General features: G+C 39.0%; 1 protein-coding gene across 8 annotated transcripts; it reads left to right on the top strand.

The window, feature by feature from the left end:
- Window positions 1–52,758: 52,758 nt before the first annotated feature.
- RAPGEF2 (Rap guanine nucleotide exchange factor 2) lies at window positions 52,759–237,843 on the top strand. Of its 8 annotated transcripts, none has more exons than XM_054295999.1 (30): window positions 52,759–52,899; window positions 109,877–109,947; window positions 113,479–113,535; window positions 127,650–127,733; window positions 147,405–147,480; window positions 149,591–149,758; window positions 152,398–152,415; window positions 191,440–191,571; window positions 200,067–200,244; window positions 201,936–202,072; window positions 202,612–202,770; window positions 204,379–204,531; window positions 204,903–205,067; window positions 208,037–208,144; window positions 208,237–208,440; window positions 208,550–208,658; window positions 210,867–211,113; window positions 215,563–215,720; window positions 219,670–219,910; window positions 220,164–220,547; window positions 222,112–222,323; window positions 222,404–222,527; window positions 223,133–223,156; window positions 224,186–224,409; window positions 225,248–225,427; window positions 227,172–227,324; window positions 229,353–229,578; window positions 231,226–231,719; window positions 234,293–234,598; window positions 235,744–237,843. In XM_054295999.1, exons 1-30 carry the CDS (start codon window positions 52,831–52,833, stop codon window positions 235,767–235,769), a joined length of 4,887 nt encoding a protein of 1,628 aa, XP_054151974.1. In that variant the 5' UTR covers window positions 52,759–52,830; the 3' UTR covers window positions 235,770–237,843. The 8 variants fall into 8 exon arrangements, with proteins under 8 accessions (XP_054151974.1, XP_054151972.1, XP_054151973.1 ...); XM_054295997.1 differs by having other exon boundaries at window positions 231,160–231,719; XM_054296000.1 differs by lacking the exon at window positions 52,759–52,899 and adding an exon at window positions 88,212–88,492 and having other exon boundaries at window positions 231,160–231,719.
- The last annotated feature ends 11,702 nt before the right edge of the window (window positions 237,844–249,545 follow it).

Raw genomic sequence — 249,545 nt, 5'->3', positions numbered from 1 at the left:
AAACAATACCAAGATTGGAACATTTTAATTTAAGTGAGGTACCCTCTGAACTAGTCTATACAACTTTCTTTTGCTCCCAAAAAACTAATAGACACTGATTCTGTAATTCGCATTTCTGATGGCATCTTCCAGAATTTTAGATTGATTTTCCCCACTCCATATTATAAGCATCTTTGCTCTTAAAGTCAAAGCCTCTTTTCAGATGCATCAAATTCTTGTATATAAGGTTTATGCAAAATGATCACTTACCCTTCAAGGAACTTCTACTTCAATTAAAAGGACCCAAATAAAAATCAAGTCTGAACTACTGAATTTAGTCTAGACAATTTCCTTATTTTCTTTTTCTTTTTTTTTTTTTTTTTTTTTTTTTGGGGGGGCGGGGGGGCGGGGAGGGTGGGGGATTTGAGGTCAAATGAGGTAATTTGACATACATGGCAAGTTTTCCATAGTAGAAAAATGTGTGTTGCTATTGCATGTTTGGAGAACATAGGCTTTTTTAGGAATGACTGAACACCAATGTCAAACTACATGTTTTTTTCTTATAGTTGTTTATGTACACTATCTTTTTGGTCAATTTCTTTGCGGCATTTGGTGCAATAAACTTTCTGAAATCAACGTAAGTGGTATTTGGTATCTTCCTTTTTAAAGCTTCTGAAATAGCTGTTGTTGTTGTAGCTGAGGTCTAACAGCACATGGACTTTTAGATAACCCTTCAGCAAAGTAAGTAACTCTTATAAGAGGTGTCTAACAGGAAGGCTGCACAAAATTTGGAACTTGGTTTGTTATCCTTGGAAATTTTACCCCACTTACATGAAAACAGGAGGTCTTATGGAGTGAAAAATATGGGCAAAAAAGAGTGGAAAATGAAGACAGTGACTGTTGGAATAGGTGGTGCAGAGGTTTCACAGGTGTGTTCTCTTTAGTTCTTTCCAGAAGCATTTGAGCTAGCTGAAAAATGTGTTGCTATTAGATAATAAATTCAGTTTCTAAAATTGCTCAGCTGAACAGGAGTGAGTGACCCCTCATGTCTACTAGATTATGAAATGGTTAGTGCATTTGGTCTGATTTAGTTTCAAATACAGAGGTTTTTGATTTCTCTTAGATCTTCCATGACCTGACTTTCTATTTAGTATTCTGAAGCTTATTGGAAAATCCTTATTTAGAAATAAAAGCAGAAAGGAGATGAGATGATCAACTGTATTTGTGCTTCTTTGAGCAGGTCTGAATTAGGCTGATTTGTAGGATCTAAGCATTTCTTACTTATAGACTGAAATGCTTGCTTGTGGGTCAGGCTACCAAGGATTGGAGGTAAGAAAAAAGCCAAGGAGTTTTGGCATCAAGGACTTGATAGTGAGGAGAAAATCCAGTAAAGTGAATGCTCCACTCCCTGATCTCTTTGATACTTATGAGCCATTGGACTGTCTAAGTGATTTGTGCAGTTCACCAACCTGTTTTTCCATCCAGGTCTTGTAAGACTCTATGAAACTCCTCTGCTCTGATTTCACTACTTTAAAAAAAATTGTAGTTAAGCTGTTGCTCATACCAGCTGGTTGAATTTCTTTTTAAAGGGCACTTAGCCAGTTTCTCAGAATCCAAATGTTCAGGATGGTGGCAGATTAAGAAGAGGGAGGTGCAGAGGCCGGCAGACAGTAAATAGCCAAGCGCTGGGAAGGGGTGGAGTCCTGAATTAATGAATGCTTACAAGATATGGCTGAGAGGGTGGCCAAAGAGCTTTTAGAGCTGAGCTGCAAAGGGGAAAATAATACCTAGATTTGAAAAATCCTCAAACTCTGAAGTCAGATTCTGTGATTTGTTCCGAAGACGTGACTAGAAATAATACGAATGTTTATAGTGAACAAGCAACTGAACTGTTTTCCTGCTTATGTAAGTGGCAAGGAAGATCACAGATCTGATGGAGGAGTTCTCATATGTAAAAATGGTTTCAAGGCTACAGCAGTAAACATGAACTATATTCCAAAGTAACTAAGTCTTGTGCCAAAATTCTGACAGTCTTTCTCCCTACTTTTCTCTCTTTTTGAAAAAGTTATATAGCAAAGCTTTCTGCTGATCATCTGTGCACCATATCCTTTGGTTTTCTATACTTACATCTTTGAAGAGGTCAATCATGACTAAACATACAAAACAGGTTTTTGGATATAAAGGACACGAAGCCAAGTGACAAACCACGAGACTGTGACTTGTGTAAGGCTTCTGATCCCATATAAAATTAGCTTAAGTGGACACATGCTAGTAATCCACATGCTGGAAAATTACTCTTATAATAGTTGCAGTCAGTTGTCTGTCTGGCACAATCCCAAAGCTAAAACAGTTTAAGCAGTGCAAGTAGAGTAGCACTTTGTCTTGAAATCCTAAGGTCAACACATGGCTGAAGGGCTTAGGAGTGACAGTCAAGTACTCAAATATAATCTTATAAACTGGATTTTTTTTCCATTTGGAGCTACAAAAGAGATTCCACTGTGATCTGACAAAATGATGTTTGAGAGAGAGAAGAGTTCCATTAGGAATGAGTTTCTCACCAAGGAATAAAGCTCCCTCTCCAATGGACAGGGAAATGGTCACATTTGTGGAAATACAAAGTGATGCTTAGGTCTGCTTGGGATCTTCCCAGAGTGGGTTTGTGTGTTCTGATAAGAGTGCCATAGTGTCAGGGGCTGGGGTATTTGGCTCACAAAAACGTTTTGCCTTCTGTTGGATTGAATTCCAACCCTGCATATAACAAAATTGTTTCAAGTATGTTTGTAATGTTACCATTTTAGCTCTCTTTTGCTACCTCATCTCTTTTTCCCTAGGCAAAAGGAGACTGAGGAGTTATTCTTTTCTGTGTGCCATGTGGATGTTATAATTTTTCATTTTCTACAGTATTACATCACTTTGTTTTTTTAAGATCTGCAGAAGTCCTGTTAGCCTCAAAATGGACAAATCTAAAACTGTTCACTTTAGCTTTGAAAAATACAGGGGAATGTATTTTGTTGAATTAGTTGTGTCATTCTGTACAACATGTAACTTTTTTGACCATGAAACACAACTGATCTGAAAGCAGTGTGACATGAAAAATCATGATTCGAAACCATTCCATCAGCTCCTCCTGCCCATTTTAAGGCACTGATTCATATAAGGACACTGCAGTCAGAGTGCAAGTGCTTTAATTCTGTAGTAAAGGTTTGCATTTAATTCGGAAATTATGCCTTAACTTTTGATTTAGGGAGCAGAACTTCCTGGGCTGCTTGCATCATTGCAGCCTGTTCACTATGTGGGTGAAGAGAAGCCTAGTTCTGCATTGTGGTCCTGTTGGTCAGGAATGTTGGGAGCAGGCTGCCTGATGGGGGGGGTGGATAAAACAAAAATGGAATTAGCTCTGAGAGAAAGCTAACTTTTTTCCTTTGCCCTTTTGTTACTGCAATTACGCTTCTGGCAGTCTCCTGTCGCAGTCTGATGTCCCTAGTGTGGAAAGGGTCACTGAACCCCAAGGCTGGTTGAGCAGGGTTCCCTGGATGCTGAGCTGCTGTCATTGCCAGAGCCATGGAGTGAGCTGTGCCAGGACAGCTGGGACGCAACCACCAGAGTTCCAGGTGAGTTTGTCAGGCCTCTGGTATTCAAACCATTTGTGTTACACGGAGCCACGGCTGCACCCCAAAGACAGACAGCTGCCTCTGATTTGCTGTGTGCCATTTTCTTCCCACAAGAATGCAGTAGCCTCTCCTGTTGCTCAGGAGTGGGTAAACACCACAAGCAAAAGATGCAAAGCCCATTTGTAATGTTGCTAAATAAATTCTGAGTCTCTCAGGTAATTTGTTGGCTGCTGGGAGTGGCTGAAGGAGTAGCAGTGCATTATTACATGTTTGAATTAAATAAGATCTGGTGGCTTCCCAAGTGCAAGTGCTGATGCTCTTGATATGAAGGCAAGCTGGTAATTAGAGAATGCTGTTCTTGTCTTCACAAGGCTTCCTGTCCTGAGCCTTGTGATGTTTAGACTGTATTGCTGCAAAGGATCTAATTAACTAGTTCATCCCTGGGATTGTCCCTTTACAGGGGAGCTGGCTTTCTTCCACCCTGCCTTGCTTCACTTCAAATTAGTATTCTCTCTTTCTTCTAAATATACAAACCTTTTTTGGCATGTCTATTTTTGTGGCCAGCAAATGCTATGCCATCCCTAAAAAGAGCTGGTATGGACTTTGTGATGAGTGCTGAGATTTTAGATCTTGGTTTAGTTGGAGACTAAGAGCTGAATGGTCCCACCCAGGAGGAAAAGCTCTTGAAGGAGAGCTCCATGGGAATTGCTGTCCCACTGAATCCAAGCAGCAATCTGCACCTGCAGTTATCTCACTGCCTGTTGCTGAGTGTTGCTAAGTGCCATTCTTTTCTTAACAATTGGGGACTGTGCTAAAAAAACCCAAAGATGTTAATGGTCTGGGGTGAAGTCACTGCAGCACCAGCCTGCCCTTTGCCCTGTGACAATTCCAATAGTTTGATGATGGTTGGCTGCCACAGTGCACACTGCTGCCCTTCTTTGAGCTGTGATGCAGAGCTGGGTTGCATTGTAGCTGAGGTTGAAACATGACTGTGAACTTTACAGCCTGCTGGACTTGCTCAAGTTAAATGCAGTTTTATGTAGTCTGTGATGTTGTATAGCACAGAGCATCCTGATAGCACAGCTTGTCAGTGTAGCACAGGGCTTTGCAGTAGTAGTGAGATCATCTCTGGATGTGCTAAACATGTTTCTGCTCACCCTGTAACACATCTTTATCTCATGCTGGGTTAACCACACTGATTAACCATTCCTAATTCTTGACTAAGCTTGACTGGTGGCAGGTTGGGAATTTTCACCCTGTGTCTGTGGCTCATCATTAAATCAGCTCCTGCTTGTTTTCTCAGCATTCTGGTAATTACCACTGTTCATTACAGAAGGATGGAGCAATTGGCCAAAGGTATGCAGGGATACTGTGTCAAAGGTTAGTATCTGATTTTCTGAGTCCTCAAATAATGACTTCATCATCAAACAGTCCTGCTGGCCAAGCAGGGCTGGGGGCATGCATACACCTCCCTTTTCCCTTCCTGGCAATTGCTTTCGAGAGTCATAGACACCATGACTGGCATTTAGACAAATCTTTTGTGAAATTTAAAAAGAGAAAATGTGTGCTCGTTCTTATACACTGTGTGCAATTACAATTCTGCCTGTAAGGCTAGTTTAGCTAAAATATCTGCCACGTGGATGCTGCCAAATAAGTGTATTTTCCTTTTCTGAACACCTGCTTCTTTGCTGTAATGCATCTTTATTTTTTGCTTTAGATGCATGACTTATGTGGGAAAAAGTAACTCATGACAAGCAGCTGAGCAACACGTAAGGAGACATAGCAGGAGTCAGTAATCAGCCAAGGGAAGCACTAGTTTTTAGAAAAATAAAAGCAGAAGTGAAAGATCAAAGTCTCTTGAGCGAATTCCTAGTTTGAGGCAGTGGGAAGGTGTTACAGGCAAGCCTGTGGATCATGCAAGATGTTAACTTACTGCTTCACAGAAACAGCTAGTTTTTACACATTGGCATGAAGGTATCTGTGATGATGCTGTGCTGTGGCAATGCAGCAGGTTTATATCTCCCCATTTTAATATAGAGAACAGTGATACAATGCAGTTTTTCTTGGAATTAGCTATATGGGCTGAAATATTGCTGCCAGTGTTACAGCTTTTAGCTATGTGAAAGAACAGGGGCAGGAGGCAGCATAAAATTAAGCAAAAAAGTAAAAAATATGGTACCGAGTAATGCATGCCATTTGACTCTGTGCCACTGTCTGAGTTCCTGATACAGTCTTGGTGCTGTTTGTTTTAACCTATGTGGTGGAAATCCAAAGATAAAAAGCACCCATGACCAGACAAGATGTGACTGTCATTCTCTAAGGGGATATATTGCCATGGCAATCCTGGCTGTTGCTGTTGGGAGATGGCTGATTTTGGCCACCTGCTGGGTAGCTGGAGATGGTGAATCCCCTTGGGGATAAGGTGCCTTTTGGATAATTAGACAAGCGTGCAAACTGCCTCAAAACAAAGGACGTTAAATTATTTCTTCCTGCTGCTTGAGATGAAGTAATGGCTCTGGTAAAAGTGAATGCCTGAGAGGCAGCACCAGTTTCTGAAGGATAACAAATGCCAAACCCAGTTGGAGCCTCAATTTTTCCCCCGTGTCAAGGGGAAGGAATGCAAGGTTTGACAGCAAAAGAAGGCTGGGTGCTTGCTATAAGAATAGTATTTATAGAATCCCAGAATAGTTTGGGTTGGAAGGGCCTGTAAAAGGTCTTGTAGCTCAGTCCCTCCTTGCAATGGCCAGAGATATCTTCAGCTAGATCAGGTTGCTCAGAGCCTCACCCAGCCAAGGAACAGTATTTGATCTTTGTGCTCATGGTGAGGATGAGGTTGGGCACTCAGCTGTCACCCAGTGCAGGTGCTCCTGCCAGCACAAGGGAAGTGGCTGCAGCAGGGAAGACAACAACTGGTCTGCCCCTTTCATTGAGGTCTGCTTAAAGCATTGAGGAAATGGGAATGTGGGGCAGTGAGTTTCACCTCAGTTAAGCCAGTCTGCCGCTGATCCCTTGTGTTTGCTGGTGGAAATATGCCCTTAACCACCTGCTTGCAGTAGGGGTCAGATGAGAGCTGCTACTGTGATGCCTTGAGAATCCATAGCCAGGTGTAAGGATGAGAAGGAGAAGCACGAGTCCCCTTTCCAGCATCGCCTCCCCATTGCTTCAGCGTAGCTGTAGCAGGAAAACTGCCCCCCGAAGGGCTGGTGAGCTGCCGGAGCTGCAGCTGGCTGTAATAGCACAACGTCTGCTTGGTGGGACCGCTGCCAATCGTGCTCCTTTTCCCCAGCTGCAGTTAGTGTAAAAGCTGGTTTCAGGTTGCTTGCCTAGCTCTAGATTGGCATCAAATAGCTCAGCTTTGCAAACCCTATTTGCTGCTCATGATGTGTTTATTGGACCTGATTGTTATTCTGCCAGAGACTAAGGTAACCTAGGGAAATACATCCTCATTTCTCCCTTCCTCACCACAGAAGCACCCTGTGAGGGTAGCCGTCATTATTTCTGACCTTAATACCTTGCTAAGAAGAGGAGTAACTCCTGGAAAATTGCAGGATGTATTCGTTCTGTTTCCATTGTTTTCCCTTTGCTCCATGGCCATGACACATCATTGTCAGGGATGTGGGGCTGGCAGTGGGCATCAGCAGGAGCAGGAACCACTTCATCCAAGTATCTCCCACAGCTGTGAAAGCTGCAGAAAGGCATTGTGGAGCTCTTGTTTCCTTCCAGAGTGGAGTCCCTGTTCTGTGTGAATTATGAGCACAATTGTCAGTGCTCCCAGCACCGGCAAGGGAAGCTGCTGATAAATGAGGTGCAGTAGCAGCAGCTGCAAAATTGCTGTCCTGCTGGCTGGGGAAAGGCAAAGTCATCAGAGAATTAAGATGAACTGCTAAGCATATTTTGCGCTCAGAAGGCAGTTCCATAGGAATTAAAAGGAAAACACTGCCATATAGGAGTTTTTCTAACTTCTGCTGGTGTTACAGCTGTTGCTCTTCAGGCCTAGTATTCCTTCATGCAATGAACTGCCCCCACACAGCTTCTTCAAATAGGATCAAAAGGGTCAGCTGGAAAAATCTATAAAGAGGTGGAACAATTCAAAGAAGAATGCAGAGGCACAGAGCAATGACTGCTTGGAAATCAAGGTCAAATCGTGCATTAATAGCTGAGTACACCCAGGACTTCAGACATCTTAAATCAGACCCTAATGACCATGGCTGGGTAGAAGACAAGAATCCACGTCTTTTTAAAGTGCTGTCTTGTGCATGGAAACGTGGCTTTATGCCACCAACAGAGAGTAAGAAAATGCTGTCTTCCTCTTTCAAAGCTTTTTTTGCTCTCATGAGATTGAGATTTTACACTAGCCATCCTATAAAAAAGAAGTCAGTAGGGAACACTAAAGTAGTAGCAAGCAGCCACTTGAGCTGTGCTGTGTTTGGCACATTGGAGTGCCACTGGTACTTCGTCATCTTGTCAATGTAGGAAAAAATTATATTAACAATATCAACCTCAAGTTTGTTCTTCAAACTTCTACTTCAGTGTGACGTGGTCTCAGTTATTTTGGTCACATTTCTACAGTTGGAGACTTGGAACTGTTTATACCTTTTGCACTGTATTATTTCAGTTATACGTGAAATGTAGCAAATCTTTAGTTTCTATGATTGAGTTTGCAGCTAGCTTCCCTCACCCAAGGAAACTGGAAGCTACTAAAACCATTCCTTTTAACCAGCACAAGGAATAGAGCTGCCTTCTGCCTTTCACTTCTGCACATCCTTTCTGGTGCAGTAAAAATTCACTTTGAAATTACTTGTAGACCAGCTATACAGATGAACTTTGAAACACTACAGCTTTGAATTAAAAGCATTTTTTACCCTAGATCTGACGCTGTGCCATCCTCAGAAATGGCATAAAGAACCTGGCAGAAGGCTGTTTTGCTGAGCAGCTTCTATCTGGTCAACATAAAGTAGACTTCAGTAGAGCTTTAAGGCTAATTTTCTGTGCATTTCTCACTTGAGGTCATGAACAGAATGTGAACCCTCAGGCACTGAAATCAAGAGATGGGTCTCTTCTAAACCAGCCCTTCTGAGGAGCCAGCCACAGCCCCTGTGTCAGGTAGGACATGGTTTTCTTCCATGAGTTGTGTTGGTGTCTGCAGGGCTGCAGCAGAGCTCTAGGCTAAGGCTTGATCTTTCTGTCTTAGATCTAATTCCTGGCCTGCAGCATCTTCTCTTCCCCCCAGATAAATCCCCCTTTCTTGCATGGGCAGCAGTGCTGTCTCTTGGCACCGGGAAAAGCAGCCCAAGTGCAGGCCAGCGGGTGGTGGCTGCCAGGGACACGTGAGCAGAGCAGAGATTTACTCCTTTCACTTGACAGGTGTAGGCTCTTTCACCATCTCTGTCTGCCCAGGGATTGTGAAACCTCTTAGCACGCTGCAAAATGCCTCAACCTCATAGTAATTTCTCTTCCCCAAAGGTATAATGAGGTGAAAAGCTGGCCCCTCAGCCAGTGGCTCAGTACAGGGCAGGGTAAGGGCAGGGTACGTGGCTGATTCATTTCTCTTTCACAAGACTGCCCGTGCTGTGGAACAGAACAGGGTTATTCCCAGGAGCTGGGCTTGCTGAGGTTAAATATGTGCCTTCCTTTATCAAACTGTTTTCTGCCATTTCTGCACGTTTCACAAGAGGGTTGAGTTACTGCTGAGTAAATTTACAACCAGAAACCTCAGGCCCTTCAGAAAACCAAAGGAGAGTCGGAAGGAATTACATGTGTTCCAAAAATTAATATTTAGGTGTGCTGACATGCATGTGTAACCAATGATGATGACAGTGACTGTTTTTTTTTTTTTAAATAAACTCTTTGCAGCTGAGAAATGTGATCATTCCAACAAAACAAGAAAGCTTAACCTGCAGAAAAGCTTAACCTGCAGCCAGCAGTTCCATAAACTCCCTAGGCTAACAGGCTGTATTTGTGCTGTCTTCCTCTGTGACAAATGTGCTTGGTGCCACAGTGGTGTCACAAGCCTGAGCCAATGGTGCTTATGGCTTCCAGCTGGGCTGCTGAGTGCTGGGAATACCACAAGCCAAGCAGATCCCGGGTTTGGTGGAAGCAGTGTCCAAAACCTACCTCATTTCTAATGCCTCCTGTCCCAAATCCATTATTAGTCAGGGAAATGTTGACCTTGCCTGCTGTAGCTCAAGCACAGCAGCCTTCTGGTCATTTTTCTGAGCTGACTGCTGCAGTTGGCTCACCTCAGGAAGACTTTCTTTAGGGACTCAGATAATAGTTGGTGTTCACTATTGCAGTTGAAGTCTGTGTTACTGGAGAAGGTCTGATGTGACGCTGTGACGCTGTGGCTAGGAGACAGGGGCCAAATTCAGGAAGAATTCTTGTTCTGATGAGAGGAGAAACCCCAGGGAGATGTTTAATCACTGCAGATTGAGTGATACTAATGGTGAAGTTTTTTATCCTTTGTGTTAACAGTGACATGTTGTGCTGTGCAAAGTGCACTGATCAAGCTGCTCTGTTGCCTTACTGGCCAGAATTCTTTCTTTGCTAGCCCTCCTCTGTCTGTGGTATTTTTTCCCCTCATGTTCACTTTGGCATATCTGATATTACACGGCCAGCTTTCCCAGGCAGGTACCTGGCCATGCTTGTCAAGTTTTTGGAAGGCCACAAACAGATTAGTTACCTCTTTCCATTTACCCTCTCACAAGGGAAACTGCTGAGACAAGATCTTTCAGGAATGTAGATGACTCCCTTTGTCTATGCTACAAATGAAGAAACATAGATAAATGTCACCCCTGGGAGGCTCCTTTGGAGACTTTTCATGTCCAGCACTATTACTTTGGTTCATGTATTCCAAGCCAACAACGTTTTCATACCTGAATTAGGAAAGTATGGATTTATCTGATGAATACATGCGTGTATTTCATGTATTTTCAACAAATCACGTGTGTGTTAGAGGTTCATCTGCAGTGCAAGGTTTGGGGGTCACTGGAGTGCTTCTCCCTGGAAGGCAGCAGAAGACTGACAGTAAAACCTCGTTTTTCAGGCTGCTTGATGTGAGGAGGGCAGCGTGCCCTGTGACCTGGCTGCGACAGGGGAGCAGAGCTCAGCGTGTGTGTTTGCACGCACAAGTTTACAGGAATTCTGGCTCTTCCCTGGGGGAGAATGCTCTTCACTCACCTTTTTCACTTCGGAGGGAATAATTACCAATGTTTGTGGGTTTTTTTTTTCATTTGAGGTAGGTAATATGCAAACCACGGTGGCACATCCAGGCTGCAGTTTCAGAAAAATTTGCTTGAATTTAATGTTGATGAAAATCTAATGTTCCAACTTCGAGTCAATGCGTCATGTGTCAGGCTTTCAGCAGCATTAAGTTGCCAATACCTATAATAAAATCCTTATCCATCTGGCTATCCTTAGCCTTAAAAAACAACAGAAAAATCTCAGCTACCATCCAACTCTAAACCTGTTTTCTTACTGAACCAATCTGGTTGTATCATATGCCATTTAAAAGCTCATATCAATAACAGGGAATTAATCACTGCTTTTGTTTGAGTATTTTGCCTCTTAGTGCAGTACTTCTCTCCCAAAATTTGCCTTGAGAAAGAGAGCCCCTATTATTATTTTTTCCCAAGTTGCATGGATAATTGATGTTTAACATGTTCATAAGAAAAAAAAAGGCCTGCGTGTAACTGATAGGACAAAGATTTTATATCCACACAGCAGTTGTTTTGTAAGGGGACCAGAATTTCTAGGTTGTCAACTCTGTTGATTATCTTTGCCCAGCACTCAAATTTGATTGTCTTTTAATGGTGCTACAGTAAAGATTTTTTTATTACATTGAAAACAAAATTAAATTAAAAATTAGGTTTGAGAAAGCAGCATTTAAAGGCAGAATATGAGGGGAATGAGAAAAAATATTTTTCCTTGTTGGATTTTGTAGCTGTTAGCTATACAGAAGAGGCATGTTGAGGCTCAAAAAGATGTCTCTTCACTGCCAAATTCTGAAACAAAGTGTGAGAGAGGACTGATTAAAAACCTCTTCAGTTCTCTTCTCTACCTCTCCAGCTTCTGCCTTGCAGCCTTTTTCTCCATCCTCTGCTCCTGCTTTTGGTTTTGGGCTCTTCCACTCATCTTTTTCCATGATGGTCACCTTCTCTCACTCAGTATTGTTTTCACACCTTCTCATCCTTCGACCTGTTCTGTCTTTTGCCTGTTCAAAGGATGTGCAGCACATGCAGAACTGGGCATATTCACTGAACCTAGGTGACAAATTCTAATTCAAATATAGATTGCTTCTGAGAATGGTGAACCACGTGTCCCAAGCTGTAGGGCTTGGTCAGGTGGAAACTCAAAAAGCACAACCTGCTCATGATGGCACACTCGAGGAATTTCAGGTGTCCTTAATGGAATTACTAGGTGTGACAGCTAGCAAAACCCATTCCTTCTACTTGTTTTTTGTAATACAGAGAAGGAAACATACTTTTATATGCCCCAGTTACTGAGATAAAAGTGATCCATTAAAGGTGAATCTTTAAAAAAGGAGACTACCCATGCATCAAATTTAATGGAGTGGTTTCTTAGGAAAACATATACATTAAAAAAAAAAATAGTTCCTTAAAAAGTAATCATTCTTAGTGTAATATTGAAATACAGGAATCTGCCTTCTTTTAAATATCATACAGGACAAAAAAAAGAGAAGAATTAATATCACAGGCGGTACTATATTTCTCCCCATCTACCTGGACTGATGAGAATTCATTTTTTGCTTGGACAACATTTTAAAAAGACAAAAAATTCAGCCAATACAATCAGCAAAATTCTTCTCCTTCATTAACTAAGTGCCCAAGAGACAAATGGATGAAAATGTAGGTTCCTGTATTCAAGAGGAGGTTGCAGATTAAATGATGCAATAAATTTACCCCTGAGCTAAAAGCAAATTTTCTTCTAACGTAAAAGTCACCTTTCAGGTACGTTGCAATCTTTACAGGGTGCCGGCTAAAATGATGGGGAATAGCTCTTGGGAGCTATGGGCGAGATCATGCAGAAGTGGTGTGTGTATCTATGGTGATGTTCTTCTCTCTGTCACTGGGAACAGGCTGCAGGGGCTGCAGGCATTCAGGTGGGGAGGAGAAACTCCCTGAAATGCTGGGTTGTGTTTAAGTATTTGAAGTTTATTATGGACTAGGTAGTTTCCAGCTAAATGTCGTGGAATGTTGTGCACAATTAGGTAAACTGCTAAAAGTCGTAATTGTGATGATTATTGTTTTTCCCAAGGAGACTCCTAACAGTACATTTCCCATATGTTGTCCACTTTATGGGACTGTATGTCTTATTTTGCATGTGCCTCATTTTAAATATTCAGTACTATGTATTTTTAACTTATAGCCAAATATCTCAGCATCTGAGAAGCCAGGTAAATATGTTTGCCTCATTTTTGTAGGCAAGGCAGCTAGGGAACAAAGAAGTCAAAGGTTTGTTATGTGATATATTGGCATTTAAGCAAATGACTAGCAGTCTCCTGAAAACTGAAAGCATGACCTTTTGTGAAATGGCATTCTTTTATTGAACAAATGTGTTTTTAATGTATTCTGTTATAGCTGCTTGCTGTTGTGATTATACGAAATTGAACTGCCTTTTGCAACAGCAAAAACTACAGTGACAACAAAGGGACTGACCTGATTTTGACTCTTCATTCTCTTCTGCAAATCTGCAAATGCATTTGTTGAAGCCTGTGCAAATCATTTGCTGCAAATATTAAATCTCAACCTCTATGGTTTTGCTGTGGGGCAGCCTCTAAGTCATGAGTTAGTGACAGGAAAAATGAGAGAAACTTGACCTGCAATGTTTTTAATGATTTTTTTTTTTAAGTAGAAGCATTTAGTTAAGTCAAGTAAATCCCTACTCATTTACTTGCAATTTTAACTCAAATGACAAACTTGCAGTTGCTGAGAACAGGTTATGTGGGTTCCTTGCGAAACCCCTTCATGAGAGAGACAACATCCTCTTTCCCTCAGCTGAAGGCTGGGAAAACAGCAGGTCAAATTTCTGCTTGTACCAAAGCCCCAATTCTTGGTAGTCCTGCAGCAAGCACAGTGTCAGCAATTGTAATTCCTGACATTTCTAACTTGGAGGAGGAGACTGAGAAGGGTAAATGGAATCTGTTTACTTTAGACAAAAATGGAAGTTATGTTCTTTGCTGAGAATGTATCCACAGAGGGCACAGGCAAGGAAATAATTTTGGTAGTTCATTGCTTAAAACACAAATATATTCCAGATCTTGAGCAGAAAACCTTGAAGCTTTGAATGAGTGTGCAGCTGAGAGTGTGGAGATAGGAAAACTTAACTTCTTTGGACACAACACTATGTACAGTGAGACATGACAGTTTGAGCTGGAGCTGCCACCTTCGTCTCTGAAGGTGTCCTTGTTCTGAGCCATTTTGCTGCTGCTGTCTTGAATAGATAAAGCTGAGTACACAGCCAGAGCCCAGAAGAATATCCCCCTAACCTTATCACTAGCCTTGCTTACATCTTTGGAAAGAGAATTTGCTGAGAAAGTACATGGCCTCTTCATTACAAAGTGTGAGATGTTAATTATTGAGAAATTCATTATTCCTTTTTGTCTTAAAGGAAAATGCCAGGGAAAAAAATGCATTAAAATTGAAAAGGGAAAGGCTGTCATTAGTCATTTCTGGATTAAAAATTTGGGATAGGCTATTCTAATAATACACATGGAGGGAAATAGGCAGCCAGATAGATCCAGCAGGGGGTCCCCAAAGCGTTTGTGACCTTGAGATCCATTTAGTGCATGCTTGGGTTAGTGGTTCCTGGGTCTGTTTATAAGGATGTTTCTTCACAACATGTCCGGCTTTGACAGATCCTTCCTCTTCCAGAATAACTCACACTCCATTCAGGGAGTATCTCTGTTGTGTGCAATTGTAAATGACCTCTGCATGGGGATTTAACTCCCAGCCTTTCCTACAGCAACCATGTGATGGCTGGATGCAGTTTGGCAGCTTTGTGCGTCTGATCCATGGTGGTTCTGAAACTGAACTTCACTTGTTTTGTTGCCTTCTTATGTTTGTGTCTAAATTAAACACTAAGGAGTGATGAAGAAGGGTGGTCTAGTGGTTAAATGTATTCAAGTGTCAATATAGAACAAGGAATCTTCTGTCTTCACCACATCTATGGCCAAGGACAAATTATTTGAGATGTCTGGGTCTCAGAGTTTTCCCAACCGTAAGATCAGGATGAAAGGTTTCTCTGGGTTACTGAATCACCTGAATGCTTCGATTCCCAACAGAAAGAGGGAAAATTTTTAAAAGTATTCCTAAATTGATTCTAAAAATAAATAGCCCCTAATTTTTCTGCCACTGGCTCCTCTCCACTTTGATAGAGCAGTTCTGGCTCTCAGTGGAAAGAGGAAGCCCTGCAAATCACACAAGATAAACAGAGTCAAACAAGAGTCAATCTCCAGCTTTCTCTGACTAGTCCAGTGAGCATTACAGTGTTAATGGTGAACAGCAGGGAAATGGCATATTTATTCATTCTGATTTCACTTGCTGTAATGGGAAATAATTCTCCTGAAGTCAATGGGATTGCAGTGGTGTAAGAGCTGTATGAATTTCTCTGCCCTCAGGCTGATGACAAAAATTGTTTATGGCCATACCATAGCAAACACATATAGAAAAGGCCTCAGAGCAGGGTAAGATTCTGTAAATGAAATAAAAGCAATGTATTTAGCAGATGAATGTTTTAGAAGTCAGAGCCTGAGGAAGTCTTGCTGTTTGGCTGATGTACAGAGCTCTCCCCAGTATTTTCCCTTTCCACCCCAGCACAGAGCTTCAGCTCTTCTAGAATCAAGCTTCCCTCACTAGCCACTGTCTACTGGCCAAAAAGGTTCACATTAAAGCAAAAATGTTCAATCCCCATAAAAGATAGCTGCATAGGAGAGGTACTTGGAAAAGGGCAGCTGTTGTCTTTCTGGCTGCTCCAGCTTAGCATTGGAAAGCAGAACAAAAGGAAAAAGATGAAGGAGGCTGAGGAATTGAGGGGACACAGCCTGTTGCTGTAGCAGAGGGTAACACCCTTGTATGGCAAACTCCAAGCAGGAGGTCCAGCCTTGGCCTGTGACATTCCTCTCCCTGCATGGTGACATCCCACTGTGCATCCTTGCTCTGCTGCTGGCCCTGGTGCCTCAGAGGCTGGAGGTCATTGAGCAGTAGATAGGGAGTCAAAAAGGGAGGGTGAATGGGAGCTAGGAGACCAAAGAGCAGTTCAGCAACATAACAGTACATATTAAGAATGAAATGGGGAAAATAGTGTTGCTTTTTGGCTTCAAGAAAGTGATATATTGACCATTATTCCTTAAGAAAGAAAACAGGCAATTAATCTGGCCTTGGGATAATGTCAAGCCAGTTATCCAGGGAAAGTGGGATGGGAGGGTGCAGAAGCCACAGGTCACTGGGGGCTGCCAGGACAATGCTGGTGTCAGGCAAGTGGTGAAGGGCAAGGAGGGCAGAGGAGAAGAGAGGATATCATGAAGAATGTGGCAGGTGCAGGACAAACCAGGAGATCAGGCCCAGACAGCATGGATCCATGAAATGCAGGTCCTAATTGACCAGTCTGATCTTCTTCTGAGGCAAGGTAACCCATCTAGTGGATAAGGGGAAGGCTGTGGATGTAGTCTACCTGGACTTTGACACAGTTTCCACAGCATTTTACTGGAGAAACTGGCTGCTCATGGCTTGTATGGGTGCACTCTTAGTTAGGTAAGAAACTGGATATCCATCTGGCTGGGTGGCCTGGTCCAGAGAGTGGTGGTGAGTGGAGTTCCATCCAGCTGGCAGCTGTCACCAGTGGTGCTCCGCAGGGCTCAGGGACCAGCCCTGTGTAATGTCTTTATTGATGACCTGGACAAGGGGATTGAGAGCACCCCCAGTCAGTTCACAGGTGACACCATGTTGGGTGGGAGTGTTCATCTGCTGGAGGGTTGGAAGGCTCTGTAAAGGGATCTGGACAGGCTGGATTGGCCAAGGCCAACTGTGTGAGGTTCAACACGGTGAAGGGCTGGGTTTTGCCCTTGTCACAACAACCGTGTGCAGGGCTACAGACTGGGGAAGAACAGCTGGAAACCTGCATGGCAAGCGAAGGACCTGGGGATGCTGGCTGGCAGGGGCTGAACATGAAACAGGAGTGTGCCCATGTGCCCAAGAAGGCCAATTGATCATGGCCTGTGTCAGCAATGGTGTGGCCAGCAGGACCAGGGCAGGGATTGTCCCCTGTACTCAGCACTGGTGAGGCCGCACCTCCAGTCCTGTGTCAGTTCTGGGTCCCTCACTACAGGAAGGACATTGAGGTGCTGGAGCGTGTCCAGAGAAGGGAAATGGAAGACGACTACATCAAGGTCGGGGCTGGTGTCTGCTCCCAGGCAACAAGTGACAGGAGAAGAGGAAACGGCCTCAACTTGCACCAGGTGAGGTTTAGATTGCATATTAGGAAACATTTCTTCACAGGGAGGAATCTTAAGCACTGGAACAGGCTGTCCAGGGAAATGACTGAGTCACCAAAATTGAGGTATTTAAAAGACATGTAGATGTGGCACTTGAGGACATGTTTTACTGGTGGGCTGGGCAGTGCTGGGTTAATTGTTGTACATGGTGATCTTAAATGCCTTTTCCAACTTTAAAAATACTATGATTCTTCAGTTCTGTCCCTACTTCAGAGCAATAGGATCTGCCTTGGGTCTGAAGGTGGGGGAGGCTCAAAAGAGAAAGGAAGACAGACTTCACACCTCCCTTTCTTTGCAGCTGTTCAGTCTCTTTTTGTCTTACAATAGAGGATTTGGGTACATTCTACATACAACTCACCTGATTAGCTGAAAGGGATTATATTAAAGCAACTTTGAGTGTAGGAAGTCTTAAATCAGCTTTAGTTTTACAGGAACATATTAACTGCAGTTCTTTTTAATTTTTTTCTATTTAAATGACACAAGCATGTCCTTGGAGAAGGTCACAGAAGTTTGACTGCAACAGCTGAAACTTTTGTGAGCTTTGTGAAGGAAACTTCCTTTTGCTGGTTTCACACCCTTGTCATAAAAATCCCTTCTCACTTCTGAAGTCAAGCCCAGAGACATCCACTCAGTAAACTACAGTAAGAAACGGGTTATTCCTTGGGAGGAGCGGACAGCTTGCTCCGGGGAGTTGAGGCTGGAAGTTCCTCATTGGAAAGCTACCAGGAAAAGTATCAGTGCTGGGCAGGGAGAGGGTGACTGGCATGGGGGAAGCATTTTTAAGGTATGCAGGGAATAAGTAGAGCAAGCCCAGGGAAGTGGTTGGACTTGGGGGATGATCTTGCTGATGGATGCTTAAACAGCTACATCACCAGTCCAAAACATCTCAGTTACTAGAGGCTGCCTACAACTTAGTTATTTTCTTTTTCCAACAAGGAAAATATTATGTCTTGTGGGAAGTCATGAGGATGACATAGCCAAGAACATTGCATATTTGATCACTAATCATATAAAGTAAACATCTTCTAAATATTTCCAGCAACATCTGTCCTAGTTTAACTACTGGTTTTTGTTGCATTCCTTTATGGAATAATATCCCATAAAGCAGAGTGAGTGTCACTGCCATCCATTACAGGAATTAAACTTGTGGGATTTTCCTGCTTATTGAAGCTGAATACCCTTCATCCTTTAGAAAATGCTTTCTTCTCATTTTATGCCATTGCATAATCCTGATTGTCCAAAAATTTCAGTGTTTGCCTATGATTTTACATACTTAATATTTGGCTTGGATGAAAAGGGAGCACAGTGAGATAGTGATTTCGCTGACAGTGAGGGGGAGAATGCAGGAAAAAAAAAACCAACCTGCATCAATATAACAGGAATACAACCTTAATTTCCTGGGGGTAAAAAATTAAAACCAAATACAAAAACCCAAAAAAACCTGACTAGCCATCTTTGAGCCAGTGGAAGAGATTGGCCTCATACTCCAAAGGAGAAAAAAAAAATCAATAAATGACTTAAAACTGAAAAGAACAAACAGTAGCAAAGAAGAATGTGGACAGAACTCCCCCTATAGATGATGCCACTGAGACAAGACACATTTGTCCTGTACTACGATATATATATTATATGTGCTATAATAGGGAGTAACGTATTAAGCAGGTATATGTGTTGACATTTTGGAGGAAAATATTTCATTTTTACTGACAGCACTGCCTTCTTGGTAGATTTACCAAAAGACTAACTTTTTTACAGCAGAATTTACAATGCATCACAATTTTGAGCAGAAGTGTGGGTATATGTCACGACTGAGGTAATGCCTTTCTGTAATTGAAGAGAAAACCTTTTTTTTTAGAGTAAGAAAAAGAGAAACCTTTGGTGTTACTAGAGTAGTAGAATTTCAGCAGTTCTAAAAAGTTCTGGATGTGAATTCTCTGTAAGGTTGAATTACACAGAAAAGTTTTTTGAGACCATGAAATACCAACACATATTGGTCCTTGAACTACTCCGCAAAGTCCAAATTTTTCACTCCCAAGAAAGAGCAACCCCAAAAAATGCAAGCACCGTATAGCTCTGACAGTTCTACAAAGAAACAGAGGTGTGTGAAATCCCAGTTCTCCTATAGGGGAGTTTACCCCTCCTGTATCATCCCAGAAATGTCTCTGGTCCAAGTTTGGATATACTCTACGATGAGAGTAGCTGAAGTTGGGCAGAAGAAGAAAGGTTGTGAGGTTGAGAAAAGCTCCATAATTTCATAGTAAGGCAGAAGTTCCAACATAAGATAAGGCCGGTCTGTTTTACTGCCAGCTCAGTCGCCCCTGTGGCAGAAGTTCTCTTTGTCCATGCATGTGGTAAATCCTCCCACTATTGATCTAAGGGTTGGAAAAGAGCTGTTCGGCATTTCAGATCATCAGTGAGCATTTTGACTCACTCACCCAAGCAAGAGAGAAACAAGGAGAGGGAGAGGAGAGCTGTGTGAGGCTGGTTTTCTTTATGGGGATTTTTAGTCCTGGACGAGGTCAACCTGTTTGCTGATGGTCCTGTGTTGATTGTCTGTATTATCAATGTAAATCCTCCCACTTCTCATCAACATGGAAGCCAGTAACCTAGCATTGCATTGCTAATATCACAATTCCTCTTTCCTGTAAAGGATGTTGGACTCAGGAGTGAAGCAAAGGGTAATGGGTGGTGGGACTGAAACAGCAAATACAACTATGTTGTTTTGCTTGGGTTTTTTTGTTTTTTTTTTTAAAGCTGAGTTGTGGACTCTGCTAATCAGAGATAGCAAGACTCACCTAAAGATACAGAGTTAGTTTCCATAGCAATGAAACCTATGAGTTCTCAAAATAGTCAAGTCTCTATTAGGCTAGAAGCAGATAAAAATAATTTGCTTACATAAGAGCAAGCCAGATCTCATGCTGCAAAGAATTCGGTTTTAAGCACATGGAGATAATGGGTCTCCATATGTACCTGAGTCTTTTATTTGCCTGGGAAAGAAGCACTCTTGGTGTGAAAAAGAAAAGTGCCTTTATGTCCCTGGCTGACTCTTTTTCAACCTTGGCCCCCTTGCCCAGGAGCTTCGCCTGCGCTTTCTGCTGCTGTGCTACCTTTAATGCAGGATTTGGGCTTTCCCATGGGACAGATGGGTTCCATTTCCCTGAAACAAGAGGCAGCACTGAGCTGCTTCCTGCAGACTCCCCTCTAGCTTGGCTGGGGGTGCTTAGGACCCTCCACTCATGGTATGGGTGAGATCACTTACACTGACAAAGAGGAAGGAGCACACTCTGAAAATAGGTGAGCTTAATTAGGTAGGTACTTGCAGGAAATATCCTCATCCCTTCTTCCCATCTCTCCAGCAAGGTCCAGGTGGAGTTACAGAGAGGTGACCACTCATGCACTGCATTTCCTAACCACAGACCCTGCAGCATTCCAGCTGGAATGGTGTGGAGGCAATGGAGTGAGACACGCAGAGCTCTGGTGTGCTGCACCTACGAGGTGTGGCTGCACTCTGGTGCTGTCCCAGCAATGCCACACTGGTGTTAATTATCCCAGTATAAGCTGGATATAGTTCATTGGGAATGACATTGCAAAGGCAGAACTGCAAATTTAAAATGCTTCTATCCCCTATTTTCTGTTGCTTTGCTGTAAAAAGGCAAAGAAAGCCACCAGTAAACACGCTTGAGATGAGACCTTTTGTAAGCAGTGGGACTAACTCATATAATAGCTTGTGAAGCTGATCTCTCAGGACATCATGTTCCTTTAGAAAAATCTGAAATATGTTCCATGTACTCATGAATTACACCAAAGTCATTTAACTTAAGAAGGCTTTTCACAAATTAGCACTGTTTCCAAGACTAAGAATCTGAAGAGAATCAGGACTGAAAGGTATGTCAGGGAAAGCAAAAAGCCAATGGTGAAAAATAATCCCCTGAATATTTCAGCCAGTTTCTAAAAAAAAAAAAAAGTGTTAATGACTCTCAGCATATTGGGAAGATCTAATTTAATTTTCTAATAGTGCAACCTTTTGTGAGACACTCCATTAACTAATTGAATGCATTTCGTTTATTTGTTTCCAGCTTGGGTGACTTTGTTTTCCTATCCACCTTCCTGTGGTGAAAAGCAAATAAAATATTCCCCAACAGAAAATTGCTGTTCCTTTGTTCATCCATCAATTTAAACAAGGATTACTTTCCAAGCACTTAATAAGGTACATGTCTTATGAGTGCTTTATAAAAATGACAGAGCTGCAACACTGCCTGGTGGTGCTGGCTGCCTTCCAGGGATGGACTGAAGACACCATGGAATCCCATACTTTATGGAAGGAATTTTTATGTTGTAGCTTGTCACCAGGCTACAAGAGTCTCAGCAATGCACTACTATAATAACCAAAATAAGCAGTAAGTTGACAATGGCTCCCTGCTCCCAGCACATGAGGAAGCAGGGCCATGCCCCAGCTTAGAGAGCTTTTGGAGACCAGCTGGCCCATCTGTTCCTGGTGCTGCTGCTACCACCAGCAAGGTGGAGTTGAGCTTGGAGGAGCTGCTCAGGCTTTTTCTTGGGCCTGTCTCTCCTGCCCAGTTGAGCTTCTGGCACCACCTCTGCTGTTCCAGGTGTTCAAACAGGCAATGGGGGAAAAATAAACTGCTTACAACACTGTGAGAGCTCCTCGTGCTGTGGATCACGGTGAAGGGAAGCCCAGTCCTGAGCAGCAGCAGCTCCTGTTTGCAGCATCCACAGGTGAGTGCAAAGGGGAGGGAGAAAGAGGCTGAGCAGAGCTGTGTCTGTGTGTCTGTCTGCATGGCTTTGTCCTCTCCTGCAGCACACCTGGGGCAATGCAGGGACGTGGTCGCATCTGCTGAGCAAGAACTGGGCCTTTCCACAGTGCTGGGAGCAGCTGGGCATGCCTGGACACCTGCTTGGCTGTGATGCACTTCAGTCATCACCTGCTGCTTCCCAGGAAAGTTCTGGGAAATTTGGGCATCTCTCATTTTTCAGTGGAGGTCACTGTCTTGCATACATTAACATGCTGTGTTTCTCAGTGGTTGTTTTTTGAGGAAGGTGGGAAGATACAATGAAACTCCTTGGGCAGTCCTCCTTTATAAATGCTCCTAGGTTGTTTCACAGCTCTGTGTTTTACCTAGATTATTTCCTGACTTCAAGGAACATTGAACATTCAATACCTCAGCAGTCAAAGCTTCTGGTTTTGGTAAACCTCTTGCACTCACATACTGCTGGGGTGTTGTAAGTTCTTTGCACGTGCATGGTTTGGTGGAAGGATTCTGCCATTCTCAAAAGTCCTTTTTCTACTGCCACTCTTCAATTTCTGTAATGAATTCCTAGCTGTAGATGATTATTAGTTTATAAACATGAGATTTCTTTCAAGATGTGTTAATCAAAATAACTGGCAAAATTAATTCTCATTGAAAAAGGAAATGGGGTTCTGTGAAAGAGTGCTCTCTCATCAAAAGGGATTAAATATTCTCTAGAGAGCTCTTCTAGCTGCTTAAAATGTATTGTAGTTTAACTCTGGAATACTTCTATGGATTTATGACAAAATATCAGCTCAATACTTTATTCTCAGCAGTTTTCTGCAGCAGTGTGTGCCAGTGGTAGGATTTCATTAGATCTGTTGAACTTCAAAGTCAAGTATGCCAATAATTTGCCTATTCCAGGGATTTTCAGAGTAGCTCTTTGTAGGGCACTGATCAGAGCAAATGTTAAAAAATTAATGAGTGGTTACCATGGACTTTGGTACCAATGTGTTGCTTCATCTTCAGCAGCCTGTCAAAGCAGTATGCTCTGCCAAAGAGAAACAGAAATGTGGTACAAGGTTAACCTTAACACATCTGTGACACCCTCAGACAGCACTGGGAAAGAAGACTAGATCCATTTCCACCTGGGGGATTCAGGCAGAGAGGTGACTATGAAACCAGAGAATGTGAAAAATGACAATCGCTAGTTGCTTCTACACCGTGCAAGGGCTGCAGAGGCAGTGGGCTTGGCAGAGATTACTCCTTTAAAATTTCTCAAGAAAATTATCTGAAGAGGTAATAAAGCATCAGGCAGAGAAATGTCATCCTGCAGACTTTTTAAGCAGAGGAGCAGTAGCTGAAAAAATAAATGCCTCTAAAGGTCACAAAAGGAAATCAGAAAAGGGATAAGATCCAAAGTCCATGACAGACTGTACCTCTGAGGTCATGGGACACAAATACAGCCAGAACAGCAAATATCACTGTAAGTAAGTCAAGGTTCAATTTTCAGTAATAAGCGGTATTTTAAACTTAACTTGCTTGAGTGAGATAACCACATGTATTACATTTATCTTGGGAAGAGGAGCAGCAGTGCAATGTATGTGTTTGTCAGCAACACTTTGAGTAGTCTTTATTTGAATTCCTGTCGTGCTTATCTGCAGGCAGGACTTGGACCATGAGTTGGTAAAAGAATTGCTACAAATAGCTGAATCAGGGGCTCAACAGAACAGGGTGCCTTAATTGTTCTCCCTGAGTTCTCTGCTTTTCCTCTTACTTGCTCAGTGAAATTGTTCAGGTCCTGTGCAATCAAACAGCACATCAGACATAGATTAAGATGTGACAATTGCTCAGGCAATTTCTTTTTCCTTCTCCCTCAGAACTCAAATTGCTTCTGATTTGCCCAGGCTGTACATAAAGGAGTGTCTGGACAAAGCCTTCAGACTGACCTATGTCCTCCAGTTTGTCTACCCATTCACAGCTGTTCTTCCCTTCATCCCCACTGCTCCTCCTTCTCTATATTTTCCTTAGGATGGTACTAAAACAATTGTATGTGTCTGGTGGCCTATTTCAACTGCTGAAGAATTTAGACATGCACTTACAAAAATAAGCATCCCTGTTCCCAGCTAAAATCTGAACCAAGATCCATTTGTGGATCACTGCAGGACTAGCAAGTCTGAGCATCAGGGATGCTTCTGCTGCAAGGGAAAATTGGATTTCTCTCCTGCAGGTGTCATAGCCCAGTTAGAAACATTGTGAGGAGACAGCTGGGTAGGCATTGGTGCTTGGATTCAGGCACACAGATGGAGATGCTCATTCAAATGGAGAAGGACTTGCCAGCACTTCTGTGCCTGTCACAGCAACCCACAGCACAGAAGGGACCCAGCTCCTTTTTCCTGTGCTGGGCACTCAAGGCTGGGTCCCCCACAGCTGCCCCCTGAGCTGGCTCAGCTGACAGAGCTGGGGACAGCAGGGCAGCCTGCACTCGGTGATGCTCAGCACAGCAATCATAGGGTGACTTTTTTGGCAAGTGTTTTTTTGTGGGCTTTTTTTTTTTACCCTGATAAAACATTTTGAGATAAGGAGAGCTTATAGCAACTCTGTTTCTCAGACATGTCAGAGGAAATAAACCAAGTTTTTCTGTGTTTTTTTTTTTCTGTGTTTTTTTTTTTCCTCTGACAAACATGAACAATTCACTGTACAAACTCTAGTAAAAGGAAAAAGAGCAAATAACTCTTAAAATTTTGATTGGGTTTGATTCCACTGTGCCATTTGCACTAAAGGGAGATGATTTCTGATTGGGGGGGTGGGGGTGGTTTAAGCTCCCAGATCACTTCTGCCTGTGCAGCTCAAAATGGAGCTCCAGTGATCTTACCTACCCCTCTGGGCTGGCTGGATGAGTTCAGGCTCAAGTTCACAGAGTCAAGTGCCTCAAATCAGCTGAATCCATATTGCCTTCAGGGTCAAAAGCTCAAGTCCTGACCCCACCTCCCTCATGCTTGCCTTTCCTTGTCTGGACAGGCAGGCTGACTGTTTCTAGAAAATGCCATCAGCCCCAAGGGCTGGGGGATTTGGGCTGAGCGTGAGGTCAGAGCTGACATGACAGAGCAATTAGATAATCAGCTTCTGGAATCAGTGGCTATGAAACATCTGCAGCCCAGACAGCATGGTGAGGGGCATGGAGCAGTGCTGAGGGTCTGTTAGCTGAGCCAGCAGCTCCTTCCTCCAAAGGCAGGCAGCATTTGGGAAGAGCAGATTATCTGCCTTCAACTCCTCTGCCCCACCATGGCCAGCAGGTGTGGCAGGGCTGGCAGGTTGTCCTCTGGGTTGGATTTGGACCATGGGTCACAGTGCAGAGCTTCCTGTGTCAGGACAGGGCTGATCTCTGTGAATGCATTTAGATTGCTATAATTTGATAACAGCTTAATCAAATTGGCATTTTAAGGGGTTTTGGTTTTATGGCCCTAGCTGTCATGGAAACAAGCTCATTCAACAAAGAATGAACTAGAGTAAAAGCCAGAAAAAGAGGCAAAAGACCCATTTTAATCAGTAGCTTAAGGAGCTCTGCTCCTTGGGTCCAGGGCTGGGTTTGTGAGGAGCCAGGCTGGGGAAGACAGTTGCAATTGCACATTAACCCCCCATGCATTGCTGGGCAATCTCACTGTGCATCCTGTTCAGGCTTAGCTACGCTCAGTCTGGGCACCAAACTTTGTGTTGAAGTCTGTTATTGTTTTAAAATTAAGACAAAGTGTGACTTCTGCCACCATCTATTGTTTTCTTTGCTCTCTGTGAGCCCTTGTGCAGCCCTACAAATGTGGATGGCACTTCGCTGAGCAGGGAAGTTGCTTCCTGCACCAATTGCTCAGTGTGGGGGTGGTGGAGAGTGAGGGCAAGGGCTCCTTGTGGTGGGATTGCAAGGCATGAAAGCTTTGGAGGTGGGAGTGCATAGCCCTTTTGCACTGCATTGATTTTCACTCTGGCTATTTTGGAATAGGGCTGAGTGATTATTTTTTGTATTTTTTTTAAATTTACTGAAAGACAGCTCATGCAATTTATGAATTTGAATCGGATTTTGCAGAACTTTCAAGTGGGAGAAAAAAAGAAATATGTTGTAGAAACACTTTTAAATTTTTTTTCTTTTTTTTTTTTCCTGTTTTGAAGGAAACATGAGTGGTTTTGGTTTTCCAATCCAAGAAAAATATTTTTGGTTTAGTTTATACAAAATATTTTCTCTCCTGTGTTTTCAAATCAACTGGCCAAATACAAATAACAGGTTCTTTCATCCTTGTTTGTGCAGACAAAGAGACTGTCCTGTCTCTCTGTGTTTTAACAAAGGAATTTTCTTTGCATTTATTCAAACTGATTCTTGTCTGTCTCCTATCAGAAGAGCTACTGTATTCTTTGTTGTGTAAATTTCACTGCACTACAAAATAATATTTATGTCTCTACAAAGACATTATTTAAAGCATCATCTAGAGAAATGATGCTCAAGAAACCAAAAGCATTTGTCTGCAGAGAGAGTGCATTTGTTTGGTGCAATCAAGGAGACAAATAAGGGTTGCAAAGTGTCATCTCTATGGTGATATCATTAAAGCTCTGTTCAGCATGCAGTCTGCTTTCACTTTCAAAAATTTGGGGTTGTTAACACTGGCAGGAGCCCTGTGAGCCAAGAATTACCCTTTTGTACAATATGTTTGAAAGCATTATTCTAATAAGTGGGTGTCTGGGTGTCTTAAATACAACTTGGTTAGAATATCTCCACAGTGTATCTGTGTTGTAAATATAAGCACTGTGTTTTATCTTAAAATTCATTAAAGATCATATGGTAAACCATGAACTAGAAATTTTATTTTCCTAATAAATTGTTCTAAAAGCCATTTAACTTCACTAAGCAGCTTAAATTGTTTTTATTTTAATCTCTGTTGAGAGCAATAGCTGCTGATCAAAAATGAGAGCAGTGAAATTTGTTGGTGCTTAGATATTTAAGAGAGAGACCTGGATCTATGTCTGCTATTGATTTTACATGTAGAAAATGGTTCAGATCCATTTTAGTCCTGGAAAAAGCCCACTTGGAAGTACAAAGTAGGCCATAAAATCTATAGACTGTAAAAAAGAAAGACCATTGAATACTGAGGGTTCATTTATGAGTGGATAGCTGATAATGGAAAAACCTCTGTACCAGTATGCTAAATTGAACTTCTGTTGCTGCATAGCGGGCAGGGGGTGAGGCAGGAGGGCTTCTGGTCATCTGTGCAGAGTTCAGCTGTTGCTGACCTCTCTCATGGCCAGAGCTGCAGCATTTCAGGCATTTTATGCAGCAGCTTCTCCTGTAATTGAGAGACACCTTACATCCCCCTGCCCTGCTGCTGGAATCCAGGCTGTGTGCTGGCACACGGCAGTGCCCCGGGATGTACCCACTCACACTGGACAGGTGTTTCCCTAAAGACTGCTGCCTCCCACGTAAGTACCCACAGCTCTGCACAAGGGTGCAAATTGCCCCTTAGCACTCTGCATTGCTGCTGCTTTGGTAAGAACAGAAAGGATTCAGGTGCATGCTGTGAAATTCCCAGAAGCACTATCACAAACAGAGTGTATGGGTATAGCACACACACACCTCCTCAGGGAGGTTATTCACACGTGCAAGACATACATGTGAACTCTTATTTGTGTTTTCCTAGTTTGGACTCGCACCAGACTCGTTTCAGCAGGAAATGTTTTTTGAGTAATGGCAGGAGATGTTAGTCAATGCAGCATGGACAGTGCACACCTTCCCTGTACAGATTTTGCAGGGAAACTGTCAATGAAGATCTAGAGTTTGATCTACAAATGTGGTGTACAGCAGGAATGCAAAATGGATGTACTGAGGATCAAAGGAGGCTTCAGGGGGTCTGAATGATGCTGACTTGTGTCTCCCTGCATCACTTTACGTCACAAAGGATCAGCCCCTAGAAATTAATTATTTATCCGTTTTGTGCCAGATATCAGTTCCTTTCAGAGAGGTCTGGTACAGTTAGGTTTCTTATTTTCAATGGATAATTAGCTCAGTCAATTAGCTCCATCAGCTTATTACACTTCTACCTGCAGCTCTTTCCTATCCTGTTAGTGAATATATTCCTTGGCTTGTGAGTAGTTGGGAGTAGGAGGAAAGCAAACAGGAAGAGTTTCTTCTCTTTCTCTTCTCTGTGTCCAGTGGAAGGATCAAATAGGAAAGTCTATCCCTCTGTTTTGCTCTTCTTCCCCTGGGAAAGGTAGGGGGAGGAGATAATCTCTTGTGTGTTTGGGAAGACAACACCAGATGCCCATGAGGACCAAAAAGGGGCAGCTGTTTAAAGCTGATCACCCTGTGGCTGTGGTCTTTTCTATTTGAGGGGGCTCCTGGTCGGATACAAATTCAATTTACCCCTACAACTTTCCTTCAAAGGTCTTCAGGAAGCATGAAAAAGCCCTTAAGCTCAAAAGCTGAGTTTTGTATGAGCAGATATAAATAGAGGGAAATTTTGTAACTGCAGAAAACTGAGGCTGAAACTCTGAAAAGTTTGTAAACACACTTAACCCTGTTTACTTGGTCCGTGGGGCATGGGTCCTCACTTCCAAATTCACTTCTGCTCTTCCACCAACTTCCTGGGTTACAGCAAATGTTGTACAATATCCTTTAGCTCCCCAAAATTATTTTTCTTTCCTTTACTTCAGGAACCTGTGGCTCTGCTGTTCCATCCATTTTTCTAATCCAAATTATACCACAGTTTTCCATTTCCTGAGATTTCTTATTTCTGCTTGCTTTTCCTAGCATCTTGCTCTCTCCTTGGGAGGCCTTCTCCCTGCCCAGCACGGTCATTTGCTCCCAGGAAAAACCAATTTCCCTTCTCCTCATTGTGTCCACTTAATGAATTATGTCTGTTTTCAACATGGGGTATAACAGGCTAAACCCATGAATAACTTAAGTACTTCCTCTATTTTTGGTGCTTTAAGAAGAGTATACTTGGAAGGATGTAGAGTGTTCAATGTAGACATGCTGCAGCATGTTGTGAGAGCACCTTAACTATTGAAAAAGCTTGTTTAAGAAAAAGAAAATGTAGCATATTTTAGCCCTAAATAAATCAAAATTCTAGCCTGTTCTGGGCTTGTAAAACTACTATGCTGTAAAGGTAACAATGTTAAATATAGCCATATCATCACATGTGAATTTGCTTGCATATGTCTAAGAAAAAATGTGGTATATGTCATATCCACATATATACATTTAAATTATTTCAGAAATCAAGCCATATTTATTGTAACCTATTGCAAGTATGTATTCAGCTGTAACTAGATGTATAAGAGGTTCAAAATAAAGACTAGGACAAGTGGAAGGGGGAAAAATTTAGGGTGTCTGAAGCCTGTTATCTGCCTCTGCACCCCATGTTCTGCAAGAGGCTGACTAATGTGCATGTTTGCATAATTACCAGGGTCTGTAAGCATCTGTGAGCACACAAACCCCGTGGGATTCTGGTCACACAGAGGCTGCAAACCTGATGCTTTGTGTGTCTCTGCAGTGTTTGGGAATCATCCAGGCGGGATCACTTCATGGCTCATGTCACATTAGAGCTCGCTTCCTCAAGCAGCTCCTGCTGCATCCCTGTCTGCTCTAGTCAAGTGGGAAAATGCAGCCCACAGCCACTCAGCCCCCTGAAAGCAGACCTTGCATGATCCCATGCAGCTTGCTTCAGTTTCTAATCTATCTGCTCTATTCTCTCTTGTTCCTTCCTTAGCCCGTGATTAATCCTGGCCATGAGGAGGATTCAGAATGAAACTGCAAAGCAGAGCAAAACCTTTTTTCTGCCTCCTTCGACTCAGGTAATTTCATAGACAAAGTCTTTCTCACCTTAATCTGTGCTCCACTCTACAAATGCTGGTGAAATTGCTGACTTTCCTCACATATCACCCAATTTTGCCAGGGTAGTGATGTTTGTGAGGTGGCACATACGAAGGATGGGGGCTGGGCACCACAAATAGTTGGCATTGCTGGTGCTGCCTATCATTGGAGATGTCTTTCCTGTGGAAGGAGTGTGTTCAGGCTTCCTTGTTCTGTAATCATGTATAGCATCTGGGCCTAAAGACAGAGAAGTCAGAGAAACTCCCTATTTAAGTTATTTTTGCTATTAGCCTGTTCTAGTAGGCTTTGTTTTCATTTATCTTACTTATAAAACAACAACTTTATATAGCTGTTCCACTTTGCAAGGACATTGTACTTGTTATACTTTTTGTTAGAGTGCATCTCCAGAAGTGGGGGTCACATAATCCTTTTTCCTGCTCTAAAAATCTGGCCATTGAAAAAACAGTGTGCTATGAAACAAAATTAGTTTCTTGGTAAAAAGCAACTTTTTGTCATTTTTGATTGGGTGCCTACCTGTTAAAATGGTGCTTTCAGTTTTATTTACATAAACATGTTCAGGAAATCAATATGTATTGGCCAAATATATGAATTTAAAGTACCTTTAGTTTACTAAATTACATCACATGGTTTTATTCTAATCTACAATTAAAGTGGCTTGAATTTAATTTAATTTATCTCAATGTTAATTTAAAATATAGAATACAAAGTAATTCTGAATAACAAAACCCTGGGATTTTAAAAGACTTTTCACGTCATCCATAGATGCAGTTACAAGGAATTTTAGTGCAGAGTGATGAAGATGTCTGGATTTCTGGAATGAGATGCAGTTTGGGCTGATCAGGTGCACAGCCAGAAGGCACAGTGTAGGAAAAGCAGAATGAAGCTGTACTCTCCATTGCTGGTGGGACAGTTGGCTGGAAAACCTCACAAATCCCACCCAGCCTGAGCACCTGAGCTTTCTCTGGTAGCAAGAGAGGAGGCTGGAGGGTGAGGCATAGGCCTCAGTTTCACTCCTGCTCAGGTTCACTAGCAGCCTCTGCAGCTTCATGGTCAGTGCAGCACAAGCAGTGGCATCTTTACAAGAGCCCTGTGCTCACAAGGGTCTGGAATGACTAAATATAAATTAATAAAGGTCTTTTTTTTAGCAGCACAGAAAGCTTAACCTCAAGGCTGGTGATTGTGAGCTGTGTCTCTGCCCTGCTCTGACAGGATGAGTGTCTTATGGGAACTCATAAATCACCAAAGTCTCTGTAGCATCAATTTACAGCCTGAGATTAGTATTGATATTTTTACTGCCAAAACTGAGGGCTGTTGCAGCCTGACAGCACACAAAGGCAGATTTTTGCCTTAATGGTTATTACAAAGCACTTGGATAATAGCTTCAAAAGAGATATCCCAAATTTACTGCGACCAAGTTGTTGAGATTATGATTCTCTGAGAGGCACAATCTTGTTATCATTCCCATCATCACTTCTATAACTAGGAATTTATAATGATTCAGCTTTTGAATATAATTTAGCCAGACAAACTCCACACAGATTTCCAGCTGAGGAGGAAATATTTGTGACAAAAATGTAAAGTTCTAGAAATATTGCATCGCTATAGTGGAGCACAGGTCTTTCTTTGGACAGCAACCAGAGTTCCTTCTGCACTGCCCTAAAGCTTTGTCACACAGAGAGAATGTAAAACACAGTGTGGATTCAGGCCTCTGAAAAAGCCACAAGCCACATTTTTAGCTAAAAGGAAAAACATTAGAAGTGTGCTGAAATAGTCTCCTACTAGAGCAGCAGCTGATGATGCCAGATGACTTCATTGCTGCTATAGATTTAAATCAATTCCCTTCTGGTTTACTGGTATTTATGCTATTGCTTTAGGTAGTAGAACTCTATTGATCCAGAGGCTGGAAAAAAAAAAAATCATCCTCCAAACTATCATAGTTATCACAAAATAAAAACAAAAGTGCAAAACAGGAGGGTGAGATTTCACCTGGAGCTGCTCTTGAGTATGGGTGAAGCAAAACAGAAACAGATAGGAACTTTTTTTGTGAAGCATTTTAGAACCAGAATAGTCTCTAAATTTGTCAGTTAATCATACTGGATAATATTTGACTCCTATTCTTAGGCAAGGGCTTAATTTCCAAGCAATGTGTTTCTTCATGATGCATATTAACTGAAAATACATCACTTTGTGCAAAGGCAATTAAGACAAAGATCACTCTAATACAGTTCAGAGTTGGACCAGCCTCTCAGTAAAGGTCAGCAATTTTGCTTTGACTGTGTTGCATTAACAGGGAAGGATTTAAACTGGATTCAGTCCTATTCAGCAGGGGGCTAAAATTTCAGTAGGGATAGTCCATGCAATGCTTCCCTTAACATCATATCCATTTTTCCAGCATCCTGTAATCAGCAGCTGAGCTCTGAGGAGTAGGTACTACCTGAGTGCACTCCTCTGAGTTAATAGCTGATGCACAGCTTGGTTCCAAGGCCTCTTCATTAAAGGGTCTTGCTAATGTATAGCATTTTCAGTGCTATTTAGAGATTGTGGGGAAATCTTCCTAAAATTGTTTCACTAATCCAGTTTATAGCACAGCCTCAAAACAATCACATTAGCACAAGTGCAGAGGCACAGTGCACTTGTGATTATGTGCCATAGGTGCAATAATAGAAAGCAGGAATCTCCAAAACCAACTTTGCTGCCAGAGAAAATACAGCTTGATTTCCATCAGGTTATTATTTTCCACCTCTGTTGTGTGAACTGTCCTGTAACTACATTCACCTTTTCAGAGAAGAATCCACACTAATTACATGTGTTATTTTTCTGTCTGGGTTTCAGAAGAAACAATGAATTTCAATAATTGGTAGAAATGGAACTGTATTTTAATAGAAAGCCATGCTCAGTGCTTCCCACTGTGTGATTAACATTCTGTAAGGAATTCCCTCATGTTTGTCATACAGAAAGCAAAGTTTAGACTTTTGTTCTTCCTTGCAAAAGGAAGGGAAAGCATAAACAAAGAAAACCAATTATAAATGTTCCATTAATAAGGATGAAGATGGAATATATCTGTCACTGGGAAAAACCCTGGCTTGATTCCCAAGGGGCTGACTGCTTCCCAACAGTTTTGGCTCAGCAAAGGCGTTTGAGATTGGGCTATTCTTGGTCAGATAAAGAGAGGCAGAGCTGGCAGCTCACTCACTGTGCAGGCTGGAAATCTCTGCAGTGCCTCCCTAGCTGGGTCCAGATGCACTAATTCTCCAGGCACAGTGAAGGACATATTTATTTGATCAAGCTTTTGGAGAAAGCTGTGGGTATATTCCTAGAATGATGAATGGAAGAGATGACAGTGAGAATGACAATTAATTTCATTAATGCTGAGGCTTGTTTTCCTTTTGTTCCACTGCTACTCCTGAAATATTAATTATAAGCTAGGACATTCAATTGTATTTACATTAATGTAAATAAATAATCATATGAATCCGAGCAGTCTTATTCCCCAGTAAGCACATATGCTAGGAGGGCATATTAAAAAGCACAGAACCAAATCATTGCTAAATACAGAGCCACTGCTTAAATTTACAACACCCTTTAGGGAATCTCCTACTCCCTCAACAACAACAAAAATAGTTCATTCTACTGGCCAAACAGTAACTTCCAGATGGCATTAATATGACCAGCTGAAGCTGGTGGTAGGGATGGCTACTCGTGGTGAATATAGTTGTGCATATTTTGTGTAAAGTTTCAGAGAATAAAGGCCAAATTTGGCCTTGTCACCCTGAGATGAACATCTTTGACCTAACTTAAAAAATATAAATACATAGCAAATACCATGGGTTGTGCTTGGTATTTCTCTGATTAGCTCTTTTCAAATTAATTCCATGTGTGGACTTTCTTTTTCTGTAGTTCCTGGTTCCAGTTTAACTGAAACATCCCAATTGCTTTCCAGGATAAAATGGCCACAGCTGGTGTTATCTAGCAATAGCTTATTTCATGATGGCTTAATGAAAAGCATAAGCAGGCCCTAGACATGTGTTTACAACAGAACCTATTAATTTCCACACAAGCTGAAGGTACTCTGTGATTTTGCAGGAAGAGTGAGCTGCTCAGAAAACAGAGCCCCGGGACTTGTGATTCTAAATCACTGATGAGAAGGTTTTATGTTATGTTTTAAGATTGCTAAGTCAAGCCAGACAAAGTGCTAAATATTAGTTTTTGAACAAAAAAATTAAAGAAATAAAGAAAAGCTGTTCTTCCCTGACAGACTATAATTTCATTGCTCCAAATACAAATATGTCTCTCCACTCAGCAGGGACAGCATAGCATCAACAGTTCCTGCATCTCTCTGCTGTTTTCCCCCTTTGTTTGTTGCCTATCTTTACAGAAAAAGATACCTAGGGTATCTCAGCCTCCTGAATACCCCCTTGGCATAGGAATCCACCCTCTGAGAGCTGCCCCAAGGCCCCAGTGCTGGATGGGATGCCAGGTGCCATTTCCTGCAGCAGTGCCAGCTCCAGCCCCTCCACCTGCCTACCTGGGGTGCCAAGGGCACTGAAACAACTGCTTCTCAACCACCTGGTAAAATGGTTTTGGGGTTTTTTTCCTGGTCTATTTTTAACACAGACCAGCTCACTGATCTCATTTTCCGCGTGGCCTCAGGGGGTGCCTTGGGAAGAAGCAGTTGTGCCAAAGCAAACAGCGTGAGATGGGAGCAAGCGGCTGAAGGTCAGGAGCGCTGAGCTGGCGCTGTCCCGAGGAGCCAGAGCACTGCTCCACCTGGCATGCCCACAGCTGAATGCAGCCTCTGGGCCCCCAGGGGCACTGGGTGCAAACCAGGGGCTACAGCAGTCAGCAGATGAAGGCTGCTGCAGAAGGATGATTTGCTCTTACACTATAACCCTTCTGGAGGCTCTGACATCACAAATAATGCATCAGTTGGGGCACTTGCACGGAACAGGGTAGCTCAGACTCATGTATAGTCATGGTTCTCCTTTAGCACTTTCCTTTTTTACATATATGTTATGAAGACAGAAATAATGAGGCTCTTAAACCCCAAGTGTTCTTTTAATACCCCAGTTAGATATCTTCAGGAGGTAACTGCGCTGTGTCACCTGCACTGTACTTCAAGCACTATTTAACTCTGCTTTTTTAGCTTATCATTATTTTCCTAATTTCCATTACGAGTCTGAGGCTGGAAAAGTGCACAAGAAATAAAAACAAGCTCTACCTTCCTGTCAGCTGCTAACAGTCTTGCAAGCAGGTAATAATGAGAATAACAGAAATGATATAGTGAATAAGTCCAGCTTGATCAGGTTTATTACTTAGTTTACCATCTTTTCTTCCTTCAGAAGATGGTTTTTGAGGCTGTATGAGAAGGTCAAGCCCCTTTTGACCTTAGGTTGTGAGATGGATCAGGAGATCAGTAGAAATCCTAGGACACAGCTGGAGAGGTATGTGAGTGCATTATTTTTTTTGAAAAAAGAGATCATGACTAGGAAGTACTATATTTTGTTGAAACCAGAACCAGGAAGCTTACAGATACCATTGCGTAAATAAATCCCATTTTATTTTTAAGGAATTATTTAAGGGATTTAAAAAAATAATCTTCTTATCTTTAAACCACTGGAAATGGAACAGTAAGCATAAACCTATCTGGAATATTAGGAACTTTGAGCATAGATATTTGGTTCTTTATCTAAAGAGTCCTATGCTGCATATGAATAATATGCTAATTATGAACCACTTGCGAACTTGTAAATCTGCAATAACACACTTGCTTCACTATGTGCAACAGAACTCTATAAATAATCAGGTGAATTTTACTTTTCCTTTTACAAGGTATCAGTGTCACTAATAGCAAGCTGTGCATTCTCCATTAGCGATTATGCTGCCGAGATGAAGTTACTTCTGCTGCTTTAAAAATAACCTTGACTGTTCCTCTTGTCTCAGAATTGCCTGGCACAAATCTTCCACAGGAGTGATGCCCGTGTCACACAATGCTGCAGCGACATTATTGGATTAAAGACAGTCAGCAAGAAGGGTCCAAAGCACTTCCCAAGATAAGTTTCTCAGGAAAAGTGCTTTCTACAGAAAACCTATGCCCCTAAGAGAGTGTAATCCACCATCTACTGAGAATAACAGCAGCCTTACCATGATATTAGATAGAAAGCAGGGTAGAAAAGCTCTTTGGCAGAAAAACCTCTTAGGACAGCATGTAGCACAGTAGTTGGATTGAAATAAGGTTATCCAACTTGACATTTTCCTGAAACTTGCTCAGTTTTTTTAATGGTATTAACAATGCAGCAGAAGAGTTGAGTAGGTAAACTGACAGGCTGTTTTCATCTCTGGGTACTACTTATACAACTTACACCATGCAATTTCACCACTGTGTGCTCCTTCTGACAAGGAGTGGGGACAGAATCATGTTGGCTTTTAGTAAGCAGACAATTCAGTATAACCTCCAGATATTATGCCACTGAATATATTGGTGCTGCACCTATACCTTGATTATCTTGTGCAGTTCTGACTCCCCACTCTTCTCAATCTCATGAAATGATCTGCTAAAAGGAGAAAAGATATAGAAAGGGGTTGATGTGGATATACTTATCTACCTATGCTATTCTGTTAATCTTAAAAACTGTAAACTAATGGTAATCTGGAATCAAAGTCAATGTATTTGACTTATTTCTCTTCAGGAAGTTGATAAAAATATCCTGTTCTCTCTCAGAAATGACTGAAAAGGGTGTGGTAGAGAGCTCTTAAATAATGACCTTTCTGAAGATAAATAGGGAGCAGTTGCAACATTTCATAAGCCAAAATCTAGAATTAAATTCCTAGAAACATGTTTAAATATCAAAAGGAATTATTTTTTTCACACAGCTCATAGCTAAATCGAATCACCTTTTGGCTCAAAGGAGTTGCAAGGCAAAAACCTGTGAATGAGATTTCAGAGCAGTTCTGGCCAGGATATTAGATATATAAGTTCTTATATATCTAATATAAGAATATAATATATATATAGATATATAAATTCTTAATCAGATCCCAAACTACTGATTTTATGTTCCTGGACTTTTACCTCAATAGTAGAAGCTGTGTATAGCTTGAAGAGCACATGCTTGTATGTTCAGTGCTACTGGAGCACATATACTGTATTGCAACTCAATTTATAGTATATATAAATATATATATACACACATATACAGAAATATATATATGGTATTTATGTATATATATATTTATATATATACACACATATATATATTCTTTATATATTCTTAAATATATGAGAAGAAAGAAATAGACTATTGAAATACAAGTTGTGCAATCCTTGTTTAATTATTACAAGATGTAAGTACACTGAAATATATCAGTCTCTAAATAAAATAATTGTTAAGCATGAGTCTGTACACACACCATTACTATAATATGAAAGCATTTTCCAAAACACAAATTCTTTTAATAAAGATACATATTTCTGTTAGCCCGTCAATTATATTCTGGGTTCTGCTCGTTTACACTTGTACATTTGAAATTCAAATGGAACTGTAGTAGGATAACACCTCTGAAGCTGCTTTAACTAGAAAGCCTGAGAAATCCTTGCTGATGCCCAGCAGGAGGTTTTCATTCAGCCCCTGGAGCAGAACCTCATTTTCTCCCTGAACACTGCCAGGGATTTTTCTTGAATATGGAGGTGCAGGGCATGCTTCTAAGTAATGAATGAGAACTGCTGGGCAAGGCATAAAAGCTTCCACATTGAAAAAACATCCAGTTCATGTTACTGTCCCTAGGTGTGCATGTCTTTATGTGCCTAGCACACAATAAATAATCCCGCATGGCTGAAAAATACCCAGATACTTAATATGAAAAATGAGAACATCAAAGTTATGTTTTTTTTTTTTTTAAGGCATCAGACTGTCATCAAACAGAGATTGTGGTGCCCTTTAACATACATTTCATGTCACTGCCTAATCTTTCTTTGCTGTGCTGCCTGTGCTTTAATCCCCGCTGTGTCATGTTTGCCCCACTGCTCAGACCCTGGCAGTGCAGGTACACAGTGATGCTGCCATTGCCCTGCGTCCCTCTGTCCCTATGTCCTTGGCACCTGCAGGGACACAGGGAGAGTCCTGCAGTCCTGCTCCAGGCTGGAGCAGCTTCCCTGCTGTGCAAAGGGCTCCAGACCCCAGCACCATCCCCTACTCCCTGTGTGTCACCCCGTGATGCTCCATGGTGTTATGGTGGCCTGTGTGGCCTCTCCTTGCCTGGGGGATCCAGCCCCACTGCACTGGGTGTGTGTCCATCACCACAGCGGCTGCCTGCCCTTCCTCTGGTGACATATCAGTCCCTTGCCAGCACCACATGTCCCTGGTGCTGGCCTAGCCTGGTCCCCACACTGTGGAAGGGTGGCAGCCCCTGCAGTGTTCCTGGAGAGCTGGCTGCAAGGGAGGCCCACGTCTGTTTCCCTGCATTTCATAAATGTGCTGGAGACTGTCCACTGACAATTTAATTATTTATCTTCAGGAAACTGGAGTTGTAGAGAGCCTGACTTCCTGGGTTTTAGCTGCTATTTGCTGCCTTAGGGGGTCCTTGTCTGAAAAGGTGGATCCTGGGCAACACCTGTAGCTCTTCCAGTGCATGAAATTGATCTGAGTGAGGACACTCAGGTCTTTTTCTAGAGTTGCTTTTTCTATGGTTCACCAAGTAATTTTGTTGAGATTTGGTTTTTTTGGTGCTGGCAAAAGATATGGAACAAAGGAGCCCCAAACAAAAATCTGTCTGGCATGCCTGTCAGAGATGCCTTGATTTCCGCCAATCCTCCAGCTGCTGGTTCCATCTGTTGTCTCCTGATTTTTTTTCACTTGTAACCACCTTAGGGCACAAGCCACTTCTGTGTGTGTGAGTCTAAAGGGACTGGTATGACACAATGGAAGTTCTCAATGCTTCAATGCAATGCTACATTAAAATGCTCAGCAAGAGATTTCCAGTATATTTCCAACCACATCTGAAATAAACTTCTCATTAATGAATAATCAAGAATACACCCTTGTTAAACATTTGTGGCAGCTCGGATTTCTGTCCTGAAGCATTTTTATTGTCATTTTAATAGTTTTCTTTCCCCCAGACATCCCTACAGGGCACTTTCAGAGCACTTGACTGGCAGTGCCTGCCTGTGCATGCCCACTGGCACATGCTGATCTTCTGAGTAAGAGCTGAGCTGGAGGACACTGGCTTTGAATCACCAAGGGTTCCTTGTTCATCAACATTTTGCTGCTGTCTTCTCCTGACCCTTCAGCTGCTCCTCCCAGTATGACTTGCCTCAGTCTCTCTTCCTCTTTCCAAATAGGAAGTCTCTCTTCCTCTTCCTCTCAAATGGGAGTCTGCTCTCCCATTTTCACTCCTCCTCCCTTTACTTTCCCACAAGCCACATTTTTTCATGGTCTGTCATGCAGGGCTGGGAGTGCACCCAGCCTCTGCCAGGCATGTCCAGGGGCTGGTCACAGCCTCCTGCTGTCACTGCAATGCTGTGCTGGGCTGCCTTGCACACAGCACACACAGCTAGGCTCCAAGGCTGCCTTCATCCTCAAGCCCTTGAAAAAGCCATGAAAAGGTGTAGCCATTGAAAATAGCAGTGCACTTGAAGTGTTATACTTACACAAGAGATGCCATGCTTGCTAGATGTGCTTAAGTTGCTGCTGATTTGCACACAAGAAGGGGAGTAACCTTTGTTTTTTTTGTCTGTATTTATGCTAGGCAAACTTCTTCCACAACTGATGGTGGTCCACAATTCTCAAAGTAAAAAGATCACCCTTTTAGTTGGCATGCTTGTATTTTGTGTAAAAAAAGCCTAATAAATCACAGAAAGAGAGAAGATGGGAAAATACAGCTGCTGTGTCATTGTACTGCAGATTGAATCACATGATTTCAAAATTTTCAGCAGCAGCAAGAAGAGCAAAGTCAGTAAAACACATTGCAGAAGTACATGCAGTTTTGAGGCAGCCACATAGTGGACATGAGGGCTTCCTCAGGCCTAACAAATAACCTGTCTGGTTGGAGAGGTCTGTTTCAGAGATGGAGGGAGATATGAGGCAGCTCATGGTCTGCTTTTTCTGTCTGTGTAGGCTTGGTTGCTCATTTTATTTTAAAAGAGTTTCAAAATGAACAACATATATCCCCCACCTAGGTGAATAATTTTGTTTCAGTCCATAATGTGGCACCTAAATTTCAGCTGCAAAGACGCTGTCTCAGGGTGCCAGGCCCTGTACTAGAGCAGCAGAGATGGGGACATGTGCTCCTCTGCCATCCCTGCTGTGGAGAGGGGGAGGTCAGGAAATCAAATGTTGGGATTAGTAACACAATACACCACAGTAGGCAAATTCACCAGGGCTCATCTGTTGGAGCCTGAACATTTCTGAGAGCATATTTAAAGCCTTTTGCTTTGGTGTGGGGTTTGGGGTTTTTTAAAATTGGTTTTGTTCCTTGGCTTTTTTATTTCTTTTCTCAGTGGACTGAGCTCCTCTATGGATTTCACTCCAGGGAGCTGTGGAAGAGCTGGCCTGTTCTCATGGAGCAACCTGCAGGAAGACATAACAAAGACTAACAGAACTCTGAGGTAGATGGCCTGCAGCCACATTAATTATTGATCATGTTAGCAGTTGATGAGTTGTGCTAAATTGATCTGTGGCAAGGTAATGTGAATTAAAAGCTGCTTAAATATTTCGTTTTGGGTTCTTTCTATATGGCAGGAATTTGAATTAAAGGCTACACAGAAGTCATGACTGGAATCAACTTTTCAGTAAAGACAAGCTGTCAGAATAAAAGGTGCTATCTAAATGTAAATCAGGATTTCTCAGAGGAGGAATCTCTTGCAGGTAAATATTTTAATGGAGGACTGGAAATCTTTCCTCACAAAATTCTCTAAAGGTAGGATGATAGATTAAGATTTTCTTGTCATTAGTTTAATTCCTCCATATTTTACTTTAATTAAATGCTGCTGCATCTGAGGTAGGGCACAAAGCATTGCAGGGAAAAAGAGAGACTAAAAGCCTGTAGGAAGTGAAGGAAGACTATTGGCTGAAACTCCATATGTTTGTTGCAGCACTGCAATGCTGTGCAGCTGGAGCACAGCTTGAGTGAAATGAATCTGTAGATGACTGGTGAGAGGAAGTAAGGGGGCTAATTCTGACATTGGATACATATATGTGTGTGTGTGTATATATATATATCAGGCAAAAGAATTTACTGATGACTCTGCACGGGGGCTTGTAACGGAAGGGAGCCAGTGCTCTCAGCTAAAGTGCCTTTGCCAGTGAGACAAGTCCCACTGAAGAAAAATCACTCCCACTGAAGAGTGGCTCAGATCCCCTCAGCATACTCAGGTCCTGCTGCATTGCCCCACAAACTATTTTGAATGACTTTATGATGTCATTAATAGAGTTTTGAAGGCTGACATGCATTCTGGGTTGGTTTAGGTGCTGCAGCTCCAAATAAATCATTCCCTGGCTTCTCCCAGCCTCTCTCCAAGGTAACATCCTTAATGTAAACCAGTCTTGGTCCTTAAGTGGAAATGTGTTTTATCTCACCAGTTTAGTGCAAACAGGCTTGAGTTATCTTTAGTGAGAAGAGAAGGCTCCTGCTTCTCCTACTGTGGTTTCTTCCTTACAGTTTGTCTCACTTCATTCCTTCATGTACCAGCGAGCACTTTGGTATTCAAGGGTATTTGTCTTGTTTTTTCTCACCCTTCACAAAAGCTGTCCTCTGCTTAACATGCATATTTTTTCCTTCAGAGCCATTTTCCTCTGTAGGCTCTGTGAGCTGGCCAGCTGCCAAACAGTAGGGTGAGCTGCATGAAAAAGCCTTGATCATTGACAGGCTGTCTTACAATTTCTTTCTTGTATTCAAGATGCAGATGGATGTTATTAGAAAGGTTTTTACTTCGAATGTGCGCGGCTTGTCCACATGGCTGAGATTAGTGCTCAATACTCATATAATGCTTTTCATCCTCAAAAGGACTTTACAAGCTCCAGCCCTCAAAACACCCCCACAAGGTAGGTGCCCGAGTTTTGTTATGTGTGTTATAACAAGGAGGGACACATGTTAGTAACTTGTTCAAAGATGTATAGCACAGTGAGCATTGTAAAAGAAGGAATTATTTACACTTTCCTAATGTTCTTCTGTGATGTGTTCCTAGGAAAATAATAAGTTAAAAGACTTCACCATGGCAACATGTGTTCCCCCATGAAAGAAGCGATTAGTGACATCAAAAATTAAAATGTATCTCAGGTTATAGTACTACTAGATAAAAATGCAGCATTTCTAAAATTTATGAGGCCAAATATGCTACTGTACTAAGCTTCAATTAATACAGCAGAACTGGAGCCTACAGGGATCGTCAAAGAGACTCAAATTTGATAGAAGATTTGGAGCACTTGCCTCAAACCATACTTCAAAACAGAGGGAAATGATTATAGGAAGAATGATGAAAAATGCCTTCTCAGTTGAAAGGACAGTGCAGGATTATTTTTTTCCTCTGCTTTGACTGCATGATTATAATTAAAACAGCTCCAGTAACCTGAACAGTCCCAGTATGAACTCCTTTCCACAGAAAGTTCTTGTAATATTGTACCTCATCTTAGTGAGGAGGCTGAAATAAGCTGTAGCAGTAAAAGATATCTTTATAATTATGTATTTGCACTGAGCTTCTACTGGCATGGGTGTGCTGACATGCTTTACCTTGCACAGACATGCCAGTGGAAGTTCCCAGTGTTGACCAGCACACGTAACCTGGTCAGGACCACTCTGGGATGTGGTTTCTAAACTAGGTGGGCAAGACCTCATTGGCTGTCTGATAATCATCATTTAAGGTCTTTGTAACCAGAGTGGGCCTGAGGGCCTGCAGAGGTAGCTGGAATATTGTCTTGGGAAACAGCAGCCAGCCTGGTGCCATGAGGAGCAGTTGATAGGGCTGTGAGATGGTGAGGCTCCTCTGCATAAACCAGCAGGGGCTGGCTGGGGGAGCCCACAGGCACAAGGGTTTGCCCCACAGGCATACACCCACCTTGTGCTTTCTGGATAAACAGGCTGCAAACAGTGTGTCTAGCCCAAGCCCTGCAGAGGGTAAAGCTTGATGGGCTAAAGCAAGTGGATATTTTAATTCTGTTCCCTCTTCCCTATTTTTTGGGAAGAGTTACTTTCTTTCAGATTATTGGGTTTTTTTCACAGAGTGAATACTTGCATAGCTGTGTCAATGGAATGAAGGACTCTGCAGCATCTCAGGAAAGATGCTGAGTGTGGCTGAACTCTCTGGTGTGTCATGTAGGACTGCATGGTTGGTGCTGCTACAGTGGGGTGAAGGGTTGGAATGGTATAAACTAGTCATGCTTTCTTAGCCCCAAAAAAGTTTCTTTTTTTTTTTTTTTTTCCCAGAATACTTTGATATTCCATCTTATCTCCCTCTTGTTTCCCTGAGAAAGGTATCTGGCCCCATAAAGTACTCTGGAGAAAAGGGAAAAGTGAATAATTTTCTGGTTTTATGACTACTAAGCAGTGTTTCAGGTAAATTCAGGGAAATGATGGGCACATAAATTAGTGAAATTTTTCTTAAGGGAAATTACAAGTGGAACAAGTTATCACATTTTTATGGTTCCTACATCCTTAGCCTTTAATGCCAGCTACCTGATTTCACTTTATAATTGTGCAAGTGAGCGCATCTAGGCCAATTAAGTCTTTTCAGTTGCTTTCAAAAGAGTTGCAAATGCCTGCTAGAAGATGGAGATACCTTATGATTTAACCTTAATCATTTGGGTTGCAATTGAGAGATGCTTTTTCAGGGCCATGATTTACCTGTATAGTAAAAAAGACATACATGTGCTCATACTGTGAGGTATTTTAGTGAATAACTCAAAGCTATGCATTGCTTTGGATATCTTCAGTACTTTTATTTCTCTTTAAAATTTACTGAAACAAAGATCTGCAAGCACTGCAGAATGGGTTCAGGCCACCGTAGTCCAGTTTTTCTCAAATGCCATCACATCTTCATCCACCTATAAATTCCTTTCTTATTTTTCACAAGATTAGCCTTGGAACCTTCAGGTTTGAGGCTCCCACAAAGTGAAGTGCAACTTAATTCTGGCATGCACAAATCTTTTAAGATCTAACCACAGTAGGAAAATACTTCCCCTAACTTCAGTATTGGTCTCCACATTCAAATGAACTAAATAGCTGTAGCATTATTGATGGTTTAAAAAAAAAATATATATTTTTGCTTGAAAGGCCCCTCTTTGCACTTTGAAGGTCTGCTATACGTGGTTTTAATCAATTGCATTTATATTGAGCAGCAGTAACAACCCACTATCAGGGTCAGAGATTTACATATAAGGTGAGAGGGAGACCCTCACTGGGAGTGTATTAGTGATGAGTGTGGGTTAAGGATTACACGTACTTCAAATAAAACTTCAGAAAGTCTCTTTGAAAATAAACAAAGTATCCAGGTAAATACTTGACTTCTGGAACATTGAGAATATTTTTGTAACACAAGAGACCCAGACAGATTAATTAAAGCTGAAATTTTCTCCTGTGCTTCAACTCCTCTGCTCCCTAGCAAGAGGAATCTAAGCTCATACCTGAATGCAGTAGTAATGCAAAGGCTCGAGGCAACATTGTTAGCTACTCACATCAACGGAATGAAGTTGCACAGCTCCCTTCCACCTGAGAGAAGAGCTGTTTGAGCAGTTCGTGCGTCGCTAACGAGGCACAGATGTCGCCACTGGGCAAACAGGGGCAGGATTGTTGTGTTGTTCGTCATGCAGCTCTTCCCAGGGCACAGCTGAGCGCACCTTGGAGAGGTGGCTCTCTCTGGGGGCTCCAAGCAGTGCATTGTTTTTCTTAGCTGGAGACCATCCTCTGCTGCAGCACTGTGAGAACTCCCTAAAAGCCCAGCAGGGATTACAGACATGGAGAAGGTGCTGAGCTGTTTTAAACTAGCAGGATTTTGTTAGTCTCGTTGAAAGACAGGGGCTTTGATCAGATGAGGACCTGGGCTGTAAAACAAAGATACACTGAGCAGGAGAATGATCCAGCCCAGCTCTTCTCCCACCCAAGAATCTGCTTCCTCGTGTGAATGCTGCTCACGCACAAGCTAGAGCATGTGGATGCCAATCTCCACCCTCCAGTTTATTTGCAGGAGGGTACTTGTGAAGTATTTCAAGACTTCCTTATCCCAAAGACTAAATACACAGGACTGTCTCCATTCCAGTTAGCGCCAGTTGAAGGAAGAGAGATAAAATTTAAATATGGATAGCAGGAGTGTGGCTACAGTGGCAGTGCACAGGGCTCTCGTCATGCCAGACGGGTGCCAGCACATGTCAGTAGTCTTATAAGTGGCTACTAAAAATATTAAAACAAAAAAAAGAAAAGGAAAATTCTTGGCAAATAGCTTCCTCCAACAAAATCTTTGAGAGTTCCTGTACTTTTCATAAGTTGCATCTTCCAGAAAGTCATCTATTTGCCACAAAGCGTTAATCTCAACTACCTCTTTCTGTCCAATTACTTCCCACAAGTCAGTTTCTCTTCCTGACCTAGAAAACTTATTTACAAGATGTACTTGGTTGGCTACAGATCTTCATCTGCAACTTCCCTCTGCTACTTGCCCTGCAAAGCACAGCAATAAAGACACAAGCTTTATCTTCTTCTTTAAATTTTTTTTCTAGAAAGGAAAAGTGAAACAGGCAGTGTGTTCCCGTGTTCTTCTGCACGAGAAGGCAATGGTGCATGTTCTCAGCACAAATCAGTTGTTGCAGGAGTAGGAAGATAGTGTTTATCACAGCTAGCTGCTGAATGTTTAAGGAGTATTATGAGTATCTGTTACATAAATGAAACAAATAACAAAATTAACATAAAAACCCTGAGGGAAAGTGATAAGTTCTTGTTGTCTGTCTTAGATACAAGAAATACAAGGAATACATTGTGTAAACTTCTACCTCAGAGCTAGTGACTGCTTAAGAGTGCAGTACTGCTTGTTTCTGTCTGGTCCTTCATGTCTCTGTTTTTGCGTTACTGGAGGATTTCTTGTGTTACTAGAGGACAACTGAATTTTATCCTTGAATTTATCATTATGCTTTTGTACAGAAGCTGAAGGTTGCAGTGGAAATAAGGATCTCTTTGTGTCAAGTTCATTACAAAAGGAAAGGAATAGAAAGTCTTAATTTTCACTGCTGACATTAACAGACACTGTAGAATGTGTGAAACGCATTTGGTCATAATAGTGTTTTGAACCTGAAGAGTGTAATTTTTTTATGATCTGCCCATTAAGAATATTCTTTGAATACAAGTTCAGTGAGGAGCCCTGCACACAGAAGGTCAGGCAAATTGTCATTAACCTGTCCAGAATTATCAAAACAATTTCATTGCAAGCTTAGATCACCTTGGTAGCTTAACTCAGTGTCCATTACCTGGAATACGCTTTCTTTGGACAGAGTAAAACTGGATTTTAAAACTCTTTTATTCCAGTTACTGGACGGTTTCTTCCTGGAAGAATGGATGGAACACAAATCGATGGAGTATGGTATTGCTAATTTGTAAGTAACAAAAATACCAACTTTTATAGAACTCACTGAACTTAAAGCTGATTCTATCCATTTAAATTGGTACCTAGTACTTGTCACAGTATGATATAGGTGTGAATATGCTTTGCCAGGATATGTATGCACAGCAGAGAAACATTCACTTAAGTACACGCCCACACATCCCCATATGCTTTGAACAGATCTAAATGGTGACTGAAGGATGAAGGAGGCTGAGCCACATAAACATTATCCACAATGACTATTAATTTCAAGGCAAAGCAATAATTCATAAAGGTTGTTAGGAAGCAATGTAAATGCAAATGCTCTTCTAATAAGTGCTGGCAGTATTATGTTGGAACGTGTTTGTGATTCACCACAGTGTGTTAAGCAGGGAGGAGCGTGGATGATTTCTGTGGAAGATGGTGACAAGAGTAAAGAGGTGAAAACTGACAGGAATGTGGCGTTTGGGGACTCGGTCCAAGGAACATCTCTAGCATGGGCTGACTTAGCAATGCAGTAAGTGCTTGGTGCTGGAGTGAGGATGGGCAATATCTGGAATAATTAATCAATAATTCATTATGGAAAAATGCTACCAGCTGTAAAATTAATTTGTAGAATAATGCCCTCCAGTAATGCCATAAGTTATAAATATATTCATATTTTTTTAAACAGCTAGCACAAGCTGAAGACAAATGCTTCAATAATATATAATATATAATATATAATATATAATATATAATATATAATATATAATATATAATATATAATATATAATATATAGTAATATATAATATATCTAACTTTAGAAAAATGAAAAGGTTTCTGATGGCAGCCAGTGAAAATTAGGCAATTAGTATAGAACCCTAGTACTGAAAACAGAGCACTGAGAGAAAAAGGTCTTAATAACAATGTCAACAACATTTTTTTTTCTCATATAAATATTTTATACCCTGGTGCAGGAATAAAGTTCCTATGTTTTTCATTTTCCTAGCAGAGCTTTACATGTTTTATTTATCATTCTGCCTGATCTATTAGGTAACTTTATCATCGAGTGTTTTATGAAAAGCAGTATTGTTGGATAATAATGATCATCTGGCTATCTATCATTAATATGTATGAATGAAATTATTTTAAAGACTTGATCAGCTTTGAATAAATAGTAATCCCATCTATATTTGACTTTTAGACAATTTCTACTTTTGATACTTCCACACAATCATGTAATATTTGGGTTGTAGAAACTTCTAAAGATTATTTTAAATAATGCAATTATAGTTATTTCAGAAAGAGTAAGCTTGTGCTTTCTCTTGGGAAATATATTGGCCTAGTGTAAAATAATGAAATATAAGTTTGGGCTTTAATTTGTTCACTAATTTAAATTTCAAAGGCAATGAGTAAGAAGGAAATATTTTTTTCCGTATTTGAAATGTCATTTACTGAAATACATTGTTTGAAATATACGTGACACCAAATATATAGATCATGAAGCTGTTATGATATACATTCAACAGCTGAAATGGTTCCTATGTATATCCTGCCTATGTTAGTTGATGGATGACTATTTGGAAAGGAATGGAGTGCATTTTTTAACCTATACATTATTCAGAAAGTGTCATCTATCTAAAACAACACTGGCTTTAGTCTCTCTGATACTTTTGCCACTGTGCAGCAGGTGCAATTTGAGACTCACACAGAGCACCTCTCCACGCTGGCAGCCTGTGGCAGAGCACACCAGGACTGAAGCACTCACTTACTGCTGTGTGCTTCGTACTGTCCCACTGAACCGACCTCTTCCACCCCACATCCTCACGTGCAAAAGATGCAATCTCACTGCTTCTCTCTGTGCTTCATTTTCTGTTTAAATAAACAACTCAAAATGCTGCTGCTACTGGTACTAGAAACAGCACTTTGCTGTGCTTCTTTACATCTCAGAACACCTAAGAAGTTTAGTTGCCAGTTTTGTGTCTCTTTTCACAGAAGGAGAAGCTGGGGCAGATGTTGACATGAGATCTGGAGCACACTTTCCCGGTGGGGGTACCAGGACAGAAGACTTCCCACCACCACTTTTACTCTGAGGGATGAGGAGCAGACCTGTACCGTGGTCACAAGCACAGAGGAGGTTTGTGTAGATGTTCCAGAGCTTCAGAAACACACGCTTGACCTTCAAGAGTTGCTGCTGATTTGTTCACAGAGTGAACACACAGTGTGCAGCACAGGCCTCCTGGGTGCTGCTGCAGCACAGCCACCTTTCCTTTTGTTTGGGCACCTTTATCAGTACAGCTAAAGGGAACACTGTGTGGACTGTGTATTCCTCTCCAAGATCATGTAAATACTTGGACAGTACATGCTGTTTCTCTAGTATTAATCTAACTAATTAAAGCTGGTTTGCATACATCTGCAGCTACAGCAGAAGTTTAATGATAAATATTCCCAAATGTAGCTATGCAAATAGTCACAAATTCTGAATAAATATGTGAAATGCATTATGGTAGTCAAAAATTCTTCAGTTTTTCCTTCAAGAAAAAAACAAAGAATGATTTTCCTTTATGGTACAGGCCACGTTCTCTTCCATAACCTTCAGAATTTCATACATCTTATGAGTATAAAAGGATCATAAAACCTGCAGTAAACATTCAAGGATTATTTTACTATGGTCTGTGTTAGCTTTCTATCTATCAGAGGTGCAGAGTGGTTGTTCCATATTGTGCCTATACATAAGTGATTACTGTATGACAAATATCCACAATGACAGAGGATGTTATGTAAAAAATTAACAGACAAAACCACCCAAACAAACAGACAAACAAACATGCAAACAAGCAAACTCACATGCCCTTCATCACAATGCAAAAGGTACTAAAAACTGGAATTGCAAGTGGTAGTAATCCCAGCCATGCATAAATCCCAAAAGGTGAGAGTCATTCTTGGAAATGGTGCCACCCTAAAGAGGGAGCATAGAGGCTAATCATATTTGAAGGATAAGATCACCTCCCTTTTGTAGTGGCCTTACTTGTATGTAAAATAATTAATCTTTGACTTAAAATCCAACAAAATTGGCTTCTGCCCAGTCCAGAGGGGATGGCTGCTGTTGTCAAGGGCAGCTCTGGAGGGTTTCACCAGGCCAATACCTCTGTTCCCCTATAACTCTCTATCTCCATGAATAGTTATGGAAGTATCTTTTTATGGTTGCCAAGAAGGTGCCAGGAGAGATCTGGGAAGGAGAGGGGCAATCCTGAGGGCTGGAGTTTAACTGCATGAATCTGCTGCAGCTGCCATACCATCTCCAGGAGGTAGATGGAAACGAGTACCTACCCAAAAAATGGGAGAAAGGAGCATTCCTGGGCTTATAACCGTATAGACTGTACATAACTTGCTCAACTCCCTCAAAATGGCAATGTTTTATTTTTTACCAAGACAGACTGGTGCATCCCAAGCAAACCAAGCATTTAACTGTGGGTGACTAACTACAGGTGTAATGAATTGAAAGCCATGTGGCTAAGCCAAGTGCAAGCTTTTAGAAGTGTATCTTCTTAAAAATGAGGTTTAGCAAATGAACAAAATGCTCCCAGAACTGCTGAATTTGTTTCCTTAGCATTTTAGTAGCTGCTTGACCTGACCATTTCAAATTACCTCTTGAAAGAAATGGACATATTCAGGAGGGGAGATACCCTGTATTTCTGAGGCAAAATGCTTCTATAAAATAATATAGCTATTACTTATAGCTATCTAAAAAGATATTATGCTGAGCTGTCATATTTTGTGTTGCAGCCTTTTCATACTGTTGAAATATCAACATCATATGTGCTGTGTGTGTACAGTTAACTCTTGGTCTCCTGGTGTAAGATGAGTAGGAAACCTGTGTAATGTATTAACATGACCAGAAAAACACCCCTCTCAAAAAAACTCACTCCATTGTAAATTAGGGTAAGACTAGATAACACCTGAAGAGTATTATCTAGCCTGAAGAGTAACCAATAAGCAAAATGAATGGCATGTCCTGGTTTATATGTGTATTTTAAATCATACTGATTTTTTGTTGAAGCTGGAAAACAGGAAGAGGGTGAGACTAAGAGAAAATGTAAGTTGCAAAAACATTTGATACCATAAATTATGGTTTGTTGAATATTTGTAGTGAAAAATGGGGGTTTCTGGAGATAATTGCATGTTTTCTCAAGTAATAACTGTCCTTACTCCGAATCTTGATGATTATTTACTGATTTATTGTTGGGATTTTTTTTTTCTATTCAGAAATAACTAGACTGATTTCAGCAAGAGAAAAAGCCCAGCATAAAGGACATGCTAGTATCTGCCATGGAGGATATGAATAATCAGAAATATTTGCATTATACAAATATGTTGCTTACAGACACTACAAAAGGTGTTAACACAACACATCCTTTAATATTATCGAGACATTGTTGAGTATATTTGTACATAGCTCTCTATGTACAATTCTCTTCTTTCATTCATTCCCATTTATAACAATTCACATAGAGTGTGATAGGCCTTTGACACAGATCTATAACCATTGAGATTTGTGACGCTGATCAGAATACAATGAGAGCCCTGAAATCCCATTCTCTGACGTGAAACATCCCTATGAATCACAGGTATTGTGCTACCAGACAGCACAGCAAAAAATTAACCAGAGCAAAACACTCGACTTGGTGCTGTTACAGCTAATAGGTCTGAAATGAAAGATAATTGCATATTAAAATAGAGTGGGTAGCTCTGTTTTGATGTAGAGATATAAAGACGTCAGGCAAGCTAGGCTGCAGCAGCAGGGAATGGGTGCCCTGAAGTGATTGAGGAGTGAAGCCCAAGAGAGCATTCCTCACATTCCTGTGGCACTCCTCCTATACATATGCCCCCAAAAAAAGGGAATTCCAGCACTCCGGATTGGTAAACTGAGCTTCAGAAAAGCTGGCACTTTTCTATAGCTGCAGGCTTGATTCATTTGAAGGAATTATTATCATCTCTGGATGATGAACACGAGGCATATTTAAACTGTTATTTTTTAGGGCAAAGGGCATGACATTTCCAATCTGTTACTAAAAAAAAAAAAAAAAAAAAAAAAAAAAAAAAAAAAATTAAAAATCCCCCATAAGGACTTCTAGTAAGCACCAATAAACAAGATGTAGAGAATGTGGAGCACTCCCTAGTATTTTCCCATGATATGCCCAGAATAATTGGTATTACTGCAAAAATATTTCGCTGACACATCTGAGTGGGATTAGCCCAAAGAGCTATCCTTGTTAATGAGCCATATCTAGAAATTGAGTAGGTTTAGTAGATTACTGTCTGAAGACACAGCATTTTTGAGAGCCACTTATGTCTAAAAGTGTAACATATTTTCTCCTGGGACTAGCAGTGTATGTTTTGTAAGGAAAAGATGGTTATCCCTGGGAAATTTCACAAATGAAAAAATCAAATAAAGATGACGCTACCTTACTTGGAATTGAAATGTGACTTCTGGTGACTGGGAATTAAACAGATTTATTAGTGTTGACATTATTTACATTGCGTGATCCGTATCAGCGAAGGGTACACATCACTTGTGAAAGCAAATACATTAATAGTATTACCCTGCCGCTAATGGCACGCTAATAATACTCCCATGCTCCGCGTTTGTCAGGCTGCTGCTGAGACGTGCTCGGTGTCCTGGTAAACAAAGAAAATCAGCCATGTTGCGAGACCCTTTATTCTTAAAAAACTTAAGTTCACGTGAGGAGCATCCGCCGCTAGATAACCCCAGAACAGCGATAAATCAACGATTTCACACCCCTCCCTTCCTCGTTTTTACCCCATAGCAATGACAGAGGGGACAGCCGGCTGATACGGATTACTTTGGAGAAGCGTGACAACAGGTGGCCTCCCCGAAGTCACTAGTCTGGGGAGATCAAATCTTTATTTTATTTATTTATTTTTTTGGCGTCCAGCTTGCCCATCAGCGGTATCGGTGACCAGGGAGCACCGCCGGAGCTGCGATGATGCGCGTCCCTCGGGACCATGGCGGCGGCCGCTCGGACTTCTTTTTGGTGGTTAAACCGGGCAAGGCCGCGTTCCCGGGGGAGGACGCTGGGGTACCGCCGCCGGAGGGAACCCCGCGGGCCGCGACCCCCGGCGACCCGCCCTGCTCCTTCCCTCCCTCCTTCCTCGGTCCCGCCTCGGCCCGCCCCCCGCCGCTCCGCCTCCCCGAGCCGGCAACTTCCCCGTCGCCGAGGCGGGCGCTGAGCCCCCCATCAGCCCGGATGGGAGGAGGAGGAAGAGGAGGGAGGAGGCGACGCCGACGCTGCTGCCCGAGGGGATGCGGCGAGGCGGGCCGGCGGGAGGCGTAGAGCCGGCTCGAGAGGGAGCGCCGAGCCCTTGTCGCCGCCGCCGCTGCCACCGGCGGGGCTCGGCCGCCGCCTGCAGCCGCTCCGGGCGGCGGCGCTGCTGAGCCCGCGCTGCCTGCGCGCCGCCGCCGCCTCGCCGCTCGCCCCGCGCTCCGGCCGCGCAGCGCCAGGCCGCGGCCGCCCTCCCCCTGCGCCTCCCGGGCGGCGGCGGGAGGCAGCCGGGAGCGATGGCGTCCTACGTGGATAACAGCTTCCGCCAGGCGGTGATGAAGAACCCGGCGGAGCGGAGCCCCCAGGTGAGCGCCCCTCGCCCCGGAGCCCACTGCCCCCGCCCGCCCCGCGCAGCCCCGGCCGGGCAGCCCCGAGCCCCGCGGGCAGCGCTGAGCCCCGCCAGCCCCGCCGAACTCCCAGCGCTGAGTGCCCGGCCGGCGGCTCCCGGGAAGGGAGGGCGCGCATTAACGCGACAACTTTCCTCCTGCTCCCTGATTTTGGGGGAAGGAGAGGGAGAAACGCCAGCTGGGTTTGTTTTGGAGGTTGCTTCCGGTAAAAAGCAAATGAACTTAGAGTATAATTTTTTTGGTGGTGTGTTTTTTCTTTTTTCTCTTTATTTCTTTTTTTCTTTTTTTTTTCTTTTTTTTTTTTTTTTTATCCCTCCCTCTGTGTGTGTGTTTTGTTATTGCCCCGGAGTACGGGTGGCTCAGGATTTGAATTCAGTCCCTACTTTTACATAGCTGGCTGGAGCTGGCAGCGCTGTTTCATAATGTAGGGGCTGAGGTCAGTGGTATTCTTGGCAAGTCCTTGCTCTCCAAAGTAGGGTGAAATCCTTACACAATGGCACCCGGCAGGAATTTTTTAGATACCTGCGCCGTGCTCCTGGAGCCCTCTTTATCAGAGGATTGTGTGAGTCGAAGCTGTTGGTAAGCGCAGTTGCGCTTGGAGAGGCTGAGGAAGGTTAAGCTGGGGACTGGAGTGCGTACAGAAACATTTTGACTTAACATGACCTGAAAAACAACCAAACTGAATGAGTTCCTTCTGCTCCCGAGCGGTTGCTGCAGTGGCTGTTGCTGCCAACTGTCTAAAGACTAATAAGCTTTACACTGATCCCCACATCAAGCCGCGGTTCAATAGCTAATGATACAAGGAGTTACTTTGCTTGGAGTTGTAATGCCATCTGTCCTATTTTCTAAAGGCTTGTCCTACTCTCTGAGCAGTCCCTGTATTCGGGTTTTGGGGAAGAGATGCTGTTTCTGATTGTTTTGGCAGGCGTCTGACTGGCTGGTGATGATTTTAAATTGGGGCAAAGAGGAAACCTTGACTTTTGCTCAGCACCCATAAGTCATTCCTCCTACTATAGATACGTCATTGTGGTAATGTTATTTTTATCCCCATGTTCATGGAATATGTGTCAGAAAAAACTTCTCATGGAAAAACATACTGGCTGCATAGGCATCGTATGTGGCATGCTTTTTTGGCAACTGTATTTTTTTTTCTTTTATATAAAAAAGCTGCTTCTGGAACATGTTTTTGTGGTGCTAAACTTGTTTCTCTGTCCTTGTTTGACCTTTTCCAAATGTCTGTTTGCCTTCAGTGCTGGATCCAGCCCTTCAGTGTGTTGTGAAAGCTGAAGGAGGCTGAGTGCTCTGTCCTGGAGAAGACACTCTCTGTAAACTTGCAGCGAGGTCACTTGGATTGGTAGAGGCACAGATTCCAGCTGGGGCTGCCTACCAGCCGTGTCCAGCCTTGGGACGTGGTGATGGAAGCATGGTGGGGTGCTCAGCAGGAGAGATGCAGGCAGATGCTCAGGAAACACTCGGTCAGGCTGTGGGGCCACCAGGCTGGGCTTGGGGCACGATGCTTTCCCTGTGGTATGGGCTGTGCCATGTGAACTGGTAAACTTTCCCCTGTCCTTGCCAGTTGGCCTTGCTGTCCAGAAGGGATAATCAGGAAGCACAGAAAGGCAGAAAATAAGAAATGACGCAGTGAAGAATCCAGCCTGTGTGCAGGGATAAAGCCCAGTGAAGGGCACGGAGCAGAGAGCTAAATTGGGAACACCAGGGCTGCGTTAGTGCTGTGAAACTTCCCGAATCAGCACGCTGGCAGCCTGCTGTGGCAGTCACCACAGGAAAAGAAACCCACCCTTAAATCCATGAAATTGACACTGGCCCAAAATAACCCACAAACAAGACCAAGTATGTGGGAAATCTAATGTGTTTTTAGCACTGGAAATACTTGAAACTGGTGGTGCTCTCCTGTTGCTGCTGGGGAGACTGGGCTTGCAGCAGAAAACTTGGTTGGTGTTTTTGTAAGTGGTCCATGTTGAATTTTGTGTGTTAGTTTTCTGCTGTTGGTTCTCTGTTTGATTTTATTTTACAACAGTATTGGAATTTGAAAGAAATATGCTTATGCACATCATCTTTCATCATTACGTAAAAAGGAAAAAAATACATAGAGAGGTACAAAGACCTTGTTTTTCCTTCTTCCCTTAAAGTAACTTATTGTTTCTTTACTTGTATTTTCCTGTCCTTGCTATGCTATCTCTAAAAGATAGCTACTTAATTTTGACTTTTGGGAAGTCATGAGGCTTTTTTAAAGTCAAGGGAGGGTTGAAAAGAGAAAATAGATTATCATATTTGTGTCAGTGCAAGAGAAGTATGCTATTAGCATATTTTCTTCTTACTTATGTTAACAAGCTCTTTGGGGCTCAGCTTCTCCCAAACCATGATGAAGTAAATATCTGTTTGACATTACTATTCGCCCTGGACTGTCAGGGTGCAAATTTGGCACCATGCCTTCACTGCAGGCTCAGAGGACAGGAGTGACAGAATGATATGTACAGCCAGTATGTACAACTTTGAGAAGTAGGTCTGATAAACATTGTTGGGAAAGGCAAACTTGACTTGGCTTGAACTTTTGTAGTGCAAAAATATCTTGGTAATTTTGGATTGAACTGATTTTTTTTTTCTTTGAGGTAAACAGTATATTCTGCAATTGCTTTTGTAAATTTATAACTTTATATCTCTTTGGTATATCCTCCTTTACACAGTGTTTCTGAATCACAACTCAATATTCTGTTGGCTAAAGAAAGTGAAAAATAAAAGAAAAGAAGATATATTTGTGGCCTATACTTCAGCATGCCTGTTGTGTAACTCTTCTCTTTAATTGATGTATTAAACTATTCATTTTCTCTTTGAAGACGTGAACTAGGAAGTTAATTTAACTACTTTGGGGAATCTAACTTTTAAATGTTCATAAATTACAAATGGTTTTATGCCCTTGAGCTGTGAGTAATCGAGATCTGGTTTTTTTCTCTCCTAATGTACTCTTGCATGGACTGTTATAGCTTTAAGTCTTTACAAAACAAATTCTTTGTGGCATCATAGGCCATTTCAGAAAGCATGCAGTTTTATACTGGTGTAGCTTGGTTGAAAAAATAGGGCTGCTTTTGTTTTCAAACAAGAGAAGCTGAACCCTCATCTTTCTTTATCCTGACAACTCATTTGCATGGCATGGTATGTGAATAGCTGGTTGCTTCAGAAACTCTGCATACTGTTCACTGTTTTCATGCCATGTGGTGACGTCTGCAGGAAGAAATTTTTTGAATGTGTGCCTTATATATGTTAGATGCCTAAGGTTGGCTTCTGGAAGCTGCTGGTATGGTACATGAAGGCAGTTCAGCACAGCAGTAACGAGGAGCAGAGATGTGACAGCATCGCACCAGCTCTTCAGGGCGGAGGGGAGAACTGGACAGTAGCCCTTAGTTTGATACTAATGAGTCATTTAATGTCAGAAGACATCTAAACAGGATGCTCTTGTAGAGCAGATACTCCCTTCTTGAACACTTGAGAGGAAAAATGGTTTAATTATAGGATGTACCTATGCTTTTTCCAAATAAACTTTCAGCTTGTTCCTCAATTGTGTTATTTTTATACTTGTAACCAGTGATAGCATGATTGTGTGCAATCTTCAGATAAGCCAGAAATGAACATTTCCTTCTTGCTACAGTGATCTCTTAAAAAAAATACAAGGCTGTGTATTTTAATGGGATCAGGGGAACTAAGCATTTTATATGTGAGTCTAGCAAAAGAATATTTAGTCTTTAAATTCAGGCTGATTATGTGTCTGTATATCAAATACACTAGAAGACTAAAATGATCTTTTTCAAAAGAGCTTATTTGGGATTTCTTTCCTTTGAAAAACAAAAATGTTTTGGAGCTTGAGTTGTGCTTTCAGATTTTCTTCACTGTCAGCATGCTACTGTGTTGCCATCTTTTTGAGGTGAGCATTAAGGAGGAGGGTAACCCCTGTTATCAGGCTGCTAACAGCAGTACAATGCTGGGAACTGATTCTGTTGCTAAACTCCCCTGCTGGCTCTTGGTAGCCCAGAGAAGTGAAGGGCTGTGGCAGCTGATGCCTGGTGTTTGGCTGTATTGCATCGGTATAGTGGCCTTTCCATAATGCATCTCAGGGCTTTGTTATGTGGTTATTCAGGAGCAGCCTTACTTTGCAAGGTTGGACGTTCTGTTTCTTTCTGGGGAGCACATTTGGCCAACAAAATTAGATTCCTGACTATGCTTTCCCGTGGTGGTGGTCAGGCTTTCTGCTGACTGCAGTGACTAATTCTGAAGTGGGCTCATGAGCCTGTTATGTTTTGTGTTAGCATTGGACCATTGTTAGTAATGCAGCTTAATGAAGAAAGGTTGTTGCTGGTTCTTGCTCTGGGCTCCTTTCTTGCTCAGCAGTGGGCTTCAAGTAGAATTGCTTGAATACATCAAAATACATCATAAAGTCAGCTGTAAGGGTAGCTGGTCTGAACTAAAAAAAACCCAACAAACCTCTAGATGCTGTAGGGTTTTGGAAACTTGTTCAAAATAGTTAACATACCCTGAATGTGTCTGAAAAACTGCAGGTTAAGTGATATCTTGTGGTGGCTCTTGGGCTGTAAGTAGGGGAGGTGAATACAGATGAAACAAGTTACTATAGGCTCATGTATGTAGAGACCTTTAACCATGGGGATTTTTCCTGCTGTGTTTCAGCACTTAACTGGCAGCATAAAAATGAAAACTGCTATTGGGAAAAAGTGAGACTTTTACCTGACAAAGCAAACAATGTATTTGTTTAGTACAGAAATAATGCATTTTAGAAGTAAGTGTACTTTTTTTTTCCCTCTTAATGTTTTTCTCAAGCTAGTATTACTATACAGCATTATTTCATGCCCAACAAACTTACTTGTATGAATATATCTTTTTATGGCTGATAAGTAAAGCTGAAAATCCTTGCATAGCTCAGATTTTCTTGTGAACTCTTTAATCTCAGTCTGTTGAAACAGCCCTGGAATGTTAGTTTGATTCTGAACTTGCAGCATCAATTTTCATGTAATTTTCAAAACCAAGAGTATGTACTGCAATGGGCTGCTTAGTATCCTGTTTGTTTTAAAAGACTATGCTCATTTCCCAGTCTTTCTAATGGGGTGTGTGTGTATTTTCCCATAGCCATTCATATCTTCATGGCCAAAAGCTTTGAGAATGGCAAGAGTATTGACTTTTTAATTTCTTTTGCAGTAGTTCTGCCCTGTCACAGGGCTAGTACTTTGTGCATGAATAGATTTCCGTATCTGTTAATGATACAAGTTTTGCCAACACTTGCAAAGAGCTTGGTATGATCAGGAAGCCTTCAGCTATAGCACAGAAATATGAGTGGAAGCCTTATCCTACCCACTTGTGCGCTTTCTCATTGCATCAGGAGATTGCAGCTCGGTTGGCTGTCCGTATCCGAGCCGGTTTGAAACTGGGAAAGTGAGGGTTTAACTGCAGCGCCGATAAGCTCTGTGTAATTTCCTACTTGATTAATTATCTGTTTGGTAGAGTTTGCTTTTGATTTCTGCCCTGCAGTGGCTGAAGAAGTGTTTGCCCTGGGTTTGGGCTGAGTATCTTCCTGTGACCGTGTTTTTCTCAGCCTTTGTGGACACAGTCTCTTTCCTGCACTTAAAAACTGGGAGCTTTTCCGTGGCATTCTTGCCTAGGAAATGTACTGAAGTGAGCAGTGCTGGGCCAAAAGCCCAGGAATCTTCTACTCAGTCCAAGCTTGTTTTGTCCACTTGCTTACTGAGGTGCTGTTCAGGCATCAGAGCACGTGTCTGTGCCCTCTGTGATGCCAAAGGACTGGGATGCTCCCACCCATCCTCACCCACCCTGCTGGTGTGGGGTGTAGCCAGTGGTGCTGCAGGAAAAGCTTTGGTGGAGGAGGATTATGGTAAAGCAAGACTGCCTGCTGTGGATAGGCTTGCTCTTCTGCCAAAGCTGGTAACGAGCAAAATCGTCTGCTGGGCTTCTGAGACCAAAAGGACTGAAAACTCTTTCATGTCTTGGGTGTAAAAGTGTAGGTCAGCAAAAGTAAAGGACATACAAGCATTTTCCCAAGATCATGTTTTTCTTTAGTAGGAGGTTGGAGTCTCCTGTGGATTATCTGTTTATTCATGGAGAACCCTTGGTACCTGAGGGGAAAAAAAAAAAGATGATTTAAGTGTAACCTCTAAAGATGATTCATTTATTTTACACTTATTACAATATCCCTTAGCTAAGGTTTTTTTGATAAATAATTGTTTCTTGACATCCATTGTTTTAAAAAGCCTGTATGTGCAAAAGTTTTTAAAAGTCTATGCTTATGCAAATTACTGAGTAGTAACTACTAGCAGCAGCTATTCATTCTGTTGAACTACTGATCTGATTTTAATATTTTTTTTCTCTAAATTAGAATGTTGCTACTTAATCTGTTAGCATGTTTCAAGAACGACTATATGTACACTGAACAGTCATTGTAAGAACTTTGACTTCCTCATTGAGGGTTTTTTGTATCCTCATGAGAAAATATATTTTGGCTTGTGTTTTGGGAACTTTCCCACAGTAGGAGATCTAATTTTTGCGAGGTATTGTTTGGGAATTCAAAAGGAGCACTGGCAGAAAGATAGCTCTACAAAGATGCTTTGTGAGGGGCAGCTGAGCCTGTGCGCCTTGTTTGCTGCAGCCAGTGTGGAGATTTAATTTGCTGGGTATATTCTGCATGAAGGGGTGTATTTGAATTAGTCTCAAAATGGAAGTGGTGCTCTGCTTCCCTTTTTCTCAAGTTGGTGAAGTTGACCACTTTTCTTGAAAAGGGAGAGAGAGGAGCCCTACTGCAGTACTTTTCTTACAGCTTTGTTTGCAGTTAAAATTAGCTGTTTGTTCTCTCTGGGTATCTCTGTTACGCCCATAGAGCTGTAGATGTGTTTCTTTGTGTGTGTCTGTCTTGTCTGACCTGAGTAAGAGTGATTAAATATTTGATTTAGAGCAGTTCTAAGGAATTCTAGTCAACAGTAAAGGTCAGCATGTATATCATTACCTGAGCAAAACACTAAAGGAATAAAAAAATTGAAATATTTAAATGCTTTTAGCGGGAGGAAAAAAGGCATCAGTGGGCTTTTCAGCACTGATAAAAATTAAAGTAATATTCTGATATTAATATTTCTGTGGACAGCATGATTTTCCTATTTTTCTCTTATTTGTGTGTATTCTGATAAACATGAACAACACAATGAAACAGCATCTGGTTTCAGTGTAAATTACCTGGGAATGTGTATTAAGTTTCATGGAAGACACATTTGTGGAGCATGTCTGTTGTTGACTGTCTTTACTGGGCTGTTTGTTTCTGTTTGCTTGCTTTTTGTATGTCTTAAAGTTAAAATAAACTTTGCTTAATAAAAGTATTTATTATGTAGTAGTTTTGGGTTTCTAAACGGCAGGGTGTTTCCTGTTACCCGTGAATTGTTTGCTTAGTAGTTTGTTGTTTTGTTTTTTAGTTTATATTTGCAGTTCTTTATTGTTAGGAATACTGGTCTCCCATCTTTATTTTGCTTTTACTGTAGTTGGGAAAAATTATTGGTATAGCCTTCTCTATCTGAAATTAGTCATTCACACTTTTTGCCCTGTTACACAAAAAATAACTCAAAACTTAGAGAGGTGAGAAAGAATGTTACACAAATGTGGTTTGTAAGCAGTTGATGGGAAAGCAAGGCCGTACCACCAATATCTGCTTGAGGTTTGACTTGCTGAAACCAAAGGCTGAACCTTTTGTGGTTCGTTGTATTCCTTTAGCAGCAGAGCTAGTTGCAGTGGGTTGGTGCTGGCGGGATGCCAGGCACCCACCAAAGCTGCTCACTCACTGTGTTTTCCGTGCTGATGTTCTCTGCTGCCTCATTCCTGCCCGTCCAGCTGTTTGTGAGGCGGCAAAAATCACAGGATAAGTGATACAGTCTTGTTAGCTGAACAGAAGAAAAGAACCTTACTTTTGAGAGATTGTGTAGTAGGGTTTTTACTTTCTAAAATTTAAGTGACTAGTCTGGTTTAGATTGTGGCTTCAAATGTTTGTGTTGGTGCAGCTGAAGGTGTGAAGACCTATGATACAAGAGATTGAAAATAAATGCTTATGGTTGTGTGTAGGAACCTCTGAAATACCTAAACCTCTCCCAGAGAGTATATGGTGCTCCATTTTCAAACACTGTTTATAAGTATAAAAAAATTAAACTGGATGTAATGTTATGACATTATTTATTCTTGATGAATTTCCTAAAATGAGAATTTTTTTAGTTTAAGAGGCATCTTTGTATTCACTTAATTGGATGAGGGAGATGCTAAGGCTCGGGGCTTGGGTTTTTTTTGGATTGTTATACTGAATCTTGTCTGTATTTACAGCATATATATACAGTATAGTGTATATACTGAATCTTATCTGTATTGGTTTGTTGTATAGTATTTGAAAATTGGGTGCTCCTGGGCTCTCTTCCTGGGGGCAAAACAAAGAAGCGACACTTAATTTTGTTGGCATGCAAGTTAAAAGGCGTACACATTTTTCCATTTGGTATGTGAAATCTATTGGGACGTACCTAAAATATGTACCCTCCATTGTTTTTGTTTTGACTTTGAGGTAAGTGCTTCATCTTGTCAGGAAACCATTCCCTTGCCCGCCCAGAACGTTTCCTCAAAATACATGACCTTGCAGAAATCAGTCACACATTGCATTATGTGAGTAGCCAGCACTCGTTTGAATGGTTCTGCAGAGTTTTGCTGTTTGTCAAAAGATGTGTCTGAATACACAGCATACATGGTAGTAAATATTTAGATGCATTTTGAACTGAGAGAGAGAGGCTTGTCTGTGCAGTATTACAGACTTCTTTTGTGCCTTGCCAGTGGTGCTGTGGGTGTTCAAAGTGAATTCTCTCACCAGTGCTGTAGGACAGGCAGGCGCTGCCAGAACACAGCATCCCATTGCTGACTTCTATTTGTGCAGTAGCTCAGGCAGTTTTTGAAGGTGCCATAGCTATAGTAACAAAAAAAGAAGGACTTTGGTTTAAATAGTTACATCAATATTTCAAAGTTCTGGCATTTTATTGTGTTCTTGTATGATGGTGCTTTATGTTGAAATAGCTTTGAACTTTATCTATTAACTGCAAAATTAAAATGTATTTGTTCTTATATCTGTTCTTATGCTGTTGTAGTTGTTCTTATATCTGGATCTCAACCCGTGGTCTTTACCTTTTGTGCCTCTAATTCCCCTTTCCATCCTGCTGCAGGGAAGGGAAGGGGAAAGTGAGCAAGCACCATGTGCTTTGGAATGTTTCCGTAAGAGCACTAAATTGAGGAATACTGTTCCTAAACCACAGCGGGAGTTCTCCCTGTGGAATTCTTCTTCACCTCTGGAGGAACCACAGTCTCCAAAAAGAGTCAAAAACTGGAAATAAAAAGCAGGTTCTGGATGCTGCTGAAGCAGAATGTGTGCAAAGGTGTGTAGCATGGTTGGGCTCTTATCCCAGTTGCTAAATTCATAACAAGATGCCGAAAGCTGAAGTGCTGTAGTTGATCATGACACATTTGTTGATTTCCTGTTGAGGGTGGCTAATAACCAGCAGTTTCACCAGCGAAGGCAGTAAGCGACCCATCAATTGAAATTATATTGTCTTAAGAAAAACAATAAATGGGGGTGTAGTTCATAGATGATACTCTATCTGAGTATGAAACAAGAAAATAAGATTTTGCACTGGTTCATGATGTTCAGGTGGTATCTCTCTATAGATTTGATTAGTGCAGTTATAAGTAGCTTGCATGTATTCAGTGCTGAGGAGCTGGTGAGCAGATGGTAAACACTCCCAGTGAGAAAGTTTTCGCTCCAAATTACAGGAAAGTAGTTGTGAGGGTCTCAGTCTGAGCTGCATTTGGTGTTCTCCGTTGATCCTGTGGTACACATGGCTGCATAGTGCACCACATTTGTTGGGGGTCTTCAGTGGATTTGTTACAAATTTGTACAAAGCAGAAAAGGTCAGATCTCTGTGTGAATGGCCCGCAGTGGTGTGATCTGGAGACTGAAGCATTTCACGTGTGCCATGGATATGGAAACACGAGGGGCTCCGCCAGCTACATGCTGACCAGGAGCTGGCGCTTGCTGGAACGAGGGTAATTGAGTTTCTGTCCTTGCCATGGCTTCTCCCTTAGTGCTGAAAGCTGCTAATTAGCACCAATGCCTTGTTTTAATTCAAGATGACTTCGTTGGAAGATGCCAGCTCCTTGGTCGTAGGCCACTGAACAACTATCAGATGGCAGCACAATTCCAGCTCAGCTGTTAAAAATGGCTTGAGGTAACAGTGCCAAGGGAAGGGTGAGAGTTTTTTAGCTCTGTTGTAGGTGTTTGCCAAGGTGGAAGAGAGTAGGATATTCCATATCTGCTGTATTTTAGACAGCCATTTATTTTGGTGCTATTGGCTTGTATTTTACCAGGCTGAGTATTGATAGATAGCTGGTCTCCACTAGTCCTAAATCGTCTTTAAGAGTCTTGTTCAACTCTTTAATTTAAGATGACTTTTAGGGGAATATCACTTTCATAGTTGAAAAACTTCTAGACTACAGGATATTGCTGGAAAATGTGATTGATGCAATGCATGGCACAAAGGGGTAGAAATGCTCTGTTAGCTTTGAAAAACAGTTCTAAGAACCCAAAACAAAGGAAATTGAGTTTTGGGATAGGATACTTCATTTTGAAGTAGGTTTCTGAATGCCCAGGCAAATTATGAGTCCTTCTCCCTTCTTGTAGTCATTCTTTGTATCTAGCCTTGTGCTATGGTTTAACCTCTGGCTTATTAATTTGATGTCGTGTAGTTTCTCCCTTTCTAAACCCCTATTGTAGTGCTTTTGAATTTTGTGCCTTAGTCATTACTTCAGGTATTTTTCTTACTAGGTGAGCACTTAGAATGGAGTGATTTGGCTAATAATTTATTTCACGTTTATTTATTTCTGAGTGGGAAAGAAACTCTCCTTTATAAATTGCAATACAGTGTACCTTATACAGGTTATTTTTCACTTCTGAAACGAAATATACAAATACTTTGAGTTTGTCATCATTGGAATTGTCATTTGTCAGATTTCTACCTTTACCAGGTTTGATAAGCAAACATTGCTGTTTAACGTCTAATGTTCTTATGTGAATGAATATTTTATGTGAATTTAAAAGTGAAGAGAAAATAATGGCACTTTCTTACAATCCATCTTGGCTTTGATAGTGAACGAACATTTAGCCATGACGAAGGTAACGTGGTTTATGGTGACACAACGTGCATAAATCCAGTTGGATTTGCTGTTGACATTGGCCCACGTTCCAGCAGGCGAGTTGCCTTACATTTCTTTTGAACAAAGGAGGTCTGTCTGAAACAGGTGCTCTAATGGTTACCCTGGCCTTCATAAATAGCTTCTAGGTGAAGTATTACTTCTGTTAACCATGAGTAACTTCACAAGGCACCTTGGTTTGCTGCATGAGGTTTCCATTTTATATTAAAAAAAAAACCCCACAGCCACAGCTCCGTGGTGTTTGGTGCCTCATAAGTCGCTGTTTATTTTTAGAGCATGCTTATCACAATTTGTCAGCCAAATATTGGCCTGTCCCCTCTGCTATTAGATAGCTGCTGAAATGCCATTCTCAAGATAATTTTACCTACCCTGGTTGTTCCAGGGTAATCTTAGTTTCTGAAAGAAATAATCTAAAACTTGCCAACTCTGCAGAACACATAAAATAATAGAAGACGGGCTTATTAAGTTTTGCAACCATATCATAATGTGTTAAATTTAATGTGACAAAATGATTTTGAGAGTTCTGTGGTAAGTTGCCTGAGTGTGTTGAAAAGTCTGAATCTTACTTATGAACACTAGTGAAAAATATTTCTAAATTGGTTGTAAAATGAGCCAGGAGATAATGAAGAAGTAGCTGGGCCAGTCTCCAGGCTGGTAAGACATGGCTACTTGCACACTGTGCATTGCTTTAGGAAAACTGTGTCACAGTTTCTTTTAAGGAGAAAGGAAAGTTCTGCTTTAAACAAATGACATTTGATATCTTACTTGATTTCTTTTCCTGTTTCTTCTATTTATAGATGTCTTCAGTTTGGGATTTATCTGAAAGCTAAGGTCAGGAAGTGCCTTCCTCCAAAAATGCTACTTGTTGTGGTTTTCTGGAATGTCCTGTCCCCTCTCCTTCCCAAAAGGAACTGTACAGAAAGTATTTTTCCACAATGAAACACATATCTTCAGCTCTGCAGTATCATGCTGTGACTCTGGCATATACTGGTTCACCTCCAGAACTGAAACTTTAAAAATCATCTCTTGGTGTCCACAAGACTTACACGACTGATTAAAACACAGAATACAGTAACCACTTCAGTTTCAATTATTTCTCATTTTAATAGAGCCTCCTATATGGAGGCAGAGAAACATAGGCTGTATCCTATTTGGTAGGACTCATTTCCCATTTAGATTTTCAGATGACCTTACTGACTTTGTTTACATAGGGATACATTTAGAGGAGATGCTCACCCACTCCATGCTTCTACCAAGTATGTAAGGTCTTGGAGGATCTAAATTAGAAAGTTTCTCCCACCTTGGAGGTCATGAAAATAACAAGCGAATGATCATTAAACATGTACATGTACTTTTTGGTGAGTTCTGAAAGCGGTTCTCCCCAGTTTACTAACAAAAGGCCTAGCCACTTAAACTAGTCCTCTGAGAGAGTACAGCAATCCTGAGGGCAGCAAAGATGTGGGAGTGCAGTGAAAGCTTTTGACTAAACTGTCTTTTTCATAGTCAGGGTCCAGTGCAAGGTTTTGAATTCAGGATTGATTTCTTACAAACAGCTTTATTTAGTCATCCAGGTTTGCACTATGGTTTATGCAGCAGTACAACTGAACTTGTATGCTTGTGGTATGACCACGTAGCAAGAATGCACTGTAAAGCACATCTGAAGAATAAATAAGGAATTTAAAATTAAGTTATATTTGAAGGCTTGGTTAAAGTCTTGAACTAAACAAGCGTCATGCACCTGAGTCTTCTTGTGATGTTCTCTTGTAAAATTTATTTAAACCTATGTTACTTATTGAAACCTCTGATGGCAAGTAACTCCTTTATGGAATATGGGTTTGACAGTATGTTATATACTCTATAATGACTATTTTGTAATCTCACTTTATTTTCGTATTGTTTTGTATTTCCATGTGCAGTAAACTAGATTTAGAATTAGGACCATCAACAGTAGTTGAACATTTTGTTTAACTTCATATTTGTGTGTCTGACTTTTGTGTAACTTTTCATAATGGGCCTGATTAGTGTTTTGTACTTTGCATTTGCTTCAGGAGCCTTTGCAAGGCATTGTGGTGAGCAGGTTTCAGGAAAACCAGCGGTGAGTTTAATTGTCACTGTTAAACTGTCTCATCCCCAGTGTGCAGTGCCACTTGAAAGAGGTTTCTGAAGCCAGCTCTGTATGTCTGAAAGTCTTCGTAGGTGTTGAAGTTCAAAGTACTGAACAGAATGTTCTAAATTTATTTGAAAAAGTAGTGTGGCATTTCTTAGGAAACAATCACAAAGAAAATATTTTTCTGTATTGATACTGTTTTGACCTTTCTGGTGCCCTGAAAACTGGGATATGAGTTTTTAATTCTGTATTTAACTAACAGAAGAGATAAAACCCCAAGTGTCATATGAATTCCAGTAATCAGAGGTTTTGTGAACTAGTGGACCTGTTCCTTTTTATAGTCCAAAATATTCTATAGACTTTGCAAACAGAGAGTAACTTTTTGTTTTTATGGCTTTTTTTTTTTTGCTTTCAAGTAGTCACCATAATAATTAGGCTGCTTTCATGTTTTTCTTGTATTCCTAATGCTAACTGTTTGAAATAACAGGGACCTACAGTTATGACAAAAAACCCATTTTACATCTGCCTAAATTCTGTCTTGTCTTGCAGCTGTAAATTATTGAGGGATGGCAGGCATCTTTTCACGTGTTTTGCTGTCTGCTGAAAGTTGGCCTTGAAACCACTGGAACTTAGTTGCATGTTAAAATGTGTGATTTTGTACTCCATTTAATGAGTGGATTTTGCAGCTTTAAAGTAAGACAAGAGGCTACATGTTGTGTGCAGAAGATGGTCCTTTTTTCATCTGCTGCTGGGTGTCTTAGTTTAGTATCTGCTGTCTAAAACATCAGAATGAACATCTGTCTTTTGTGATGAATGTGTGGGTTTGTATTTTTTATCCCCCAGAAGAAAAAGACAAAATGGTGTCTGTAAGGAGTGAAAAATGACAAAGTAGTGTCTGCAGATGATCTATGACTGCCTCCAGTGACAGACATCAGGTGTGGTGGTCTGCAGGCAGCACCAGGGTGTTCAGGAGCAGCTCCTTGGCTTTGAGTCATTTCAGCAAATTCCAGCTCTAAGGACAGCATGGCCCTGCAATGCCTGCATTGCAGCTTCTCTGGAAGGATAACCTGCTCAGAGTGCGCTTACAGAACTTGGAGATGCTGCAATCATGAGTCATTTAGAAAATTTTAGTTAGGAGCCTGCTGTTCAGGGACAAACACTCACATGCAGTAGCTTTTCGAATACATTCCAACTTAATTAATTTATAAATTCTTTACTTTGACAATATTAAAAGGAAATTATTCCTGGGGGATTAATTTACCATTTTAATTAATCTTCTCAGGAGAAGATGATCTTCTGTGAATATCTTGCTAAACGTTTTTCCTGTAATTAAAAAGCTTGAAACTAACCAACCACAAACAAACAAAAAAGGGAAAAGAAGAAAAACCACAAAAGGGATCTCTGTCTGTAAATACGTGATGTGTGAGACCACCTGCTAACCAGAAAATTGTCTTTTGATCTGAGACAGATAAAGAAAATAGTGAGAATCTTCCAGGTAGGTGTGAGATAGTGACCTGATAAGAAGCCAGATATAGTAAAAATGTTGCACTAGTTAAATACAGCATCCCTCTCACAGCGGGTCAGCTTTTGTGTGTTTCAGCTTGCATATTATACCACCATCACCCAATTCTTTTTCTTTGATGAACAGAAGGCTTTTTTCCTTTCTCCAGCTGAGAATCTCCCAGCTATTATCAACTGCAACTTTAAATCTTTTTTTCCCCTCATTTATTCTTCTCATTCTACTGTTTTATTCTCTCTGCTCTTCTTATTCCCTTCATAGTTGCAGGGTTTCTGTGTGTGTAACTCTATTTCTGATTGGTTTATGCTGCTAGGACTCAGTTTCTAAAATTGCAACATTATTCACTTTGGTAATGAACAATGCAAGAAAAATGCTTTAAGGGGTAAAAGGAATTCAGCCTGTCATAAGCACTAAAGCGTACTTGCTGCTTATGGACTGATTCCTCCTTCAGCCTAAAAGCTATATGGGATTTATAAATCCCATGTAGTGTCAAAATCTGAAGGGTGGTTTAGCAATTGCCCTGACATGTCTTAGTATGCTGAGATTAAAGAAAAAAAAGAGAACCCCTTCTTATTTTTTTTCTTAGCTTGTTACTTATGAGACTGCTATTTAATCAATAGTTTGTAGTTTACATTTGCTTTTTATTAAAAAAAATAAAGTTCCCAGTAACAACACGACTGAAATTACATACTTTAGAAATGATCTCTGATTGTGTTTATGTTAAAAAACCCATTCTATTCAAACATCTGTTTGCACTTGGATGAAATAAAGAAAATGACCTTTCTGTCCTGTGGGGTGTGTGTGGTTTCTTTGGTTTTGTTTTATTTTGCGTTATGAATAAATGTGCTGGGGCAACTGGGACTAACACAGCGACACTGAAATGGTACTGCTTGGCAGCATGGAATGTTTGAAACAGCAGGAATATGCTCTATATGTTCAGGGTTTTTTGTTATTCTGTCCTCACAATGCTGTCTTCAGTTAGCGTGAGCTATAGTGACTATTCATTCGGATCTAACATTGCATAATCATGCTCAGTTTGAACAAATAGAGGATGTCTTTAAGAAAGGAAACAAAACTTCTCCACTTTGTGTAGGAGGACTGTAAAATACCTTAAATGACTGTAAGAATGAGGATGTACTTTCCAAATCATTATTTCATATTTGGAATTGTGGGTAGCAGTTTGTCAGTCTTTCCCTATGTCTGTTAAAGATGTGATCTGGAAAATCAGCTGGCACATAAATTATTCAAATGCCATATTCCAGCTTTAAAAGTACAGGTGGCATCCAGAATCAAGTCTTATTCATTTTTAGTGGACCCTGGAGGTATTTAGTTGGATTTCCAAATAGTTTTGAGAAATAAAGCTTCATCTCTTGGATTTTCGGTGAGCTGCTGCTTGTTTGACAAAGTAGAGGAGGGAGAAATTGTGGATTTATTTACTAAGAAATGCTTTAATAGTCAGTGTAAACTTACAGTGGAAGGTAAAGATATATTTTTTCATGTGTAAACCAATACTTTTATGCCAGGCTGCTTTGCTGTCTACTGCCATTAGAGCTGGGACATCAATCCAAGGGCTTAAGTGCTCTCTTTTCCAGGTAATTTGACTTCTTAAAAAGAAACTCTGCCATGGATTTTTGTGCCCAGCTCCTTTGAGCATCTCTGGAAATTACAATACTTCCAATGATAGCAACGTAGAGGAAAAAAAACCTTTTGGTGTTTCTGCACTATGACTTGTGGATTTGCTGCCTTGTGGACAGCTGAAAGATGTTGCCTGTTTCAGAAGGCAGATGTTAAGGCTCTGCGGTGGTAGGCTGCTGTTTGGAGGGACCTTATGGCCCTTTGAATTAGCTGAGTCATTTAAAAATTAATTTTAAAATACCACAATAGCTTTATGAAACCCTGTCTGTCTGCCACCATGTGCACTTATTTTGAGGAGAAACACACCCAGGAGAAAATGATTATGTATATCTTCCAGGTCCTGCAGTTTGACTTGGTAGGTGAAGGTGTAAGAATCACAGTCTTGGGTAGCTAATTCAGTTGCAACCTATGTTTATGTTGGTTGTTAGTTCTCTGTGGTTAGTCTGTAAAAATAAACAAAATTGGGAGAGTGAGATAAAAACTTTCACCAGTCAATCTTGATAGTGACAAAAAATGATTATTAGTGAAACTATCTTTGCAGTCAGGGAGACTTGAGCAGGCTTTTGTCAGGGAACCTGCTACAGTTTCAGGTAACTCTGACCCTTTTTTTCTAGCTATACAGAGGAAAAGTGTTTTGTTATAGTTATGCTGGTTGAGTTGAGGTGTGCATGTAGATGTGGTTGCTACAAATGGATGTTTTTCTCTTGCCTAGATGAGGTGCTGTGCATCAACCTGAGCATCACTGTGCTGCTGTCTGTGGAAGGCTTTTATTGAAATAACCATCTGGAATTCTTTTCCCCCCCTCAGAATGAACAGAATCCTGTAACTCTGTAGAATGCATTCTGCATACAATTAGTGTTTTTCCCTGTTAATGTGACCTTTTCTTCCTAAAGGAGTATTCTCCATTATCCAAACCCAAGAAAGGTAATTTGGTATCAATATTTTGTCCTGTTTCTCTTAAGAGGAATTTAAGTGTGGCTTATTTAAGGGGAAAAAGTGTTTGTATGCAAAATAAATGTAAAGTCCAGCTTGTAAATATATGTTGGACTATATCATCTGACCAAATGCTAATATTTAGCAATAATGAGGACAATAATTACTCTCTTAGACAACTTGGAAATATTAGCTGCAGGCATTTTAAAATGTTAATAACCTTCAGTCCACTAGTCTGGACAGTTTCTGAATGCTGAGGAAGTTGTTAAATAATGAAGTGCGGTGATGTTCGCCAGCAGCAGCCTAGCAGCCAACAGAGCAGGTACTACTGTGTGTGACATTTCACATGTAGGGGATGAATATTAACCACTTCACCAGAACAATGTCATTTTTAGAGGCTGGTGGTTTTTAAAGGCTAAGCCCCAGATGAGAAGCACAGGAAAAGGAGTGAAGTGGAAGAGGACAGGAGGTCAGAGTACGTGGTGCAGGTTTCCAGGTAGCTTCTTTTCCTGCCTCTGTTAACTGTCGCCTCCAGCACTTGGCACCTGAGCTGTGGTTTTTTAGAAAGACATATTGTTTCATTTACTGTAGTGGCAGAAGAAACTAACTTTCAGAGAGAGGTTATGTACGGAGAAAGAAGTAGACTTCAATTCATAGCGATTCATCCCATGGTTTTGCTGAAATTCAATTGAGATAAGTTTTAAGATAAACTTATTAATTTTTACTTGCAGAAGGAAGTATGTGAATATCTTTTATTGCCAAAAATTGTGTGAACAGCTTTTTCAGTATTATCAGGTTTTCAGCTTATTTCTTCTTTTTTTTTTTTCTCTCCACTATTTGTTGTTTTCATTCAGATTCAGGTAGAAATATGCTTTAAATGTAATTGGATTTGAGCATCTCCATGATTTAAATTAACTGTAGTGGCAAAGCTGTTCATGTGCTGATTTAATAGGCTGTAATGTCATAGATAAATTGCCTGCAGTAGGTTGTGGGAGTTTCTCATGTCTGGACTGAGATGCTCAGAAGGAAGAGGAATGTCAGTGATGCTCTCCTGTATAATGGCACCAGTCTAGCTTATGCTCTGATCAGTTTTCCCACGAGTAAAAAATTCTTCAGATCATGTCATATCACCAAATACTCATTTTGTTCTGAGAAGAGACGTAGCTGTGCTGGCAAAGCAGCTTTTGCAAATGTCTCCACTTGTGTCAGGTTTGTCTGCTTTGCAGGCTGTTACTTTTATAGACCTGCCTGGAGAGAGAGTGTAGGTGTGATAATAACAGCTTTCATTTTAATAAAATGTAGTGGAGTGTTTGTAGTCTCCTTGCTCTCTTTCTGTACAAGTATTACTTCACCAATTTATTAAGGACTGTTAAGCTAATTAATGGCTAATTAAATGACTTAGCTAATTAAGCTAATTTTTGGATGTCTATGGTGTCAATAGGTATGTCTCATCTCACTATGCTGCTATTCATGTGGGAAACAGTCTTATAACTTTCCAATAGATTACAAAAACATGGTGCAACTCACTACAAACCATGTTTGGAGGACAGAAAGGGTGAGGGAAGAATGCTAAGGTGGTAAATATTGCTGTATGAAACCATTAGGCAGGCTGACTTCAAAGTAGGGCTTGGAACACTGAGTGTATTTCAGGAGGATGAGCGGGAGCATGGGTTGACTGGGCCTGTTGTGGTATTATTTCTGATTTTACTGGTCTGGCATGTCTTTCAAAAAGAAGTGCTGTTTTTGTAAGGGGATTGTATGGTTTGAGGAGGAGGATAAAATTTTCCTGTGGGGAGAACAGACATAGTTTAGTGAATTAATAAGAGAAACAACCTTTCTATACATTTATGCTTGGCTACCAAACAGTGCTTGTAGAGAGAAAATGGAGAGCTAGTTAATGTTTTTGTCCCACTTACATTGAAAATATAGGACCTGCAAATACAAGTTTAAAGGATTTAAATACATTTTTTGTTGCTTAAAAACTGCCAATTTTTCCAAATTGAAGTTGAAATTAACATTGCTAATGTCAATTAAAACAAGCAAGAACTTCCAATTTCAATGAAATGTCCTTACATGGAATAATTACTTTTTTAATTCTTTACTTAAAACCAGGCAAACTAAAAGAAAACAGAAGGAAATTATTGGTGCTGGCATTGGATACACTGCTAGCACTGCTTCAAAACATGAGCAACATTAAAAATTAATACATTCAATAAAACTTGAAAGTATGAAGAAAATAAATAACACTTGAAGATGCCCATTATCTCCAATTTGTTCTTTTACAGGAAAGCTTATAGGCTATCTTATTTCTGTTCAGGAACATATTCTAAAACCTGACGAAGACTCAACCTTTGGTTGCTATTGGAAATGAAATGTATTTAGTCCTTGGTATCTTAAGACAGCCAAGCATTTATTTGGCTTTAAATGTTCTGGAAGTGTTAGGAGTAGCATCTGTATTTGTGTTTGGGATGCTCTCGTTCTCTGCAAGGCTGTATTGCATGCAAGGGATTGAAAGAAAAATCATGGCATAAAGTTCTTGAATGCACAAATCTCTTAAGTAAAGTTTTTCCTAATTCTTGGTTCCAGACTGTACTCGAGAGAGAAGTTTTATTTTGGTAATCTGAAAACAGATCTTTTTCCATCATGGCTAAACAGTAATTTTAAAGACAATGCTACTTGTGTAAACTGTGGAGGCAAAAAATAGACTTCCAGTAGTTGCAAGAGCTTGTTTTTCATGGCTGTGTTGTTGCTCATAGGAAGGTTTGCAATTTGTTTAATTACAGCTTCCTCTGTAGGCAGCGGAAAAAGTTACAACTTTTTTGTACCTGATGGTTCTTTTTATATACTTTGAAAGCTGACATGCCAAATTTGGCGGGAAAAATATTTGTTTGTTTTCTCCACCTGCAGTTAAGAGGCAACTTCTTCAAGTAGTCACTATCTAGATTTACCACATTTAAAAGTGAATCATTTTAGCACTTTTGACAGCATGCATTTTACAGCACGTGTTGAGTGTAGCAAAGAGGGAGCAGCAAGTAGATGGAGCAGTCCATCAGCAGCTGCCAAAACTGTACATTGGATTTAAGCCATAGCTATTAATCATTTCTTCTGCAAAAAGGAAAAAAATGCATCAAAAGCCTTTAGGGCGTTGGGAGGGGAAATTCCTTCCCTCTGCTAAGCAGAGAAATATACTTTATTTAGTCATACAGCAGCCTCTTAAGTTGTCTGAACTAGTGGAGTTTGCTTATGAGATGTTTCGCTTTTACAAATTTCATTTGCTGCAAACATACTACCAAAAGGTTTTTCTAAAAATGCAACTGAGGCCATCAGGATTAATTTATTGTGGCTTAAACAGAGCTGCAAAAAAATTTATCTACTAAATTCTCTTTGTGTTTCCACAGAATAGAAAGGGAGGACATGAACCAAAATTGCTTCTGTTGCTTCTTTGAGGTGTTGCAAGTTCACTTTCTCTCTATTACCATCTGAAAGTTATTTATGTATTTATTTGTTTCTTTATTTATTTTTGAAGCCCCAAAAAAACATGTAATAGTTTGGGTTGGAGGGGACCTTTAGAGGTCATCTGGCCCAGCCAGGCTAAGAGCGAGGCCATTTTCAGCTAGGTGAGGTTGGCCAACCTGACCTGGAATGTGTCCAGGGAAGGGGCATCTACCACTCCTTTGGACAACCTGTGCCAGTCATTCACTGGCCTCATCATAGAAAAAAAATTAAAAGTTCTTCCTTATGTCTAGAAGATAACTCTATAGTGTTTCTAAATCAGGGTTTTTAGTATTTCTAGGTTTTTTGTATTTCTGAATTTTTGCGACACTTAAAATTACTCAGACAACATCCTTTGCTTGTGTGCTATTACTATCAGAGCATGAGTTGTGCTGGGTTGAAAATAGAGCTCTAGAAATGGGCGTGTTGGTGGAACCCATAGAAAATGCTTTTCTTCAGATTTATATAAGCTACCCAGACCGCCTGACTTGCTCAGATTTAAAGGGATGTCTTGCAAAACCCCTGCAGTGAGTCATGAACATTTTTATCTCAGGAAAATTTGAATTTCCATTTCAGGAAGTGGAATATAAATAACCTTCAGTAAGAAGACCAGAAATTCTTTGGATAACATAACATTTTAACAGTAAATAGTAAATGGCTGGTATTTTCAAGGTTGAGAATTAGTCAGGTGCAAGTCAATGATATTTATAAAATTTTCAAAATATATTTTTTAAAATGTTAAATGCTTTTCTAGATCATGGATACTAAAATAGTTGTAAAGCCTGGAGTTGGATATAGCTATAGAGAATCTCTGCTTTTATTTCCTTCTTTGAAATTTTGAATTGGGGATTTGGAACAGGCGTTTGAGTTATTAAAAAAACATAATAAATGGCTTAGTATGCACCAGTATTTCTTCTTTACGTTTGCATTGGTACAAGCTGGACTTCCAGTCAGCATAAACTGAAAAGAAAAGGTACATTTGGGTCCTGTAAGAAATGACTGCCTCCCAGTAGTCAAAAATGTCACTTTTGTTGCATCATGATTTGCAGAAATCTGTGCAGATCATGACTTCAGAAAGTTCCTCTCTGCTGTGTAGCTGTTAAAGAACTTCCATGGATTTAAATATTCACTCGAGTGCTATGAGGGATGGTATTATTGCACATGAGACAGACACCTTAGAATTTTTCTAATAAATTTTGCGAATAGAATACTAAATTGGCAGCAGGGCAATGAGAAGAAAGATGTCATTTATTCAGTGAGATGTAGTTTTGTTAGGCATTCAGAGAGGAAAACTTGCTTGTATGCTCAGGCTGAGAGAGGGGAGTGTGGACCAGGTGAGAAGATAGAAAATGGGATCTTGGAGCTGTTGGTAAAGACAAACCAGCTCCTCAAAGATGAGGCATCTATTGGTGAATGATGCTGCTGCTTGTTTGAAATGAGTAGGAGCGCTGCAACCAAAACTTATTTGGCACTGCTGGCTTTAAAGGCCTTCTCAACCTTCCTCTATGGACTCCTTGTTTTGCTCTAATGGTGGCTGGAAAGGAATCTTGATGAAGCAGAATCCTCAATTAGTACTAAAGCGTGCAAGGAGGAATGTTGCTGGTATCTCTTTTGGTCCCAGCCCTCCTCATGTTTTTCACGTTCTCTTCAGCAATTATGCTGTCAGGGATGGTAGCTGATTGACAGCCATGCTTTGCATATTGGACAAGTGAGTGACAGAAGAAAAGCAGTCTTTGTGGCTTCGGGAGAGGCCTGGCTTGTGCTGGGTGGAATATATGCAATTTTATGCTGTCATTTAAAATGCAGGATTTAATTGCAAGAAGTAATGCCAGCTCACTCGTGTAGCAAATAGGAAGGAAGTAAACACTGTAAAATAAGTATGCAAATATATTCTTGTGCTCTGGGCTTATTAACTGGATATAATATCTTTATGGTACTGCCTAGTAATGGTAAAGTTATCAATCCTAGCAATCTCTTTGAGATGGATTTTTTTGTAATACTTTCATTGCCTCAACTCGTAAAGAAGCTAGACAGTGATATTGTGGGAGAAAAATTAGTAGATGTTTAATATTAGAGTGTAATTAAATAACGGGTTAACAAGTCTCAGTGGCAGACAAAGAATTCTTAACCTGCAATAGTGAAAGACTTAGCTCTGTCCTTGTTGATACTGACCTGATAAAAAAGGCCTTTCTTGTGGCACCTTCCCTATGTTTAATATTTTAGGAGCCTCAGCTGAAATTTTTATAGTTGAAAAATATATTTTTTCAACTGAAATATTTTGTTGTATGTGTTTCCTTCTTCTGTCATTTTCCCAGGTGTAGCACCTTCTAAGCAGAACCATCCTGGTAAACAGAACTCTTGAAGTGCCAGTGTCTTTCTCCACTGGAAAGGCTATGCTGCATCCTATAAGTATATTTTTGGTGTTACAACCTCGATACTCCTTGTGTGCATGTTTGGAAATATTTAAAATACATTGTAGTGTATAAACTCCCTTGCGATTTCTCTGTAGACAAGCTTCAGGTTGATTGAAAACCTTTACTGGCTAATTAATTTGAAAAAATAAACAAGAATTTTTGCTAAGTACTTGTACTAAGGCTTCCTGAGCCATGTGGTGTGATTATGCTGCTGCATTAAACACAAGATTGTTAGGAAAAAGGGTGTGTACAGTTTTTGTTGGATAATTAAATGAGGCATAAAAAGATAGCTCTCTTTGTTCTGACCTTGTGAATACATTTAGCTTGCAGTTCTGTTATTTTAGTTGAGATGTTGTAATGCTTGAACTTGGTGATAGGAGCTATATACCTTTCTCTGATGCTTTCCAACGCTATAGAGGTTCTTGAATAGATAATAGATATAGACAATATATAAATTTTATGCATATTTGTTGGCATCTGCCATCTGTCCCCTTAACCTCTGAGCTTCTCTTTTCCCAAAACCTGTCCCTTAAGGAGTATTTTTTCCCCTCTGCTTCCATAGTCCATCGTGGCTACTGTGGGCAATGACCTGCAAGGGTTTATCATAAGGTGTGTCAAGTCTGTAGCTTGATTTCATGGACTTGTTTTATACAAAATGTTGCAAAAATAAATACATGATTTTTTACTGAGAGAGAAAGTGAGATATTTTGCCCCCCAAAAAATAACATATGTAATGCACGCTGTCCAAGGGGACTTAAGAGTTTATTAAAGGTCATTAGTCAGATATCTCAACTTCTTGGCTTTTGTTGTCATGAAAATATTTCCATGTTGCTGTGTCATGTCTAAAAATAGTGACTACATCCCCATATTTTTGTGCAGTTCCAAATAAAAATGCATCCTGTTGATCATATAAAAAATACCCAGTGGATATCTACGTTTTAAAAAAATCAGTTTTGTTTTCTTGAAGATTTAGAGGAGGTTCGCCAAGCAGGAAGAGACATATTTGCAGATGGGAACTCTTCCATTTTTTAGCAGGAAAGACCTATCTTTCAAGAAGAATGGGTCTTTTAGTCTGTCCTTTAAGCCTCAGAATGCTATACAATCTAAATGCCAGATGGAGAATAATTTAATGGAAGACATTTTCTTATAGTGTTTTCTCCCTGAAAACAAGTGAAAATGATGCATGTGTGTCCTGTCATGGGTCACATCAACCCATATGTTGGGTTTTTGTGGGAAAAACCCAACAGTCAGGGACTTCTGTGTGCTCAGACAAAATGCAGCTCGTTACAGAAGTATGGATATTCTAGAAGCTATAACTTATTTTAGGGTATGTTTATGTCCAGTCTTATGGCTTCATCTTTGCTCAAATTGTGTAATTTTTTCAAACAACAAAACTTTGCTTTTCCCCCAAAAATAGACAGTCCAAATAATTACCGAAGAAGATTACTAAATTAATTACCAAAGAGGATTACCCAATAGCCATCATGATTGAGGAAGACTGGGGTGATATGAGTGCTGGCAAAAGATGTAAACCGGAAACTGAAAAGCTGACTGTAGTGTTGGGATGGGCACAGGTTTGTTATGAGGTATTAGGATGGCCCTGGAATCCCAGAGTGTTGGAAAATTGTTGGTTTGTGTTGTTGTGTAGTAAGAGGAAAGGTGAAACAAACACTTGTAACAATACATGGCACTGTATCAAATGTATCTTTTACACTGTGTGAGTTTCTGGCAGGGCTGTTGGAAGAGCATGGATGAAGGAAAATTAATTTCTACAGAGTAAACCAAAAATGACCACTAATTCCCTTCTCCCTTGAACGAGTTCCTGCCAAAGATAGTTGCGCTGCTCTATAACCCTTCCTGAAGGCAGCCTTCAAGGGCTTGTCTAGCTCCTATTCAGTCTCACTTAGAACTGTTTTCCTTCTCACCTTCTCCTTGTAACCCTTTGCTTGCCTTCACCCTCTAAATTTCAATGGTTGCTGTAATCTAGCTGATGGTCCTGGTAAGGTGTCCCTAAACATCCTCATCCTGAGTTTGAAATTAAAGGAGGTGGAGTGAGGATTGACTTTAGTGGATGCTTATCTGTTGTATTTGCATTGTTTAATAGAGGGAAGGAAAGAAGGGAAAGGTGGTTGTGATGTCTTGTGAGTTTTCTGGCCTGGAATTTGGAAAACCCTAGAGAGGGGAGTGGTGGACGAAGAAAGGCTTATAGAACTAATGAAAAAGGGGAAGGAGATGGATGGAATCAGAATGTTCAGAGGCTGTGTTTCTAACGAGATTGCTGCACAGAGAGGAGAGTTTGCTGCAGAGGACATGGCAAAGCAGGTGACTCACCAGCTGCTGGTGGCACGAGGTGGCCAGGGCTGTGCTGCAGAGGCAGCCGCTGTGCATGTGCTTGTGGAGGATGTGCCAGCTGATGCTGTGGGCAAGCTTTTTGGGGCTTGAGTTCTCTGATTCACTTTTACAGCACAGCTGCTGTGTGGGACCAGCTCCTGGGTGCAACTGTTGCTATATTTATGAAGTGCAAATGCATAGGATTCATCTTTGGCTGTGGCAAAGGAAGGTTATAGATAATAAATGGCAATTGTTTGATAATGAGAGAGGTGTCGCTTCCCAAATCAGCTTAAGCTATGCTTTCCATAAAGCAATTGTAGTCTTTTGTTTGCTACACCAAATCACAACTTTTACACAACAGACAAAGATGATGTATAGAAATTGTCCTAACACCAAATCAGTATGTTCAAGTATGATCTCATTCAGTTCCCTAAGTAGATTCTGTCCCTAAGTCTAAAGCAGCAGCTGGTGGAGCTGGGGAGTTGACACCACCAAACAGTAGCCTCCCAGAAAGTGCAACAGCACAGGTTTCTCCCTTAGAGCTTTTGCCTGTAGCAGGAGTTATTTTTAAATGAACTGAACAAAAACATTTTGGATTTTTCCAATCATAGTGAAACCTGGGGAAAAAGGGGTAATATTTTTCTTTTAGAAGTACTAATTCCAGGTGATGGGACTCATCACTCAGTAGCTATGCAAGGGATAAGCACTATGTTCTTAATCTCAATATTTTTGGAGCTGGGTTCACTATGTGTGCTATTTAATGCTGAAAAATGAGTTTAATACAGGAAATCCTGTTTGGGTGTTGCTGGGATGATGGCAAAAGAATGTATATCAGAAACAAATTCCGTCAGCAAAACCAAAAGCTGTTTCTTAGCCTCATTTGACAGATGTAGATAGCTCTGTCAGGCTTTGGTTTTGGTTTTTTGGTTCTCTAGTTAAAAAAAAAATTCTTAAGCTAGTAATATCTCTGTATTTGTCAGGATCAGCTGGTGTCTGGACTTAGTGAATGAGTCTGAATTGTATTTGTTCTACATTTCTCACTTTGGATCTATGGACTCTGCTTATAACAGAGCTTTTATTAACAACTTAGTATTTAAAATATAACTTTATTTTTATTAGCTGTTCCTAGTTTGTAATTGTTTGCCTAGTCTCATTTGTGGGCACTGAACTTGGAATTTACAGATCCATCGCTCCTTCCTTCTTTCAAAGGAACCTATTTGTAGCTCAACAGAACAAATATCTTAGCAGTTTTTCAAACTGTATAACTGCTGTGGAGCATGAGAACTAGAGAGCTGAGGAAATAAAATTGCTATTTTCCTAACTGTAATTGATTTTCCCCTTCACTCATTTCTTATAAATAAGAGGACATTAAAAGATTAATTGACAGCAAATAAATTCAATAGGAAAAAAGTTAAAGGATAAATTGGGGAAGTAGTTCTTTCATCTTCAAAGAAAATGTTGAAGATTTTCCTGTCTTGTTGATTGTGATGGGCTTATTGAGTGCTGAATGGTGCTGGAGTTACTGTGAGGCAACCCTGCTTCTCTGTGGTCTCAGGTGTTTATCAAAAGGCATACAAGTATATTAAGTTGGTTTTCTGGTAGTTGAACAAATGTTTCTAAGTAATATTTTAACTCAGGTTTATGAACAAATTGATATTTCTTTGACTTGTTCAGAAGGTTGTTATGTGGGCAGCCTATTTTTTTCTCAGTATTGGAACCTGTATAGATACTTCTCCTGATCCATTCCTCTCTCATCTTTTTAATGTAGCTTAATGCTTAATACACTGAAGATGCTAAGCTAGGAAACATGAGTTTAACACAACTGCCACCATTCTAAATTCTTCTGAGTCATTTTGAATAGCCCAGAGCTGGTGGGAGGAGGAGGGAAAGTGGGAGAAACAATACTTTGTGCCACCCAAATTGAGCAATAAGTTATTGCTGCATGGGGTTTCTGAGAAATCCAAAATTGTTGCTCTCCAGAAGATGAAGCTTTAATTACACCCTCTGAAATGTTGCTTGCCCTTATTTATTTTCTCAAAATTCTGGTCAAAGTTTTTGTCCAATTTAATTCCAACTTTTAAACTGCTTTCACAAATGTGAGTGGCCTTTTATATTAAATGTCTTGCAGAACTGGTGTCAGTTCAGAGTTGCAAGAGGAGAAAAATATGCTTGGCACACAGAATGAATTTTGACACAGGCAACTGATGAACAGTGGGGGAAAAAAGGGCATTTTAAACCTAAAATATGCTTGTGAGAAAAATCTTGTAATAGAAATTAAGTGGAAGTGGAAAAACCCCACTTACATTAGGTTCAATGTTGATTGCTCTACTGCACACAGTGAAGTTTTTGCTTCTGTTTTCAGCTGTTTTAATTCCGTAGTCGCTGCAGTGTGTGCAGCTCTGTTCTTGCTGACAACATGAGGTAGGCATGTTTATTATGGTGGGGTGTTTTGAAAGCTTTAATGGCAAGAAGGGTTCATTCACCTATTTGTAACTCATGGCATTCAGGGTGTGGGTGCAGGCTGAAAAAGGACTCTGTCTTAGAGGTATGCAAGAGCTACAATTTCTGTTTCACCTCATGGAAGAAAATGATCTATGGTTAATCATGTCACCTTCCTCCTCCTCGTTATGGTGCCGAAAGGTAGGAAGGATAATAGGGGAGGATGTGTGCCAGAGCTGAGATGGCAGAGATAGATCCAAGGGAACTCAACTTACTGGTTTGAGAATCCTGAAACCAATTACCCTGCCTGGGCTGGTACTGAAGAATGAGGAACAGGGGATACCTCTCTCCTTAGTAGTATTGACTTCATAATTGTCAGATTGACACCTGAGTGTAATCCCCGGTGTCTGTTACTCGCTCATCTACATGCCCTGTTTCTGAAGCTGAAAACAAGCAGCTTAGCTTGGGACAGACACGGGGCAGGGCTGGAGAGGAGTGAGTGATAGCACTGAGCAGCAGAAGCATTACCCTCGGTGAGTTGTGCAAACTTCCTACCTGGTCTCTTAAACCATGTTGCTATTCCAAACAGTAAAGTATGCAGTATAAACCTTTACCTATTAAACTCCCCTGAGCAAGGCAGGGCACCATTCTGCCTGCTAATAGTACTAATAGCAGGAAATGAATGACTTAATTTCCCTCTATTCTGCTGACAAATTGCTCTTCTAAAGTAGGCGGGGAAGTTGAGTTGGAATGGAAAAAAAACCTTGCTAGTATTTCAGTCATAGTTTTTTTTGTGATTTTATTTTTTTCTTTTCCCTTTTTGTTCTTTAAACAAATCTTCCCAATACTACAAATAGTTGAATACACTGTGCTTACTGCTCTTTGACTTGGTAGAATGCTTGTGCTTGGTCACATGCTCTCTTTGTTCCTTTTTATTTTATGGCAAGGATAACCATAATCTTAAAAGCCAGCCATTCTAATTATTGAGGTAATAAATAGTTAAAGTAGCTGTAGCCCAATGATGCAAGCCATTGTACCATCCCCTACAGGTGTTTTCTCATAAAGAGCAGATGGCTGGTACGTTACTGATTCCTCATGGACAACAAATTAGGAGAAGGCAGATATATTTACTACTTCTAGAAAACAAATTTAACTCCATGCAATTTCATTCTTTTAAAAGTTTCTCCTTGTTTCTGTCCTTGAGAGAAAGGTTTATGTAACCTTTATTAAAAGCAGAATGAAGAATATATACAGAATTTTGATCTTGTTGCTGAAGTTACAAGTATTTAGGAATTGTGTATGTAGGTGAGCATGTATAAATGATAATGGTTTGTATATAGAATTTGAAGTATAAATATTACCAAATCTAAGCAATCAAAAATCATGTGGTGGGCTTCAACTAATACACTGGTTTATTAATAAAATGAGAAAAAAATTTTTTTGTTTTTCTACATGATACACTTGAGCTTTTTTTAGGACTGAAATAAAAGAGGCCACTGGGTGACTGAATCCATCTTTTGCTGTGTCAGACTGCTGTGCAGCAGAGTATTTCCTAAACTGTTTGTATTCCTTTCCAAATTCCCATTGCAGTGGTGCTTGTGTTACTGGGTCAGCTTTGTCTTTTAATAGCCTTGTGTATATTCTAGTTAACTTTATTTCTAGAGAGCTGCAATTGCCTGTTACCTCTCCTGTGTTTTACCATAGCTGGTGTTTTGGGAATACTCTGTTGCAGAGCAGACTCTTTTCTGCAGCTCTCCTGGTTTTGAATTAATGTGAAGGAAATGGCTAGATTACATCTTGAGAGCAATTTGTAGAAAGGCTCAAGTGGTTTTGCTGTTATCATAGTATTTAGTTCTCTCATGGCTACATTATGTGCTCTCAAAACTGTCATGTTATCAAATAGTAAGCAAGTTTTTTTTTTAATTAGTTCATAAATGCTTTTTCATCATGTATGACTGGTTTTTGAAATGCTTTCATTTGTCATAGGCATAATTTGGAAAAAAGTTTTATAATGGAAAGATTACAGTGATACCTTTCTGTACTACTTTGCTGTATTCCCTTTTAACTAAATATTTGGTTTCTGTGTTTCTTTGTTATGTTCTCCATATTTACAAGTATTCCATGTGGCACTACAGTGGTAATGGTGTTCTGTGTGGTGTTTGTCAGAACCATCTGTCTTTCTGGATCCTGTCTAAAAAAGCAACAAAACCCCATAACCAAGCGTAACTAAAAATGTGAGTTTGGGTATATTGTTGCCTATGTGTTGTAGTGACTTTTATTTTCTCTGTGACCTCTACATTTAGTGAAAACCCCTATATTGTTGTATATTATAATAATAGTTGACAAGGCTGTTTCCTTATGTGCCATGTGTCAGTGAAGCTACTGCAGGGGCTCTGTGCCCTGTGTGTATGTGCCCATCACTTGACAGACCCACTGGAAGCCCCAGGCATGGGTGAACTTGGGCTTGATCAGCCCCCCAGATTTAGAACATCGGCCTTTGTCCCTTGTGTCTTTTGCATCTGGTTGTTTACCCTTCCATATCTTTTTTTTTCCCTCCTAGTGGCTGTTGTTTTACCTCTCATATCATCCAGTGCGGTGTTTTGTTCATGGCTATTAGTAAAGATATAAATAAGATGATATCTTATCTCCCATTAAACATTTTGGAACAGCCCTGCTGCACCCTCAGCAGATTTGCAGATGACACTGAGCTGAGTGATGCACTTGGCACACCTGAAGGATGGGATGCCATCCAGAGGGACCTGGATCAGCTCAAGAAGTGGGCCCATGGGAACACTGTGAGGTTTAACAAGACAAAGGTGCTGCATCTGGGTTGGGGAAATCCCCAGTATCATCAGGCTGGGGATGGACAGGTCAGGAACAGCCCTGCCCAGAAGGACTTGGGGGTGCTGGTGGCTGAGGGGCTGGGCATGAGCCAGCCATGTGAACTCACAGCCCAGAAAGCCACACGTGTCCTGGGCTGCATCCAAAACAGCCTGGGCAGCAGGGGAGGGAGGGATTCTGCCCCTCTGCTCTGGCAAGACCCCACCTGGAACCCTGCATCCAGCTCTGGGGGCCCAGCGCAGGAAGGACATGGAACTGTTGGAGTGGGTCCAGATGAGGCCACCAAGTTGATCAGAGGGATGGTGCTCCTCTTCTGTGAGGAAGGGCTGAGAAAATTGAGCCTGTTCAGCTTGGAAAAGAGGACTTCAGGTGACCTGGTTGCTGCCTTCCAGTACTTGAAGAGAGCCTACCAAAAAAATCGGAGAGGACTTGCAAGAGCATGTAGTGACAAGACAAGGGGGAATGACTTCAAACTGAGAGTAGGTTTAGATATTAGGAAAAAATACTTTACTCCAAGGGTGGTGAGGCACTGAAACAGGTTGCCAGAGAAGTTATGGGTGCCCCATCCCTGGAAGTGTTGGAACTAGATATTAAGGTCTCTTTCATCTGCAAACCATTCTATGGTTCTTTCTTTACTGTCTACTAAGGTGCTTGAAGAAGCTTTGGATGTTTAGTTTGCTTTGCAATTTTCAGCTCCATTTGATATATGATGATACTAGTTTCTGTCACATCCAGGTGACGAACTGGCTGCTGTTATGGTGCTGCTTATGCAAAGAAAGAGAGGAGATGAGTTCTTGGGAGTGTGGGAAGGTAGTAAAGATTTGTCATCACTCTTTTAAGACACCGGTGTAGCAGAATGAGTTCTGAAACTGCATTGGTAATGTCTGAGCACTGAAACGCCTGCAAATGGATGTAAACCCGTGATGGCTGAAAGTAAAGAGGTTTTGCCAAAATAGGGATGTGAAAGCCACGTGTCTCATTTTGTTCTTGGTCTCCAGTATATGCCTTCCTTTCTTCTGAGGGATAAATAAATGATCAATTTGGATCTGTGTATGCCTTGGGTGTTTGTAAATCAAATTTTTGAGCAGGCTGCCTTGATTCTGTCAGTGTTTTTTTCAAAACTATTGTTACCTGGAACATACAAAGAAGCTGTCATATAGCTGTCATAGCCAAAGCAAATGCTGTAGGCTAAGTATTGGTGATGCCAGATAAGGAGAGAAGTGTAGACTTGTTCACACAAGTATTCAATTTTGTGTAAAATGGCTTAGTAACTTTTTTCCCAATTCATCTGGTAATTATAAAAAGAACAACAATATAAGAGTGGCTTGATAAAATTATGGTTATTCTTAAAGAAATTGAAGAATGTTCAAGCACTTAATAGTGAAGATAATGAAACTAATTTCATTTAGTAAAATGAATGTAGTGTCTCTGATCTTGGGATTCTAGGTTGAGTGCAAAACCTTGAATTAGTTGAGCAAGAAGATTTCCTTTTTATGGAGGATATTAAACACCTCTGTCAAACCAATTCTCAGAGTGTGCCCCCCTGCAAAATAACAGTAAGCCTTAAATCCCAACATTTTGCACTTGCAAGTCTGTCTTGTAGAAGATGAGTGGGAAAATTTAAATTTCAAGGTCTACAAAAGTCCCTTCAGAAGATAATGCCTATTCAGCTCAAAGAAAAAAAAAATTAAAAATTCATAGACAAGAAAAGAAATATGCATTGTTTTGTTCTCATTCTGGAATAGCAAGTTTTCATTTTCATCTTAAGAGATGATAACTATTCAATGTGCAGCATGATAACTGTACACAAAATATAGAAATTGCAATTGCTTATTCATTGAGCACAAATCCAGTGAAAGGTTGTAGGGCTGGTAATAATCTGTATAGTCTGCACCATTTCAGCATTCAAATCCCAAATACAAGCACAAAGTGAATTTGACCTTAAATGTTTGTGCCATTTGTGAGACAATGAAGTAGTATGGGACTTTTTCTAAAGCAGAATCAATCAAAATATATAAATGCAAAAGGCTATGTAAACATTTGTGTAGCAAGTCCATGGGGGTTGGGAGCTGTGCAGAGGAGAGGAGGAAGGAATTGCTCCTTTAATTTGCTGGTACTGTGATACCTTTGGGAAATAAAAAGGCAGGGAGAACAGTATAGTTCATGATCTTTCATAATCCTGTCTTTCCTGTGGTGGAAGTGCTCAGAGGGCTTGTACTGCCGTAGCTGTTCTTGCACAGAGCTTGTTTTGCTGGGAAGGAGGTGATATTTCCTTATGCAGTAAGGAAGGTGCTTCCTTTTACCCCCGTGCCTTTGTGTTTGTGCTGCAGCTGACTTGCTCCAATTATGCTCTCTATTTTAAGTGGCTATTACAGCTCTGCTTTCTTTTGGCAGCAGCTCATACATAACAAAGCAACCTCAGCGTACACGATATATGGCTTTGCCTATTTTATGCTTGTAGTGGTTGGAGTAGGGAAAAAACCAAAATTGGAGGAGGAGGAGTTGCTTTATACTGGAACACAAGAAATGCCTACGTTAAAATCTGCCCAGAAGTCACCTGGCAGCTATAAATTTGGACAGCCTGAAATATTTCTTTCTAATGAGAATGTTGCATGGCCTTTTTACAGGGAGCAGTCTTACAAAAGGACTTGTAGATACTCAGTTCAGTCATGCTGTACCTAATTCAGATTATGAATTTGGTGCTGCAATACCTTCTCTGGTATTCGGTTAAAGTGGACCCACCATACTATTGCTGTGCTTTGAGCATATGCTAAAGCAATAATATTTTTTTCCTTTGGTCTAATACAACTTCTGTCAATTTAGTCTGAAACCAGAAATATACCTCTTTATTATTTTATGGTGGATGATGCTTCATGAGTGTTGTAGTGTTCTTTGTTGACCATAGCATCTTTTTAAAATGGTGAAATGTGTGCCGTGGGCAGTTGGAAAACAAGCAAACAACATTATTTAAAAGCGCACTTGTGAAACCTTGTCCAGGGTGTTTTCCAAAAATAAGAATACTTTTTTCAGGAAAAATATTAGTGGCAAGTAAATATTATGTCAAGATAACTTTATGATGTAAAGACTCTTAATACCTTGTTGTAAAAGTTAATGTTTGACAACAAGCTGTCCAGCTGATGAGCTTGTATAGCTTCTGTATACTACTGATGTATATGCAAGCTATGAAAATTGATACTCCAATGTTATTTTTTCCAAGAAGAATTGGAAAATTATACTCCTTTCTGAAAAATGATGTGAGAACTTAAATAATTGAGTTGTATGATGTGCATAGAGTTTGCCCTTAAAAGCCAGTGAGTGACTTAAAAGCCAGTGAGTGACCTATTTTCAAATGGTACCTTTTTTTATGATAGCTCCAGACGTTTGTAGATTGTGTGATTCAGCACTAAAAGGATTTTCCAAAGGGTTTTAGACATGACTAAAAGGGCAGTAGATCATCAGTAATCTGTGGCTGTGTGAATTGGTTCAGACTTCAGTTTTGAGTCTGGGCTTGTTCCTTTCTGTGAACTTCTGTCGGAGGTGTGAGTGTGTGTGCAGGCAGCACAACTTGCTGTCAGCAGCCCTTAATGCTTTTCTTTAATAAAAAAAAGCAAGTCAGTTATCTGAAGAATAGTGTAAAGCACTCAGGGAATACCGATGTCACTTTGTTACTGTTGATGGAAATCACATTTTTCTGCTAAACACAGTCACTAATTAATGCTGGAGGCTTCTGGAACTTTTGAATGTAAAAATAGGGGTTTCCTACTAGCAAGCACAAAAGAGAAAGTTTCTTACAACCTAAGACATGTAAACTTTAGAGATTAAAAAGCAAAACAGAATTGTGCTCAGAGTTGTTTTTCCTATATTTATGATGAATTCACTAAATTTTGAGCACATTCTGGGTCTGTTGGATTGTGCTTTTTACTCAGAATTGCTTAGTTTTCATTCTGACTGCAACACTTGTTTCTGCCTCAAGTGCTTTTGAAAATTCTTCTCCCTAACCCTATATTTAGTTAATTTTTTTTCCTGCTGCCCCCACCATGTTTCTGAAGGCTTGCCTGTCATTCAAGTCCATGAAGAAAACCCAAAACTTAATTCAAATTTGCCACAGTGGTATGAAGCTTAGTACAGAAAAACCACCAAAGGTTGTGTACAGCTTGTGAGGAATATCTGTATTTATCTGTCTTCCTTATATACATAAAGGAAGATACATCATGTATATCTTAAATTGAGGCTGTGTGGGAAGGTGCAGCATTTTTCAGCTCAGGTGTCCCTGAATTTGGAGCCAGATTGGAATTTGCCTGTGAGTGTGTGTTCTAGAAGCATTATGAAAGATGGAAATGTTTTTGTCTGAGGGGTGAGGTTTCTCTGGAGGTTTGGGGCACACCCCTCCTGTAGGAGCTGCTGGGAAGAGGGAGCTAGAAGACATCTTGGTAAGGTGAACAAGCTTTTTAAGGAGTGTTGCTGTTCTTCCAAAGCAGAACTGTCTTCTGTCACCAACAGCTTCAGGGTAACCCATGGAGCAGCCAAATCCCAGTGGTGAGTGTGCTATAGCCAGTGCAGCGCTGGTACTTTAATGCACTTTTGTCAGGAAAAGCTTGTATTGTACTTTTGTAAAGTAAAGGTACTGATGAAATGTCTGAGTATTTCTAATGCAGTTTAATTTACGATAGTGCTAATTTGGATTAGGGGGTGGTATGGCTTAATATAATTGGTGTCATTGCAAGAAAAAGGTACATCAGAGAGGAAATCTTTGGGAATGGATCAGTGAAGTTCTATTATCTGATAAGGGTAGGAAGTGTTTCTTTCTTTTTTCCCCTTCTTACTTTGTGAATCTTCTACTGTTCATGACCCTGGGATCCATGCTTCTCTTCCTGAGACGCAGTTTCACAAAGCAGTATTGAAAGCATTTGTATTTTCTTGTGCTTCCCCATTTTTGTCTCCTCTGTTCTTTTCATCACTCACGAGTGAGCTTAAAGTACTGGGTACCCATGGATTGGATTGGGGTGTGATATATGTTAAACCCATCCTAAACTCATGTTCCTAAGCTGCCATCTCAGTTAATGAGTAATACAAGCTTTTGTTCTATGCTTCTTCTTGAAAATCTGAGGTATGATTTAAATACAAGTCAATACGTACAGACAGGCCATTAACTACAAAAATCTTAAGGAAAGCTCAGATCTGCATTTTCCCACAGGTGTTTTTAAAGTATCAGTGGATGTGCAGTATGTGACAGCTCTGTAATCACATAAATTATTATTAAAATACAAAACTAGTTCCACTGTTCAGTGTTTTCTGTCGTTACAGCTCAGGTTTGTCTTATGCCAAGAACCTGGAAAATATGAGACTTGTATAAGCTATTGCATTTCTCTTCTGTTCACCTTTTTGGGTTGGGTGGTTTTTTTTCATGTCTTTTGTTTTCCTTTTTTTTTTTTTCTTTTGAGATAGTGGTCCTGTCAATTCAAAGAAAGGAAAAAATACACCTTGACCCTTACTTCTAATCTTCTTATGTAACCAATGGACTGCTGAAACAATAGCAGTCACATCTGATACAACAACATCTTATTTATAGGTGGAAGCAGCTGCATCCTCTGTCTTTGCATGCAAGACGACCTATTGTTTTTATGTCTCCTGGTTAATTAGACTGTGAGAAAATGAAGGCCTACTGTAAAAGCACTATTAAAAATAATTGTTTAACACCAAAAGAAATGGAAGATGTGGCTTGTGCAGCTGGTTCTTGAGCTAGGTGTAAATGGAGAAGTTATCAGTGCTTACAGTCGTAGGATAGCCTTGAGTTTGCTCATGGATTCTTATATCGTATTTAGCATTTGGCTCATTAAAAATACCAATTTCCACAGGCCTACAATTTCTGATGACTGGGGTCTGAGCATTGAATAAGTTCAGTTTGTAGGGAAAATTCCAGGGGTGCTGACATCAGGTGCCTCTGTCCAGTCCTCACCAGGTCATTGGGGCAGGCAGTTGACAAGATGACAGTGGGGAGTGGGTGGCACTGTCTGGTGGTAGTTTTCAGCTAGGAAATGCTCCTCTGGGACCAGCTGGCTGACCTCTCAATGTGCAGCATGGAATTTGGGAGCTGGAATGGATTGTTAAACCTTCTGTCTCATCATCATTTTTCCCCTCTGTTGGATGCCCTAGATGGAAGGAATGATTTCTGTCTTTATGGGAGAGCTCTCCCAGGCTGAGGAAGGTGTCTGAGCTTCATTGCAGGTCCCTGGCAGTCTGTGGGTGAGCAGCAGGGGATCTTTTTCTGTCCCGTTTCAGTCAGGTGTTGAGCGGTGCCAGCGCAGCCTGTGCAGCACAGAATGCAGCTCAGTGCAGTGTGTTCCCCTCGTGCAGCACAGGCTCTTAGGAGCTGAAAGGTGATTCTCATCCAGTTCATGCTGTGCAAATTAAAAAAATATAAATTGGTAAATGTAGCTATAGGATGATAGGAGCATTCGAAGTGAGCATTTATTTCTTTAGTGCAAACTCAAGTGGCAACAGTTCTAGGTTGGTTTAAGGTCTTTTTTCTGAAATGCTCTTTTTTTAGAGCACATACCTTTAAAATCTGTGCAGGTGGAAGTCTCTGACTAAATAATTAAGTATGGAAAGATCAACCAACATACAGGAACTCCGGTGTCTTCTACAGCATACATGTAGCTGACAGCCAGTTTGTCTTTTGAAAGTCATCTGTCCTGGTGTAAGCGATAAAATTTTGCTGAGTTCTTTCATCAGATGGCTGAATGTTTTTAAACAATCTACCTAACAAAAACTCCAGTAGCCCTTGAAATTTCCAGTTTGAAATGTCTTGTTCCAGGTTCTGGGTTATGGAATTTCACTGTACCACCTTTCATTGAACAGGGATTTGGAAGCCTGATATGTGATGCTTGCTTGCAGGCAATCATCCAGTCTGGGTACCTCAGAGCCTTCTCTTGGTCCAGCTGACTTGATCAGCCTATTAAAAAAAATTAATGTTACCTTAATTTTATTTTTATGTATTTATATGTTTTTTAAGCTTGGTAAATTTGTGTTCTAGGTCTAGCACTGGTTGTTTTTCTTTCCTTATAAAGCAGTTACAAATGCTTTTGGAAGGGAATCTCATGTCTGAATTGTGGAATATATTGAATAGATAATTTTTAAAAAAGAAAATATTATTTTGCTGATTGGTTACGCTGTTTAGTGTGGTTATGCTGTTCCAACACAGAGGGATTTTTTTTTTATGGGTAGGAGGGTGGCAGTTGGGTAAGGCCTTTTTTTAAATTTTTTTTTTTTGCCTTTGGCATCCATTCTTGTACTTTAAAGGTAATTAAAAACAAAGGACTTATTTCACTGGTCAGCTTGTTACTTGACCTACATTGTAATGTCTTTATAGTAATTTTGGCTCTTGATTTAATTAATCTAGAGCATTTTGCTTGTTGAGTTAGACATATTAAATGGAAGTTATCAAGGTAATATCTTTTTCTTCTGGAATGTATTTTTAGTTCTATAAGAAGTCATTATTAGGGAGATGTTTTGCAGTGTTTAGGTCTCTTGACCCTTATCTTGTTGAAAATCTAGCTTCAGTAATCTTAGTATTAGACTGCTTTGTTGCACAGATTCTTTGGTAAATAGATTAATCTCTGAGTCTTGTGACTATTAATCTTGCTCTGCTGCTTAGGTTTGTTGAGGGATTTTCAGTAATTAGGACATCTTTGTGCTTGGTCTCAAAACAGTTACTGTTTTTTTTCTGGTGTTGAAACGGTGAAGTAGGAAACAACCAGATGTATTATTTGGTTACATTTGCTTTTCACGTTGCATAAAAAGCTTATAAATATCTAAGTGTTTTTTTTCAAGATGCTGACCTGGGGCAGAACCTTCTAAAACCATATTAACTGTGGGATTTGGTGTTGAAATGTTCATGTAGGAGATATTAAAAGAAAAAAATGTAGACTTCTTTCGAAAAGTGCAGGCACTGCACTGCATCTTCTGACACGTCACTCTGGTTGCTTGTAAACTGTGAGCCACGGCGAGGCTAAATCAGGAACTGTAATAATGTCAGAATGTGTTTCTGCAGCAACGTGATCCTTGCTGAACGGTGCCTGGGAGTTCAGACAATCACATGGTCTCTTCCTTCTGAGAGCTTATACTTACCAAAAGGGCTTTATTGATTTGCCTCTTCGTGCCCTTTATTAATACAGTGTTCTGGAGAAAAGTGTTGATACCGGGGCAGTAGGATACTTCTTGTTTGGAAATCTTGTGTATGTTTTGTTGCAAGACTATTGCTTCCAATTATTGAATTTTCAGCATTTTACAATTGCTTCAGACTAATTTAGGGTGCTTTTTAGTATCAACTGAATAGAGACTAGAAGAAAAGTGTTGTGTGCTGCAGCTTGGTCAGGGTTATTGTGTTCATTGTGTAAATGGTGCGGCCGTAACCCTTTTTCCATATGTGTTGCCTGTTGTTGTTTTCAATAAAGCACGCACTCACAACAAAGCACTTTCTGGGAGTGAAGCTGGACTTATGTGAGCCATCTCAGTGTTGTGAGGGAATTCTGAGACTTTCTTCTGCTGGCTTGAGGTCTGAAATAAAACTTATTTTTGGTAATAGTAGTATTAAGGATTCAAACGGCAGGCTGTTCAAGTGAATGAAATACTGTTAACCAGAAGGGCAATGAGAACATTTTTTGTTCTTTTAATTTGCTTAAGAGAATGAGATTACAGCCAGAAAATTGTCTTGTCAGACAGCCAGATACTGACTTCCTGGTCTTCCATTGCCAACCGCTCCAGCTTCTCCAGCTTCTCCCTGCCTGAGCCCTCTGCCAGCTTGCCATGAGCGCCAACAGTGAGAGCTTGGGCTAGTCCTTTCCTTTTTGTTGGGCAAAATGTTACCTATCACAGATCTAAGCGTGGCTTTTAAATAAGATCTGAAAATTTTGATAAGCTGTGTTTACTTCAAAATTAGCAAAGCTTCATTTTTCTTGAGGTCACCTTTTATTTGTAACATACAGAAGTATAATCATAGCTTGAAAGCAAGTAGGATGCTCTGATTTGCTAACATAGAACTCACTTTCAGTTACTGGACCAAGGAAAACTCTGTATTAAATATTAACTTTAATTTAGAAAGCCTGGAAAAGCTGATCTTTTGTTTCAGGTCATTTGTGTTGGTATGAAGTACTTTACAGGTTTGGGTTTATTAATATTTAAAGAGTTAGTCTGTGAGTTTAAGAATCTGTGTAAATATTTTGTTTTCAAGTATTTGATGTTCCCAACTTGTGCCTTCCTTGTGATTCTCATCCTCTAAGGTTGTTCCTTCCAGTTTATTTGAATTTCTTCATTTTTTCTCTCTATTGTAAATTTTCCATGCTGTCAAAAAAAGTTTGAAACTAGCTAGTGGATTCATAAGTCCAAAAGACAAAAACTGAGATATATGCAGGGTGTGTACAAAAGTCTTCTTTTCTTCAATCAAAAGAATAAATATCTTGTAATGAAAGATTCACTTAATTCACTTTTTTGATATGTACCTTTGAAGGACTGGTTTGCTAGGAGCTTCAGCTCTTATTATCTCATTTCTCTGAATTATGTTCTGACTTTTTTGGATCAGGTTTGCAGGTTTCATCAGTTCCTGTAAGGCTGTTAGCATAGTACTCAATTTTTTTTTCTTGACAGCATTTAAAATTAAGCTTAAGCTCAGGTTTTATTTGCTGATAAACCTTTATAATTTCAGTCAAGTTTCTTCTGCAAAAGTTTTTTTTTTTTTTTTCCCAAGACTTCGTAGACATAAGTGAATGAAGAAGACAATTATAAAAGGCTTCTGAAAAGTTTCTGAAATCAGATGTGCTGCAACTCCATTAGTTATTACTGTGCCTTGTGCTTATTTCTTTGGTTATGTCTCTGGATCAACATTGAATGCAGTATTTGTTTCTCTTCCTCTGTCCCTTGGAAATTCTAAATCACTTACAGCACAATTTATCTAAGACCAGTTGGCCTTAGATGCATTCCCAGTTACCAAGTGAGACCATACCAATGCCACAAGGTGATCAGCTATTGCCAAAGCTTCAGAAGGAGAAATGCCTGAGCATCTATTGTACAACCCTGCTTCTCAGAAAGTCCTTTGTTCCACTGTTTAAAACATCAAAATGACGTAGTTAATTCCCCAAACACTTAATATCCTTGAAGTAACTCCAGAAAATTAATTCCAGAAAGCACAAAATGAGGAAAGCTGTAGGCTTTCTTACAGTGGCATTGTCCTGTCCTGTGCCCTCACAGTTGTGACCGTTCCCCCAAATGCTGAGCACCTTCAGCAGCCCCATGATACAGTAAAGGATATCATGTTGAGCCTGAACTGGCTGGAATCATCAGCTGGTTCCCTAAAGGGCACATGGGCTTTTCACACACTTCTGTGGCTAACTGTGCTCCATACGTGCCCTGTGTGTGACTGTAACCCTAACCTAGTAAATAGCTAACCTCAAATAGCCACCCTCTTACTTCTTACTCAGCTGGTGCCTTCTGTAAGCTCACAGCGCAAGTTAATAATTTCAGAGAGTATGTGTTCTTGCATTAAAGCTTGAGCCTAGAGTCTTGTCATGTGCCGTGGGAAAGAAAATCAAAATATCCTTGGAAGGAAACTGCTCTGTAATTTAAGCTTAGAAATCTATGGCTTCTTCATATACTAAAATGAAAATGTACTATTTCAATAATTAACCCCCTCCCCAAAAAACCCCCAAAAAACAAACCAAGCCATTTGCTGTTCTTGACTTGTAAGTTAACTCTTAAAAACAGGGAAAAAAGAAGCAGAAAGAGAATGCAAGTCAATGGTAAAAAAAGTGCAGACCTTGACCCCTGGGTTAGACAACTGTGCAGAGGCAGCTAAATCATGACTGTAACTCTGGGGAATCTCCTCTGGCAAAACTTGCTGTTGAAACTAGAGGAACAACTGTGTCTGTCTGTCAGCGTGGTCTTTCATCTGTACAGTACCCACCCGAGCAGAGCTGGCACAGACAGCACTTAGTACATGTGCTGGATCAGTACATAGCTTGCAATCATCAGGCAGTCTCTGGGAGGTTGCAAAAAGGTCTTCCCAATCCTTCAGGGCAGAATTTTAATTTAGCGGGGCATTCATGAGTGCAGGCTCCCCCAATCTGCGTGCAAGGCAGGTTTTGTGCCACTGTGTGCAGTAAATCTAAGGGAGCAAATAGTATTTGGCCAAAGTGGAGTCAAACCGCAGGTAGCTTAAATTTATTACTTGTGACAGGGATCCACAGCCGAATCTTGTCTTATTTTCAGTCCATTCAGCTGTGGGAAGATAAATATAAAGCATAAGCACTGCAGTCTTGGTGCACTCAAAGTACAGAACGGAAGGAATCACAGAATATTGGAGTTGGAAGGGACTCACAAGGATCGCTGAGTCCAGCTCTTAAGTGAACGGCCCAAATGGGGATCAAACTCATAACCTTGGCATTATTAGCACCATGCTCTAACCAGCTGAGCTGCCTGAAGCTGCAGGGTCCCCTATTTGAGAACAGATATAAAGTATTTACAAAATTTACAAGAAAATGATTGCATTGCTGGTTGTCCTCATGGACACATCCAGCTTCTGCGCTCGCTCTAGGAGCTCCTGGCTGCTCCTCATACCTTCACAAGTGCCAAAAAGCTTTAGTTAAAAGTACAGCTGGAAACTCTGTAGAACTTTTACCAGATTTTGCAGGATTTGGCTTGCCATTAAATGTGTGGGGTCTTGGAGCTGCTGCTGGATTCATTCAGACTTTTTCTAGTATCTGAGACTGCCAAGAGAGGTGACAAGTTCTTTCCTCCCCTGGTAGATTCTTTAGGGCTGTTTTGCCTCTAGCAGCTGTTTTGAGACCTCTAATTCATTTCTGTGCTGACCATCAACTAACTGTGTTTGCCTATTAGGGCTGAATGCTAGTATTACTGAAACTACAGAAGGGAACACACTGGAAATATAGGAAATTAATTTCTTTGACTTAATGATGAGGAAAAAGCAAATGTTAGATGTATTTGCCAGTCTTCAGCAATTGATAGTTTCACAAAGGAGCCAAAAGCCTCACGTGTTTCTGAAAAAATCAAACTTTTGAAATGGGTTAAGAATGCTGATGAAGGTGATAAGGCAGAGGGGCTAATGTGACAAGGTAAAACCTTATTTTGTCAGAAGCTCTCAGCTGTAGTGCATGGTTCTTGTGCGTAGAAACAATGACTTTATAGCCTGAAAACACTTGTTTGTATTGTGTTGTGGATGAAAAGTTTGCAGTCTGACTACTGTTTCTTAAACTAGATAATTTGTCTGACTGCTGACCACTTGCAGATTAAATAGATAAAATCTGACAGACAAGCCACTCCTTGATGTGTGACACTAGAAAAAATAATCACAATCTGTGTTAACTGAGAATGTTGTCTTCAAAGGAAGAAGTCTTAACACTTACAGGCTTCCCTGTCAGTTTACAGGTGCTGTTATGATTTTTGAAAGAGAGGGCAGGTCCTGCAGGATGCTTTAGTTGGGAGGCAGCAGGCACACTGAGAAAAACTTGTGATGATGTAGGGATGGTGTAATTACTGGGCTTTATTTTTGGACTTGGGGGTAGTGAACAGGATGCAGAAAGCACCTTGGATTTCCACAGAGCTAGTTTTGATCCAGTTCTGTTGCTCCTGAGCTGACTCCCTGTGGATCTGCCTTCTGCATCTCACTCCCCCGGGTTTCTGTGGCTTGTTTCTCCAGCAGAGAAGTGCTGCCTAAATGTAGTGGAGGCTGTTGTGGGTATTGCCTGACTCCTGACTAAATGAGCCCTTCCAAGTGGGGCTGGGGAGCAGAGAGCAGAAACAGTAATTAGCTCTATTGGTACCAGCAGCCAGCCATGGAGGGCGGAGCTAATAACAAACCTGCCTGGATCTCAGCTCCCCGTGCTGAACACCGCAGGTGTGGTGTCCTTGTGCCTCGCCCTGCCACCCCTCTGCAGCCAGTCACCTCAGACACCTGGCCAGCCCTTGGAGGAGCCTCTGCTCTTAGTCACGGCACTAATCATCCCTCTTGCTCTTAGCCTAAGCTCAGGGTCACTGCTGAGCGTGGTGCACCCACACTTCCCAGCAGATGCTCCTGGAGTGAGGCTCCTGGCTGCCACCTGGCTCCCGGAGGACATGGCAGTGTTTCTGCATGGTCTCCCATTTTTTTTGTCATCAGCATCATCATAGGCCGTTGTATCTTTAGGTAAGGTGAGCTGCTGTTTGAAATTGTGTTTGTCACTCCTGTGTTCTGGTGGCAAACTCGGGGAAAAAAACGTGGAAAGGTGTTTGTTTCTTCCATGTTTTAGGGCATTCTAGGGCTGTGCAAGCAGCTAGGTAGCTTTGGTCATGTTTATTAGTACAGTCTTAGGAATGCTTAGATAGTGGTGTGGTGCTCAAACCTGCTTAGAGTTGGGTTCCTAATTGCAAGGGCTTCTTGCCACTGAATGTGGTGTTCCTATGGCAGAGATTGCACCTATTGTCCAGCTGAGTGCTTTTGGGAGGGGTGTGATATTTCACTGCCATGCCTTGCCTGAGCTCTCTTTGGAGTTAATGTTAAGAGTGAGTTGTTAGACTCTGGAGATAAGCAGTAATCTCTGATGAGGAATGTGCATACCTTTAATGTCTGATTTTGGAGACAACACATGATTTTAAGCTGCTGTGAAGTTATGCACTTGGTTTAAGAACAAATGTCCTTTGCTCAAGAGTTGATAAGCAGTATCTTGTTAAGATGCGGTAAATGGATGGCTGTCATATGCTCAGTCTAAATTAGTTTGCAAATCAGCTGATAAGTTTTATATATCAAGAACTGGTTATAAAGTGTATAAAAAATGATGCTCAAGAACTAGGCCAAAATACTCTGTTATGAAACCAAGGGGGTGTGTTTTATTATACAAGAGGAATTCCATGTTATATCTCTAACACGTGTTTAACTTGCACTGAGCAAAGCATGTGACATATGGTCCTACTCTGGAAAGACTTTGGAAAAACCTTTAATATGGGTTGGATTAAGATTCAGAGAGGCTGCCTGCTGTTGTCCTGTGGACAGGGTTTTCGTGTGTCGCTGGGTTTGGTTTCCCAATTCCACAGCACTTGCTGCTGGTCCTTTGGAGGCTGCACCGCCTGCTGTGCAGGTGCAGTGTAAATGTCCCTCTTTGTTGGGGCTTCTGGGGAGACAAACGAGTGCAGCATATGGAGGGGCGGTTTTGAGCTTCGGTAAAAAAATAAAAATCATCTGTGGCGTGACAGCCGCATAGCTTACTAGCAGCTCGTAGAAATCAAACTCTAGTGCAGTAGGTGGTTTGTAGGCCAGCCTAGAGCACTCAGTGATGCCTTGTGTTCTTAACTGGTCACAAACAAATATCTGGCAATATCTCTGTCTCTTTATGGTTGTTGGTAGAGTTATTGAAAAACACATAAGGAACCAGCCAAGTCGGGAAAGAGAGTATGTGGCAGATCAGCTTAATTCACAGCTTCCAGCCTTTTCGGAATCTCCTCTGTGTGTGATAGTGACAATCGTGTCTGTGTGAGCAGCTCTGTGCTCTGTGGTACAAATGCAGTGTTTAAGGCATGGAGCTGGCTGTTTGACAAAGGGTATAGGTGTTAAGTCTTGGTGTTGAGCTGTCTGATGCATGGAAGTGGATTTGGATCTGATGGATGCCTTCAGCAGGTGTGATGAGCTGAAAAGGATTTCAAAGAGCTGAGCAAGAGCTATCTAGAGCTGCTAATGGGGGATATTTGAGAAGGGTGGTTCCAGATTCTCTCCTGTGGTTTAACAGTACAGCCAAACCAGCCGAATGATTTGTTCCCTCCAGAAGGGATTTTTTTAGGGGCTGGCAGAATGAAGTTTAACCGTGTGATTTCTCTTGTATTCTTTAAACTTGGTGTGTTTCCGATGGTTTTCCCTTGTGGCTGCTGAGCCAGGTAAGAGTGAACCAAGACCCTCAAGTCCTTCCTTCCCTCCAAGGGCAGTGATGAGTGACTCGGGCTGCAGCTGCCTCTGTGCCCTTCCCCTTGGCAGGCAGAGCAGATGGGCTGAACCCAGCTCATCCCCAGCCAGGCTGGTCCTGGTGCCCTGGCACAGTGTCGTGGGGGCTGTCTGTGGGTGCCTGCATGGCTTCTCCTTGTTGGACTTGGCCACTAAAGGGTCACAGCATAGCCCCAGACAGAGAGGGGGCAGCTGTGCCAAGCGGGGTTTGCTCACTGCGGTGTCAGACGGAGCCAGTGCCCGAGAGAGCATCTTCATCTCATCCTGCCGGGGCTGGCATCGCTCCTCGGTGTAAAGGAGGCAAACAAACAACTAAATTGCTTCCTACAGGATAAACATCGAACCTGAATTGATGAAAGTCCAACCCATTCAGCAGTGGAAGGGGTACTAGGTTGTGTTTTCCATGTGGTTTCATGGTACTTGGAGCTGCATTTACATTGCAGGGGGCCTGAGAGGGCTGTGCTTCACCACCACCATGATCCTACAGACCTCCGTGGGTGTTTGTCCATTTGGAGTGCAGATTTCTTGGGTGATTGGTGCTCTGCTCTAAGAGTGAAAGTGTGTGCTGAAGTCAGATCAAAGTAGTGTCCCCAGTAAGCCCATCTGAAATATGGAAATAGATGCAACCCCAAGTAATACTTAAAAAAACAACAACAAACAAACCTGGAGCTTACTTCCCTCTCAGAATTCTACCGTTGCTTGTAGGAAGAGAAAAAAAAAATCCCAAAAGATAATAATTTGGAGTTATTAAATGCAGTCTCTGTTTCAGAAAATAGGAATTAAATTCAGGCTTGATGTGTATTCTGTGGAAAGTACTTTAGAACTTTAGTTAGTTGTCTGTTTGCCTCCTTTACACAGAGGAGTAATGCCAGCTCTGGAAGGATGTGACCACCAGTAGCTTTTGAGTTTAATTTTTGGGTGAAGAATGATTTGACATGCAAATATGTACTTCAGTATGATCATTTGCCTGATAGCCTGGGAATAATTTTCATGTGACCTACTGTTGATGCTTTGAGTAAGATTTATATCTCTTGGAAGCAATGCTCTGAAATATGTTGCAAATGTATCTGCTAACAAAGAAAAAGAACACGACTCTTGGCTATCTTGTGTGTGTAACTTCTGGGAAAATTTTATCTGTCTAAATGAATTTTAATGCTTTCTTTAAAAGCATGAATGTAAAGGATGTGTATTGGGATATAAACTTTCAAATTTTTGGTGCAATATTTTCTCCCTCTTCCTTACGATTTTATTGTATCTGCTTTTTTTTTTTTTTAAACTCATAAATATGAAGAAACTGAGCAACATTATTTCCCATTAATAAAACCCTGAAAGCAAAAAGAAATAGTGCAATTTTCCTTCAGCAAATACTCGCTGTTGCCTTTGTGGTTGGAAAGGGGAGTTTATTTTTGTTTTGTTTGTTTTGTGTTTTTGCTTTGGTTGGTTGTAAGCCAGCAGTATAAAACGATTGTAAGCCAGCCATAGAAAACAAGTCACTGCATTTTCTGTTGATTATAGTACTACTGAGATATTTTCGTAGTAAGTTCTGGCAGAGCAGAGCTCTCCACGCGTGCGGGTTCCCTTTGTTTCTGGATGGGGGTTGTCATGGCAATGAGCGGGAGCTGCCGCCCGGAGCTCCTCGTTGCTTAAACCCAGCTCAGTGGTGGTGGTTTGTGGCAAGTCACCTCCGGAGGAGTGGTCAGGGTCTCCCCTGGCATCTTGGGCTTCTAGAAACTCCAGTTCACAAAGCGGAGGTGGCCCTGATGCTCTGGGTAGTTGTGCAGGAGTGTATTGCTGGCTGGGCCGGGATTGAATTGTGCCTGGGAACTGATTTTTCGTGACGAGGGTGGAGCTTGTGTTTCTGGGTGGTTTTGGGGTTTCTTTGGTTTTGGTTGGCAAGGGAGGAAATGCACAAACCAGAGGGTGGAGTGTGATGACATTCAGCACTCGGGACAGTGCTGAAACCCCCATTTCATTGCTGGGCTGCTCCTTCCCAACAGCACAAGAAGGTTTGTTCCAAGGTTTGTTTTAAAAGCACGACATTGCGTTTTATAATGCAGTTATGTCTGAGAAGTTGGATAGTTGGATGAACATAGGCATTTGGGACTGCTACAGCTTCAGATGCAGAGAGATGATCACTGGTGGTTGTGCAGAGGTGGCTTACCGTGTTACCCCTTCATCAGCTCAGGCACATTTCTGCCTTATCCTGGTGCTGCATTTACAGTTTGTTCACAAGGGAAAGCTTAAAGTACTCACAGGGGCAATTACCACATATCAGTTGATGAAAGGCACCTCTTCTATGTCCCTGTGACATTTTTGCTCATGATTTCCAGTACCTGCCCCATTTAACACATCTGGTCCACCATGTGTTCATCCACCATAAATACCAGTATGCTATGAATTATACATTGTTGGGATTTATGATCACAACACTTTTAATGATGCATTTGAAGAAGGAATACTGTGCAGCTGTGGCTGTGATGTTAAGTACCAGGACCATGCTTTACAGAAACTTATTTTTTTTCAGGAAATAGATTGCACTTGCTCACTGTAAGGGAGTTTGTATGATGGTTTTGTCTAGGTCAAGTTTGTAGCGATGTGCTTTCTTCATGGCAAGTTGTTTGCCTGGCTTAGTTATTTCTAGGTTGTGTGAGCCACAGTCCTTGTGAGTATCCTGGTTCCATGGATAGTAACCTGCTTGCTTTGAAACCTGTAGACTAATTAAGCACTATTAAAAAGCCCCCCAAACCCACCACTAAAAGTATCTGAGAACTGTCATATCTTAATCTTGCTCTCACAGCTCTTAGGGAATCCTCTAAGCACAGCTTAGCACTGACCCTGTTTTTGGAAGGCAGCCTTGGGTGATACACCATGGTCTTTTCCTGGCCACCTTAGTTGTGATGTTGATCTCTAGGCTGATGTCCTTTAAAGTGCTTCTGCCATCACAACTTGATGTCAGCTAGGAGTTATTTTTTGACTATTAACTCCAGGACATTTGTGTTTCAATTAATTTTTCCCTTTTCAGTTCCTGATTTTTTTAAAATATTTTTTTTTAATTGAAAGCTGCTAATCATTATAGTACTGTATATCTGAATAAACTTACATAAAATTGGTCTCTGCTACAAGTAGTTGTTTAAAAATAAGTACCACCATGTTTGGTAACTGATCTATTTGTTAGTGCAAGATTGATTTTTGTTAATAGTAGACTGGGTGTCATTTCATGTAGCTAGTGAAAAATATGAGATAAATAACCCTATCTCAAGAAAATTTGAAACTCTCCTTAGCATTAAAAATCCCCTCTGCAACAAAAGATCTGAATATTTTTGCAGTGAATGTGAAAATGGATTTAACAGCCTTAATACAAACCTCCAACTACTGGTAATAAATACATATGTCTATATAATGATGAATAACTCAAGTGCCTTTTATAATTATGGACTATGCTGTCAGTAGGAAGGATCTTTTGTGGTGGAACTGCTTTTCTGGGATTTGGACATGTGATCAACCTTTGGATTTCTGACTGCAGAACCTGGGCTTTTGTGTTAAGCATTTAATTGTCTGACTTCTGAGAGTCCGGAAGGCAGAACAGAAATGCACTGCACTACCCTGTAATTTCCTACACTCATTACTTTGCTCATGGACTTCTGTGCCATGGCAGGCTCTAATTTCCCATCTACCCTTTCCATGTTCATCCCCCCATCTTAAAGGATGATTATAATAATGAATGTCTTAATTTTTTTTTTTTTGCTTTATTCTGCTGGTCATATTATGACCAGCAGGATATGTTGAATCAATTGCACTGCTCTTGAGACAGTGTTAAAAGTCTGTTAGTGTGGGTGGGTTCTCAAACCTTCCAACTCATTTTTGTCCACTTTCAATTAGAAAAAAAATTTCTAAAATGCAAAAATTAGCATGTAATGAAATTGTCTTTGAGGGGAAACTGTTTAGAAAGAAAATAATTCACAAAAGAAATGAAGTATCTTTGAAAGACAGGAACGCCAATTTCAGTACCCTGCTGAAACAACATATTTCTCTGCAGTTGTTTTACTGTGATCCTATGGTGTTTCTCCAGCATCTGACATTGAAGCAGTAATTCAGTTATGTCTTTGGAAAAGCTTGTTTTTGTTCTGTACTGAGACTACTCCCAGGAAAATGGGATTTCTCCTTTTTCTTTATGGGGTTTTGGAGTTGCTCCTGATTGACTTCATGCATGGGTGCTTCAGTTCCAGATTAAAATTGCCTGTTCCTCCAGTTTAAAAATTCCACCCAGAACAAATATCCCCACCCTCCCCATGGTGGAGTTAAATATAGCAATTTTTGTGTGTCAACAACTCCTAACAAGATCAACACAATATCTATCTTTTCCACTGCCTAGAGGAAGTGGAGGCTTGGGTTGGCTGGATGGCCTGTAAGCTCCCTTCTGGTGAGGGCTGATTCCCCAGCTTACCCATGCCTGGTTGCTGTGGAGTGATGTTTTGTTAGGAATTTCCCAGAATTATAATGCATATTAGTTGAGATAAATGCATACAGGTTAATATGGTAAGATTTTCCAGAACTTTCAGGTAAATTTACAAAACGTATGTTCTTCCTTAAAACATGGCCCATGGAATTTCAGTCATGTATGAATGAAATGAGGGCCATTAAACATATGTAATTTCACTTAAATATTTAATTTTGTGTTGTATAGCTGCCAATTCAGCATCAATAAATTATTCCAAATAACTTAGGCTTTAGTTTATTTTAAGCCACAGATCTTTATGTACTAATCTAAGAATGACTTGCAGAAAAATGTTGCAGCTTACAGTAAAATTAAAAAGAAAAATGAAATTGGTAGTATGATAGGTTGGATACTGGCAGGCTTTCCATGTGGCAGTGCCCCCACCTGAATTTGAAGGTCCTGGTGTAAGAAAAAGAATGTTAAAAATTTGCAGACAAATACTTCTTTTTAATCTCTTTATGGCTCAGTGATAAGTGGGTACATACCTGGGCATGTTCCTGCACAGCAGTTATGAGTGTGTTTGGGTTTTTTCCCACTGCTGGCACACTGAAGATGAAATATTCATCTTCATGTGTGCATGGCAGTGATTTTGGTACCAGCAATACTGGATTTTTCTGTCACTGTGGAAGTCAGTTTTTGTGGTTTGCTCCTGTGTTTTGCAGGTCAGTATTTGCGAGATGTGAGCTCACCCTTAGGTGAGTGTTTGGTCCCCCTCAGGCTTTGCCTGCAGAGGGAGGTTTGGCTGGGGTAGCTCATGTGCTCCCCCAATCCCTGCCCTGCCTGCCCACCTTGCTGTCCCTGGAGGATGACTTGTGTCATCTCCTGAGCTGCTCTGGCATTTCAGTGTGCCAGATGGGAGCAAACCTACGTGGGAATGGCCACAACTCTTCTGTGCACATGGAAGATTTTATGTAGGCTGGATGGGATTGGTGTTGCTGTGGTCCGGCCTCTTTCTCTTGGTGATGCTGGCACTGCTTTGGCCTCAGCGAGCCAATACAGGCAGTCAGACAGGCCAGTGCTCAATCAATAGTAGAGGGGAAAAACAAAGGAATATAAGTGCTTGGTATAGGTACTTTAGTGGCTGAGAGTCATATGATTTCAGGTGTTGGGTGTGTGAAGAAAAGGGAAAAAGAGAGGATCGTACAACTACAAGGAAAGAGAGGCAGGACTTCAACAACCTGGGTTTGGGCTGTGGCTTCGTTGCTCAATACGAAGAAGAAACTTGGCATTGCTGCTCTCGTTAGTACATCACAATTTGGGAAGGTCCCAGTCTGAGCTAAAATAACTGTTCAGTCAGCCATATAGAAATGCCTCTCTTCCTGCCAGCAGTTTCATGGTCTGTTGAAACCCATCAAAGACTTGGAGGTCCCACCTCCTCCGGGCTGCAGGAGGGTTGGTTCCATGGCCTGACACTGGAGCTTATGAGTGTGATGCTGCCAAGAGAGCAGCTCAGAGTTGGGTCCCCTAGAGCAGGTGCTCACCCTGGGGCCAGGGAGATGGAGGGACCAGGTGGGACCTCCTGGCTTCAGACCAGTGAAACTTGGGCTTGGGGTGGGGTCTGGAGGGGCCACATGTGATGGGGAATGATTGTGTCCCCTCCCTTTGGAGCCTGGTTCTCCTGGTGGTTGGCTGAGTGTGAAATAGATAAAGATAGGTTATTTTTAAGATATCAGCCTTTCAAAATACATTGCACTCTCAGCATGCAGATCTTTTTGAGCCTCAGGTGAATACTAGGTGCTTTGAAAAGTTGCTTTTTTTTCTATCCTTCAAGACTGTGAATCAAGAAGTTAGCTTGTTTTCTATTTTTCTTTTGTTTTGAAAGAAACCAAATTATTACAAGATGAAAGCTGCTCTCTGCTTGTTTGCCACATCACAGAAATGAGTGAATTTCTTGCTTGGAGAGCAATGAATTTCTCAGGATTTTGTTTAACTATGGCAAGGATAAATAGTTGACTTTGGCCTGTAGTTTCACATCTTAATGCAAACCAGGAATGAAACCAGTGTAAGCTTGCAATTTTTAGAGAGGTTTAAGTTTTTCAGTCCAAAATAGCAAATTTTCACATCTCTATCATCTTAATAAAGAAAAAATGTCTTCATTAAGCTATTATGAATTTGGGGCAGCATTCTGGTTTGAGTTTCTCTGGTTTGTGTAACTGGCAAATATGTTTGAAGCACAAATCGAATGGATAGAAAGTCTGGGCATAAACATAGACAGATTTTTATTAGAATGGAGAGCAGAGGTAAGGTTGCAGACCAGTATGTTTCTGCAGATCTAACTGAAGTTGAGCTGTGTTAAAACTTGAGTGTCTCTGTTTTGTTTCAAAGTACAGTCAGAACTTTAAAGTGATCCATCTCACACCAAGGAAACAAGTAAATTAAGAAATAACACTGAATTAAACAAATTTTGTGCAACTTCCCACACAGCAACCCAAGCATATGACTTTGGCTGCAGTACAGATTTAAGTGTAGATTAGATTTCAGTCTTTTAGCTTTCATTTAAATAAAAACATGCTTTAAAAACTGCACTAATTTGTGCTTTGCTTTTAATTTTTGGGTTTGGAGATGTTTTTTCAAGCTGTTGCCACAACCTTTGTGTGTAGCAAGATCAGCTGAGGCTTTGCATGGCTTTTACCTTTTCTTCTTTATTTTAAATTCTGCCGGTTGGATGAAGCTAGGAAGCAGAAAGCTGGTGGTTCCTCTGCGCTTTTGGGAAAGGAGTCCTTCCTGTAGCAGAATATTGAACCAGTTGTGGTGGTGATGATTTAGCTTTGCTCCTCTTGGCGCGTTCAAAGTGTGACAAAGTTATATCCGAAACAATGAAGGGAGAAGCTGGAGAGAAAGGCGTTCTCTGGAGTTTCGGTGGCTCGGGCTGCCCTCCGGTGGTTATTTGGGAGCACGCCTTGTGAAAGCAGCATCCAGGGAAGCGTCTGTGCTGTTGTCACTTGCCAATTCTGCATCTCCTGGGCATCAGCTGGTAGGCGGCTCTCAGGGACGCTGTGAACCGGCAGAAATGTTTGTGTAAGTCACAACGAGCTTACGTTTAGCTGCTGCTTTAAGGGTTTTGCTTAACTAGTCGGCATAAATCATCTAGGCATGTCATGTCCTTTAAAGACAGAGTTCTTTTCCTGAAAAATCGAGACGTTTAGTTTTGTCATGGGTCTTGAATATCAAAATCAAAAACTTTCCTATGTTACATGCCTAAGTTTATGTGTATGTATGTTATTTTTGTGATAAGGTTTCATTTCAGGCACTTGGAATCTGCTTAGGATATTGCCATACTTGGCACAGATGTTTCCGAAGGACTCTTGCATTCTGTCAATTCACTTTGAATTAAGAAGTTGAAACAGCTATTTGTGTTCAATAAAGAGTATTTTTGCCGAGTAAGCACAGTGCATTTTTTCCTGAGATAAATGGAAAACTGATGTGACCTAACAACAATAACTTGACATTCAGATTTTATTTTTTTTAAATTGCCTTCCCCCTCTTTAATGCTGCAGGCTGACTGGAAGTGTGCAGAACCTACTGACCACACATGAATATATATTTGCTTTTTTGACTCTACTGTAGTTTTTTGTACTTTGCAGTATTGTGGAGAAGTTGATTGAAAGGAGTGTTGCTGGATTTTTGTTACTTCAATTTCAATGCCAAACTTTTGGTGCTAGAGGGAGCTGTTCCCTGCCAGATGCCTCTGGAAAGATACTGCCTAAGGAATGGGCAGCAGCTCACTTTAGCACTTGTCAGAAATATCCAGTGCATGGCGGCTGAGATGTTAGAATGTTTTCTTGCTTTTTCTTGCTGCCTTTTTTATTTTCTTTGGTTTTTTTTTTTGTGTGTTTTGGTTTTTTGTTTTTTATTTCCAAACTGGAAAAAGCCCCTCACCTTAGTTCTCTCAGGATGAGATATCTTTAGCCAGCAACTATGATGGAAGCACAAGTAAAGACTTCATTAACTGTGGTTTTTTCCCTCACCTCTCCCTTTTATTAGAGTTTGTTAGATTTTTTTTAAAAAATCTTTTAAGTATTTTATTCTTTTATTCCTTTTTTTTTTTTTTTTTTTGTCAAGGACCTCCACATTCTGCAGTTCCTCATGTGGGGACCTATGGGATGTTCTATTTGCAAATATTTGAGAAGTATACTTGTATTTAGAGAGGGAATTACTTACTTGAAAAAAAGCGTTCACTAAACATACCTTGTTGCTTGTGAAATTGGTCAGAATGACTTAAGGCTGGGTTGGGTGAGGCTTTGAACCACCTTATGTAGTGAAAGGAGACCCTGCCCATGGCAGGGGTGTTGGAATTATGATCTTTAACATCCCATTTGACCCAAACTGCTCTATGGTTCTGTGACTCCCTTCCCTGATTTAATGCATTCCCCCTGCACTGAGTCACTTCAGCTGCATTCCTCTCGGAACACAACCTGTGTTCATCACTCCTTTGTAACATCTGTAGGGTTGGTCACTAGGTTTGTGTCACCCATCACTTTTGGAAACCACATACCCATGGGTCCACTCCTGGGTCTGTAAGCTAGCACATCCTTACTGGTTCTCTGTTTATTCTTCTGTGAATACTTTACAGCAGATAGTCTCTGCCACTCCAGAGATAGATGGTGGCAGAAAGTAGCTCTCCTTTTTTCTCTGCTTGTTGTTAGAGAGACTTGCTGGAGCTGGGTTAGAGCAGCGCTTTCTGGCCAGGCTCTTTTCCATGTAAGATGCTGCTGCTGATGCTCAGCGGTCCCTCCCAGCTTCCCACGGCAGCTGCTGCCTGGTGCCGGAGTGCGGCGCGTCCGGACGAGCGCAGCGGTGCCACCGGGACTGTCTGGCTGCCATCTCACCCTGCTGCCAGCTCAGGGCTCCTGGGAGCCCCTGCTCCAGCCTGGCTGGCCATGAGCAGGTTGCTGACTATAGCAGACATGTCTTTTCACACACCTTTGTTTGTAGGGAAAAAAGCAAAAAGGCGAGCCACTGCTGTGTTTTCTCTTCAGAGCCCTGTATGTGCAGAGTCCCTCCATCCCAATTACTTTTGTCTTTGATGTGCCCTCTGCTGTTCCCAGGACCAAAGCCTCTACTCGAGGGCAAGGTAACAGAAGGGCCGAAACTGAAGTGAAATTGCAGCACTTTGGCTTGTGTGTTTCTTCTGCTTTTTCAAACGGAACATTTGCCTTTTCTGCTGTGAGAAAAAGACATTCTTTTTGTAACAGAATGAGAGACATCTATCTTGCCTTAGCCACTGAGTGTAACTCCTGGTATTTTTTCTGGTCTGTGCCATGGTTTTAACAAGTACAGCACGTTTCTACACTTAATGTATTTCAAGGGATTTTCTTTTTCTTTCTTAAGTTCAGGTTCACTCTGCGACATCAATTCTTTGTCTTTGCCCAAAGAACATTCTTTCATTGTGTCTGAAAAAGTATTTCTGTATTTTTAGGCAGTTTTAAATTCACAGATATTTCACAGTGATCAAATCTTGCATAAATTTCTAGCTTTGATATATTCCATTCCTTGAAAAACATCTTCTCACAGTAAGTTACGAGAGTTGTGTTGGTGTTAGTTTATTCTCAAGTTTGTCTGCCTCAGTTAGTGGTTGAGGACTGTTGCTCGGATTTTTAATGAATTATGGATCATACTTTGTCTCTCAACTAGCAAGTCTTAAAATAAGAAAAAGCGTGATGAAACAGCATGAAATCCATGAGCCAAAGATAAATCACTCTAAATAGACGTTGTTGGCTTCACTGAAACTTTCTTTTAAATGCTGTAGTTATTTTAAGTATAACTTGAGCAAAGCCTCTAGCCTGGTATTAGTATTTCCACAGTTGCATTTTAGGGTGTTTTAGTCTTGGGTGTTGTTTTCATATCTTTATTAATGTTTTGTCAGCTGGATATTGGCGGTCCACAATGGTTGAATATAAAACTTCACCATATTATAATTAAGATCATATTTGGTTTTTGTTATTATGTCAATTTTCTGTTCATGACAGCATTTTTTTCTCTCTTTAGATTGTAGATTATCTTCTGTTTCAAGAGGATAAATATCTCTGTATAATGGAGTATTTTGTTAGACTCTGTTGTACTTTTTTTCTTTTCCCCTGAACATGAAAAAAAATGATTTCTTATGACCTTGTTTTACAAAGTAAATGAAAGTTTTGGGGATGTTGGCCTTGGAAAGAAGGACTGTGATGGTTGCAAAATAGTTCACTGTGGTTCTGAACTAGGCCTGTTTCCTAGACATAGAGTAATGACAGCAAAAGCAGAAAGATTTCTGTATTTGATGTGGACATGCTATCATTCTTCCTCGTGTGAGGTTACAGGGTATAATCAAAGGTGTTCTTGCAGTTTGCCTTTAACCTCCTGAAGTGTCCCTACTACCCCTGTTAAAAGAGCTTTGGATGCTTTAGAAACCATTATTTTAACAGCTTGTATCAAACTGAGAATACTAAAAATGTTTTCCTTATTTTTGTAGGACTTGGAGATTGTGTATTCATATTTACATGGAATGGAAGCATTGTCTAATCTGAGAGAGCATCAGCTAAGGTATGATATTGTATCATTAAAAACTATATATGTTACTGCACTAACAAGGCAAAGGAACAGTAATTTTGATAACCATATACTACTCTTGTATATTGTACCTCAAACTGCCTATCAATGCATTCTTTTCTTCCCTTCTTTATTTTTCTGCTGATTCCTCCTTGTATGTCTGCACAGTGTATCTATTTGTTCCATCCTATTTCTGTCTATTATGGATGCATTTGTTTTCTTTTCAAACTTTTGGACTAGAAATAAATGCTTTACATACAGCATACAAGCCCATATATTGATGAAATAATTTATGTAATATAGTAGTCATGAGAGCAGGGTCTGTTTGTCACCTTCTGTTTCAGTTTGTGCTTGCTTTTGTGTGGAAATTTTAGACTCGTTATGTACAACACATGCAAACAATACTTAGTAAAGATATTTGATAAATGTCATCCACACTTTTAATTAAAATGCTTCATGAAGCAAATTAATTCAAGTCAAAACTTTCCTGAGAGCTTCCTATTTTTTTTGTAAAGACTTTTGTTTGTTTGATTTTTAGGTAATTGTTGCACTTGTCCTCCCACAAGCATTTTACAGCAGAGGTTTCTAAGGGTATTTGGGAATCAGTGTGAGGCTGGCAGCTACAGAAGGAGGCCAGCACATCTCCTGTATGCCCTGTGGGTAGAGAGGGTGAATTACTGCTGTTTTATGTTCTCAGCTTTGCCAACATTTGCCACATCTGAAGATGCTGAAGCAACTTTGAGTTGATTAATGCCAGTTTAAGTTCTAATTTCTGGCCTCTTGCTTGGCCATTCTGTGGGAGTCCACATTCCCAAGCCAATTTTCTGTAATTCAGAGAAAATAAAAGGGGGGGGTTTTCTTTCTTCCAAAGTGCTCAAGACACATTTTGCAATGTGAATGTTAACTTCAAAGAAGTCTCTGTAATTACTTTTACTTTGGAAGGAGGTCATGGTTACATTCAGTTGAAGTGTTTTGTGTTATGCTGTTGTATGCAATACTTTGAGCACGTGAAGTTTTGCATGGCTGGGGTTAAACTGATGTTAACTTGTTTACAGAGATCAAAGTGTGCACATATGGTTGTGTGGTATGTTGATGTGTGCTTCTTGGCTTCCTGTGCAGCGTGAGGTTCTTGCTGAGGAATGTGTGGAACTCGCTCTCCCAGCATAGCGAATTCCTCAAAGAGAGCTTCTGTTTACAGTACCATACATGGAAAAGGCCGGGCTCCTGGCAGATGTTGGACTGACTGAAAGCTTTTATAGTATCCTTTAGGATACAGCTCTTCTTGTGGCAGTGGAATGCCACAAAAACCTCTGAGATTCATTAGAACTGAATGTATTCAGTGTAGCCCCTAGTAGTGAATAACTTACCATATGGCTTGCTGGTGATCTCATCTGTAATTTATTACATTTATTGAGGAAGCAGATAAAGATCACGTTTGAGTGATTGAGCAAAAACTGGACACCAGTATTGATCAGAACTAATTCAATTTTTCAAAGAGGAAGCAATCTAGTTTGTACAACTTGGTCACTGTAATTTCTAACTGTGCCACTGTAACACAAAAATTGAAACGCTTGGCTACCTTCTGTAAGAGGCAATTTCTCCCCTATTGCTGTCCTAATAAAGGGACCAAAATGCTGTAAAACTCAGTGCCAGTGGTGAACTTGCGTGACTTTATCAAGAATGTGCTTCCTTCTATCCCAATTCAGAGGGGAACAAAACTTGCTTGTTGAAGTGATTCTGTTTCCTGTGACTCCTGCTCTTACGTGGCACATTGCCCAGGCGTCATCGTTCCAGACCAGTAGGGCACAGACTATCTTTGAGCAGTATTTAAATTTTTAAATCGCACTCCTAGCAATGACTTCTCTTCTGGTTTCCTCTCACCAGTGACTTCATGTCTGTGCCCCCCTTCCCTCTCAAAACAGCATCAGAGAGGGAGGATGAAAACCCAGGAGGTAGAAGCAGACAGTAGCTTTTCAGTGTCTGTAAAAGATTTTGGCAAGACCCAGTTTTATGGTGGAGATGAGTGTCTGAAAAAAGATGATTTTGTGATTCAAAGTTTTTTGCTGTGCCAGAATGGAAAATGATTGAAATTGATATGCAATACGTAATGCTTAATTTCATACAACAGGGACATTTTTTTCAGTGAGAAAAGTTCTGAAAGATGGTCCAAAGCATAGATCTAAACTACCAGGGTGTGGGAAAGGCTGTGGTAGTAAAACTTGATTCTTAATTTTTATATCTATCTATCTGCAAACAGAATTAAGATCTCAATTTTCTGTTAATGATTTATGAATAGTCATGATACCACAATAAGCCTGCCACTTCTGAACAGAAGTAGCATTATTTTTTAGTGGGCTCAAGAAATAAGTACAATCCTGTGAGAGATGAATGCTAAGGTGACTTTTGTAGCCGTCTGTTGACTATTGAAATGAATGATCTCGGAAATGGCAATTGATTGTTATGTCAAACCCAGACCAACTCTTACAGGTCTCAAATCAACTTTTTGGAGACTTTTTGCCTGAGTAGCAATTCTTGACTGCTTTTGCCTGCTTATGATATTATTGCTGGCAGCTGGTCATTGATACACCGAGATTCTGATGATGGATTATGTGAGGAAAGAGAATTTATTTCCAGAATTTAAATATAGTTCCTTATTTGAATGTTCTCATGAGCCTCTTAGGTAAATCTCTGTCTGGCTGTCAAATAGCCTTGGGGTTTGCAGTCTGCTTCAGAGCTATGGAAAGGCCAGGGAGGCAGTGGGATTTGTTTTGTCCCTATCCCCCCCAGTAATTCAGAGGGCTGTTTCCTTGAGGCAGTAGACAGAAATGGCATTGTGATTTTTCTACATCAAGTTAATGTTGCATTTCCTAGTATGTGGTAAGTTCTATTCTAGTTGCTTTCTATTATGCCACATTTGTCAGGCAGACAGTGAATACGAAAGCACTTTAATCCTCCCCTCTAGACAGAGGATTTTCCTGCAGGAAATTCTCTCCACTTTGAGCCCTCTGGGATTTTAGCATTAAAATCTCATGGTAATTTTCAAGTTGCTGAATTTTAGCAAAATGAGAAGCATTGATTTACCAGCCAACACAGTTTCTTGTTTTACCTATTGGGCCTGACTTGAAAAAGAGAGCAGTTTTTATATTGTATCTCTGATTAGTGTTGCACATAGTACATTTACAGCCATTTCTAAAATTCAGAACTGTTTTTATGAAGCTACTTGCTTTTATCACATCACTATGGAAAATTAGATCAATATAATTTTTCCTTATTTTTATAAATTTTTTTTTTTGGAAACAGCTACATCTAGTGTCCTAAATAAATACTGATCTTGGATGAACAAATAACTTAAATGCTTAGATTTTACAATTTATTCTCTTGAATTATGAATCAGCTTGGATTTGAATTGGTGGGTGACTTCAGTAAGTGCTGGAGTTACCTGTGGAAATGCTGAGTAACTTTAGAAAGTGAAGTCTTTGTGACACTGATAGGAATCATAACTAAAATTTATTTCTTCTCTTTCAGACTGATGTGTGAAACTGTTAGATATGAAAGACATGAAGCAAATGAAGTTCTGTACTAGTAAGTATTTCTACTTCCTCTTATATGGTTGAAAGAATAAATGTATATTAAAGTGAGTTGAGGACTGTTCAATGCCAAAATTCCTTGCCTAGTGTGCACAGTCTGTAAATGTAAATGCTCCACTTCATTTTCATCATCAAACACCAGAGAAATTTGCTGCTGCCAGGGAGAGAGCTAACAGTGGCTCTTGCTTGGTGATGCATGTTGTATTAAATTTATATAAAATTAATATATGGATGTGGGATTGTCATTTAGTCTTACTTCAGTTTTGTGAAAGTAGTAGTGATCAGCTTTTCGTGCCAGTGGTGCCAAATTGACAAATCTAACATGGTTTATAATTAGCAGGGATGTGCTGTAATGTCAACTCAGATTTACAGTAGAGAGCTGAGAATTGTAATTGCTTCATTTATGGAACCAATTTATTGAAACAAAATGTTTCTCAGATTCTTACTTCCTGCCCCTAACCCAGACCCTAAATGCATATTTTTTCCAAGTTATCTGGCATTATTTGAACATTTAAGCATACAAAGAATGCACTTCTATGCCTTCTTTTAGAATTTTTCCTATATGGAGCATCAGGAGGAAGATGAGATTGAGTAAACTCACATGCTGGACCTTGACCATTCAGCAAAGTTAAATTAAGGTCTAATGAAATCCAGTAATGTTATGTATGGGAAATACATAAGGTCAAAATCTATAGGTGGATAGATAAAATCTATAGGTGGATAGATAATTTTAATTAGACCAATACAATCTTTATTTATTTTACACTAATTTGCAAGGGACCATTGTGCTCGTGATTTGTCCTTCTCTAGGCAGTTGGTTCATGTCTCCTTTGTAACAGAGTTTTTGTTTAGACTCAGTATTTTGGTCATTCTAAGCACTGACTTAAATTTGAACTATATGCTGAAAGAATTCATGCTGCTAGCTAACCATATACTCAATGCAGGCAAAAATTACAGGAAATATGTGCCTGAGAAAATACAATTCACAAACAGGAGATTGTGAAATCTGGGTTAACTGGAAGTGCATTTTGCAGTTCTTCTGCACTGATTTCCTTTGTCACTCCTTTCATGTGACTTCATCTTCACTTTGGTTGTTTGCCTGTCATTCCTATTTAGTTGCTTCTTGACATTTTCCCCCATGATTTATTCAAAAGATTTAATGGGCAGTTTGGCAGTTTCTGGATATAGATGCTCATGCAAAACGTGCTTGCTCTAGCATTTCACATCTCTGATGTAATGTTTAATGGGCTAAACCTGAAAGTTAACAATTACTATTTTTTATTAAAAAAAGAAAAAATCCATATTTTGAAACTAAAAATATATGTTCTGTTACTCTGAGCTGTAGCTTAACATTTTTTTAGTGAATATTTTGAGATCTACTTAGTAAGAAAATCCCATGAAACCTGCAGTCTAATTTCAGTGTTTTATTTTTAGGCTAATGAACTTGGAGGGATCGTTATTTTTGTTTCACAAATTCAGCCTATGTGTTGAAGATGTACTCTTCTAAAAAACATTATTTCAGTTCTCCTATGTACAGGTTTGGAAAAATTCTTTGAGTATTACAGGAGAGAAAGTGATAGCCAGGCTGGGATTGATCCACTCAGTTATGAGCTGTGGGAAATCAGCTTGGAACATGCAACCTGGTTACTTTTTAATGAACTTACCAGAGTTATCACTTGGTGCTCTTATTTTCATCACGAAGGCTAAGGTATTAAAAGATCATCAGATTTTAACATTTTAGATTGTTTTTTAACTTAGAGCTTCTTCCCTCTGCCTCCTGATGGTATATTTGCATTGAAATCTGAAATTGGGTGCTATATCTATTAAAGTAGCTGCAACTGTTGGAGCTGTTAATTGACCTGTGTGTTTGACCTCCCTGAGGCAAAACTTAATGTCTCAGGGCAGAAAAGCTAAATCTTTATCCCTAAATGCTAATGGGTAGACTAATGCAGTTGCTCTGTTTATTTGATCAAAAATTTTTTTCATTGTGAAAACTGTGTGTCTGTCTGCTTTGTCAGTGGTATCTATAAAAAAGTAAATTTCTGTTGTGCATATGCATGCAATGCTGAAAATAATTATGTGCATTATTATTATTATGTGCAGTTATTTTATCCTACATTAAAAAAAACAAAAAATAATAAGTTGTTAATTTTCATAGTAGCTCTATAGATTTTTTTCCTATGACCAAAGGGATAAAAAGGAGCATGTTGCTTAAAATTGGCTCATCTCATCTGCATTTACTTTACTATCAGCGGGTCTACGGCCATCTCACTGCTTAAATGGAAACTGGGTTATTGGAAGTGGCAGTTCAGCTTGAGTTATTCTTCATTTGCCAGTCATTCTACTCCTTTCATTTGATGGGAAGTTAATGACAAAAGGGTTTAAAACCTGCAAAGCGAAACTTCAGAACTGAGATGTGTATTTGTTTTGTTTTTTTTTTTAACTTGCTCCTTTTCTTCAAATCTACTTAGAGATCTCGTTAAAAATATATTTATTTTGGTCACTTAATATATGTTTTATCAGTAGTCCAAAGAAAGAAATGTTCTATTTTCATATCATGAAATGTATTTGCATGCGTGATAGTAATTATTGATGTCTTCAACAGTGAGCTTCCAATTAGCATTTTCTTTAGAAAACAAAGTTCTAGCAGACTTGTAGATGGTGTTTATATCTCTTTACAGTTGAACAAAATTTTTCAGATCAAAATTGAATTTTGTGCTATCATGGCAGAGGATTCTTTGGCAATAAATGCTTTGGATGTAAGCAAATGAGTATGTATCTAATAAACAAGCACCTCTTTTTCCTCCTCATTACTCATGTGAGGGCTGTATGTGTTTTTCAGCCATGCTGTTTGATATTTCTGTGTGTATGCATCAGTGGTGTTTGGTTTACTCTTTCTGTAAGGAAGTGTTGTATATTTTTAAGCTTCCCTTATTTTTTCACTAAGAATATTGGATTAGCAGAAAATATGTTAAGGTTTGCTGATCTGCAGTCTAAAGTCATTCAGTAATAAAGCCTGAATTGCCAGGCTGTAGCACAACACAGTTTTGTGATTACATTGCCTGTAGTTTGAGCAATTTAAGCCGGCACTTAGTTACTGCTTGTATTGTTTTTAAAAATTTGAAGGAAACCTCAGTCCAGGTTCTTGTGAAGTATACTTTTCTTTAGAGATCCTTCAAATGAAGTCCTGATAGGATATATGCTCCTACCTCCCACATGTCCCTGCTGGAAAGATTTCATTTTTGATTAAAGTTCTTAAGAGCAGACTGCTTAGTAGACTGCTGGTTGCGATGGTAGTGGTTCTTAAAAAAGGACAAGTGTTTTAAAAAGAGTAGTTATCTCTTGAACATCTTGAACTGAATTTTAGTGTAATGTCTGGCTGGAAAAAGCTCTTGTCTAATGTCAAAATATTTGTGTGTTTTTACGTAATTCAGCTTGCAACCTTTAATAAAATTCAGCACAGAGAAAGACAAGTAGAAGTTGTATATATAAACTGGAGATTGGAGGGAAAAAATGTTGCATGTAAAATGCAGTTATTACTACAGAGAATGTTCACAGCTGAAATGAGAAATAGCTGATTAGTTTCTAAGTTATTGACTGTGGTAGGCAGGTGTGAGACAAAAAACTTTAGTTACGTTGTGTCTTGATTTTTTTCCTCATTCCCAATTTGTCATGCAGTCTGTGATGAAAAACATCTACTTGTATTAAGACTGTAGTGCTTGTATGGTGGTAGAATGGGGAGGGAAAAGGGGATGAGAAGTGGAGAAGGCTGTAAAAAAGAGATGTAATTTCAGCTGATTATTTTTGAAATTTCCATGATTAGAACTAAATTCTCAAGCCTATTAGCAGTAATATTGCCATCCAGCCTTAGCCAAGTTTAATGAATTATATGTCCATGGCAAGTCACAAGACCCAAACACACTGGTGTTGGGCTAGTCTAATGCAGCCTTCTCCAGGACTGGCTTGGCCCAGCCATCAAATCCTGAAACAAAGGAAGTCTGGAAAGGGAATAAAGGAGCACAACTTCTTGGTAGCTACTCAAACATTGATGTTTTCTTAGATAAAAATGTTAGTGTGTTTCATGAGGTACAGCAGAATGTCTCAAAAATGCTGCAGGGCAGTAGTTCTGTGCAAAGACAGGTGAGAAATAGATCTGTGAGTAGTCTTTGTAAGAGTGGCGATCCAAGAGTCACGCTTTTGTGTCCTACAATAAAAGTGACATTTATTGAATTCATGGTTCTTTCATGGTAACATATTGCCCTGAAGACCCTCAGGAGGACAGAAGCAGTGCATGTAAACCAACAAAAAATTATGTCAAAGTTGCTGTACATTTCTGCATTGCCTGACTTGAAAGTGTGACAAAAATGAGCTGAAACTGTCTTCTTTAGCTATTCACACAAACACACTCAGAGAATATTCTGAGTTGGAAAGGTCTCACAAGGATTGCCATATCCATCTTTTAGGTGAATGTCCCATACAGGGATCAAAACCACAACCTTGACATCATCAGCACTCTGCTCTGGCCAACTGAACTAATCTCAGGGTCTCGTCATTTTTAAACTGAACAGCACTGCTGAGACCACCTTACTGAAATTGTGTTAAGAGGGAGTGCTTTTATAGATGCAATGTATGTGGTCTATAGCTGTCTATGTTTGTATCTTACAGATAACTTAAGAAAACTTAAGTCCTAAAAGAGTACAAAAAGGAATTGCTATGGAATCTCCCAAATAAAAAGTGATAGATAAGAATAACTTGCCTCAAGTTGTGCTGGGGAGGTTTAGATTGGATATCAGAAAAGATTTCTTTACAGAAATGGTTGTCAAGCAGTGACACAGTCTGCCCAGGGAAGTGGTTGGGTTACCATCTCTGGGGGTGTTTAAAACACAGAGATGTGGTGCTTGGGGACATGGCTTTAATGGTGAACATGGCAGTGGTGGGTTAATGGTTGGACTTCATGATTGTAAAGGTCTTTTCCAGCCTAAATGATTGTATGATCTCTGGGTCAGTATCAGAATTTTCAGGTAGATCTCTGCAGGCTATAGATGTATTCATTTGTGCTTCTTCCATATCCATAGGTTTCTGTGGAAGTTCTGCAGCAGTACATTTAATAATGCAAAGAAGTTCTGCAGCAGGGCTGGCCTCTTCTGTTTTGTCCTGAAAATATTCCTAAAGGTGTATTGTGCCTTCTGATAGTTGGGCAGTTGCCAAAATATCATTGGGATGCTGCCAGTTCTGCACTGCAGTGAATCAGGAACCTGATTCGTATGTTGTGTTGTGGATACATTTTTTGTGGGGAATTTTTTAGACAATGTCTATCATTAAAATAAACACATTCAAGGACTTGGCAGTTGTCTCTGTATGAACAGACACTGAATCAAGGCTTCTTAATAGTGTCAGTGATCAATGTTACAGTCTGTTGGCTTTGCACAGCCAGTTCCAAATTTGTGTTATTGTTTGACCTGATTTTGAGACTTCCTTGAAGGATGACTGAAGTAATGGTTTTGCACCTTCTTTACTGTAAATGCTTCACTGAAAGCTCTCATATTTTTGTTGTAATTCTGAGAACTTTGAGGGACTCAAAGCTTTGGTTTTGGAGATGCATAAGAAAGTTGTAAGATGTAAGAACAGATCTGTCTGTCTTGCCTTAAGAGTGTTTTGGGTGCAAGATCATTGTATTTTGCTGCTTCTGTAATAGTTTAGGAGACTGCAATTTTTGTTCTGAATTTTTCTTCTGATACAAAGGACTAATTCACTGTACAAGTTTAATATCAAGACTTCAATGACAATAGGTCAATTAGCTTGTGTGCATATATTTGTATAATGTATTTATTAATTGCCTGTTTAATCCACTGTCTTAGACTGACAGGCATTACTGACACTCTGTAATAATCTCTAATTTGACCAAAATTCTTGTGTTATTTCATTGATTTTATTTCAGAAGTGAAAAAAATTATAAATAACTTAAATACTATTAAGAAAAATATTCTTCTGATTATTTTTTTCATTAAAACTGAGGAATTGTTTACTATGGTTCATTTTTCTACATTTCCCATTGTTGCAACCAGGAGTCAAGACACAAGTTTTCATCTTGTGTCCATCTGTAATATATAATCATGGACACGAGTTGAAATATGCACACTGTTGAGTGAAAATCAGAAGTTCAAAATTCTGAGTTACCAGTTTTGTTACTGAATATATTTTAACTCTGTCTTAAATTTATTCTTATTTCTAATCTTCACTCTAAATATAACTTCAATGTGTTCATATAAGAAGAAAATATTTGAAAATTGTGTGTGGGTAATGCATCAAGTACCAATCTCTTCTACTTCTGTGTTTGGGAGATACCTCTTATTGTGATCAAGAGCATCTGAAATGCTCTGGCAGGTGTCAGGTAACTGCTTAACTAGCTTAATAAGGAGGATTAGAGGCACTGGTGACAGTGTAAGTAAGCAGTTTTCTGGTTACTCTGTGTTTGAACACTACAGTGCTAGTGGGCAGGATCTTCAGGCAATGAGAGAATTGTTCAGCTTGGACATGTTTGACATCTGAAGGCTAATGTCTAATTCTGGCAGTGATTATTCAGTTAAAACAATAAACTACCTATAGCTGTCAGCATAGAGAGGATAACCAAAATGAGCAGAGAGAAACAGACAGATTAATCTGCTGGAACAAGATCCTATGGAGCATGAGCTTGCAGAGCAATGTTCTTTGGGATTTCTTCTTGTGTAGTGCTTAAATGTCTTAAAGAGCTCCCAGTTCTGACATGTCAAATTTCCATTGTTTCTGCTTCTCTCACTTGGAGACCTGGGACCATGAGCAATGTCTTTGGAATTAGTCTGCTTACTTTCTGGAGTTTATTCTACTTTGGACAACACTGAGTATGATTACATGAAAATGTAATAGGTGCACCTTGGTTTGTAGGTTATCAAAACAATTACAAGTGTTACAGATTGTAGGATGATGGTATTATATATAGTTAATGTAAATCTTGAATGAATCCTTTAGTGGTTGGAATTTTAAAGACTTACTCTTTCCACAAATTAAACTAGCTTTTTCACTACCAAGAAATTGTTCTTGTTGAATTCATGACCTTTTTATGGCATAGTTTGAAAATAGCTCTGAATGGAAGGCAATTCTGGATGTTGAGGATGACTAAATTTAGGGGTCCTGCCACCATCTGGAGTTGCTGTAAGTCCAGTGTTGGAGAGACAATGACACCTCTGTTGCTTAGGTCTCAGGATAGACCCAAGTGCAAAAGGAGTATAAAGCAGTAATTATATGGAGGAAATTTCCATGCTTGTTTCCACTGAGACCTGCATGCTACTTAGCTTTTTTCATGTGCTGTTTTAAAGGAGTTGGCTGAGAAGCCAATGACCAGAAGGTGGGCAGTAGAGGAAAGACTTTTGTTTAGCACGTGCTTTCAAGTCCAGGTACTGAATTTTGCACTGAAGTGATGTCTTATTTGACAGAATTAAAGCATGTTTGACAGCAGTAATCACAAAGACCTGCAAATTCTTGCCACTGTGCATACTTATGATGTTCATTATCTCAGTTGAACCTGAGTGAGTAAGCTTGTGCTTAATCTGATTGGTTATTCCAGAGGTTTTAGTAGTGCTGTGTCTCATTTTGATGGAGAATGAGAATGAAATGGACTGCTCTTTTAAAAATCTAGCTATTTCTAAAGAAGTGTTAAAGAAAAGTGATATATCAGGACCTGTTAGGATAGAGGAAGACACTACAGATGGTATAGATATTTGAGATTTATTCAGCCTTTCAACAGGCTGATTGAAATCTTTATTGTAGCTTAATATTTTGGAGGGTTTTTCAGCACCTTAAGTAATCAGGAAATCTGAAAGCTAAAATTGGAACACCTGTGCTACTGTAGACAGATGCATTACAGAATTGATTTGTGTGCTGGACATGTTTTCTTGTGAAGAATTTCTTTGATATGCCGTTAATATATAATTCAGATATATAGTTACAAATGTGTAGTTGCAAGCATGCAAGTGCTGCTGATTGCTTTATATAGAAATAAAATATTTGTAATTAGAAAATAAAGCTTTAGTTTTAAGTAGTGTATATGTAACTACTTGCTGGTCTGGGAATAAGAAGCTGCTCCTTCTCAGGGCATAAATAGATCATAGCATGAAGTGCTGGAGACTGTGAGAAAGACTGCAAACTTCTTGGATTTTGTCAGTCTGGAGATTTATAAGCGCTTCTTGATTTTTGAACTTTGAGTGCCTCTGAGGTTTCAGAGAAAACAGTCATATGCTAGAAAATGTGAAAGCCTCAGTCTGAAAATACTGTCTAAACTCATCAGGGCTGACAACCCAGTGATGTCATAGGCCATTGCATAATGACATAATTGAAGTTTCCAGACAGAACAGTTAGTGTCAGCTATGAACTTTCTTTGAATAGTTCTGTCCTCAGTTTTTTGTGTGATTTTCAAAGCAGAAAGGTGTCCTGTCTGGCTGCAGGTTGTAGTTGTGTTAAAGGACTACGTCAAGGGAGCTGGGCAGGGACGCACTATGGGAAGGCATGGCAATCCAATTTATGACTTTCCATTTCTAGCTCCTGAATTCCTGTAAGTCAAGTTCTCTGGCATTCTGGGAAATTATATATAGATTCCCCAGGAAATCCTCTGCTCTAGACAGTGTTTTAATACAAAAGTTAAGATTTCAAGGAAATTTATTCAAATTTTGTTCAACTAAAGTTCAGGTTATAATAAAACCTGCACATTGGTGGCTATTTTGGTATTGGCTTTCAGTTTTGCACCACAGTAAGGTTACTGCTAAAACTGAACATTCTGAAAATTTATCAGTAGGTAACTCTATCATAGTAGTTAACAAAAGAAGAACATTAAATCTTGGTACTCGAGCCTTTTGTTGTTGTTTCTGCAGAACACAAATCTTATTTTCAGGACAGAATGAGTGTGTATTGATTTTGTTGTTCTTACTGCCCCTAATGAGTGACTTTGGGGTTGACTTCATTCTGATTCTCTGCAGGATAAATTGCTTGTGTCATCTAACTTTCTTGGCAATAAATCTTGTTTTCTGTAACTAGGGAAAGTGGATATCTTTGCTGCTTTTGGTAGGCTGTATAACTTTTAACAGTCCTACGTTTCATCCAGATAAACACCCAGGACAGGAGCTGAGCTGAAGAAAGCTCCCAAAACAAACAACAACTTTCCCTCGGTCTTATGTACTTGAGGCAATGTATTCTGTCACTTAAGGCTAACATGTAGGGTAAAGTCTTGCTTGAAAAGGTCTTTGTATGCCTGCTTGGAAATGTACATATGTCAGTAGTTCCTGATTTAAATTGTTCCTACTCCCACTGTTCATATGGCCCTGCAGGAGTGAGGGAGGGAGCAGAGAGGAATTCAAAACTAGAAAGGAAGTGCTGTTTGCTGGGTTAGGTGAGCTTTGCTTTCAGCCAGATGTGAATCATGGAATCATTAAGGTTGGAAAAGACCTCTAAGATCATTTGAGTCCAACCATTAGCCCAGCACTGCGAGGTCTGCCACTAAACCCTCTTCCTAAGCAGATCTACACATTTTTAAAATACTTCCAGGGATGGTGACTCAAGCATTTGCCTGGGCAGCCTGTTCCAGTGTTTGGCCACACTTTCAACATCCAATCTAAGCCTCCCCTGGGGCAGCTTGAGGCTAACTCTTGTGCTGTTGTTTGTTGCCTGGGAGAAGAGCTGGCCACAGCCTCCCTTCAGGCACTTGTAGAGAGTGATAAGGCCTCCCCTGAGCCCCTTTTTGTCCAGGCTAAACACTCCCAGCTCTCTCAGCTGTTCCTCACAGGACTTTGCTCCAGACCTTTGAGCAGCTCCATTGCTTTGTGGAGCTTTCAGTGCACTCCCAGTCTCCTTGTGTGTGATAGCTGCTGCTTCAGTGGTCGTGGTGATGCTGGCCAGCAGTGGCATCCTTACTAAACCAGTAATAGGAAAGATCTTACCTCAGCAGATGTCTTTCCTTTTTACATCAGCTTGACTGACAGGTGCTATGGACCTTCCCCTTCACTCTTGAAAAACCCCTTGTCTCTTGAAGGATGCCTTTGTGGAAAGGTCATCAGCATCAATCCTGCTTTGGCTAATTCCTGATGAAGTGCTTATGTGGACTTAATGCCCTCCTGCAGACCCAGTCAGGGAAGTGTCCTGTCTGCAATACAGCCTTTTAAGAACAATTTACTGTTGTCTCTTTGGCAGAAGAAATATCTTTAGGACAAATAAAGTTTCTAGGTTCTTCTGTGGGCTGCTGGGGTAGGCACTATTCTAGCAGTGAAAGAAAACTTTACCATTAGGCTTATTGTCTAGAATTCAGTTTTAATGTTTAAAATCAAATGTAAAATGTGAATGCAAAGAAAACCTTTCAAATATGAGTCTTCTCTGTTGGGTAAAATGGGTATTTGCATGAGTCCTCAGGTGGCCTGGAGAAGTACTTTTGCAGTTCAGCATCTGCTTCTTCTATAGTTTCTTCTGTCTTTCATGACAGGCACAAAAGTTCTGAAGAATGCAAATGCATTGTTGATGAACAAATGTCAAGCATAGTACAGAAAACATGGAAGCTTGACTGAAAGCCACATGATGTTTGAATAGGATTGTGGAAAGCCCAGAATCCTTAAAATGGAAAGAATTGCACGTGTTTCTTGTGACAGTATTGTCTAGCAAAAGCTGGCTGCCAAATGGCTGCTTTGAGGCTTAATTCTAATCAACTGGGAGTTTAACAAGTGTTAAAAGTGCAGGAGTTAAATATATTTTCATATGAAAGGAATAGATCAGTGTTTCATTTGCCTTTTTTTTTTTTTTTCTTCTGAGAGAAGCCTGTGGGTTCTGGAGAAAGAAATGTGTTTGCTATACTTTTGGGATTTTTTCAGATGTTTAGCTCAAGACTATATTAAGACACTACTAGTTGTAAAAAATGAAGAGTATTAATACCCTACCTATATTCTTTGCTCTTGAAGACTTGGAAATATTTATGATGTTTTGGCTGACAGTAAAAATTTTAGAAGAATACAAAGTGTATTTCAGGGAAGATACCTTGAATGCAGACACATTCTCTAGTAATATTCCACTACTGTGACACAGCTATACTGAAGTTTTTTTTTTTATTTAGATAATTAAAGTGTTGAGTTCAGTAGATATGCATGATTCAAATAGCTTAGAGCTTAGAAATTCTCAAATGTAACTGTAAAAATAAAACCAGTTAAGTACACATAAAGCAAAGGGAAAACAAATTCTATTACATGGTATTCCTCAAGTTTGATTTATTTTTTTAATCAGTTCATTTAGCTGTCAAATGAGCAGATGCTTAATTTGATTATTTACAAATTGGATAAAGTATGGTGTTCATGACAGATAAGTGAGAAGTACTAACAACTTTTGAAGAGCCAACTTGCAGAGAAAGAGAATAAACCTGTGAATTGGCAAAAAGAAGAGATGGACGATTAACTGAGTCAAGATTCATGCTATGTGTGATTAAATAAGAAGAAATCAAACCATTGCAGTTGAATGCATAATCATTCTAGGTGTTTGTTAAATGATTCCAAGTTAGAGTCAAAGGTAGTCTTAAGCATTTGCATATTGAATATACTGACTGTATATATTACATATACTGACTGGTGCTTGTGAAAGCCAATAGCTGCTTTTCTCTTTGAAGTTAAAAGATGTCCAATGAGAAAAGACAACTGGAGCTCCTTACAAATAGGTGGTCTGAGAGAGGATTTCAAAAAGTTAATCAGGTCTTCAAACGAAGAAGATAAGAGCTTGGATGTTAGTAGATTTGCAAAAGTTAAAATACTTGCTATTGGCTTAATTTTTTTCTGCTTCAATTATTTTATCATTGGAAATGCCTTTCTTGAAGCATGGGAAGATCTTCTAGATTACTTGTGCTTTAGAATGATAAAATCTGTGACCCCATGTTCTGTTCTATCAGACTACACTTTAATACTTGGTCAAACTGCCAGATTTTAGGAAAAGGAAAGGCATAAACCAGCCCCAAAACCACAAAACTTATTATGTGATAATATAATGTGCTGTAATCCACATGGAAAAATTATTATTCACATTCTAGTAGAGTTACTTCCCAGGTATTTGGGAAATAACTTTGTCTGTATCCATTGCTGAAAATTTATATTTCAAAAACTTTCAACTGTGATAATTAGTCCAGATTATTTGTATGTAGAATGGCAGGTATTAAAGAACATAATAAAAACCCTAACACACTTCCAGTTCAGCAGCAGTGCTGTTGTGTGACTGTCAGCATAGGATTTGAGGGGAAAGAAGGAAAGTCTGAAGATGCTTAACTTTACTGAGGTGCATGTTCATGTTTTTCAGAATGATATTTTTGTTGCAAGTGCTGTTTTTCTTGTGTTTAACCTGGTTCTCTGCACTTATGCACAGTGCTGATTTTTCTAGACGAAAAAGTTTGAGGGTGATACAGACCCATGTGAGAAGCAAGTGAGGCACATTTCAGAATAGGCAGCTTAGAACACTTCAAATATGTGAATCAAAATGCTGTTGTTTTAACAGTGGGACTGTGTTATTCCTTTGTTCTCTATGGTCTATCAGTATAAAGAAGTATTCCTAAAATCTTGATTTTGAAGATGCTGTAACTTCTGGTGTGTGTGGCTGACCAGCCTCACTTCACTGGTCAGGACATTGGCTGCTAGAAAAGAAATACAATCTCCATCTTTTTGTTCAGTTCCTCTGTTCTTGGCCATAGATTGTGTTCCCTCAATTTCCTCTGCTAATTTTCTATGTTCCTCTCCTTTCTCTCTCATGCTTGTATAATACAGTGGAAAATTAAAATAGAACATGTTTTTAGATTGGATGGCTTGCTCTCAGCTCTTTTAGACTAGCACATTTGTTTTGAGGGCCTCTGTATGTACTTCTTAAATTGCAGTTCTTCAAATGAAAAATACACTGCTAACTTGTACATTGCCTACTAAGATTTAAGATTAGGTTTTAATACTATGCTGTCATAATTGTTAAAAGATGTGGGCTGTTCTTACTTGAAGTAGACCTAGTTGTTGCTAAAGACTCGAGACATATAATTTAAAAAATGAAGGTGCTACAAATTCATTAAGTAATCTGCATCTCTTAGTGTCACTAGGGATGTGGTTTTCCATAAGAAAGCTCATGCAGTTCATAACAGTGAACTCCATTAGTCGTGAATTCAATTAGTCAGTTTCTCTGGAGGAAGCAGGAGTGGTAGAAACTGAAGTACAGCGGAGAGATTCTCAGCACTGACTGTCAGCATGGAATGAAACTTCTACTGCACCTATTTCTGGTAGCCTTGGTCTATTTTATTTTCCTGTCCAAACATTATTTGAACTCATTTATCCAAAAAGAGTCTAATATGAAAAGGATTTTGTATTACTCAAGGAGCAACATCTGAATCTACAGTAGAATGAACGGTGCCTGGATGACAAAGTCTTCCTCATCCAGCTCCTCTACAGGTTGAAGAGAGGGGAAGAGAAAGTTTTTGCCCCTTCTGTTGGGAATTTATTCTGGTGCCAGGAGGAGATGTGAAAGGGGCAGTGCTCAGCGGCAGCAGATAATGGTGACTGGCAAATCTGATGTAGGTTTGCTATCTGCAAATGTCTCTTACCTTGTAGAAAGGCATGCTGATGCAGAGAGGAAAATTTCTGTCTTGAAGAAAGGCTTGAGAAGAAGATGGCTAGTATTGGGAAAAGATGCCTTTATTTATAGAGGGAATGATGCTACAGCTCTCTTCAGCAAGAACTGAGGACCTGTCATTCTTCTTCAATGTATTTGATAGAATACAGTACAGTATATTTACTGTAGCTTGGCTTCCTTTAATCACTTACAGTTATATTTAATTTGAATTGGGCTGTTATCAAATGAATAGATAGATGCTTTTAAGAAAGTCAAGTAAATTAAACTGAGCATTCTAATAATGTATATGTTTGCATGGAATAGTTTCATGGAATTATTTTTTAAATAATTGAATTGTGTCTTCCTTCCATAGTTTGGAGTGTTTTGCCTCTTTGATGTCCTTTGTAGTGCAAATTTGGTGCTGCTGTGAGTAATTAAAATCAAGTGTTTTAAACTATGTTATTTTTTTTTTTTATTTTATTCCAGCCCTGATGATATTGGCACCTGTTGGTATATCCTGCTGTCTGGTTCAGTCTTCATTAAAGAATCCATGTTTCTTCCAAGGAGCAGGTATGTCAGCTATGAATGTACTGCATTCTGTATTTTAAACATAAATCATGAGATGCAGAGAAATTTTAGGATTAAAGGCAGTGTTTTATATTTAATGAATCACAGAAGAACAAATCTAAACACACATCTCCTGCCTTTAGTAGCTCTGGTAACTGTTTCATGCCCATAGCTAGAATTGAAAGCCCATCTTTGCGGACAGTGTATAACTGTCCAAAGTGTCATGCAGATGTTGTTGATTTAAAAGAAAAACACCTGAAAACCTGACAAATGGGGTGAAGTGCTGAGTAGTTTCTTCCTGTGAGTAATCATTCTTCAAATTATAGAATTTGGATGTAGATGTTTTCCTTTACTTACTGTGCACAAGTCTTTGGTGTATGTTTTAGTATATTCTTAGATCATGTTACTGCAGGTTTTGCTGTTTCTGTATAACACCATGCAAATGGATTTTAAATTAAGAGCAGTTTCTTAGATGGAAAAAAAAAATTGGGTGTGAGGTGCTCAACATTTATATTGCTCCAGTAAAAAAAAAAATTACTTATTTTGAGCTATGATAAAAAAATGCAAGTGATTGCAAGGATTTTAGACTGAAGTGACCAAGCTTGATCATTTTAATGGAAGCAGAGCAAAATTATTTTAAAATATGCTGGTTATATGCATATTCATTCAGACTACCATTAAAGGCTGCTTTGAAGTGTATGGCATGTAATAAAATTTGTGAAAGGCAGAATGAAAGAATGACCCATCTCTGTATAGTATCATGATAGGGAAAGAACTGGAATTTTTTAAACAACTTTAAAAGGTGGGAAGCCACTTCATGGCTAGTGTTGGTTGGCATATTAGACATTAGAGCTTCAAATCTGCCTTCCAGTGGGAAATGCAGGTCTTGGGACTTCCATTTGATGATGGGGGCATGTTCTTGGTGAAACCAAGTGTCTTGTGTCTGTCAGGCACTGCTGATAAAAAGGTTTATTAGATGTGCCATCGAATAATTAATGCTGAAGGTGCAAAACTGATTATTGGAAAAAGTAGCACAACAAGGGATTATAGGAGCCCTACTTCTGGCAGAGTGGAAATTGTCCCATATGTCATCCATAAGCAGGCAGTGCCAGGACAAAAGCTGACAGAAAGTGCTACTTTAAGATATTAGGAGAAGAGATATTATATATCTGAATTAATGTAGGGTGGCTGTGTATAGTCCATGGCAATATCTTCTGTTTCTCTGAAATACAGCAATGCTTGTGCCTCACTCCCTTGGGCACCTTGAAGAGAGGTCAGATTTAGTAAGATAAACAATGAGCTTGAGACTCTTCCTGGTAGAATGAACAGAAAATTACAGATCCTGTGGCAGTAAGCAGAGCATTAAGTGCTGTTCATGTGGAGAAATGTGTAAAATGACATCTGGGACAGTGTGTAATACCTTAGTGAAATACAGGCATGGAATTTGTGATACAAATAGGTTTTACAGTTGTAGGTGAAGCCAAGTAGATGTCAAAGCTACTGTGTTGGGAAGCAAAGGCAACAGAGACAATTTGTTAATTGAAAAAGATAATTTAAAACCATGAGAGCAAAATTAAGAAACTTTAATTATATGAGATAGAAAGTCTTTCAGGAGAGCAAAACCAGAGCCTTTCTAGTGAGGGGCTTTGTGCTTAGAAGCTGTAGTCATTGAATGGTAGGTGAGTGCCTTATTAAAATTTAGGATGAGGTCAATCAGGTTTTTTTCTTTCTAAATGAGTAAGTTGCAATTGGGCTTTGAGCTCATCCATGAATAAAAATCTTGGCAAAAGTGAGAGGGCACCCAGGTGAAAATTCTGATCTGGAATATTGGCGGCTAATAAATGATTTATTGATTGATTGACTTATTTAGTGAGAAAATGGCCTGATAAGAAAATTAAATTTTCCAGTTTTACTTATGCTGCCAGTAAACTGCTGGGAGAGAAATAGCAAACTGCTCAGTTATACAAGCCAGGCAGAAGAGAATGAGTGGCAGAAATACCAAAGTAAGAATTTAGGGTGCTCAGAAAAAAGAGAGTGAGACCTAATGAAAAGGCTGCTGTCCAGAAAGAACTGATAAGGTGGTATTCTGGAATCTAAGCAGTAGTGTCAAAAGTGGACAGAAGATGGTTACTGGATAAGTGTTTGCTGAAACTGACTATTTGCATATACAGGGAGTAAAAACTTCAAGGGCCTTTTTCAGCATTGCATAATTTGTGCATCTTGATGTCCTATTACTGCTGAAATGAGCTGGCTGTGGTTTAGCAAAAGGAGCCCATCCTCATGCATCACTGACATCAAGGGATAGGGAGAGACCTAAACATTGCAAAGTAATTGATTTTGTTTGTCATTTGAGTAAACTAAATTTGCAGTAGTAAATTAATATTTACACTATTTTAATGTGGGCTTTTTTCAGGTTAATCCATTTTATCTTTGCCCTCTAAAAAGCCACTAGGATATTATTTTGCAACACGTCTAACTTGTGATTAAGAGAGCCAAGAAGTCTGTGTAGGAGCAATCAGATATGTAGAAAGCAAGAAGTATGCTCCTTTCTCCAAATACAATTGACTTAGAAAATTCTCATTTCCCTAACTTTTTTTTCCCCAGAGCCAAATGTAATTCACCCCTAAGCGTCTCACCATCCAAACCTCCTCATTTTTCTCCCCCACTTTAAAGCTATTCTCTCTTTTTTTGTCAACCTGCCCCATGCACCTGCAGTAAATCCCTTTGGATGGTTCTCTGGGCTGCTGGTCCTTGCTCAGGCTGAGGGCTTCCCCATGCCTGTCCTCCTGACCTCCTCAAGCTCACCTTCACTGAATGATGACTGGGCAGTAGCTGACCAAATTTAAAATAAAACAAGTGTTGTCATCCCACTAATTCCACCCCCACCCCAACCCCTGAATTTCAAGAGCATTTGCTATTTTTCTGGATTTCACTCCTTTAAAATGAATGTATTTACATGCCAGAGCAAAAGTCATATGTCAGAGTAACTTAGACAGACCTAGTGGACAAATCTGCCTACAGCTTTGGAGGTTTGTTCTCAGTCCTGTGCAGAATTTGCCCTTACTCTTAAAACTTCATGGCAGTTGGCATGTGAGTTAGCAAAGAACAGGATAGAGGGCTCTCACTAGATTTGAGCTGAGACTTGCAAGTACCTTAGTGCATTTGACTGCCTATGCTGAGCATATTATTTGCATTTGGGTCCTCTGTTAGCTGATCTGCTTGCATTAGTTTTGGATACAGCATCCTCAGACTGGTTGGTGAGTAACACTGGAAATGCTCTTTTGTTGTATATGTCATGTCAGGTAAACTTACTGTATTTCTTTCTTCCAAATCCTTGTGTCCCTGGCTTTCATTTCTAGTGTTAAGGTACCATTTAAAACTCTTTCATTAGAGACACTAGATTTGGCAGATAGTTAATATATAGTTGGAGAATAAGAATGTTTTTAAAAATACCCCCTTCCCCCACTACAAAGATATCTAAAAGCATAAGAAATGACCACCCCCCTGCTTTTACACTGCTGTGGCTTAGGAGCAGCACACCCTAATTTAGTGCCCTCCACCCAGTGAGAGTCTCCCAAACCAGACACCTCTCACTCCCCTCCCTCTGCTGGGAGACACAAAGGCAGAGATCATGAGTTGGGATAAGAACAATTTACTGGGAGCAGCAATGAGATAAAATGGACAGGAACAGCAGCAATACTACTAAAACCCATGCAAATAAAAAATGGTACAGCAGTCCAAAATGAACCAGCTTTGTAGGATATGAGATATGGGAAAATAGTTACCTCTTGAAACAGTTCAAAATGAGTGTCAAAGCTGCCAATTTTTGCCAAAGTTTTATAATGCACTGGGTGACTTGTAAAATTACTTGTAACTAGCTACTAGGCAAGTCTTTAATTCCAAATTTTAAAAAAATAAGTTGTTCAAGATGGGATATTGGAATACATGAAGTCCTAAATTGAGTATTTAGCTTTAGAAACTTTAACATCTAAACTGTGTCTGAATTTTTTTTTGAAAATAGCATGAGTTTAATTTTATTTCCCTTTTGTAATACAGTTTAGCTTGTATTTGTTCAAATTCCGAGCCATCAGCTAGCAAATAGTGTTCATAAGATAAGGCAGGATTTTATTGTCTTTAATTTATTATTTTGGGATAATATACAGTCCATGATTTTAAAGAATTGTGCTCTGAACAATTAAAACTGCCAGTTTATTTGGTGACATGAGGTAAAGCTTTATCTTGTTCTCCTGTTTAATTTCTGTGAATTACAACAGTGAAATTTGACAGTTTAGTATGAGGAAGACCATCCCTCTTCCTTTCTACCTCTTTCCCTCCATTTTTCCCATTAATATCTACAAACTTCTTCATTTACTTTAACATATCAGGCATATATTATGTTAAACTAAACATCCCTAATTCTTCCCTCCCACCATGACCATCAAACTAGCACAAATTAACACTCAGTGCCCTCATCATTTCCCCTGGGCATCTGTACCCTGAAGCAGTTCACATGGTAGAATGAGGTTTATGTATGAACTCCAGAAAATAAATGAGCAGAAAATGCAATTCCCTGAGGGCTGTCCTGGCTCTCCTGTGTTTTCACGTGGCCACTGACAGCAACTGTGTGACGGTCCCTCTGAATGTCTTTTGGAATGGCCTCCAGCTTGCCTTGGCCTGCTGCATGCTCTCACCACGTTTGGTCATTTGCTTGGAGTTCCTGTGTGGTTTTTCTACCAGAGCTTTGCTTCTAGTGTAGACTCCACTGGGTTCTTTTGTGTTCCTTAAATGGGAGCTCCAACACCAGAAGGGTCTCCTGATCTCCCACAGCTCTCCTTGTGCCTGCTCTTGGCCTCCAGAGGATGCAGCCATCTCTTAGCAGAATACAAAATACAGAATTGCTGGGCAGTTTTTCTCAGACTGTTGGCTCTGGTACTTGGGGATTTCTGCTTTTCTCCTGGATGCTTCCCAGCCTGTCTGGTAGTGCGTGCTGTGCTGCTCGGGCATCCCGCTGTGCTGATTGCACCCACAAACCAGGCTTTAGTTTGCACTGGTTGCTCATCTGCTGCTTCCATCCTGCAGCCTCCTTTCCTTCCCTGCTGCTGCCTCCAACCAGTCCTCCTCTCACTGCCTCATATGGCAGTGGAGAGCTGCTTTCCCTTTGGCAAGTTCACAGATTTTACATACGGGAGTAATTATTTAAGCTTTTTCCTCTAATTAAAAGATTTAGGTTTTGAAAGTGAAAGAACATCTATTTTTCACGATTTTCAAAATTAAGAGGGATGTATGTGTTTAAATATTGATGGTTTAGCCCTCTGGTGTTTCCCATACTAAAACAACTTAAAAAATGGAATGGAATATCTAATCATAGATTATAGATAATAGAGAGTCATTGAACAAATTAAGGACTTCTTTTGAATGGGTGTAAAGCAATAGAAAAACTCAGTTTATGCAGAATGTTTTGTCCTCATCCAAGTGCATCCTCATTAACTTATGAAAGTAATCTTTCAGGATAAAATTTGTTAGGGATTTTGGCAGACTTTTTTATTTTGACAGGTAATGAAAGTGAGTGTAATGGTGCTGGAGCAAAGCCCTTGGCTATCTACATGCATTTATAGAGCTTTATGTATCTGAAACATACTTCCTAATTTTTGTGATGTCTGAATCATGCTGTTTTGTGTGATTTACATATATCTAACTGGTGGTGTATTTATATTCTGAATACGGAATTGCCTTTGATTTTTTGAGTCAGTAAAATTATGCTGATAGCTCTAATCACAATGATAAAATCCTTCTCTCACTATGACTCATATATTTGCAACTTAGAATTTATTAATATTGGCTATTACTGGCTGACACCTATGAGATAACAGAATGAAAGTGGGATTTTAACTGGGAGTGATCAGTATACACAAATATTTAAACCATGATAAAATCCCCTAAAAAGGGATTTTTTATTTTTTTTTTTCCCCTGAGCAGGAAACAGAATTTTAGAACAATGAACTTGTGGAAAGCTCAGTTGTACTTTTGAGAACTGCTGGTTTAGTTGTTTAAGCTGCAGAGGGATTTGATCAAGAGCTGTGTGGAGCTTATTTAGCTTTCTCCAGGTTCTGAGTTGCTTATGGCTAAGGATTTGCAGCATTGTGATGGAAACATTGAGACCATACACTGGACATTCACAGAGACAAATAACTTCCCCGGTTATAGTTTCAGAGAACATCTGTAAAGTCTGTTTAAGAAGTTACTTGGAAGTGCATTGGGTTTAGTTTGCCCTTGAAACTCTCTGTCTTGAATAGAAAACTTCACTATTTTTGCTGCTGTTGGATTTTCCTGTGATCTGTTTGTTGTATTGGTGTCTGTATCAAGCTGGTGGTGTTCCGGAGCCGTGCTCATGATTGTCTCTGAGGGCTGGTGGGAGAAGGCAGGGAGTGTGGTATTGTTGTGGGCTGACCCCCCTGCTGCCTTGTCCTCTGGTTTGAATGCCTTGGTTCAGCATTTCAGTCCCATCAACTGAAACTGAGGCATGCAGGAGTGTGATCTTAGGGTTTAATCTAGGAAAGATTGAGCTCATGAGCTGAAGGAGGAAGCTGGAAGGAGTAATGATGTCAGTCCATTTATGACTGTGGCTATCATGAATTACTCACAATGAATTTTAAGTAGACATTGAGAAATAAACACTAATTGCTTTGTACTGTCTGCATTTACCCAAAAGACTGCATTTGTCCTTTTGGATGGAGATGTTTACTGTTACCTGCAAGCAGAAAATTGGGTGTATCACAGCACAGTGTGACTGATTACTTATTGAGACTCAAACTCCTAGAGAAAATAAAATCTTGCTTACAAGAGGTAGCATTTTACTGGGAGTGCCTGATCTGGCCATCTACCTTGAATTTGCTCATCTGTTGGTGTGATGGTCAGTGCTGTCACTGAAATCCAGCACTTGCTCGTGAGGGTCACTGCAGCCTTCCCTGTGAGGTTCTGGAGGAGCTGGAGCTGGCCTGGGGCTGTGGCTGAGCCCAGCCCCCTGAGGGCAGGCAGGGCATGTGGGGAGGGTTTCAAGTGAGTCTGACTTCATCACTTCTGACACAGCCAGCTCTGGCTGAGCTGAATTAGCTGAGCCATAAATTGATGGGCCTTGTGATGTCGCCTGCTATTTCAGCAAAATTTGTGATTCAGAGCACAGGCTACATGTCACCCAAAAGTGTTCCTAGAGTTTGCAAAAATGGTGTACAGGTTTCTTAAAATATGAATACTTAAAATTATTTTTACAGCTAATTTATCCTTTATCCTATCCATCTTCTGTTCTGCTGAGTAATTGAAGAGTTTACTGAGGTCTGAGACTGATCATGACAATATCTGAGGTGTTGGAAAATAGAAGAGGAGACAGTTCCTAAATGATGAGATTGGCTGGTGTCTGGTGTGGTTCCTGTCATATTTCAGTGCTACTGGAATTTTGTTTTTGTGGAGCTGATAAAATGTTAAGGGACTTAATCTATTACACTGGCATCTTCTGAAAACAAAAATAGAAATTCAGCGTTGTGTGTCTGGTGCTACCAGGCTTTCTGCCAAGTTTGTAATGACAAGATAACAATGAAGCTGAAAGTATCAAATGACCTGGATATGTTTTCAGTGAGCCTGAGTTGTTTTGATTCCTCTTCAGGAGAGGGAGGCTTTCAGGGATGGAAATGCCCATGGTAGGAGAAAAGCAAACTTCAGGAGCTCTCACAAATGCAAACCTTATACCAGTTTCTAGCTGTATAAACTTAGAGCTGCAGACTTCTGCCTCTTTCTATACAAAAGACCTGACGATGGGCTTGAGAAGGTCTGGATCACCTGCTGGTGCTCAGAGGCATTTGTGGAATGTTCACAATAATTTCTTATGCTTTCCATAGGGGAGACACCATTAATTGGTGGTGCAGAGCTTGCAGATTCAAGAGATCCTTGGGTTTGCTGTTTCATAGTTTCATGCATGGTGATTGTAAGCTGGGTCAAGATGACAATTCCTGCCACTTCTAAATGCCACTGTCAGTGCATTTAAATAAGTAAAGTAGTTAGGCTTTTCTTACATTCTGCTTTATTCACTTCAGTGCTGTTTATCTTCCTCATTGAAACTGCAGCTCTATGAAAATACTTAAAAATGAAGAGTATCTACTCTAATGAAAAAATGGCACTTGTGATACAGAGCATAGAAACAAAGTACTCAGCACTATAAATCCAGACTACTGCTTTTTGGAGAGTTTTGCCTGTGAACCAATTTAGGTTATTTTTTTGCATTTACTTTACAGATTAGGTATAATGAAGATTTTTCAGTGGGATATTGCCAATGCCAATGAAAAACAAAATCTAAGATAACACAGGCAGTAGATTTTATCTTGTAAGCATGAATGTATTTTAACAGCTCAAAGTAACTGAAAAGGACCATAAGGAAAAAATAAAAATAAGCAGAAGAGTTTAAGAACCTAGATTCATGGGGCATAATTTTGAGCAGAAAGGCAGGAGAGGAAAAGAGAATCCTTTAAGGTAGCTGATAGAGGCAATGTAATCTTTGATGACTCTGACTGATACCAACTCTCAGATCCCATTTCTTGAAATCTTAGAAAATTTGGGTTAAAATTTTGACTAATTTTTGAAAAAAATATGCTGGAATAATGGTGGGGGTTTTTTTTGGACTTTTTTTGTTATTATCTTCCCCCACCCATCCATCTGGGTGCAGAAAACTGGAAACACTCACCTTTTTCCTGATGACATTTTATTCTTGTTCAAAAATTTTGGTGCTGTTTAGCTGATTGCCTGGCTTCCAAAATCTGCTGCTGTAAAAGCTGGCCTTAAAACAGTATGGTTTCATTACTGACTCTTCTTTTTAGCTTATTTTGTGTCTCATTGGCTAGAAGCACCTTCCTAAACTCAGCATTAGGGTCTCTAATGGAGCATGTCACAATTTGAAATCATTAGGAGCAACATCTAAACAATCTTGGAAACATTGTTCATCTTGGTTTTTGCTTTTACTACTTTTCTGTACATTATAATTATATATTATATATTTTATTTCAACAGTACTCGCACTTTGAAATTTTCTTTCTAAAATGTCAGTTTTGGTTTTCATATAAAAAAACTGTTTTCTGAAATTGTAATAAATTGCTTGCATACAAATGGGGATGTGGAAAAAATACAGAACTCTTTTTGAGAAATTACGTAGGAGAAAATTCTCTGTATAATAAAGTAAATGGTTATTTAAAAGTTAAATGTGAGACCCATTACATCAGGGTATCTGCTACTGCTTGCATTGTTAATTATAAGTATCTGTCTGAAGAAAATAGTTGCCTTTTCACAGTGGATATTATGTCCTATTATGTAATCTCTTCCTTCTGATTTAAGATTTCCTCTGATTCAATTTAATAGTACTTAAGGTTTTGAGTTGTAGTACAGACCTGCAAAACATCAAAGCCCCCCTCAGTTCCTTGGGAAAACAGCATTATAGGATTCTTGCTGAGGTCCAAAGAAGACCCTGTTTGTTTTATGTGTTCTCAGGATCTCTGGACAAGTTTTAGAAGTGTAATGAACTGAAGTAATCTGGTTTTTGCTTACCTCAAAATTAAAACAAAAGGAACTGTGTGCAAAAATAGCACAAAGAATACCAAAATGAGAAGTTATACCCAGGCAGAGAGAGGGGACAGAGGACACTGCCTTTTCTGTGCCTCATGTGAACCTCTCAGGATCTAAACTTTCATAAACTTAATTTTAACTTAATCTAGATAAGCTGAAGTAATGATGATGTTTACTTGTGTATTTGGAGGACTGTAGAATAACTGAAAGGAATTAGAATTATTGTCTTGATTTTTAGCGTGATTCCACTACTGTAATTTTTCCACAAATTGTCTTTTTAACAAAGTTGCTCCATATTGTAGCAGATTTGAAAATGTCTGAGAGTTTTCTTGCAGTTGATACTAAAATTTCCAAATGTTTCTGAAAAACAAATCTAGGGGTACAAGACATGGTATACCATTTCAAGTGAGGAATAATTTATTTTCAAATTATGATATAAATAACTAAAACGAAATTGTCACTACTATTCCACTGGTTTACTTTGTTCATTCATTCACAAATATACCTATGTATCTTGAATACATCAGTTCTGTGCACTAATTTATGGAAACTTGTTGTTGAAGGAAAGTGTTTAGCTTTCCATGTGAATGAATTAGTTGTATTGAATGAGTTAAGTGTGTAAGTGTGTGTGGAAAGTGTCAATATACATGGTCTTGTTTTACTTCTAAAAACCTAGAGGATGTATCAAGTTATTTTAGTAATTCAAAAAAACATGAGAATTTATAATACCTTAACTATGAAAGTCTAGGGGGACATAAAAATGCTTATTATGTATTTTTCAATATAAAAAGTCTTCATTTAGAAACTAGCATCTAAAGTCTTTGTGTGACATTGGAAAAATACTCCTCTGTTTTAATGAATTTCATGAATGTTAATAAGCCAAGCTGTGTTTAGACAAGGTCTTGCCTCTTAAGTAATGTTTTCCAACAACTTCTCATTCTTTGAGACCATTATGTAGATCTTGTGATGTCACAGCAGTCTCCGTGGCAACACAGACGTCATTGACATGAAGCATAAGCAAAGCTGTCTTTATTCAAACCATTTATTCATTTATTTATTTGAAAGAATAAGATAAAAAGTAGGTTAGGAAAAAACTTTCATCTTTGAATGTTTTCTGAGATAAAATAATACGAGAACTTCTAATTTAAAACTAAAATAAGGGTAATTTTTCCCAAAGAAGGATCTATTCCCAGGTGTGCTGATGAGGTACCTGCCTCCGAGCATTCTCTTCTAGATAGGTTGCAAAGCTGAGGTGCTGCAACAAGCTAAATTTGTTGTTGCCTCTACTAGCAGGTTCCAATTTTGTTTGTTTATATAATTGTATGTTTATTCTGTGAACATATATGTTGAATTCAACAGAAGAATGCCATCAAAATGTTTCTTTAGTGTGATATATGTAAAAGGGCTGTAAAGGAACACTAAGTGGTATTCTCCTCTGAAAAGTATTCAGGATTACCTGCTGCTATAAAGACCCTGAGAGTCTACCCTTTCTACAGTAAATTCGCAAAACATTTGTTATTTTTAAAAGCACGTTTTCATATGGGATTTTAAACCATTTTTCACCTTATTGTTTTAGTTTTGATGTTACATTATGAAAAGTAACAAATGTGAAACTTTATACAATTACTTAATTTGTCTACCTAAACTAGTCAAACTTGCTACCATATTCACTCTTGTAACCAGGTGAAATTTTAAAATTAACCTCACTTTTCGAAACAGTAATCTGCTATTAAAAAAAACAACTGTGTGAAGATCATAAATCACATGTTTTAGGGGTGACTGAGAGGACTTTCTAGGGAAACAAACCTCTAGAATCTAGCTAATTTCAAATTATTCAGTGTGTTTTCAGGAATTTCTTTTGAAGTGTTTTCAGTAGTCAGCTATAAATTAGCAGATTAATGCAACCTCTGATCTGGGTTGCATTTGCATAAGAATTAAATCCCTATGAGTATTACATAGATAAAGCACTATAGTCTGTCATCTGTAAGGATGCTAACTAAAAGTGTTCAAAACACTGAAGAGGTTCACTAAAGTTTCCAGCTGGAGTTTAGCTTCTACACATTTTTAGCAGGAATTATTTAAGGCGTTAATTTCCTATAAATGTGCTTATTCTGTAGTTTTAATATGGCCTGGTTAGTCATCCAGCATTCTCTCTGTCTGTTTGCTGGGTTATTATCCTTGGCACCATGATTCCTCTTCCCCCACAGGCAGCAGGGGGTTTGGGTCCCTGGTCAAGCAGGGAGCTGCAGGGATGTCTCAGGCCCTTTTCTCTTGTGAAACCCTCCTCCCAGGTATTATTAAGTGGCGTGTACTTAGCTGTGATATCGCAAGTGAGTCCCTTCCCTGACACATGAGCTGTTGTATCTGGGACTGTAAACACCTAAGCTATCCTATGACATTGGATAAGCCTAATCATCCTTATCCATGGTATGCAGTGAGCTCATGTCTCCAGGATTTGCAAGTAGTGACAGTTCTGCAAATGCCTCTTCAACTTGCCAGCATCTCAATTTTCCTTTCAACTGGAAAGCATTTCTGTAAAGCAGCGACTTGCTTTTGCTGAAAAGAGTGCTATAAATAGAATAACGTTGTAGGAATTAAATAAGTTGAAGGAAAAAAAAAACCCTGATCTACTTATTATTTTGATATGCAGATGACCACTACATTTTTGTAAATATTACAAGCCAAAAGCAGCTTGGGCTTCCCTTGCATCTTTACTTGCCTTTCCTAAAAGACAGGCACTAATTCAAATGAGAATCAAAGTCAGCCTATATTATCAGATAATTTGATGTTCTGTATAAAGATGCCCTGTCTTTCAGCTGCCAAACTCTTTCTTTCACAGTTTGCAGTGTGCAGCTCTAAGTGTGGGGAAGCTCTGCTGCCTTCCCTCCCTCCCTTGCCTCATCCCAGTGGAGCGCTGTTCGCGTTAGAGTGGCTCTGCATGCATGACGGGCTCTGCCTTTTTTCTGAGGGGTCAGAAAATGGCCACGCCAAATTTAGTTTTCATCAGAGCACTTATGCCTTCCCCTGGGAATGGCTTGTGCATGTACATGAGCTTCTTAATTGTAACTTTCTTTTTTGCCTTGGCAAGGATGAGTTGGACGGAGGTCTGGGTTTCAGAGCACACTGATGTGAAACCCGGCTAAACCTAGCTTAAATAAAGAAACCTAGCTAGAATAAACCACGTAGAGGGGCGGATGCTTTTCATTCTGATCTGCACACACCAAAATGAAATATGGTAGTTCTTAATGGAAAAGATTCAGTCAAGTTTCTCCTCCTGCATCCCTTCTTATCTCTCTAAATAAGAGCTAAAAAATAGTCCCCATTGTGTTTCCCTTCTAGATGTCTACTTACTACTGCTCTATATTTCATCAAGGAATTCAGCGTGACTGGTTGGCTTTACAACTAAATCTAACTAACATTTTGATGTTGTTGCTAGTTGAATGTTGATTATTAGGTCAAGATTTGATTTTAGGGTTTTTTGGAGAGCAGACATTCTGCTCATGTTTGTTTCTGTATCATCAGATAATAATTGATGCAGTGATTGAAAGCAGGTGCCTGCCATGACCTCCTCAGTCGTGGCACTGCTGTGAGGAAGTGGAGTGTGCAGGTGGGACATGCAGTTCATGATCCATCCAGTGGGATGGGGACTCTTCTCTGCTCTGATATTGAGAACCAGATGATAGAAGGAAGATTGGAAATAAAGTGGATAGCACTTGAATGTAAATGGTGATGGTAATAATAGCATTTTCATAGTGAGGGCTACCTAAGAGCAAATGAAGACACTTTGGCTTACATAACTTCAAATTCTAAATATGCTTCATGCAATACCTCTGTATTTCGTTTTGGTAGTTTTCTGTGCTTCTTCTAAATGTAGGTGTCAATTGAAGCAATGTAATTTTCACAAAAAGTACTTTGAAGTATTGGGTTTATGTAACTTGAGATCCATTTTTATCATGAGTATGTTAAAAGCTTGAGAAACTGAACTGAACTGTGCATAGCCTTGTGCTTATGGATTTATTCATATACAGTCTTGCACAGATAAAGAGATTGGTTGCAATGAAGGTGGGGAAGGATAATGTTTTCTTTAATCTCCATGTTTATTTAGATGTTCTGCATTGGCAAATACTGCACATCAGTGATATTAAGCCTATTGTACCTACCATTTGAAAACTTCAGAACAAAGCAAATTTTTTAATATCTTGATTTCTGGAGTTTTGGAATAAAATATTTCAATAATCATCCATTACATTTCTACTTTCATTATATTGTAATTTTTTATTAAAAAAAGGCAGCAAAATCTGTATGGAACTAATTTCCTTGCTTACATACCTTATAAGATTCTAAGAACTTGAGAAACAAGAAAATTTGCTACTTGTATTTTTCCTTCCATTACAACTTGTCTAAATAGAAAATTCTTTTTGATTCAGAGCAAGTGTCAATTACCTAGATTTTATTCTCAACCAGCAGCTTTATTCAAAATATTGCAATTACATGTACATAAAGCTATAACAGCATTATTATTATTTGCAGAAGAATGTGCACCGCAGAGATGACCATACTTTATGGAGCTATCTTTGTGAGACTTAGAAATAGTTTTACTAAAACCTTAAGCTAATGTAATATAGGGAATATCAAAATAAATACAGTTAAGATTACATTGTAGAGGAAACCCTAAATTTTTCTGTCCCTTTTGCAAAATTGTCATAAGTGAAATTGAATTTTCTATGTGAGTGATCTCTGGTTTTTAAGAGGGAAAAAGAACAGGGCTTAACACTGAAAACTCTTTTCTTGGTGCTGTGAGGTTTCCTTCACATTCTGCATCACTTTTGATGAATGCATTTACATTCCAGTGCTGAGAAATAACTTTCCATTTGGGAGCTGGGTTGACGTGAAAACAGGAATGTGGAGGCCCAGGGTGAGGGGACAGGGCTGAATGCTGATAGAGAAACATTCCCTCTTCAGTAGCTGCTGCCTCTCCTGCGAGCTTTGAGAGAGCATCTGTGTGAGCGTGTGTGGGGATGTCTGGGGACCTGGGGAAATGGATGGGTCATATCTGCAGAAAACTGCCTTGTCCTCCAATGTCACAATGATAAGAGAAAGAATAGAACAAGTCACCTCAATACCTGCAAGTTTTTGGCTGTCTCTGTGTGTAAGTGCTTATAAAAATGCATGTGGCTTTAGATGTTTCATTTAATTGAAGTACTTTGTTGTTTTGTTTTATTAGCAAATCTATTCAATTTGAAGGGGAATAAATGCAGGCAGTGGTCCTAAATTATTGTGTTGTTGTTTGCTAGCCATAGGCACATTTAAACTACTGTAGTTTCATAATTGTAAAGAGTTTTTCTAATGAAAAATGAGAATATAAACTTGGCAAACATCAAACCCCTTAATTTTAATTTAAAACTTGTCTTCTGTTAACAAGCATGAAACCTGAAAACTGAAACCTCTGTTCTTTAGCCAGCTACGTATGTTTTCAGTATAACAAGTTGTAAGCTGAGAAATGTGTGTAGTAAGATACACTTTTGGATAGGGGAACTGTCATCTCTGATCAGTGTAAATTCAATTTAAGAATGCATTAAAATGCAAATGAAATTGTAAACTACTTACATGGGTTAAAATACCTGCTTTTAATACATAGCGAGAAAAAACAGGGTTTTTTAATACTAGTGACTTTATTGGGAAATAATGTTTTTGAGTAGTCAAATGGGAAATTAGACTTTTGTCAGTTCTTTAAAGGAAAAGTATAGTTAGGGAGAAATTGCTTGGGGAAAATACCTGGCTGTCCACTATAAAGTGGATTCCTGTAAATAATATTTTTATATATCTTTACATAGTTGTTTGGGTTAGGGCTTTTTGTTTGTTTTGTTCTTTTTTTTGGGGAGGGGGTAGTTGATGTTGTTTTTTTTTTTTTTTTTTAAATTAAAGTAGGTTTATATTCACATCATGCATTCAATATCCCTATGTGAATACAAGTACTGTGATAGAAAAGGACTCCAGAAGTGAAATGATCTCTAGGACAGGTACTGAGGAAAGCATCTGTGAAGCTTAATACTTGGGGAATGTCAAGTCAGAGCTTGTGTTGGTAGTAGGGAAGAAAAGTGTTGGAAAAGCTGCTGCCAAACAAGGTTTTCTGGGGAATTTAGGTGAGGCAGCAATATCCTAACCAGGCAGCCCTTCTGGCTTTCTAAATTACTGTTATAACTTCTGCATCCCATATTGACAGCTACAATTGCAAAGATACCGTTAAACTGCCTCATCTTCCTTTGGTGAAATTCTCTTATGCTCATCACCGATTTAGAGAAAATAGTTGCAAACCTGTGATTCTTTCAGATGTACCATTGCCTTAATAGTTGCAAACAAACTATATTTAGGAGTCAAAATTAATAAGGCTTGATAAGACATTGATTTAAATGGAATGGTATGATACAACCACATGTGAAGTGTATATAATGTAAAATTCTCTACTGCATTTTAAAAACAAAAATGGGGTTTAAGCTTATGCTCTCTGTATGCATAGGCTTATCTCACCCTATGGTAAAGGAAGAAGTAAATTTGTCAAATCCCTGACCTATTGAAACCTGCTAATAAAGGCTCTCTACATTGTACTTTAGCTAGCCAGTACTTTTGATGACTATTTTGTGAGAAATCTCGGTAGTGAAACTCACTTTCTGTGGAAAGTCTGGCATCAGAATTTTGTAAAGAATATTGTTTAGTCAAAGTTATTGGAGTAGAGGTGATATTAAGAAGATAATCAGCCCTTCCATTGAAGCTTTTTTCGTTTGGTACTGTTTCTGTGTGGTACCTAACATCCCACAAGCCAGTTCACATGCCTGTTTGTGGTTCCTTGTATGAAGTTGTTCTGCTGCTGTTTCAGAGAGTGGCTTGGGTTGAAAAGGACCTGAAAGATCCTCTCTAAATCCCCTGCCGTGGGCAGAGATACCTTTCACTGGACCAGGTTGTTCAAGAGCCCCATGCAGCCTGGTCTTGAACAATTTGAGGGATGGAACATCCACAACTTCTCTGGGCAGCTGTTCCAGTGCCTCACATTCTTATAGTAAAGAATTTTATACAAGGTTTTACCTTTTGGACTTTATCAACTCAGTAAACAGACTGTATCATGTATTGGATATTTGCTGCTTCTTATTGCATGCTAATGTTTCAAATAATGTTTTCAATTAAATAGAGTTTTTTTGATGGCCTCCTCTACTGCGTGGCTGGTTGCTGCAGCTAGGTGTTTTGGAGAAGACTGTCACTGAAGTACTTTTTTGTTGGTGTTTTATTTTTGCTCCTGTGGGAAACTCTGGTAAATTAATTCAGATACAACTTACTGGCTTTGATGTCAGTCTTATGAATTGCAACAGCAGGATTAACAGTACCCTAAGATGCCAGTTGTTTCTCAGAGCTGCAGGTCAACAAAAAACCTGTGTTCAAGTGTGGCTCTGTAGGAGAGGGTATGCACTGTTGTGATGGATGTTCTACCACAGTCAGAGATGGACAATTCTGATGTGCCCAGGTGTAGTGGATAGTGCCAAGAAAGTTCCATAATTTTCACTGATTATGTGAATTCCGCACTGGTGATGAATTTTCACCAGAGATTGGAAGTCAGGAGGTTTAGCTGGTGTGGCCATCTGAGAACTGCGGCGCTTGAAAGGTCATTTGACTTTCTTGTGCCTTGATTTACTTTTCTTCTTTCTTACAGCACTTCACAAAGTTTAGAGAGTTTGTTTACAGCCTGAAGTGCCTTGTGATCTTTGGTCAAAGATAATATATACATGTGATGCACTGTCTGCTCTGATAAATTTAGTGCTGTCATAGGCGTCTGAATAGTCCAGGAGTGGCGTAGTTATTTGCTGTGAAAGCCAGTGTGTTATTTGGGGGCAGAAATTGAGAATTTTCTTTATAGTAACTGAATTCATGCCTTCTGTCTTAATATGTTGACTACTTCCGGTGCTCAAAGGTGAAACATAAACAAGTTATTGAAGAATAGAAAAGCACATCCAAAAAGCACAACTTTTTATTTTTACTCTGTTTGCTAAAGCTTGAAACTTTGGCATGTCAGCAGCAATTAGCAACAGACAGAAGTTCAAGCTGATACTTACAGACAGCAATAGAGGAGGAAGAAAGGTGGAGTTGAAAAGTGTACATGCATTTTTTTGTTGAAATGAGTGCTTTCTCTGAGGTGTCCTGGTCCAAGGCTACAAAAATGGGTTGACAAAAATACAGCAATATGTGTTTTCTAAGTGGGAAGAGAATATTTCTGTGTGCTTCCAACTAGAGTATCAAATAAGTTGACTTATTGATCACCATTTTTTGCATTTTCATTTTTCAATCATTGAGTTGATTTACTTTCTCTGTTCTTTACTTCTCCTTTCTGTTTGTAAGGAAAAACTGTGGTATGAATCAGACTATTGGCTGAGAAAAGAAGTTTTGACACTTGTGCAACAGTTTAACGAATCAGTATACTGGCTTCATTTTCTGCTGTCTTTAAGAATAGTTGAAATTGCATAAAATTCAAGAGTCATTATCATAGAGTAAAGAACTCTGTGTTTTGTTGCTGGACTGTAGGATGAAGCATGTGTTTGCCTCCAGGAAAATAAGCATTTTGTTCAGAGACCTCTTTATTGAATATTTCTTTTCAAGAGGCCTAGTATTCTGGAAAATTTTTTCTATTGTAAAAGTCTCATGTACCATTAAATGCGATTATTATTTTGATGAATAAGCACAGCTGGCATTTCTTTTCAATATGTGACTGCCTTCTTTTTGAGCCTATAAATGTGCTGTTGTCAAGAGATTAGCCTTTGGGGTAGCAGTTAAATTGTTCATTTCTACGGACCGCCAGGCGGGACAGGAGCATAGATATGAACTGCCTAGATAGACTGCTCTGAATGATGTGTGAACTGCAGGTTGTGAGTTAGGAAATAAAGCTTAAAACAGTTATCTTTCACAAACTCTGTAGCTTCAGTGTGTTGCCACATGCCAGCATTGGTTAAAATTCGGATGTTGCAGTTTTGTTGAGTTCTGTTTGTTTCTCAAGGTATTGCCCTGGGGGCTTCAGAGAGGAAGGGCTCCCAAGTCTGTTGCACAGTGCCAAGTGGAAGAAAGGGAAAGGCCAAATAGTTATATTGGCTTTCAGCTATTTTAGGGTGGATTGGTTACAGCAAACCTGGAGAGATCCTGAAGTTGCAGGCATTTTAGTGTCTGTCCTGCCCTCCGGTCTGCAATGGGGAAGGTCTGGCATTGACCTGGCATTTGTACCCAGAGGAAGAATCACACATCCCTGACATAAAACTTTAGCTGCATGCCTTTCTTCCACTCTGATGGTGTATGATTGAGAATCTTAAGTGTAGAGGTCCTGGATTTCTCTGAATCATGTACTGGTTCTCTGCTCTCCACCTCTACATCTGCACTTTGAGGATTCTTTGCAGTGAACCCTGTGGGTGCACAGATATATCTAACATGGGCAGAGCACTCCAAAAACCAAACCAAAAAAACCTTTCTGCTTTTTCTCACAGGGAACAAAATATTATGCTTAATTATTCCACTATGATGAGAATGTCTTTGAAAGGCCAGAACAACCTTTTGTCCTCGTCTATTTAATTTGGGAATACATTCATCTTCCTTATTTTATTAATTCATTTAAAGCAGAAAAGAGCTAACTGAAGTTGGTCAGCCTTTTAATTCTTTCTTTGGTGTGCTAGTTAGCTTTTGTTAAAGAAATGCAGATAGCTTAGGTAACTTAATACTGTAATGCCAGAAGATACTCGATCAAACTCTCTAGTGCAGCTCAGAATCAACTGTGCCTCTTCAGTAGATAGCTCTTGATTGACACTTGTTTTGGTGCTAATAAACTTATTTAGCAAATACTCTTAGAGAACTATGTAAGTACAAAATAGACAGCTCTCAGTGTCCTTGGGTCTCAGTTAAATGTCAAAGGACATATGCATGAAATTTGTATTGTGCACAGGTATGTATGCTTTTTCTCTGCTTTACAAGATCTGGCTAAGATGTAAATATGCTTTTAAATTCTGTTATAGCTCTGATTTCTTTTCTAACTGAAATATTTTTGTTTTCCAGTTTTGGCAAGCGTTCTGCTGGCAGCTTCAGACGTGGATGTGAATGCATTGTTTTAGAGCCTTCTGAAATGATTGTGGTAAGAATATTTTCAGTCAGTTGCTTTCAAATTTTACAGACCAGCTTTGGTAACACTTCAGCTTTCAATAAGACTTATGATTTTTTGGGTTCTACATGATCTTTTAATAAATATGAGATGTCATACCTATAATTTATATTGTTCTTACATTTACATTTTCAGATTTCTTGTAAAACTAAAGTTTTCTTGTGGTGGTAGAATAGTTTGTGGGTTTTTTTTGTTTTTTTTTTTTTTTTTTTGAAACAGCTTCATTATTATTATTGGTAAACCTAGATGCTTTAAAGTATTAATTTCAGGTTAGTTTAAGTAATTAATGTTTGAATTACATTTAATTTCAACTGTCTCAGGTTTTTAAGAATAAATTTGAATGTTTTTAAATTTTGTCAACCTTTCTGGGTGCAAGTGAGGCTATTTTGTTAGCAGCATCTGCTGTAGTCCAGTGGCAGAACATTGCCTCTGAGGGTTCACAGGCTTAAAAGTTTTATTTGACATCTCAGGGCACATCATCTGAACAAATGCAGAATTGATGGGCTAGGTTTTTTTTCTCTCTGTCACAGAGATACAGATCAGTTCATCACAGAGGCATGACAATTATCTAAGCCATATAGGTAGCTTAAATATAGACTGTGACACTAACCATTTTTTTTCCTAAAAAGTAGCAGTTTCTGTAAAACTTGTGGAAGCTCAGGAAAATGTGGTATTACTTTAGGATTGTTTATTTCCAGTTTGTGTAGCTTGCAACAGACCATTTAGGAAACAGTTTGTTTGTCCCAGTTCTGTTTTCTGGAAGTATACAATTTCACTGGTTGTAGCTGTGTGAACATCTGTCTGTTTCACATACATTCTCTTTTTAAGTTATAAGGAAGAGTGGTATAAAGATAGGTATTGGGAAAGGAGATGACTGAACAACGGGAAATTTTTTTGACTGATGGATAATGTTAGGTCAGAGGCAAGTGTTTGCCAAAAAATGTAACTGCTACACTTCTGGAAAGATGAAATTGAATGCTTCACTCAGGCTCTCAAATGGATAATTGTACTTTGAATAGAAAGAATCCTATCCCAGAGTTGTTTGGGCACACAAGAGGTGTAGCAGGGTGTGAGTGTGAAGGTGTCAGACGTGAAACAGATCCTGCCTGCAGAGGGGGTAGACACTGCCTGCTCTTCTGGTGAACCAGGGGCTGTGCTCATCCATTTGCGTTAGTGCACTGAAGGCTGTGCTTTGTCACTTGGGCTGACTGATGTGTGACACTTCTGACATGGATAAGCTGCAGATTCATAGGAGTATTTTGTCTAACATTTCCTTGTTGAAAAATGTGCAGGAACCTTGCGAGGTGCCTCATCTCTCATCCTGAGGGATGGAATTGAGTAACAGGAATTAACTGAATCCCCCTATATAGTCAATGCTGGAAGCTGTGATTTTTTTCTTCATTTCCTTGTTAGTCTCAAATAACTCGAGTAAGGTTTCTATTAGTAGGGTAAACACAGAAGAGATGTTGATTTTCAGCCAAATTACTGCAAAAAGATCATTCTGTTCTGGGAAAACCAGAATTATTAGTTCAGATATTTTCATGTCAGCATACTGTTGTGTAGTAAAGTAGTCTTCAAACTCTGTAGACAGTGAAACTGAGCAGACTAATTTTATATTAGGATATACCCAATTGGTATTTTTTATTCTCCCTGTTGTTGTTTTGAAGTGTTTTTTTAATGCACAAATTCAGTCTATTAGAAATCCTTTTATGCCTTCAAAATATTTGAAATAATAAAACCAGTCCTGCCTGAAGAGCAAAGCTTTTGCCATGGATCAGTTAGGGAAGATGCTGAATAGATGTCAATGAGGAAACAGGCAAGTGTTCTCTTGTACCAGTTTTCTTTCTGTAATGTATTGATTTTTCTTCTGCTGTTTTTGAAAAGTGATCATATTCTGTGATCCTTTCCATACTAATGTTGTTCTATTTCTTTTTTAGCAGCTATTTCACACTTAGTGCTGAAAATGCAGCAAACTCAAAGCTGGCTGCTGCTTTTTGAAAATAGGATTTCTTCTGTTTCAAACAAAGAGGGAAACATTTTTCTCTCGTGTGGGATAAGACACACTCTCTTGCATCTGTTGTAGGTTGATTACATGGAAGAAAATGAGGAATATTTCCAGCGCCAAGCATCTCACAGGCAATCTCGAAGGAGGTTTAGGAAAATCAACCAGAAAGGGGAGCGACAAACCATTATTGACACTGTTGACCCTTATCCTGTGGGGAAGCCACCTCTACCTAGAGGCTACCATACGGTAAGCTGTCTCTATTTATGGTTCACAACAAGTCATAGATAGGAAAACTACTGAAAATAACACGGTTAAAATGACTAAACTTGCTGTTATCTTTCAAGTGTGCTTCTGTGGGGAGGTTTCCCTTCAAAATAACTGTGAATGTGGCTCCATCAGTGCGTGAACGTGTGTGCAGCGTGCATCTCAGTTCAGAGTTGAAAGTACGTTTCTTATGACTGTGAATGTCGTGTATTATTTTTTAATGTTCCAGTCATTATGGGAAATTGTTAAGGAAATTCTGCTCTCATTTCCTTTTCTATTAAGCTACAGTAGAATTAGTTCAGTGTACTGTGTTAAAAGGTCAGTTAGTGAAGCACTCATTCACATATGTGATAACAGGTGTTGCCTGAAAAGGACTGTGCTGCATGGCAGTACACCAAATTGGATTAAATCTGTCATTTCTTTTTGGAATCGAGAACTGAAATGTAAAATTGAAATGAACTTCTGATGGTATTCGCCCTTTATACTTGGATTTTAGCGAGCTATGTAGTTGGCCTATCATGGAGGAAATAATTTGGTCATTTTACTTGATTGCTTTTGGTGATGAGGGAGGGAATGTACATATGTTTCCAGACTTTCTCTTGAGATGAAAATAAACTAATAATTAAAACTTTTTCCATGAAATAATTTATATGGCTTTTAAACTGAGAAAAGCTCTATTAGATTAATATGTTTGTTTTGTATTGATTACAACTGTGAGCAAAATACATGAAAAGCTGTTTGTCTTTGGCTCTCATTTATTTGTTTAAGCCCTAAATCTGGTAGAACTATAAAGGCATGGGCATAAATGACTTTGTGCATATTTAATCTCATTGAGTTCCACGGGCTGAATTTTGTACAATGTAAGCCATATACACATAAATTTGCAGGATGAGAGCTTTAGTGATTTTAAAATGCCATCTTTGATACAATGCAGTTGTTAGCTTTTTCAGTTTTTCTTTCCTTACCCTTTATTCCTTGACTTGTTTGCCAGTTCACTGTATATTCAATGTGTGTCTATAAGTGTGTAGATGTTTGATTACATCTGTTAATTATACAGGCTTTTCCTCATGACTCGAATAATTACATTTTATGCCAACAATTTGGTTTTGTTTATACAACAGCTTTTAATGGTTTAATTTTCAGTGCAGTTTTAATTGCCTCTAGATTTAAGGTGATTTGAGCCAGTTGGTTTGAAAATAAAACATTTTACTGGCCTGTATTGGGGAGGGAAAAAAAAAGTGGTATTGTACTTTGTAGGAATTTCAGAAATAATTACATGTTGTTCATATTATTTAGATGTGTGTGTTGTGCTTAGCAAACAGTGGTAGTGTGATTTGTACCTAACTCTAGAAGGGCAATATTTAGATTACACAGTGCCATTTGCATTTGTAGGTCCTTGCCTGTTGTATAAATTTCACTTCAGATGTGCCTGATGAGTTTTTGTAAGCTTAACTGGTACTAAAAAGCAAAAGTCCATCCTGTGCTATTTTGTTGTGCAAGTTCATAATGGTTTTGTTTATGTGCTGGGAAATCCATTGCAAGCGAGATTTCATATTAAAGTGGAAGAGATTGCCAAATAAACTGTAAAATTTACAATAATTACAGTAAAATGTTGCTTTTTCAAGTGTAATATAATACTTATGTCTGAGTTTATTATTTTTATCAAGGCAAATAGAGTCAAATAAGCTCAAATGAATTTTACAATGTATTAACTACATTTTAGTGACTTTTCATGCTGGTCCATTTCCTCCTATTTTTACAGTATTTGGTGATCTTGTAGACATTATTCCCTCATTCATTTCCACTAGCAATGTTACTTCTATTGCTTTAACCATACGTGTTACAAGCTGCATTGTCTTCTAGCCCTTCCTATTTTATGTCCTTTGACCTCATTTTATTGGTCTTAATTTCTTGAAAAATTGAAAAAAGCAGGATTTTTTTGGAAATACATAGGAATTTAAGGCATATTATAGCACATATCTTGTGGACTTGTTGCCCATCCATTCTTTGGTCAGTATCTGTCAGGGTGTCATTTTAGTTTCTAATTTTTAAATTTTTGATTAAAAAAGATGAAAGCATTAAATTAAATTGAAAAAGGATTAATAGGATATAATTTTTTCAAGTTTGCTCTTCCCTGTGCATGTGTACTAGTTTAGATGTTACATATAGAAGACTCAAAGTAACAAAGCTGCTTTCATATTATCCTCAAAATCTTCACAATGTGTAATTTTCCTATAGTTTGTTTTACCCTAAATCCACAGAGTTAGCATGTAGAATTATTGTCTTGGTTGTTGATAAATAATTATTTTTTATTTGCAGTAGGCTCTGAATGCTTTTCTTCAGAAGGTTCAAACAGTGTTTTCTGAAGAAAGTTTTCTGTAGCATAAAAGCAGATATGAAATGCAGATGCATGGTGTGCTTTTCAAGAATTAAAAATTAAATGCAGTGCTCTCAGTTGCAGCATGGCTTTCTGCAGTAGAGCCAACTTATATGGGATGGTGGACCCTCATTAACATGATTTTAACATTATCTTCATAGTGGTGGAATGTACTATGGCATGTCTGATAATGTTCATCTTTTCCTTTCCTCCTATATGGCATTCATTTCATTTTGGCTCACAGGAATGCACTAAACCTCAGGTATTGTAACTTACTGTGTATGGTCCACTAACAATTTACTCGTGGGTTTGCGGTGCGGTGCCATAATACTGACGCGACATTATGACTAAAATTGCCTTGTAGCCTTTGCTTTGATAGTTCAGCAATCTCATTGTGATGTAAAAATACCTGTGTAATGGTGAAATTTACTGACAGCACCATGCCTCTTATGCAGCTTGATTGACCTTCCTTGCTTTGGCATCCTGTGATGTTTAGGAAATTAGAACTATAAACAAATATCAAATATTTAGTGTTTGGCAGGTGCTTTACTCAAGTATCTCCTTCATGGCTCAGAGGACCTAATCTTTGATTTTGACTTAAAAAATTGGCCCCCTGTCACTGTTTAGTACCTGTATGTCAGTAAAATGGGGAAGTGGAGTGTGACAGGATGAGCAGTAAGGAAACTAAAAAGGCTTTGCCATGGTGTTTCTTGCTGGACTTCCATTCTGATGGTTTCTACTGACTCAGTATAAAGAGGCTGGATTTTCTAGGCAAAGTATGTCTGAATGGCCATTATCTGAAACACAGGTTTGCCAAGCTAGGGAGAAGAAGGTGCCCAAATGAGTCAAGTATCTTAGAATGGTACCAAACCAAACAAAATATGTACATTTTTCCTGATATCTGATATCCTCAAATGCTCTCAAAGTGATCTGAAGATCTGAGTGGCATCTTTTAAACTTAAGGGGCATTTGCAGTTGTGCCTGTCAATGCCAAAATAAATTCTGAACATCCATCAGATACAATGTTTGATAAGAAAGTGTATTATTAAACTGTCAAATGTCCCCACTTTAATGCTTAAGAAATCTCTTGTGATAGAGCTGAAAACAAATTGAAGCTTGTGGGATCTCAGTCTCTCAGAACTGGGGTGCAGGGTGAACAAGACCCCCCCTGGGGGGCTCGGGAGTCCTGGAATGCTGCCAGAAATGTCTGGTGGCTGGACTTTGATCCCACATGGGAGATGACATCAGTATGAGGACGGGAGGATTTCACTGGGGTGAATGGTGAAGGGACAAGTTATTTGGAGTGTGAGATACAGGGTTTAAGATCCCTGTACAGGGGGGTCTAGAGAGGCAAGATGGAGAGATTGGGGCGTGCCCTTCTCCTTCTTCTTCTTCCTCTAGGCCTCCATCTTCTGTGGTGGAGTTGGCACTCCAGGATTGGACCTTACTAGGGGAACACTGGTTAATAAGGATAGAGGGTATTGGAGAAAAATGATAAATATTGTATACGTAACTCCGGGTATAAAGATAGGTGACCGCCCCAGGGGCTTTCAGTGTGTGCCCATGGCTGACTGCTGAGCAGAACTCTGTCAGGCCAAGAGAAAATCTTTTAGATAAGCAATTAATAAACACCGAGACCGAGAACAAATCTGAAGCTTCCTCTCGTCCTTTCGAACCCGGGGGCCCAAGGCCATCTTTGGGCTTTTTCCCCAGACCATCTAAACAGCCGAGAAATCCAACAGAAGCTATTTAATTTTTTTTAGGTTAAAAATTCTCCCTTTCTTCAAACATTGCTTTTGTCAATTTTCCTGCTATTTTTTGATCAGGAAATGTGTTTATTTTAAAAGTTCCTTCTGTGTCACATTGTTAAATTCATTTATCTAAAACACTTAGAGAGTTCAGATTTCAGTATATTTCCAGTATCATAGACAAGTGATTTCTGGGCTGAATTGTTCTCTTCCTTCAAAATGTATAGTACACTTCTTTTGGGAACCCAGTTCCTTACCTTCAGATCAGTGCTCCCCAGTTTTTCAGTGGCCTGATTCTGAGTAGCCTATGGTTACTAAAACACTATGTTTAAGGATGATAATATACTTCTCAAATTATGGTAGGAATTTGAAAGAGTCTGTAGTATTTTATAACTTACCCTAATGTTTGAAAGGTCATTTGATGTGAAATCTAATGTTGAGTATTGGTACTCAGGCATATTACTTTTAGAACAAGTGTTGGTGGTTTCTAGGGTAAGGAAATTAGAAACTTCATTGCAAATGGGAATAAAATGAATGTGTTTTACCACACAGGTAAAATTACATCCTTTTTTTTTTACCACCTTTATAGTTTGGTAAATTTGATCAGTTCCTTTTTGCAAAGGAAAAATTAAAGCCGATAAGTTTGAGCTGTTCTCAAATAAATCTAGAAGATGTTTGCTTGTGCTTCTCACGTGTCAGAAACATCTTTAACTAGGTTAGTGGTAATGCCTCCTTACTTAATAGCAGAAATAGGATTTTAACTCCTGAATGTAGATTTTCATTCTGTGCGTATGTATACTTAAGGCTACATAATATTTTCAGTGCAAAGCCTTTGTTTAGAATGATTTGACTGAAACAAGTGTGAACCCATTCTCCTGAGAACCTGCGTGGCTTTACTTCTGCTTTAGACTGTTGTTTGTTGTGTTGGGTCTTTTTAATATACTTTAAAGTGAATAGTCACATGTGGAATGATTTTAATAAAGGATAGACTTTCTTGTAATATCTTACTGCCAGTAAACTTTGTGGCTACTTCAATGCATCTGTGAAGAATAAGTCATGTTCGGTCTGAGTGTTGCTGAGCTGGCTATTCTGTATGTTAATGTATGGAATATTTGGCATAAATTGACACAAGCTCATAAAGGAAAAATCACTTTGTCCAAAATAAGGTGCTGTTCTTTAGTGACATAGAGATTACAAGCAGTGATTTGTAACTCCCTGGTTTGTGATAGTGTGTGTCTCTCTAGACTTGATATGTAAACTGAGATGTGGGTTTTTACTAGTCTTTACTGTAGTCTTTACTTTGCTAAAGGCAAAGTATCAAATCTTACTGGGGTGTATTTAAAGAGATGCAGGTAGGCCTGTAAGAATAATACTGAAGCACCTGTGGATAGGCCTGGACAGAAAGAGGGTGTGAGGTGTTTTACTCTGTGTGCATCTCTCTAGATTTGAATTAGTTAACAGGCTTATGAAATTTGCTGCTAGTGCATTGTCAGCCAGCTGCTGAAATCACTGCAAAAGGGCTCTCTGCCTTTAGTAGCCTTCTTTATCCCATTCAGCTTGAGATTCACGGGGGTGACAATCCCTTTATCCGATGTTGGAAAGAAAAGAGTGGTGGGCACAGAGCCATCGATAACCCCGGCTTCCACCCCAGTTACAGGCAGTAACAATTTCATCCTCACACACTGCTGTGGATGGAGCACTGTCAGATGTGTTCAGGGCAGACAAGTATTCCTTCTGGATTTTATTTGAAGGAGTTGACTGAAAATGTGAATGAGAGGAGGGCTGGAAATTATACCATGTCTAATGTTGCTGAGTCAAATCTGATCTGCAGCCATGACTCCCTGAAAAAATAAGCATGAGAGTTTTTTTTTTTTCAAGCTTTTTTGTTTTTTGTGTGTGTGTGCTATTTTTAGAAAAGGATAAGAGCCTACTCATTTAGTGGCAAAAACTGTAGAAAACTTTCTTCCTGCTCCTATCTTCTTTTAAAACTAAGAGTGTAAAGCATTGGCAAAGTAGCCTTTTTTTCTGGAAAGGTTTGGATTCCCATTGTCTGCCAAGAATCTAAAATACCTGGATTGAAAATTTATGTTCAGATTGTTTTATGAAAGTAATTTGCCTTTACCTTTCTTTTGTCTTTAAAATGATATTATAAAACTGTTGTATTTCATATTGCTACATTTAGGAAAGATTTAAAAAAAAATTTTTTTCCTGCCTGAATTAGATGCAAAACCCTGGTTTTCCTTTATTCAGTGTGTGGCTACTGAAGCAATATGGAAGTTTATAAGATGACAAGCAGTGTTTTCTGGTTGTTAACATAGATGACAATTTCAAGGAGTTGATTCAATTTTTTGCACTTTGTTGGAGAAGTCCAGTATAACTTGGGATGAGGTTTAATCTTCAAAACCATCAATATACCATTGCTTCTCTGCATGTTTTCTTATATTGTAAAATACATGTTGCAGCATGTCTTCCCATGGACCACACATATGATCATGAAGTAGCTCACATGTGCTTGCTTTTCAACAGTGTGGACTTTGCAGTAGCTTGATAAACTGTGTTCATGTTAGTGCATTGTATTTTCTGTAGTCAAATTATTCCAGTGTCACAGCATACTTAGTTGTCTTGTGGAATTTCACTTGTTCTAAATTAGTTTGAGTCAGTAGAAGTGGTTGCCAGATACCCAGTCTACAAGAAATCTGTTTAAAGGAACACTGTCAATCTTTCAAGCCTGTAAATAGCTGCAGCTTTTAATGCTTCTGATGATTTTTAGAAATATGTAGAACTTCCATTCTAATACAAGATCACTTACTAAAACAAAATACAAACAGCAGATTTGGTCATGAGTATGCACATTAGCAATAAGAAAAGCTGGCTTTTAGGGAGAAAGAACCATGTCTAAGAAAATTAATTGATGGGACAGTGGGCAAGAAAGTGTGATAGACACATTGAAAGCTTGACTTTGTGAAAAGGTGCAAAGGATGTGGAGAGGTTGGAGGAAAAAAGAATTTTTTTAAGCATCTTTGACCTTAGAAGTGTTGCAAGTATATTTACAAAGGAAAACAGTGCCCAGAGAAACAAGTGGGGACAGATAGACTCTGTTGTCAGAAATGTTTGGAGTGCAGGATGTTCAAAGGTTTTGGCTTTAGAGGCTTGTATGAGTTATGGTACCTGGACTTATTTAAATGGATTAGATTTTGGAACTTGCTGGTAGCTGATTTTCTCCAAACAGAAGAAAAATGTGAAGAGGAAGGAAACTGAGAAGGTTCTCCTCTGTGGCTTAGGCAAAATGAAAGCAAGAAGATTGCCTTTATTTTTAAATAGAAGTTGAACTGAACTCACTCTGTTCCTGGTTATGACACAAATTAACTTAAGTAATGTCAGCAGAAAAGCATAATTGGGTACACACCTAAATTTACAGAGTATTGCTCATGAGAAGTAGCGTGCTCTGCAGTTTTAAACATGTTAGCATAGATAATGCATGCTTGTTTGCCCATACAAACTTGTCTCTATTAATAACAAAATGGTATAAAATAATTCATTTAACATTTCTAGTGTTCATGTTGAAAGTAAAATACACTGTATTGATTGTTCCATTAATAAAAGGGCTAGTTCTGAATGCTGCCAAGTGCAAGTGTCCTTTTACCAGGAAGGATATTTGCTAAGTTGCTTTTCTTCATCTACAAAATCCAGTGTGTAATTTCAAGAGCAACTGCTTTTATTATTCCATGATGGTGATGGTCTGCTCATGATTGCAGTTGAGCTTGGTATGCACATCATAATGGGAAGTAAAACAAAATACTAAATAGATAGACATAGTCTGTATGTTTGAACACATCTAGTAGCATTAATTCCTGAACAGTGTGACTGTGTTATACATGTTAGGTGCATTTTGAAGTGCATATCCCACAAAAATGGTGGGATAGTTTTACCTGAAATGTGAAATGCTTGAGATGATTTGGCCAGCTCATGGTAACCATGTTTTTTATGGAAGTTGGATGTTTCTTCATGGGAGCATCCACTGGTAATGTTATAATGGCAATAAGTAACTCCCATCCCCGTGTTCTGGCAAAACACCACCTTTTTAGCCTCACAGCTTCCTTTCTTCTTCACCACTGTTGTAAGGGATTGTTACTGTTTCAAGTTATGTGTTAAGTTTTGTATTATTATTAATAAAGGAGCAATGCTATCGTTTTATTTTGTGTAGTACCCAAAGCAAAGCAAAATTGTTAGTTCATCATCCTTTTAGTAATTACTACTGGCAAGCTAATGCAAAATTAATGACATGCAGTGTTATTTACTCAACTTGCAGCTTCTGTCAGAGGTTGTCTATTTTTATAAATTACATCATCCTTACTGCAGAACTCTCATATCCATTGGGATTTACTATTCTTCCATTCCCTTTGGAAGGGCTCACATTGATGTCATAACTGGATTTGTAATTGTGATTACAAGTGGAAACTGAGAGAAACATTGAAGCCATGCAGTATTTTCTGCAACCGAAGTGTCAGTAATATTTCTGAGGGGTTTTTTTTGACATATAATGCACTGGGTCCTGTCTACAGCTTGCAGAGTTGACAATGACCACGCATATGTAAAACTTTGGTTAATGACAGCCTAGATTTTCTAGAGTAGCACAGTTTTATTGCTGATACTGACTTGTGATGTGCTCTTTAATACTGTTAAAAGATTGTTTTTCTGAGATGTAGGGTGTAAAATTAAATGTGAGGTATGTCATCAAAGCATAAAATTGTTCATGCAGCAGAAAAATGGATTTTTCATTACTCTTTTCTAAATTGATCATTGCACAATGTAACTATATACAAATATTTTATTTCTAGCAATTGGACTCTATGATCCTTGTTGAGTCCCTTCCAACTCAGCAGATTCTGTGATTAGAGCTGAGAAAAATTAAAAAAGCAAATATATACAAGTGTAAAAGGATATCCTCATTAGTATGAGGTTGTTCAGTTAGAAACACTGTTTGTCTATAAAGTACATATGGGGAAATGGGATCTGTCATATTAAATTTGTAGAATGCCAATACAGATCCTTTCAATGCTGGCGTTTCTGTACAGACCAGTATCATGAGTAATGGTAGTAGTGCAGGATGGAAAGAAGCTCTCAGTTCATTTTTTTTCCTCAAGCATCTGAGCCACTGTTATGTGACCTGAGCTTGACATAGTGACTTAAAGATGAAATTATTAGTATTATTAGGTATTTCTGAGTACTTTTAATAAAGCCTTGTATTTGACTTGACTAGTTTCAAATTACCATTTTGCTGAGTGAATTTCAAAGCTCTGAAAAAATTAACAAATTTAGTAGTTAAAATATTCTAAGCACAATAGAATTGAAACACGGGAAAAAGTAATGATCCAGGTTCCAAGAAGGCAAATGGCATTTTTGCCTGGATCAGCAGTGATTGTTACCTTGTACTCGGAACTGGTGAGGCCCCTCCTGGAATCCTCTGTTCAGTTTGGGTCTCTCACTACAAAAAGGACATTGAGGTGCTGGAGTGTGTCTAATCTGTGGTGAGTAAACCACATTTTCAACTTTATTGGGTAGATGTGTGTATTACAGGGTCCAGGCTAGATCCTGCTGAGTGTAAATGCCATTATCCATCCTTCATTCAGTAGCAGCTCATTTCGGGAGAGCTAAGTAAAGCAAGGTAGTTACCTTGAATTTACCACAAGGTTTGTCTGTGAATTCTTTCCCTGTCCTTCACCACCCTATTGTGTAGACGTACGTTTTATGCACTTTTTAAATTCCTTGTATTCACACATTTCTGATATAAAAATTTTTAAACTTTTTTTTTTCCTTTAGAAACCCTTTTTTTGAATGTAAGGTCTAGTTAAAGTGTTAGTGTTCTGTTGTATGTGTGATGGGTATTAGGAGCTGGGCTTTAGGTTTGAGTGGTTAGTGTTAATTATATTTGAATTTTCAGACAGTAAAGTTTTAACATGCAGCTGGAACAGCTGGCAGGTGTTATGTGTGTTGTTGATGAGCCTGGCAGAAAACCTACACATGTTGTGTTCTCACACTTCTTCATTATTTTATATGCAAGTGTGTATGTCCTACAATGTAAAATATTTTACTTCTCCTTCCTTTTACTTCTAAATCATGTATTACTCTTGAACACTAATTGGTGAATGAAAGGCCTGCAACTAACTGGTTTTCAAGTTTTAGAATGATCTGTGGTGCACAAAAGACCACTTTAAAAGTAAGAATTCTGACACCAGTCTTGGAATACAAAACAGTGTAGAACCAAATTACAAGGGAAAATCAGTCTGGCAGCTGCACTTCTACCTATTTTTATTTAACACTTCTGTATCTCGGTAGCTGATCTTGTAATTGCAAGGGAAAAAATATAGTGTTACATTTGCAAAATGGGGCATCCATCAAGTGATGTTAGTTGGCTTCCTGATTTATTTGATTAGGGAAGAGGAAAGGGAAAGGGTATTTCTTAGACTTTTATATTAAGTTTTCTTTATCTGAAGGATATGGTGTCGTGGTTTGGCTTTTTTCCTATATAAAACCAATTTAGCTCATTTTGCTTGATAATTATTTTTAAAGTAAAGGACATGTGAAATTGCATGGGTTTGTTGCTGATAAAGAGATCTGTATAAATTATTTCTGTTCAGTTGCTAGAGGCAGGGCACAAAGCTCTCAAGATGTGTTAGTGCATGGTGCATTACACAAGAGAGGATATGCAAGGGCACAAGGCGGGAGTTCTCCCCAAAGAAAATGATCTTACACTAGTAAACTCTTCAGTGCTGATTTTAATTGGGAACCCCTGGAGTAGGCTCTTCAGAGAGTCTCCTGGCATGAGATTATGGCTGGAGACAAAAACCAGTTATTTCCTTCCAACAGACAGCTGAAGTGAGTGAAAATTCTCTCTAACAGCAACCAGCTCTTTCAAAGTTAAACTTCCTCAAACCACCAGAGATAAGTAGTAAGCTACTCTGGGAGATGTCCAAGTCCACATTAAAAAAGATGAACAGGCAGTCTGGTGGCTTTCTGCTGGTCCCATCTACATCTGCATCTTGAACAGAATTTCAGATTCTCCCTTAAAATTTCTAAGTAAGAAACTTTTAGAATCACACACACACAGAATCACAGAATTACTAGGTTGGAAGTGACCTTCAAGATCATCAAGTCCAGCCCATGCATTAACACTAATTCAACTAAACCATGGCACCGAGTGTCACATCTATTTTTTTTTTTTAAACACATCCAGGTATGGCAACTCCACCACCTTCCCAGGCAGACAATTCCAGTACTTTTTCACCCTTTCTGTAAAAAACTTTTTCCTAATATCCTACCTGTATTTCCCTTGGCCTAGCTTGAGACTGTATCCTCTTGTTCTGTCAGTTGCTGCCTGGAGAAAGAGACCGACCCCACCTACAGAGACTGCACCCACCTTTCTGGGAGCTGTAGAGAGTGATAAGGTCACCCCTGAGTCTCCTTTTCTCCAGGCCAAACAAGCCCAGCTCCCTCAGTTGTTCCTCATGGGGCTTGTGTTCCAAGCTCCTCACCAGCCTTGTTGCTCTCAGAAAAGCATTTTGTATAAGCTTAGAACAAAACTACTGCCCCTTCACTACTGCTGAAGTCACCCAATGAATAAATAAACAACAAGAAATGACAGAATACCAGCTAGCATTTACAGGAGACTGAAAATTGTGGGGTTTGTTTGTTTTTAATCCATTAATATTTCATATTGAGACATTAAATAATTGTTCCCCTGCCTTGGTTGGTCTCAGATACATTCAGTTCTGTGCCACAACAATGATCCTTGCAATGCAAATATGTCAGCGTATTTCAGGGAACAGGTTTCAATGGAACTACTAATGACCGTAACAATATAGAATGTGGACAGTTGATTGGCCTCAGAAAAATATCTGAGTTTTATTTTTACATTTTAACAGTGAAGCAGTAGGATACACATGGACGAGTTATGCAGTCATCCACCTTCTTTAAAGTTTTTCTGCATTGTTCTACAACAAAGAATGTGAAATTTTAGGGTTGCCTCACATAAGTGAAGGACTTGTGTCCCCTGGATTCCTGCTGTGAAATTGGTATGGACATGATGATATGTGAGAGTTTTTGTGGATATTTTGTTAGTTTGTTTTTCCTCCAAGACAGTGGACTGATTTGTATCTCAGTAGTGAACCTTGTCCCCAGCAGGTATGGATGTCAAAGTGCTGTTTAGATCTGGTAAAGACAACTTACTTCTCCTGTATGCTTGACATCATGATTCTTGACCTTAAAAGTGTGTCTGCTGCTTTGCTTTGATGCTTTTCTCCCCAGTTAAAGAACAGAAAACACATTCTCACCTTCTCTGATGTAATTAATATGCCATTGTTAAATGTAGTCATTACACCAATGTGAGAAAATTTTGTAAACATTGGGAAAAACTTCCATCTATCCTGACATAATACATTTTTTCCACTTCTGAAGTACTGAAACAATTAAAGAAATGAAACTAATATGTGACCATTCTGCCAACTGAAGTCATTAATACTGCAAATTTTGTGCCTGATTTTTAACTTTTAATAATGATAATGTATAGTTTTAAAGCCATGCATTCAACTTTATGCTTGTGTAAGAATGAGCGCTTTGTTTTGTGTAAAAATCACAGGTAAATCAGTTAAACATGACATAAAGTGGCATCACAAACATGCATATAAATATATATGTATGTACTATATGATTTTGACGGATATTCTGGAAATAGGACATTTTGTCGCATTTTGGATAAGTGACCATCCACAGGTTTTCCTCGTATCTGTTCTAACACGGTTGTCAAACATAAGAGGATTCAATGGCAAGTGTTCTAGATGAATACTATAAGTTGTTCCCATTTTAAGATGGACAGCATGCAAATAAACCCTCTGCTGTGCTGTGCACAGAAGGTGACAAATGAGTCTGCTGTCAGAGGGAAGATTGGCACATCCACCCAGCTGAGGCACCAGCCTGACTGCTCTGGGCTTTTCATTATTTTAAAGATCTGGATTATGGATTCATCTGCAGCAGCAGTTCAACAGAAGGGCATTTGTTCAAATGGTCTGTAACATTAGTAAATATGTTATCAAAACAGCACACACCAGTGCATTGTAAGTCTTGCTTTGGTGTTACCAGTTGTGCAGTGGACGTTGTTGCAGTGGTGGCAGTGCCACTGCCTTAGGAATTAAAAAAAATAACATGGTGAATACTGTTACTTTATCTGTGTGTTATTTTAGTACCTTGGAGAACCTATTTGGTAATTTTCTTTTATCCAACAATTTTATTTAAAGTTCTCAAAGTTCTTGAGAAAATACTTATGGGGTCGGTATGCCTAGACCATCCCATGTCTGCTTTATGCTGATAAATAGGAGCTCACTTGCATGAAGTCAGGTCATACGGCCACAGATTTAAATTGTTGGCAGTAAATTTGTCTGAACACTTTAGAAAAAGATTTATGTATTGTATGGGACATATAAGTGTATCGTCGCATTTTGAGTGAATTATTGTTCTGGGTTTTAGTGGTTTCAGTTGGTGTTTTTAAATCTGATGGGAGCAACAGATTGTTACGCAGTAATCTCTCTGGTAAGGTTAGTGGGAGGCAGAGAACACCAGCATGATAAAATTCAGAAGCATGCTCCTGGGAGCTTTAGCAGTTTTGTGTCCAATAGCCCTGAGCTTAAATTTAAGTTTTAAACTTCCTTCCAAGTGAGGAGGATGGGAGAAAAAGAAGATAGGTCTGCCTTATTTCCCCTAAAATGATGTACTCCATTTTTGCACTCTTCAATTTAGCTGTCTGTTATTCCACCTACACAGCTGTGTAATATCTGTGTAATTGTCCCTTCACTGTGAATGTTTTTTTCTAGCTACTGGAGTCATGCAGTGGCAGTAAATTCGGCGACCTTAGAGTGTTCTGTTGGTTTTTGACTAGGTATTTGACCATGAAGGAAATGATACTGTGCATTGTGTTTAAAGGGAAGGGGAAAATGTGCTGATAATTTCTGATTTTGAGGTACTTCAGGAAAAAAAATTGTCTCTGTGTATGTAATCTGTATAAAAATTTAAGTACTTCTGTAAATAGTTGTGAGTTCAGGTAAATGCTTGAAATTGAGGAATTGAGGTAATCTGTTGTTGCAGCATTTATCATTAACCTAAAAAGATTTAATACTTCAGGCATTGTTGGCACTGCTTAGGAGAATGATATCGATGTGAGATGATGTTCTAGAATGTAAAATAGTTGAGAGACATTGCAGTCAGATGATACATGCTGCTGAGATCTTTACTAATTTCTACCTAGAATTCAGTTTTGCTTGTGAATCCCTAATCCTATGGGGTATTCCTAGGATGTCCATACATTTGTAGTTGCTTTTGAAATGGCTTTTTAATATTCTTTTCTGTGACTCATAAAGGGACATTAGATTTTTAAAAAATAAATACAGTATTTTGAATGCAGTCAGAGATAGCTCATCATGTGCAATTATTACATGTCAGGTGTATTAACATTTCATTTTAATAGCCTAAAAACATTTGCAAAACTGTCTTGCCTTCCCCCCCCAACTTTGAAGTCTAAGCAAGGAGTTCTTACATGGGTTTTGAAAAACCCATGAACAGAAAGTTGCAGGTTGGTTTTCTGTGATGTATTTATACTTGTTTATGATAGAAACTTTCCCCAGTATATTGTTCTTGTGTTTTACACTGATTTAAATTCCAATCATTTTTCACTGTAAACTGTAACAATGCACTGGACTTCTACTTTATTTTTTTTTTTGAAAATAAATTATATGAGAGTATTTTCTGTACTGAAAATGGACAGTATGTTCACTCACACCATACCTGGAAATTATGACAGTTGAGGAGGAAGGAGTAGGGAAATGGAATCAACCATTTATTCTCAAAGATGTTTTGACTCACAAATTGCCTGTGAGTGGTGTTGTCTTCACCTAATTTCATAAATGTCACTTTTCACATTTTGAGGCTTATTTTTCTGTTTTGGAAATCACAAAGTTTTTGTCAGTCTGATGCGTGTAAACATCAAGTAAACTTCCTTAGGTTAATAATTTTTGCCATCATGGACAAACTACTGGCTTTATTTACTAACAGATGAGTAGAGGTAGATAGTGGTGACCAGCATAAGTAATAAGAAAGTTTTTCATGGCAATGTAATATGAAAGTTTTGTGTTTTACTACTATTTTGATGGGTTTAATCATGTTTCCATGTTACTCATGAAGGCTTATGGCACAGAAACCTATGCTGGATTTTAGCTGGAAATATCAAGTGATGCAGAGAGGGTGCATGTTGACAGTTGTGTGTGTGATGGAGTTCAGAAAGTGGTGTGCTGCCTTCCTGCTCTGGGGAGATGTTTCTGTTTTGGCAGAGCTTCATTTTCTTCTTAACATGAGCATAAAATACTCATATTCTGCTCATAGTGTTAACCACAAGGCCACCCAATCAGACTGAAGAGGATTTCAATTACTTTGTCAACAAGTAGTATTTTTAAATTTTGTACTAGAGAGGGTTTGCCTTAGCTTCCTAGAATTCATAACTTCTGCTACTTCTAATCAGCACTTCATCAGAAAATTGATTGTGTTCAGCATTAAACTGTTTTACAAGGCTTAAGCATAATTTAATGTTCTAAAATCATCTGTTAGTTGCACTGGCACATGACAAAGACTTTCAAAATTCTAAACTAATTGTTGTATTGAATAATTTAAAGAAGAACTTTTCTTTTAGAATATATTGAAGACCAAGGGCAAAATGTCATTAAAGTCACATAAATGTAAATACATTCAGTTTAAAAAATGGTGCATATGAAACTGTGTCCATTGAAGAATTTTGCAAAAATAGACTGGATTATTTCAGGATCTTCTCCACCATTACTAGAATTCATTTCCACTAATTTTTATAGCCTCATTTGCTAGCAATCATTGCCAGAAGTGAATGAAATCAGTGTGTAGCAAACTAAGCTCATTATCAGTGTTCATGTTAATTTGGGGGAAGGCAGCTGCAGATTGTATGACATAGCATTCTGTAGTATCCAGTTTTTTTCCTGTGTATTTTGCCTCTGTAATAACTGTTCAGTCTTTTTTTCTATTGTCCTTGTTGGGGAAAAAAATACTTTGAAGTTATTGTAAAGCCAGATGGTCTCTGATTTTAAAGAATGTGTTGTGAAGATGTTACAGAGAACTGTATAAAGTTGAAGCCTAATGGAAGTGGGTCATGTGCCTGGCTTGGTCACTCCTGTGTCAAGTGTTACAAACCTGTGGCACTCCAGAGATGCATTGTATGGGGCTGACAATTTATTGCTTGAGCACATCCCTGTTGCATTTCAGCTCCTCTGCAGCATGATTTTACCAATACACCATGAGAAGGGGTGTCGCGTAAATGGGAGTGACTGGGGACATTTCTGAGTTTAAGATGCAATTACATTCTGAGGGGAGAATTATAAATGCCATATTTATGTCAATCTCATCCCTGTGTGTTTTTAGTGGAATTTGTGTGTTCAGTGTGCAAGGGGAAGCAGCAGTTCCATTCAGAAAGGCTTGAAATGGTATGTTAAAGGTGCCTGGACATGTACCTCCCACACCCTTGTGGGTGGATGTCTCTGGCTTGTGAAAGGGCGAAGCTGCTGAAAATCTGAGCGAGCTCATCAAGTGCACTGTTTGTAAATACGTGATGAAAATGTTTACAGCTCTGCAGCAGCTCTCTTTTGGGTGGAGAGGTGGGGTGGGGAAGGGAGGTGATGTCTCTCCTTTAGCATTATCTTCTTGAAAAGTCGTGCTCACTTCAGGATTTGGCGAGGTAAACGTGGCTCCTCATTCCCACCCTGACTTCAGGGATATTCTTAGGAGCCAGCAGCGAACGGATCCCTCCCCTCTGGGGATGCCTTGATCTTCCGAGGCTGATACGAGACACAGGCAGGAGCTTGCTGTTTTATCTGCATTGTCCATCTCTACCTTAATGAGTGAAACAGTTAAGTATCAGAGGGGGCGAGCCTCTAGGAATGTGTCTTCCATTTGACTGGAATATTTCGGTGGATAAAGGGAGAGGGAGGGAGAGGAGAGAGAAATCCACTTACATCACTCGAACTGCATTGAGTGTGTGCCTGTGTGCAGGTTAAGAGACAGACTTCAGTGTCTTTGCTTTCTGCAGGAAGCAGCAATGCCGTTTGTATCCTAAGAGGAATTTTTTATTTAGAAAAGGAAGCATTCTTTCTACCCAGGAAATGGCTTTCCTTGTGCGTTGCTATGCCAACTGCCTGCAGCCATGGTCTTCCAAAGTAAGCACAATAACGTAATTATATTGGCGTATTGCATTCAGACTCATGATTCTCTGGGTTTTTGTGTGTGTAACTGTTGTATTTTTGTTGCTGACTCTTTGGGCGGTAGAAGTGCTTGTCTCGATTGTGAGGAACAGGCATCATAAAATTAAATGCCCATCAATGTCACGCTGCTGAGATTAATTGTGCAAACTTGGTTAGCTGAGTGGAACAGAGATCACTGGTCACTACTCTGTCAGCATCATTAGCAGCCAGGGGAGGAGGTCCCTCTTCGTGTGCGCTGCTGCTGCTGCTGCCCTGATTTTGGGGGAGTGCAGGCTGGTGGTGGCGGGAGGGGGAGGCTGCATTTGTGACTCTGTGATTGCAAATGAAACAGGAGTATTAACAATGCTTGGCTGAGTGCTGGAGGCTGGTTCCTGCACCCTGACCAATATAATACCCTATTAAGCCTTTTTGAGGGAGTCTCTGTGCAGTCAGCCATTTTAGCTTTTTTTTTTCGTCCTTTTTTTTCCCCCCTCCTCCCTTTCCCATTCCTCAGGCTCAGGGAATGGTTTTGTTCCCTTGAATGGATGCTGGATATGTAGGGTTTCATCAGGCTCTGTGCGTCCTGACACGCTTCGACTTTGAGTGTGGCAAAAATGGAGACGAACGGCGTCGTTGGGATTGCTGCTCCGCACTGCAAGTGCGAGGGGGGTTTTGAGCTTACCACTAGTGACACTTTTAGCTCCAGCCTGCTTTCACCCCCTCCGCCTCTTTTTAATTTAATGCTGTAGAGGGTGACTTGCCATCCATAAGAAATTGGTACATGATGTGTAAATTCAGTTCAGCTTATGTTTCTTCATTATGAAACCACTTGCAATCCCAGCTAACCATGGAGTTATGGGCCAGCAGGAGAAACACTCAGTAAGTATTGCAAATTCTGTTTGTTCTATCAATAACCTGTCACGGGCAAACTGCATGGAGATTGAAGCTGCTTGTCGCCCTGCTCTCGCTGCCTTTCCTGCTTGTGGATTTCATAGCGGGTTTGGAGGGAAAGCTGCACCTGAGGTGGCATTAATATCGGTGGCTGTATTTGAAATTGCTTTTAGCTTAAAAAAGGCAACTCTCTAGGTTCTTTTTGAATGTTAAAAATTTACTGAAAAAATGCTGACATGCTGTGGTTGGGCAGGAAGCTTTGAGCACTCAGTTAAAATCATTATGCATTTGTTAAAACTTTAAAGCAATATGTAAGCTGTATAACAAGTGATATAATTGTAGGTGATGATAATAATAGATTTATTCTGTCTAGTGTGTGGCACTAGTGTAGTTTTGCCTTGTAGCATGGCGTTGAACGTCTGTGATACACTTATGCTGAAATGCAGAAACTGTTAGTAAAACATGGAATGAACAAAAGGCATAAGTACTGATGCTTTCTAATTGATCCCATGAGTCAGCTACACCTTTGTCATGCTTTAATCCCATAGGCTGCCTGTGTTTATTGTTTGGGAAAAATGCATTCATAAGCAGAAGAGCAAACATTATTTAACAAGGCCTCAGGTGTCAGGAATTAGAAATTTAGGTTTTGCATGACAAAAGGGTTCTGTAAGTTCTATAAAAATGTATAGAACCTTATTGCTCAGTTAAAATGTTTAAAACTTCATGCTAGATTTTATATGATTCAATATAGTTTGCAATCTTAAAATTTGTTTGTTGGGAAGATATTTATGAATGTGTGTTCTGTGACTGCTGTGTCTTAGAATGTACATGGGAACGTGAACTGTATGTTCAGCAGATACATTTAAAGAATCATAAATAGTGGGAGGAGGTGATAGCAGGAACTTTCTGAAGGAAGAACATTTTTTTGGCAAGAATTCAGCATTGATTGTGAAGAAATACAGAAAGTAATCTAGAAATGTTTTAGAATGTGTCCAGTGAATTTTTCCTACATGTGTAGCAACATATCACAGTTTCTTATTGTAGATTGTTTTGTTCCTTTCCCTTGTTAATTACATTCTATGTATAAGGGAGTTCATGTAACCAAACCATTCGGTGTTCATGAAATATTTAGAACTTAATCTAAAAAAAACCCAAACATAACCCACCTTTTTTCCTCCTGAAACTCAAGCACTGAAGAAGCTGAAATAGAATAGGATACTTTGAATTTGCAATTAGGAATAAAATACAAAAGCTGCATATGTATTGCATATGTTTTCCTGCTCTTTCTCCTCTCCAAAGAATGTCAAGGAAAAGTTCTAGATTTACTCCGGTAGCACAACAAGTTTAACTGATTTTAAATAAGTGCTTATAGATAAAGGGAAAAAAATAAACTAGCTTTTTAAAAACTCTATATTACAAACTCTGTCATATTCTAGTTGTATAACTTTGAGATATTTAAATCACAGAGATGAATTTCACTCTCCAAAATGGAGACTGGACTAAACTGTAGGAATAGTAAAAGGAAAAAGGTCAAGGTATTGCTTTATAAATGTCCCCATATATGCAAGAGAAAGAAATCATACTATCTGACGTGCAGCTGCAGATTTTGCATGAAAAAAAGACTTAGTTTAAGGACTATGTAGAACTTTAAACTGTTAGGACACAGACTAGCTCAGCAAAAACCACTGCATCAACAATGAAACTTTTCATGCCTGTCCACCAGGTAGACATTATTTTCCTTGGAAGGTAAGACTGAAAGATGTAAATTTTTCATGGAGAGGGAAGGGAAGTTTGGAGTTCCAAGGCATAAGACTTTATCTTACTTTGCCTAAGAGGGAAAACTTCTTGAATTAATCATTTCTGGTAATGAGTTATTTTTATGTTAGTATGTTCCCAGAATTCTAAATATTTTATTGATATCTGACTTGAACTTATTTCAAGGAGAGAGGCTTAATTACTTCTGTGACATCCCCACCCAGAGTCTCACAGCTTGATTTGCTGGAGCTGAATGCAAAATTCAGTTCCAATCTGGAACTGAATGCAAAAATCTCCTGTGCAAGGTTTCACAAATTTCTGTGAATTAATTTTACTTAATGCTGTTAAATCTTAATTTCACACTACTTTAGTTAGGGAATGAGGGATAAGGTTTAAATCTTTTGTTCTGTGAAAGTGGTATGCAAACTGGCCATTGTCTTAATCATGGTGAAAATGGAGAGAGGAAGAGTAAAAATGCTGTTGTGTTTCCTAGATTTTTTAATATAAAAAATAAAGTCAGCAGCATCAATCAAGTGTATTGATCTTGCATGCCTCATATTTCATAAATTGGAGAAGTTTGAATCAGTGCTACAAGCACATATCTGAAAGTGATGTTCCTTGATACACAACTACTGTCATCTGTTTAACAGGGAGTAAAATTATGCTGTGGGTGAAAGATGGCAGAGAAATTAAAGTAGGGCTTTTGTAAAAATACTTCTGCTGAGTTCTTGTATTTGATGTACTTTACCAGATTTTGTGTAATTAAAGGAATCTTAGAATAGTTTGAGTTGGAAGAGTCATTAAAGACCATCTGCTTCCAACCCCTCTGGTATGGACAGTGACACCTTCTACTAGGCCAGGTTGCTCAAAGCCCCATCCAGCCTGGCCTTGAGCACTTCCAGGGATGGGGCATCTTCAGTAGGTTCATTATGTTTGGCTGTGTCCTTGCTGGTTATAGGAGTCCTCTCCTTTGTAGGGCTTACATTATAATTTTCTTAATCTTAAATTTTAGGAAGATGAATAGTGCTGCAAAAAATATTATTTTGTGGATGTTCAAATAATCTCCTGAAAAGCTTCACACATTGCATCTTACACCTGGTTTATTATGTAGAAAAAATCACATGGAGGTCTAGTGCATGAAGGTTCCCATTGTAGGCTTGGGCCTTGTAAGGTGCTAGCTTTTGACCTGATTTCTGTTTTTCCTTTGTATCTGTTGTTTGTAGGAGCTTTACTCAAGGTCAACTAAAAAAAAACAAACCAAAATGAAAAAATTGACAGGTATAATGACTTGTAAAAATGGGACTTGAGATGCATAGTTCTTATATGACTGTGTACTGATTAACTCATGAATTGCACAATACATTGGAGTGGCTTATTGACAGCCTGTAAGAAAGTATATTTTTACTTCAGGTGTAATTGAAATAAAGTCTCTGAAAAAGGACAAGTTTTGCTGCTGGCACAGTGACACTTCTTTAGTGATCATGGGTGCTGCAGTCTTTGATGTGCTCAACCTGTCTTGAATTACTAAAAAATACTGGAAGCAGTAATTCAAATTTTTGGGTTGTTCTTACCCTGTTTTAATTCATAAAGATTTGTGGCCATGTGCCAGGGGTCCCTTCCCTCCCGGAAAGAGAAGGAAGTGAGTGATATTTTGAGGAAAAGTCTTGAATGGGGATTGTTCAGATATGGTTACTTTCGTTTGATGTGTAGTAAAGGTGCCTGTTGGCATGCTTGCCTACGAAATCTAGAACTATTCTAGAAATAATTTTCTTTTACTGGAAGAGATCATCAGTATTTTTCCTTGACTCATATAATAAATGTAGTGTGATACAGATATTTGTCCTTTGAGTGAGTATCACACTGCACTACTAAGTTGTGGAAAAGAGGTGTGGTGCTGTGATCAGATAGCTGCAGTTGCGAAGCTCCTTTCTATATCTGTATCTGGAACAAAAAATAGATGTATGAAAAGCTCTGTCTAGGCAGTAGTGACCCGTTGGCTGCTGCAGCTGCTGATGGTTATGATTTTGTTCATCTTGATGAATTACATTTCTCTGGGACTTGATACAGATTATCATCTTCAGTTGTTTGGCACCTTTATTTTTGGCGCTTATTGAATCCAGATTTCTGGTTTGGCCTCTTCCGATTATTCCTTTCCTTTTAATTTGCATAGTTTTTAAAAAAATGTCCTCCCTGGAGGCCGGTAAAGGGGTTGTGGATTTTTCATGTGATTAGAAATAGTGTTTCACCTCTTTATAAGTGCATTATGATGGAGTCTTTAATTGCACGACCGTGTATCTTCTGCAAGATTTATCTTGAGGTGGATGGCTTTGTAATGAGCAGCTGTTTGATGTTTTGGGCTAGCTTCAGTGCTCAAAAGGCCAGGTTGTGTTTATGGTGTACTGTTCAAGTCTTACTCAGAAGAGAAAAGCACAAATATTATTCTCTTCTGTGGCTTTTCAAGATGCTTGTAACTGCAGTGCTCAGGCAAATAATTAAGGTATTGCGGGAGCGGCATTATCTTCATTTTTCAGTAAGGTCTGCTGAAGCAAATCTTTGGCAAAACATAAGGGCAGAATTTTGAGAGCCTAAGGTGGTCATTCCACAGCACAGGAAGGTCTAAATAAGCATTCAAAGGATGGATTTTGTTGCATGTGTTTTCTATATTGGCCCACTTCAGGCACTCAGAGCCTAATGATCATACAAAAGGTTGATACTAGGTGACTTGCCTGGCATCCTTCCAGAGGTCTGTGGTAGACTCTGGCTAAATTCCTGTTCTGCAGGACAGCATTTAACTGCAGATTTCCCCAAAAGCTTATAAATGGCAAAATTTGGGTCATTTCAGAGGAATGGCTGTGAGTGCATTTAGTGACCTGTAGAGATGGCAATGAGAGCATCCTTGGCACATAGAAGATGTCCTGCTATCTTTCTGTTATGGTTTCAATGCCTGGGGATTGCACAGCATATTTCAAAGTGAGAGAAGAAGAGGGGTGGAAAAAAAAAAGGGAAACCCTCAAAACCATACCAGAAAGGCTACCATCCATATGTAATGAAGTAACTAAATTTTTTTCAGGTCAACATGGGTAGTTGATGTAGAAGATTGCACAGTAGGGCATTTTTTACCCAGTTTATGAAGTAAGAGAGTTTCAGGTCTCACAACATATTCAGTATTATGGCTCTGGTTTATATTCTAAAGTGGCCAAATGTAGTGGTGCTGTTGGAGTGTTTGCAGAGTGATGTTTTTGATGCTGCATACTGGAATGTGGCATTTATAGTCACAATGCAGATGTGAACCTGAAAAGGAAAGTCAGCTTCTTGCAAAATGCTATTTTGAGACTGCGAGACTAAAGCTATTTATTATTACTGAGTTGTTGGCACTCCTGCCTGATCATCAGATGTGCTGAAAATCTAGCTGCATTTGAGAGCTGCTGGTACCCAACAATTAAAAAAACCAAAAACTGTCTGAGCAACCAAAAATCCCAAACATCAAAAGAAGTAAAAAATGCTAAATCCCTTAATATAGTGTTGACTTGCTCCTGATTCTATGAGTTAATAAAGGTATAGGAAGAGGAAAAACTCTAAAAAGCTGAGATAATGTGTCATGTTAAGTAGCCTAAGTTAAAAATAAGTTAAATATGGAATTCACAATATGCACAATGAGTAGAATGAAGTTCATTGTAACTAGAAGCAAGCACTAAGAAAACCAAGGAAATCCTGTGCCTCAGTATCTCAAGTTCATTATTCCACCTGCAAAATAATTGCAGTCCCTTGCTGTATACTGGCTCAAGGGTTTTAATCAGTGATACTTAATGCTGGTACTTCATTTCCAAGTGATGTAAACTCAACAGTTTAGCGAACAAAATGGTAAAAATATTCCAGTGAGAGGAATTAAGTTAGATTTTTTTGGAAATTTAATTTTTAATTATCTAAGGCAGGGGATCTCAGTGATATGTAAAGAAACATATAGCTTCTAAGAGGATTAGAAAATGCTGTGAGTTGTGCTGCTTTTTTCTGCAGTCGTGACTGCTGCTGGTACTGCTCCAGCAGCAAAACAAGGGAAGAATGTCTCATGTTCTGTATTCTGCTGCTAACATGAACTGAAGCTTATCTGCAAAATACTTCTGTACTTGATAACTTTACAGGTTGTCTGCAAAATCAATGAAATATCAAGAGATGGCAGGAATGATTTAAGAATATGAGCATTAGGAAGTGTGATTTCTAAATTCTAAACTAGAATTGCATAAACATTTAGGCTATGTTCAGATCATCAGCACTCTGGGATCATGATATTGGTGCTGGAAACTCTGAAGTGTAATTTTTTTCAAGCTTATTTGAAGTTTTTCTTCAATTGTCTTGTATATTTTTTATTCCTTGTTGTATTCTAGGCTTTAAATTGCTACAAATTGCCCCTTAACAGCATCCTTGATGTTTGAAAAACTGAGCTAATTTTACTAATCCCTCATTGAATACACATGGGTGTGATTTTTGCTTGACTGAAATAAAGACAATAGTTTCAGGATTTTTAGGGTTATTTTATTAAAATCTGATTTTTATTTTTGACACTTTATTTGCAACAGCAGATATATGACCAGACTACTAATTCTTTGAAAATTTGAAATTAATAGAAGTAATACTACTAGAAAGAAGAAAAAAAAAACCCACTTGACAGGGTATTTCAGGACTTCTGCAAGTGAAGTCCTGGAAGTACTGAACCAGTGTACCCAGTGTTTGAGAAATATGGTTAATATTAAGGATTTGAGAAACATGAAATATGAATGTCTTGAGATTTACCCTTGACCAAAGAATCATGTACCCACCACATTTCATTGCCAATATTGTATTTAAGAATGTGGTAGCTGTAGAGCAAGAGAAGCGTGGCATGACTCCAGCAGTTCTGCAGAGTTTTTAGGATTCTAACCTCTGCATGCTTAATCCATCAGTCTGTTACAGAAATGTCACTGGCACTCACATGGTATCCCAGAATTGGGTAGTTGGGGGTTATTCCAGTTTTGTGAGCTTGCCAGTAGTCTTTTTGCTGTTCATTTTGAGATGGTGATGATTCAGCTGAGAACCAGGAGAAGAATAAACTGTGCTGAAGGGGTCTCTGCTCAGTGGGTTACTTGTGAAAGCTGATCCTGTGCCCAGAAGCTGAAATTTATTGGAGTGTTGATCATTCCTTCCAATCCCCCTGTTCTGTATGAGGGTAGTAGAAGGACAGATGAAGGACAAGAGATTGCATTGCTGTTATGTGGGTGATGTTGAAGGTAAATAGCTTTACATTAGGATAGTACCTGACACAAGCAGTGCTGCTGCTTGGTCCCTAATAAGTCTGAGGTGTAGGGATGGAGGTCAGCTATTGGCTAAATTTAGTTGATTTTATTTGTCACTTGTGAAAGATGAAGGTTCACAACATTTGGTGAAATAACTGAAATATAGGAAATCCCATGTGTGTGTTTGTAATTGACTCTTGTGGTGCTGGACTTGGTTACTATACTGCAAGATTCTATTAATTACATTAGCAAGAGTGTTGGTCCTTTGGGCAAAAGGCTGTATTTGTCTTTTTGGGTTGCTCTCACTGCAAATATGAAGCTTGCTGCCGTGAACCAGTTGGTTCATGGTGTTCAGCTAACCTGGCATTCTATACCTGGCCTAAACATTAAGCTGCCCAAAAAGCTAAAAATAAGACCTTAGGTCCTTTTGCAATCTCTGGTCTCCATTGCAGATGTTGGAGCACAAAATCCTGGCATGTTTAGTCCCCTTTTCATGAAAAGTGAAAGAGGATTTTCCTAAAAGGGAAGTAGCTTGCTAAACCTCACAGCTTGGACTGAGTAGTTTTCTAGCATTTCCCAAGTCCTGAGTTATAGGCAGTCAAGTTGATGTCTCCAGTAATATGGTGTTCCTTCCAAACCCTGTCCAGAACACCTTAAAAAGGTATAAAATTATTTGATCTGCTACAATTTCAATAATGCCTGTTCTTTGTGGTGTATAGAATGTGACTACCCTTCCTTTAATTCAAATGGATTTGCTGATTTTTCCTTACATGTCTTTTGAATTTGTTTAGTGATTTCTGTAAACAGCAGAAAGCTCTGAACCATTTGACAAAATGTCAAAAGGATTTTGCTTTGAATGTGAAAGCAGTTGTGACTCTCAAATGTGACTCACTCAAATGTGTGCATACCTCCATGGCACTTCCAGCTCTTAGATACAGATGGAGATGGCAGTTTTCCTTTGGACTGGGAATATGCAAACTGGTTTAACACCAGCCTTCTCTTTCAGTTCCAGCTTCCCAACATGGATCAAGAGCCAGCTGCTTTTCAAAATAGAGGAAAAGCAGGCTTATGAGTTAGAATGTGGAGAAGAGCAAAGTATTACATTTTATGTGCATTTAGGATCTGTTAATAACCTAGCAAATGCCATAAAATGTTTGCTCCATGTAGCCCTTGTAGCTTTCTACCTGTATATAACTTATTTCAAGTGTCCCAGGCTTGGCTGGTGACCATATGGCAGCATTTGGTGGCGGTAATGCGTCCTCTTGCTAACTGCAGTTACCTGATCTTCAGAGACATGGGGACAGCCAGGAACCAACCATGCTGCAAACCCAGGCAATAACCCAATGGTCAAATAGCTCTGCCTGGGATTTCTTTCCCTCAGTCTATAAATACTCAGTCTATAAATAAAAATGCCTCCTTTTACCTGCAGCCTGTCAGTCCCTTGCAAGCGCAGGTGCTGTGTGCTGGGTCCTTTGGACAAGCACTACAGGTAGGATTCATTAGTTGATGGCTTGACTCCAAACTGTGACCTTGCAAGTCAGAAGAGCTGGTTTAAAGCTTTCTTCTTTTATTCCTCCTCCGAAGAATGATTTCATAAAGGTGACGTTGTTCTATTTTGTGGGTCTCCTTTTGTGTGTGTGCTCCTGTTTCATTGTTAAAAATAGGCTCGTTCTGTTCCGTGCTGCTGTTCTTCCTGCAGAGCCAGAAGAATGGGAGCTGGGCTGTGCTCTTAGGCCTCCATCCATGGCATTGTTTCCTAAATGCCTGTCTGCTGCTGTGTGCCTGCCAGCCTGCCAAATGCTGGAGGGGTTGCATGAATGTCAGGAAGGTCTAATGCAGGGTGATTTGAAAGAGCACGGGGAAGCCTGGGAAAGAGAACATGGGTACAGAACTGGGCCGTACATTTGCTCTTGGTAGTGGGATTGATGGCTTGAAAATGGGGTGGTGAAGGACATTGTACTTGAATGTGTTTGGTCATGGTTGTAAAAAAACCCCACATTCTAAATTTTGTGAAATTTAAACTGAATTTTGGGAATTATTTCCTAGTTAGCTGTATCTAGGTTTACTGAACCATCAGCCCGGTTCTCATTTTAGTCCAAGTAAGTTCTTTGTGCTCTTCATTTGTTCAGGGGTTTTTTGGTGGATTTTTTATTTGTTGGTTGGTTTGATTTGTTTTTTGTCGTTAATTTGTTGGGGTTTTTTTGTGGGTTTTTTTTTTGTTTGTTTGTTTTGTTTTCTTTTGTTTTTTTTTTTTTTTTTAACATGTAAGGTTTTTTCCTTACATGTAAGGAGCTAAATAAAGGCTCTTCAAAACAAGAACTCTTTGCCCGTGCTGTTTCACCAATCAAGGTACGGCTTGACCTCTAAATCTTAATGTACTTCTGATAACAAACTAGGGGAAAAGGAACCTGTATTTTCCAAATTCTTGGCAGGCAGTAGCTCTTTTCTCTGCTAGGTTGCTCAGGAAAGAGTCAGATGTCAGACTGGGATGTGTCTCACTCACCTTTTCAGTCTTGACCTGCTGTAAATCCTGCTTGACCAGTGGATATTCAGCTTGGTTTTTTGGCCTTTGAATAAGTAACTAACGATAGAGGGTTTTTTTTCTTTTGAAATACACATAAATAATGTAGAATATTCTTTTTTTTCTGTTGTCCTCACTTTTAAGGAACCAGGAGGAAAAGGAAAATGCATGAATTTATGGATTTTGGTGCCTTAGTAAAATGTACTACTTAAATAATTAACTCTATGTTTGGAAATTGTTGTTCACTGGATTTTTTTTTTAAAGCAGCAGAGAAGACTCATATTTTATTTTAAAACTGAGGTTGTTCGCAGCTGTAGGAGCAGACTGAAAATCAAAGTAAAATGAGAACAGTGTTAGTTTCTTTTGAAAGCTATGGAAGCCTGTATTTAGGTGTACCTCTCCTTGCCTGTTGGTGTATGACTTCTGCAAATATTTTCTGTGATCTGACTCTGGGAATTTCTGTCCTATTCAGTCTTGCTCATTTTCAAATCAATAGGTTCTCAATAGTTGATAATATTGTTGTTGTTTTTTGGGAGATCTGTTGGTTGGTTGTTTTTTTTTTTAATTGTGTTGTTTGTTTTTGTTGTTTGTTTGTTGGTTTTTTAAAATTTTGTTCTTGGGGTGGTGTTTTTTGTGTCTTGTTAGAGACTTCTTGCATTTCAGGGCAAAGGATTTTTAGCAATTTCCATTTAGCAGATATTTTCAAGGTCCCTGAAAAATACAGCTGCTTTTCCTAAATAAATGATTACTCAAGTGGAGTTTCCCAAACAGTGGTGTGCATGTCAGCAGTAGGATATAGAAAATCTAGTTATCTACTTATTTCCTGTTGAAGGAAGAGGTTGTTTAGGCAGTTAAATGTCACTCCTACACCTGCAACTTCCATTAGTATTGTACATTAGTATTCCTTCTGTGATGATGGTACCCAGGGAAAACTAAACTTAGGAATTCCTGAGTTAGAGTAGCATGATTATTTTTAGATTTTTTTTTTTTTAAAGTGGATGTTCAGTGTTCCAACTGGGGTTTTATTCAGTTAAGCATCCAGAGATAACATGCTTAGTGTAAAATGTCTACCACTTTTAGGAAAGTAACTTTCTAAATCTCTTGCACCATGTGTTACAGGACACAGCTGCTACCATTTCAGTGCTGTTGTAAATGAGCAGTTGGTTTGGCTCTCAAATTGTCTGCTCATTGCAAGGTGACCTAATGCAGTAGTTCAGGTAAATGCACACACCTTGACCATGTAAATGTGCACACTATTCCAGGGTTTAACTTCTGGTAGATGGGAGAAAAAAGATGAATGTCACTTGACTGTGTTTGTAGAATGGGCTGCAGTTACTGGTCTTGGTATTTCAACCTGATTTCTGTACTGCTTATTTTTCTGCAGCTTGGCAATCTGTGATGTAGAAATCTCTTCCTAAATAAACACCACTGAAGCATTTCATGGTGTCAGTAGAGTATGTAAGTTTTTACATGGGTTGTGTTTTTAGGATGCTGTTGACGCAAGGCAGGAGCATAAGGGATGATTTGAACTCTGTGGGCACACCTGCACAGATGCAAATAGATGAATTTCTAAAAGTCACACATGAATGTCAGCATTTTAAGCAGAATAACATGGTGCTTCAATTGACCATGTCTGCTCACTCCAAAGCAGCCTTGATTATAATAGGCTCCATTTGGTGCCTTGTTGTTTTGTTTATCTCATAATGTAGTTGTGGATGTTTGTAAAAGTTAGGTAATTAAAAAAAAAAAAAAAAAACCAAGGTGGGAGGCTAATGAAATTTAGGGTTACATATTACAGTTGTGAGTAAGTGTCACTTGGACTACAAAGAAAAGCTCTGCAGGTTGTTTCAAAATTTATTGGAGATATTATTACTGTAAGAGATGTTTCTGTGCTGATATATGTAAATAATTTTAAATGGGTTTGCACAGTTGCTGCTGCACTGTGCTCCAGAATTTAGGGAGCACTATAGTGCTTCCTAAAGACTCCTTGATGAAAAGAAGAAAAATGATCCTTTTGTCTTTCCCTTCCTATGATCACAGTGAGCACACACTACTAAGTTTTTTGCCCAAAGTAGTTAATAATTGAGTTGTTCATAGAAGTTGGAATCTTGCTCTGTGTGACAGAATACAAACTTTGGAGGTATTAGGAATGCATGATGGCATGATAGCACATGCAGTTTTGAAAACTTGTGTCAGAGTAAAATATTTTCATTAATTTTCTTTGACTACCATCTGAGGAAAAGTGTAAAGTAGGAAGCAAAGCTTGGGGTGTTACAGCAACATTCACCGCTGTTGTGTAGCCATGGCATGAGAACATTTGCACTTGCAAAACTCATAAAATACGTAATAAAGCTGTTTGACTAGTACTCATGTTAGTATAGCATTAAAAATTATGCTAAAATCATAGTATTTGAAGATTTTGAAATGTTAGTCATGTATAAAGGGAAATGTTTGTCATTAAAAAACATTTTATCTTGTTACTGTGCTGTTTCTTCATTAGCCAGAAAATTAGGAAGACTACCTATACTATCTGTAATGCAAATATGAAACTTTTTTACTTTTTGCATTGGTCTGAGAAGTATTATCTACAGACCTTTAAGATTTTTTAAGCAGTCTTTCTTTTGAAATTCACCTTTGAAAATAACATCATTCCCATTTTCAATCAAAATTAATTGCCTTGTAGATGTTCAACTTTTAAAAACAATTGTAACATTGTTTTAAATGATCAATATTGTGCAATTAGCAAGCTAAGACTAGTGATTATGGCAATATGCATTTTTCTTTATATTAAAAAATGCTACAATCAGGATATTTGGAAAAACAAACTCTAGCAAGGGCTTTCATGTCCACTTGTGTGTCATTTGTAATATTGCAATTCTTTGTGTTCTTTTTTTTATTTGAGCTGAAGCAGAAGTGTGCAGCTTCCATTGTCAGTCAAGGAAAATAGTGGAAACTTCCACCCACTTCTCTCCTAAACTATTCCTTGATGTTCTAAAGCAAAGATAATCCTTTACTTAACACTCCAAGGGTGGCATTGACATGGCTGCAGCCGTCAGACTTCAAACAAAATTTCCATTTAATTGCTTGTGAATTAGTCATGTCTCTCTTTAAATTTTCATCAAATTTCATTCAATTAATATGGTATTTTATGGAGACAGGGCTCAGTTTTTGCATCTATGCACAGGAGCTCCCTAAATATTTGTATCTTTAAAAAAAATTCTTTGGAATTTACACAGTACTTAGGTGTTTACTAAGAAGCTACCAATAAGAACATCTAAAATGTTTTTTTGTTAGTCGTGTTGGCTTTTGTCTCTTTTCTTCCTCTGTTGGTTAGTGTGCTTCTGAACACAAAGTGTATCAAACAACAGGCTCACTTCAGATTTTTCTGCTTGGATGAGTGACATGGATCTGGAAAGAATTTTCTGGGTCGCTGCCATTACACACTTGTGCAGCACACTCATAACTTTGCCTGGCTTCAGTTTGAAAGCCTTCTCTACCACGGCTCCTGTGGAGTCTGGCTTGGTTCTCTCTGTGGTTCATTGGACAGCAGCCTTCTTTCAGCTTCCTGCTCATTAGGCTTTACACCTGCATTGCCTTGTACTGAAAATATTTCTTTTTCCTCCTTTCTATTTTTGCATAGTGATCTTTCTCTCAGTGTGGGCTGGAAAAGCTGTGTTCTTCCTGCACTTTGTCAAGTATTAGTTTTTCTTCTCATAATCCTGATAGTTTTTTTCTGACTCTATGTATGTGTATGGCTTTAAGCCATCTTTATTTAAAACACACAGCTGGGAATGTGTGCAAAATTTCCAAATAAGGTCTCTGCTGGGGTTGTGGAGAAGAGCCCAGAACTGTATTTCTGGGGGATGCATGCTGTGATCATACTGGGTTCTCCTTCTGCTGCATCACCTGAACAATTCAGTCACCTTCTGATCAGCTGATGCATGGAAACTTTTTCACAGTCATTTCTGACAGGGAATTTCCCAGGCTGCTGGTTTTTGTTTTAAAGTGTGTGATTTCACATCTCTTCCTACTGCTCATCTCTTGTTGTCAACAGTGTCTTTTTGCACAGTGATGCCAAGAGGTTTTCTTCCTCCACTTGGAAAGTGTGGAGTTCTAAGATATTTTGTATCTCCATTTTTCATATCTAATCTTTAAGAAAATAACTGAAGTAACTCTTAATTTCTTTGTTCTAGTATCAGTTAACATATCTTTTACTTTGAGCTACTTGTACTTGTAAGTTAGCTCAGTGCAGTAAAATTCAGTGATGTAGTTCAATATTGAAGGGCAGCAGTTCAGGTTGAACGGCTTCAGTTCAAAACTGAGCTATCACTTCATGAATGTTTGAAAAACTTCACTAAGCTTTGTTAGAGTGGCTAGAATGCTGTAATTGTGAAGATCAGGTATAAAAAACCTCACTACCAACATATGATGTGGTGTAAGAACAGCCTATTGATGGGGAGGCTTCAGTGCTTGGAGCTGTAGGCATTTCACAGGTCTTTGCTTTAACCATTTAATATGTGCCCAGGATATATGTTTTCACCTTTGGGCTAAACTCTTTACTTTTCTGTTGTGCTTTTCAATTCTGAGCAGTGCTTTAAAGCTGAAAATAAAGTCTGGATTTGGGTGCCATCATTTTTACCCCTGCTGGTGTGATTGCTTTTTAGCATCCTCCACGTCCACTTGTGAGACCGCTCTGTAAGTAATCCAAAGTGAGTCTGTATATGAGATATACACAAGTGTTCTATTATTTATTTAAAATATTCTGCAGGATTCAAAGCATCTTCCTTGAAAATGTTTGAATTAACATTTCCTGTAAACATATGTGCCCACATAAAGTGTTCTTGAACTAAAGTGTTCTTGAACTGTTTTTTGCTTTTATTTCCCTAGGCATGAATCTTTTGTCTGGTTTCCTGTGGAAACAAAGTTTGTGATCAGGTTCTCTGTTCCTTCCTCTCCCACAGTTACTTGTAATAGGCCAAAGAGTTCAAAATTTAACCTTACAAGCCTCCAGAAGCCCTGAAAGTGGGCCATTTACTTTCCAACCCAGCAGTAGTTCTCAGTGTATTAAGCACCCAAACAGCCACAAAAGGAAGTATTTAGAAGTACTTACTGTGGGAAAAACATCAACTGGAACATGCATTTTCTTAGTATGAAAATCAGTCATTCCCAAGAGATCTCTGCAAAGCCAAGCTTTATTATTTTCTCGTCCATGTATATCAAATAATGGGGAGCCTTTGCAGAAGTTCACTGATTGAACTCGGTTTTCCACTCTCTTTCCCTAGAGATATTTCAGAAGTCAATTGAAATGCCTCAGAACAGTTTTTCCTTCAACTTAGAAAGCAGTCATCAGTGAGTGCCTGTCCCTGCTTGTTGGTTTTCATTATGTAGATTTCCACAAGATGAATTCCCTTCCCAATTTTATTCAGTGTTATTGGGAAGCTGTTAGTTTGTGGGAGGGGGTGGCTGTGCAGCCTCTGTCAGGACACTTAAATGCAAGTTCTTGGTGGGACAGCAGGGTGCAACCAAGAGTGATAGGCTGTGTCCCTATGGAATAGGGACTCTTTTAATGTAGGGACATAATGCACTAAAACACAGATTCTGCTACTCACAGGAGTTCAAAGAGACTTAGAATAGGATTGGACCTAAATGGAATCACTTCATGGAGTAAAGCAATCAAATAATGTAAAAATACCAGACACGTAACAAAAAAAAACCAAAACAAAACAAAAAAATTAAACCAACCAACCAAAAAAATACCCCCAAAACCCCCTAAAAACCAATAAAAAAGAAAAAAAGAGATTTTGAAATTTGAAAATCCTACATAACTCCCTTCTGGAAGATTTCACTTCCATTGCACTGTATGGAACAAAAACTATGAGACCATGTAGAAACATGTGGTTAAGGATGTCAGAGAGTTCTTGATACTTAAATGTATATGCACAGTCAAAACAGTTGTAGAACAGTCTTTTTACCTTGATGCCTGTGGCAGAACTGCTGTAACTTTAAAACCATATTTTAAAAGTAAAATCATCCTTTGAATTATGCTTTGAATTACCATTTGTTGACCAGTGAAGAAGCTACACTTTAACCAGATATTTTTGAGATAGGCTTCTGAGTAAATGCTGAATAAAAGTATTTTGATCTTGCATGTTTATATTGTTCATTCTAAACATATAACATCATTTATATGTTTTAAATGTTTTGAGTTTGGATTTTCAGAAATCTGAGGAAAACTTCAGAAAATTGTTTAACATTACTTAGTTTAGTTTAGCATGATTTGAACGCAAATCCATCCTGCTGGCTTTTGTTTTGTATTTGGGGTTCACTGGTGCTGTAAACACCTGTATAAAACAGTTTTTCTTTTTTTACCCCCTGACTTCATTTGAGCTGTTGCCAATAAGTTGACATTTGTGTTTCCTGAAGGAATAGTGTTTATGCCAGGTTTTCTGAAGAAGATACTTTTTAATAGGAAATGCTGCATTGAACCTTTGATTCAAATAGTTCCAAAAGGAAGAACAAATGCTGACACATTCAGACATACAACGGAGAAGGTGGTTAAAATAAATATAAATGGATGTGTTTCAGTGATGTATTTCTTACTTTTCCTTTAAAAAGAGTTACTTCCGAGAGGTTTTTCTTCATTCCCCAGACACCCATTTAAATTTTACCACCCCTGTCTCTCTGCAGAAGTCAATAATCCTTCAAGCACAGGATTCGATGCATGAAGTGCTCATAGGATTAGCTGAGAGGGCTGTGAGATGTGCAGTCAGTGGGTGTTTTCTAAGGGAAGCAGAATGAAGTTCCTGTGCATTCACTCTCTCTCTCCCTGAGACCAGCAGCTCCCATTGCAATAGCTTGAACCTCTGAATAGTTTTTCTGGGAGGCTAGCTATAGCAAAATATCGGTGGAGGAAAGAATTAAGAGCTTGGGAAAGGTCCTTATAATACTTTTCATTCTTTTTATTTTTGGTTTGGTTTGTTTTTTTGTTAGAGATGTTCTGCTGTGGGCTTTGTATGCAAACAGCTGCTGAACAGCAATAGTATCTACATGCAATATTTTCAGAACACAGGTTGTGTCCTTTGCTGTATTCAAGATCTTAAGATTAGGTGTCTGTGAAGTTTCACAGTTTCACAGAAGGATGTCTATTCGAGGGAACTCTGGAGATGAAAAATACATGAGATATTGTTGTGTAAAGTAAATGATTGTACAGAAGACATAGTTCAAGTCAGGAGGTTTTTATTTAAGTCTTGCAGAAGTTGAAGCTTCTCAATCTTTTCCACCCCTAGGTTCAAGGAAATCCTGCTTCCCTGGGAATTGCATCCTAATTTTAATTGTATATAGTTTACACTTTTAGTTTAAATTTAACTCTGCATGGACATGTCAGCCTGCATCAGGTCTGTAGACAGAATTGATAGAAATTACCTTATTATTCTGTAATTACTTACATTTACTGCTGTGTTTAAAATCACTCAACCATAAAAATGTTTTCCTTGATGTCTCTCTTGGTTAGTGAAAGAATTATGTTGAAATAGCAAGTTGATGAATGCCCAGCATTATTACAAATATTTCTTCCTTATCTTATTAAATACCATAAATGTGGGCATAGCATTAAAATACAAAATACAACAGATGTACAAACCCTTAATATAAAAAATGTTTATATAAAATATTGAAATTAACTGTTAATAATTTTATAGGATACTGAAGAATACTGCCTTTGTGATCTACACTTCTGTAGTGCAATAAAAATTTCAGGATTTCTATCTTGGGTGGGGGAAAAAAATAATAAGGAGGACAAAGGCACAGTATTGCTTTTATTTGCCTGCTGTTGTTCTCTCTTCATGAAAAAATCCCCAGAATCCCAAAATAAGTTCATTGTAGTTTACTTACTTAGGTTTGTAGGACTAAGTGTGTCATCTGTAAAAGGAATAAAAATCTTTAAAAAATATTCATTATGGTGGCTTTTATTGTCTAGTAGCTTTTATTATTTTATTAGTAAAGAACTGCTATAGAATAAGTGTTCAGATGCAGGTGTTTGGAGGTTGAAGAATCAGTGCTTTTTTGTATTTCTTTAATTTCAGAAAGTGGAAGTAGAGGCTTTAAAGGTGATAGTTTGTGTTGTTTTATGTCTGCTTGCTCTGTCTCAGTGGCACTTATTTACATATAAAATCATTCATTGGGAATTGCATAACAGAATGTTACACCTTTGCTCTCTTTAATCCCATCTTTTTTGCAAATGTGCTTCAGTCACTTTGCAGGCTTTATAAATCTTTCATAAAGTGCTGAGCAGCCTTCAGTAGAAGACTTTGTTTATATGCTTTGTTTCTTTGTTTGCCTTAAAATGAGTGGTATATTGAAGCTTTCTAACTAGAATTCATCTGGTAATTTAAAATGACATTCTTGTGTTTGTCTTTCACGTTGTTGCATTTATACTTGTTTTCACATGTAACTGCATTTAAAAAATAAAATTCAAAATTTTATTTAATATTTTTTTTTAAATACTGTATTTGTAGATAAGCAATTGCTTGAGTAGAAGATGCCTTTTGTTATAATGAAAGGCATCCTGTAGGGTAGGAGAAAATAGTAATGTTCTTAAAATAGGAGGAACATATTCAGAGCAAAGTAATTGTTAGTTTTGCATGCATAACATGGTGATTCACTTGGAGGGTGGAAGTAATAAAATGATGCTTTTAAGATGGGAGGATGTGATAGGATTTATGGTATTGTACAGTTCTAAATGGATATATATCTTTTCCCTTAAGATAGTTTCATGTAATTGTTTAAGTTTTCTTTTGATTTTAGGGTTTTCAAGAAGTAAAAATTGGGAGTTCCCAGATGTATTATTTTAACTCTGGTTTCTATCCATGCATGCAATCTGTATAAATGGGTGTACTTATGTAGGTATACTTGTGTATTAATGGCTACATTATAAATATAAAATACTGTTTTCACCTCTGTCAAATTAAGACTAGGGCTTAGATCATGACTATTTTGCCAGGTCATGTTTTATGCTAGAAACTTTTGTCCATGTTACACGTGATTAGAGCTATGCATATATTACCTTAATGTTTGTCACTTACAAAGATTGTGCTTGAGACTAGGTTGTCAGGACAATTTCTGACCTTCTCAATGATTGTAAATTGTTTAAACTAGTGTACATATACTGTGTTTTGAAACTATGTTTACTTAAGAACAAATCATGCATTAATTTTTCTAAATTACCCTGCTATGTTTTTACTCTGTGCCAGTTCCTTCTGATGGTGTGACTGAAGTTGTTCAGTAATGAAGTTAAGAAATACTGTAGGTATTAGCTTCAGCAAAGCTGTACTTAAGTGTGGTGCTTGCTATGTAAAATATACAAGCTGCTTTCGATCCTTATTACTTTAAATGACTTCTTAAAACTAGGCATCATTTAATGAAAATGATGTAAAACAAGATAAAAGGGAGAATTCAGTTCTGACACCATTTGTGGTGGCGTCAGTCTGTGAGGGGTGATGTTTCTGAGGCAGGGGTAGGTCCTTAGGCTTTCTTATCCTCCTTGTGGTCTGGAAGATACAGCATGTGCTAGATCTAGCTGTGTAAATTTAACAAGAAGACTTTTTTTTTACTGTTATACTAAATAGTAAAGTCAGTACTAAACTATAGAATGGAACAATAGCTGAATACATGCACAGAATGCTTAATAATTTAATAATAATGTGATACTCAGTAGCACGGCAAACATACCTATTGCCATGAAGTTAACTGCCTGAAGATGGTTCCTAGGAAATTTTTTCAGAGTTATAATAGCATGATTTCATGATGTTCTCTAATCTTGTTCCAAATCCAAGTAAGAAATTGGATGTAAATATCCTGGTTTGGGGTAGACCAGCTTTTTGCTTCTTGTTGAATGTTGTGTTCTGCTTACCCAAAAAACCTTCACCAAGCGTGTTAACAAGAGTAAAGGGTTTGCCTGGTATTGGGTTTGTGTGGCTGGATTTTGGTAGTGTGGGGCCACAGGGCCAACCCTTCTTCCTTGAGAAGCTGCCAGAAGCTGCCCCATGTCTGATGGAGCCAAACCCAGCTGGTGCCAAGACAGACCTGCCGCTGGCCAAGGTTGAACTCATCAGTGATAGTGACAGCACCTCAGGTATAAGAAAGGGACAGGGGGAACAAAAACTGCAATTGCAGCCACAGAAGAGAGGAGTGAGAATGTGACAGGAGCAGCCCTGCAGACACCAAGGTCAGAGAGAAGAAGGGGCAGGAGGTGCTCCAGGTGCCCCAGCAGAGATTTACCCAGCCTGTGGTGCAGGTCATGGTGAGGCAGCTGTGCCCCTCTGAGGCAGCCTATGTTGATCCACAGGGAAGTAGAATTCCACCTGCAGCCCCTGGAGGACACCCACACCAGAGCAGGTGGATGCCTGTGGAAGGCCCACATTGGAGCAAGCTCCTGGTGGGATTTGTGACCCTGTGGAGAGAGGAGCCCACGCTGGAACAGGTTTACTGGCAGGAGTTATGACCCCAGAGGGGCCCCACACCAGAGCAATTTGTGAGGAACTGCAGCCCATGGGAAGGGCTCACTTTGAAGGTGATGATGGAGAATTGCCTCCTTTGGAAGGAGAAGAGTGTGAGAGTCCTCCACCCGAGGAGGGAGGAGCAGTAGAAGCCATGTGAGATGAACTGACTACAGCTCCCATTCCTTGCCCCTCCACAGCACTGCAAGGGAAGAGGTTGAGAATTTGTGAGTGAAGTTGAGCCTAGGAAGAAAGGAAGGGTGGGAGGAAGTCATTAAGATTTGAGTTTATTTCTCATTATCCTATTGATAATAAATTCAGTTAATTTGTCCCCAAATTGGGTCTGTTTTGCCCATGACAGTGAGTGATCTCTCTTTGTCCTTAACCATGAGCCTTTCCTTGTATTTGCTCTCCCCTGTCCAGCTAAGGAAAGTGACAGAGTGGCTTTGGTGGGCATCTGGTGTCAAGCCCACCACACTTCCATATCAGACTTAAGCAGATGTGGGTTTTCATTGTCATCAGTACTTCATTTTTTTTCTCCATTGTGTACAATGCAAATATGAAGTATTTTAAACAGCAGAACATGACTAAAATAGAAATGTACGCATTTCTCACGCACATTTTTCATTGACTTTACAGTTTAAATGCTTCAACTTATTTAATTTTTGTATTTCAGTTTTTTCTTCATGCAGTCTCTCACCTTAACTTTGGGGGTAGGGCAGTTGAAGTGGATGCTGCTCTCGGGCATGTAGCACAGAGATGTAGTGTTCTGCAAAGATATGAGCATGTGCTTTCTGCTTGTAAATAGTCCTATTTGATTAGGATCAAAGTGACTAGTTGGGTTGCCTAAAGAAAAATGCCTGCTTCTGATCTTCTGTCACCACTTGGCAAGTCCAGCTCAGGCAGCGTGGCTTTGACTTGAGGAGTTACTCTGAAACCAGTAATCACCAAGCATTCAGCTGATTGTCTACAGCCAAAAAGATTCAGAAGGCTTGCTTTTATTTGCAGTGTATTCCATCAGTTATTGTGGAATCCTCTGACTCTTCCTTTTGCCTTATGTGCAGTAGTGACACACAAATCCTTGCTGTTCATTTAAAACACTGAGTGCAATCATTATATTAAATATAGCTCAATTTAACTTTTTAACATACTAACTGGATTTGCTTTGATGAAACGTTCTTTAAAATTTTTAATGTATTGATAAAAAATAAATGCTGTTGTTAATGACATGGAGATATTTGCAGGGCACTATAAAATTGAACGTGTTTGGCTGGGTGCCACACTGGGTTCATATACAGTTCCCTGTGGAGTTAATATTTATTTGGGATTGCAATACTTAGTGCTTTATAAAAGGTAAAACCCTCAAAATATATCTGTGTAAGTTATCATTAAATGTGTGAATCTTAGACAATTTGTGCTTGTATCTTAAAATAATGTGTAGGATTTCTACTTTGAAATAAACGTGGGCTGCTTCAATTGTGGAAGACTGTACTTTGAGTAGTCAGCAACACATTGCAAAAGCTGTGGCAGTTCATTTCCCTTGCATTCTACCTATGGAATATATACTTACTTGCAGAATGGCTCAAAAAGGATTAAAAAAAAACTGTATAGTGGCCTGAATATCAGCATATATGGTTCAATTATGTGATAATTCAAACTTACAGATTGAAAAGAAAAGCAGCGAAGACCCCAGATACTATAATGCAGTCCCTAATGCTGCATTTTCTCCTTCTGATACTTTGAGCATAACTAGGTTTTTCTGGAGGCAGCATTCATGGCTGTGTGTATTAGAGTATTGCTTTTCTTAATTGCCTTTTCTTTGTTGATGAAGATCAAATCTAGCTCTGGGCTTACTGTAGCTTTTTAGGATTTTTAGTATTTGGTTGCTGGTTTTAGCTGCTCTTTCCAGTAAGATACTAGGAAAGAATTATTTAAAATGCAGCCATTTTTGCTATCACTGATGCAGTCATTCTGTGATAATGAAGAAATCCTTTTCAGATGTATTAGAATAGGAAATGCCAGTCAGTCAAAATAAGACTAAGGTTTGCAGTTGTCTGTAATTTCACTGCAAATCCTAAAGCCAAAGTTCTTTCAGGGCATGTTCCATAAACAGAACTAAACAAGGCAAACAGCAGTAAAATCATTCAGTATCTTTAGCTGTATAGAGCTAATAATTTTTTCTAGCATGTTCTCTTGTGACTTTTTTCCCTCACCTTTTATACTGATTGGCTTATTCTCTCTTAATGCTGAATGAGGTTTTATTTCCATTTCCATCCAGGGAGAGCAAGCACCAAGGTAGCATTCATAATTGACATGGATGGACACACTGCATGTGACATTTTTCATACAAACACAACTCCTTAGAGATGAGAGAATCTGCCTTGTCTTGGTTGAAACAAAATTAATGAACAAAGATTTTTGGTTTTAATTACTGAAGAATTTATTGCACACCAAAATTAATACATTAACATACTTTTATTAACTAGCTGTGGGATACAGGCTTCTTGGGGAGGAGAGTAATTTGCCCCTGAAATAGCATTTCAATCTTTCTTCAGACAGCAAATATTTTGCTTTGTCAAAATTCACTTTCTGCAGTCTAGAAATGTTTACAGTTCTTAAAGATTTTCATAGAAGCTGTGGGCATAAAGCAATAGTAGAAATATATATCACAAATCTTGGTGAATGTTTGTTAAATGATCAAATATACTGTCTCAATTCATTCTTCAGCACTGCATGTGAGCAAACTAATTTCAAGATTATAGCTTTTTGTAATTGTGTCAATCTTCCCACATTTCCTATTTGCTGTCACATAATTTGGCTCAAAGTATAATGGATAGCTCAGTGGCTTGGATTTTCCTTGTCTCTAATGTATTTTGTCAACTTGAGAAACAAGAGTTTACCAAATCCAGAGCAGTGCTGGCTGATTTTTTTAAAGAAGTATGTGACTTAACTCCCATCCTGTAGGAAACCATTGATTTTGGAAGTAGCCCAATATTCATATACATTTTTATTCTATCCAAACCCCACAGCAAGCTGCTGAAGAGTTTTGGCATATTGCTTCACTAATGTTTGTCCTCAGATACATGTTTTTCCTGAATCTCTTATATTTGCAATAATTTGGTGGTATTTTGCTGACTTCTGCATGAGTTAAAAAAGCTGCATAACTAAATTTTTATGCTGCATTCTCAAGCCCCAGTGGTTTTCTTAAATAGTTGGTACTGGCAGAGAGTAAAGTATGACATATATGATTTGAATTAATTTTGCTGTGTATCTCCCTCAAATTGTAATGATGCTTTTTCTGCTCCACCTATAGCTTCCTGCAGATTTCACAAAGCTGCACCTTACTGACAGTCTCCACCCACAGGTGACCCACGTTTCATCTAGTCACTCAGGATGTAGCATCACTAGTGATTCAGGAAGCAGCAGCCTTTCTGATATCTACCAGGTAAGACTGGAAGGGATGCTGATGGGAGGTGCAGTTGCCAGCAGTTTTGCACTTAGTAGCTGAATGTCCTTGCTATTGTCACTTTTGAGTACTTGAAGAAGTGCTCAATAGACTTCAAAAAATACTTTTTGTTTGAATTGTAATGATTTCAGGCTTTAGGTGTGTTGGGTTCATAATGTAGAGCCTATTCAGTGGTGGGAAGAAACAAATATGGAGTGGGCAGCCCGTGCTTGAGGGGCATATTTCTATTTCCCCACGCTGTAGAAACGTGATGCCAACCTCTTAGCAGTGCTTCCTCTCCTGGCCATTCTCAGAAAGGTGGGCAGGTTGAAGTGGTGGTGCTTCTTAAAGTTGTACTTCTGAGTGGCTTCTTCTTGTAAAGCTCTGTGCTAGTAATTGGGCGCAACTTGAGTTTAGAGAGACTCTGAAACTGATCCAGAGTTTAAATATAAATTGGAAAAAAGTCTAAAGTGAAATAAAATGAGGAATTATGCATTTTTCACTTGATGTTTATGGTTCTTGCAATGTTGGAGGAGGAGCTGCCCTGACAGGGAAGTGTACCAATTTGTTACTCTGAAAGGAAGGAATCAAATCCAATTAAAATATATTTCTATCGAAATAATCATAAAGTAGTGAGACCACTTCAACATGAAGTTCTGTTAACTAGAAGAGGATAGTGTTTTTTTGAGATGCTTCTGAAATTGCAAATGTAGTCATTTAAATAACAGAAAAAGCATATCTATAAATACGTGAAAGTTCAGCTGTGGTCATAGTTGAAGAATATAGTCTCTTTCAGGTGAATAAACTTATAGGCTTCTTTTTGTGAAAGAAGATAGGCTATAGAAAGATCACAGTTCAATTTAGACAGTAATTACAATAATGCAAAGGTTTATTTTTGCAAAACTATCAAATTAGCTGAACACTTAAAGCATAGCATGTTTCAGTCAAGTAGGTTTGTCAGAATTTCTTCTGAAGACAGGATAACTTTGAGATATGATTTAGGTTTATATTGTGAGACTAAAGAAGAAGTAAAATCAGTTTTGTTCTTCTAGTGTTCTACAGATTTTAATTCTTTTCATTACAAAGATTTCCACTCTAACAGAAAAATAACAAGTACCTCCAGAGGCACAGCTGTAGGTGGCATGTAGTTACAGTCATACAGTTATTCTTGAGATAAGTTGGAAGCAATTTCTTGCAAACTATCAGCAAAACACTCTTAACTGTGAAAAAGATAATTGAATTTCTGTGCAATTAAAAAAACCCAACCAAACAACATAGAAGAACTAAAGAAACCTCAGAAAAATACTTCTCTATGTACTTGCCAACCTGGTCTATGACTCCTACTGGTTTCATTTGCAGTGTTGGGATCAACATACTGGCTGGTGTTTGGAGAGAGTTAATGGTATACTGAAGTATTTACACAGATAAAATTTACTCTTTAAGTATTCTTTTAAACTGAATTTACAAACATAATGCATAATCCATTCTTAAAAATATTATCTAGTTTCTTCACTTAATCTGCAATTAATACCACATTTAAAGGTGACTTGGCACAGTTTTATCAAGAACTGTGTAATTACACAATGTCAAAGTATGAGTAACCTATGTTCATATCTACATCCAGAAATATGACCATGTACTGTAGAATGCAACCTCATCTTTTTGTCTTAATACAAATACTTGAAGGAATGTTTATTAATGAAATGGTAAATTCAGGTGTGGAAACTGATAAGATTCTTAAATTCTTAAATTTAACTTAATGGTACGAAGTATTGTTTACTTTGATTTCTCAAATTCTGACAAATCATTAATTTCTGGCCTCAGTTTCAGTCATAAAGGAATGTAATGTAGCAGTGTTAGGCTAGGTTCAAGTACTGCCAAAAAAAACCCCCAAACCAAACCAAAATAAAATGGCTGTAATTTGACTCCTCTAGGGCCAAGTAAAGGATTTAAGAGAAATATTTTTTTTTAAGAGAGAGTGAATCAGTCATTCTCTCTCAATTGTTTGCCTTGCAATTCTCTCCTAAGTGTTTTTTCAAAACTAGTAAACCATAATCAAGTCATCAATATGTTACTTTTTTTTCCTTCAAATTTGATAAGTCTTAGATAAAGCTCATGATCATTATCCCTTTGATTCTTTGATTTTATGTATATAATGGCATTTTTCTGTTTAGTAGGGTGGACTTGGATTCATTATGGCTAAGTAGAAAGCAATGATTTAGAAAGATCATCATCTAGTCTTGCAGTTGATAGAAAAAAATAGTTTAAAAAATGATATTGTTATTTAGATCATTACTGCTGAAATCTGAGGTGATATGTCATGTACTGCATCCCATAAGTATTAGTTCTGTAGCCTTAAGAGCAGCTGCTTCCAGTGAAAATATGTTCATGGCCTTTTAAGATTTTTTTAAATAAATCATGAAGCTGACTCTTCAGATGCTTTCAGCATTGAACTGAGAATACTTCCTTTTAAATATTAATGCGGTCTCTAAATTTGTTTGTCAAACGTTGCACATGAAAGAACTTCTTTTAGGATAAGAAATACTTACCAAAATAAAATCAACCCTTGTGTTTACCCCACCCAAGTTACAAAAACATATCAGGTGCTAATTAGTAAGGTCCTTAAATACTGTTATTTTTATTTTAGGAAATAAGTTCAAGTGACGAACACTGTAGGGTGACTTGAGAGGAAGGGGCTGCTGAATGTCAGTAGTGTGTGTTGGCTTGTATTTGGCAAGAACAATTCCTTACTTCTGTCTTTTTTTGACATCTCATGTGTGGCTGCTTACTCTTGATTGCTAGACTTAGTTAATGATTCTTAAATGAACACATATACCTGTTCCTATATGCTCCTAGGTGCTTCCTGCTATACCTGCTAAATGTATTACCAGATGATTGGAGAGTGAGGAGATGTAAGCTCATGGCTGTGTATGATTGCCCCTCCCTGTTTTGGGAAGCATTGTTGTGTTGGCTCAGCTCTTTGCCAGCCTTTCTTTGCCTTATCCTGTGCTCAGACTGGTGGCTTCCTGCCACACTGACATGCCCTCAGTGCCTGCCCAGATACCACTGTCGGCACAGGAAACTAGGAACATCCTTTCTGAGACCCTCCCAGGATGTGCCTATTGCTTGGAAATTTTCAAGGTGTCAGCTTTGTTTTCTCATGGTCCTGATATGGTAGCTCCGAGGAGAAAGGTCCACCCTTCAGCAGCTCTTCCTGAGTGAGACCAGTCTTTTGTGTCTCAAACCAGAGAGTCCGTGCAGCCTGCCCTTTAGTCACTGTATGCAAAATAAAGACATTTTACCTTAAGATAAAGCCACTCTTTCTGACTGTATCAGCTGCTGAAGTGCAGGGCTCTGGCTGGTGCCAGAGTGGCTGGAACAGCTCAGGTAAATTGTCCTGTGGACTGCCACCCCTGCTTTTTCAACGAAGCCCAATGCAGTTCCTTATCACTCCTGTAAATTCAGGGCCTCTTAATCTACTCTGTGACTTCCAGAGTCCATGTTCTGTATGTGTGTGCTCCTGGCAGACATTGCTCCATTCTGAGAAGGAGGCAATCATTGGCAATGAGGGGGGATGCTGTTCCTGGTGGGTTTTCTGCATTGCTGCACATTTCCATCTTCAGTGAGGAAAACTGCTCAGACTGACTTCTGTGACTCATGTGGGCTGCTGTGTTGTAGATTTTGGGGCAGATAATGAAAGAAAAAATATGGAGAGAACTGTGAAAATCTTGGACTGAAGGAGTTTTAAGGTATTTCATGGACATTTGCACTCGTGTCAGTGTAGCACAGAAAAATAATGTTATTACCTTAGATTGTGTATGATTTCTGTACATGTAATAATTATAGTTGATTGTAGTACATGTGGTAACTACTTAATAAACAAATACATATTATAGTTGCATGGATTGAATTTCATCTTAATTTATTGATATTGTAAACTTTTGTTTAGTCATCTGAAAGCTAATTTAAAACAAAACTCCAGACATGATTTCTCTCTCTGTGGAGACACTGAATCCAATGTGACTATATGACATGAGGGAATATTTCAAGCTAATGTGACTTCTGCAAGTCATTTAATGAGACAGGCAGAGCCAGTGTTCTTGGTGTTTTTATTGGTATCAGCTTAAAAATTAGAAAGTAAAAATGAGTAGTTTGGGTAATAGACATTCTTATTTTCATTTTTTAGTTCATTTTTTAGCCCTTAAGTGACAGTAGTTGAAAAGTAATGTGGAGATGGTGTTTTTGAACTGAGCATGGCTTCTTTCTTTGTTAGCTTTGAAGGAATTGAAGGAGTGCACCAGGCAATGAACATATTTCTGGTTTGGGCAAGGAGTTTCTTCTATTATTTTTTCTCTTTGTCCCTTTTTTTTTTAATCTTGCATGTTTAGAGATCTTGGATTGTTGATTTTAGGTGGTAACAATAGTTACAAGGGGAGTTTAGTCTTCAAAATTATACAATGTTTCCTGGAGAAAGTAATTAAATTTCTAGTAAAGTTAAGGTTACAATAGTCTGTTTAAAATAAAAAGAGATCAATAGTTAGTGCAGTTATTTTAAAAGTTGTCTATTTTTTCTCTTTATGTTACTGTCAGTTGGAAGTTTTTCCCAAGCCAGTATAGAAAGAAAACCATGAAGGGCACTTAAAACAGAGCCAGTCATATAAGCAGCTCTCCAAGTCTTCCCGCTTTCTTTCCCCTAGTAAGGGTGGGGAGTGTGTGATGAAGTAGTTTCACTGGAGTGAAAGTTACTTGGTTGAGTAGGGGTCGAGATTGCCCTTAACGTCTTCTAATCTGTTTTCTCAAGGAACTCAAAAATTCAGTGGAGGAGGAAAGCAGACAGTAAATGAAATCATCTTCTTCAGCTGCTCATGTAGTCCACCACCTCTCTCATTATGGTCATTGTCATGTTGCATCTAAAAAGTCAAAGACCAGTAGAGTTGGCATTCACTGGTTTCCTCTCCTGCCAATCTGAAGTGACCAGAAGGGTCTCCACCATTTCCCCAGTCTGACCTAGGGAGAATGAATGCTATTCTTCTTCTCTTAATCCTCCTCTTCTTCTTCATGTCAATCAAGGAACCAAAGGCTAACCAAGAGCTTAGACAAGGCTTCTTTTAGTTTACATCTTTACCCTGGTTATTTCACAGTATTTGTTTAATTATCACTCAAATCTGGAAGTGTGTTTGGACTTCAAGATCCTCCTCAGTTGAAGCAACTAGTTTTTTATTGGGGCAGTATTAAACTTCATAGCCACTGCTTAAAACTGGTCAGATTCTCCTTACGTGTCAAATATGAAATACTACTGCAACTCAGGCTTGAAAACGTCTGTCTTAGTCTCTTAACTGTCATGTTGGTGATGTGACAAATAAAATATTAGGATGTCACTATTATGAGATTGGGGAAAATTTTTGAAGCTTCAAAGCACAGAAAATGGAAAGATGACAGGAGAAATTTGCTATCACAGTTGGTATGGAGAGACATTGTTTTGTACTTCAGGCTGCAACCAACATTTTTCTTGCATTTTTGTTGCATGCAATCTTTTCAGATTTATTTAAGTGAAACTAATTTCTCTTATTGCCCAAGAAGCAAAGTACAACATGCACCTAAGAATGGCAGTTCTGAGGTGTATTTCATCCTTGGTTACATGCCCTGAGAAGATGTAAGCCTCATGATTGACTGTAGTACAAATTCTGTTGGATATTCATCATTTGGGTTTTTGGTGGCTGAGGTTCATAAGGAATCCCCTATGCCCAAAGGAGCTCATGGGGGCTTCCTCTTTGGTCCTAGACAGATGCAAGGCTATTGCTTAGTAACCAAGGGTTCCTGTGCAGACATGCTGGGTTTTTCTCACAGAGGAGGGGGTACAAAAGCACTCAGAGTAGTTGGGTCATGAAGTTTAATGTCTCAGCAAGAGGACCTTGAGTACGTGACATCGTACATGCTGCTACTAAACCTAAAAAAGCTATTTGCGGTGTATAAACACAAGGAGCCCTTGAGGTTTTCTTAGTTTTCTGGTTTGGTTTTTTTGATTGGTTTTTTTTTGTTTGTTTGTGGATTTGGGGTGGGGGGCCATGGATTTGTTTGGTTTGGTTTTTGTTTTGTTTTGTCATGCAGAAAGGCTACATTTGTCTTTCTTTTCTATCTTTTGTGTGATCATAGAGATTTCAGAAAGTTGTTTGGAAACATGTATTTTTTTTCTTCTAAAGGTGTTTTTAAAGGTGCCCTAAATTAACAAACTTTCTTATTTCATTGTAGATTGTTGCATTCAATGCTGAGCTTCTTTGTTGCAGTGGTTTGGGGTTTTGGCAGGAAATTAGAAGTAGTTGCTTTTCATGCACCAATAACTTCACTTGTCAAAAAAAAAAAAAAGAAACAACAAGTGCAAATAGTGATCATCTTTGGGAAATCTTGTAGCCTTTAGTAGTATTTGTAAAGTGTTTTCTGAGTCCAAAGTTACATTTAATTCCGTGTGAGAATTTGTTTTAAATATCATGGACTCTTCTTGATAATAGAGTTTCAAGAGTTTTCCAGTTTTGTTTAATTGCTTTAACACAGTAAAATAACTTATCTTTTAAATCAGATGTTGTACAATAGGTGGAAGTTTCTTGTCTGTTAGCATTGTGTGACAAAATTGAGGTCTGCATTAATTTTGGTATTGTGCTTTTGAGAGAGCTTAATCTGGGCAGGGAGGAGGGGCATTTGTTAGTGATGGGAAGGTTTGCAAAATTGACTGTGAATCAGTCCCACTGTCACTGGAATTGTCACTGCTGGAAACTTCAGATTCTGACAGATTGGTGTCATAAGCTGTGTGTCTACTGACTCATCACCGCTAATTTTTCCACCAGTCGCTTTTGATGAAGGCTATTTTGAAAGAGTAGTTACAGCAGCTGTTTCAAATGTATCACAGGGAATGGGCATGTTAAGCACAGGAAGACTGCTCACAAAATACTGCTATCTGTGCTATGTTTTGGGATTTGTTTCTATGCCAGTAACATCTTTCCTTATCCTGGTTAAAAAATGAGCAGCATTTTTTCTTGACAAAAGCAAAACCAAAAAAGCCACTAAACCCCCAAAATGAACAACAACAACAACAACAAAAAAAAACCCAACCCAAAACCACAAAGTGAGAATATTTTGAATATTGGATAAATGCTGTTATCGTGCTTTTTTTTATATTATCAAGGCCCAGTTACAAAGCTTGTGTTGTGCTGTAGAAGCATTTAAGACTCTCACTGGCTGCCCCTGATCCATCTCCAGCCATATGCTGCTGTTCATGAGGTGGCTGTGTATCGTGGCATTAAAGTGACAGATGTCGGCCACAGATAGGGAGGCAGGAATAGGGGAGATGATTCTACAAAATTACCAATGCAATTTCTCTTACCTTCCCTGTGTTCAGAGAGTGACCTAGTTTTGTGGGTTGTCTTTTTCACCAGTCTGAGATAGATTGATGAAACAAGCTTTAGTAGGTGTGTTTGTCCCATGTTAGTATTTTTCAAGTAGACGTGAATGCATTGTGTGCTCCCAGAGTCTCAGAAACAAACCATCCCTTTAAGGCCTGTGAAACTGGATTTCTCAAGCCATGGCTTAAAACTTGCTCATTAGAAGCTTGCATTTCCTTAAAAATTGTCATAGCTAAGCCTTGGCAGCTGCTGTGGTATTAAATCAGGTTGTGAGAAAAGGCAGCCATATCAACCATGGCAGACAAATGTTTGTGGGATGTATTAAAGTGTTCAGTCTTCAAACTCAATCATTTTTGAAATATTTAAATATCAAATTAGAATATATTTACCTTTAGGTGCTATACTAATGACCTTAGTCTGGACTATGTTTTCATTCATTTTAATACAATTTGAGGGAGGTTAATTTGACAGATATTCCGGGTAGTCCATCTGTGGTGTTTAAGCAATGACTTTGCTTTTTTCTGCATCTGTAAATTCTTAGGCAATTTATCAGCAAATGAAAGCCATACCATATTTAACCATGTTCAACTGTAATTGTAAAACAAAAGTACAGTCCTAGGTGACTGACAAATAGCAAAATTCCTGTAGCATTCTGATGCTGTTTTTATTTCCCCAAACTGTCTGTTTAAAATTATGTTGCTTTCCTAAGTGTCTGTAAATTTGGAGTGAGCACAGAAATTGTCAAATGAAAACCGTTTATTGAAAAAAATGATATTTGGCTAACAGTTCAAGACATTGCTGCTTGAAATGTAAGAGCCTTCAATCCCCCCAAGACCCACAGATTAAGTAATGTCTGTTGAACCCTTTGTTTATGTGACTGATTGAAACAAATGTTAAAAGTCATATTTAAACACAGTGGGTTTGGACTGATAAATTGTTAGTTGTTTTAAAAAGATATAAAAAGAAAAAAGCAATATAAAAATATAGAATAAATTTGGGTCATCTGCTAGATGATAGAATTCATCTCTGTACATTTAACCAGAAAACTGCAGCAGTAAATAACATATTTGAATGTTTTCTAATTGTTTATGCACTAATTAGGCTACAGAAAGTGAGGCTGGTGATATGGATCTCAGTGGATTGCCAGAGACAGCTGTGGATTCTGAGGATGATGATGATGAAGAAGACATTGAAAGGGCATCAGATCCTTTGATGAGTAGGGATATTGTAAGAGACTGCTTGGAGAAAGACCCAATAGACAGGACAGATGACGACATTGGTAAGTATTGCAATGTAGTAAAATGTTGTCAAATATGTTCTTCTTCACCCCCAAAAACTCAATTTTTGAGCTTGCAGTTTTATTTTAATCATTGGCCTTTGTAATTGATAAGGTTAGTGCTTACTGTTATTGTTTTTTGTATAAGTATATATATAATGTGAACAATTAAAGAAAATGCATATAATGTGAGTGAAACCTATTACTTGCTGGCCTTTTTGATCTCAAGCTTCAGCTTCTAATTGATATCAGAGCAGGTTTATGAAGGAGATGTCATTGAAAACTGGAGAACAGAACCTTGGCAAGGGTGACATTAATGTCAGCACTGCTTCTCACAGTATATTTTTAATTGTCAGTTGTGACATTGTGACTTGACATTTTTTGCAAACATTGGAGCCTTTAAAACCTTAACATAAATGTGCATCTAATCAAACTAATTTGCTATGTTAACATACGAGTAAACACATTGAAAGCAAAGCAGAACTAGAATCCAAATTTTAATCTAATCTCTTTCGCTGGGGGAGATATTTTTATTTTATTGAAGTATGACTAAATGATGATTAAGGTTGATTATCAGATGATTAAGGGACTAGAGCATCTCTTATGCAAGGAAGGTCTGAGAGCTGGGGCTGTTCAGCCTGGAGGAAGCTCAGGGGATCTCATTAATGTATAGAAATACCCTGGGTTGAGGGTGTGAAGATGATGGAGCCAGGGTCTTCTCAGTAGTGCCCAGTGAGAGGACAAAGGGCACAAACTAAAACACGGGAGGCTCCATCAGAGCACTAGGAAATGCTTTTTTTCTGCTGAGACTGAGGACTGGGAGAGGTTATCCAGAGCAGTGTTAGTATTCCTCCTTGAAGATATTCAAAAGGTGTTTGGATGTGTTCCTGGGAAACTGACTCTAGCATGGCTCTGCTTGAGCAGGAAGATTTGACCAGATGACTTCTGGAAGTCCCTTTTAACCACAAACTTTCTGTAATTCAGAGTAAATTAAAAAATACAGAAAATATGGGGTCCTATTGAACTCTTTCAGTAGACATTTTAGATCAAACTGGATGCAAAAATGATTTTGGGGCATATAATCACTTGGCAGGACTGCTAAATTTAAGTTCTGTAGTTATGAACAGCATAAAAAATGAAAATACAGGAAGCTCACTGTTGAGTACAAGTGTAACTCAAGTGCAGGTAGAAGACAGAGCAGCAGCAGTCACCTTTAAGACAGTAATCCTGTCTGGTCCATCTGAGAGGAACTTTCTGGTGAAACCACCAGACAATGATCAAGTACAATTTACTGTTAAGCCTGGACTAGGAGGTGTTGGCTTTACCAAACAAATTACTCAGTTTTGTGACATTTGTCTTGCTGTGTTTTATATAGTCCTAGTCACAATGAAATTATTGCCCTGACGGGGGTATTAAAAATATCATTGGTTGTATTCAGAGCTCTTGGTTACATTACAATCCTTCCATTATGCTGACTTTTACTTTGCAGGGTTTCTATTGATGATATGACCAGCCAGTCTGTGTCTACAAAATACCCAGTAATTAAAACAGGCCACTGTACATGATTTATTAGTATACAGAAACGATTGTGCAGCATTTTAGCTTAAGCAGCCTCAGGCATCTTGCTGAAGAGCTGTCTTTACTGTGCTTTGTTGTTTTGACATGCACGACTCAGTGGGCTTTTTCTCCTTCAGAACAACTACTGGAATTCATGCATCAATTGCCTGCTTTTGCCAACATGACAATGTCAGTGAGGAGAGAACTCTGTGCTGTGATGGTGTTTGCAGTTGTGGAGAGAGCAGGAACTATTGTACTAAACGATGGGGAAGAGGTCAGTAGAAGTTGCTTTTGACTCTCCTATTATACCAAACATCCCAGATTCCACACGGTTAAGATCCTCTTTTGTTACTTAACAAAAAAAAGACAGAAAAAAAAAAGAGAAAAAAAGCAACATTCAGGTAAATCAGAACTCTTTTTGTTCTGGATTTTCTGAAAGCTTTTGTTTAGGCGCTCACGCATTTCTTAAGCAATAAAACCAGAAAGCATTCTCTGTATTGTACTGAATGCTTCCTGCCTATTTGAGCTCATCTGAGGACTTTATTTCAGTGTTCAAGTGCTGTTTTAAAACTTCCTCTATTTTTTTTTCCAGAGTCTTTCATTACCTCTTAACAGTAAAGATGAGCTTAAGATCCCAGTTTTCTTGAGCTGGAAATAGCTGTACATTTAAGGAAAATTAGCTTATTAAATTGTTAATAGGTGCTAGAAAATAAATTTTGCCTTAGAACAATTGTGAGAGTTGTATTTATATAGTATGGTATTAAAATGTTAAGTAATTTGATATTCATGTATCCTGCAATATTTGATTTGTAGCTGGATTCCTGGTCAGTCATTTTGAACGGCTCTGTGGAGGTGACATACCCTGATGGAAGAACAGAGATATTGTGCATGGGGAACAGTTTTGGTGTTTCCCCCACCATGGAAAAGGAATATATGAAAGGAGTGATGAGAACCAAAGTGGATGACTGCCAGGTAGAGTGTCTGTGGTACAAGCAAATTCACACCCATACAGGTGTAGTGCAATTCAGTAATGAGACCCAGTTTTATTATAAACTGAATACATCTAAAATATGCAGTGGGTAACCCCAGACAGTAGTTGGGCAATATGGTTTCTGCATACCCACAGTCTGGGAAATGGAGTTATCTTTATCGGGGTAAAGGATCATTTTGCATGAAGATGTTTGTCTCCATACTTTTTCCAGAAGGCGAGGGCCACCAGCCTCTTCCATGCATCCATTGCTTCCAGTGTTCCTTGGTAGGATCTCAAGGTCCATTAGCCATGACAGGCTCCTTCCCTTCTGCAGCTAATAGCCATTCTTCCTCACTCAGCTCAGCTTCTGAATATCAGAGTAATACAAATTTTATATCCCATGGTTTGAGTGAAAGATCTAATTTTGGCTAATCTGACCTTTCAAGGGAAAAGCTTTGATGTTTGCTGTAATACAAGCAGTCAGATGTAAAGAATGCTTTTCATAGCATAAAACTACTGGCTGAATCTGGTTATGTGGTTGCTATTTGCTTATTCCCATCCAGAAAATTATAGCATAGCCGTGGGTGAATTAAGCATTTTGCTTGGTCCTGATGGCTAATTAGCTTCAAGTAGATGACCTTTGAAAGGGGTGAAAATGTGTGTTCATAGAGTCACCTGGTTTAGCTTGCCCATCTAACTCCCAAAATGTGCATAAATGGTTTCTCATTAGAATAATGTTTTCAGCAAATCCAAACTGTGGAACTTCTGTTTCAGCTGCTACTAGCTGCTGGAAAAATGAAATGGTGTGTAAATGAATTTAAAGAGAAAATACTGTCTCTGATTCTTGGGCCATTGTCCTAAGTATGTACAGAAGGATTTAACAGCTTTTCAACCACAAGTAACACTGTTCCTTTCAGTTAAATACCCAGATTCATATAATAAGGTAGTTTAATCTTGCCCCCCAAAAGAGACAAGCATATAACAATTTGTGTACAATGTAGTTTTTTTCCAATTTGTTATGGTTGGTCTTAATTATATTTGCATAGTGTGGGTATTAGGAACATTCCTAAGATATTTATTCTTGCACTTATTCTTGACTGAACTGATGATTGTAGAAAATAATTTTCCTGTTGTATGCTTTAAGCCAAGAAATAATTTCTTTCTTCGTGCCTGCACTAATTAATTGAATAAATACTAATTGACTTCATTAAAATAGCTATTAAAAAACAAGGTTATTTACCAAAACAATAGCCACAAAAAATAAAAGCTGGGTTTTCACTTAACTCTTCTAAATACCACAAAAGAGCTGGGTTTTCATCTCCAGCAGTGGGGAGGTCAGAGCAGCTGAACAAGAATGTCTGGGAATACTAAATCATATTGCTCTGATGGATCTTGGTCTCCTCAACTGCAGGATTGTAGTGGCAGTGCTGTGCCTGTCTGTTCATCTGCTTGGTAAGGCTGAACTGTTGGAAAGACAAAAACTATTGGAAAGGCTCACTGCAGGTTGAGGAGCTACTTTATTTTGTCTGTTGATTGAGTACTTGCACCTTAAGTCTAAATGCTCCTCTGAAGATTTAACATTTAACGCTGGTGTGTGATGATTTTTCCAGTTTGTTTGCATAGCCCAGCAAGATTATTGCCGCATCCTCAATCAAGTGGAAAAGAACATGCAGAAGGTGGAGGAGGAAGGGGAGATTGTAATGGTGAAGGAGCACAGGGAGCTGGACCGCACTGGAACGAGGAAAGGCCACATTGTCATCAAGGTAAAACAAAAAGAGAGTGTCTCTTGAAAAAGTCTGTGTTCTGCAAACCTCATAACTTGGCAAGTTAGGGCCAGGATCAGTTGAGATGTATATTGTACAAGTAAATATTTGAAAATGGACTGTTAATATTTCTTGATTTTTTAAAATAATTATGCATGTTGACAACTAAGTGATTTCTATAGAGCTTAATTACATAAATTTTTTCGCATTTCTTAACACAGTGGTCAAGCTGTTATGTTTGCTTAGCACATCAGTTAATGGATGGCAGTATTTCTAGTGTGATGAATCTTCAGTCTGTTACAAGAAAAGAAATTTGCATGTGTTGAAAATGTGTTAATAAGTATGATTTTTCAATTTTTTGCTATCAATAGGGAACAGCTGAAAGGTTAACAATGCATTTGGTGGAAGAGCACTCTGTGGTAGACCCAACATTTATAGAAGACTTCCTGTTGACGTATAGGACCTTTCTTTCCAGCCCAATGGAAGTGGGCAAGAAGTTGTTGGAGTGGTTCAATGACCCCAGCCTCAGGGATAAGGTAAAAATCTCCTGAATCATGTATTGCTACCATTCACATTGAAATACAAGAAATAAGAATAAAATATGCTTTAGAGAGAATGACTAAATTGAATGAGATACAAATAGCTGGTGACATATTTTAATGGCAGAATATATGGATAAAACTAAGAACATTTTTTTTTTCTTATTGTATTTAAATATTACAGTGTTCATGCAAGGTAAATTGCCCATGCTTTACCTTGCTGTGTTTTTACAACTTAATTGTTTACAGGTATACAGCAATCTTTTTTTCCAATTGTATTTTTGTTTAATGTAATTCAGTAGAATTCTATTGTGTCTCCAAGTTTGAGCATATGAGAAGTTTTGTGTTTTCTGTACATATTGCTAGTTAATTCAATGTGGCAAACATGATTTTTTTTAAAAGGAGAATAGAACATTCATGCATTGTTAAGAATCTGTTGTGCTTTATGTAGCATTAAAAAAAAGCCACCAAGCGCAACCCAAACACAAGAAAGCAATCAGATATCTTCTTCCCTAAACAAAATTTCCATGATGGAAGAATAAGGCACATCCAGTTTTGGCACACTGGCCATTGAGGCTTTATCATCCTTCAAAATCTATTGCTTTATTTTCTCTTGTATGCAACTTTTTCCTATGCTAAAAAAATTCTAAAAATTTCCAGATGCCCTTTTTTTTTTTATAAATTTGAAACCATGGGAATGATATTAGTACAATGAAAGAGACATTTGGTTTTCAGCTTTTATTTAAATCTGTGTATTTCTTCCAGAAATGTTAGTATAGCTGTGCCTTGAAGGAAGGATCTTATATATGACAGAGGGTAGGCTTTGCAGGTGATACTGCTCAGAGTTATGGTATTGGAGCTCATCTTTAAAGTTATGTTGCTTGTTCTCCAATGGACAATCCCCTCAACCTCTAAAAGCATGAGCCAGCATGATACAAGCCTCAGCTGCTTGTATCAGTCTGAACGCAGGACAGCTCTTTGTTCTGCTGCCTCAATAACCAACCTTTTCTGACCTCCAGCAGCACAGAAAGGCAGGAGGCAGAGAAGAGCTTGGGACAAGTGGAGATAAGCAAGTAGGGAATGAGGAATCTGGAAGATTTTGGCTGTTTTGTACTGGGTGCTGATGGGCAGTAAGGGGAGTGAAAGGGGTGAGTAAACCTTCCTGGGGATGATGAGTAGTCAGGAGCATTCAGAGTGGGACACTGGACATCCAGCCTTAGCAATGATTTTGCCCTGCAGCAAGTTATTTGATTTTACAGCTTTAATCCTCTTCTAATGCTGTTCCTGATTTGTGACACAAGTAATGGCATTCCTCTGGAAGTCAGAATTCAACTCCTCCCAGCTCAGTGTCCTCTGGGTGTAGATGAGTAAGTCCCAACTCCAAAAGCAGCATTGACAGTGAAGCTGTCGCTGCAGTAGTTTAAAATACATTGCGTGGTACAGCTTGCAACTTCCCAGACAATTTGAATAATCTGCAATTACCCTAAATTTAACCAGACATTGTCTGGATCTTCCAGTGTCATCCACAGTAATGAAAAATATCAAAACTGTTTAACAGGAATGAAGTTCATCTTCAATTTCAAAGGTGCAGAAATCTCAAGTATTTTCCTGTGGCTGGGAGCTGCACATGTAGAGCTGGCTAGTTGCCTTCAGTTGAAATCTGAACTTGAGGAGTTCTGAAGTACTTGGTTAGTTTGGTCATTAATTTCAGCACTTCTGAATTAATTTCCTTTCTGGGGTAAAAGGAAAACTACTTAGAAACTTTGAGGGTGGCAAGGATTGGTTTTGCATGCCTGGTGTCAGACCTGTGGCACATGGGGCTGCAGAGGTTTGGATTTTGTGCAGACATGAAGAATGGACGGGGGTTAGCACTAATTAAAATTAGTATGAGACTTTTAAATTGTGTGAGGCTTTGTTCTTAAGCGTTAGGTTTTGAAATGTTTAGAGATTTATCCCTACTGATTTACTTTCCCAGCATAAAAGAAGAAATGCAGCTGTATTTTTAGAGGTAGCATTGAGTGGCACAACTGCTTTGGATTCAGCAACTTTTTAAAAATAGCATGAATCAATATTAATTCAAGACACCAAAACACTTTTGTTTTGTCAGGACAACTGCTGCTGATATTCCAGGTCAAATCACATACTAAAAGAAGAATATTAGGGTAAAAGCATATAGTTTTAAAAAATGCCGCTCTTATTTTGTGGCTTTGCCTTCATTACTATTAATTAATAGTATTTCTTCAGATTTTTTCCTAAGAAATTGTAAAATACCAGTTAAGATTCTTCTCAACTCTATCATCATTATTGCTTGGGGGAGTAGCTGGTGGAGGGAAAAAAGGAGGAGTAAATGGAAAGATTGGCTCTAAGGAAAGGAATTGCTGTTTTTGCTGTTAAAACATCTTTCCTGCTTCTTGCAATATCTTGTTTTCCCTGCCTCTCTAAACATAGAGGAGCTCTTTTACAGAGCTAAATGCCAAATGAAGTTAATGGTGGCACATCTAAAGATTTAGGAGATTCAAGGGCCAATATTAGGCTGTATTGTAAGCTTTGTGATCCTGTGCTTGGAGAACTAAGCAGATTTGGAAATGTACATGAACAGGAAATTGTTGTAAGTCAGAAATGGATCTACCTTGTTGCCTTCTACCTGTGTGCACTATTCCTTACTTAATAAAATTCGATACAGCCAGTGTTTTCTGACTTGCAGCATTCATTACAAAATATAGCATACAATTGCTTATACGAGTGAAAGCAATTATGATACTTAATTTTTTCTTTTCTCCTGATACATAATTGCATATTAGTGAAGTTTGATTTGGATGTGTATATATATATATATATGTATTATTTAAGATTTCAGTGAAAATTTACAGGGCCCTTAATGACCAGTATTTTTAAAGGACTTGGCAGTAGTGTTGTTCTGAGTATTCCAGCAGAATTTATAACTTGTAATATTGATGAATTTTCAGGTTACACGGGTAGTATTGTTGTGGGTGAACAATCACTTCAATGATTTTGAAGGAGATCCTGCTATGACTCGATTTCTGGAAGAATTTGAGAACAATTTGGAGAGGGAGGTAAGAGTGAGGGGTTTTTTTCTGACAACGTGGGATAACAGGGAATAGCCAGGCTGTTGTTATATGTAACTTACTGTGCTTTTCTCTTATAGAAAATGGGTGGACATTTGAGGCTGTTAAATATTGCTTGTGCTGCTAAAGCTAAACGAAGATTGATAACATTAACAAAGCCATCTCGAGAAGCCCCTTTGCCTTTTATCTTGCTGGGAGGGTCAGAAAAGGGATTTGGAATCTTTGTTGACAGTGTAGATTTTGGTAGCAAAGCTACAGAAGCAGGCTTGAAACGTGGAGACCAGGTATGTAATTTTAAAATGTGTTCCTCCATTGCCTCTCCCCTGTTTTTTTTTTTTTTTGCTTCCTTTCTTTTCACTACATGAAAATTTTTCAAATTTGTTTGAATTTTAGATATTGGAAGTGAATGGTCAAAACTTTGAAAACATTCAGTTGACAAAAGCCATGGAGATCCTTAGAAATAACACTCATCTGTCTATCACTGTGAAAACCAATTTATTTGGTAAGTTTGTCTGCATTGTTCATTCTAGTTTTGATAGAGATCTAAATTTTTTGTAATAGTTTAAAATAGTTTTGTTTGAAACTCTTTTGTACTGGAGAGAATAGAAAAAGCAAACATGAAGGTCCTAGAATATCTTTGTTCATAATGGCAAAGAAAAATTTATGAGTAGAGATTTACATGAAGGCACTTCCCTCTCACAAGTGTATGTCTCTGGATTAAGAGGAACTATTGTGACCATGTAGCTCGAACTTTAAAAACTTGCTTGTATAGAAAATGTTTAGTTTTCTCTCAAGAAAGAAGCCTCTTCAGGCATTCCAGCTGAACAGTGGCCTTATTCTGTCTGCTGAATTTAATTGTAGTTTTTCAGCCCACTCTAAGTGTAACAAGCTCAAGACTATTACAGCCTTTCCTGCCAGCTAGGTGAAAAGATTCTTGCTGTATTTGTTCTCTACATATTTCCCTCCAACAAGTACTAAAGTACACATGAAAGAGTTTTCGAGCAGCTTCAGGAGCTCAATTAGCATCACAAGTAATGAATATATTGGGGATTTGGTTTGATTTTTTTACCACTGGGTACTTGGATTACATACACAATTTAGTGATGTGTTCCTTGAGTATCTCTTTCAGGATCAGGTTCTTCATCACAAGTAAGTAGGGCAGAATATCACCACAGCACATCACTGCACTATTGAAGATTTAAGTTTGCCTAGGTTATCTCCAGAAGTCATTGGTCAAAAAGTCTTAAAAGTCATTGGTCAAATCTGTTTCCTTTTTTTGGTTTTTTTTTTTTTTTTTGCTTTGCAGTAAAGATTCTAATATTTCAGTTGTTTCTAATAATTAGAGACATTTCTTAATGTATCTGGATATGCTTTTTTAGCTGGATGTTCTTGTTTCTCTATGTGTAAGTTCTGTAATTGTCCTCCTCACACTGGGTTTTGAATCTCATGTGTTGCTTTGCTCTGTTAAAGATTGAACTTGATTTCTTCCTTTCTTCAGAAGTGTTTTTCTAATTTTTTTCTATCTTGTGGCTCCAGTGCAAATACTAAAATCAATTACAGTACAGTCCCAGAGCAGTTACTTTCTGTATATTGCATGCAGAATTTCTTCTCCAAAAATCCCAAAAGGAGTTTCCTTTTTTCAACAGCATCTTCTTGTCTTTACCTAATTTCTGTCTCCAGCATCTAAGTCCTATTCATTAGTACAGTTATTGGCTGGGTTTACTCTCCTCCACTTTAGTGTCTTATTTGAAGCTTTTGAAGTCTCTTGGTAATTTGTTGTACCTCTAGATATTAGAGAATATTAAGGACAAAATTAATGAATAACAGTAATACATAGCCCCCTAATACTCATCCTTAGTTAGTTGCCGTTGTTCGTATGTTTTTCTACAATTCCTTAGTTTTAATTATCACTTTTTATTTATTATTACAAATCAAGTCATCAGAGGATTTTTCCATTTTTGTATGGAGAGTTCCTCTTTAACACTCAGAATACATGACTTGCTCTCCAGTTCAGTTTTGTATGATTTATTTAAATGTGTCGGGGGTTTTTTGAGGCTCAAAGTTGCAGTAGAAGAACTAATTTACAAATTTATCAGATATTTCTGCCTCAGAGATGACTCTTTGCTAGGGAGCTGAGGGAGAATGAGAGGTTTTTTGGTATTTCTGGCAGATGGATACAACAGCCCTGTCAAACATCCAAGGTGTCTCAGTAGTCTCCTGCTTTATTTTCCTTATGGCTTTGTTGCTGTTTTCCTTTTTTTGATGCTGTTGCTAATAATTTCTTGTCCATCTGAAAGCTTGTGTTGCTGCCTCTCTGTTTAAAACTTCCTTCTCATTTTTATTTTTCTATCTCACTTTTGTCTAATGTGCTCTTTTTAAACATGCTGCTATTCTTCAGAAGCCTTTGTCCTTAGACTAAGAAGTCAAATTCCTTCTGTTGATACCATCCGTGTAACCATGTGGGCACCTGTGTATTTCTCTTCTAGCCTGGGCCAATTAACTGTTTTTCTGATTGATACTACAGAAAATGAATGTTATTTTTAAAAGCAAAAATGTTTTTGAAGTCTTATACCTAAATTAATTTAATGCTGAAATGGACAGAATAGCCTAATCTTTTTTTTTAATGATTAATGTTGAACTGGTCTGGTGCACAGAGCTTTCTTTTACATTTTTGTCCTTTTTCTTACCTCTCTTTTTCTGTCTTGTGCAGTTTTTAAAGAACTCTTAACAAGGTTGTCAGAGGAAAAAAGAAATGGTGCTCCCCACCTGCCTAAAATCGGTGATATTAAAAAGGCGAGTCGTTACTCCATCCCTGACCTTGCTGTTGATGTGGAGCAGGTAATAGGATTAGAAAAAGTAAATAAGAAGAGTAAAGCCAACACAGTTGGGGGAAGAAATAAGTTAAAGAAGATACTTGACAAGACTCGAATCAGCATTCTGCCTCAGAAACCATACAAGTGAGTTTATTTCCTCCTAAATATTTCCTTTGCATTAAATTATAAGAATTCCTAATGAACTTATAATTTGTGATTAAACTTTTTTATTTATTAATACAAATCATATTTATGTCTGAAAAAAATACCAGAAAAAACCATTCTGAATATTTGAACAAGCATAGGCTGCTAACAGTGCATCCTCTGACATCAATTTGGATGTATTTTGTTTCTTATAGATCAAGTAATGGCCAAATACTTCTTTATGTCATTTTCCTTTTTCTTTTAAGATTAAGAAATTATTTCAGAATAATTCTGCAAGCAGGTTACTTGCTAAGGGTTGATATGAGCTAAGATTTCAGTGTGTCCACATTCCAGTGGTGTATAAGAATTTTTATGTACTGCTGTAAGGAGTGTGAGGTTAAAATTTTAACTTGGGTTCTTTGATAGAATTGTGTGTGGTTTTTTATTTTATTTTTTTTAATGAAAGCAAAATATGCTGATAGCTTTTATTCTATGAACACATTTTAGAAATAGAGTTCTGAAAATTGCTGGCAACAATAGAAAGAGTGAATTTTATATGATATTATGGGAACTTGGTTCTTGGCCAAGGCAAATGGTAGTGATGGGGGGAAAACAAATGGTAGAGGGTAGCTGTGTGATCAGTTTTCTCTTGCATTTTTCTTTCCTGTGTCCCACTAGGGAATAAACTATTCCATGTAAATTAAAAAAAAGACACTTGTGCTGAAAATTCAGGGCTTTTTTCCCTGCCATTACTTAAAAAGTTTGCTTAACTGATGTTAGATATTGCCTACTAAATGAAAACTGTTCTGAAAATTATATATAGAATTTTAGTAATAGATTTATTAAATTAATATAGACTATTATACACAAATAATGGCTGTTTCTTGAATTGATGGCAGTACCTTTCCAATAGAGGAGAATCTGTAAATCCTCTGTTTGTGTTGTTTGTCTTTAGCATGTTTTCCTTTATTGAACTGGTCTTGCATATTTGTTTCTCTGATGAGCTGTGCATACTTAGGTCTTTCTGCATTGGTCACTATGGTTCATACCATTTGCATAAAATTTTCATGTTGATTTTTTTTTTTTTCTTTATGTTCTTTCATTTTTATACTTTTTCTGTGCAGGGACCTCTTTGGGTAAGATTCAGAAAAACTCGACCCATTTTATTTTCTTCTGCTAGCGCTGCTTTATGTGTTATATATAGCAGTTTGTCTGCAAAGCCTGTTGACATTCAGTTGTTTTTGTCTGCACAGTTTCTGCATAGAGATCTGTAGCTATAGACTTTAGTGTTTGTGCTTTTCTTTCCCCTATTGTGTAAAAGCATCCATCTCATTCTTCCTTTTAATTACTGACGTTGAATATATTAAGGGACTTTACCTAGTTTCACGATTTTGCATGTAAGAAAATCAAGAGGGGTGGAAAAGCTGATTTACTCTTTAGTTAAAGTAGGCATTTTAAGACTTCATGACTCAGCTGGCTTAGGAGGTGAAACTGTTCACTGTTTTTTGAGTTTGAAGATTGCAGAAGGCTCCAGTGCCTTGAGGATGTACCCAGACAAACCCAATCTTTAAACCAGAATGAGGTTGCTCTTTCTTTAAACCAGAATGAGGTTGCTCTTAGAGGAGGCTTGTCTGCTTCGTGAGACATTAAATCAGTACCAAAGATGAATCAGTTTGAGCAGGAGATAATGCCTTCCTTCAGTCCTGCTGTTTAGTTCAATAAGGTTAAATAACTTCCCAAACTGAGCAAACAGCACCATTTCCTCTGCACCTACAGGGAACTCTTCTCTTCAGTGTCTGTGAGACATCTCTTGGGTTCCAGGTACAATCTGCACTGGAGCGCTTTGTTTACTTTTCTGACACAGAGTGATTTTGTGGTCTGTAGGGTCAATTGGTCCAAAAAAGGAATAAACACAATTCCCACCTCCCTGTCTGGTAAAGTTCTGCCTGGTCCATAGAGCAGCATCCCAGACAAAGCAGCAGCCCCTGTCTCTCTCCTCTCTGCAGCCCTGCAGTGGGGTGCACAGGATTTTGTGTTCTGAGGGAAGCAGCATTCAGATAGTTCTGTCATTTCATTATCCCTTCTACCCTGTTTGTCATTCAATAGGAAAGTTATTTCTTAGTTAATGTTAGTGTATCCCTGCATGGCAGATGCCTACAGAAAGCAATATAAATGCTGCTTCCTTAAAACCACAGTTTTCTTTCATTGGCATAATAAAAATATTTTACCTAACAGTAGATCTTCATGGGACCTGGATTTTTTAGTGTTGCTCTTTTTATCTGATATTTCTAGATTTCATTACTTGTTTGCATAGGTTAGAACTCAGATTCTAATTTAAGTTTTAAAAATAGAGTACACTGAGTGTAAAGTAAATGATTTCCAATTTCTTATATGAAGACTTAAACTCAAGCACAATTTTAAACACTTTTTTTGCTTTTAAACCTAACATTTTCAGAGTTAATCCACTTTACTGAAGCTGCCTCAGTCATAACATACAGGATAGGTATAAGATTATATAAACTGGCAAACTGCAAAAGGAATGCATAATGCAAGTGAAACTACTAATATAAGATTCACACTGTCTTAATTTGATTTGAATTTAGAGAAAATACTGTTGTTTGCAGTATTTATGAAATCTGGTATATAGTAGTTTAGAACCACCAGAAAACATTTTGAGGTACTAGGGCTGCAGGGTTTTTTGTTTACTTTCTTTTTTTTAAATGGGGAGTGGTTCCTGCTTGAAGGACCTGATATTGATCGCTGGCAACTCTTTTGTGGTGAAAGATTTATTTGCTTTTGGTTTAGCAGGAAGGTGCTGTGTACTGACTAGGTAAACAGTGTTGTACCTACCTCATCACTGCTTATCACGGTATTTTGTGCCTGATGTGGAAGTAGGAAAATACAAATGTTCAGATTCACATTAACTTCTGATTAAGAGAGAATCCTATATCTGTTTCCAGTGGACTTGAGTGTTTCTGTCACTCTCATGGCTTGAGGTTACAATTCATAAAAGTGTTCTGGTAATACAGAGTTATCTGTTTTTTAGAAGCAAAACAGTGAGAAAACCCAAACACAGCGCGGAGACATACCATGCATTGCCTTCTCAAAAGCAGTTGTGTCCTTGTCATTAAATATGTGTCTTTAGTGCTCAGACACTGTTCTAGCTTTCCAGACTACTGTTCAATTCATAGCACTTAAAGAAGTGGTACAAGAGTGCACAGTGTAGAGTTATTCATCAGGAAGCACAATGGGATATTGCTGCTGTAACAGCTATCAGGGTAATTATCTGGCTTTTATTACTTCTGTTTAGGTTTTCCAAGAGTGGATAGAGACAAAGGCTTAAGTGCCCAACATTAGGGTACAAGTGGTCATTTGTGTTGCATCATTTAATTTACTAGACTGGCTTAGTTGTAATGTAGTTGTAATGTTTGCAATGAAGTCTGAATTCTGGTTTATGCTTTATTTAAATGTGTAGATACAGATTTAGATGTGCTTGGCTTTTAGAGAGGCCTTGCCTATACTTGCTACATTTTTAATGCTTTTCACTTTCTATAATGACTGCTATTCAACATTTTACACCCTCTGAGTATTTTATTAAGGGTTTTGATCTGTATATTTAGAGAAAAGTTCAATGGCTGTCTCCAGCTCTATGTCTTGTGGCTGGTGTTCTGCTTCACTTTATTATGAACTCAAAAGCAATAAGCAAATTAGTGCCTACTATAACATGATGATAGCTCTGAGATCCATCTAGCACTGTTGATCTCCTGTGGGACTCTGTACACAATTTAATGGATAAAACATTTCACCTTTATCAGAGAATACTTTATTTACAGCTGCCAGGTACTTTGCAGTGGATACTTCTAGCACCCAAGTGTGGATGTTTAGCTTAGCCTTACCTGGTGTCATTTCAGTCACACAGAGTGAAGAGAAACTCAGAGAAGCGATACAGGGTGGCAAAAACAAATTATCTCAGATTTTCCTCTCTCATCCGTCTGTTGTAAGATCTTATATAGCATGGCCACAATATATCACAAATATAGTTGCAAATCCTGTCTCTGATGGAGTAAAAAAATCTATGAAGTCTGGGCTTGAAAACAGCCCCGAGGGGACAGCTGTATTAGTCAAAGTTTGGGTGATAGGATGGTGAGGTGTATACCACCTTTTGAGTGAACATATTGGCCAAAATAATTTAAAAAATGAGCCTAGCAACTCCTCAGTGCTTAGTGGTGAGCATTTTCTGGCAGTATGAGCAGGCAAATCAAGTCACTCTGAGTGGACTGTTCACAAAGCAAGTCCCGTTTTCTGGATAAGTTTGACTTCTAAATAGCAATTTCTGTATAAACAATTGAAAGTATAAAAATGCAGCAGTAGAGACATCACTGCCATCCCTCTAGTATAGCCAGTCTCTGAATGTCTGTAAGTCCTGGTTTTATTTCTTTCTGGATGCAGTGACATTGGAATTGGCCAGTCTCAGGATGACAGCATTGTGGGACTGAGGCAGTCAAAGCACATTCCTCCTGCTTTACCTGTCAGTGGAACCCTGTCATCCAGTAATCCTGACCTGCTGCAGTCTCATCACCGCATCTTAGACTTTAACACTACTCCAGGTAAGGATCCTTTTCTTATTGTAGTTCCTAACCTTTCAGTTTCCTCTCATAGTTCAGTTTTTTGGGGTTTTTTTTTTGTTGTTTGTGGATTTGTAGAGTCTGAAGAAGCATGTGAGTTTTTATTAATTGTTTGCTGTCATACACAAATTAGCCACGTATTCATGCATGAGGATTTATTCCATCTGCTACAATATACTTTACCCACATATAATAGATGTCTGTTTTTCATGCATGCTGTATACAGAGTGCTTCTTACTGACTGAATATTCCTGGTCAGTAAAAACCTGTTTTGCTTGGTATTTTATAATTTGCCTTGGTGGATCATTGTTTTCAAGACTGCAATATTTCCAAATGGCATAGCAGATCATTAGCTCATAGTAAAGGGAAAGGATATTGGGCTGGGACACAAAATTTGTATTTCAGTCTTTTTCTGAACAGACTTATATAATTTGTACTACATTTGTAAGGGACAGTTTTAAAGTTTCTTGTTAGTCACCCTGCCCTACAGCTGTATGCCAAATTCTTTGAATATAAAATCCCTTTCTGAAATAGATAAAAACTGAACACATTTCGAGAGGATCAAAGCACAGGAGTGAATGAGGGAGAAATAGGGGGAGACTATGAGATACTTGAGAGCCTTATCTTATAAAAATGGTTTAGCTGGTGCTCCTGGCAGGGTTGGGATTTGGGCTCTTATCTGGCTGCAGGAAGGTTCTTAGTGGGAAACCTTTCCTGAGTTAAGTATCCAAGTCTTTGGTATTAAAATATAGCTTCTGGAGCAGGATATAGTGATGGTAGCTCAGCAGACACTTGGTTATTTTGGCCTGATCTTTAGAGAATTACTCAAAAGTAGAAAATTCAGTGCCCTCCTAAGACTGAGGTGTTTCAAAAATTACCTAAAGGATTAGCTAAAGGAATGCTGCTGAAATATCAGCCTACACACTGACTAAGTTGATGCAACCATAGTGCTTGAAACTGTGATATTGAACATTACTTCATGTCAGGTGATTTAGGGCTAGAGGAGATTGCAAGGAGGTGGTTTGTGCTTTTTCCCCCAATGCCTAAGATTGATCCTGAGAGACTTGGAAGGTGGATAGTTTTTTTGTATTTTCTCCAGTGACTAGTGTCCAACACCTTGAAGCTATTCTTTATCAGTAAGAGCGTGGTTTTTCATCAGGACCTTTACTGTAAATGGGAAATGGATGAAAATTCCTTTCTCTAGCTTGCCACTTACCTAGACCAGACAGTTCTAGGTAATTAAAGTGCTCATGCTAACTGCAGCAAGTGGCCAAATTCCAGAGCTATGGGCATTGCTGACTCAAGCAGCTCAAACAAATTTCCATGAGAAGGAAAGCCATTGCAGGCCTAAAGACCTTTCATTTACAGATGGAGTTCAGAGAAGCTTAATAAATGAATAAGGTTAAACTGTTTGCATTTTGTGTCGAGGGAAGGAGCTCAGTATGATGTAATGCCATCACTCCAATGCTTTAACAATTTTTCTGTATCTATGTAGAAAATGTATTTCTTCCTCATTAAAAAAAATTGTTGTTTTTGTTTGGGTCGGTTTTGTTTGGGTTTTTTTTTTTTTTGGTTAAAATTTACCTGAATGTCCACACGCTGAATATTTTGACAGTAATTCTGAGGCAATTTTTATTTTCCTGAGTGGAAAGGAAGGAAAAGGGGGCTTGAAATGAAAATCATAAACCTTAAGGACTTTGGAGATGGCTGCATTGTATATAGAAGTGTTGAATTATATCTCTATATTTTTCAAGACTTGAAAAAATTAAAGCCTGCAGTTTAAATTCCTTTTACTACCTTGGTCTAAATTAAAGATGGAAATGGAGGCAGCTTGCAAGAAATTGAATGCACTGGAGGAGAAAGAGAAATGGGTAGAGCAGCTGTCCTTTGAGGCTTTGAGAAATATCCCTCAGGATAAAAAATAAAACAACTTGCTCCTTTTAGAAGAGTAGTCTTTGAGGAGAAAGTGTGAACAGCTTGAAATCTGCAAGGAGTCATTTTAGTTTCCCTTCTGATTGGATCAGGCTGTCTCAAATATACTTTTAAAGGTTTATTTTTAAAAGTTCAATAGAACTTTGATTTCTCTTTTCTTGTGCTGCCTTTGCTGTTTGATTGGAAGTCAAAATAATAGAGTAATGATGAACTGCCAGTCACTGGTATTTTTTCTTTCCCCTCACAATCTTTCTAAGGGAATAGATTCCTATCACACAGCATTGCCTTCTTCAGCCTGCCACTCCAGTTTCCCTTTTTGAAAACCAGTGAAGGGGGGTGATTACGATTCTCTTCAAGTGTTTTATTTAAAAATTAGTGGGCTGAATTACTTGCTACCCTTGCTATAGCTGCAGTCATTTCACTTGCCAGCAGACGTCTATGTGTTCTGTGTAGAGCTTTTCCTCACAGCTCTGACTGGTAGGCAGCCTGAGAAATTGGGTGCTAAAATGCAGTGCAAAGATGGGACTCCTCTATTTGCTGTCCTCTGCATTTCTTCATATTGATTTCAGTGACCCAGCAGAGCAGGTTATTTTCTTGTTGAACAAAACACTTTATTTCTAGGGACTGTTAAACAATTTCTCACCTTGGTATTGTTTACAGTAGCTTCTCAACTTCACAGCATTTCTTTGGGAAATATTTCTGTAACAGCAAGAGGCAGCAAGATCTGGAGAAGGGTCTGGTTTTTAACAACATCTCCAAAAGCTTGTGTCTTTGGCATCTGTCTTCCTCCAGATATCAAAAAATGTAGAAAAAATATCAGAAGATATTCTGCTCTGTATCCTTCTCCAACTAATTACTGAAGGAAGATGGGTCAGTGTAGAGTTGGTGATAAAAGGCAAAATTGGCTTGCTAGTTGTGAAATATTTGTGCATTTGACTCAAATGCTTAGGAAGGGCTAAAAGCTGGCCTGTAATGATATCCTTTATGTGTAACTGATGATATAATCAGACAGCATTAGTGTGTTCTAGTATTAGTGCTTCTCAAGCTGCAAAGAACCAATGTGAGTTTCAAAGTTACAGGCTTAGTTGCATGAAATTTGAAAAATAATATAGTTAAGCCTAAAAAGCCTTTGTAGCATGTAAATGAACTCATATCAGAGAGATTCATCTTAATGCTTTCCAAATTATTATTTTGGAAACATGCAAGAGCAGTGGGGAGGTGTTCAGTTCTGTTCTTTTGTCACCAGATTTCTGCTGCTGAATAGATCTTTCTGTAGTAACTTGAATACATGTTATGCACATTCAGGTCTTGTCAAAAAATCCTCTAGTTGTACTAAAGTGAATGTTTTCACTTGGCAGGTTTTTTTCCACTATTTTTTCATTATAGTAATTTCAGAAGCCTTCATTTAGATGACTTCTTGTTATTATATACTTTCTTGCTTGTATGACTGCTTTAATCTAAAAAAAAATAATTATTTTTATGAAGAAACATATTAAAGAAAAATGAGTAGATGTCATGCCTCACAAAACTAGAAAAGCTTATTTCTGTCAGAGGGAAGAAATTAAATTATTTGAAATACTTGTCAGTTAAAAATACCTGAGGTTAAAAACCCAGTGATGAATACTGGTATAATTCCATTTATCTTTTTTTTTTTTTCCCTAATAATGCACTGATAACTACCAAAATTCAGTGAATCAATGGGGTTTGGATTTCAATATATTCATGCTCATTAGTTTGTCTGTCCAAACTTTGAAAATATGATAATATTTTCTATTATTTATAGCCTAACTAGCTTCTTTTCCTGGATGTTTATAGAACTAGTTTTTACTGAAGATATTCCTTATCAGTAAGAGGCTAGCTTTTCATCAGGACTTTTACTGAAGTAAAAACTGATAACACTAATAATTAAACTCAATGTGACTTGCTCATTCTTATACCATTGAGTTTTTATTTTTCTTTGCTTACTAAATTGCATGACTTGCTTGTAATTTTTTTCCAGACTTGCCAGACCAAGTCCTGCGGGTTTTCAAGGCGGACCAGCAAAGTCGCTACATAATGATCAGCAAGGACACCACAGCGAAGGAAGTGGTCGTCCAGGCCATCAGGGAGTTTGCTCTGACTGCAACCCCTGATGCCTATTCACTGTGCGAGGTCTCTGTCACACCTGAGGGTGTCATCAAGCAAAGGAGGCTCCCTGATCAGCTCTCCAAGCTTGCAGACAGGATACAGCTGAGTGGCAGGTAAGATGTAGACTGAGCTAAAGCTGATGATGCCAATTTTTTAAGTTAAAATCTTGTTAAAGAATGTTACTTAATTATTTCATGTTCTCTATCTTTGCAACACATTGCTGTTTATGCAATGTCTCATTAATACCTAGGCCTGGTGAAGTTCATTTTATTCTCAGATTCCAACTGGATCATTGCTGTAACTCTCAGCACTAATCTGAGTATACTATATCTATATTATATCTTTTTCTGAATTTTGTTTTTACAGGTATTACCTGAAGAACAACATGGAAACAGAAACTCTTTGTTCAGATGAAGATGCCCAAGAGTTATTAAGGGAAAGCCAAATTTCCCTACTACAGCTCAGTACTGTTGAGGTGGCTACCCAACTCTCCATGAGGAACTTCGAGCTCTTCCGTAATATCGAACCCACGGAGTACATAGATGACTTGTTTAAACTCAAATCAAAAACAGGTTGCACTAATCTAAAAAGGTTTGAAGAGGTGATAAATCAAGAAACCTTCTGGGTGGCTTCTGAGATTCTGAGAGAAACCAACCAGCTGAAAAGGATGAAGATCATTAAGCATTTCATTAAGATAGCACTGCACTGCAGAGAATGCAAGAACTTCAACTCGATGTTTGCCATCATTAGGTACTGCCCTCTAATAATTGTACTTCTAAGTAAAAAGCAAAGTCTTACTTTAGTCTTAAAAAAAAGTACTTAATAGAGTAAACCAGTTTATACTGCTAACATCAACAATCTGCTTGGCAGTTTGCTAAGGAGGACATTTTCTGTAATTTGAAGTGTTTGCTGAAATATTGTTTGAAATGCTACTGTTACGTAATTACTGCTCATGATAGTGTGGCAAGGTGAACATGGCACTAGAGAAACTAATGCATTTATTTAAGGACAAATACCAAAAGAAACAACAGGAAAACCACACAATTGTTGCAAATGAATGGGCTAATTTCCCCAAAGCAACTCATTTTTGTCTTACTGCCCAATATCTTAAATTCATTCAGCCATGATAGGTTGCATTTTGTTTTCTTTGTATCAGCAGTTTCTTTCATGGAACTCCGAAAATATCAATGACAGACTGTAATGCCCTAATATAGTCTGTAAATAAAGATCTTGTAATAAGAATTTTAAAATGTACTGAAAATCTCAGAAAACCTTTCTTAGTTTTGGAATGAGAAGGGAGGGAGGGAGGGAGAAAACCCTAATGTCTATGTTTATACACTTTCTTTGAAACCCAAACAAAAGCAAACAATCCCCCTATATTGTTTCTCATGAAAAAGCTCAAGTAAGTTGAGGTAAACTGGCAGTGTTATCACTGTCTTTGACACAAGGTCTTGTCATCATCTTGACATTCAGTCAACAGATTGAATGTGACACTTTTACCATGAGTAGGAAAAAAAATGAGTAGGTTTGAATACTATTCAGCAAATGAGGCAAGTTCCAAAGTCAAGAATCCATGCTGATGATCAGTCAGCATCTCTGAGACATCAAAATATTGAGATTTTGTTCAGCTATTTCAGCCAATCTCAAGGAGAAATAAAAGCACCTCTCTTCTAGGAAAAACTTGAGTGAAGGAAAGATTCTAGGTGTCAGACTTTCCCACCAGGTAGAAATAAACAGCAAGACAGTCAATGTCATTACAGTGGAAAAAGGGGGTTTACACCAGCTACAGCTTGAGAATAACCTCAGGTATAGAGAGTGTTACAAAATTTCATCCTGAAAGAGCAAAGTCAGAAGGATTATTGCAGAAAGAAGGTGGGTCAGTGTGCTGTCACCACCTGAACATCATCATGCAGGTGGAAGATGGTTTTTCTGCCAGTTTGTTAAACTGGAAGTAAGTGATCAGCCTGAGGTACTTAGATTATGATAGTCTTAACTCAAACTCAGACACTCATTTATTCTTAAGTAACAAATACATATCCTCTTTAAGGTTTAATTACTCATCGAAGTGTAACTTTTTTCTGTTTATGGTTGCATCATGAAGATATCTCCAGTTTTTATAGCTTTTACAAAAAATGATCTTCTGTAATAGATGCTGGCAAAAAGAATTATTTAAATTTCTGTTATTTTATTGATACTGCCATGCTTATGTATTCTGGCTATGTTGTATTTCTACCATAGAAAATTTAAAATTTTCTAGGATTTTTTGTTTCTTTCTCTTGTTCTTCTAACTTCTTTACACTTCTTTTGTTTCAAGTGGCCTGAATTTGGCACCAGTTGCAAGGCTCCGAACTACTTGGGAAAAGCTTCCAAGCAAGTATGAAAAACTATTTCAAGATCTACAGGACTTGTTTGATCCATCTAGGAATATGGCAAAATATCGTAATGTCCTTAACAGCCAAAACCTACAGCCCCCTATTATCCCCCTGTTTCCTGTCATCAAAAAAGACCTTACATTCCTTCATGAAGGTAAAGGCAGAAGTATATCACCTTTTACTAGCTAAGGAGAAGTAACTTTCCTGCCTGATCACTGATGTTGTTGGTTGTAGGAAACGATTCCAAAGTGGAGGGCCTGGTGAATTTTGAGAAGCTGCGGATGATTGCGAAGGAGATACGCCATGTGGGCCGCATGGCGTCTGTGAACATGGATCCTGCTCTCATGTTTAGAACAAGGTAAGTGTGTTGTACCAGGCAGAGCTTTCCCCAGCTGGGAGAAGGCTGGGTGGCAGCAAGAGGGACTTTTATGTGCCCCTTCTGTTGGAGCAGTATGAATTTTTTGTGTTAGCAATTGACCAGCATGATGTGGTGGTCTAAAACTGGAGAAACCATTACATTTTGTGGTTACTGATACATTCTAAAATGTTTCTTACTATTCTGTAGTTGATGGTCACGTCATAAAAATGAGATTCTATCTGTGGGAGGGAGAGAAACTGTCTTGAAAACATATCTATTAGTCCAGTTGAAATATCAATGGGTGTCAGCCTTATAATTTGGATTTAGTAGAAATGGTCATGTATCTGTATCTACTTGTGTTAGAAAACATGGAGTGAATGCTCTTTGGCTTCATATTTGACAAGCTTATTGCATACTCTTTTTTCTTAATTTAAGCTAGAAGAGTTTGTAATACCTGATTGTATGCCCAAGTCAAGGCTCTTTTTAATGTTTGTGGGCTTCCAGAACTGCTTGTCCTGAGGTCTGGTCTTTTTCTTTCTGAGCTTGTGATCTTTCTCTGTCTCTTCTTAAACCCATGCTTTATTCTTCCTGGCTCTCACTTACAGGAAGAAGAAATGGAGGAGTTTGGGGTAAGTGGTTGGAGACAACACACACCGACATTCATTCTTCCTTTACCATTTGCATTTTTTCCTACTTGCTATCTTCAATTTTCTGGTGCTTTGACATTTTTTTCTTTTGTAACCCTTTTTTACTGACAATAAATTTGATTTGAGATTAAAACACAGAGGCCAGAGGCTGTAAATTATTTTTAAGTGGTCATAGGTAGAAGTGGAGTGTCCTTTCCCACCTCTAGTTCAAATTGCTGAAGGAAGAGACTTTTGGTCAAAATGAAATTACAAAATGACAAGGTTGCAACAGCTGAAAATAGCTGTTAATTTCCTTATACCTATTAAACAATTATCACAATCAAATTCAAAAGTTGAAACTTACAGTATCTGCTTCACTAACTTACTTTCATATTACAATTAGCCATCATTTTTACCTTAATAATTCAGAATCAATGCATAGTGTTCATGTAGATATACATACATTGAAATGTGCATGACATTTATTTCATCATGAACTAGCCGATCATTTGATTTCACAAAATTCTCTTCAGTCTTGCAAGCTACCCAAAAGTTCCATTCTGTAAAACTGAGCTGTACATTTTGTATACAGTCTGATTTAAAACACAGAGGGCTTTCAAAATGCCTCCTTTTTATGTATTTGAATTTAAACCTCACCTATAGTCTTCTGTCAGCACTGCCTTACTGCATGAGCTTTTCCTAATGCTCCAGTCTTCTCAGTAGATGGCTTTTGTGAGAGAGCTACCTTGAATGCTTTTCTGGACGTGTGAAGTGTTATTGCCTAGCTGGAGCAAAATAGGTTAAAATATCTGTGCCATTAAAATAGTGCCTGTAACCAAGTAAAAAGATTTCCTGGCCCTCATCTTTCTATCTGTTACAGCTGTTTGACTTACTGGAATGAGGCATGTGAGCTTTGACATAGACTGACATTCATGCAATCTCTTGCACGTTTCACGTTTATCGGGCGATACCATGTTGGACTAAGTCACACCTTTGCTCTCTTTCTTCCCCCTCCTGCCCCCCTCTCTCCAGGTCTCTCAGCCAGGGCAGTGCCAACGCAGCTGTGCTGGATGTTGCACAAGCAGGGGGGCATAAAAAGCGGGTCCGTCGCAGCTCCTTTCTTAATGCTAAAAAGCTCTATGAAGATGCTCAGATGGCACGGAAAGTGAAGCAGTATCTCTCAAACTTGGATCTGGAAATGGATGAAGAGAGCCTTCAGACACTCTCTCTGCAGTGTGAGCCAGCCACAAACACATGTGAGCATTGTCATTTGTTGGGGATTTCAAGAAAGCTGTTCAATATAACTCTGTTTCTAGTCCAGTGAATCAATTGGGAACAGTAACTAGACAATAAAGTTGAAAATTATTTATCTAGTCATTTTCAAGTGCTGAACATCTATGAATCCTAAGGAAATAATCTTGTGGATTAACAGGATAGACATAGTATATATACAGGTGATAAGGCTTTAAGATGATGTCACAGTGAAGTGCACAATGGCTTTTTAGATTTGTATGTACAGAGGGTACAGAAGAGTCAAAAGTTCTTCTATATTTCTGATATACTGAGGCTACTAGTGTGAATAACAATATGGTTATTCTGAGGAAGTAGGGGATTTTCTTATGTCCAGGTGTTTCAGAGATACCTGGAGGGCTATACCTGGGGCAACAGAGGGGAAACTTATCTTGGATATCCATTTCGTTTTTATTTTAAGATATGTTGTATGTTGTGCCCTTCCTGTCTGCAGGGTAGCAAAAAAAAAGTAATTACATGTCTGCTCTGAATCAGTTGTAGTCCTTATGGTAGCCCAGTGTAACTTCTGTTCATGTTTTTTGTAACAGTGGTCATTTATCAGAGCTTTATTTTGAGAAAGAAAACATTCATTGATAATTGATAATGTACATCTTTTAAATGGAGTTATATATCCCTCTCTTTTCCTCTTCATCTTTTCTGTCTAAAGATGATATGCTGTATTAATTGGACAAGTATTTCAGCATCTTTTAATTGTTAATCAGAGGGCTTTGCACAGCTCAGACTAAAACACCACTGCGTCCTTGGCTAGCAGTCATTCAGAGTTTTGTCCCCTTTCTTGCAAAGTGCCGAAGAACACGGGAGACAAGCGATCTGGGAAATCTGAAACGTCACCAGTGGCTCCCCGGGCAGGCATCCAGCAGAAGGTGCAGCAGCAGCACAAAGTAAACCAAGCCCTGCAGGTCCCAGCCGTGTCTCTCTACCCCTCTCGCAAGAAGGTGCCAGTCAAAGACCTGCCACCATTTGGTAGGTGGAACAAGGGAGAATTCGGTTTAATTTTCTGAAGTTTGTTTGCCTATGTTGGGAAGACATTTTTAATCAAATAAGGCTCTGACTTCCATTTCTGGTAGTATGATATGCAGGTTATATCTGTTCATGCAGTGTCTGGTGGGCATAGTTCTCTAGAAATGGAAAGAAAGAAATCTAGGGATAGCATCCAGTCAATTTAATCAGTGTAAGTATTTACCCATTGCTAGCAGCTGGAAAGAGTAAATGTTTATCACTGTTTGCCTTGGGATCTTGCATTAACTTTTCTAGAGGAAGTAGGGACCTGGACTTCTTGAGATGCCTCAGAAGTTTTGGTGTCTCTTCACAAGTTAGATTTTTAAGGTGCAATTGAAGCCTGCTCAAATTGGCAGTACTATTAGAAATGTGGGTCTGAGCTTTCACATTGACAATTGTCCCTTTGGCTTCTACTCCCTTCTGCTTTTTTATTGTTATTACACAGTTGTTGCTGCCTCCATATTCTACAGAAAGGCACCAGACTGTAGGAACTTATTCTGATTTCCAAATCTGTGTCCCAACATGTGTACAGAACATATATGCACTATTAATGAACTTTTTAAATCACAAGTATGGTAATACTGTTCCCATAATCCCTAGGAAGTATATGTAGCATAACTGGCCTTTACTTTTTCATGATGGTTATTGCACAAGAGCTTAATTCTTATTTCACTCTTTATTGGTTTTCCTCATGCACTGCTTAGGCTGCAAGAAAGCATCAGAAGCAGCAAAATGAGCAAGAAACAATTCAATATTCATCTAGATCTTGTTGATTTTACCATTAAATTTTAATCTTGAAAGGACTTTGAAGCTTCATAGACTGCAATTTTTTGCTCATAGTGGCAAAGTTTCTGAAAACTGACTAGGTTAGGATGATCAGGCAGCTGTGAATTATTGATAGCAGGATTGTGATCCAACAGATCAAAGATAAAAGTCCATGAATGCTTGGAAATAACCTATACCACAAACATTGGCAAAACTGTCAGAGAAACTCTGTCTTCACTTATAAGGCTGTCCCAGGGTGGATCTTTGAGGGGAGGCGAAGAGAAAGATGAATAAATGTGGTCTGGGAAAAGCTATTCCTGATGTCCTAGATCTTTACATCATCTTCAGGATGTTTTTACTCTGTAGTTTCCCAAAATAAGCTGCTGCAGAGATAGTTCTCAAAAATGAGAGAGAGAAAGGCAGCTGCAGGATGGCCTTGTTTCATAAGCCTAATCCTTATTAATTTTCTTTCCTGCTTCCTTTGACCTCCTAGGCTACTCTGAATAGAAAAGAAACAGGAGAGCAGTTTGAATTCTTACTATATAAATCTTCACTAACCAGTGAGATGGGTGGGTGTCTGTATTTAAGCTAATTTTAGTTCAAGTTTCTCAGTAACCATTCCTATGCATATCCTCAGTTATATGTGGAGGTAGTATTCTGCAAGATCAAATCTTCATGTTTTCTATGGCAAAGTATTTATCTTAAAGAGTGGCCAGAATGAAAGATATCTGTGCTAATATGCAGAAATAAAGCACTATATTTTAAACAGGAATATGTTTTAACATTTTGCTTCATTTAAGCTGGTGTCAGGAACTCAGAAATATACAGGAAAAATATGTAGCTTTTTCTTCCTGTGGTGTGTCTGCTCTGTAAATGCATTGTGAAATATAACTATGTATTTATACTGGACTTAACATCTGCCTACTTTAATTCTTACCTAAAGGCATTAACTCCCCACAAGCTTTAAAGAAAATCCTTTCATTATCAGAAGAAGGAAGTTTGGATCGTCACAAGAAACAATCTGAAGACGCTGTCTCAAGTGCATCTTCACAGCTCTCTTCTCCTCCTACTTCACCACAGAGCTCTCCAAGGAAAGGTAGTAGATGTTCCATATTTTTTATCCTGTTTCTTGAAGCTCATGGACTTTGGAAGCTTCTGAGAGAGAATTTGGACATACAATTCTGCTGCTCCTATTTATGTCACGTACGGTCAGCAAGAGGGCAGAAAATGTAGTGCAGAGTGGGTATGTGTGAAAGGTACCTGTGAACCTGATTTCAAGGGTACCTGAAAGCCCTCTGATGAGCAAAAGCCAGAATAGATAACCTGGTATGATACAGGATTTGATGCTGCAGGTCACTCTGACTGCAGCTGCTTCTGACAAAAAAATATTCCAGTGATGAATGTTTCCTGCCTTCAGTGGAGGGATGTGCAGGTTAAAACTTAAAATCTTTGTACAGCACTGACCACACTGGTCTATCAGAGGAATTATTTGCTCTGTCATGCATCTGAATGGGATGTGATCTACATATGATAGAAAGGCTTAAGGTATTTAGGATTCAAATTAGAATATTTAATATTGTAATTTATATTTTATACTACAGAATATTTTAATAGCAGCCTGGTTATTTAAACCATGTAGATGAATTTTTGAGGAATGGTATTGTACATTGGAGCTATCTTGACCAAGATCTTTTAAAGTAGTTTCACAGAGTTATTTTTTAAAGTGAATTTAGGACTTTAAAGAGATTTTTTTAAAAAAAAACTATTTTCTTGTTTGTTTTCGTGGTAGCTGTAGTTCTGGCTATGAATTGACAAAATACAGGAGGCATTGTCCTGTAATTTAAGTATACTTCCATTCTTTGAAAATATAATAGGCTAGAGGTATTGCATGTAACTTTTAAGTGGTTCTCTTTTCAGGATAGCATAAAAGTTCAGTTTACAGCTACATAATAGAGCATTATGGTAAAATATACATTGGGACTGAAGTGACTTCTATTGAAGTGTTATTTACTAAGGTCAGATGGAGGAAGATAATATGTAGAGGATATATCATCTTGAGTCCTTGTAAGCTGTCATCATTATTTCTCCCAAATACTACATTAGCAAAGAGTGAACTTTTATAAATATGGTCAGGTCTATGCATTTTTTGAAAAAGGAATTGGAATTCTGTACTTGACTCACAGTGTGAACAGCACTTTATTTCTTCAAAAAGCAAATCATGAACATGATTTAAAAACATATCCTTGGTTTGATGGTTACATGAAGCTAATGATATGATCTTTCAGATAAAAATGACAGCATTAATTCCCTGCATTAGTTCTCAGCAAGTGAATTGGGGTAGATCAGTTGAAGTAATTCTGCCACTTAGGATTAGAGTGAAAGCAAAATATGAAAACTGTGGTGACTTGTGGATGTGTTTAATGATCTTTAACTTAGCTGGCAAGAACATTCAGCACAATTTGTTTAATACTGAAAAAAAAAGCTGAATTTGCTGAATTTGCTTCTATGATGGGATTTGCAGATTTTGTCTTGGTCAGGCTATCTTAGTGCTACCTACCTCCAAATTTCACCATAATTCCGGCAGTATGGAATTTGGAATTAATTAGTGAGTCAAGTATCACAAAAAAACCTTGAAAACCTGCCCCTCTCTCAGCTAATATATGTAATAAGCAGTCAGCCCAGACATCTGGTCTTCATGTATCGGTTCATCTCTGTAGTGTAGCTTTGCAGAATAAAAAGACTGTATGGGAGAGTCTCTGGGATTACTTTAAGCAGTAATCTCAACCAGAGATTTCTTTCCTTCCAGTCTTGGAGACAGTGTCTATGCACAGTCAGATTTTGAGATTTTTGAAGTAATATTTCATAATGTGAGGATATGATGATGAATTTGAAAAGAATTTAGAAGAGCAGAGCATTTGGTTTGTAAATGAGTAGTACATGTTCCCACAATCCTGTATCTGATTAAGATACCAAAGACAGTGTCAGTTTTGCTCTTTATCTTTTGCAGTGCTGTGTAAGTGTAATGGTAGCTTTGTTTTAGTGCCAGTTTTTCTTTGGCATTATTGCCAGTGGCCTGACAAGAACTGAGCAGGAGAGTCTGATTAACACCATGTTCCCTTTGCAGGCTACACTTTGGCTCCAAGCAGCACTGTGGATAACTTCTCCGATTCTGGTCACAGTGAAATTTCTTCCAGATCTAGTATTGTCAGCAATTCCTCTTTTGACTCTATGCCAGTCCCCCTGCATGATGAGAGGAGACAAAGGCATTCTGTCAGCATTGTGGAGACAAATCTTGGTGTGGGAAGGATTGATAGAAGAATCATGATTGAACCAGATCAATACAGCTTAGGGTAAGAATTTTACTTGTGCTTACTTACATTATACTTTCATATAGTGTGTATGTGGAGTGTATATTTGTCCATATAAGTTTCCCTGTATCTCTCTAATATTTTTTCTCCTCTGCTCTTAAAAAATCACTACTTCAGTGCTTCATTTTGTGATAATGCTCCTTTGCTGCCAAGAAAAGGTTTTGTACTCCTGAGTGAGTGATGAGGTCTAAGCAGCAAGACTTCACCTCAGTAGATGTTACCATCTGAGCATTTCAGTGGTGCTGTAGATTATCCACTTTGTGGCAGGATAGTATCCTAGCCTGCTTTCTCCAAGGGGAATTAACTGAATTAGATGAGATATTCAAACAATTATTCAGAGATAAACTGAGAACAGAAATAGCTAGCAATTTTCCAGTCTGCTTCATGGAAAAATGCATATCTGTCTAACTCCAAAATATTTTACTCCAAATATCTCTGCTAGTCAACAATAATTGGAAGCTAAAATTCACATTACGCTGCTGGTTTTCTAGTAATTTTCTAGGTAATTAACTTCTGTAATGGTGGGGAAGCTAGTGCTGTGTGGAGTTCTCTAAATCTCTAGCAGTGAGCCTTGGTGTGAAAATAATTGGAGCTCTGGCTTCTGTTTAGTCTCCACTTACTTTTTTTTTTGGAGCTGTTATTTGGATGCTTCAGTCCTCTGAATGGTTTCTGGGGTTTTAATCCTGTAGGGTCTTTGAATGGCAGACCTGTTCCAAAACTGCTGTAGTTCAGCTTTGGGAATCTCAGGCTATGCAAACTCTTTATTCAGATGTCCTAAATATTTGGAAGAAGAGGGTCCTAGTATGCACAGGAAGGTGCCCTGGAAGAGCAAGTCCCAGGAGCCTGGATATCTGCTAAGCAAAAGTGACACTTTGTTGGTTTTATCTGCTGCTGTGTAAGGGATCATGTCAGGCTCACTTAATCACTGAAAGGCTACAGAAAACATACTTGCTCTATGAAGTAGCATGTGTTTCCAAAAATAAGGTTGAAATACATTTCCATTTGCAGAAAATGTTGAAAAGTTAGCTCTCACAGTTTCCTAAGCAGAAAAAAAAATTTGAAATCTCAACCTGAATATCAGTCAGCTGCTGCTAAATTCTGTTTTTAGCTTTTGAACCATTTGCTCAGCATGACTGGAAAAGCAGTAGAACAACTCTGTGTCTCTGTATGTGTGTCTGTGAGGTTTGCGTGTCTTAAAGGGCTGTTGTGAAGTTAAGATTTTACCTTTTGAAATTACACCGCTGAAGTGTAAGGCTTCAGGAAGTTATCTGTCCAATTTTGTTTGTTTGTGTTTGTTTTTGTTTTATTGAAAGAAAAGTGTTATATCCTCAAAATTGAATTAGCCATTCATGCAAACAATAAGTACTGTCAACCGCATCAAAATCTTCCATCACAGAATCATAGAATGGCTTGGGTGGAAGGGACCTTTAAAATGTCATGAAGGTCACCTAGTCCAACCCCACACCGTGTTTTGTTTTTCTTTGTTTGTTTCTTTGTGCGTCCTGTTCATGATTCCCAATTCCAACACTGGATTTTTTGTCCCCCTCATCAATGTGTATCCAGCTCATACGCACCGCTGTCAGAGACCAGAGGCCTGTATGCTGGAGCAACTGTACTTTCTTCTCCTAGTACAGAAGAGCTGTCACAGGACCAGGGGGACAGAGCTTCGCTCGACGCAGCTGACAGCGGCCGTGGGAGCTGGACTTCCTGCTCGAGTGGCTCCCATGACAACATCCAGACAATCCAGCACCAGAGGAGCTGGGAGACGCTGCCTTTCGGACACGCTCATTTTGATAGTTCAGGAGATGGGGCGGGACTGTGGGCCTCAGGCGGCCACATGGACCAGCTGATGTTCCCTGACCATGGCACAAAGTATGGCAGGCAAAGTCAAGGTAGGGAGGGCCTTGATCAAGCACAGTCCAGAGCGAGCTGGGCATCTTCCACAGGATACTGGGGAGAGGACTCCGAGGGTGACACAGGTACCATAAAGCGGAGGGGTGGGAAGGATGTTTCGATTGAAGCTGAAACCAGTAGCATAACATCTGTACCAGCAGAGGAGACAAAGCCAGCTCCTGTCCCTGCCCACACAGCAGCAGCATCAAGTAGTACCAAGGGACTTGTTGGTAAGTTAAGTTTCATTTGCCATGAAGTATTTTAATTCATTTGCTTAAGTTTTCTCATATTGTTCTGCATTTCTTTTGTCCGTTTTTATTTTCTTTTTTTAAATTTTTTTTAATTTTTAAAGCAAAACTGAACATTTTCTAGTCTCTTTTAATTTTTTCCCTTTAACTAAGCATTTATTGCTAGGGAAAATAAAATATCATTTATTGTTGATTCTCAGTTCTGGCAGTGCCTTTGTGTTTCAAGAGAGCCTGCCATACATCAAAAAACTAGCTCAACTGCTGGGCAGTATTTTGAAAGGTTGATGTATTTAGATGTCCATTCTGAAATTTGAATTTCTCATCACAGTAAGGCTCCATAAGGCTATATTTAGAAGTCTTAGTAAATGTGGCCTGATTTAAGTGTTTTACTTTATACCTTTGTATGACTTGTCTGATAATTGTGAATATTCCTTACTTCTGAAATGGGATCCCTTTGTGCTTAAATACCAACTGAAATGTTTCTTTATACTGCTGAAACTGAAGAGGTTTCAAAGAAGTTAGAGCTGAAATACTTTTCTCTGCATTTAATAATGGAAAGATCAGATAATGTATAAATTAGTATGAAGGTGTCTTTGGCAGAGCTTAACATTTTTATCATATTGTTCCTTCTATGCATCCTAATCTGTGGGCCATCCAATACCTCTGATTTTTTGCCTCTTTTCTTCCTTTCATTCCCCCTCACTTTGCCTTTTGTCAGGTTAGCATGAAGAACTATCTAAAAGCCATTTTTTGCTGACACAGCTGAATGTCTGCCAGATTGAGGTCATGCTGAGACCACTGTGATAAACAGTTTTTCCATTTTCTGCCTGAGCATATTGCTTAGCAGTGGCCTTTTGCCTCAAAGCTTGGGTGCAGGTCTAAATCCCTGGGCTATCAAGAGGAAGAAGGTGAATGGATTCATGCCAATCTCCAATTTTACTCTTTGATACCCTTGGTTTCCTCCAGAATGTGTAACAGGTGTGCTTCCAAACTTGCCTCTCAAGGCAATGATTGCCAATACATTTTTATAGACTTGAAAGAACATTAAAGACACCTGAAAATTCAAACCAACACAATTCCATGCCCTTCAGTACTATTAACTAACTGTCCTGCAAATGTAACTCTGTGTATCACTGTCCCAGATGGGACTGTGTGTACACAGTTCTTTTGTACTTAATTGATGTCTTGCAGTATTTCAATAGAATTTTTCTACAATAGAGTTTTTCTGAAGAACTTCTTATTTTCAGAAATCTTTGAATGAAGTTTCTCAGAAACTTCTTCATGCTGCTTTGCTCAGTTAAACAGTCTATTTCTTTGTCCAAGAAATAGACTTAGACTCTATTGGAAAATGTTTGGTTTTGTCATAATACCAAGGATTTATTTTTAGTCTATAAAAATTTGCATCCAAGTAGCACCAGTGCATTTTAAGCTTGTACTGCCCTTTCAGTCAAATCATCCTGCCTGATTCAGGGTGGTGTTTTCATCAGCACTTGTGCGAGAATATACAATGTTTGACAAGATGTGCAAAGTAAATTGGCTGTGTCAGTGGTTTTTCCTGCTGTATTTGTAAGGCTTGTCACTGAAGTGGTCATGTACTAAAAGGCTGGGCCCACAATAAGTGTTCAGTATCAAAGTCCCAGCTGACTTCTCTAAGTACTTAACTCTGAAACAGAGACTTTTGCCTATCTGCTGTGTGTCCCAGCAGATGCTTAGGATTCTTGACTGATATTTTTTCCTTTCTCTGAGAGGGCTTCTCAGTATGCCCTGAGTTAAGCCTTGTTCAGGTAAAAAGTTACATCTCAGTGAGATCCCCAGGCTAGGTGGTGATCTTTCCATCTCCTAGATAAAATCATACTCAGTCATTGTTCTTATGGGAATGCTTTCAATTTTGATTTTGCAGAGATTACAACCATAGGGCCTGCAGGCAGCAGTGCATGCAAATAGTACAATGATGAAGCCCACTTCTCTTCCTGACCTCTTGGAGTTGTAGCTTATGCCTCATTAAGTAGTAAGATTTGTAGGAAGAAAATAATGTATCAGATGTATTTCTTGTTTCCCCTCCAAGATGCTAAAAACAAAAGAGATGAGCTCTTGGATGCAAGTTTTTATAGACTAAAAATTTCATTCATCTCCAGAATTAAGGTAATCATGTACGTGGAGAGATGCCAGAATTCCTGATGTTTATTATTTCTGTGGACTCCTAAGTCTTCCGTGTTGCTTTGATCATTGTACATTTTATTGTATATAATTGATGGAACAGCTTCAGTTGGGAAGTTTGAACAAATTCCCCGTGAAATTTGATGATTTTTGTTAGACTAATGCTTCACTGCTGGAAGAATAGCTATATCCTGTGTATGTTGTATATTCTGTATTTTCTTGCGTGATTTATTTTTCACAAGTCTTTGTCTATCATATGATAGTTAACCTTTGTCATTCAGAGTTTCTGTTCCTGGGCTGTTGAGTTGGTTGATATGTATTTAGCTTTTACCTGTCTGTTTTCCTTTGAGCACGTTCCTCATGCTGTCTCTAACAATCACCTGTTGTTTTTCCTGCAGCAAGAAAAGAGGGTCGATACCGGGAACCACCTCCAACTCCTCCTGGTTATGTAGGAATACCTATTGCTGAGTTTGCAGAAGGTGGCTCCCATCCAACCAGGAAGCCTCCAGACTACAATGTGGCCCTTCAGAGGTCTAGAATGGTGGCACGGACATGTGAGACTCATGGGACAGCAACTCCACAGCAGCAGCCGCACGGCCACTCAACTGGCAGGCCTGTGAACAAACCTCAGTGGCATAAACCAAATGAGTCAGACCCACGTCTTGCTCACTATCCATCTCAAGGGTTTTCCACAGAGGAAGATGGTAAATTTCTACTTGTTAGATTTTGAGTGTGCTGCATGCAAAATGGGTCAGTGCTTTCATAGACACAAAGCAAATTACACAAATCTTGCCATAATTTGAACTTTAGTTCATTTCAAAACTTGCTATTTGTTAACTTTTTTGGAAGGGAAGGAATTCTGTTCATCCTAAATGCAATTTAAAATTTGGAACATAGGTCCACTTGAATCTTGAACAACCAAGCAGTTGGCTTCTCTGGAGATGCCTATGTTCACCTTGTACAGCCCTGCCTGCCATGATTTTCCACATTAAGCATGTATTTAATGATCAGAAAAGTATCCTGGTCTACAGAATACTTGACCATCCACCCTGCAGAGCACCTGTTGCTCAGGTTTATGTGGATAGTTGCTCACATTCTGCCTGAAGCTCTTTACACTGTGAACACTGAGTCTGCCATTCCATTTCACATGATGAGCCCACTGCTGCCTCGCTACCTTGCTGCTCCTACAAATGTGTCTGCATCTTTATGCTTTAGCTCAACTGTGATGGTTTTCCATGGAGAGCAAGTGTAGCGGGATTGCAGCTTTAGGTCCTCATAATTTAGGCAGGGTGGTGCCAATATCACTCACGTGAATGCTTTGTTTTGCTTAATGATAGACTAACATTCCCCTTCTCCCTCTAACTGCTTAGTTACTAAGGTTTTAGGTGCAGGATGAACTTTGCAGTTGAACATGATGGGAAAAAAATGAAGTCTACCTTAACTGAATTGCCACAAACTTTGAGAGTTACCATGACAGAGAATTTTAATTGTTTCTACTCATGATGACTGAATTGAAGATATAATTAGGGGAAAAAGCCAGATGCCTTTCTGAAGCTGTTAGATATCTAGGAGTATCTGTTGTGTTCCTTGGGATGAATAACTGCATCTGGCTTAGTTTAAGCATGTCCTTTTTTCTTCAAGATCAAAATTCCAAAGGAATACGTCTCATGAGACCTGAAATGTACTGAAATTTAGATTGTTTTAAAGTATATATACCTACACAATGAAATTGAGAACACATGAGCACCATACACACAGTTGTTGTTGCATGCACAGCTTGTTTCATTCAGTAGCAGTCTTGTTCTTTATAAACTAAACTCTATTTTCCCTTATCCTCTTATGTTTGCAGAAGATGAACAAGTCTCTGCTGTCTAAGACTTGGACTTTTCTGGATCCAGAGTGAGCCACCTTAAAGGAGAGCACAAGAAGACATCCCTAGAATAGGAGCCTTGGAACTATGATTAAAGGATGGTGGACCTATTTGCCTCCTTCCCTGCCTTAAAAGCAGCATGGGGCTTCTTCCTCTGCCCCTCCCCCTTCGGTCCCCTCTCCCCTTGCATGTGAAATACTGTGAAGAAATCGCCCTGGCACTTTTCAAACTGTGTTGCTTGAAATGCACAGTGCAGCAATCTCCAAGCTACCACTGTCGCTGTCTGCCACATCACACAGTATCATTCCAAATTCCAAGATCATCACATCAGGATGATTAACTCTGGCTGCACTTCCCAATGCCTGGAAGGGTTTTTTTAAATCTTCCTTTTAGATTTTAATCACAATCCTAGCACTTAGTCTCATTGGGATAATGAGATAAGTTAGTTGTCAAATTACATTTGGCCTTTAACCTACAAAGAGAAAATTGCTTTGAGATCCTTTAAGGAGGCAGTGCTTATTTGCTTGTTTACAATGCCTTTGTTACAATTTTGTATGTTTGTGTTTGGGAGATCAAATAGTGCATCTGAATAGTAATTACAGTATTATTTCACACCTGTAAGTAGGGTTGCCAGCCTGAGCTCCTGGAAGAATATTGCTATCACATGGCTGAGCAGGGCAGAAGGGAAGGCAGAGGTTGCAGGATGCAGCCTTTCCTTGACTACCTGGCTTTCCTCTTAATGTGCCCCACCCTGGAATCTTCACAAGTTTGTAAATGTTAGTGTTAACAGCATCCTCATCTGGGTCTGGTGTAAATGCAGAAACACAACTGGTCAGTGATCAAGAGGACACAGTGTGTCTCATACCTGTGCTTTGTGGAATACAGGATGGCATGCTAAAAAAAATAGTGTCCCATTGTAATAAGACAGATGGCAACCCCACTGTTAAGTTATATGCTTTTTATTTTTAAACTATATAGTAGTTATATTAAAATAAAAGTTAACTGGATAACACTGCAGTGAAGGCAAGTTGGGATGGCACAGCTCATGTCAGCTGTTAACACTGATCTAATAACCTCCATCTATTGACTTCCACGTTAGGGGATAATCGAGCCTTTAAGTAAAAAAAAAAAAAGATAACACAGTTAGATTTGCCAGCCTTTGCAATGCAGAAATAGTCACAACTGTTAATGGCTTCATGGAACACTGCATGTGTAGAGAAGGCCAATGTGTAGCAACCACCTGCTCACAGCTGCTATTAACCCTATAATGACTGAAATGACCCTCCCCTCTATTTTTGTGTTGTTTTTGCACAGACTCCGGAGAAGTGAAGGCTGCCAATCCGAGTAGTACTCAAATGTGAGGAACTGCTGGTCTTGGATATTTTTTTTTTCCATTGAACTCAGCTGATCATATTGATCAGTAGATAAACGTAAATAGCTTCAACTTTTAAAGATCAAATTGCAGTGTTTTTTCACTGTATCAAACAAATGTCAGTGCTTTATTTAATTCTCTCTCCAGTAATCATAGCTTTTGTCTATTTGCTTATATATAACATTGTCAATTATGCATTTGTAATTTTACATGTAATATGCATTATTTGCCAGTTTTATTCTCAAGGCTATGGACCTCATGTGCATATAGAAATACAAAATCCTAGCTCTATCACAAGTTGCACAAATGTTATATAAGCATTAAGTAATTGTAGACCATAGGACTGCTAATCTCAGTTCGCTCTGTGATGTCAAGTGCAGAATGTACAATTAACTGGTGATTTCCTCATACTTTTGATACTACTTGTACCTGTATGTCTTTTAGAAAGACATTGGTGGAGTCTGTATCCTTTTGTATTTTTAATACAATAATTGTACATATTGGTTATATTTTTGTTGAAAATGGTAGAAATGTACTATGTTTATGCTTCTACATCCAGTTTGTATGAAGCTGGAAAATAAATAAATATAACATTAATGAAGTCCATATTGATTCTTATGCATTTTACATGTTCCACATACTTGAACAAATTTATGAAAAAATTTTACTTCTCTGTGTATTAATATTAAAGGGAAATTGCCAAGTGATGTGGGCAAACCACTGGTGTGGAGTTTTTCTTGATATACAGTTGTGCTGCTGATAATTTTGGAAACTTTGGTGTGTGTACTGCTGAATGAGAATGACTGATACTGTGAGCATCCCTAGCAGAAACATTTGAGATGCCAAAAAAGGTATGGACTTAGGTATATGTGGAATGTAAACAGCTTTAAAGGTAAGATTGTGTTGATTTTATATTCTGAGTAGTGTAAAAGTATCTGTTTTAACATTTGGGTAGGGAGAAATACGCAAGGTGCTCCATTTGAGTTTTTACTGAATAAGTTATGTCAAATAATAAATATCACCCAATAGCATCCCCAGTATTAAAAGCTGATGTTAATTCAATGTTAAATCTGTAGATTTTATTTTTTCCCAGAGGCTAGATTCTTTATTTCCAATGGTGTGCAGAAGACTGGTATAAAATGCTACTGCTAAAGCCATACACAGCCGTATCCCATCGAGCTTTGAAATGCCTGGCAGGTGGCGTTTCCAAGTCTAAAATTAGTTCAATGCAAAGGGAAGCAATAAAATGCTGTTTAGAAATAAGTCTTCCTGACATAGCTCTAGAAATGATCCACACTTGGAATCATAAGAACGCTAAAAATCACTGAAAATATAGGACTTGTAAACATTGTGTTTTTATTACTGTAATCTCTAGCACTATAAGGAACGAAATTATGGATATTTAGATTTGTGTGGTGTAGTGGAACTACTCTTTGTGAATCTGTGGCTAATACTTGTTGGGTACATTTAAACAAGCTAAAGATTAAAATTTGTTTTTACATTAGTAGAATAAAAATGCATTTTTACATATTTTACTTACAAGATTGTCCTCCATTAGTACTAAAGGCACAGTGATAGGGAAATAATTCCTCTTACCAACTTTTGAGGTGTTTGCACACTTGTCAATTTTTTCTCCGTGCTTGATATATTATTGAATTAGGCAGTGCTCCCTATCCTCCTGTTTATGCCTCCTTACTGTAATTACTATTTTTAGATCACATTATATAGAGACATCCTCAACATAGCATCCAATATAAATAGCTTAATTTGTTATGCACTGAATGATAAAAAAAACATCACACAGCAACTGATTCAATAGAAATAAAGGCCTTAGTGTGACATCTGAAACACGTTTCATATTTGTAATATGAATTTTGTACTTACTGAGTGGATCCCGCAAAATGCAGACAAGTAAATACCAATTGCTGGGATTTAGTGTTGCCTTCACCAAAATGGAACTGAAATCTAAGAATTTTTTTGTGTGTTTGAAGAAATGACATTTAATTATCTGTGTTATTTTATGGCTTTTTTCCCCTGAAACTTACTGAGGTAGAGGCTACTCCTTTATGCAGTATATTGCACATTGGAGTCAGCATGAATCTGTAAAAGCTGAAGTATTGAGGGTACTGCTTCAATGGATTAATCTTGGTCATTTGGAGAAGCATGCATGTTTTACATCTGTAAATCTGAGACTCAAATATTTGGTCAAACTAAGGTGAGGAAATGGTTTTGTTTTAAAAAAGAAACAAAACTAAAAGCCCTCTATTTTCTTCAAGACTGGTAGGAAATGCAATAAGTTTCCAGGCTGTCTCATATGGATTGTTGCATAGTTGAAACAAAATCAGCTCTAGAGAATTCAAGTAATGATTTAATTGCAAGTATTAATATTTATGTATTCCTTGCTATGGAATGAGACATTAAAAATACTTCTGTGAATAAAGCCTATGTAGCAGCAACAGCCTCTCTAACATAAATTAAATAACACAGATCCATTGAAGAAAATATGAACATTGTTAAAATTACTCTGAAGATTGACCCCCTCAGGAGACAGCAGCCATGTGAGATGATTAATATAATTTTGTTCCCCTATCTCTAGATTGTTCTTTAAATAAGTTTTACAGTCTTGTCTCTAAAAATTGCATGCTTTGAGAGAAGACTGGGAGTGAAAGTAGGTTTATTGCTGATGTAAGGTGGAATCTGTTACTTTCTGTTTTCCACTGAAAATATGGTAAATGAAAATTTAGAGTTTTTACTAGAATATTAAAACCTTTAAAGTTCTCTCTTGCTTATATGTGGTGAGTATGTAGGAATTAGTTTAAGATATTCAACTACTAGCAACCATCAACAGCATAATCTTAAACCATTCACATTTGGTTTTCCTGGGATTAAATTTATACAGTGACACTCTACACACCAACACACAGACTGCAGTCTCTGTAGAGAAATGAGTCTTGGCTCTCTGTGTCAAAACTCAAGTTGGTGTTAAGTAGAAGTGCTGGCTTCTCCTCAAGTGTAGACTCATAGCTCCCTCAGCTTTTTACCCGGTGGCTTGACATGCTCAGTCTTCTCTTTCAGTTTTGAGAATTAATTTGGATTTGCTTTCTTTATTAGGTTGATCCTTAAAGGTGTAGTTTTGGCCTCGATAATTTAATGTGTGAAAGGAGGACTATTTTCTTTGCAGCACTGTTGCCCTTGCTGACAATGAAATCCTTTGTGTATGTATATAAAAACATTATATATATAAAACCCCATTTTATATATGTGTATGTATAGAAAAAACCCCATTGTATACTATTGCAGCATCCACTTTTTTACCTAGAATATCTGCACTGGAAAATAAGCCAGTGCAGCATTATTTAAACTAATTTTGTTCAGTGAAACTTACATTGGAGTAGTGATGTTTAAAATGCTTTCTCAGTAACTACCAAACTGTTTTGATATGAAGTTGTTCTGATACAGTTCCAAGAAAATTTTGCCACTTGTGCCAGGGTCAATAGGTGCAGCAGAGGTAAATCGCCTAGGTGCTGTATGCAATATGATTTGAGGCTTTTCTCATAACTAAAGAAATATGAATACTTTTAAACTAGTTTTATTGAGCTTTGTGTAACAAGTAAGATGCTCTGAACTGTGGCTTTCTAAGAGAAGGTAGGCCGTGAGGCCCATGATGGCTTTTCTACCTTGGTGTCTTTGGTCAGAGTCCAAGTAAAACACAGGAAATTGCATTGATAAAAAGCAACCTTCCACATGGAGGCCCTACTTCCAGCTTCAGCGTAGAACTGGATTTGTTCTGGTTTGGCAGTCCTGGGAACCCTCATGTGGCCTTGATACGTGTTTTACTCTTAAGGAGAAAAAGTGCTGTTGCTGCATTTCTTACTTGGGAGGCTGATCCATTCCTCCGGTTGTCAAAAGATATTGAGTCTCCATGTGCTGGTTTATATGTGGATATAGTTTTTGCATTATACATTCTTTGGGCTGAGCAGCTCTCTTCCCCTCTCCTTTCTTGTATCTACACCTTACAGTGGCCAGATGTTCTTCCTATCTGTCCTGCCAGAATAAGTCAAACTTAAGCGGGACAGGTAGAGTGGAAACTTCTGTATACACTCTGCATCTTGTGCAGTTTGTTTGTGGAGTTTTGTTGTGTTTATTTTGTTGTTTGTTTTTCTTTTAATGTCAATGTCTAAAAATGCTGCTTAAAATGAAGCATGATCTGCGTATTGATCTGAATTTTATTCTAGTTTTGTCACTGTGATTGTCACGGTATCACATTCTCCTCTTGCAATGTTCTGATCTGTTCTCAATCCCTTCCAACACTGTACTCTCAGCCATTTGTGCTATGATTATTGTTCATTATTAAGGTAATCTGATCATCAATAACTCCAGCAGTAGTCCCTCTCCAAACTGATACTTCCATGTCTTACAGCACATAGTTTATTCCCTCTGGTGCAGGTAGGTGGTTTATTTTACTTGATATTGCCCCTCCCTTGCATTTTATTCCCTTCTGTATTTTCTCCAGGATCTAGAAACAATCTTCTATTTTGATACTAGGTCAGACTGATGACTTGTTTGTCCCCACATTTCTCATGTTTTTAATGCTTCAGTCCCCTGTTGTAACTCCTCATGTGACAGCTTCACCAGGTCTTGTTATTTGGTTTGTGGTATCAAATACTAGCTCTTTCAAAACTAGAAGCTATAGTACAAAGCTGTAGATGGATTATTCCTGAGCTCTCTTCTTTCTTGGCCAATTAGTTACACTGCAGACTCATTTTGGTTTCAAGATATTTATTCAGTTGAAGACTCTTTGGCTTTTTGTGTCAATAAAATGCCTAATTCAGATGGAGTTCTGTCCATTTTGATTTTTTTTTCTCTATCCTCCAATAGACTTATTTGTCAATTATTGTTTTGTTTGCTTATTTTGGTTTGGGTTAGAGGATAGGTTTTCCTGGGTACTCAAAAAAATTGTTTTTGTTTTATTTCTTACCCTGGCTGATGACACATTCTGTTCAGCCTTTTTGTCTTGGGTAACCTTTGAAATAAGTGAATATTTCACTGTAAGTAACGTCAGCAGAGAACTTGGCTGAAGAGTTTTATTCAAGTTCTGGTATTGTCCTTTGAGAAAGTCTGTGCCTTCTTAGTAGAGGAGATAAAACCTGTGAAATGCAACTTCCAAGGAAACCTGGGGTCCTGTTTCCTGTAGCTCCCTGAGAGGAGGTAGTGGCACAGTGGAATGTTTAGACTGAACAGCCCTGAAACTGGTAGAAGTCTTTCTGTCATTAAGGCTGAACATAAAAGTTTCAAATGAATGTTGAATTTTATGTTCAATTAATGTTGGCAAAATTGCTGAGCTTCCTGAGGTTTTGCATGCTATGCCTTGGTCCATGTGAAGTTCATTTGGCAAATCAGTCATTGTATTTATGAAAGGTCATAGCAGAGATTTTACCGAAATTCATATTCATATGACTTAAGTATTTATTGCTCTTGAATATGATCCAACAAGCCATTCATGTTTTAAGTGCTTTGTTGACTATGAAAGGGTGCACTTTGCTGCTTCTCCTCTTCCCAGCACATATGTGCTTTTCCTCTTTCTCATGCCTCCCTTGTTGTTCTTTAGATGCCTAATTCTTCCTCCCTGTTAACTTCTTCCTGTGGCTTATATTAGCAGCTTTTCTCACACAGCTTCTCTTTGCTCCTTTGTAGAACACAGCACCACCCATTTCCTTCCTCCCAAAGTGTGTTTTGTGTGTAGTCCTCAGAAACAATGGAAGGAGGCAGCACTTTAGTGCTCAGAAAGCTTGAAAGGAGTGTACCCAGACAGGACAAATTCAGACTCCAATTCTTTGTCTGCATGTATATAGCCCTTTTCTCAATTGCTGCCTGAAAGCTGGATTGTTCATGTTTCTGTGTAGTGCCCATCATATATTAATAGCATAACTCTTGCTTTGTTATGATCTGATGAATACCAAGTTTTTTTGGTTTTGTGGTTTTGGTTTTGTGCTGAAGTCTTTGTCAGATAGAAATGGAGTGTGGCTCAGGACCAGTGAAGGGAGTTGGGGAGGAGGAGAACTGAGGGAGCAGCTGTGGTTCTGGCCAGATTTCTCAAATGCAAACAGTAATCTTACAAGGCAGAGGGGTCTGTTGTATAATTGAAAGGGTCTATTTAGTCTATTACATTTTGTAATTAACATTTTTGCTGCTTTTCATGCTTAACCAGCATGCATTCTCTATAAAAACATGCTTCTTGGCAAAATACTGTTGAAGACCTGTACAGGACTGAACTATCTCCAGGTTGTGTATTACAGGCTTACCAGGGAAGTGGGCACAGCACCAGCCTGCCAGAGTTCAAGTGTTTGGGCAATGCTCTCAGGCACATGGTGTGCCTCTGAGGGCTGTCCTGTGCAGGGTCAGGAGTTGAACTTCAAAGATCATAGTTGTTCCATTCCAGCTCAGAATATTCTGTGATTACAACATTTGTTTGGCTGTTATGTCTCCATCCTGGTGCTTGCTCTTCAAGCACTTGGCTTTCCAGAGTGGTGGGCATAGGCATTCTTTTTTGGCGTAGCTTTTTTGGTGTAGCTTTATGTTTTGCTCTTTAAATACTTTTTATGAAAACTGGCATGTCACACATTTAATGTCTCTGAAATCCTGTGGGTCTTCTGTATTTCGCTGAAGATTGTATCCAGTTCTTGGTTGCTTATACTGTAGAGCTACCTTGGTTAAGGAGTCCATTGGATACACCCTGTTTCTTTTCATGTGGCATGTAAGTGGGCTGTAACACTGCCATTTCAGCTAGAATGCAGCAGTTTGCAAATTCTGATGGTTTCTGAGTATCTGCAGTAATGTCTTTAGGCAGTTAACATCACACTTTCCGAGGAGGGGGTTGGACTAAGGCTTGCAGAGGTCAGTAAGTGTCCTGTAGGTACTATTGCCAGTTTTAATTACACTTTTCCAGATATTTCTGGCAGGTATTTCAAGGTTATGGTTTTACCTTCCTTCATGTTATCTTTGCACTAGGGACAGAAATGTTGTCACTTGTGGGCCAAGCTCCCTTAAGGGCCCATTTGAATATCTGGGAGTCACTGTGCACAAGTATTAATTTAAACATGTCAGTCCTCTTGCAGTGAGCAAGTTACTCTATTCAGACAAGTGATACAGTCTATAACTATCACTAAGAGTATGAGGTGATTGTTTGTTTAAATCACCTGGATCTGATGCAGATATTATTATGGTGTCTTTGCAACTACTAGTGTTTAGGTTTCTAATTTCAGCCTTTGTTTTGCAGAGTTTGTTTTTAATTGTGAATGCAATGAGTTCTCCCTGAAGTAAATGTGGCATACGCTGCATCTTTTTAAATCTTGCTGACCTCTAAGCTGCTAGGATGTCACACTGCATTGTTTGCTCTTAGTACATTTTTTGCTTTGTTTTTTATTAACCTAAGTGCTGTTTGAATTTTTCATGTCAGGTTTTAGGGTTGTTGAGGCTTCTGAATTTGTGTTTTAACTGAAATCAGGAATTCAGTGATGTTTATGCAGCATCAGCAGCGGCAGCCTTTATTCCTTTCATGCTTGTAAGCTTGTCCTTGGTTTCAGTGTTGTCCTGATGATTGTGTCCTCATAATTTTAATAGCTTTGGCTGAATTTTCATTTTCAACTTCTGTATACTGCTAAAGAAATCTTTGCAGCTGAATGTATTTGCTGCCTCCTGATGTGCTGATGCTATTCCTCTTTGCATCTCCTGCTAGTCTGAGTGTCACAAACAATTTCTTCTCCTTGTGTTGAAGAGCACTAATGCTGCATGCACAAGCTTCCCTTGACACTTAAGATGGACTTTTCTTGGGCATAGTTCCATTTGCAGTTGGTGTCTTTGGACAACAAGAAGAAATTTTCTCTTGAGGATATATCTCAGTATCAGACAAATGGCTGTGAAAGAAAATGTTGATCCTGTCCTATCTTGTACTGTTAGAATTCTTAATTCTTCTCATGGCAGCTGGTACTGCAAAGTTAACTTCCTGATTATTTTCTTAAAACAGTCTTTCATACTGTGTACTTGTATGTCCTGATAGGATGTTCCTAAAGGAATCATTTTTGCGGCTGGGACATGGAGTAGCCCAGATTTGCAACTGTTTCTGCTGCAGATACTTGATAGGCCTTCCTTAGTCCAATTGGCAAAGACAAAGTAAGAAGTGCATAATTATCTAGGGTGTGTCGTTGGCATTCTCAACACTTCATACTGTGAAGTGAATAAACTTGCTTATTTCTAAACAGTGGAAGACCAATAATACTATGGATTTTTAAACAAGATTTCTAAAAGCAAAAGTTACACTCCTTTTTATTAGGATAATCTACCTTAATTCTCTGCTCACGCTCCCTGATATTGCAACTATATTATCCAGTGTTTTAGTTCTAACACTGATTATGATGTATCATATGGTTCTAGTGAGACATAATTTCATCACAGCAGAAATCTCAACTCAGTTCATTTTGGTGTGCCTGGAGCTCTGAGCTGAGGGGATTCTGCCCAAATTTAAAACAGTTGCCATTTGGTGTGGGTCACACCAAAAAGGCATTGTGGTTGAAGCAGGAGCTTCTTCATATTTATGATGCTCTGAAAGTGTGCGTAAGTGAAAGGCGCACATGAATAAATGGGAAGAATGCAAATTGCTGACCTGCTGAAAGCAGTCATGTCCCCCCTTCATCCAAATGAGCTGCTTGACAGTAGTTCAGGCTCCTGTGCCCTGCTGGGCTGAAGGCTCTCTTGTGGGCTGTCCCACTTCCCATGCCTTGCTGGATCCCTGCCTGCCTTGTGTCCTTGTGGAGACAAGGGCATGAAGCTGACTTAGCTAGTGATCAGTGGTGTTCTTTTGATTATTCACCTAGGATAGTCAAGTAAATTGCTGTTGCTGCTGTTTGGAGTTTCAGGGTTGCAGGTTAATGTTTTATACATTATTTTACTGCTTTTCTTCTGTCTTCAGCTATATATCTTGTAGTCTTTGTCAATTTAGCCTATACCAGTATTTGTTCCATATATAATCTTTCACTGCACTGTACCAGCACAATCTGTCCTTCATTTCAGTCCCTCCTCACTGTTTACCTTCATTTACTACATCCAATTTGTATGCTTAATTTAGACTGGAGACCCTGTAAGAAAGGCAGTATGCATTTATAAAATAATATCAGTGCATAATTCTTGGCTTTTTTCTTTCTCAAAGCATGCTCTGCATTACCAAGGTTACAAAAAACAAAGGCAAAAAAAAAAAAAAAGCCCAGTTCTCTGCAGATTTCTTGAATTATAGATGCACACTTAAATAGCTTAAAATACACTGCTTGCACTGTGAAGGTCACCTTTTTTCTGAAATATTATTTTATAAATGAAATGTGCTGGGATTTTAGAAACATGGAATTGGCCAGATGTACCCAATCAATACATTTCGCAAAACTGCTAAAAATATGTACTTGCAGAATACTGCATGTTGATGACATAGCATTTATTCCTATTAGAATAAATTGGATTTTTCAAACATGAGAGTTCAGTTAAAGTTATTGACCTCTTCATACATACTTAAGAAAGAAAAATAGTGATAGATTGACTAAGACTGATATTGGTATAATGGTCTGGAGAATTTGAACAAGTGGAATGCTAACTTCAATCCTCAACTTTTGCCCAGCACAAAAAAACCCCACCAGAAACAACTTAGCACTTCCAGTTTTTTTGTTAGAAAATGGCATATTTCATTCCAAGGAGAAAAATGTACAAGGAAGAGTATTGTTCCTAACCACAGAACAGGCATCATGCTAATCTGGCCTTCACTCAGTAATCTTTAGGTATACTCACATTCTGGCCAAATAAAAAGCATGCAAAACATGTGTAATACACACAAATAAAGGCTTGAAAGCAGTAGGTTTTGCAAGATAAGATGAGAACAATTTTTCCCTAACCATTAGGGCTAGAAACAGCAGTCAGGTGAGATTAGATTTTTTAGCTTACATGTCTCATTTCTTGTCATAAATGGGTGATAAATTTAATTCAAACTAATATGAAGAGCAAAATACAATTCAGAAAATAAGGCATAAAATAAAATGAGAAAATTACTACTTAAAATTATGTCATAAGAATTAATACCCAAAGAAAACAGTTTTGGAATCTTGTTATTTAAAATCAAATTGCCTGTATTCATAATGATAAATTATATTTTTAAGTTGACAGGCTGAATCTGCCAGCTGATCATTACTTTGAGCTGGTTTTGGGTCTCCCTTTCATCTCAGATGTGGTAAGTCACAAGCCATCTACACATATTTACAGACGGGTGGGGGGCTGGGGCAAACAAGGCTTGAGGCAAACACAGTGTGCTTGGCATGTTTATGGTCTCCTTTGACTGCAGTGTACAGTGCAGCTGTTGCCAAGGCCTATTCCCCTGGGATCCAGGTTAAGGACATCACCAGGAACCTTCCCAGCCTTGGGCTGCTACCTATTATTGCTGTTCTGTGTGGGTGATGATGGAGCTGCAATGTGTAGTCCAAGTGCAATCAAGAGAGACTTCAGGGCCCTTGGCATGGTTGGCAATGGAATCTGGAGGACAGGTGGTTCTTTCCTCTATTTTTTTAGTTCCAGGTAGCTACATGGGATGAAACAAATGAGACCATACCGTTAAAACATGCTCCGTGACTGGTGGTACTAACAGTTTTGGATTTTTCAATAATGGGATGGGCTACACAGCACCAGACATCCTGGTGTCAGATGGGATTCCCATTTCTCAAAGGGGGAAGAGAGGTCTTTCCTCATGAGCTGGTGGGGCTCAGTGACAGAGCTTTAAACTAGACTTGGCGAGGGAGAGGGATAATAGCAGGACTGCATGTGACAAGCTGTGGGATGACACACCAAGGTTAGAAGGACAGGGTGCTGGTGAGAGCCCTCAGCCTGTTGCTCTGAGATATGCTGGCTACAGTGAAGCACCTGGAGCTCTACAAAGATGAGCCATATATAGGTAGCCAGCCAGAAAAAGAAGATAAAGAAGGCGTCCTGCCCATGATGAGCAAAGCTGGCAAATGGATGAGAAGGGACAAGGGGAAGGCTGATTTACTCAACAAGATCATGGAACAGATGCTCCTGCAAGCTGTGTTAAGGCGTAGAGGACAGGGAGGTGATTTGAGACAGCCCCCATGGCTTCAACAAAGGCAAGTCCTGCCTGACCCACCCAGTGGCCACATCAAATGATTCTGTTCCTTTACTCCACTCTGGTGCAGTTCTGGCTTCAGTTTTGGACCCCTTAGCACAGGAAATACATGGACGTATTGGAGCAGGTCCAGAGGAGGGCCACAAAAAATAGTAATAAGCATGGGACACCTCTGCTGTGATGGAAGACTGAAGGAATTGGAGTTGTTCAACATGGAGAAGACTCTGGGGGGACCTTGCTGTGGCCTTTCAGGGGTGAAAATTTAACAGGACTTGTAGTGGTAGGAGTGAAGAAGTGTGGAAGATGAGACAGCTACAGAAGCTGAGCTGGGTAGTGCTGCCTACCTCTTGCCCCTGGTACAGTGTAAACCGTGGGAGAGATAAACTCAAGGCAAGAACAAAAGTGAAGACATCATGTCTGGGCACTCTGATGAGAGAAGATGGAACAAGGGCATTGTTGGCACAAAAGAAGTAACAGGGACTTGATAACCAAAAAGATTGTGTTGCTATGTTAACAGGGGCAAAGGGGTCTGAGTAGCAAATTTTGCATGGAATTTAGAGAACTATAAATACCGGTGATTAGTGTAATAAACTGGCTTTGCTTGCATAGCATGGTTCCAGCAAAGGAGTAATGATTTTAGACTAAAAAGGATAGATTCAGACTAGATATAAGGAAGAAATGTCCACCACAATGAGAATGGTGGAACACTGGAACATTTAAGACCTGCCCAGAGAGGTGGTAGATGCCCCATTTGTGGAAACATGCAAGGTCAGGTTGAACAGAGCTCTGAGCAACATGGTCTGGTTGAAAATATCCCTGCTCACTACAGGGGAGGGTTGGACTAGAAGATTTTTAAAGGTCCCTTTGAACCCAAACTGACCTATGATAATCCACATGTTGACAAAATATCAGGTTCTTACCTGTACCCAAAATATTTGCTACCTTCTTAAGAAACCTAGAAAACATCTGGAGAATAATATGGATGGGATAAAAAGGCATTGAGATATTGTGTTTAAAAAAGTGACAGAGAGAAATAGGGAAATCAAGGCTGTGCTCCTGATATTCCTGATACCAGTTTGTGCCCAAGTATTGCAATGTGCTCCAAAAGGATGTGAATCTTACAGGTAGATGGTATAATTGCATATAGTCAGAGCAGAAATGAGGGAAGGGAAAGGCAGGATGAAGAGGAAGGACTATAGTTGCTGAAACTCCAGCAATGAGAACTGGACTGCTCTGAGGGTGTGC

Source organism: Melozone crissalis, unplaced genomic scaffold (genome assembly GCF_028551555.1).
Source record: "Melozone crissalis strain CALT ecotype California unplaced genomic scaffold, PUWL_Pcris_2 ptg000006l_1, whole genome shotgun sequence".
Taxonomy (NCBI): domain Eukaryota; kingdom Metazoa; phylum Chordata; class Aves; order Passeriformes; family Passerellidae; genus Melozone; species Melozone crissalis.
This window is presented reverse-complemented; position numbering and strand designations above follow the sequence as displayed.

Excerpts from the sequence above, each read along its gene's own strand:
- RAPGEF2 (XM_054295997.1), top strand. The coding sequence starts at position 52,831 with ATGGCGTCCTACGTGGATAACAGCTTCCGCCAGGCGGTGATGAAGAAC. Across the intron at positions 208,145-208,236 it reads AGAACAATTTGGAGAGGGAG|AAAATGGGTGGACATTTGAG; the intron begins GTAAGAGTGAGG and ends TTTCTCTTATAG. Across the intron at positions 222,324-222,403 it reads CCTTACATTCCTTCATGAAG|GAAACGATTCCAAAGTGGAG; the intron begins GTAAAGGCAGAA and ends TGTTGGTTGTAG.